The 242,718-nt window shown below is 45.3% G+C and overlaps 2 protein-coding genes and 1 long non-coding RNA gene across 10 annotated transcripts; 1 reads left to right on the top strand and 2 right to left on the bottom strand.

The window, feature by feature from the left end:
* The first annotated feature begins 72,851 nt into the window (after nucleotides 1–72,851).
* LOC130276833 (uncharacterized) lies at nucleotides 72,852–171,795 on the top strand. Its single transcript, XR_008845259.1, has 3 exons — nucleotides 72,852–72,964; nucleotides 79,751–79,848; nucleotides 171,720–171,795. It is a non-coding gene; the product is annotated as an uncharacterized LOC130276833 (long non-coding RNA).
* On the bottom strand, nucleotides 72,953–109,543 carry LOC130276832 (PRKC apoptosis WT1 regulator protein-like). 4 transcript variants are annotated; one of them, XM_056526741.1, is made up of 8 exons: nucleotides 103,408–103,527; nucleotides 90,386–90,439; nucleotides 88,685–89,071; nucleotides 80,459–80,530; nucleotides 78,062–78,096; nucleotides 77,860–77,950; nucleotides 76,319–76,423; nucleotides 72,953–73,496 (listed from the first exon to the last, which is right to left on the bottom strand). In XM_056526741.1, exons 3-8 carry the CDS (start codon nucleotides 89,060–89,062, stop codon nucleotides 73,410–73,412), a joined length of 768 nt encoding a protein of 255 aa, XP_056382716.1. In that variant the 5' UTR covers nucleotides 89,063–89,071; nucleotides 90,386–90,439; nucleotides 103,408–103,527; the 3' UTR covers nucleotides 72,953–73,409. The 4 variants fall into 4 exon arrangements, with proteins under 4 accessions (XP_056382716.1, XP_056382717.1, XP_056382719.1 ...); XM_056526742.1 differs by lacking the exon at nucleotides 103,408–103,527 and adding an exon at nucleotides 91,351–91,404; XM_056526744.1 differs by lacking the exons at nucleotides 90,386–90,439; nucleotides 103,408–103,527 and adding an exon at nucleotides 109,513–109,543.
* A 13,308-nt stretch (nucleotides 171,796–185,103) lies between the features above and the next one.
* On the bottom strand, nucleotides 185,104–222,882 carry LOC130276834 (protein phosphatase 1 regulatory subunit 12A-like). Of its 5 annotated transcripts, none has more exons than XM_056526747.1 (24): nucleotides 222,315–222,881; nucleotides 220,528–220,658; nucleotides 215,187–215,305; nucleotides 212,610–212,769; nucleotides 207,270–207,414; nucleotides 206,867–206,941; nucleotides 206,139–206,224; nucleotides 203,889–204,037; nucleotides 201,704–201,780; nucleotides 201,437–201,604; nucleotides 201,175–201,251; nucleotides 200,867–201,088; nucleotides 199,208–199,282; nucleotides 199,032–199,122; nucleotides 198,426–198,581; nucleotides 198,212–198,344; nucleotides 197,994–198,124; nucleotides 196,920–196,976; nucleotides 196,625–196,644; nucleotides 192,836–192,923; nucleotides 190,406–190,510; nucleotides 189,796–189,846; nucleotides 188,487–188,537; nucleotides 185,104–187,509 (listed from the first exon to the last, which is right to left on the bottom strand). In XM_056526747.1, exons 1-24 carry the CDS (start codon nucleotides 222,570–222,572, stop codon nucleotides 187,423–187,425), a joined length of 2,712 nt encoding a protein of 903 aa, XP_056382722.1. In that variant the 5' UTR covers nucleotides 222,573–222,881; the 3' UTR covers nucleotides 185,104–187,422. The 5 variants fall into 5 exon arrangements, with proteins under 5 accessions (XP_056382722.1, XP_056382720.1, XP_056382723.1 ...); XM_056526745.1 differs by having other exon boundaries at nucleotides 192,836–192,941; XM_056526748.1 differs by lacking the exon at nucleotides 201,437–201,604 and having other exon boundaries at nucleotides 192,836–192,941; nucleotides 222,315–222,880.
* Nucleotides 222,883–242,718: the final 19,836 nt, after the last annotated feature.

Raw genomic sequence — 242,718 nt, forward strand, 5'->3', positions numbered from 1 at the left:
GAAAGCGTTCCCTTGTGTGTTCCTAGCCTGTGTTCCAGACCTCCTGCCGTTGCCCCTGACTACGATCCTTGCTGCCTGCCCCGACCTTCTGCTACGTCCGACCTTGCTTTTGTCTACTCCCTTGTACCGCGCCTATCTTCAGCAGTCAGAGAGGTTGAGCCGTTGCTAGTGGATACGACCTGGTTACTACCGCCGCAGCAAGACCATCCCGCTTTGCGGCGGGCTCTGGTGAACACCAGTAGTAGCTTAGAACCGGTCCACTAGCACGGTCCACGCCAATCCCTCTCTGGCACAGAGGATCCACCTCCTGCCAGCCGGCATCGTGACAGTAGATCCGGCCATGGATCCCGCTGAAGTACCTCTGCCAGTTGTCGCCGACCTCACCACGGTGGTCGCCCAGCAGTCACAACAGATAGCGCAACAAGGCCACCAGCTGTCTCAACTGACTGTGATGCTACAGCAGCTACTACCACAGCTTCAGCAATCATCTCCTCCGCCAGCTCCTGCACCTCCTCCGCAGCGAGTGGCCGCTTCAGGCCTACGACTATCCTTGCCGGATAAATTTGATGGGGACTCTAAGTTTTGCCGTGGCTTTCTTTCACAATGTTCCCTGCACTTGGAGATGATGTCGGACCAGTTTCCTACTGAAAGGTCTAAGGTGGCTTTCGTAGTCAGCCTTCTGTCTGGAAAAGCTCTGTCATGGGCCACACCGCTCTGGGACCGCAATGACCCCGTCACTGCCTCTGTACACTCCTTCTTCTCGGAAATTCGTAGTGTCTTTGAGGAACCTGCCCGAGCCTCTTCTGCTGAGACTGCCCTGCTGAACCTGGTCCAGGGTAATTCTTCCGTTGGCGAGTACGCCATACAATTCCGTACTCTTGCTTCTGAACTATCCTGGAATAATGAGGCCCTCTGCGCGACCTTTAAAAAAGGCCTATCCAGCAACATTAAAGATGTTCTGGCCGCACGAGAAATTCCTGCTAATCTACATGAACTCATTCATCTTGCCACTCGCATTGACATGCGTTTTTCCGAAAGGCGTCAGGAGCTCCGCCAGGATATGGACTTTGTTCGCACGAGGCGTTTTTTCTCCCCGGCTCCTCTCTCCTCTGGTCCTCTGCAATCCGTTCCTGTGCCTCCCGCCGTGGAGGCTATGCAAGTTGACCGGTCTCGCCTGACACCTCAAGAGAGGACACGACGCCGCATGGAGAATCTCTGCCTGTACTGTGCCGGTACCGAACACTTCCTGAAGGATTGTCCTATCCGTCCTCCCCGCCTGGAAAGACGCACGCTGACTCCGCACAAAGGTGAGACAGTCCTTGATGTCAACTCTGCTTCTCCACGTCTTACTGTGCCTGTGCGGATATCTGCATCTACCTTCTCCTTCTCTACCATGGTCTTCTTGGATTCCGGATCTGCAGGAAACTTTATTTTGGCCTCTCTCATCAACAGGTTCAACATCCCGGTAACCAGTCTCGCCAGACCCCTCTACATCAATTGTGTTAACAATGAAAGATTGGACTGTACCATACGTTACCGCACGGAGCCCCTTCTAATGTGCATCGGACCTCATCATGAAAAAATTGAGTTCTTGGTCCTCCCCAATTGCACTTCCGAAATTCTCCTTGGACTACCGTGGCTTCAACGCCATTCCCCAACCCTGGATTGGTCCACAGGGGAGATCAAGAGCTGGGGTACCTCTTGTTTCAAGGACTGCCTTAAACCGGTTCCCAGTACTCCCTGCCGTGACCCTGTGGTTCCTCCTGTAACCGGTCTCCCTAAGGCCTATATGGACTATGCTGACGTATTTTGCAAGAAACAAGCTGAGACTCTACCTCCTCACAGGCCTTATGACTGTCCTATTGACCTCCTCCCGGGCACTACTCCACCCCGGGGCAGAATTTATCCTCTGTCCGCCCCAGAGACTCTTGCTATGTCCGAGTACATCCAGGAAAATTTAAAAAAGGGGTTTATCCGCAAATCTTCCTCTCCTGCCGGAGCTGGATTTTTCTTTGTATCCAAAAAAGATGGCTCCCTACGTCCTTGCATTGACTACCGCGGACTTAATAAAATCACGGTAAAGAACCCTCTACCTACCCTCTACCTCTTATCTTGGAACTCTTTGATCGCCTCCAAGGTGCCCACATCTTTACCAAACTGGACTTAAGAGGTGCTTACAATCTCATCCGCATCAGGGAGGGGGACGAATGGAAAACGGCATTTAACACTAGAGATGGACACTTTGAGTATCTGGTCATGCCCTTTGGCCTGTGCAACGCCCCTGCCGTCTTCCAAGACTTTGTTAATGAAATTTTTCGTGATCTCTTATATTCCTGTGTTGTTGTGTATCTGGACGATATTCAGATTTTTTCTGCCAACCTAGAAGAACACCGCCAGCATGTCCGCATGGTTCTTCAGAGACTTCGAGACAATCAACTTTATGCCAAAATGGAGAAATGTCTGTTTGAATGTCAATCTCTTCCTTTCCTAGGATACTTGGTCTCTGGCCAGGGACTACAAATGGACCCAGACAAACTCTCTGCCGTCTTAGATTGGCCACGCCCCTCCGGACTCCGTGCCATCCAACGTTTTTTGGGGTTCGCCAATTATTACAGACAATTTATTCCACATTTTTCCACCATTGTGGCTCCTATCGTGGCTTTAACCAAGAAGAATGCCAATCCTAAGTCATGGCCTCCTCAAGCGGAAGACGCCTTTAAACGGCTCAAGTCTGCCTTTTCTTCTGCTCCCGTGCTCTCCAGACCTGACCCATCTAAACCCTTCCTATTGGAGGTTGATGCCTCCTCAGTAGGAGCGGGAGCGGTTCTTCTACAAAAAAATTCTTCTGGGCATGCTGTTACTTGTGGGTTTTTTTCTAGGACCTTCTCTCCGGCGGAGAGGAACTACTCCATCGGGGATCGAGAGCTACTGGCCATTAAATTAGCACTTGAGGAATGGAGGCATCTGCTGGAGGGATCAAAATTTCCGGTTATTATTTACACCGATCACAAGAATCTCTCCTATCTCCAGTCTGCCCAATGGCTGAACCCTCGCCAGGCCAGGTGGTCTCTGTTCTTTGCCCGGTTTAATTTTGAAATTCACTTTCGCCCTGCCGATAAGAACATTAGGGCCGATGCTCTCTCTCGTTCCTCGGATGCCTCGGAAGTAGAGCTCTCTCCGCAACACATCATTCCTCCTGACTGCCTGATCTCCACTTCTCCAGCCTCCATCAGGCAAACTCCTCCAGGGAAGACCTTCGTCTCTCCGCGCCAACGCCTCGGAATCCTCAAATGGGGTCACTCCTCCCATCTCGCAGGCCATGCGGGCATCAAGAAATCCTTGCAACTCATCTCTCGTTTCTATTGGTGGCCGACTCTGGAAACGGATGTTGTTGATTTTGTGCGGGCCTGCACTGTCTGTGCCCGGGATAAAACTCCTCGCCAGAAGCCTGCTGGTCTTCTTCATCCTCTGCCTGTCCCCGAACAGCCTTGGTCTCTGATTGGTATGGACTTTATTACTGACTTACCCCCATCCCGTGGCAACACTGTTGTTTGGGTGGTCGTTGATCGATTTTCCAAGATGGCACATTTTATTCCTCTTCCTGGTCTTCCTTCAGCGCCTCAGTTGGCAAAACAATTTTTTGTACACATTTTTCGCCTTCACGGGTTGCCCACGCAGATCGTCTCGGATAGAGGCGTCCAATTCGTGTCAAAATTCTGGAGGGCTCTCTGTAAACAACTCAAGATTAAATTAAACTTTTCTTCTGCTTATCATCCTCAATCCAATGGGCAAGTAGAAAGAATTAACCAGGTCCTGGGTGATTATTTACGGCATTTTGTTTCCTCCCGCCAGGATGACTGGGCAGATCTTCTTCCATGGGCCGAATTCTCGTACAACTTCAGAGTCTCTGAATCTTCTTCCAAATCCCCATTTTTCGTGGTGTACGGCCGTCACCCTCTTCCCCCCCTCCCTATTCCCTTGTCCTCTGGTTTGCCCGCTGTGGATGAAATAACTCGTGATCTTTCCACCATATGGAAAGAGACCCAAAATTCTCTCTTACAGGCTTCATCACGCATGAAGAAGTTTGCTGATAAGAAAAGAAGAGCTCCCCCCATTTTTTCTCCCGGAGACAAGGTATGGCTCTCCGCTAAATATGTCCGCTTCCGTGTTCCCAGCTACAAATTGGGACCACGCTATCTTGGTCCTTTCAAAATCTTGTGCCAAATTAATCCTGTCTCTTACAAACTTCTTCTTCCTCCTTCTCTTCGTATTCCTAATGCCTTTCATGTCTCTCTTCTTAAACCACTCATCATCAACCGTTTCTCTCCCAAACTCATTTCTCCTACTCCTGTCTCCGGTTCTTCTGACATCTTCACCGTAAAGGAGATACTGGCCTCCAAAAAGGTCAGAGGAAAAACTTTTTTTTTAGTGGACTGGGAGGGCTGTGGTCCTGAAGAGAGATCCTGGGAACCTGAGGACAATATCCTAGATAAAAGTCTGGTCCTCAGGTTCTCAGGCTCTAAGAAGAGGGGGAGACCCAAGGGGGGGGTACTGTTACGCCGAGCGCTCCGGGTCCCCGCTCCTCCCCGGAGCGCTCGCAACATCCTCGCTACGGCAGCGCCCCGGTCAGATCCACTGACCGGGTGCGCTGCGATACCGCCTCCAGCCGGGATGCGATTCGCGATGCGGGTGGCGCCCGCTCGCGATGCGCACCCCGGCTTCCGTACCTGACTCGCTCTCCCTCGGTCCTGTCCCGGCGCGCGCGGCCCCGCTCCCTAGGGCGCGCGCGCGCCGGGTCTCTGCGATTTAAAGGGCCACTGCGCCACTGATTGGCGCAGTGGTTCCAATTAGTGTCTTCACCTGTGCACTCCCTATGTATACCTCACTTCCCCTGCACTCCCTCGCCGGATCTTGTTGCCCTTGTGCCTAGTGAAAGCGTTCCCTTGTGTGTTCCTAGCCTGTGTTCCAGACCTCCTGCCGTTGCCCCTGACTACGATCCTTGCTGCCTGCCCCGACCTTCTGCTACGTTCGACCTTGCTTTTGTCTACTCCCTTGTACCGCGCCTATCTTCAGCAGTCAGAGAGGTTGAGCCGTTGCTAGTGGATACGACCTGGTTACTACCGCCGCAGCAAGACCATCCCGCTTTGCGGCGGGCTCTGGTGAACACCAGTAGTAGCTTAGAACCGGTCCACTAGCACGGTCCACGCCAATCCCTCTCTGGCACAGAGGATCCACCTCCTGCCAGCCGGCATCGTGACAATGGGGTCGGGATATGAGGACGGGATATGAGGACGGGATATGAGGTCGGGATATGAGGACGGGATATGAGGACGGGATAGAAGGTCGGGATATATGAGGACGGGATAGGAGGTCGGGATACGAGGTCGGGATATCAGGACGGGATATGAGGTCGAGATAGGAGGACGGGATAGGAGGTTGGGATATGAGGACGGGATATGAGGACGGGATATGAGGTCGAGATAGGAGGTCGAGATAGGAGATTGGGATATGAGGACGGGATATGAGGTTGAGATAGGAGGATGGGATATGAGGACAGGATATGAGGTTGGGAAATGTTGACGGGATATGGGGTCGTGCTACGAGGATGGGATAAGAGAACGGGATATGAGGTCGGGATATGAGGACGAGATATGAGGACGGGATATGAGGTCGAGATATGAGGATGGGATAGGAGGTCGGGATATGAGGTTGAGATATGAGGATGGGATATGAGGTCAGGATATGAGGTCGAGATATGAGGATGGGATATGGGGCAATGCCGGGTACTCAGCTAGTAAATTATAAAATGTCTTTAAACAAAGTCTGCAAACTACAAGGCTCTTATAACAGTGATCAAATAAGTGCTAAACATTGTTACATGATGTGCATTACAGACAGAGCTGAAGCTAGCTCTTTTTGCTCCTGAGGTGAGTACAGAAAATAACAACGATCAGAAAAGTGCTAAACATTGTTACATGATGTGTATTATAGACAGAGCTGCAGCTAGCTCTTTTTGCTCCTGAGGCAAAGACAAAAAATAACAACGATCAGATAAGTACTAAACATTGTTACATGATGTGCATGACAGACAGAGTGTAGATGGTGTAGCTAGCTCTTTTTGCTCCTGAGGCAAGAACAAAAAATTATGCCCTCCCCCTTTTTGGCTGGGGGGACCCCATGGAAAAAAAATTAGCGGGACACCCTTTCTCTTTTTTTTCTTCCCCATCTAGCACAGGACATCATGATAATCTTTTCCATCCAAAACTCTTGAGCAGAACCTGCAACACAAACATATTAGTATTAGGCTCTGCACTTTTCCAGCATTATCCTCCCCTTTTCCCTACAAATTACTCCAGCCTCCTCCAAACACAATGCCACCAGCCTTCCCACAATGCACAAGGTGGGAGATTTATCAAAACCTGTGCAGAGGAACCAATCAGATTACTTCTTTCATTTTTAACAAGGCCTTTGCAAAATTAAATAAGAAATCTGATTGATTGCTATGGGCAACTGGGCAACTTTTCCTTTGCACAGGTTTTAATAAATATTCCCCAATGTTTCCAGCCTCACTCAAATGCCTCCCCCCCCCCCCAAAAAAAAAAACACACATTGCCTCCTGCATTACCCCACACAGTGACAGAGGGGTGTACATGGGAGATAGGGGTGTATAGGGGTGTACATGGGTGACAGAGGGGCATGCAGGGGTGACATAGGTGTGTAGAGGGGTGTACATGGTAACTGTGGGGTGTGCAGGGGTGACAGTGGGGTTTAGAGGGGTGACAGAAGGGTGTACTGGATAACAGAGGGGTGTCCAGGGATTACAGAGAGGTTACGAGGGGTGACAGAGAGGTGTAGAGGAGTGAAAGAAGGGTGGGGGTGCACTACCTGAAGCTGCCCCTGCTCAATCCCTCCATCCACATCATTCTGCTGAGGGACCAGGGAGAATCCAGAGCTGCTCCATAGGAGAGGGTGGTACACGAGGATTGGAGCTGCATCATCACCCATCCCAGCACTGCACACAGACTTCCCTCCCGCCTGGCCTGCACACCTGTGACTCACAGGTGCGCAGGCCTTGGCAGAAAAATCTAAAAATTTTAGCGCCATATTTCCCACGAGTGTCCTGGCACCCTAGTTGGGAATCAGTGCCTCAGTGTAATATGTGCTGGTCCCACTTGCGCCCCCTTGCAACAGCGCATCTGAGACGATCACCTCACTTGCCTCATCAGAGCTACAGCCCTGATTACAGAACATACAAGTACAAAAAACACATAATTCAAAAAAACACTAAAATCTGGGATAAAAGTGCTATAAAAAAATATGTAGTATTATATGTGGTAAGGTCAGCAAGGGTGGATTTAAAAGTTGTAGAAATTTCTGCAACAGTCCATTCCATAAACCTGAGTGAGGGGAACTCTGAGGACAATGTGCTCCAGTACGCTTAAAACAGTATTTGTCTACAACACCAGCAGATGTGTACTTTTGGCTGGCCTTTCACATTATGTAGGCCCTTAAGACTTTAACAGGAACAAAATAGTACATCACTGAGATGTACGCATGTGAAGGGAGGACATTATGTGCGCATTATGAAGGGAGGACAATGCGCTTGTCATGATTAGCACTCCGGCCGCACACGCTGGCCGTGAGCTCATTGCCCCGTCTCCTGCTGCTGCCGGCCCTAATGCCTGAGAGAAAGCGTTCCTGTGTATTGCCTTGCTGTGTATCATACCCTTTCCTCCGTGACCTGACCTTGCTCCTTTGCCGCCTGCCTACTGACCACTTGCTACGTTCCTGACTACGCTACTGTGCTGCCAGCCCTGACCTTCTGCTGTCCTGACACGAGTTGTCGTATCCTGCCTGTGCTTTGAATTCCTCAGCCGCCAGTGTGGACAAGCCGTGCCAGGGGTAGCGACCTGGGTGCCACCTGCCGCAGCAAGCCATCCCGCTTTGCGGCGGGCTCTGGTGAAAACCAGCGGCACCTTAGACTTCCCTCCCTGGTACAGTCCGTGTCATCTGCCACACAGGTCTAGCGGATCCATATCCACTAGTGGCCATGGATCCCGCTGAGGTACCCCTGCCTGAAGTCGCAGATCTCCCTCCATTGTGGTACGTCAGTCTCAGCAGTTGGCTTGACAGGCACAGCAACTTACCTAACTATCTGCTATGATGCAACAGCTATTGTCCATGCAGCAACAACAGCAGCAGCAACCTCAACCTGTTCCACTCTCTCCACCAGTTCCTCCAGTGTCTTCTGGCTCCCAGCTACATCTGCCTTTACCTTCTAAGTATGATGAGGAAGTTATGCAGTGGCTTCGTTACACAGTGCTCCATGCACTTGGAGCTCATGTCTGAACAATTTCCGATGGAACATGCAAAGGTGACCATTGTCATTAGCTTACTGTCCGTAAAAGCCCTGGCCTGAGCTACACCCCTTTGGGACCGTGGTGATCCGGTATCCTCCAACTTGTTGACTTTCTTGGCATAATTTCGCAGTGTCTTTGAGGAACCCACACGTGCCTCCTCTGCTGAGTTGGCTTTGCTGAACCTCTGTCAGGAGAATTCTTCCGTTGGTGACTATGCGGTTCATTTCTGCACTCTAGCCTCCGAACTAGCATGAAATGATGAGGTCTTGTGTGCCCATTCAAAAAAGGACTGTCAAGCCGGATTAAAGATGCCCTCGCAGCATGTAATCCTCCATCTTCTTTGACTGAACTTATTCACTTGGCCACACGTATTGATGTGCGTTTTGTTGAGAGGCAGGAAGAACTGCGCTTAGAGAGGGAACCTGTCCGAACATGGAGATATACTCGCCTTGCGCCTGTGTTTCAACTTCCACCTCTACAGTTTCCTGTGCCTTTTGCCGAAGAGGCTATGCAAGTGGATCCTTTTCATCTTACACAACAAGAGAGGTCACAACGACAGAGTGAGAATTTGTGCTTGTATTGTGCTAGCCCGGAGCACTTCCTCAAGGTCTGCACCTTTCGTTCACATCGTCCGGGAAACGCTCGCACCTAGGGTACATGTGAGAGGCGTTCCTGGGTGTAAATACTACCTCTCCTCGCTTAACTATTTCTGTACAAGTCTTCGCTTCAGCCAAGCCTTCCTTCAGCGCTACAGCATTTTTGGATTCTGGATCTGCAGGTGACTTTATTGATGCTTCTTTGGTCCACAAGTATCATCTTCCTGTCACTCGGCTTGCCAAGCCCTTGTTCATCTCCTCAGTTAATGGACAAAATCTGGACTGTATGGTTCACTTTTGTACCAAATCTCTCATCCTGCAAGTGGGAGTAATGCATTTAGAAAAGATTGAATTCTATGTACTGCCACACTGTACTTCTGAGATTCTTCTTGGCCTTCCTTGGCTGTGACGCCATTCTCGGCAACTGGATTGGGAGAACATGAGAAATTATTCGCTGGGGTCGATCCTGTAAAAAATCTTTGCCTCCAACCAGTTCAGCTTAAAGTTGTTACTCGTCTTCATCCTTTACCTGACCTGCCGCAACCCTACCAAGATTTTGCTGACGTCTTTTGCAAGAATCAGGCTGAGTCTCTGCCACCACATTGTCCTTACGACTGGTGCCAAGGTCTTCTCCAAGTTGGACTTACATCGAGTGTATAACCTCATTTGTATCCGCAAGGGAGATGAATGGAAAACGGCCTTCAATACTCGTGATGGACATTTTGAGTATCTCGTAATGCCTTTTGGTCTCTGCAATGCTCCAGCCTTTTTTCAAGAGTTTGTCAATGATATCTTCCGTGATCTTCTCTACACCTGTGTTGTCGTTTACCTAGATGACATCCTGATCAACTTAATCTGGTTCTACAGCATCTATGGAAGAATCATCTCTACGCCAAACTGGAGAAATGCCTATTCGAGAAATCTAGTCTTCCGTTTCTTGGCTACATTGTCTCTCATCAAGGCCTGCAGATGGATCCAGATAAATTATCTGCAGTACTGTATTGGCCTCATCCTTCTGGCCTACGTGCTATTCAACGCTTTCTGGGATTGGCTAACTATTATCGTCAATTTATCCCACGCTTTTCTTCCTTGGTTGCTCCAATTGTAGCTCTCACTAAAAAGGCTTCTAATCCTAAATCTTGGCCACATGAGGCCGAAGTGGCCTTCTCCTGTTTAAAGTCAGCATTTGCCTCTGCTCCCGTGCTTACAAGACTTGATCCGGAGTGGGCCTTTGCTTTGGAGGTTGATGCCTCATCTGTTGGAGCTGGTGCCATTCTTACTTAGAAAAACACCAAGGGCAAGACTGTAACTTGTGGGTTCTTCTCCAAGACCTTCTCTCCTGCTGAGAGGAATTACTCCATTGGAGATCGTGAACTCCTCGCTATCAAGCTAGCTTTGGAGGAATTTATTGGAAGGATCTTCTCATCCAGTCAGCATCTACTCTGATCATAAGAATCTTCTATACCTCCAGTCTGCTCAGCGTTTGAATCCCCGCCAGGCAAGGTGATCTCTGTTCTTTTCTAGGTTCTACTTCTTCATTCATTTCCGTCCAGCAGACAAGAACATCAGGGCAGATGCTCTCTCCAGGTCCTCTGACGTCATTGGTTTGGACTCCACGCCTAGGCATATTATTCCTCCTGACCGTTGGATTTCTGCCACTCCAGACGAAATTGAGCAAGTTTCTCCGGGAAAATCCTTTGTGCCCCCAGACTGAGATGCAAGGTACTGAAATGGAGTCATTCTTCCTTGACAGCAGGTCATCCTGGAATACGTAAGACTCTACTACTAATCTTTCGGCACTACTGGTGGCCCCATCTGACGTGCTGTTTATGATTTTGTCCATTCCTGTGATACTTGTGCCCAAAAAAAAACTTCTTTACAGAAACCTGCAGGACTTTTACAGCCTTTACCAGATCCGGAGACTCCCTGGTCCCATATCACCATGGATTTCATCACCGATTTGACACCATCTCGTAATAACACTGTCATTTGTGTCATGATAGACCGCTTTTCCAAGATGTCTCATTTCATTCCCCTGCCTGGTCTTCCTTCTGCTCCCCAGCTGGCGAAGTACTTCTTGCTGCATATCTTTCGCTTACTTGGTCTTCCTCAGCATATTGTTTCGGATTGCGGAGTACAGTTTGTCTCTAAGTTCTGGCAAACCCTATGTACCTGTCTGGCAATCAATCTAGACTTCTCCTCGGCCTACCACCCTCAGTCCAACGGTCAGGTGGAGAGGGTTAATCAAATTCTCAAGACTTATCTTCAGCATTTTGTCTCTGCTTGACAAAACCACCGGGTCGACTGCCTCCCCTGGGCAGAATTCTCATATAATCATAAGGATTCCGAGTCCACAAGGTCGTCTCCCTTCTTTGTTGTCTACGGACTCCATTCTCGTTCACCTCTTCCACTCCCAGTTTCCTACGGTGTGCCTGCTGTTGATGAGCTGGTCCGTTACTTCTCCTCCATCTGGCAACAAACTTGTCAGTCGTTATCTCAGGCTTCCTCACGCATGAAGGCGCAAGCTGATAAGAGTAGAAGACCTCCGCCGTCTTTCTCTCCTGGTGACATGGTGTAGCTTTGCTCCAAGTACATCTGCTTCAAGATTCCCTGCTATAAGCTTGGCTCTTGCTACCTTGGTACCTTTCAGGTTCTGCAAAAAATGAATCCTGTCTCCTACAAGCATACACCTCCTATAAGCATACACATCATGTTACACCAGTTTTTCCCAACCAGTGTGCCTCCAGCTGTTGCAAACCTACAACTCCCAGCATGCCCTGACAGCCCTTGGGCATGCTGGGAGTTGTAGTTTTGCAACAGCTGGAGGCACACTAGTGTAACATGATGTGTGTGGTTCCCATACATACCCCCCACCCCCGCGCACAGAAAGGACAAAAAAAAGATACACACCATGTCCCACGCAGCGATCTTCAACAGCTGGGTCGCGTGCTATCTTCTCCACAGGGCAGGCGCCGTTGAGTGACGACATTGGTGCCTGCGTCAGGGCAGAGGTAATGTCCTGCTCTGAACTGTATACGCACGTGCATACAGCTCAGAGTGGCGTCGGTGGCAGGAGGAAGTCGGGCAGGTGCTTTGTAAACTGTGTTTTTTTTTTTTTACCGGTGAGTGGGCGGGCGATAGGGGGGAGAGGAGGGGGGGGGGGGGTTAGTTTGACCTTCCGCCGGCCACTGCAGATATAAAGAGGCAGTGGCCGCAGGCATGTGTGGCAGAGGAGCCCTGCTGCATTCTGACTAATTGGCTGACTGTATATAGTTAGTCAATCAGTCAGCAAGCAGTGTACAGTGGTGGGCCCCCAGCGATCAGTGAGTGACAGACACAGTAACTCACTGACAAGCAAAAAAAAAAAAGGACAGGGCCGGCCGGGCCTCCCTGAAGCTCCGGGCCCCTTACAGGAGTATGGGTTGTACCCCCCTGATGGCGGTCCTGCTTAGAAGAACCTATGGTGCTGATTGTTGGGGCAAGGTCAGATGAGTCTGGGCATTTAAAGCCTTTCAAACTGACATCATCTAGTCTTCCTAGATGATGATTGAAAAAACAATCCATGATACTGGCAGATCTCAGCTTTGCAAAGGGGGCAGTGCATGCTATAAATTCTGCAGGGTGCCCAAACTTTTGCAGACACCATTTTTTTTGTTTTCTTTTATTTTGAAAGTGTAAATGATAGAAATAAAATCTAACTTTTTTTAATGTCTAATCTGTAATTTGATGCCTTTTTCCATTTTTTTCCAGATTTTTCCATCTTTCCTTGGCTTCTTTATGCACATTAATACATTTTTTTTACCTGGGGTGCCCAAACTTTTGATCCCCATTGTATTACATGCAATACTTAGATTGCATACACTTTTCAATGCTTTGCCATAGCAAAGCATTGATAAGTGTTATCTGTGCTCGACTGCTCCAGCCTGGCATGCCTGACTGGAGCATTGTTGGACCGATCGGCTAGCCAGGATGACTTTTCTCCCATTTTAGACACCGCGATCAACTTTGATTGCGGCGTCTAAAGGGTTAATACCGGACATCAGCTCAATCGGCTATGTCCGGCATTAGCTGCGGGTCCCGGTTGCTGAGAGCAACCGTAACCCACCGGGTGTGAAGTGCGCTCAGCTCCTGAGTGCGCTTCATATAACGGGAGCGGCCAATGGACGTAAATATATGTCAATTAGGGAATATTTATCAATGATTTTCCCCCTTTTTGATATTTATTTTTTGACGCATAATTTTGCTCAGTGTCACTCATTGCGCCTTTTTTGCGCATCTTTTTTGGTGGAACATTTTCAGACATTGTCTATTGTACGTGCACTGTGGAGCGAAAAATGCAGTGGACACTAATTTATTACCTGCGCAAGGTTTGTTTACGCTGTTAAACTTTGCACATTGCTGACATTTTTAACGCAAATATAGAACATCAAGGAGCACACGTACCATAGTGTCAGAAAGCATTAACTGCTTCTGCCACCAGTCAGATTATCTCTGGGATACTTAAAGGGGTATTCCAGTGTAACGGACCGTTTCAGCAGACCAGAGGTTAAAAACCGTTTAGGCGATAATCCCCTTTTCAGAAACACAGGCACAGCTACTGCAGAACACCAAACTCCCGAACTGGATACAAAATAGCACTCCAAACTGGAACCTCATGAATAGCTGCTAACAGACGAACAGGAAAAGCTCCCAAGCGGCTTACACTCCTGGCAATCAGTCTCTAACAGCATACAGTGAATCCCCCCCAAGAACGAGACAAGGCTCCATGTTAAGGGTCAAGCAGTGGTCTGACTTTAATGGGGCTACCTGCCCGGTATTTATGCAGGTCTCCACCAGGTGGACACTCCCTTAGGGGACCTGATGGAAGACTGTAAAACATAGTGACAGTAGCCAATCGCAGTGGCTTCAACATAAGCCCTTCTCACTTTACCCATACCTCCCTCCTCTCTATCCCCCAGACAACTGGGAAGAAATCCAATTATCTTCCAGGACAAAGAAATCCAATTATCTCCCAGGACGAAGAAATCCAATTATCTCCCAGGGATAGAGGCAGACTCCATTGGGCACATGGTTGCAAAAAGACATAAAACTACACAATGCCACAATTACTACATAAAACATATACATGCAACATATCCCCAGATAGCTTAGGTCTGAGCGCACATTATCAAATGGCGCTCAGACCACACACATATAATTCAATTGCCATGGAGCTAAAGTCTTTCCCATAGTCTTTCATTATATGAATGGGCTCCATGGCATAGCTATCTGGGGTATCACTGCTCACACAGGGCAAGTACCGAATGTCCCCCCTGTATTTAAAGGGCCAGAATGAGTGACATACACTCTGGTATAGCTGAATACTGTTTTTAAAGGGCCCAATTTCCCAGGGCCATAGTCCAAAGGCAGCGGGCGGGCAACCAGGCTCCTCCAATGCAATGTGGCGAGATTGGTCTCTTCACATCTCTCCCCTTTTCCAAACAGACTAACAGGGTATCTGACCTCCTGCCGGTCAGTGCCCTTGTTAGTCCAGCAGCCCACCCACAATAACTGGTTACTACACCTGGGTAAAGGAGAATCTTATCCAGCTGCCTCACCACAGTTGTGTGGGGAACTGGTAAGCTGCCTTGGTGGGTTGCTGAGGGGGCAGGGACCAGCGATACTCTGCCCTGATGCCAGCACTGCCACGGGAGTAGTCTGGTTGAAGCCTGGTTGCTGGAGACCGACTGTCTCCCCTTTAGCTGCACCCCTCTGCTGCTGGAGACCGACTGTCTCCCCTTTTGTTGCACAGCTCCGCTGCCGGAGGGGGAGAACGCCTGTCACCCCTTTGGCTAAACAGCCCTGTCGTGGGGGGGGGGGGGTAAGTGCAGAGACCACGGTCCCATCTGCACAGCTGTGGGGCTTACAGTCTCCCCCTGGTACATTAAGCTGTGCTGGGGAGAGGTGGTAACAAGCTCTTCTCCCATACATACTTCCAGTCTCTGTGGAGGGAGACCGACTGTCTCTCCTCCCAACACAGAGTCCTGCTGTTGGGGAAAAGAGACTGGGCTCTCTATTCCCTGTTGGATACTCTGCCGCTGGGGAATGGAGACTGGGCTCGCAATTCCCTACTGTATCTCCCGCTGAGGAATGGAGACTGGGCTCCCAATTCCCAACAAATAATATTGCCGCTGGAGAATGGAGACTGGGCTCCCAATTCCCGAAAAATCACGCTGCCGCTGTGGAGGGAGGACGCTGCTCTCCTCTCCCTGCACTTCACACTGCCGCTGGGGAATGGAGACTGGGCTCCCAATTCCCTGCAGGACCGGTGGAGAGACCTCGGTCCCATCTCCACCGGCCACCTGGGGTTCTTCCCAGTAAAACTTTACCATCTCTTCCCCTCTGAATGGGTCTGGCTCTGGGTCTGTCCTGCTGCTCTCCTGCTGAGCCTTCTCACTATATTGGAACAGCTGCTGGTAGCCCTGTTCTAGCTCCATCTCCCGGGTCACCAGGTGGACCAGGTCTTGCTCAATTTCATGAGTGTCGTCCCAGTCATACCTGCTCTCCCTCCACTCCAAGAGATCACTGAACCGGGCTTGTGTAGGGCTCCCAAATTCGAGCTCTGAAAAAGACTCCCATAACAAGCCAGGACCATCAAACTCCTCTCCCTCTGGCTTTTCATGCTCGGCTGTCCAGGGCAGGTACTGTTCCCCATACCACCAGAGCGCCTGGTAGGCATCTTCCAGCCACATCTCCTGCCATACCCGGAGCTCCAATTCCTTTACCCATTCCTCCAGGGGCTGCTCTCCCAGGAAGGGCATCCGCAGGGCTAGTCGCTTCTGCAATTGCTGGTCTTCCTTGGGGAGTCTCTCGCCCCACTGGTACTCCACAATACCCAGTGCCTGGTACCAGATGCCTTTGCGGACTGCATCTCGGTCATCCATGACACCCTCCTCATGCTCCACTGCTGGTTCCATCCTGGTGCTGTCAGGGTCGCTGTACTCAGACATGCATTGCCCTCAAATTGTAAAATCCAAAGCAATGGTGTCTCCTGTAGCTGTCCTTCTGGCTGTAGGAACGATCCCGCCGCTTGCCACCAATTGCAACGGACCGTTTCAGCAGACAAGGGGTTAAAAACCGTTTAGGCGATAATCCCCTTTTTAGAAACACAGGCACAGCTACTGCAGAACACCAAACTCCCGAACTGGATACAAAATAGCACTCCAAACTGGAACCTCATGAATAGCTTCTAACAGACGAACAGGAAAAGCTCCCAAGTGGCTTACACTCCAGGCAATAAGTCTCTAACAGCATACAGTGAATCCCCCCAAGAAGGAGACAAGGCTCCGTGTTGAGGGTCAAGCAGTGGTCTGACTTTAATGGGGCTACCTGCCCGGTATTTATGCAGGTCTCCACCAGGTGGACACTCCCCTAGGGGACCTGATGGAAGACTGTAAAACATAGTGGACAGTAGCCAATCGCAGTGGCTTCAACATAAGCCCTTCCACTTTACCCATACCTCCCTCCTCTCTATCCCCCAGACAACTAGGAAGAAATCCAATTATCTTCCAGGACAAAGAAATCCAATTATCTCCCAGGACGAAGAAATCCAATTATCTCCCAGGGATAGAGGCAGACTCCATAGAGCACATGGTTGCAAAAAGACATAAAACTACACAATGCCACAATTACTACATAAAACATATACATGCAACATATCCCCAGATAGCTTAGGTCTGAGCGCACATTATCAAATGGCGCTCAGACCACACACATATAATTCAATTGCCATGGAGCTAAAGTCTTTCCCATAGTCTTTCATTATATGAATGGGCTCCATGGCATAGCTATCTGGGATATCACCGCTCACACAGGGCAAGTACCGAATGACCCCCCCTGTATTTAAAGGGCCAGAATGAGTAACATACACTCTGGTATGGCTGAATGCTGTTTTTAAAGGGCCCAGTCTCCCAGGGCCATAGTCCAAAGGCAGCGGGAGGCCAACCAGGCTCCTCCAATGCAATGTGCTCCAGAAAGTTAAACAGGTTTGTAAATTACTTTTATTAAAAAATCTTAATCCTTTCAGTACTTATGAGCTTCTGAAGTTAAGGTTGTTCTTTTCTGTCCCAGTGCTCTCTGATGACACGTGTCTCGGGAAACGCCCAGTTTAGAAGATGTTTGCTATGAGGGTTTGCTTCAAAACTGGGCGTTTCCTGAGACACGTGTCATCAGAGAGCACTTAGACAGAAAAGAACAACCTTAACTTCAGAAGCTCATAAGTACTGAAAGGATTAAGATTTTTTAATAGAAGTAATTTACAAATCTGTTTAACTTTCTGGAGCCAAATGATATATATATATATATATATATATATATATATATATATATATATATATATAAGTTTTTTCCTAGATAACCCCTTCAGAGGAAGAGTGTAGGTTTATATTCTTGCCTGACCCCTTGCCTGGTCCTGAAAAAATCCTAGCTAGATTTCTACATGTCTCCTCCCTACGTTCCATCTTGGAGAGTTCGACATTGGGAGGGCTGCTCCCCCTCCACAAAATTGTGCTACAGGTTTGGAGGGTGGCTAAAGGGATACATGCTTTTACTGATGTGCCATCTGACCTGCCTCTGTGGCATAACTCCCACCTGCCTCAGTTGCCGGGATCACTAGATTCTGGCTTCTGGAGTGGGTTGGGCATTCTTTCTTTGTCTAATCTCTACATTGATGGAGTATTGATGTCCTTTGCCCAGTTGCAAGATTCCTACACTGTGCATAGAAACTTTGCAACTGCGTCATGCTCTACAGGAACATTTTCTTGCGGGAAGTCCCCCGATTTCTGATTACCCCCTTGATAGGTGTCTTGAAATCCCAGGGTCCCAGAGGCCTGATCTCTGTACTCTACACACACCTCATCCAGGCGAAAAGTACTGCTCATCCTATCCTAGCTGAACGGTGCTGGCGAGATTATATACCTGAGATGTCTGCTGAACAGTGGAAGGAGGTGCAGGCGTCTCACACCTTGGTGTCTCCAGCGGCCAATAATAAATAATAAATTGATTCAATTATATATTATCCATTATAGTTATATTACCCCTGTTAGACTATTGGCTATGGGTCATTCGGACTCAGCAGCATGTCATCGTTGTCATGCGCCTAGGGTGGATTTTTGGCATCTCATCTGGGACTGTGCCTATATGGTGCGGTTTTGGATGGAGGCCCTTCAGCTTTTGACTTCTTTTGTGCAACCCTTGCCCCCTAGAGACCCTCTTATTTGTCTTTTTGATGTCCTGGATGAAGAGGTGTAGCCACATCATGTCCGAATACTCCTCCTGGAGTCTCTGTTTCTAGCACATAAAACAGTGACTCTTTGTTGGATGGATCCTAGAGCTCCCACGTGTTCTCAATGGAAAAAATTATTTAACGGAACTCTCCCGTTTATGCATATTGTATATAAGACTAGGAAATGTCCTGATAAATTCTACAAGGTGTGGGGTGATTGGTGCTCCTCCCCTCTCACACAGTGCAGACCTGCTGAGGTGCGTAACTTACGCTCCTTGATACCATAATTGTAAGCTCATTTGTCTCTCACTAGCATTTATGTGTTCTCCCTACTGCTGTCTTCCCTCAGCGTCATTATGTCTTCCCACTTTTCTTTTCTCTTTCCCCCTACTGTACAGGCAGACTGGCCACAGGCATCTGTTATGCTATGTAACCTGTTTTGGATGGATTGGACAGGACGGAGAATTCTTACACATCTGCAGGAATGCACTGTTATGTTCTATGTTCTGTGTTTTTATGTTGATACCAGAATCTCCTATATATTTCCGAGTCCCTACTTGGAATGCTTACTTCCTATGCGTCAATGCATGAACTGTATGATGCACTGTATCTGAAGTTGATGCCTTTGTATTGATGTTATCTCTACTGTAAACCGGTGTTTTTTTACTGTTCCAATAAAGCGAATAAAAAACAAACAAAAAACAATGCAATGTTTATGGACCTCTTGTGATATTTCCTTTAAAATACACCCGTTCACCTGCACTATATGGTGGATTTGAGCAGAAGAAAACCCCCCAGTCCACAGTTTCTAAAAATAAAAATAAATTGCAAAACATAGGTAAGATTGCAAAACGTAAGGAAACATTAATAAATACCAAGGAAAACTATCTGTTGGGGGGAAAAAACACAAAGAAAACTACACTTTACTCTTAGTAAATCAGGGCCCTTGTCTTCTCTTCATGCCATTCGGGGACATGTCTCCAACTTTAGTATCCAGTACACCTTCCTGTCTAGTAAGTTTTGCCTGTGATCACCTCCCCTAACAAGAGTATTTACTCTCTCTATCCCTTGAACAAAGACACTTCAAAAATCACCCTCTAGGTTGTCAGCACAGTGTTTGCTTACCATTGACACGTCACGAGTTAAAATGTGTGATGTCTGAAAGATGTTGTCACGATTCGGCTGGCTGGAGGTGGATCCTCTGTGCCAGAGAGGGATTGGCGTGGACTGTGTTGGTGGACCGGTTCTAAGTTGCTACTGGTATTCACCAGAGCCCGCTGCAAAGCGGGATGGTCTTGCAGCGGCGGTAGCAACCAGGTCGTATCCACCAGCAACGGCTCAACCTCTCTGACTGCTGAAGATAGGCGCGGTACAAGGGAGTAGACAAGAGCAAGGTCGGACGTAGCAGAAGGTCAGGGCAGGCAGCAAGGATCGTAGTCAGGGGCAACGGCAGGAGGTCTGGAACACAGGCTAGGAACACACAAGGGAACGCTTTCACTGGCACAATGGCAACAAGATCCGGCAAGGGAGTGCAGGGGAAGTGATGTATAAATAGGGAGTGCACAGGTGAACACACTAATTAAGCCTGCTGCGCCAATCAGTGGCGCAGTGGCCCTTTAAATTGCAGAGCGCCCTAGGGAGCGGGGCCGCGCGCGCCGGGACAAGACCGACGGGGAGCGAGTCAGGTACGGGAGCCGGGATGCGCATAGCGAGCGGGCGCCTCCCGCATCGCGAATCGCATCCCGGCTGAGAGAGACATTGCAGCGCACCCGGTCAGCAGGTCTGACCGGGGCGCTGCAAATGCGAGGAAGTTGCGAGCGCTCCGGGGAGGAGCGGGGACCCGGAGCGCTCGGCGTAACAGATGTTTCCTTATCCTCAACTTCATAGGGTTGGTTGTACATCCGACATATTGGGTCTTACACTGGCGATATGTGACAAGGTACACCATATAGGGCGTGTTACAGTTGATGTACTGCTTAATTTTATGTCTCTCACCTTCGTTGCAAATCGAATGAATCCTGAAATTCGAAACAAATTCGGGTTTGTCTGCTTCGATTCGCTCATCTCTACCTGTCACCATTGGCACCAGTCTACACTCCGGTTTCCAGGTCTCCAGTATCTCTGCCAGCCAGCCCGAGTCCAGATAGTCCAGACCAACTCCAGAACTGGATGTTCAAGAGGCCTCTATCACTCCAGTCGTGCCAAGAGCTCCTGAAGAGGAAAGTGTTCCTGAGTCACAAGAGGTGGTGCTGTGTAGATCCCAACGGTCTACCCAGGGTCAGTTACCCACCAGATACAAGGACTAGCATCATGTACAGAGTAAAGTCATGTACTACACATAGTTCACAAGTACACATAAAGTCATGTTCACATATCCACTGTACATTAGGGCTGTAACACTCACAACTACACAGTCCATACCAATGTCTCATATGTTTAAAATGTCTAATGTAATTTAAATAACTAGTGTTCTGGGGAAAAGTGTGTAATGCCAAGGGACCCCAGTAGCCAAGAGAGCCTCCGGCAACCCAATCCGCCAGTGTCATGTCTAGTCATGTATAGAGTGTTATATATATATAGTCAAATGTAATATGTACAGTCAACTGTCATAACATGCATAGTCGAATGTCATGAAATGCATAGTCATAGTCCATAAGTCAAGTTTATACCATAGTCACAGGTATGCTGTCATTATTATACATAGTCCTTCTAAAGTAATTTCATGGTTAATTTCAGTTACACAAATCTAACAGAGCATGTATGGACATTGATACAGAGACTCTCTTGTGTGAGCAGATCTTGTCAACAAACAGTCTGGATATGGACGTTAATTGCAATTTCCCCTGGACTAGATGTGGCCCCGTGGCCGTTTCACTCCTCAAAGCCTTCCAGGATGGACATGGAGGGTGACTTTACTTAAGTAGGGGGGTTAGTGATGTCCCAGCACGGGATATGTTCCTACAGTCCTCTCTGGGTGAGTCCCTGTACGTCCTCAGGGTTCACCTGCAGTTTTCCCCCATAATGTGTATAAGTTATATACTAAGGGTAAAGGACCTTTGATATGGTCCCATGATTGTTAGTCTCATGATAAGGGTTATCACATGTTCAAGTCATATGTTTTGTTACCCAGAGAGCACCAGGTGACCCGCAGTTGGCCTATCGGCTCCTTGCAAAGCCCCCCTTTATAATAGGGGAGGTACCACAATCTCTCTCTTGTGTTTCACTTTCTGCTGAGGTCAAGTTCAGTCCAGACGACTCAGAGCCCGTGTTCAGCACATCTGAGGGCCTCAAACCTAAATTGCAGCCACAAGTCAGTAAGTCAAGTCATCTTTGTCTGCTGTCACTGTCTTCAGTCAAGTCAAGTATAGTCAGCGTGGCTGCACTAAAGTCTGTCAAGTCACTGCAAGTCCCAGCAAGTTGCAAGGTCCCTCGTGTTACTGGTCAACTCTCTTTGAACCATACTACCCTGTAAAGGCTGTTATACCTGTTCGACTTCAGTAAAGCTACCGTTAAGCTTAACCTGGCCTTGGAATATTATTTACCCCTACCTAACCTAGGAGTAATGGGATTACCTTCGGGTGGTTGCATAGGCAAACCACTCCCTGGCATAATGAACACTTAGGAGTTAACACCATCTACCCTTGGGCAACACCATCTGCCCCTACACCTCACATCGCATCCCCGTGGCTCACCACAAATGGATGTACTCATAGACAATCATTAGTGATAAGGATGGATCGAGATTGATAAAGGGGGTACTCCAGGAAATTAAACTTATCAGACACTTATTTTTTACTTAAGTGTCTGATCGCAGAGGGGTTGAACCACTGGGGCCCCCCATGATCTCTTGTACGGGGTCCGTCCTTCTAACCTGTCCTCGGCATGCACTGGCCCCCACCATCCTGGACGTGGGATAATGATGGCCCATTCAGCCAATCACCAGCTGAGGGGGGACATCGCTGCAGCTGGTGATTGTCTAAGCAGGCCAATACTTGCCCATGTCCAGGAAGGTGGGTGCCGGAGAGTGCCAAGGATTGGTAAGCAGAACAAGCCCCATACAGAAGATCGCTGGGTCCCTGCGGTAGTACCCAAAGGGACCCCAGCAAGACTCTACTCCTGGCCCCACCTCTGCCCTGCCCCTATTCCTGTCTAAACAACGCCTTATGCCCCACACCTACATATCAGAGTACAAGTTCAATCTTTTGAACACTCCTCTTTGGCTTTCCTTTTGATTTTTTTCACCCCTCTTTGGCGTTTTCCTGCTCCTTGCCAGTTTTTGAAAATCGCAGCATGTTGAGACTGTGGTGTTAAAAACGCCATGTGGGTTTTAACATTGAGGTTTTTACAGGTGATTTTTATTCTTTTTTTGACGTTAGCGATCTAAAAAGGGATGGAGTTAGCTTTTTTTAAATAAAATTTTGTAGGTTACCATTAAAAAAAATGATGCAGCAGAGTTGGAAAAAATTTTCTTTTTTAGGCTAGGTTTCCACTTGTTTTTTTTTGCACACCTAAAAAAAACGCCAGCAAAAAAGCCAGAAAAACTGCCACAGGTTTTCCCTGAGTTTGGCTGGAACTCCACTGAGTTTTTTTTTTTTTTTTTTTCTTAAAACGCCGTCAAAAACGCCAATTTTCCAGCACAGCGTTTTTTCAGTGAAAAATCTCCATGTCCAGATGTTAGCTGCAAGTCAATGGTAAACTGCAAAATGCCAGATTCACTTGGCGTTTTTCAGTTTGGCGTTTTTTTTTATCCTTTTGGCGTTTTTCAGTCATTTCTGGCTCAGAGGCTGGATTTTCAAGACGCCTGCCAAAACCTAGTTTGACGTTTTTTGCTCTGAAATCGTGGCGTTTTCCTCCCATAGAAGTCTATGGGAGAGCAAAAACGCCAAGAAAAACGGCATGTTGGTTTTATATTTTGTGTTTTTGCAGGCGTTTTTTATTCTTTTTTGGACTTTAGCGATCCAAAAAAATTATGGAGATACCTTTTTTATTAAAATTTCGTAGGGTACCATAAAAAAAATTTATAAAAAAGATACAGTAGTGATGGAAAAAATTGTACCTAACGATATGTATCTTTTTTATTACGAAATGTTTTTTTAATTTTTAAACAGGGATCAATTTATGTGAGCGGGTAAAGCGCTAAAAATGTAGCCGACAATAATAAAAAAAAAGTAGTGTGTGCGTGTTTTTCCCTTTTTTTTTTTTTTTTTAGGTAGTACTACTACTCCCAGAATGGAACACACTGTTCCATGATGGGAGTTGGGAGTAGTAGTTACCTGTACTAATTTGACAGATCGCCGGGGTCCCTTGCGATCCTCTTGAATAATGTATAGCTGCGGCGGCAGCTCTTCTATGGTCCCCTGCACTCATGTATTTTTACACATATTCATATTTCCCGCAGAGAGCTGTGATTGGTCAGATGGTTCCAGCCAATCACAGCTCTCTGTGAGAAATCAGAATGTGCGTATATACAGCGTGCAGGGGACCATAGGAGAGTGCCGGCCGCTGCATCCATACATTATATAGGAGCATCACAGCGGGTGTCAGGAGTGATACCCGCAGTGATCTTTCCTTAACTACAAGTACTACTACTCCCAACATGGAGTACACTCTACTCCATGCTGGGAGCCGTAGTACCTGCATTAATAGACAGATCGCAGCAGGTGTCAGAAGTTACACTCGCTGCGATCTGTCTATTAATGCAGGTACTACAGCTCCCAGCATGGAGCAGAGTGTGCTCCATGTTGGGAGTAGTAGTGCCTGCTAAAGGACACATCACAGCGGTTGTCACTACTGACACCGGCTGTGACCGTCCTGTCTATAGCAGAGATGCAGAGCGGCTGTATACATCGCTCACATCTCTGCTCTGCACTGTACTCCGGGCTGGCCGCTCATTTATTGATGTTTCCTTCAGAGCTGTGATTGGCTGCAACCATCCGGCCAATCACAGCTCTGGGCGGAAAATATGAATGAGTGATGTGAATAGAGCAGAGATTTGAGCTCTGTATAGAGCCACATCACTGCTATATTATGGACGATCGCATCGGGTGTCAGACTGACACCCTGGGCGATATATCTATAGTACAGGTACTACTACTCCCATCATGGAACAGTCTTGTTCCATGCTGGGAGTAGTAGTACTACATAAAAAATTTGAAAAAAAGACAAAAAAAAGTTAAACACACACACACTTTATAAAAAAATTTATTAACATTTTGTTATAAAAAATAAACATTTAGTTAAATACATTTTTACATCCCTACTGCAACCATTTTGTAAAAAATAAAAAAGCAAAAGGGGTCAAAAACGGCAAATTCCACACAAAGGTAAAAACGCAAGAAAAAACCCCAGAAAAAACGCCAAAATGCAGGGAAAAACTGTGGCAGTTTATATGGAGATTTTATGCCACAAAAATTGCCACAAAAATTGCAGGGCAAAAATCTCAGTGGACTCCTAGCCTTTTGGCAGTTTTTCTGGCATTTTTTCTGGAGTTTTCCCTGGTGTGTGGAAACAGCCAGTTTTGTCCCCTGTTGCAGTTTTTTCACTGCCTTCTGGGTACCACTCTGTGGGTCAGATGCTGAGCGCCCCCGGTCCACAGAGTGTAAGGAGATAAGGAGTGATGTACAGCAACACTACTCACCCCCCCCCCCCCCGGCCGTATAGTATACAGGGGGCATAGTGTACCCGTGTATACTATACAGGAGCCATGAATCCTGTCACCAGACTGACAGGACTCCCTGCCCCTATAGCTGTATATAGTGTATGCAGAACAGGAGGTCCACTTACCTCCCTCGGTTCTGTCCCCGCCGTTCCGTGTAGTTCCGCCCCTAGAGATCTCATTAGGGGGCGGAGCTACAGATGGGATCCAGGCTAGTAAGTCTGAAGCTCTGTTAACATTGTCCATTTTGGATAATGTGAACAGACCCTTCTGCCAGTGTCTACCCAGACAGGGAGACTCCAGCTGTTGCTAAACTACAACTCCCAGCATGCCCAGACAGCCAAAGGCTGTCTGGGCGTGCTGGGAGTTGTAGTTTTGCACCAAATGGAGGCTCCCTGTTTGGGAAGACATTGCGTTATGGGCGCTCTCCCCTGCAGTGAGCGCAAAAAATGTCCAAACCCATTTTTTTGTGTTTTTTTTTCTTCTCGTTTCAGATAAGTGTATGCAGAGGATTACGGCGGATTCAATGGATTACGACGGATTAACTGTTTTTTTTTATTTTAATAAAATGGTTAACGAGGGCTCTGGGGGAGTGTTTTTTAAAATAAAATTATTTTTCCAATGTGTTGTGTTTTTTTTTTTATTGAATTTTCAGGCTTAGTAATGGAGGCTGTCTAATAGATGGAATCCATTACTAAGCTGGGGCTTAACGTTAGCCCCAAAAACAGCTAGCGCTAACCCCCAATTATTAACCCGCCACAGGGGTGCCGGGAAGAGCCGGTACCAACAGGCCTGGAGCATCAAAAATGGCACTCCTGGGCCTAGGCGGTAACAGGCTGATGTTATTTAGGCTGGGGAGGGCCAGTAACAATGGTCCTCGCCCACCCTGGTAACGTCAGGCTGTTGCTGCTTTGTTGGTATCTGGCTGATGCTAAAAATAGGGGGAACCCTGTGCGTTTTTTTTTTTTTTTTTTTTTTTTTTATTTATGAAAAAAAACGCATAGGGATCCCTGTATATTCAGTATCAGCCCGATACCAAAAAAGCAGCAACAGCCTGATGTTACCAGGGTGGGCAAGGACCATTATTACTGGCCCTCCCCAGCCTAAATAATGCCAGCCTGTTACCGACTAGGCCCAGGAGCGCCATTTTTGACGCTTCGGGCCTGTTGGTATCGGCTCTTCCCGGCACCCCTGTGGCGGTGGGTACCGGGGTAATAATTGGGGGTTAGCACTCGCTGTTTTTGGGGCTAAGCCCCAGCTTAGTAATGGATTCCATCTATTAGACAGCCTCCATTACTAAGCCTGAAATTTCAATTTAAAAAAAACACAACACATTGGAAAAATTATTTTATTTTAAAAAACACTCCCCCACAGCCCTCGTTAACCATTTTATAAAAATGTAAAAAATCCAGTTAATCAGTCGTAATCCATTGAATCCGCCGTAATCCTCTGCATACACGCATCTGAAACAAGAAGGGAAAAAAACACAAAAAAATGGGTTAGGACATTTTTTGCGCTCTCCGCAGGGGAGAGCGCCCATAATGCAATGTCTTCCCAAACAGGGAGCCTCCAATTGGTGCAAGACTACAACTCCCAGCACGCCCAGACAGCCTTTGGCTGTCTGGGCATGCTGGGAGTTGTAGTTTAGCATCAGCTGGAGTCTCCCTGTCTGGGTAGACACTGGCAGAAGGGTCTGTTCACATTATCCAAATGGACAATGTTAACAGAGCTTCAGACTTGCTAGCCTGGATCCCGTCTGTAGCTCCGCCCCCTAATGACATCACTAGGGGCGGAGCTACACGGACCCGCGGGGACTGGACGGAGGTAAGGGGACCTCTCCATCTTCTGTATACACTATATACAGCTATCTATAGATTGCTGTGTATAGTGTCTACCGCCCAAAGGGTTAACTTACACTGTCCAGCTGTGTAAGTTGACTCTTTCCTTGCCGGGCTGGCTTAGCGCACAGCTCAGCAAGGGGTTAAGTGAGCCAGCAATGTGAATACTGTATACACATTGCAGGCTCACTGTAAGTTCTTGCTGGGCATCAGCTGTTCACCCAGCTCTGTAGCCTTGAGAACAGCTGATCCCCACAGTCACTTCAGGAGGATCGCAGCGGGTGTCAGGAGGAGGGACATCCGCTGTGATCTGTCCCTTACTGAAGGTACTACTACTCACAACATGGAGCACACTCTGTTCCATGCTGGGAGCTGTAGTACCTGCATTAATAGATCGCAGCAAGTGTAACTCCTGACACCCACTGTGATCCTCCTGTATAATGTATAGATGCAGCTCTTCTATGGTCCTTGCACTGCCGTATATATATACGTATTCCTATTTCCCACAGAGTTGTGATTGGCTGGAACCATCTGAACAATCACAGCTCTCTGTGGGAAATATGAATATGTGTATATATACGACAGTGCAGGGGACCATAGAAGAGTGGCCACCGCATATATACATTATACAAGAGGATCGCAATGGACCCCGGCGATCTTTCAATTAGTACAGGTAACTACTACTCCTATCATGGAACAGTGTGTTCCATGCTGGGAGTAGTAATACTACCTAAAAAATGTAAAAATAATAAAAAGTTAAAAACACACACACACACTACATTTTTATTATTGTCGGCTACATTTTCAGTGCCCTACCCGCCCACATAAATTGATCCCTGTGCAGCCCAAAAAATTTGGTATTCGGTATGAACCGGTATACCGCCCAGCCCTAGATATACCTATGGGAAAGAGGGGGGGTGTAGCTCTGCATATGCCTATGGGAAAGAGGGGGGGGGGTGTAGCTCTGCATATACCTATGGGAAAGAGGGGGGGTGTAGCGTAGCTCTGCATATACCTATGGGAAAGACGGGGGTTACCTGGCTACCTACCTACCTGCCCTTTTACTGTGCAGGACACCAAGGAGGGCATTATTACAGTTTGTGGGCCTATAGATGGGAAGATTGTGTAGAGGAAGGGAGGGCACTGAATATATGCAGAGTCTGACATGTTTTTCCTGCAGATCTTAAGAGATCCACATGGCGGTCTTATCCGGACGGAGAAGAAAAGGAAAGAGGACGCCGCTGATCAAAAAAGACGTAATTGTGAGTCCCAAAATGTAACTGTAATCACTTATATGGTATACACATCCTGTGTACAGCTGATATCTACCGCCATATGGTCCTGTATATAATCACTTATATTGTATACAGATCCTTTATAGTATACTGGTCTGTATATAGTGGTTTTATACAGTACAGTATGGCGGTATTATCCAGTTATTGTGTGGTGGTTTATATTTACTCCTTGTATACCAGTATTATTGGTCATAGAAATTTACCTATGTTAAAGTGTTCCTTACATATATAAATTTTAGTTTATTGTGTGTGGGATTTGGGTGCAATAGGAGCGTGGCAGAAGATTGATAAGCTGCAGGGGCCCTTGCTTTTTTTTTGGTTCGGGGGCCCCGAGTGTTGTCAGTCCGCTCCTGGTGGGAGGGGAGGGAGGGGGTGTAATTAAGGGGGGGTGCGTGTGTGTGTCTGTGGGGGGGGGTGCCAAATAAAGGGTCCGCCCCAGGTGCCAAATGCTCTAGGTACGCCCCTGCCCTATGGTGCCATGACAGCAACCCCCCCCCCCCCCCCACATCGCACACTATTATGGAAACTACACCCCTCAAGAAACGTTACAAGGGGTACGGTGAGCCTTAACACCCCACAGGTGTTTGACAACTTTTTTGCTAAAGTCGGATGTGTAAATGAAAAAAAAAAATTTGTTCACTAAAATGCAGTTTTTTCCCCAAATTTAACTTTTTTACAAGTGGTAATTGGAGAAAATGCCCCCCAAAATTTGTAACCCCATTTCTTCTGAGTATGGAAATACCCCATGTTTGGACGTCAAGTGCACTGCAAGCGAACTACAATGCTCAGAAGAGAAGGAGCGTCATTGAGCTTTTAGAGAGATAATTTGTTTGGAATGGAAGTCGGGAGCCATGTGCGTTTACAAAGCCCCCCCGTGGTGCCAGAACAGTGGACCCCCCACATGTGACCCCATTTTGGAAACTACACCCCTCACGGAATGTAAAAAGGGGTACAGTGAGCATTTACACCCCACTGGCGTTTGACAGATCTTTGGAACAGTGGGCTGTGCAAACAAAAAAATTACATTTTTCATTTTCACAGACCACTGTTCCAAAAATCTGTCAGACACCTGTGGGGCGTAAATGCTCACTGTACCCCTTGTTACATTCCGTGAGGGGTGTAGTTTCCAAAATGGGGTCACATGTGGGTATTTATTTTTTTGGGTTTATGTCAGAACCGCTGTAAAATCAGCCACTCCTGCGCAAATCGCCAATTTAGTCCTCAAATGTACATAGTGCTCTCTCCCTTCTGAGCCTTGTTGTGCGCCCGCAGAGCATTTTACGCCCACATATGGGGTATTTACGTACTCAGGAGAAATTGCGTTACAAATTTTTTTTTTACACTAACAGGCTGGTGTAGACCCCAACTTTTCCTTTTCATAAGGGGTAAAAGGAGAAAAAGCCCCCCAAAATTTGTAGCGCAATTTCTCTCGAGTACGGAAATACCCCATATGTGTCCCTAAACGGTTTCCTTGAAATACGACAGGGCTCCGAAGTGAGAGAGCACCATGTGCATTTGAGGACTAAATTAGGGATTGCATAGGGGTGGACATAGGGGTATTCTACGCCAGTGATTCCCAAACAGGGTGCCTCCAGCTGCTTCTAAACTCCCAGCATGCCTGGACAGTCAGTGGCTGTCCAGAAATGCGTGGAGTTGTTGTTTTGCAACAGCTGGAGGCTCCGTTTTGGAAACCCTGCCGTACAATACGTTTTTCATTTTTATTGGGGGGGACAGTGTAAGGGGGTGTATATGTAGTGTTTTACCCTTTATTATGTGATAGTGTAGTGTAGTGTTTTTAGGGTACATTCGCACTGGCGGGTAACTGTGAGTTTCCAGCTAGGAATTTGCACTGAGGCAAAAAATTTGCCGCAGCTCATACTTGAAGCTGGAAACTTACTGTAAAACCGCCCGTGTGAATGTACCCTGTACGTTCACATGGGGGGGGGGGGGCAAGCCTCCAGCTGTTTCAAAACTACAATTCCCAGCATGTACTGACAGACCGTGCATGCTGGGAGTTGTAGTTTTCAACAGCTGGAGGCACACTGGTTGGAAAACCTTCAGTTAGGTAACAGAACCTAACTCAGTATTTTCCAACCAGTGTGCCTCCAGCTGTTGCATAACTTCAACTCACAGCATGTACTGATCACAGAAGGGCATGCTGGGAGATGTAGTTATGCAACAGCTGGAGGTACGCAACTACAACTCCCAGCATGCCGAGACAGCTGTTTGCTGTTTGGGCATGCTGCGATTTGCAGTTTTGCAACATCTGGAGTGCTACAATTTAGAGACCACTGAACAGTGATCTCCAAACTGTGGACCTCCAGATGATGCAAAACTACAACTCCCAGCATGCCCAGACAGCAAACAGCTGTGTGGGCATGCTGGGAGTTGTAGTTTTGCAACATCTGAAGGGCTACAGTCTAGAGACCACTATAGTGGTCTCAGACTGTAGCCCTCTAGATGTTGCTAGGTAACTCACCGCCTTCCGTTGCATCCAGGGAGCCGTCCTCTTCTGCCGCATGCCGCCTGCAGATCTCCGTCGCCGCCCGCGGATCACGTCGGTCCGCGGGTAAGTGATCTTCGGCGCCGCTCCTCTTCGTTTTCCCCGTTCTGCCCTGCCTATTGTGGGTGGGCAGGATGGGGAAAACGAAAGTAAACCCCCCCGCCCCCAATCTGCTATTGGTGATCGCGTCTAGACCACCAATAGCAGAGACAGGAGGGGTGGCACCCCTGCCACCTCACTCCTATCGGTTCAGGGGGATTGTGGGTATCTTAGACACCTGCGATCCCTATTATATTCCGGGTCACCGGGTCACCATAGACCCGTAATGACCCGGAATCGGCGCAAATCGCAAGTGTGAATTCACTTTCGATTTGCGCCGATCGCCGACATGGGGGGGTCTAATGACCCCCCTGGGCATTTGCACGGGGTGCCTGCTGATAGATATCAGCAGTCACCCCGGTCCGGTCCCCGGCGGGGACCGAAATTCCCACGGGCGTATGGATACGCCCTTCGTCCTTAAGTACCAGGACGCAAGGGCGTATGCATACGTCCTTCATCCCCAACAGGTTAATGACAAATAGCTCACTGAGAAAAAAAGAAGATGATGCTCTGCAGGGCAATACGGTTATCAGTGTGCTGGATATACAAGGATTTTACATTTTTACAATAAAGAGTACCTATTATTAAAAAAAACTTTTAATACATTGTTCATTATTGTCTCCCTAACAACTTTCTAATTGCATGTAATTTTCTAAAATGTTTATTTATATATTTATTTTTCATTCAAAAATATGACCGCTAGGGGTCTCTATGCATGTAGGGATCGCAGCATAGAGGAGGAAGGGCAGGCCACACCTCCTTCCTCCCTCCACACGGACTGCAAAGTGAGCAGACAAAAGGTACAAAGGTTTAAAAAAAATAATAATAAATGTAGGGTTAAAGGGGTTATCCAGGAAAAAACTTTTTTATATATATCAACTGGCTCGGGAAAGTTAAACAGATTTGTAAATTACTTCTATTAAAAAATCTTAATCCTTTCAGTACTTATCAGCTTCTGAAGTTAAGGCTGTTCTTTTCTGTCTAAGTTCTCTCTGATGACACATGACTCAGGAAACGCCCAGTTTAGAAGCAAATCCCCATAGCAAACCTCTTCTAAACTGAGTGTTTCCCAAGACACTTGTCATCAGAGAGCACTTAGACAGAAAAGAACAACCTTAACTTCAGAAGCTCATAAGTACTGAAAGGATTAAGATTTTTTAATAGAAGTAATTTACAAATCTGTTTAACTTTCTGGAGCCAGTTGATATATAAAAAAAAAGTTTTTTTCCTGGAATACCCCTTTAATGTCAGGTAGAGTCAGGGACAGATCGGGGAGGGGGGGGAGATTAGGGACAGTTTAGTTCATGATAGGTACTCTAACAGGTATGATGTCCCCTTATTCAACTCTCCTAATATGTCTTTTATATATAAATATATCTAAATATTTTTATTCTTTATGAAAGACCAATTATGGAGCATCTATTTTTAGAGCTCTGCATGGTGCCTGCCATTACTGTTATTCCTCCTAGAAATGTATAAACAACCTAACAACAGGGTTTAACTCAATGGGATCGTGTCCCAACACGATTTAAAACTGTCCAATCAGAGCTGACCGTGACGCTTTGACAATAGAAATGGTAACATCCAGTTGTCAATTATTTCATACATCTTCAGGAGGAATCAAAGGAGAATGTTGCAGTGCAGTTTTATAAGGAAAAATGATCAAGAGCAGGGGTGGACTGAAAATACTTGGGGCCCCCGGACCAAAAAAAGGCAAGGGCCCCTGCTAGTCTCTGCAGCTCGTCAATCTTCTGCCACGCCTCAATTCCACCCAAATCTCACGCACAATAAACTAAAATTTATATATGTAAGAAACATTTTAACATAGGTAAATTTCCATGACCAATAATACTGGTATACAAGGAGTAAATATATACCACCACACAATAACTGGATAATACCGCCATATTGTACTGAATAATACCACTATACACAGACCAGTATACTATACAGGACCTGTATACAATATAATTGATTATATACAGGACCATATGGCGGTAGATATCAGCTTTACATAGGATGTGTATACCATATAAGTGATTGCAATTACATTTTGGGACTCACAATTACGTCTTTTCTGATCAGCGGCGTCCTCTTTCCTTTTCTTCACCATCCGGATAAGACCACCATGTAGATCTCTTAACATCTGCAGGACAAACGTGTCAGACTCTCCATTTTTCCAGTGCCCTCCCCTCCAGAGGCGGCTCTAGACTTTTTGAGTCCTTAGGCGAAAATAAATCTGAGCCCCCCCCCCCCCCCCCCCCCAAGCATGATAAAAAGAAGAAGAAGAAAAAAGTAAGCAGGCGATATTAAAATTGCACTGTATACAGTAACCCCCCGACATGCGATGGCCCCGACATATGATAAAATTGACATACGATGGCCTCTCAGAGGCCATCGCATGTCGATGTCAGCATCGACATACGATGCTTTTATATGTCAGGGACATCGCATTAACTGCTATCCGACAGCGCAAAATGCTTAAGCTGCTGTCGGATAGCAGTTTAAGCATCCCTGGCAGGTTCGCTTACCTATTCCCGCTGCTCCGGGTCCACTTCGCGATCCTCCGATGTCTTCTGCATCTTCTCCGGGGCCTCGCTTTCCGGCGTCGTTATTACATCACTACGCACGCCGCGCCGGCCCAGCAACGTAATAACGTCACCAGAAAGCGAGGCCCGGACCCTGCAGAAGATGCGGAAGAAGCCGGAGGATCGCGAAGAAGATGCCGGAGCAGCGGGACAGCATTGGGAGCCCCTGGGACAGCATTGGGAGTGGTGAGGACCTGGTCCGGAGCGGCGGGGACAGGTGAGTACAGCTTCCTATACTTTAAATTGCACGGATCCCTCAACATACGATGGATTCGACACACGATGGGTCGTTTGGAACGAATTACCATTGTATGTTGAGGGACCACTGTAACTGTATAAATTGCAAAGAAATAAAAATAAAAATAAAGAAATTTTTTTCAAATTCCAATATCTATTTATCAGTGCGTATGTAGTTTAAAGTGCTGCTTTATACAGTAACACATATGTGACTTCTTCTCTGATCAGCGTCGTTCTTCTGGTCCGGACCGTCCTGACCATTTCTTCCAGCCACAACTCTTCACCGTTAAACTTGCAAAACAAATCTATTAGGCTCCGCACTTTACCAGCATCAGCCTCCAGATTCCCCTTTTACAAGTGAAGAGGAATACAGGGGCGTATAGGTGTAAAGGGGTAACAGAGGGGTGTACATGGGAGACAGGTGTGTAGAGGAGTATACAGGGGTGACAGAGTGGTGTAGGGGGTGATAGAGGGGTTTACAGTAGTGGCAGAGGGGTGTAGAGGAGTGTACATGGGTGACAGAGGGGTATAGAGGAGTGTACATGGGTGACAGAGGGGTGCAGAGGAGTGTACATGGGTGACAGAGGGGTGCAGAGGAGTGTACATGGGTGACAGAGGGGTGCAGAGGAGTGTACATGGGTGACAGAGGGTGTAGAGGATTGTACATGGGTGACAGAGGGGTGTAGAGGAGTGTACATGGGTGACAGAGAGGTGTAGAGGAGTGTACATGGGTGACAGAGAGGTGTAGAGGAGTGTACATGGGTGGCAGAGGGGTGTAGAGGAGTGTACATGGGTGGCAGAGGGGTGTAGAGGAGTGTACATGGGTGACAGAGAGGTGTAGAGGAGTGTACATGGGTGACAGAGAGGTGTAGAGGAGTGTACATGGGTGGCAGAGGGGTGTAGAGGAGTGTACATGGGTGGCAGAGGGGTGTAGAGGAGTGTACATGGGTGACAGATGGGTGTAGAGGAGTGTACATGGGTGACAGGAGTGTACATGGGTGACAGAGAGGTGTAGAGGAGTGTACATGGGTGACAGATGGGTGTAGAGGAGTGTACATGGGTGACAGATGGGTGTAGAGGAGTGTACATGGGTGACAGGAGTGTACATGGGTGACAGAGGGGTGTAGAGGAGTGTACATGGGTGACAGAGGAGTGTAGAGGAGTGTACATGGGGGTGACAGGGGTGGACAGGAGTGACAAGGTAGTAACAAGGATGACAAAGGGACAGAGGGGTGTACATAGGTGACAAGGATGTAGTCAGAGGGGTGGACAATGGGGGGTGAAAATGGGTGACACGGGGATGGACAGGGATGACAGAGGGATGGACAAGGGTGACAAGTGGTTAAAAGAGGGGTGGACTGGAGTGACATAGGGGTGAATGGGGGGGTGGACATAGGTGAAAGGTGTAGAATGGGGGGTGGTCAGAGGGGTGGCCAAGGTGGACATGGATGACAGGAGGGTGGACACGGGAGATATGGGGGTAAGCAGGGATGACAGAAGGGTGGACACGGGAGATATGGGGGGTAAACAGGGATGACAGGAGGGTGGACACGGGAGATATGGGGGTAAACAGGGATGACAGGAGGGTGGACACGGGAGATATGGGGGTAAACAGGGATGACAGGAGGGTGGACACGGGAGATATGGGGGTAAACAGGGATGACAGGAGGGTGGACACGGGAGATATGGGGGTAAACAGGGATGACAGGAGGGTGGACACGGGAGATATGGGGGTAAACAGGGATGACAGGAGGGTGGACACGGGAGATATGGGGGTAAACAGGGATGACAGGAGGGTGGACACGGGAGATATGGGGGTAAACAGGGATGACAGGAGGGTGGACACGGGAGATATGGGGGTAAACAGGGATGACAGGAGGGTGGACACGGGAGATATGGGGGTAAACAGGGATGACAGGAGGGTGGACACGGGAGATATGGGGGTAAACAGGGATGACAGGAGGGTGGACACGGGAGATATGGGGGTAAACAGGGATGACAGGAGGGTGCATACACTCATGTACACAGCCCTGCATACACACATATACACAGCCCTGCATACACACATATACACAGCCCTGCATACACACATGTACACAGCCCTGTATACACACATGTACACAGCCCTGCATACACACATATACACAGCCCTGCATACACACATATACACACATATACACATACACACAGCCCTGCATACACACATATACACAGCCCTGCCTACACACAGCCCTGCATACACACATATACACAGCCCTGCATACACACATGTGCACAGCCCTGCATACACACATGTACACAACCCTGCATACACTCATGTACACAGCCCTGCATACACTCATGTACACAGCCCTGCATACACTCATGTACACAGCCCTGCATACACACATATACACAGCCCTGCATACACACATGTACACAGCCCTACATACACACATATACACAGCCCTGCATACAAACCTATACACAGCCCTGCATACACACATGTACACAGCCCTGCATACACACATATACACACAAATAAACAGCCCTGTATACACACATATACACAGCCCTGCATACACACATGTACACAGCCCTGCATACACACATATACACAGCCCTGCATACACATATATACACACATATACACATACACACAGCCCTGCATACACACATATACACAGCCCTGCATACACACATGTACACAGCCCTGTATACACACATGTACACAGCCCTGCATACACACATGTACACAGCCCTGCATACACACATGTACACAACCCTGCATACACTCATGTACACAGCCCTGCATACACATATACGCAGCCCTGCATACACACATATACACAGCCCTGCATACACACATATACACAGCCCTGCATACACACATATATACAGCCCTGCATACACACATATACACAGCCCTGCATACACACATATACACAGCCCTGCATACACACATATACACAGCCCTGCATACACACATATACACAGCCCTGCATACACACATGTACACAGCCCTGCATACACATATACACACATATACACAGCCCTGCATACACACATGTACACAACCCTGCATACACTCATGTACACAGCCCTGTATACACACATATACACAGCCCTGCATACACACATGTACACAGCCCTGCATGCACACATATACACAGCCCTGCATACACACATATACACAGCCCTGCATACACACATATACACAGCCCTGCATACACACATGTACACAGCCCTGTATACACACATGTACACAGCCCTGCATACACACATGTACACAGCCCTGCATACACACATGTACACAACCCTGCATACACTCATGTACACAGCCCTGCATACACATATACGCAGCCCTGCATACACACATATACACAGCCCTGCATACACACATATACACAGCCCTGCATACACACATATATACAGCCCTGCATACACACATATACACAGCCCTGCATACACACATATACACAGCCCTGCATACACACATATACACAGCCCTGCATACACACATATACACAGCCCTGCATACACACATGTACACAGCCCTGCATACACATATACACACATATACACAGCCCTGCATACACACATGTACACAACCCTGCATACACTCATGTACACAGCCCTGTATACACACATATACACAGCCCTGCATACACACATGTACACAGCCCTGCATGCACACATATACACAGCCCTGCATACACACATATACACAGCCCTGCATACACACATGTACACAGCCCTGCATACACACATATACACAGCCCTGCATACACACATATACACAGCCCTGCATACACACATATACACAGCCCTGCATACACACATATACACAGCCCTGCATACACACATATACACACATATACACAGCCTATCCCCATATACATAGGCAGGTACAGGCAGAGTTCCCCCCCCCCCCCTTCCCCATAGGTATAGGCAGTTACCACCACCCCCCCCCCCCCTCTTCCCCATAGGTATAGGCAGAGTTAGCCTCTCCATTCCCCATAGGTATAGGCAGAGTTAACCCCTCCCCCTCTTCCCCATAGGTATAGGCAGAGTTAACCCCCCCCCCTCTTCCCCATAGGTATAGGCAGTTACCCCCCCCTCTTCCCCATAGGTATAGGCAGAGTTACCCTCCCCATTCCCCATAGGTATAGGCAGAGTTAACCCCCTCCCCACTCTTCCCCATAGGTATAGGCAGAGTAAAAAAAAATATATATATATTATTCTCACCTGATGTCCCACGCAGCGATCTCCTCAGCAGCAGGAGCTGCGTCTTTTCCCCTCCACAGTACAGGCGCCGATACTGCGTGCTGCATGGGGGCGGAGGTCACGTCTCTGTGTAATCTGCAGATGCTGCTCACACAGAGGGGTCACCTTCTCCTGTATGTGCGTGTATGGCACAAACCGGAGAAGGCAGCGCTGTCTGCTGGGGATCTGGGATGGGTGTCCCGGATCCTCAGTAGTGGCGGCGGCAACGGGTCCTTACCCCGGCCGGGCCCTCAGACAACGTCCGAACGGAGCGGCCGGTCAGTAAATGTTGGCACCCCGGATTTTTTTTTGAAAATGAAGTATTTCTCACAAAAAAGGATTGCAGGAACACATGTTTTGCTATACACATGTTTATTCCTTTTGTGTGTATTGGAAATAAACCAAAAAAGGGAGGAAAAAAGCTAATTGGATTTTCAGGGGTGCCAACATTTGTGGCCATGACTGTATTAACCCCTTAAGGACACATAATGTACTGGAATGTCATGTGTCCACTCCCGATCTATAACGCGGGGCCACGGCCGGGACCCGTGGCTAATAGCGCGCGGCATTTATTGCTGTGCCGCGCGCTATTAACCCTTTAGACGCAGCGTTCAAAGTTGAACGCCGCGTGTAAAGTGAAACCGAAAGCTTGCCGGCTAGCTCAGTGGGCTGTTCGGGATAGCCGCGGCGAAATCGCGGCATCCTGAACAGCTTACAGGACAGCGGGAGGGCCCCTACCTGCCTCCTCGCTGTCCAATCGCCGAATGACTGCTCAGTGCCTGAGATCCAGGCATGAGCAGTCATGCGGCAGAATCATTGATCACTGGTTTCCTATGAGAAACCAGTGCTCAATGATAAAGATCAGTGTGGGCAGTGTTATAGCCCCCTATGGGAGCTATAACACTGCAAAAAAAAAAGTGAACAAACATCATTTAACCCCTTCCCTATTAAAAGTTTGAATCACCCCCCTTTTCCCATAAAAAAAAAACACAGTGTAAATAAAAATAAACATATATGGTATCACCGCGTGCGGAAATGTCCGAAATATAAAAATATATCGTTAATTAAACTGCACGGTCAATGACGTGCGCGCAAAAAAATTCCAAAGTCCAAAATGGTGCATTTTTGGTCACTTTTTATATCATGAAAAAATGAATAAAAAGCGATCAATAAGTCCTATCAATGCAAAAATGGTACTGTTAAAAAACTTCAGATCGCAGCGCAAAAAATGAGCCCTCATACCGCCCCATAAATGGAAAAATAAAAAAGTTATAGGGGTCAGAAGATGACAATTTTAAACGTATAAATTTTCCTGCATGAAGTTATGATTTTTTCCAGAAGTATACCTAACCTATATAAGTAGGGTATCATTTTAACCGTATGGACCTACAGAATAAATATCAGGTGTACTACATAGAAACGGAAGCCCCCAAAAGTTACAAAATGGCGTTTTGTTTTTTTCAATTTTGTCTCACAATTATTATTTTTTCCGTTTCACCGTAGATTTTTGGGCACAATGACTGACGTCATTACTAAGTAGAATTGGTGGCGCAAAAAATAAGCCATAATATGGATTTTTAGGTGCAAAATTGAAAGAGTTATGATTTTTTAAAGGCAAGGAGCAAAAAAACGAAAATGCAAAAACGGAAAAAAAACCCGGTCCTTAAGGGGTTAAATACACTTTTTATTCATCTCATCCAAGATGTAATATGATGATAATGCGATGTTGACACTGTAGGCTGCAGTTTTCCTGCTTAATCCAACAGCCCATGCATGGTGCCGATGTCACTTACAGCTGACAGCACCATAGACTATAGGATGGCGGGAGACTGGGTAGGGTTCTTGCGGAAAATAAGATTATTTTTTTTTTCTACTTTTTTTTATTTTAAAAATAAAATGTCCATAAAATTGTACACAGAAAAAAAAAAACAATTTTTCATAATACACCCAAAACATATAAACTAGAATTAAATAGTTATATAAATGATTAACAGATTAATCATGGGAAAAAGGTAAAGGAAACTCAACATTAAAGGGGTACTCTGCCCCTAGACATCTTATCTCTCTTGCATCACCCCCCGTTCATGAGCTGCACTGAGCGAAGATCACTCCATGGCTGATGACGGGCGATACAGGGGTCGGGGAATCGTGACGTCACTATGCCATGGCCCCTGTATTGAGAACCCAAAATATAGTGTCAGGAATACTATGAAATTCTAACAAATTTCTATTCTTCCATAAAGGTGTATACGAAAGACTACCAGTCAACTGTGTAATTTTTTTTTCACTTCTAACCATGGTTTCCCAATTAACCTACCATACGAAAAATTCTTAATATCGATCCCTCTTCCTTCTAAAATTTCAACAAAAGTGTTGCATTCATTATCCACTTTATTTTTAATGTACAACAGAACATAATTCTCCCAATTTTTGATTCTCTCCATTTGTTTTGCCAAAAAGTACCGAAAGAAATTAGGGAGCATCAACCCACCTTGCTCTACTGGAGCCATGAAGGTTCGATATTTGAGCCTTGCTCTTTTGTGGCCCTATACATATTTATTCAAAATAAGTTAAATTTTGGTAAACCAAAGCACCAGAATCCAAACACCGGCTGCAAAAATGACAATGACAAAAAACTTTGAAAAAAATCTTGGCATCCGTGTTACGTAAAAAGATTGGCCTGTACGATTCTACTTTCGTAGGGTCTTTAACTTTTTTTTAATATCAGTATAATATTAGCCTACAATATCGAATCAGGAAGCGCAAAATAAGATTTTTAACCCCTTTAGGGCACGCACCATCAAATTTCTGGCACCGCAGCATGCTTTTTCATGCACAACTCTGTACATTCATTCCACGACTATGAAGCAAGTGCAAGAGCTGCACTCACTTTCATAGCTGGTGAGTATCAACTGCTATAAGCTGAAGGCTCAATGCTAATGGCGGACATCAGAAACCACGCTGATGTCTGCCACTAATCCTTTAGATGCCGTGGTCAACTCCAATCAAGGTATCTATAGGGAAAACGGGAGGGTGGATTGAGAGGGAGGTTCATGGGCCCCAATAGTGCGATCGCTATAGTTGATTATTACTATTTTATTACAGTACTGAAAAATACATTGCAATTTAATGATTGCATATAATGGCCCCTCCTTTTCCAATTTAAAAGGAAAACAAATAAAAAAATCCTATTTGGTCTTGCAGCGTGCAAAAATGTGCACACTAATAAAACACAATGTTTATGATCTTACATGGTAACAAGGGTTAATGTAAAAAAAACTATCGGTATCGGTTAAAACTACAGACCTTGGCACAAGAAATGAGCCCTCATACAGTCAAGTATACGGAAAGTGAAAAAGTTATAGTGGTCAGAAGAGGTCAATTTTAAGCATACTTATTTTCTTACAAAAAGTTATTTTTAAAAAGTAGTAAAATAAAACAAAAGATTAAGTATGTTTGTAATCATATTTACCTACAGAATAAAGATAACATGTAATTTTACCTGCAAAGCACACTGCATAAAAATATAAACCCAACTTTGCCCCACAAATGAGTGATGTCATTACAGAGTACAATTGGTCCCGCATAAAACAAGCTCTCATATGGGTCTGTAGGTAAAAAAAAAATTTAACTTGGCTATTAAAAAAAAAAAAAAAAAAAAGAAATTAAAACGAAGGAAAAATCTTTCTACTTTACGGTTTAAAGGGGTACTCCAGTGGAAAACTTTTTTTTTTAATCAACTGGTGCCAGAAAGTTAAACAGATTTGTAAATTACTTCTATTAAAAATGTTTAATCCTTCGAGTACTTATTAGCTGCTGAATACTACAGAGGAAATTCTTTTCTTTTTGAAACACAGTGCTCTCTGCTGACATCTCTGTCCTTTTTAAGAACCATCCAGAGTGGGAGAAAATCCCCATAGCAAACATATGCTGCTCTAGACAGTTCCTAAAATGGACAGAGATGTCAGCAGAGAGTTAATAAGCTAATAAGTACTGGAAGGATGAAGATTTTTTCTTAATAGAAGTAGTTTACAAATCTGTTTAACTTTCTGGCACCAGTTGATTTAAAAAAAAAAAAAAAAAAAAGTTTTCCACCAGAGTACCCCTTTAAGTGCTTAAAGCTTTGCACAAAGGACATCCTGGTATTGTTAACATGTAGGATTTTGCCATGTTATGTACTTAATGCACCAGGACGTACATTTAGGTCCTATACATAACCGCGAGCATCGGAGCAATGCTCGGGTCATGCGCGGCAGGATCGTGCGGATGTCCGCCATGAACCCCTCAGATGCCGTGATCAATACAGATCATGGCATCTGCAGCATTGTGGTCACTAAAATGGATGATCGCCCACAACGCGGTGATCCGATCATCCAGAACGGCAGAATGAGGTCCCCTCACCTGCCTCCACTGCCTTCCACGGGTCTTCTGCTGTAGTCTGCAGACCAGAGCAGAAGATGACCGATAATACTGATCAGTGCTATGTCCTATGCATAGCACTAAACAGTATTAGCAATCGAATGATTGCTATAAATAGTCCCCTATGGGAACTATTAAAGTGTAAAAATAAAAGTAAAGAAAGTAAAAAAAAAAAAATAAGTAAAAAAATTTTGGAAAAACCCCTCCCCTGATAGAAACGTAAATTGTCCCATTTTCCCTATTTCACCCCCAAAAAGTGTAAAAAAAATATTTTATATACATATTTGATATCGCCACGTGCGTAAATATCCAAACTATTAAAATAAAATGTTAATGATACCGTACGATGAAGGGCGTGAAAAAGAAAAAGTCCAAAATAGCTGCTTTTTTTTATAACATTTTATTCCCCCAAAAAAATATTAAAACATTTATTAAAAGTTTTATATAAGCAAATATGTTATCAATAAAAAGTAAAGATCACGGCACAAAAAATTAGCCCTCATAACGCCGCTTATACGGAAAAATGAAAAAATTATAGGTCTTCAAAATGGGTTGATTTTAAATGTACTAATTTGGTTAAACAGTTTGCGATTTTTTTTAAGCGCAACAGTAATAGAAAAGTATGTTATCATGGGTATCATTTTAATCATATTGACTCAAAGAATAAAGAACACACGTCATTTTTACTGTAAATTGTACGGCGTTAAAACAAAACCTTCCAAAATTTGCTAAATTGCGGTTTTCTTTTTAATATCCCCACACAAATAGTATTTTTTTGGTTGCCCCATACATTTTATGGTAAAGTGAGTGATGGCATTACAAAGGACAACTGGTCGCGCAAAAAACAAGCCCTAGTCTGTGGATGAAAATGTACAAGATTTTTTGAAGGCGAGGAGGAAAAAAGGAAAATGTAAAAATAAAATTGTCTGAGTCCTTAAGGCCCAAATGGGAATCCTTAAGGGGTTAAAGGGAATTTGGCCCATCTAGTCCGTCCAATATCCTGAACATTATGAATAGCCCCTGGCCCTATCTTATATGTAGGATAGCCTTATGTCTATATCATGCATGCTTAAACTCCTTCACTGTATTTGCAGCTACCACTTCTACTGGATATCCAAGCAACTTATTTTTAAGAAGGACAAAATACTGCATTGACATTTCATGGACCTAGTGTTGAATCGAAAATACACTGCTCAAAAAGATAAAGGGAGCACTTAAACAACACAATGTAACTCCAAGTCAATCACACTTCTGTGAAATCACACTGTCCACTCAGGAAGCAACACTGATTTACAATCAATTTCTCATGCTTTTGTGGAAATGGAACAGACAACAGGTGAAAATTATAGGCAATTAGCAAGACACCCTCAATAAAAGACTGGTTCTGCAGGTGGTGACCACTGACCACTTTTCAGTTCCTATGCTTCCTGGCTGATGTTTTTGTCACTTTCGAATGCTGGCAGTGCTTTCACTCTAGTGGTAGCATGAGACGGAGTCTACAACCCACATAAGTGGCTCAGGTAGTGCAGCTCATCCAGGATGGCACATCAATGAGAGCTGTGGCAAGAAGGTTTGCTGTGTTTGTCAGCGTAGTGTCCAGAGCATGGAGGCGCTACCTGGAGACAGACCAGTACATCAGGAGACGTGGAGGAGGCTGTAGGAGGGCAGCAACCCAGCAGCAGGACTGCTAGCTCCGCCTTTGTGCAAGGAGGAGCCCTGCCAGAGCCCTGCAAAATGACCACCAGCTGGCCACAAATGTGCGTGTGTCCACTCAAACTGTCAGAAACAGACGGTGGTATGACGGCCCAACGTCCACAGGTGGGGGTTGTGCTTACAGCCCAACACCGTGCAGAATGTTTGGCATTTGCCAGAGAACACAAAGATTGGCAAATTTGCCACTGGCACCCTGTGCTCTTAACAGATGAAAGCAGGTTCACACTGAGCACATGTGACAGACATGTCAGAGTCTAGAGACGCCATGGAGAACATTCTGCTGCCTGCAACATCCTCCAGCATGACCGGTTTGGTAGTGGGTCAGTAATGGTGTAAGGTGGCATTTCTTTGAGGGGCCTCACAGCCCTCCATGTGCATAGGTAGCCTGACTGCCATTAGGTACTGAGATGACATCCTCAGACCCCATATTGTGAGACCATCTGCTGGTGCGGTTGGCCCTGGGTTCCTCCTAATGCAAGACAATGCTAGACCTCATGTGGCTGGAGTGTGTCAGCAGTTCCTGCAAGAGGAAGGCATTGATGCTATGGACTGGCCTACCCCTTCCCCAGACCTGAATCCGATTGAGCACATCTGGGACATCATGTCTCGCTCCATCCACCAACACCATTTTGCACCACTGACTGTTCAGGAGTTGGCTTTAGTCCAGGCTTTAGTCCAGGTCTGGGAGGACATCCCTTAGGATACCATCCGCCACCTCATCAGGAGCATGCCCAGGCATTGTAGAGAGGTCATACGGGCACGTGGAGACCACACACACTACTGAGCCTCATTTTGACTTGTTTTAAGGACATTACATCAAAGCCTGTAGTGTGGTTTTCCACTTTGATTTTGAGTGTGACTCCATATACAGACCTCCATGGGTTGATAAATTTGATTTCCATTGATAATTTTTGTGTGACGAAAGTATTTCATACGATTAGTTCATTCATTCAGCTCTAGGATGTGTTATCTTAGTGTTCCCTTTATTTTTTTGAGTAGGTATATTTTGTTGCCTGGTGAACGCCATAAATGGGAAAAAGAACCAAATGCCAGAATTGCTTGTCTTTGGTGGCTTTACAGAAAACATGAAATTAAAAGTGATCAAAAATTCCAGTCAACCCCCAAATGGTACCAATACAAACTACGGCTCTGAAAGAAAAAACAAAAAGGTTTTTTTTAAGTAGTGAAACTTAAAAAAACTATATAAATTGTAAGGCTCTGTAATGAAGAATAGTTAGTAGTTAACAATAAAATGTTAACAGCAGAATAAAGTTAACATCTCAGTTTACCACACCGTGAATAGCATAAAAATTTTCCAAGCACCCCCCCCCCCCAAAAAGAAATCACCCCTAGTGGTTTCACATCCCACCCCCTCAATGCAAGCCTATGGGCGGGATTGTATTGCTCGTCATCAGCCACAGAGCAATCTTCGTTCCGTGCAGCTTATGAACGGGGGTGATGCAGGAGTGATTGTGGGGGTCCCTAACGGCAGGACTCCCGCGATTAGACATCATATCTCCTAGGCTTTGAATAGGGGGATAAGATGTCTTGGGACAGAGTACCCCTTTAATTGTAATTCTATCCAATTGATTCCTATGTGATAGCCTGGGGGAGTAGGGTATATGGGGTGTAGCTGTGCGGTGACTAAAGGGTGTTTGGTTAACCCATTCTATTCGTGATGCCAGGGTGAGGCCTCCTCTGTAATGCTTGTCCTACCGCCACTCTTCCCAAGAGCGATAAGGAGGTATAGAATAATTGAATGTCCACAACCGGAGAGTTTGCCCGAAAACAGTTGGAACTTTACTGAAGATTTTATGCAAACTTCATAACCGGAACAGTCTCTATACAGGCAAAGTCTCTTACAGATTGACAGTGGTTGGGACCTTAAGCGTTTTAGAGTCCGTAGACTGATATGCGCTGTTCAACTGGATTTAGGGGATTTAGTTTCGGTCCAGTAGTCACGCTAGCTTTAGCAGGGATTTAGGTTAGAACTCACAGTTTAGTTTAGGCTGAGGCCAGCAGGTTTTCTGGCCTAGCGTGTCTTTGAAAGTTGCGCAGATCTGTCCTGCTAGTCCGGCATCCACGAGAGAAGCAACCCAAGAGAGCGATAATTGGCTCCAGCTCCCTTATATGGGCAGGGGCTGGACTAAAGCTAATTGGTCCAATACTTCTGTCAATCATCCTTACATAGAGTTATGGGTAAACATGTGACCCAAGAACCTCCAAAGGTCCTCCAACATGCCATAGAGGAATTAACATAGTCACATGACCGAAGGTCCTACGACGATAACAAGGTAAGTCCACTAATATGCATTATATTAAGTACATACATTTAAACATTATAAAATTAGAAAAGGAAGAGGTGACTAGGGGGTGTCCCACCTGGGGGACCCTACCTGAACGTAGTAACTCTGACTTTGGGGACCACCATACAAGGTATGGTATGCAATACGGTACCGGGACACCACACCTACTTTGATGCAACCCCATTATTTTATAAATGGCACAAAAAAAATTCATAAAAATTTTACATTGCAGAACTGCATTTTTTTTACACCCCACTGATATTTCAATATTTTATTTTGTTTTACATAACATTGTACGGTAAAATGAAGGATGTCATTAAATAGCAAAACTGGACTGCAAAAAACAAGCCCTCATATGGGAAAATAAGAGTTGTGGCTCTTAAAGGGGTACTCCGGTGCTTAGACATCTTATCCCCTATCCAAAGGATAGGGGATAAGATGCCTGACCGCGGGAGTTCCGCCGCTGGGGACCCTCGTGATCTTGCACGTGGCACCCCGTTTGTAATCAGTCCCCGGAGCGTGTTCACTCCAGGTCTGATTACTGGCGACCACAGGGCCGATGGCGTGTGACGTCACGCCTCCGCCCCCGTGTGACGTCACGCTTCGCCCCTCAATGCAAGCCTATGGGAGGGAGCGTGACAACTATCACTCCGCGTGCAAGATCACCGGGGTCCCCAGCGGCGGGACTCCCGCAGTCAGGCATCTTATCCCCTTTGGATAGGGGATAAGATGTCTAAGAACCACTCCTTTAAAAGAGGGGGGGGGGTGCAAAAATATAAATAGTCTGGTGATTAAAGGGTTAAGCTGAAAGTAAATTTTAATCAATATAGCTGTTCCCAGCCACTCACCAAATCAGATGCTGGAGTCAAGACAATAACACAATATCAAGGACTTATAAGACTTTATTATAGTAGTGATAAATCACACATTTACTCACATAATAGGTGACTCTTTATAAACCACATCACACATTATATTAAGTAGTCACAGAAGTTATATTCATTTTATCCACTGTAACAAGAGCCCTTATATTTTGCATTACATTACATTATAACTTGGTCCAGAACATTAATACATAGCTGGCAATAGGTATAAAACTAAACGATCAGATGGAAGCCTATTAGACTGAGCCACCAGAGTACCTGAGGATCCTCCAGTGGACCTGGCCCTTACACAATCCTAGATTCTAATTACAAAGGAGCTTTAGGCTGCATTCACACCTCGTTTTTATGTTCCGGGTGCCTGATCCAGCTGGGGGAGGGACAAACCAGGGTCTCCCTTACCCCAGCTGGACCAGCACTGAAATCCATTTACTTTAATGAGCCGACCGGAGTCAAACGGTGACTCCGGACGACTCTTTTTTGACTGTATCCGGTTTTGTGACCGGACCTAAAACCGTGGTATACTAGGGTTTTAGGTCCGGTCAGGAAACCGCATACGGGTCGAAAATTAGCCGACCGGAATCACCAAAGGTGGACAAAGGTGTCAACAGAGAGCACTGTTGTCAGACTGGAAAGAACTTCACAAATTTCTCTGAAGTATATCTGTAGCATACAGCAGCTGATAAGTACTAGAAGGGTTAAGATTTTTTAATAGAAGTAATTTACAAATGTGCTAAATGAGAAAAAGGAATGGTGCAGCTCACAAATTTTTACACTGACCGAGATCTGATGGGCATACACCTATACCAAGGGTGTAAACATTATAAATACAAAATAAATCTAATTTGCCCGACCTCAAGGAAAGTGTAGATGATTTTGATAGATAAGAACAGTTAAATTATTTGAAAAAAACGTGCTTCAATTGTAATATAAATTCTTCAATTTATTAAAATTAGCAGTATCTAATATACTATCTTCACACAGGGCCCTTGTGTGAAAAATAGAATAGACAATTTACAATTAATAAAACATTAAACATAAAATAGAAATAAAATTATAGCCACTAGTGAATAACTGTTCAATTGATCCTGTTGAAAATATTCAAGTAATATTGTAACAGCCAGCATCCATAAATGTCACTAAATGGTTAACACAGGTTATAGCCTGGTTGTTTGATCTTTTTAAATGTTCAGATATTGCAACAGTGTTTCTGAATGTTCAGATATTTCAGAAATGTTTCAAAATAATGATAGATGTAGCACTGTAGCCTAAGTGTAGAGCACTAGCACAGGTGGCAGATTATATTACCAGTCTCTGCATAGTCCTCCGCTGTAGGTGGAATTAGGGTACCGGTGTTCCTCCCAGAGTTGTAGGAGTTAAGTGCTGGCTTGCGCTGGCGATGGCAGGTCTGGTCTGCGCCGGACTGATGGAGAGCCTTTCGCTGATGGTGGAACTCACTGCTGAGGTAGTTGGCAAAACCTTGTGGGGTCAGCGTGTGACGTCACTGGTAACCGGTTGGGGGCAAACACTGGAAACAGAGGCTGGAACCAGAGGCTGTGCGTGCTCACATGGGCTGGGCTACCAGGTAGCGATAACTGTGATGATAGTACAACTTCAAATGACGCTGTGTTCAGGATCAATAGTGGCTGAATAAAATCAGAACTTTGATTTTATTCAGCCACTATTGATCCTGAACACAGCGTCATTTGAAGTTGTACTATCATCACAGTTATCGCTACCTGGTAGCCCAGCCCATGTGAGCACGCACAGCCTCTGGTTCCAGCCTCTGTTTCCAGTGTTTGCCCCCAACCGGTTACCAGTGACGTCACACGCTGACCCCACAAGGTTTTGCCAACTACCTCAGCAGTGAGTTCCACCATCAACGAGCGGCTCTCCATCGGTCGGGCACAGACCAGACCTGCCATCGCCAGCGCAAGCCAGCGCTCAACTCCATCAGCGAAAGGCTCTCCATCGGTCCGGCGCAGACCAGACCTGCCATCGCCAGCGCAAGCCAGCGCTTAACTCCTGCAACTCTGGGAGGAATGCCGGTACCCTAATTCCACCTACAGCGGACGACTATCCAGAGACTGGTAATATAATCTGCCACCTGTGATAGTGCTCTACACTTATGTCACTAAACAAACACAATTGGCTAACAGGCAATTGCGTAAACTGGATCCTATAATAACTAATCTACACCAAAAAAGAGATACCAGTATACTAGATAACTTCAAAAATAGTGAGTAAACTTTATTCATGTGAATTACATAAAAACATCATATATAAAATACAAGGTACTATACAGATGAAAGCTACAGAAAGAAGGTAGTAATACTAAATCCACAATGGTGAACAGTAAAAGGCGGCAGGAATACAATACATAAATATCAAATTGCAACATGCCCTTAGATAAAGAATGACAGTTCATAGACTGAATACACGAGGCTGATATACATCATGCATGGGGCTTTAAATAAAGTGCAGACTGCCAATTGTATTGCACATAGCCCTAATAGGAGATCGATCAACAGCACTATAAAATGGTTTAAAAAAAAGAGCATGGAAAACATCATATTAAGTCAAATACCTGCCATACACCAATAAGGGAGATCACTACCTGTACCCCAACGCGCGTTTCGCGTATGGGCTTCGTCAGGGGGCGTGCTCTACATTTAGGCTACAGTGCTACATCTATCATTATTTTGAAACATTTCTGAAATATCTGAACATTCAGAAACACTGTTGCAATATCTGAACATTTAAAAAGATCAAACAACCAGGCTATAACCTGTGTTAAATGGGCACTGTCATGAAAAATTATTTTTGATATGTTGTAGTACTTAAGTACTACAACATATCTCTAATATACTTTTATAAAAAAAAAAATGCTTTTAAAACATTTTAAAAGCAATTTGAAATTCGGCCACTAGGGGGCGCCCTCCTAGTGGCCGAATGCAGTGCGGAGTGACGTCACTGCAAAATTCCGACTGATTCTGGCAGGGCATCAGTCGAAATTTTGCGCAGGCGCAGTAACAGCCAGGGCTCCGCATCGGCTTCCCGCACTCGCCGACGGCCCTGCTGCAAGGTGCGGGCGGCGCGGGGGGTTGGCTGCCACAGCAAGGTGCGGGGAGTGCTGCTCCAAGGTACGGGAGGATGGGGGGAGCTGCTGCAAGGTGCGGGGGGATGGGGGGCGCTGTTGCAAGGTACGGGGGGGGGGATGGGGGCGCTGCTGCAAGGTACGGGGGGGATGGGGGTTGTTTGGGTTTACTTACCGAGCGGCAGGAAGAGTCTCCCCCGCACCCGTCCCTCCCGCATCGGCTCCTGGCTCACTCCTTCCCCCATGAAACTCCTGTCCTGGGTGCCTCCAGTTGTTTTACCACTACAACTCCCAGCATGCCCTGACAGCCAATAGATGTCAGGGCATGCTGGGAGTTGTAGTGGTGAAACAGCTGGAGGCACCCTGTTGGGAGAACTAAGGGCGGAAGTCCCCCCCCCAGCAGGCATCAGTGACGTGGTGCCTGCTGGGGAAGTCTGCCTGGTAGTGAGCACACTACCAGGCAGACTAAATGCCATTTTAAAAATAGTAAAAAAAAAAATGAATAAAGGCAGGGAGGGTGTTAGGGATAGAAGTGCAATAGGCAGGGACAGAAAAAAAAAATCATGATGGTGGGAGCTACCCTTTAACCATTTAGTGACATTTATGGATGCTGGCTGTTACAATATTACTTGAATATTTTCAACAGGATCAATTGAACAGTTATTCACTTGTGGCTATAATTTTATGTCTATTTTATTTTTAATGTTTTATTAATTGTAAATTGTCTATTCTATTTTTCACACAAGGGCCCTGTGTGAAGATAGTATATTAGATACTGCTAATTTTAATAAATTGAAGAATTTATATTACAATTGAAGCACGTTTTTTTCAAATAATTTAACTATTCTTATCTATCAAAATCATCTACACTTTCCTTGAGGTCGGGCAAATTAGATTTATTTTGTAATTTACATATGTGTTTAACTTTCTGGCACCAGTTGATTTGAAAAAATTTTTTTAAAAATCCACCGGAGTACCCCTTTAAGGAGGTTGTCCAGGATTAGGAAATTTCAGCTTTTTTTTCTTGCCAAAACAGCACCACTCCTGTCCACAGGTTGTGTCTGTCATTGCAGATTGGCTCCATTGAAGTAAATAAGAAGATCTGTAGACAGGAGTGGTGCACTTTCAGCAAAAAAAAAACACAGCAGCAGTAGCAGCATTTTTCTAATTCTGGACAACCCCTTAAAGAGGTTTTCCACCCACTCACCTACATTTCTGCTGATCTCCGTGGCTGGTGATAGTCAATCACATGACCAATTACCCTGCGTATTCATTATTAACCCCTTAAGGATGCAGGGTATTTCAGTTTTTGGGCTTTTTTTTTCCTCCTTACCTTTTAAAAATCATAACCCTTCCAATTTTCCACCTAAAAATTCATATTATGGCTTATTTTTTGTGTCACCAATTCTACTTTGCAGTGACATTAGTCATTTTACTCAAAAATTCACAGCGAAACGGGGAAAAAAATCATTGTGCGACAAAATCGAAGAAAAAACTCCATTTTGTAAATTTTGGGGGCTTCCGTTTCTACGCAGTGCATATTTCGGTAAAAATGACACCTTATCATTATTCTGTAGGTCCATTCGGTTAAAATGATACCCTACTTATATAGGTTTCATTTAAAATCATAACTACAAGCAGGAAAATTTATACGTTTAAAAATGTCATCTTCTGACCCCTATAACTTTTTTATTTTTCCACGTACAGGGTGGTATCACTTTTTGCGCGTGATCTGTTTTTATCGGTACCATTTTTTTTTATCAGACTTTTTTATCACTTTTTATTCATTTTTTAATCGTATAAGAAGTGACCAATAATACGCTTTTTTGGACTTTGGAATTTTTTTGCGCGTACGCCATTGACCGTATGGTTTAATTAATTATATATTTTTATAGTTCAGACATTTATGCACGCGACGATACCACATATGTTTATTTTTATTTTTATTTACACTGTTTTATTTATTTTTTATGGCAAAAGGGGAGTGATTCAAACTTTTATTAGGGAAGGGGTTAAATGACCTTTATTAACACTTTTTTTTACTTTTTTTTTTTGCAGTGTTATAGCTCCCATAGGGACCTATAACACTGCACACACTGATCTTTTAGACAGATCACTGTATTAACAAGCCTGTGATCAGTGTTATCGGTGCTTGATTGCTCCTGCCTGGATCTCGGCACGGAGCAGTCATTAGCTGATCGGACACCGAGGAGGCAGGTAAGGGCCCTCCCGGTGTCCTGTAAGCCGCTTGGGACGCCGCGATTTCACCGCGGCTGTCCCGAACAGCCCGAGTGAGCAGCCGGGATAAGTTCACTTTCACTTCAGACACGGCGGTCAGCTTTGATCGGTGATGTCCTATATTAGCTGTGGGTCCCGGCAGTTGATAGCCGCCAGGACCGACCCGATTTGACGCGGGGTCGCCGCATGATCCAGCGGCATATCGCGAGAGCCGGCAGAGGACGTAAATATACATCCTTCGTCGTTAAGGGGTTAATGGTAACAACCAATGGTGGCTTATGTCAGAACCTCCAGTGGTCAATGCGTCACAGGTCTATGTGAATTCAAACCGTCCTCCCTATGTTGGTCTCTGCCCACTGCAGTGTGTACCCTGCTGAGCATATACCAGGCTGCTCATGTACAGAAGAAAGTGAGTGATGCATAAAACATGAAAAGCTAGTAGAGCCCAGATATTGAGTACCCAAGGCTCATGGGATAGTGCAGAGCAATGGAGAAGCAATGCAGACAAGGAAGGCTGTCACCTGAGCTGTTTTAGTAAGGCAAAGTCACATGACCAGGTGATATCAGCCCTAGTAAACAGCGAAACGGCACCTCAGAGTGCTACATTAAACTTTGTGGAAAACCCCTTTAGTACGGTGTCCATATTAGGACATCATCAAGCATCAGACGAACCTCCATCACACTTCAAACAAGCCTCGGTCATACCTCAGACAAACCTCCGTCACACCTCAGACAAACTTCCCTCAGCTCTCAGCCAAACTTTCGTCGTGTCTCAGACGTCAGCCGGACAGCCATTAAAGTTTTCCAGCCTCCCAAGCAAACTGCGTAGTGGAGGAAAGCAAAGCATGTTCTCTGAGCAGTACGGACAACTGCGCATGTGCAGGGCTACGCCAGTGCTACGCTCCTAACGCCGCCTAATTTAGCCCTATGTTGTCAGCGAAGTGCTGCACATGCGCTCTCAGTTTTCTACGAATCGAGGAAAACTTTGCATCGACGGCTGTTCGGCTGACGTCTGAGGCATGACAGAGGTTTGACTGAGAGCTGAGGGCTGAGGGAGGTTTGTCTGAGGTGTGACAGAGGTTTGTCTGAGGGCTGAGGGCTGAGGGAGGTTTGTCTGAGGTGTGACAGAGGTTTGGCTGAGGGCTGAGGGCTGAGGAAGGTTTGTCTGAGGTGTAACTGAGGTTTGTCTGAGGTGTGACAGAGCTTTTTCTGAGGTATGACCTAGGTTTGTCTGAGGCATGACGGAGGTTTGTCTGAGAGCTGAGGGCTGAGGAAGGTTTGTCTCAGGTGTGACAGATGTTTGTCTGAGTTATGACTGAGGTTTGTCTGAGGTGTGACAGAGATTTGTCTGAGAGCTGAGGGCTGAGGGAAGTTTGTCTGAGGTGTGATGGAGGTTTGTCTGAGGGCTGAGGGAGGTTTGTCTCAGGTGTGACGGAGGTTTGTCTGAGGGCTGAGGGAGGTTTGTCTGATGTGTGATGGAGGTTTGGCTGAGTGCTGAGGGAGGTTTGTCTTAGGTGTGACAGAGGTTTGGCTGAGAGCTGAGGGCAGAAGGAGATTTGTCTGAGGTATGACGGAGGTTTGTCTGAGAGCTGAGGGCTGAGGGAGGTTTGTCTGACGGCTGAGGGAGGTTTGTCTGAGGTGTGATGGAGGTTTGTCTGAGAGCTGAGGGCTGAGGGAGGTTTGTCTGACGGCTGAGGGAGGTTTCTCTGAGGTGTGACGGAGGTTTGCCTGACGCCTGATGATGTCCTTATATGGACACCGTACTTTAGATTACCTTCACACACAAAGGATGCGCTGCAGATTTGAAGTGGTACAACCCTCATTTACTGGTTTGAAGTTGTAAAATCCGCAATTGCAATTTTGATTGCAGATATTTTAACTGCGGATCAGCCATTCTGGTTCCAGTGTGTGTGAATACTCCCTTTCACACTACTCATTTTCAAATGTAATTCTGTTCCGAAAATATGGTGCAGCAGCCTCTCATTATTTTCAATAGGATTCTGCTGCACCATTAAGGCTGGGATCAGACTACGGAATCTCCGGGAGATTCCGAGTGCGGCCAGCGCTGATTGAATCAGTCAGCACTAGGACCACGCGGAAACTGCAGTCTCCAATAGACTGCAATGTGTTCCGCGTGGATTTCCACCTGAAGAAAGAGCACCGCCATTCTTTAGGCGGAAATTTACAAGCGGATTTTACGTTCACAAATTTCGCTTCACAAATTCCGAAGTGTGAATTTGTGAACGGAAACCCATTCACTACACTATACATTTTAGCAAGAGGAAATTTCAATGAGGAATTGCAGGTGGAAATTTCGTAGTCTGAACCTAGCCTTACTCTACAGAATTCCAGATCCCAGACTCTACCAAAAGAACAGACATGTTTATTCTTTCGGCAGAATCAGATCTGAAATACAGTTCCACCTATTGAGATGGTGCATGTCCGAGAGGTCTTAATGCCCGCTTGTTTTGTCGGCACCCGCTACATTGGAATCTCTAAGTCAGGGTCAGAAGATGACATTTTTAAACGTACTAATTTTCGTGCAAACTGTTATAATTTTCACCAGAAGTAAAACAAAATCAAACCTATATAAGTTGGGTATCAACTATATAACTATATAAGTTGGGTATGGGTGCACTGAGTAGAAACTGAAGCCCCCAAAAGTTACAAAATAGCGTTTTTTTTTTTTTTTTTCCAATTTGGTCTCACAAATATTTTTTTTTTTTGTTTCGTCATATATTTGGTACTGATGTCATTACAAAGTACAGATGGGGGCACAAAAAACAAGCCATCATATGAGTCTGTAGGTGCAAAATTGAAAGGGTTATGATCTTTAAAGGGGTACTCCACCCCTGGCATCTTAATAAGATAAGATGTTAGATCGCCGCGGTCCCGCTGCTGTGCGTAATGACGGGCGATACAGGGGCCGGAGCAGCGCAACGTCATGGCTCCACCCCTCATGACATCACGGCCCGTCCCCTTAATGCAAGTCTATGGCAGGGGGCGTGACAACCGCCACGCCCCCTCCCATAGACTTGTATTGACGGGGGCAGGCCATGACGTCACGAGGGGTGGAGCCTTGACGTAACGATGCTCCGGCCCCTGTATTGCCCGTCATTACTTGCAGCAGCGATCCGCGGGGTCCCCAGCAGCGGGAGCCCGGCTATCTGATATCTTATCCCCTATGCTTTGGATAGGGGATAAGATGTCTAAGGGCGGAGTACCCCTTTAAAGGAGTACTCTGGTGCAGACTACTCCTGCTCCGTCCTGCCTGGGCTGCAAAAAAAATGAAAATAAACCATCACTCACCTTCCTGGGTTCCCGCGCCACTACAGCTGATCGGTCCTCCGGTCCATATTCTTCATACTTCGGTGTGAACGAAGCGTCACATGGTGCTCAGCCTATTATGGGCCGAGGCAGAACATCGCGGTGGCCGGTGATAGGCTGAGCGCCATGTGACGCTTCGTTCACATGGAAGTATGAAGATGGACCGGAGGACCGATCAGCTGTAGTGGCGCTCCGCGGGAACCCAGGGAGGTGAGTGATGGTTTATTTTCATTTTTTTTGCAGCATGGGCAGGACGGAGCAGGAGTAGTCTGCACCAGAGTACTCCTTTAAAATGTGAGGAGGAAAAAACAAAAGTGCAAAAATTGAAAACCCTGAGTCCTTAAGGGGTTAGGCTGCTTTCACACTATAAAAATACCTCCGTTATAAACGCCCGTTATAAAAATCCTGGAAATCGGCTGTTAAACATCCTTTAGAAAATCCCATTATAATCTATGGGATTTTTCCAATAGCCGTTTTAACCCGTTATCGCCTGTTATTAATAAAGGCCATTATTTTGTGACGGGCGATAGTAACATGAGAAATAGTGCATGCACTATTTCTTCCATTCATTGAAAGCAGCCTTAAATAGAAGCAATTTACAAATCTGTTTAACTTTCTGGCACCAGTTGATTTGAGAACATTGGAGGAGATTTATCAACAATGGTCTTGGTTAGATCATTTTTGTGGTCTAGATGTGTTTTTTTCTGGCGGTGCTGCTCCAAATGTATCATATTGTCGCAGTGACCATGATTAATTGTTTTTTTTTGGCGTTTTTTGCATTTGAGTGGAAATTGTGTGGAGTTGAGTGGAAAAAGGATGCAGTAGGGATGGGAAAAATGTATTTAACAAAATGTTTAGTTTTTATAACAAAATTAAAAAATCTTTAAATAAAGTGTGTGTGTTTCATTTTTTTCCTCTCTATTTTTTTTTAGGTAGTACTACTACTCCCAGCATGGAACAGACTGTTCCATGATGGGAGTAGTAGTACCTGTGCTCATAGACAGATCGCCTCGGGTAAAGTGACACCCGATGCGATCGTCCTATCTATTGCAGAGATGTGGAGCGGCTCTATACAGCACTCGCATCTCTGCACTATACTCCGGCCAGTGATGTGAAAAGAACATTACTCATTCATATTTTCCACCAGCCAATCCCCGCTCTCAGTGGGAAATATGAATGATTGATGTGAATTTCTATTCATACCACTGGCGGGCCGGAGTATAGTGCAGAGATGCGGAGCACAGAAGAAAGCCAGTCCGCATCTCTGCAATAGAAAGGACAATCGCAGCGGATGTCAGGAGTGATGCCCGTTGCGATCTGTCCCTACTACTAATACAAGTACTACTACTCCCAACATGAAGCATGCTCTGCTCCATGCTAGGAGCTGTAGTACCTGCATTAATAGACAGATCGCAGTGAGTGTATCTTCTGACATCTGTTGCGATCTGTCTATTAATGCAGGTATTACAGCTCCCAGCATGGAGCAGAGTGTGCTCGATGTTGGGAGTAGTAGTACCTGCAGTTAAAGGGGTACTCCGGTGGAAAACTTTTTTTTTTTTTTTTTTAAATCAACTGGTCCCAGAAAGTTGAACAGATTTGTAAATTACTTCTATTAAAAAATCTTAATCCTTCCAGTACTTATTAGCTGCTGAATACTACAGAGGAAATTCTTTTTTTTTTTTTTTTGGAACACAGTGCTCTCTGCGGACATCACAAGCACAGTGCTCTCTGCTGACATATCTGTCTATTTTAGGAACTGTCCAGAGCAGCATATGTTTGCTATGGTGATTTTCTCCTACTCTGGACAGTTCTTAAAATGGACAGAGATATCATCAGAGAGCACTGAATCCGCCGCTGCATCCATCACTTCAAAAACTGGTCTAGCAAGACCAAAAGGTCAAAATGACAGAATAAAAAAAAAAAACGCAACTAGCGCGAAGGTAAAGAAAATTCACAGATTTAGACCAAAAAGAGGAATAGAACACAATGATAAATAACCCCCATTTTCTTTCCTCCAAAGTACTCCTTCAAGTAAAGGAAAGAATTTTAAAGGGGTATTCCGGTGGAAAACTTTTTTTTTTTTTTTTAAATCAACTGGTGGCAGAAAGTTAAACAGATTTGTAAATGACTTTTAATAAAAATTTTTAATCCTTCCAGTACTTATAGCTGCTGAATACTACAGAGGAAATTATTTTCTTTTTGGAACACAGAGCTCTCTGCTGACATCATGAGCACAGTGCTCTCTGCTGAAATCTCTGTCCATTTTAGGAACTGTCCAGAGCAGCATATGTTTTCTATGGGGATTTTTTCCTACTCTTGACAGTTATTAAAATGGACAGAGATGTCAGCAGAGAGCACTGTGGTCATGATGTCAGCAGAGAGCTCTGTGTTCCAAAAAGAAAAGAATCTCCTCTGTAGTTTTTTGCAGCTAATAAGTACTGGAAGGATTAAGATTTTTTTAATAGAAGTAATTTACAAATCAGTTTAACTTTCTGGCACCAGTTGATAAAAAAAAAAAATTCCACCAGAGTACCCCTTTAATAAAGATCCTGGTGCTGGACCTCAGTTGTTGGATTGTTTTAGATTTTTTAAAGCCTCAGTGACGTTGGGGGAGATTTATCAAAACCTGTCCAGAGGGAAAGTTTTCCAGTTGCCCATAGCAAAGAATCAGATTGCTTATTTCATTTTGCAGAGGCCTTGTTAAAATTGAAAGAAGCGAGCTGATCGGTTGCTATGGGCAATTAGGAAATTTTGCCTCTGGACAGGTTTTGATAAATCTCCCCTGTTGTGTTTAAACAAGTCGCAAATTTGTGAGCAATAACGGAGTTGCCCAAAAGTTTGAACCAAAATTAAGCAAAAAACGTGCAGGACCTTGCTAAACACCTCTATAGTGTATGTATAGAGTTGCAAGGGCATCCAACCTAATACTCTGTTAAAGGAGAACTACGGGACTGAAAAATTTATTACGTTTCAGATCGTGGGGGGTCCGACCGCTGGGGCCCCCCACAATCTCCCGTACGGGGCCCCGGCTCTCTGGTTAGAGAGGGCGTGTTGACCACCACACGAAGCATCGGCCGACACACCCCCTCCATACACTGCTATGGGAGAGCCGGAAATTGCCGAAGGCAGCGCTTCGGCTCTCCCATAGCAGTAAATGGAGGGCGCGTGTCAGCCGCTGCTTCGTGCGGTGGTCGGCACGCGCTCTCTATGCAGAGAACAGCGGCCCCGTACGGGAGATCGAGGGAGGCCCCAGGAGTCGGACCCCCGCGATCTGAAATTTATCCCCTATCCTTAGGATAGGGGGATAACATTTTCAATCCCTTAGTTCTCCTTTAATCACTCGTCTGCCTTTTCACTATAATAAAATAGATTAACATTTTTAATAAAAATGCAAACGTCTAAAACAAAGCTTCACATAATTTATAAATGTACTTTATATTATAAATGTACTTTATAAATGTACTTTATATTATTATACATGTACCATCATCTAGTAGAAAACTGTTGTAAATCCATTATACTGTACATACTGTATTATTGGTAATTAACTTAATAGGTTATCATCCATCCATCAACACTTTATTCCTTCAGCCTCCAATTGATAATTAAATATGAAAAAACCAACTAAAAACAATAACTATTAGAACTAATCATTCCTTCTCTATGTCATGAGTAGAGAGAGAGAGAAAAAAATGGAAAGAGGACAGCGCCTCGTGTGAAACCGTAAAAACAACGGACCCCAGTTGGAAACCCTGACAGGGTAAACTCTCACCTGGTGACCCTCTTAAGGGGTTATGCGTATCTCCCCGTTTCCAGGGGTGTTGGAAGTGTCCATGCTGCAGCCGAGGTGCCTTGACTGGTATCCTATGCAGGAACCCGTAGGATAATGGATTATGGAGAGAAAAAGGAGGCCCTTAGGTCCGGCGCTGCTTGGTCCACAAAGATTCAGTCGAAATAGTGATGGAGGTTAAAAGTAGTTTATTTAAAATTAATAAATAAAACAATTGTCCAAATGCATGCGAGCAATAACGCGTTTCGGGATTAGCATATCCCTTCTTCAGATTGCAGATGTGTAGAAGATGACAAGCATGAGCCTTTAAATAGATGGTGAAAAAGCGACAAATCGATGTTCAAGGTCAGGGGGCGTGTGTTCATACCGGAACGGGATCGGGGAACATTACTACTTAAAATCATGTAACGTCTTACGATACAAAAGAATTATGAATATGTGGATTATACAGATTAATACTGATATGATCACAACAGGATTTAAATGCGCATATGTATTAATTTATACTTATTGGGCTATGAATGACGTCAGTCATGTTGGAGAAAGACCCAAAAGGAGGCTTGGGACGCAAGACAGCGTAACCCATAGGGAGGCTTAGAGTGTACCAAACCAATAGGGTATCAGGTGATGTCAAGACAGGGTTAATATGAATGAATAAAACCTATGTTTGGTTGAAAAAAAGCATAGAATCGCGTGACATGTTTAAAATGCTAATCTAAATTTAAAAAAGGAGCTATGATGCGTATGTAGCCAATCAGGCAAAAAAGGGGGGTGTGGCTAGAACTCAATAGCCAATCAGTTGGCAGCACGGCGTATGCTCTTGACGAGGATGTAAACAAAAGGTCACCTGGGGGATAGCGACCAATTAGGAGTGGATTGGGTGATGCGGAAAATTCAAGGTAAGTGTTGTACTGGGAATATCCAATCTGATTGTAAGTCAGGATGATAAAGACTAATTAGACCGGAGAATGTGTAGTTGAATACTATGGTTATGATAAAAGTGGCTCAGAGAGACAATGTAGTGCTATTCCAACTTAAGTTACATGTTCGATATACTCATTGAGACCTGATGGTTGTAAACTTTGTAAACGGAATATCCAGTAGTTTTCCCGGCGGCGTAAACTCGTGTATCTTTGGTTGGTATCTTCTGTGATGTGTTCTATTGGGGTAATTCGAAAGTCTGAAAAACGGCAATCATGCACCACCGCAGCGTGCCTTGACACACTGTGGAGACTGTATCCATTTGTTACATTAGATCTATGTTTATTTAAGCGTCAGCGCAGGGTTTGGATGGTGCGTCCTATGTATTGGAGGGAACAGGAACATTCCAACAGGTAGATGGTGAATGACGTATTACAATTCATGATGGTTTTTATGTTGAAAATCTCCTGGGTTATATTAGATTTGAATGTTTTTTTAGCATGGCTAATAGAATGGCAGCATTTGCATCTTGCGGTGTTACAACGATAGCTACCTGTTATCGGGGGCATAGAAGGGAGTATAGAAGTTGCAATTTTAAGATTCTTTAGGCGACTGGGGGCTAAAATATTTTTAAGGGATTTGTTTTTCCGGTAAATGACATGTGGGTTGGGTGTAATGATATCCTTTAGGTACGGGTCTAGTTTGAGGGTATTCCAATGTTTTTTTTAGAATCTTGTTGATGTTTTTATGGTCACTTGTGTAGGTGGTTATGAAGTTGCAGGAAAAACCAGTATTTTTTCGGGAAGCATTTTTTATTTCTGAAGATAGTAGACAGGTCTGTTGGTCTAGAGCTCTTGCTTCCTGGCAACTGTTTGAAATTAAGGATATTGGGTAGCCTTTAGATTTAAATATCTTGGTTAGGATTTTACTTTGCAGGGTGTAATCTGACAATTGTGTACAATTTCTTCTTATCCACTTGTATTGACCATACAGGATATTATATAACCATTTGTGAAAGTGGGAACTACTGTAATCCAAATAGCTGTTGCTATCAACTGATTTGAAGTAGGTTTTGGTGTTGATGGAATTATCAGGGTTGTGAAAGACGATAACATCCAAGAATTCTGCATTATTAGGGTAGATGTTGTGAGTGAAGTGGAGATTCCGAGTGTTATTGTTCAGATCAAGAATGAATGTGTTAAGAGAGTCAAGGTCGGTATCCCAGATGATGAATATATCATCAATAAACCTTTTGTAAATAATGCAGTGATGGAATAAAGGGTGTGTATAGAAAAACAGCTGTTCAAAATGACTCATATAAAGATTTGCCAGACTGGGTGCGAAACGCGTGCCCATCGCTGTGCCTTGTTCCTGTTTATAGATGCGATTATTGAATGAAAAGTAATTGTGGTGAAGTATAAATTTGATACTATTTAGGAGGAACTTTTTTTGTGCAGTTGGCATTGTGGGATCTGAGTCTAAGAAAAAAGATACAGCCTGTATGCCTTGGTCATGATCTATTACTGTGTACAGAGATGTTATGTCCATTGTTAGAAAGCAATAGGAGTCTTTCCAGGGGATACTAATTATGGAATATATGAAGTCGGCGGTGTCACAGAGATAGGCAGGTGAAGTGATGACAAGAGGCTGTAATAAGATATCTATATACTGGGAAAGGTTGGAGGTGAGAGAATTGATTCCTGAAATGATGGGGCGTCCTGGGGGGTTGGTAACATTTTTGTGTATTTTGGGTAGATAATAAAATAGAGGGGTATCTGGTTGGGAGATGGTGATAAACTCCAATTCTTTTTTACTTAAAACGCCAGAGTTATAACCTTGCAAGAGAAATTCTTGTAGTTCGTTGGAATATAGGGTGGTGGGATTGTGAGGTAATTGTATGTAGAAGGTGGTATCAGACAAAAGGCGATTGGCTTCAAGGAGGTAATCAGTTCTATCTAATAAATATTGTTATTAGATAGAACTGATTACCTCCTTGAAGCCAATCGCCTTTTGTCTGATACCACCTTCTACATACAATTACCTCACAATCCCACCACCCTATATTCCAACGAACTACAAGAATTTCTCTTGCAAGGTTATAACTCTGGCGTTTTAAGTAAAAAAGAATTGGAGTTTATCACCATCTCCCAACCAGATACCCCTCTATTTTATTATCTACCCAAAATACACAAAAATGTTACCAACCCCCCAGGACGCCCCATCATTTCAGGAATCAATTCTCTCACCTCCAACCTTTCCCAGTATATAGATATCTTAATACAGCCTCTTGTCATCACTTCACCTGCCTATCTCCGTGACACCGCCGACTTCATAAATTCCATAATTAGTATCCCCTGGAAAGACTCCTATTGCTTTCTAACAATGGACATAACATCTCTGTACACAATAATAGATCATGACCAAGGCATACAGGCTGTATCTTTTTTCTTAGACTCAGATCCCACAATGCCAACTGCACAAAAAAAGTTCCTCCTAAATAGTATCAAATTTATACTTCACCACAATTACTTTTCATTCAATAATCGCATCTATAAACAGGAACAAGGCACAGCGATGGGCACGCGTTTCGCACCCAGTCTGGCAAATCTTTTTATGAGTCATTTTGAACAGCTGTTTATCTATACACACCCTTTATTCCATCACTGCATTATTTACAAAAGGTTTATTGATGATATATTCATCATCTGGGATACCGACCTTAACTCTCTTAACACATTCATTCTTGATCTGAACAATAACACTCGGAATCTCCACTTCACTCACAACATCTACCCTAATAATGCAGAATTCTTTGATGTTATCGTCTTTCACAACCCTGATAATTCCATCAACACCAAAACCTACTTCAAATCAGTTGATAGCAACAGCTATTTGGATTACAGTAGTTCCCACTTTCACAAATGGTTAAATAATATCCCGTATGGTCAATACAAGCGGATAAGAAGAAATTGTACACAATTGTCAGATTATACCCTGCAAAGTAAAATCCTAACCAAGATATTTAAATCTAAAGGCTACCCAATATCCTTAATTTCAAACAGTTGCCAGAAAGCAAGAGCTCTAGACCAACAGACCTGTCTACTATCTTCAGAAATAAAAAATGCTTCCCGAAAAAATACTGGTTTTTCCTGCAACTTCATAACCACCTACACAAGTGACCATAAAAACATCAATAAGATTCTAAAAAAAACATTGGAATACCCTCAAACTAGACCCGTACCTAAAGGATATCATTACACCCAACCCACATGTCATTTACCGGAAAAACAAATCCCTTAAAAATATTTTAGCCCCCAGTCGCCTAAAGAATCTTAAAATTGCAACTTCTATACTCCCTTCTATGCCCCCGATAACAGGTAGCTATCGTTGTAACACCGCAAGATGCAAATGCTGCCATTCTATTAGCCATGCTAAAAAAACATTCAAATCTAATATAACCCAGGAGATATTCAACATAAAAACCTTCATGAATTGTAATACGTCATTCACCATCTACCTGTTGGAATGTTCCTGTTCCCTCCAATACATAGGACGCACCATCCAACGCTTAAATAAACATAGATCTAATGTAACAAATGGATACAGTCTCCACAGTGTGTCAAGGCACGCTGCGGTGGTGCATGATTGCCGTTTTTCAGACTTTCGAATTACCCCAATAGAACACATCACAGAAGATACCAACCAAAGATACACGAGTTTACGCCGCCGGGAAAACTACTGGATATTCCGTTTACAAAGTTTACAACCATCAGGTCTCAATGAGTATATCGAACATGTAACTTAAGTTGGAATAGCACTACATTGTCTCTCTGAGCCACTTTTATCATAACCATAGTATTCAACTACACATTCTCCGGTCTAATTAGTCTTTATCATCCTGACTTACGATCAGATTGGATATTCCCAGTACAACACTTATCTTGAATTTTCCGCATCACCCAATCCACTCCTAATTGGTCGCTATCCCCCAGGTGACCTTTTGTTTACATCCTCGTCAAGAGCATACGCCGTGCTGCCAACTGATTGGCTATTGAGTTCTATCCACACACCCCTTTTTTGCCTGCTTGGCTACATACGCATCATAGCTCCTTTTTTAAATTTAGATTAGCATTTTAAACATGTCACGCGATTCTATGCTTTTTTTCAACCAAACATAGGTTTTATTCATTCATATTAACCCTGTCTTGACATCACCTGATACCCTATTGGTTTGGTACACTCTAAGCCTCCCTATGGGTTACGCTGTCTTGCGTCCCAAGCCTCCTTTGGGGTCTTTCTCCAACATGACTGACGTCATTCATAGCCCAATAAGTATAAATTAATACATATGCGCATTTAAATCCTGTTGTGATCATATCAGTATTAATCTGTATAATCCACATATTCATAATTCTTTTGTATCGTAAGACGTTACATGATTTTAAGTAGTAATGTTCCCCGATCCCGTTCCGGTATGAACACACGCCCCCTGACCTTGAACATCGATTTGGCGCTTTTTCACCGTCTATTTAAAGGCTCATGCTTGTCATCTTCTACACATCTGCAATCTGAAGAAGGGATATGCTAATCCCGAAACGCGTTATTGCTCGCATGCATTTGGACAATTGTTTTATTTATTAATTTTAAATAAACCACTTTTAACCTCCATCACTATTTCGACTGAATCTTTGTGGACCAAGCAGCGCCGGACCTAAGGGCCTCCTTTTTCTCTCCATAATCCATTTTCTCTATGTCATGGACTGTCCAGAGCAGGAGAAAATCCCCATAGCAAACCTCTCCTGCTCTGGATAGTTCCTGACATGGACAGAGGTGTCAGCAGAGAGCACTGTGGTCAGACAGAAAAGAAGTTCCTCTGTAGTATACAGCAGCTGAAAGTACTAGAAGGAATATTATTTTAAATAGAAGTAATTTATAAATCTTTCTGGCACCAGTTGATTTTGAAAAATTTTTTTCCACTGAAGAAACCCTTTAAGTGTCATCACTATACCAGCATGTTCCTATTTGTCACCTATATAGACATATAAGTAGCACATGAGAATATATGCATTCTATTTTTTTTTGTAATATAATTACATTTTTAATCACTACTGTAATGTAAAAGATATTAGGGGTCATATGCACATTGTGCCAGATTTATCAATCTGATTAAGACAAAAATTTAGAAAGATAGCAACCAATCACAAATCATTATGAGAAACAAAAGCTGAGCTGTGACTGGTTACTGTGTGTCTGAGACAAAAATTATTTAAACATTTTAAATAATAAATATTTAAATAATGTTAAAAAATAAATATTTCTTCTGGTGACATCATGATGACGCCATGTTTTTCTTTGTGTGTATGATTATATTTTGTTGACTCAAGATATTTGAGGAATAAACTACATTTGGCCTTAAAACGCGTTATCAATGATGTAAGCAATAAAACACTAAATAAAAGAAATACAGTATTAAGACTACAGTGGTTCCCTTCTCCCAGTGGAGACAAGGACTGACTTGAATGGTCATATGGTGCAGAATATGTTAGCAATATCTAAGTTACAGAAATAAATAAAATAAATAATAACAATGTCTGTCATTCCTATACCAAGTATTTTATTATTTGATTTCATTATTTGATTAATATGTATGGCTATATGTCATGAGTTCATATTTCAAACTGTAACCTGTAACAATCTACCTTCTGTTTCCATGAAAGTTTCCAGAAGGCAGATATCCCGGCTCAATCCCTGGTCTGAATGCTGGGCATGGAGTGGGTGTGGACCTCACCCGGATAAATCACGAAGAAAGAGAGGGACTCCAGCTCAGCTCAGGAAAATACGGCTTTATTCACATCAACGAGGCAACAGGTAACAGGGAGGAAGTGACGCGTTTCGGCCAGGTGCTGGCCTTAGTTGTATAATAATTGGAAGTTCTAAGAACCCTTATATATGGCTCCGAGAGTGAAAGCAGGTGTTCAGGGATGTATAATCACCAGCAAACTCCCATTCACATCAGTAAGAACGCAGAGATATAAAAGAGTGTACGTGTTCATACCATAGTATAAGCATACAATAAAAAGAGAAACATTTATTATATTATTTTAAAAAATATATGAAAAAGTACACAATAAATAGAGATATTGTTAATATACTTGTGAGCAAGATGGAAAATATAGCAATATACGTAATAGCTCACAGAAGTATAAACAAATGCGTTTTTATGTCCCCAATGTCCATGTGAACAGCGGCATAGAAAAATATATATGATTATTATGTAAAAAAGAGGTAAATAAATATACCACCGTGCACATGGACATATAGAAACAATTGCAGAAAAAATATAACTGCATATAGCAACAATTGATGCAATACATAGAATTATGCTCTCATAAATTGAGATGAGCAAGAGCGGTAGTATATGAAAAAACAAGCAAAACAGAAACAGAAACAGAAGCACAACAAGTGTAACCGCAAATTTTAGAAAAAAACATTGCACTATAACTAAGAATAAATGGTATGTAAAATAGAATTAGGACCGTAAATAAATTGAGTGTTCTGTCCAAAAAGAGGAGGAAACCATAGAAAAAAACTCATGGATAGGGAAATATATTGGATTCTAAAATTAGACACAAGGGTCCCTAAAGGTCTCAATAAAAGGTTGGATGTAATTTTACATTATTAATATAGTATAGTACCTATATTTACGGTCCTAATTCTATTTTACATACCATTTATTCTTAGTTATAGTGCAATGGTTTTTTCTAAAATTTGCGGTTACACTTGTTGTGCTTCTGTTTCTGTTTCTGTTTTGCGTGTTTTTTCATATACTACCGCTCTTGCTCATCTCAATTTATGAGAGCATAATTCTATGTATTGCATCAATTGTTGCTATATGCAGTTCTATTTTTTCTGCAATTCTTTCTATATGTTCATGTGCACGGTGGTATATTTATTTACCTCTTTTTTACATAATAATCATATATATTTTTCTATGCCGCTGTTCACATGGACATTGGGGACATAAAAACGCATTTGTTTATACTTCTGTGAGCTATTACGTATATTGCTATATTTTCCATCTTGCTCACAAGTATATTAACAATATCTCTATTTATTGTGTACTTTTTCATATATTTTTTAAAATAATATAATAAATGTTTCTCTTTTTATTGTATGCTTATACTATGGTATGAACACGTACACTCTTTTATATCTCTGCGTTCTTACTTATGTGAATGGCTCCGATCGTGAAAGGGAGTTTGCCGGTGATTATACATCCCTGAACACCTGCTTTCACTCTCGGAGCCATATATAAGGGTTCTTAGAACTTCCAATTATTGTACGACTAAGGCCAGCACCTGGCCGAAACGCGTCACTTCCTCCCTGTTACTGTCACGATGCCGGCTGGCAGGTAGTGGATCCTCTGTGCCAGAGAGGGTTTGGCGAGGACCGCGCTAGTGGACCGGTTCTAAGTCACTACTGGTCTTCACCAGAGCCCGCCGCAAAGCGGGATGGTCTTGCTGCGGCGGTAGTGACCAGGTCGTATCCACTAGCAACGGCTCACCTCTCTGACTGCTGATGATAGGCGAGGTACAAGGGAGTAGACAGAAGCAAGGTCGGACGTAGCAGAAGGTCGGGGGCAGGCGGCAAGGTACGTAGTCAGGGTGGATAGCAGAAGTTCTGGTACACAGGCTTTAGACACACAAAACGCTTTCACTAGGCACAAGGGCAACAAGATCCGGCAAGGGAGTGCATGGGAGGAGGTCAGATATAGTCAGGGACCAGGTGGAAGCCAATTAAGCTAATTGGGCCAGGCACCAATCATTGGTGCACTGGCCCTTTAAGTCTCAGGGAGCTGGCGCGCGCGCGCCCTAGAGAGCGGAGCCGCGCGCGCCAGCACATGACAGCAGGGGACGGGAACGGGTAAGTGACCTGGGATGCGATTCGCGAGCGGGCGCGTCCCGCTGTGCGAATCGCATCCCCAACGGCCATGACAGTGCAGCGCTCCCGGTCAGCGGGACTGACCGGGGAGCTGCAGGGAGAAAGACGCCGTGAGCGCTCCGGGGAGGAGCGGGGACCCGGAGCGCTAGGCGTAACAGTACCCCCCCCCCTTAGGTCTCCCCTTTTTTTTGTCCGGTGACTGCCTCCCCTGGGATGAGGACACCGGGAAGGAATGGATGGTTTCCTCAATGGCAGGCAGTACAGCAGGAGTAGGAATGGGGAGGGAGGGCAGAGGGTGAAGCTTGGCACGGGACAGGGAGACACAAGGACGGGAGCCATGAGGGGACACAGAGGCTTGCCTGAAGGGACTGGGAGGGGGGGAGAGGCATTTTCTGTGGCAGGCAGAGTCCCTAACGACCTTAGGGGGACCGGATACAGGAGGAACCACAGGGTCACGGCAGGGAGTACTGGGAACCGGTTTAAGGCAGTCCTTGGAACAAGAGGGACCCCAACTCTTGATCTCCCCAGTGGACCAGTCCAGGGTTGGGGAATGGTGTAGAAGCCAGGGTAGTCCAAGGAGAATTTCGGAAGTGCAATTGGGAAGGACCAAAAATTCAATTTTCTCGTGATGAGGTCCGATGCACATTAGGAGGGGCTCCGTGCGGTAACGCACGGTGCAATCCAACCTGGCTCCGTTGACCGCGGAAATGTGGAGTGGCTTGACAAGACGGGTCACCGGAATGCGGAATTTATTCACCAAGGACTCCCGAATAAAATTCCCAGAGGCACCAGAGTCCAGGCAGGCCACGGCTGAGAGGGAAGAGCTGGCTGAAGTAGAAATCCGTACAGGCACCGTGAGACGTGGAGAAGCCGACTTAGCATCAAGAGACGCCACACCCACGAGAGCTGGGTGCGAGCGTGCGTTTCCCAGACGTGGAGGACGGATAGGGCAATCCACCAAAAAATGTTCGGTACTGGCACAGTACAGACAAAGATTCTCTTCCTTACGGCGATTCCTCTCTTCCAGGGTCAGGCGAGACCGATCCACTTGCATGGCTTCCTCGGCGGGAGGCCTAGGCGCAGGTTGCAGTGGAGACTGTGGGAGAGGTGTCCAGAGATCTAAGTCTTTTTCCTGGCGGAGCTCTTGATGTCTCTCAGAAAAACGCATGTCAATGCGAGTGGCTAGATGAATGAGTTCATGCAGGTTAGCAGGAGTTTCTCGTGCGGCCAGAACATCTTTAATGTTGCTGGATAGGCCTTTTTTAAAGGTCGCGCAGAGGGCCTCATTATTCCAGGATAGTTCAGAAGCAAGAGTACGGAATTGTATGGCGTACTCGCCAACGGAAGAATTACCCTGGACCAGGTTCAGCAGGGCAGTTTCAGCAGAAGAGGCTCGGGCAGGTTCCTCAAAGACACTTCGAATTTCTGAGAAGAAGGAGTGTACAGAGGCAGTGACGGGGTCATTGCGGTCCCAGAGCGGTGTGGCCCATGACAGGGCTTTTCCAGACAGAAGGCTGACTACGAAAGCCACCTTAGACCTTTCAGTAGGAAACTGGTCCGACATCATCTCCATGTGCAGGGAACATTGCGAAAGGAAGCCACGGCAAAACTTAGAGTCCCCATTAAATTTGTCCGGCAAGGACAGGCGGAGGCTAGGAGTGGCCACTCGCTGCGGAAGGGGTGCAGGAGCTGGCGGAGGAGATGATTGCTGCTGAAGTTGCGACTGAAGTTGGTGCACAATGGTGGACATTTCCGACAGCTGGTGGGTTAGATGGGCGATCTGTCGGGATTGCTGGGCGACCACCGTGGTGATATCAGAGATATAAGGCAGAGGGACCTCAGCGGGATCCATGGCCGGATCTACTGTCACGATGCCGGCTGGCAGGTAGTGGATCCTCTGTGCCAGAGAGGGTTTGGCGAGGACCGCGCTAGTGGACCGGTTCTAAGTCACTACTGGTCTTCACCAGAGCCCGCCGCAAAGCGGGATGGTCTTGCTGCGGCGGTAGTGACCAGGTCGTATCCACTAGCAACGGCTCACCTCTCTGACTGCTGATGATAGGCGAGGTACAAGGGAGTAGACAGAAGCAAGGTCGGACGTAGCAGAAGGTCGGGGGCAGGCGGCAAGGTACGTAGTCAGGGTGGATAGCAGAAGTTCTGGTACACAGGCTTTAGACACACAAAACGCTTTCACTAGGCACAAGGGCAACAAGATCCGGCAAGGGAGTGCATGGGAGGAGGTCAGATATAGTCAGGGACCAGGTGGAAGCCAATTAAGCTAATTGGGCCAGGCACCAATCATTGGTGCACTGGCCCTTTAAGTCTCAGGGAGCTGGCGCGCGCGCGCCCTAGAGAGCGGAGCCGCGCGCGCCAGCACATGACAGCAGGGGACGGGAACGGGTAAGTGACCTGGGATGCGATTCGCGAGCGGGCGCGTCCCGCTGTGCGAATCGCATACCCAACGGCCATGACAGTGCAGCGCTCCCGGTCAGCGGGACTGACCGGGGAGCTGCAGGGAGAAAGACGCCGTGAGCGCTCCGGGGAGGAGCGGGGACCCGGAGCGCTAGGCGTAACAGTTACCTGTTGCCTCGTTGATGTGAATAAAGCCGTATTTTCCTGAGCTGAGCTGGAGTCCCTCTCTTTCTTCATGGAAGTTTCCGTATTGTCTGACCTTTCATAGTCAACAGAGCTGAGCTGCAGTATTAAAGGCAGTCACATCTTAATGGACATTTCTGTGTAGGCAGTGCTGTTTTATAGAATATTAGGCCTATGTTAACCAGAAAACTAGGCCCTTCTCACTTGCCATTTTTAGCCTGCATTCACACCTTGTTTTCACTGTACTGGTGCCAGATCCGGCTGGGGGAGGGGAAAACCGGGTACTTTCATGAGCCGACCGGAGTCAAAAGGTGACTCCAGTCGGCTAATTTTTGACCCGTATCCGGTTTTGTGACCAGACCTAAAACCGTAGTATACTACGGTTTCAGGTCCAGTCAGGAAACCGGATACGGGTCAAAAATGAGCCGACCGGAGTCACCGTTTGACTCCAGTCGGCTCATTAAAGTAAATGGATTTCAGCGCTGGTCCAGCTGGGGTACGGGAGCGCCCAGTTTTCCCCTCCCCCAGCCGGATCCGGCACCCGTACAGTGAAAACGAGGAGTGAATGCAGCCTTATATATGTTCAGCACAAATAAACCCACCATACAGTAACAAACCCCTGTATAAAGGTAACAGCATGGCAAAAAAGGACCACTGCTCTTATATTCTGGTATATTCCAGGGATGGGGCCACCACCAATCATACCTTGATGTCCTTTACTAAAGTTAGGCTACCAATGTTAAATCCTGGAAAACCCCTTTTAAGTGATAGCATGTTACGGTCATATTTGAGTCTTCTCACCATGAGGAACTTTTAGCAAAAGAAGCTGCCAAATGATCTATTGATCACAGCAAGTCCTGCTTCTAATCCTCAGACCAGCTGCCACAGGGGAAATGTGGTATTAGATGACCAATGATGTAATACCTGACCTGGATACAGTAATAGTTGCTCTATATTAGTGGCTGCTCAATCTAGCTAATAGATGGTAATAGCAACTCTTCCAATAAGGGTTTATATTGGAGACTATTAGGCATAATGGGGGAGATTTATCAAAACCAGTGCAGAGGAAGAGTGGTGCAGTTGCCCATAGCAACCAATCAGATTGCTTCTTTCATTTTCCACAGGCCTCTTTAGAGGCCTGTGGAAAATGAAAGAAGCAATCTGATTGGTTGCTATGGGCAACTAACTGCGCCACTCTTCCTCTGCACAGGTTTTGATAAATCTCCCCCAATATAACCACTTTAAACCTCTCCTACATTTACAGCCAAAATTAGACTTTAAATAATAAGTGAAGCTAAAATAATATAACAAAGAAAAAAAGCTCATATACTATATGTTAAACCAGAAAAGCACACGAAGTAATTCAGGAGTTCATTGTTTAAAAGGTTGTACAGCATGTATTTCCTTTTAAAGTGCCAGAGTTAGTTGAAATAAAAATGGAAGCATTACTCTTCCGATTCTTCTACTGCTGCAGTTCTAAAGCTCATCATGTCCCCTGAGGAACTGAGGAGGGTCAGGGCAACTGCAGGGCATAGGCAAGTGAATTATAGATAATACAAATGTGTTGTACAGCTCACCTCCAATGTTCCCGTGCACGGGTCCGCACTTGGCTCGGTGCTAGTAGGATCGTAAGAGAAGCAAAAGATGATCCAGCACTGGGTAAAAGTTGCAGCTTTATTGGGATTCGAATCCAACATACAAACTTGACACGATAAAACCGGCACCCTCCCTCGTCATACGCGTTTCAAGCGCATGTGCGCTCTTCCTCAGTGACCTGCAACTTTTACCCAGTGCTGGATCATCTTTTGCTTCTCTCGCAAGTGAATTATACCTTATGTTTAAACCCTACACTAAATGCTTAGAATCCACTTTTATAAAGACATATGGGCTGTGTGGTTGGGGCAGCACTTTGTAGTTTAGAAATTTTCATTAAACAAGTATTCCCTTCTAGTGATGTTATGGAATATGATGACATTATGACTGGTGGGAGTCTGTCCTCTGGAACCCCTGCTGTTCATGAGAATGTCAGCTAATTCCCTGCACAGTGATGTTCACGGCCAGGTAAGTGCCCCATTCTAATAAGTGGGTGGAACCATCTCTGGTCAAGGTAAATTAATGAAGGAACATCGGGGCTCAACTCGTACTGCTGTTCTCTTTGAGGATCGTGGAAGTCAAATCCAATAAGTAGATGATTACATATTCTAGCAATATGCTATCACCTTATTATTATTATTATGGGAATACCATCTTAACTTATTTTTCTTTCCACACATGCCTCACAGCTACACCAGGAACTTGTGAGGTGTTCACCTTATTACATTGGAAACCTCTTTATTACCCTAAGCTTCCAGCTTCATCATCTTAGTACAGTCCCTGAAGGTGGATGGCTTTGTAGTAACATGTGGATGAAAAGCTCATTCATCATTCACTCATTTATCTGCTTATTTTGGTGAGAAAACATCAGTCGATTTGTCAGTAAGCTGAATAGCTTAGACAGTCCTAAATCTTAGCTGCTCAGGTGGCCCATCATCTTCAGTAGCATCTGATTCTCTTCCTTCAACCTTTTATTTTCATCCTTGGCTCTCAGCATTTTCTGAAACAGACATAACAGATCATCAGAGAATGTTCCTGATAGGTACTTCACCATAAAGAGTCAGAGTGCCCCATCATTGATCAAAAGTTCTTCACCATTATAAAAGGCTCCCCAGAACAACTCTGCACTGTGGCGAATATGTAGCGTATCCATCAGAAATGATGTGCCTCCTTTATAAATTAACCCCTACAGGACCCATGACGTAACGTTACGTCCCGACACCCTGGGTCTTAAGGACCAAGGACGTAGAGTTACTGGTCCCCACCGTGCGCCGGGCGGGGATTGGACCGGGATGCCTGCTGAAATCATTCAGCAGGCATCCCGTGCAAATGCCCAGGAGGGTCATTAGACCCCCTCATGTCAGCGATCGCCGCAAAGCGCATGTGAATTCACACATGCGATTTGTGGCTATTCCGGCAATGCGGGTCACGTGTGACCCGCTGACCCGGAGATACAAGGTGATCGGGGGTGTATGATACACCCCCTATCACCCACTGTATCTATGGGGAGGTGGCGATTTCACCCCCCCCCCCCCCCCCCCCCAGGATCGCTGCTATTGGCTGGATGATCGTGAAAATGAAAATTTGGGGTAACCCCAGCATTTTAGTGTAAAAAAATCTAATTTTTCATTTTCACATCTAACTTCATGAATATTTATCAAACACCTGTGGGGTGTTAAGGCTCTCTGTATCCCCTGTTATGTTCCTTGAGGGGTGCAGTTTCCGAAATAGTATGCCATGTGTTTTTTTTATTTATTTTTTTGCTGTCCTGGCACCATAGGGGCTTCCTAAATGAGACATGCCCCCCCCCCCCATTTCAGCAAAATTTGCAAATGTGACTCCTTCTGAGCATTGTAGCGCTCCCGTAGTGCATTTGACGTTCACTTATGGGGTACCTCCATACTCAGAAGAGATGGGGTTACAAATTTTGGGGGGTATTTTCTGCTAATAACCCTTGCAAAAATGTGAAATTTGGGGGGAAACACACATTTTTGTGGAAAAAAAAAATTTTTTTACACATACAAAAGTCGTGAAACCCCTGTGGGGTATTAAGGCTCACTTAATTCCTTGTTATGTCCCTCAAGGGGTCTAGTTTCCAAAATGGTATGCCATGTGTTTTTTTTTTGCTGTTCTGGCCCCATAGGGGCTTCCTAAATGCGACATGCCCCCCAAAAACCATTTCAGAAAAACGTTCTCTCCAAAATCCCCTTGTCGCTCCTTCGCTTCTGAGCCCTCTACTGCACCCGCCAAACACTTTACATAGACATATGAGGTATGTGCTTACTCGAGATAAATTGGGCTACAAATACAAGTATAAATGGTATAAATTTTCTCCTTTTACCCCTTGTAAAAATTCAAAAATTGGGTCTACAAGAACATGCAAGTGTAAAAAATGAAGATTGTGAATTTTCTCCTTCACTTTGCTGCTATTCCTGTGAAACACCTAAAGGGTTAAAACGCTGACTGAATGTCATTTTGAATACTTTGGGGGTGCAGTTTTTATAATGGGGTCTTTTATGGGGTATTTCTAATATGAAGACCCTTCAAATCCACTTCAAACCTGAACTGGTCCATGAAAAATAGTGAGTTTGAAAATTTTGTGAAAAATTGGAAAATTGCTGCTGATCTTTGAAGCCCTCTGGTGTCTTCCAAAAGTAAAAACACATCAATTTTATGATGCAAACATAAAATAGACATATTGTAAATGTGAATTTAAAATTTTTTTTTTGGGAATATCCCTTTTCCTTACAAGCAGAGAGCTTCAAAGTTAGAGAAATGCAAAATTTTCTATTTTTTCATAAAATTTTGGGATTTTTCACCAAGAAAGGATGCAAGTATCGACAAAAATTTACCACCATGTTAAAGTAGAATATGTCACGAAAAAACTTTCTCGGAATCAGAATGATAACTAAAAGCATTCCAGAGTTATTAATGTTTAAAGTGACAGTGGTCAGATGTTCAAAAAACGCTCTGGTCCTAAGGTGTAAAATGGCCTGGTCCTTAAGGGGTTAAAGGAGTTATCCAACATAAGGTGACTTACCTGCCAGACAGTAATGGGCATTCTTACGAAGGATCCGTCTTTGTCTTGGGGCTGTGAGTCCACCATAACGCTGCTGCTTTCCTTTTGTAAAATGGCTAATTCCTGTTGGAGTCCCCTCCCTCCAACTACAAATCTTAGATCCCTTGTTTATAAGTGTGAGTTCACTTTTCTACCTCCCACACATCAGATACCTCATCTTTTTGCAGCACACCTGAGCTATGCATGCTGTTCATAAAACTACAATTCCCTGCAGCCCTGTGGAGAATAATCTCCTTCCCACCCAGCAGTCGCTCCACCCATTGAAGCAGACAGGCTCCTTTTCAAAACCTGACTAGTGATGGAATGTCTCAGGCCGCACTGCAACCTGGGAAAACTTGAGATGACACTAATTTTGTATGCTGTTAAAAATAAACATCGGGGCAAAGATCACATAAGAATTGATCATACATCAAACACAGGTACAGACACTATATCATGAGCTACACTAATTTTACAGCTGCTGTAGCATAGTCAAATAAAAAAAATATTTTTCATTTTTAGCACGGCCTCTGAAAAATGGAAGAAGTGATCTGGTTGGTTTCCATGGGCAACTGGGCAACTTTTCCTTTGCACAGGTTTTGACAAATCTTCCCCAAAAACATTAAATTTTTTTAGCTATAACATTGCCTTTTTATGGTACAAAAAACTATTTAAAAAATGGTACAAAAAACTATAAAAAAAAAAAAAATAAGTCTAAAAGTTGCTTAGCTGTGTCACACCATACCATTTTCTATAAGCCTTACCTGAGTGAGGGCTTTTACATCTCTTTGGAGTAGTAGCACAGACCCCTCCTTGTCATTGAGCTGAGTTGTCAGTTTGTGGTTATCTTGTCTCTTTTCTCTAACTGCCTAATAAAAAGACAAATACAGTTCACAGTATCAATCTCCTTATGACACTATCATGCACTTGGAGAAGCTTTTCCTACACATGGATTGCCTATGGGCATTATAGCAGTAACAAGCCCTGACATACAGTACAATAGGGGAGATTTATCAAAACCTGTCCAAAGGAAAAGTTGTTGAGATGCCCGTAGCAACCAATCAGATCGCTACTGTCATTTTTAGAGAGGCCTGTGAAAAGTGAAAGAAGCAATCTGGTTGCTATGGACAACTCAACAACTTTTCCTCTGGGCAGGTTTTGATAAATCTCCCCCAATTACCTGATCATGTAATCTTACATTGATATACTTGCCTTTATCGCAGCAATCCCAGCTTTGTAAGGCTGAGTTCACACGGCCATTGTGCTCAGACCATCCATTGTAATTCAGAGTCCGTTTTGCTCTTTTTAGTTTTTTCCCTGAACAGACCCCAAATGGGTGGAAGCACAACTGACACTGCCGAGTCCTGATGGATCCCATTTACTTGAATGGGGTCCGTGGGATATCCGGTATTTTACATAAGTTGAGTGGAGAACAAAACTAGTACATGCAGTATTTTTCTTCTTGTTAAACTCTAACCCTTCCGATGGAGTGCCCAACGGAGCTCCCTTTACCGGAGCACAGCGGGCGTGAACAAGCCCTTATTTATTTTTATTTTTTTAATATTTTTTTTGTATTGTATTTTGTATTGTATTTTCAAAGTATCATATAATCAAATAACCAGTATTGAAATGATACTGAAATGTAGAGATGTCATGAGTAAAATACCGCCAACAAGCGCAACTAGGTATTAAAGCAGAACCTGTATACGGATGAAAAAAACCCTATATTTTAGGGCAAACAGGGCCTGTAGAAGATAGAAAACCAATGCTGTCTAGGTACAGACTCCGGACAATACAGGAAGTACATAATGATGGAATGACATTAGAGAGGCATTAATGAATTAGAACCATAAATACCGTAACAACCGTAACATTAACAGACCACCACCGCAAGTCAATGATACTTTATATGGAAGAGAACAAACCGTATAACAATTCCCCAGATTGAAGGCATGACGTTATATAGTAGAAAGTATATGGAGAAAACTAAGTGAAACCTAGATAGATGTTGCATCATATAAAATGTCCTCAAAATGAGCAAAATAGTAAACATCTAATGTGCCCTTAGGAGCTTCTATGGCATACCACTGTGTCACCACAATTGGCGGATTATTTTTTCTAGATCCTCAGAGGTATAATATTGAGCAAGAAACAACTTCCACTTATTGAAGATTGCAATGTTTAGGACAACCACGTGAAAGTAACCCTATAGAGAGTTTGTTTTTATTCTTAGTAGCACATTAGTTGACTTATTCTACAACTATTGAGGTTCCAGTAACGTATTAGTCTCTAGCAGTGGCCATACCTTCTGAAGTTCTTCCATCCATGATTGTCTTGCATTCAAGATTTCATCTCTATTTTCTGAAGTAAAAGTCTTCAAATTAGCCTCTGAATTTCTGAAAAGAAACACAATACTGAATTTAAGGGTATGTATACTTTTGCCACCATGTTATGTATTGCTCTAATGCATTTAAAGTAGACCTATGTAGACCAAACTGAATACAAACCTGTTAAGGCAAGTTCCCTCTGATATCCACAGTTCCTGCAAAGCAACAGAAACCAAGTTTTATAAAGATATATATATATATATATTTGTGTGTGTGTTAAGGCAAGTTCCCTCTGATATCCACAGTTCCTGCAAAGCAACAGAAACCAAGTTTTATAAAGATATATATATATATATTTGTGTGTGTGTTAAGGCAAGTTCCCTCTGATATCCACAGTTCCTGCAAAGCAACAGAAACCAGTTCCTGCAAAGCAACAGAAACCAAATTATATAAATAAATATATATATATATATATATATATATACAGTAGTCCCTCAACATACGATGGTAATTCGTTTCAAACGAGCCATCGTTTGTCGAATCCATTGTATGTTGAGGGATTTGTGCAATGTAAAGTATAGGAAGCTGTATTCATCTGTCCCCGCCGCTCGCGATGGTGTCCCCGCCGCTCGTGATGGTGTCCCCGCCGCTCGCGATGGTGACCCCGGGCCTCTGCTGGGCTCTCCTGGTCTTCTCCGGTCCTCTCCTGGTCTTCTCCGGTCCTCCGCTGTCTTCCGCAAGGCCTTACTGGGCCTGCATAGCGACGTCATTATGCCGCTGCGTACGGCATTCCTATTGGATGACGTGCGCAGCAGCGTATTGATGTCATCGGAGAGGGCCGAGAAGACACCGGAAGACCAGCGCTGGACCCGGAGGGCACCCCGGAGCATCGTGCAGGGGTAAGTAATACTCACCGCACTACACGGGGAACATTAAGCTGCTATCCGGCAGCAGCTTAAGCATTTTGTGCTGCCGGATAGCACTTAATGCGATGGCCCCGACATAAAAAAGCATCGTATGTCGATGCTAACATCGACATGCGATGGCCTCTGAGAGGCCATCGTATGTCGATTTGATCATATGTCGGGGCCATCGTAGGTCGGGGGGGTCACTGTATATGTTTTTATTAATAATTTACTATGTCATCACTAGTGTTGAGTGGCATAAGCCATATTCGAATTCGCGATATTTCGCGAATATATGGACGGATATTCGTCATATATTCACTAAATTCGCATATTCGTAATATTCGGGTTTTATTTTTGCATATGAGAAAATTAGCATATGCAAATTTCCGCATATGCGAAAATTTGTACGCCAGTCTCACACAGTAGTATTAGAGCCTTCTTTACACCACACAAGCTGGAAGCAGAGAGGGGTGATCACTGTGATGTGTACTGTGAAAAAAAACAACGAATATTCATAATTGCGAATATATAGTGCTATATTCGCGAATAAAATTTGCATTGCGAATATTCGAGAGCAACACTAGTCATCACACTGCCAGTTTAGTGTAAGGGGACCCATGCACTACAAGAGCATATGTAGCTGGACTCTCTAAGGGGTATCAATGGTTGGCTTTTTGGAAACCATTATTGTAATATTATTTGTAGCTGCCATTTAGAGGACAGTATTACATGAGTAATACTGGGTCAGGTTGCTGGATTTAATAGAATAAAGAGTGGGTTCTCAATATCTATCTGACCTAAATTCTTGAGAAAACCCCTCAGTATAGTAGCCCTATACTTTTGTCTGGTGCGATACAGGATCTGCCTTTATGACAGCTTTACAGCAAATAAGACCAACATTGATAAAGTGTAGTGAAAGGGAAATTATAACTAGAAAAGCTTCTGTTCCCTTCTCTCGCAGTTATCAGGTCTATAATCATCAATGGAAGACCCAGGATATTTCTAGCTGTATTACCCTTAGAGGTGGTAGTGAAAGGGGAACTCGGATGTCAAGCCTTAGTAAGTGCACTTACTTCTTTGGTGCTTATTAGTGTTGAGCGGCATAGGCCATATTCGAATTCGCGTATATTCGCGAATATATGGACGAATATTCGTCATATTCGCGAATATTCGCATATTCGTAATAGTCTTGTTTTATTTTCGCATTTGCGAATATTCGCACATGCGAAGATTTACATATGCGAAAATTTGTGTATACAAAAATTAACATATGCGAAACTTCGCATATGCGTAAATTAGCATATGCAGATTTCGCATATGCGAAAATTCGCACACCAGTCTCACACAGTAGTATTAGAGCCTTCTTACACCACATAAGCTGGAAGCAGAGAGGGATGATCACTGTGATGTGTACTGTGAAAAAAAAAAATATATAAAAAAAAAAAAAAAAAAAAGAATATTCGTAATTACGAATATATAGCGCTATATTCGCGAATATTCGCGAATTCGCGAATATGCGATATTCGCGAATAAAATTCGAATTGCGAATATTCGCGAGCAACACTAGTGCTTATGTTTGTCACAAGAAAGACAGCACTGTTATATATAGAACAGAACAATACTGTACTATTGTTGATTCTAGGTGAACATATATAGGATTGCCCCTTACCTGGTTCTGTATAAGAGTGTCTTGATCTATATTTTCATTATTTGCATTAATATCTTCATTTACATCAGTGTCCTACAAAACAATAATATATGTTATTCATTATAAAGCACTATACATGATATGTATATAGCACATGGATTTCTAAAAAATCAGGGTACGTTGTACCCAGAAGCAGTGCAACTCTGCTCCATTAGCTGTGTCTGGCAGTGCAGATCAGCTTTCTTTAAAAAGTCTGGTCGGGGCTCTGTTTTTTTTTTTTTTTAAGTTAATCTAGTCTAGTGGCTGAATAATAGTTTAAATAGTGATCTGGACTGGCATATGATTTAGGGCCGTATTACATGGGACAAAAATCACCCAAACAGACTGATATTACCAATAGGTCACGATTCAGATAACCAAAGGTGCATTTGCAAATAACATATCCAGGGAATAAACAAAGAACAAATGTGGCACTCACCAATTGTAGCTGAATCTTCATTCTTTAGTACACACTTACACAAATCGTAGAGAGAGGGTAGGAGTAAAGACACAACATCACAGGTGTGTGAGGTGACTGCTGTTTCATGCTAATCACATTTAAAGTGCGTTAAGAAAAAAACAACCATCATCTCATATGCCCCTGCTGTCATGTCTTGTCACCCCACCCACAATTGTTGTAAAGCAAAAAGATTTAGCTAGAATTGGTAAGTGCAGCATTTGTTGTTATTCAAAGAATTTAACACCCCCTTTTTTGCTTTAGCTGCACCACATTTGCTTAAAATGTTGCACACAATATTTGCGCCACATATTCAGATATTTAGCACCTGATTTAGTTTTTTTTTTTTAAAGGGGTGTGGTTAGGGCATGGTTAGGGTGTAGTTAGGCTTTTTGTGCTATTAGCACCCTATTTTCAAAGGTTTAGCACCCCTTTCTGGGTCACAAGTATACTTGGTGTTAAATGATTTGCTTTTTGTGCTATTTGCCCCAAATTTTCAAAAGCCCAAACACACTTCTGAAAATGAGGTGCAGTCTTTGTATATTCCCCCCATTAACTTATACACAGTGCCCCTAAAATGCATTATAATACACACCATACCCCTGAAACATATTATAATATACACTATGTCCCCTGAAATTGTTTATATAATACATACCGTACCCCATGAAATTCATTATAATAAACAATGTGCCCCCATAATACATTTAATACACCATTCCCCACCAATGTAAGTTAAAAAATAATGCTCATAGGTCCTGCAGATTGTTAATGTTTAATTTTTTATGTGTCTAGCTTCTGTATTTGGCTTTCAAATCTGCTGCTCACTCATTCTGACATCCTCAGGAAGGGTAAGCACTGAGCCGCCATCATTCAGCATCGGGCTGCTCACCTAACCGCTACTCTCTGTGTTCAGACAGGAGTCTGTTAGACAGGACAGGAGTGAGCAAAGATGAGCCTTAAAGGAAAACTGTCACATGTTCACTCCCGCACTAACCACATGCACTGATGGATAAAGTGGGGAATGCTGATTCATATGATCCCTTCCTTGCCCAGATCCATCCGGCCATTCTCCCGCAAACTTAGTTTTTCTATGTATGCAAATGTGGCTGTAACTGGCACTGCAGCACCACCCAATTATGAATATTCATCCCCCCTCCCGGCTCTCCCCGCCGCTCCTTACTGGTCTTCACTGCGCATGTCAGGAAGCGGCACATGCACAGTGAAGACCAGTTAGGAACGGCGGGGAGAGGGAGAGCTGGAGGGAGGGGTTTGAATATTCATATGCGGGCGGCACTGCGGACTGGCGGCGCTGATGTCACAGTGCCACTAAGCTCCTGAAAACCCCGCCCATGCCAGTTACAGCCACATTTGTATATATATATATAGAAAAACTAAGATTGCAGGTGAACGGCCGGACGGATCAGGGCAAGGTAGGGATCAAAAGAATCAGCGTCCCCAACACTATCCATCAGTACCTGTGGCCAGTGCCGGAGTGAACATGTGACAGTTTTCCTTTAAATCCTGGACTTTGTCCCAGCCTGTGCTTCAGCAGGGACAAATAGGATGCAGCAGCCAGTGGTCTTTTTGTTTTTTTAAAGTCATGGTTTCTATAAAAAAGGAGGTGAACAATTTTTATGAAGTAGATTAGAAACGTTAAAGGGGTATTCCAGGAAAAAACTTTTTTTTTATATATATGAACTGGCTCCAGAAAGTTAAACAGATTTGTAAACTACTTCTATAAAAAAATCTTAATCCTTCCATTAATTATCAGCTGCTGAAGTTGAGTTGTTCTTTTCTGTCTGGCAACAGTGCTCTCTGCTGACATCTCTGCTTGTCTCGGGAACTGCACAGAGTAGAAGAGGTTTGCTATGGGGATTTGCTTCTACTCTGGACAGTTGCCGAGACAGGTGTCATCAGAAAGCACTTAGACAGAAAAGAACAACTCAACTTCAGCAGTGTCAGGATCCGGACTGGCGGCTGGTGAGGACACAGGAGGTGGATCCTCTGTGACAGAGAGGCGATGGCGCGGGTCGTACTGGGGGATCGGTTCTAAGTAGTTACTGGTGTTCACCAGAGCCCGCCGCAAAGCGGGATGGACTTGCTGTGGCGGTAACTACCAGGTCGTGTCCCCCAGTAGCGACTCGACCTCTCTGGCAGCTGAGACTGGCACGGTACACAAGGACTAGATAGAGGCGAGGTCAGACGTAGCAGAAGGTCAGGGCTGGCGGCAATGGTTCGTAGTCAGGGGCAACAGCAGAACGTCCGGATACACAGGCAAGGGAACACACTAAACCCTTTCTCAGGGCATAAGGCAACAAGATCCGGCAAGGACAGGAAGGATAAGTGGGTATTTATGAGTCAGGGAGGTGATTAGACTAATTGGGCCAGGCACCAATTAGCGGTGCACTGGCCCTTTAAATCTTAGAAAGCCGGCACGCGTGCCCTAGGGAGCAGGGCCACGCATGCCGGGACGAAACCGACACCGGAGGAGGAGGGTGAGTGGAATGGGGTGCGATCCGCGAGCGGACATGACCCGCCACGCGGATCGCGTCCCCGCCGGCACGAACACAGCAGCGCTCGCGGTCAGAGACAGAGACGGTAAAGCTGCTGTCAGCAGAACGCCGCAAGCGCTCCGGGGGGACAGCGGAACCCGGAGCACTCGGCGTTACAGTACCCCCCCCCCCTTTTGTCAAGAATATTGGCCTCTGGTTCCCACAACCTCTCCTCGGGGCCACAATTCTCCCAATCAATAAGAATTTTTTTTTTTTACCTCGGATGATCTTGGAGGCGAGGATCTCTTTCACCGAGAAGACGTCAGAGGACCCAGTGAAAGGAGCAGGAGCGGTGATCTTGGGGGAATAACGGTTAAGGGGTTTGAGAAGGGAGACATGGAAAGAGTTAGGAATACAAAGAGAGGGAGGAAGGTGGAGCTTGTAGGAGACAGAATTAATTTGATTTTTGATTTTAAAAGGCCCGAGGTAACGAGGACCCAGCTTGTAGCTAGGGACCCGGAACCGAATGTATTTGGCAGAGAGCCATTCTTTGTCACCAGGGGCAATCACCAGGGGCAAAGACAGGAGGAGTTCTTCTCTTCTTATCCGCATGTCTCTTCATGCGAGATGAGGCCAGTGAGAGCGACTTTTGAGTCTCCTTCCAGACAGATGAGAAGTCCTGAGTTAATTCATCTACGGCAGGAACTCCAGATGAAGTGGGAATGGGGAGTGGGGGCAGCGGGTGAGGGCCGTATACTACAAAAAATTGAGATTTGGCGGAAGACTCAGAATTCTTGAAATTGTACGAGAATTCGGCCCAAGGCAGCAGGTCAACCCAATCATCTTGACGGGAGGAGACAAAATGTCGCAGGTAGTCACCAAGAATTTGGTTCACTCTCTCCACTTGTCCATTGGATTGAGGGTGATAGGCGGACGAGAAATGCAGAAGTGCAAAGTGCTCTCCAAAATTTAGAGATAAATTGAAAGAAAAAATTGCTTTGCCAACTGTGGCACAGAAGGAAGGCCAGGAAGTGGGACAAAATGAGCCATTTTGGAAAAACGATCAACGACCACCCAAATGACGGTGTTGCCATGAGATGAAGGAAGGTCCGTGATGAAGTCCATGGCTATGTGGGACCATGGCTGTTCAGGCACCGGCAGGGGGGGGAAAAGACCTGCAGGCTTCTGGCGTGGAGTTTTATCAGGTGCACATACTGTACAGGCCCGTACAAAATCAGTCACATCTTTTTCCAGGGAAGACCACCAGTAGTGTCTGGAAATCATCTGTATGGATTTTTTAATTCTGGCGTGACCAGCCAGATGGGAGGAATAACCCCATGTGAGAGTCTGGAGGCGAAGACATGGAGGAACATAAGTTTTTCCTGGAGGAACTGGCACCAGAGAAGCAGGTGCAGAAGAGATCAGGAACTCAGGAGGTATGATGTGCTGAGGAAGGGTCTCGGCTTCGGAGGCATCGGTGGAACGTGATAAGGCATCAGCCCTGATATTCCTGTTTGCAGGACGAAAATTAATTTGAAAATTGAAGCGGGCAAAGAACAACGACCACCTGGCCTGGCGAGGATTTAAACGCTGGGCAGACTGAAGATAGGACAGATTTTTATGGTCAGTGTAGATGGTGATAGGGTGAAGGGACCCTTCCAGGAGATGTTTCCATTCTTCAAGTGCCAACTTGATGGCCAACAGTTCACGGTCTCCTATAGAATAGTTTTTTTCAGGAGGAGAAAAAGTTTTGGAGAAAAAAACGCAAGTGACATTTTTTCCCTTAGCGGTTCTTTGAAGAAGGACGGCCCTGGCTCCTACTGAGGAGGCGTCAACCTCAAGGAAGAAAGGTTTCAGTGGATCTGGCCTAGACAAGACTGGTGCAGAAATGAAGGCGGCCTTAAGGCGAGTAAAAGCTTCATCCGCTTGGGAAGGCCAGACCTCGGATTCGCGTTTTTCTTCATCAGTGCCACAATAGGAGCAACGATGGTGGAGAAGTGAGGAATGAACTGACGATAGTAGTTGGCGAATCCCAGGAAGCGCTGGATAGCACGAAGTCCAGAGGGGAGTGGCCAATCCAAGACCGCGAAGAGCTTGTCAGGATCCATTTGAAGACCCTGTCCAGAGACCAGGTATCCCAGGAAAGGAAGACAGCTGCGTTGAAAAAGGCATTTTACTAATTTGGCGTAAAGATAGTTTACACGAAGGCGCTGGAGCACTTGACGGACATTGAGCCGGTGTTCCTCAAGGTTGGAGGAAAAAATTAGGATGTCATCTAGATAGACAACTATGCAGGTATACAGTAAGTCCCGAAAGATTTCGTTGACAAAATCTTGAAAGACTGCAGGGGCATTGCAAAGTCCAAATGGCATGACGAGATATTCGAAGTGGCCATCTCTGGTGTTAAAAGCGGTTTTCCACTCCTCTCCATCACAAATTCTGATGAGGTTATAGGCCCCCCCTGAGGTCAAGCTTTGTAAAAACGTTTGCTCCGCGCAGACGGTCAAAGAGCTCAGAGATGAGAGGCTGAGGGTAGTGGTTCTTTACTGTAATTTTAGTGAGGCCACGATAGTCTATGCAGGGGCGTAGTGAACCATTCTTCTTGGCAAAGAAGAAGAACCCCACTTCGGCTGGTGAAGAAGACTTCCTAATGAAATCTCTCATGTATTCAGACATGGCCTTAGTTTCTGGAGCGGAGAGAGGATAAATTCTGCAACGGGGCGGTGTGGTACCAGGGAGCAATTCAATAGGACAGTCGTAGGGTCTATGTGGTGGCAAGACCTCCACTTGCTTTTTACTAAAGACGTCAGCAAAGTCCTGGTAGGCCTTAGGAAGGCCAACCAATGGAGTAGCGATGGGGACTTGGCTGATTGGTGCTGACTTAAGGCAACATTTGTGGCAGGAAGCATCCCAGGACTTAATGTCCCCAGTGGTTCAGTCGAGGGTAGGAGTGTGACGCTGGAGCCAGGTCAAGCCAAGCAGAATGTCCGAGGTACTATTCGGCAAAACAAGGAAATCAAATTTTTCTTGATGGAGAACTCCAATGGTCATGAGCAAGGGTTCTGTGCGGTAACGCACAGTGCATACCAGATTCTCTCAGTTTACAGATGAGATGAAGAAGGGTTTGATGAAACGGGAAACTGGAATGCTAAATCTGTTGATGAACGAGGCTTCAATAAAGCTTCCTGCAGAACCAGAGTCCAGGAAGGCCACCGCAGAGAAGGAGGAGTTAGCAGATGGAGAAATCCGCACTGGAATAGTCAGGTGTGGAGAGGAGGAATTCACACCTAGTAACGCCTCTCCCACGTTAACTAGGAGCGTGCATTTCCCTGACGCGGAGGGCGAATAGGGCAGTCTTTAAGGAAATGTTCAGTACTGGCGCAGTACAAGCACAGATTTCCATTTCTGCGGCGAGTCCTCTCTTCTTGGGTCAGGCGAGACCGGTCCACTTGCATAGCCTCCTCGGCGGGAGGCACAGGGGTAGGTTGCAGAGGACTCTAAAAGAGAGGTGCCGAGCGAGGAAACCGCCTGGTGAAAACAAAATCCTTTTTTTGGCGGAGCTCCTGGCGTCTTTCTGTGAAACGCATATCTATGCGGGTGGCCAACTGGATGGGTCAGGCAAGGTAGCAGGAATTTCTCGTGCGGCCAGAACATCTTTGATGTGGCTGGATAAACCTTTCTTGAAGGTCGCGCAGATGGCCTCATTGTTCCAAGCTAGCTCAGAGGCGAGGGTGCAGAACTGGATAGCATATTCGCCCACTGAAGAGCTGCCTTGGACGAGATCCAGAAGAGCCGTCTCGGCAGAGGAAGCCCGGGCTGGCTCCTCGAAGACGCTGCATACTTCGGAGAATAAGGACTGGACAGAAGCAGTGGCAGGATCGTTGCGGAACGGGGCGCGATCCGCGAGCGGACATGACCAGCCACGCGGATCGCGTCCCCGCCGGCATGAACACAGCAGCGCTCGCGGTCAGAGACAGAGACCGGAGCGCTGCTGTCAGCAGAACACCACGAGCGCTCTGGGGGGACAGCGGGACCCGGAGTGCTCGGCGTTACAAGCAGCTCATAAGTACTGAAATTATTAAGATTTTTTAATAGAAGTCATATACCAATCTGTTTAACTTTCTGGAGCCAGTTGATATATATAAAAAAAAAGTTTTTTCCTGGATGACCCCTTTAATGTTTTGCCAAGATGTACAACATATAAAATAAAGTTTTTTAATCTGACAGTGTGCCCACTGAAATTAATAAGGTTGTGTATCCTGTAATGAGTACCCCCCAATTGAGAAACACCCTCTACCCCCTGCAATGAATGAAAATGCACATAAGCCCTCTAAAATTAAAATATTATTATTATTATACCCAAGTAATTATACACTGTGCCCCCTGATTCATTAGAATAAAAACCATGTGACTGCAGGATCAAACAATATAGGATCTATGTTTTAGTCTTTTACACTGAAAACACATTTTTGATGTAGACTATTTGCATAGGTGTTATTTTATTTTAAATGCACTGTAGCAATACAAATTTGTTGCTGCAATTAATATAATGTATCCTTTAACTTACCATTCAGTCGCAGCACTATGTAATTTGAGGCCCCATATAAACAGCCTTAAATAATCAATATTTCTTCATGATATATGCAATTAAAAGTTGTGAAAACAATCAACCTTAAAGGGGTACTGCACCCCTAGACATCTTATCCCCTATCCAAAGGATAGGGGATAAGATGTCTGATCGCGGGGGTCCCAACTCTGGGGACCACCACGATCTCTGCTGTGGCACCCTAACTTTGCTCTGTGCCAGATGACTGGCGATGCGGGGGGGAGGCTCGTAACATCATGGCCATGCCCGCTCGTGATGTCATGGCCACGCCCCCTCAATGCAAGTCTATGGGAGGGGGTGTGATAGCCGTCTCGCCCCCTCCCATAGACTTGGATTGAGGGTGTGTGGCCATTACCTCACGAGCCTCTGGCGCTGCACCGACGCTCTAAACAAATTTCAGGTGCAGGAGCGAGAACCTTTTGATAGGGGATAAGATGTCTAGGGGCGGAGTACCCCTTTAAGGGTAGGATCACACGTAGCGTATCCGCATCGTATTTCAGATGCAGATGCACCAACGCCAATCACTGAAGGAATGGATACGCTTTTTGCTTGCTGTATGCGCAACTCACTATTTACCACTCACATTTTTGCCACATTTTACCGCTATTAACATAATCACAGAAACTCTATAGGGTTATAAGTGCTCTTACAGCTGTTTGAATCAGATTAACTATTCCTGTTGGTCGTCGCTTCTCCCTTAGTTTCCTTTTTTCAATTTGGGTGCGATGCTTCTTCTGTGGACTCCCTTTTTTCTCCTTGGTTTTTGAAGTGACTGGATCATGGGCTTCAACATCTAAAGCAGCTTGGGACTGGACTTTCTTGGAAGCAAGATCTTTACCACATGCTTGTCCTCTATGTGAGGACTGGGTTTGTGTTTGGAGTTCCACTTCCTGTTGAGCCTGGCTATCTATGGACCTGCTCCCAGTGAGGCTTGAAGATGAGCGGAGCCTCATTCTCTCTCTCCGAGCTTTCCATTCTTCCATAAACGGAACTTGCTCTGTACTGTTACTCTTCACATCTCTCGACATCTTTGGATTCTAGAAGAAAGATTATTACTATATACACAATACATCACAGAATGTTGTGTAAAGAACAGCAGCAATATTAACCTCTTTTATAACCCACTAGTGGCTTTTTTATATCTGAAGGTTTTGTTAACCCCTTAAGGACCGAGCGTTTTCTATTTTTGCAATTAAATTTTTTCCTCCTTACCTTTTAAAAATCATAACCCTTTCAATTTTGCACCTAAAAATCCATATGATGGCTTATTTTTTGTGCCACCAATTCTACTTTGAAATGACATCAGTTTTATCTTTATTCTGTAGGTATGTACGATTAAAATGATACCCTACTTATATAGGTTTGATTTTGTCGTATTTCTGGAAAAAATCATAACTACATGCTCGAAAATTAACATGTTTAAAATTGTCATATTCTGACCCATATAATGTTTTTATTTTTCCACGTACGGGGTGGTATGAGGGCTCATTTTTGTATTGATCGGACTTTTTGATCGCTTTTTATGAATTTTTTCATGATATGAAAAGTGACCAAAAATACGCTATTTTGTAATTTTTTTTTGCGCATACTCCATTGGCCGTGCAGTTTTCTAGTTCGGACATTTACATATGCGGCGATACCACATGTTTATTTTTATTTAAACAGTTGTTTTTTTTAAATGGGAAAAGGGGGTGATTCAAACTTTTATTAAGGGAGGGGTTAAAGGATCTTTACTTACTTTTTCTTTTCACTTTTTTTAGGCAATGTTATAGCCCCCATAGGGGTCTATAACATGCTTTATATTGATCTCTCACACTGTTCAATCCTATGCCATAGCATAGCATTGATCATTATTTCTACTGCTTGACTGCTCCTGCCTGGATCTCAGGCACAGAGCAGTCATTAGGCGATCGGACAGTGAGGAGGCAGGTAGGCATCCTCCCCGCATCCTGCAAGCTGTTCAGGACACTGCGATTTCACTGCGGCGGTCCCGAATAGCACCACTAAGCTAACCTCCAATATTTGCTGTCTTTTTAGATGCGGCAATCAAGTTTGATCACAGCGTCCAAAGTGTTAATGCCTGACATCAGCCCAATCGGTGATGTCCGGCATTAGCAGTGGGTCCTGGTTACTTATAGCAACTGGGACCTACCTGGTATGATGCATGCTCACCTGCTGAGTGCGCGTCATACCTCGGGAGCCGCAAATGGACGTTAGTGAACATCCATTTGCGGCAAGGGGTTAAAGGGAATCTGACAGCAAGTTCACTTGTGTTAACCTGAACAAATGCGGGATGAACAAATGAACTGAATGTAAAACATTACACAGGTCAAGTAAACATAGAACACTACCCAGATAGACTTCTAGTCAGCAGGCACACTACACCATGTGATCAGGATACTGGCCTAGAAGGAAACAGAAATATAATACATGAAACACTAGACAGTGAACCAGATGAGTCTGAACAGACTCCACAAAAGCCAAATTCCAAAACATGGAGGAATACAAGCACAATTCTCAGTGTGAACACAGAGAAAAATATCATAAGGTAAAGAAGAACAGACATACATAATTCTAAAAACCAACAAATGTACTAAGAACCAAGCAGACTAAAATCTATATCAAAACAGGAATATTAAGCCATGGAAAAACTCAGATATTAACAAACATAGTCTAAAACAGTCATAGTTAGAGTAGCACTAATACACAAATGCCCAAATAACCAGCACAGAGTGCAGGAGAGCTCAGGTTAAAATAGCCACACGCGAATTGCAATTGGCTCAGAGCATTAACTATTCCCCAGCCAGAGAGAATAGCAAAGAAAACTGATATAGGCACAAAATTAATGTCTGAATAAACACCAAAACAGAAAAATATAAAAACACATGAACAGACATTACAATAGGCCTGTGTAAAATAGTCAGTAATCAGGCCAACCATGATGAGATTTAAGAGTCTTACAATTCAGCAATTGTTTGTATGGCCTGAACTGTGTAAAGGCTCATTAAATCAGTGTCAATCAGCAATATCAGCTTTCATCATCATGCAGCCCTCAGCACATGTAAAAGGGTCTTAAAGGGGTTATTGCTCCATGAGCTATGATAGAGAGGGGGTGACTTTGTTGGGCAATGGTAGAAAGGGGGTATGGCATGGCAGAATGATGTAAAAAAAGGGGCATGGCTTACAAGGCAAGGATGCTGAAAGTCAGTACAAAGTGGGAGGGCATATTCAAACAGGGAAAATGGCCCAGTACAGGTAATAAGTGTATATTACAATACAATAAAGCTAGTAGAAACAGAGTATAGGATGCACTCACCGGTTAAAAGCTTTAATCTTTATTCAGATCCTTTAAAAATCATGCCTGGAACAGGTGGAGAGAGAATCCGTGGTCATCGAGACACTGAATGAAAAAATCCAGAGGCACTTTTCACTGTCGCATGCTTTTTCAAGCTTTTAACCTGTGAGTGCATCCTATTCTTTGCTTGTCCTAGCTTTATTATGTTGGACTGTTTGGACATTTAGGTTTATGAACCACCGCAATTTACCTCTCTATGGACTACATAAGGGTTTCTTATAATTACCTGTGTTTTTTCAGGGTTGTCTATAGCAATAGTGCCTGTCCAGCTTTCTCTAAGCTTAGTATAGACAGTATATCACAATACAGTTGGTCTTGCCATGAGGGGACAAAATAGGAATCATTTTGCTAACCTAAGTACCCCTTTAAGGATCAGTAAGTGTCAAAGCAGTCAGACCCTTTCTGATGAATATGCCAATGTATGCAATAGCGGAAAACCCCCTTTAGGATAGGGTCACACACAAGAGGGAGGAATTCCAACTGCGTGAAACCTACTACAGTTGTGCTACGTGTGTAAAGACTTACGGCAGTAGGCAGGACACACTGGAGGTAGTGGATCCGCTTAATCTGTGTGGCAGGTAATGTGGGCCGTGCCAGAGAACGGAGTCTAAGGTGCCGCTGGTGTTTACCAGAGCCTGCCACAAAGCGGGATGGTCTTGCTGCGGCAGACGGCACCCAGGTCGCTACTCCTTGCACGACTCGACCACACTGGCGGCTGAGGTGAAATGAAGCACACGAGGGATTAGGCAAGACATGGTCAGGACAGCAGGAGATCAGGGCTGGTGGCACAGGTGCGTGGACAGGTGCGTAGCAGGAGGTCTAAAGGCAGGCGGCTAAGAGCAAGGTCAGGTCACGGAATGAAAGGGTCAGGAGCACGGCAAGGTAACACATATACGCTTTGTCCTGACACTAGGGCAACAAAGATCCAGCAGTGGGGTGTGGGGGGTGCAGGTATTTAGAAAAAAAGATGCAGGTGCAAAACATAATTACAGGCGCACTGGCCCTTTAAATCAAAGAGCTCTGGCGCGCGCTCGCCCTCGGAGGCGGGGGGCACACGCGCCGGCACTGAGGAAGGACGGGGGAAGCAGGAGAGCACGGAGGTGAGAGACAGGCTGGGACTTGCATGCGGGCGCGTGGAGAAGAGACAGAAGGGGCCGGAGCACAGGTTGTGACTTCATAGACATCTGTCGGACCAGAGACAGGTGTGGGAAAAAAATTCTTCTGAGAGAATCTGTTGATGACAAGAGGCTTGAAGAGAGACAAAGAGTACAAAGAGAAGAAGGCAATCTGAGTTTTTAAGAAACCCAACTTGTAACTGGGAATCTTGAAACAAATGTATCTGGAGGATAACCAAACTTTATCACAGGAGAGGAGGACGGAGGAGGTCTTCTGTTTTTTATCTGCCTGAGCTTTCATGCATGAGGAGGCAAAAGACAAAGAATGTCAAGTTTTTTGCCAAATGGAAGAGAAGTCTCGGACGAGTTCATCAACAGCTGGCATACCAGAGGAAACTGGAACTGGAAGAGGAGAACGAAGATGATGTTCATAAACAACAAAAAATAGAGAAGTCCTCGTGGACTCAGAATCCTTATAGGAAGATTCAGCCCAAGGTAGAAGGTCGACCCAATTGTCCTGACGAGCAGAAACAAAATGAAAGATAAGTCTCCAGAATTTGATTCCCCCTCTCCACCTGACCGTTGGGCTGACGGTGGAAGGCAAAGGAAAAATCCAGATTGATGTCAAGACAGGAACAGAGAACTTGTCAGAATTTGGAAACAAACTGCACTCCACGATCCAAGACGATATGATTTGGGAGGCCATGAAGACGAAAAATATGTTGAAGAAAGTGCTTCGCCAGCTGTGGAGCAGATGGAAGACCTGGTAACGGAATCAAATGAGCCATCTTGGAAAATCAATCAACCACCACCCAAATGACCGTGTTATTACAGGAGGGAGGCAGATCGGTAATAAAGTCCATAGCTATGTGGGACCAGGGTGTCTCCAGAATGGGTAAAGGCTGTAAGAGTCCCCCAGGTTTCTGCTGAGGAGTCTTGTCCCGAGTGCAGGTAACACAGGTACGGACCAAATCGGTGACATTGCGTTCAAGATGCGGCCACCAGTAATGCCGGGAGATTAGTTGAATGGTCTTTCGTATTCCAGGGTGACCAGCCAGCAAAGAAGAATGGCCCCAATTCAAGACTTTACATGTCAGTTTGACAGGCAAAAAGAATTTCCCAGGGGGAACTTGCTGAAGATCGTCAGGAACTGCTGAGATCAAACGCTCTGGAGGAATATTGTGCCTAGGTGTGGAGTTCGTTCCTATGACATCGGAGGACCTGGAAAAAGTATCGGCTCTGACGTTTTTGACAGCGGGGCTGAAATGAATGAAGAAATTTAATCTGAAAAAGAAAAGAGACCACCTTGCCTGGTGAGGATTCAATCACTGAGCAGATTGGAGGTAAAGGAGATTCTTATGGTCAGAGTAGATGCTGACAGTATGAGGAGTAGTGTAGAGCGGCATAGGCCATATTCGAATTCGCGAATATTCGCGAATATATGGACGTATATTCGTCATATATTCGCGAATATTCGCATGTTCGTTATATTCTCGTTTTATTTTCGCATATGCGAAAATTAACATATGTGAATATCAACATATACAAAATTTAACATTCGCGATAATTCGTATATGCGAAAATTAGCATATGTTAATTTTTCGCATATGCGAATTGTCGCACGCCAGTCTCAAACAGTAGTATTACAGCCTTCTTTACACCACACAAGCTGGAAGCAGAGAGGGATGATCACTGTGATGTGTACTGTGAAGAAAAAAATAAAAATATTCGTAATTACGAATATATAGCACTATATTCGCGAAATTCGCGAATTCGCGAATATGCGATATTCGCGAATAATATTCGAATTGCGAATATTCGCGAGCAACACTAATGAGGAGACCCTTCTAACAAATGTCTCCATTCTTCCAAGGCAAGCTTAATAGCAAGGAGTTCTCGATCTCCAATGGAGTAGTTCCTCTCAGCAGGAGAGAAAGTCTTAGAAAAGAAACCACAGGTTACAGTCTTGCCCTTGAAGCATCTACCTAAGATGCTATCTATCAAAGCAAAGGGTTTCTCCGGATCAGGTCTAATAAGCACAGGAGCAAGGGCAAATGCAGTCTTTAAATGAATAAAGGCCTCTTCGGCCTCAAGAGGCCAAGTCTTGAGGTTTGAGTTCTTCTTAGTAAGAACCACAATCGGAGCAACTAAAGAAAAGAAATGTGCAATGAATTGGCGATAATAATTGGCAAATCCCAGAAAGCGTTGTATAGCCTGTAGACCAGTAGGGCAAGGCCAATCCAATATCGCAGTCAGTTTTTCAGGATCCCTCTGTAGGCCTTGATAAAAGACAATGTAATGGAGGAACGGGAGGCTAGATTTCTCAAATAGGCATTTCTCCAGTTTGGCGTAAAGCTTGTTCTCCCAGAGGTGCTGAAGGACAAGACTGACATAATTGGGCATAATTGTCATTTAGGTATACCACAACACATGAGTAGAGCAGGTCTCGGAAGATGTCATTGACAAATTCTTGAAAGACAGCTGGAGCATTACAGAGACCAAAAGGCATCGCAAGATACTCAAAGTGTCCATCTCAGGTATTAAAAACAGTTTTCCGTTCATCACCCTCGCGGATACGAATTAGATTAAAAGCTCCACGCAGATCTCATTTGGAGAAGATCTTAGCACCCCAAAGACAATGAAAAAGTTTAGAGATCAGAGGTAGGGGATAGCAATTCTTTATCGTGATCTTGTCATGTCCCCTGTAGTCAATACAAGGATGGAGAGAACCATCCTTCTTAATGACAGAGAAGAAACCGGCTCCAGCCGGTGAGGAAGATTTTCAAATAAATCCCTTTTGGAGGTTCTCTTGGATGTATTTAGCCATAGCTTGAGTCACTGGAACAGATAATGGATATATTCTTCCACGAGGAGGCATGGGCTGTGTGTCAATGGGGCAATCAAAAGGACGATGTGGTAGTAGGGTCTCGGCCTGCTTTTCACAGAATACAACTGAATAATCTTGATATGGTAGAGGCAGACCAGGCGTAGGAGGATGAGAAGAGACTGCTTTAGACTGGACTGGCACAAGGCAGTGATTTTGCCAAAACTGTTCACAGCGTATGATTTCACCAGATTTCTAGTCAAGTTGTGGAGAATGACATTTAAGCCATTGTAGACCGAGAAGAAGCTCCGAAGTACAATGTGGAAGCACATAGAACACAATTTTTTCCTTGTGCAAGACTCCTACTTGCATGACGAGAGGCTCTGTGCGGAATAGAACTTCACAGTCCAGATTTTGTCCATTAACAGAAGAAATATACAAGGGCTTGGCAAGCTGAGTCACAGGAAGCTGATGTTTATGGACCAAGGAGGCATCAATAAAGTCGCAGCGGAACCAGAGTCCAAAAATGCAGTGATGAATGAAGACTTGGCAGGTATAGACTTCAACAGGAATGGTCACTTGAGGAGAGGTAGTTTTCACACTTAGGGACGCCTCTCCTACGTGTTCTAGGTGCGAGCATTTCCTGGACGCTGGGAACGTATAGAACAGTCTTTGATAAAATGCTCCGGACTGGCACAATATAGGCACAAATTCTCATTGCGTTGTCGGGATCTTTCCAGCTGTGTTAAGCGAGAAAAGTCCACTTGAAAAGCCTCTTTGGCAAGAGGCAAAGAAGACTGTAAATGTGGACGTTGGAACACGGGTGCCAAGCGAGGAAATTGCCATGTTTGGGCAGGTTCTCTCTCCATATGCAGTTCTTCCTGCCTCTCAGCAAAACGCACATCAGTTTGAGTGGCTAAAGGGATTAATTCACACAGGGTAGACAGATGATCATGTGCAGCGGGTCATCAATCAATGACTGTCATTGTCATTGATTCTACTGGACAATCCTTTTTTAAATGTAGCTCTAAGGCCTCATAGTTCCAAGCCAGTTCAGAGGCAAGAGTGCGGAATTGGACCGCTTAGTCGCCAACGGAGGAATTCCCTTGGCAGAGATTCAAAAGAGCTGTCTCAGCAGTGATCTTCAAATACACTGCGGAATTCAACAAGGAAGGCTGTCAAGTTAGAGGAAACCGTATCATTATGATCCCAGAGAGGGGTAGCCCAGGCCAGGGCTTTTCCAGACAAAAGACTGACCACAAACGCCACCTTAGCTCGTTCAATCGGGAACTGATCCACCATGAGCTCCAGATGCATGGAACACTGAGGAACGAAGCCTCTACACATCTTTGCATCACCATCATACTTCGTGGGTAAGGGTAAATGAAGCTTGGATACCGCAGGAGCTGCAGGAACAGGTGGAGAGACTGGGGCAGGTTGCAGCTGCTGCTGTTGTTGCTGCAAGGCAAGAAGCTGTTGTATTATGGCAGACAATTGACTTGAAGGACCACGACAGAGGGAAGATCCGAAACTTCAGGCAGAGGTACCTCAGCAGGATCCATGGCCGGATCTTCCCGTAAAGACTCACGGCAGTTGGCTAAACACTCTGGAGGTAGTGGGTCCCCTGGATCTGTGTGGCAGATGACATGGGCTATGCCAGGGAGTGGAGTCTAAGGTGCCGCTGGTTTTTACCAGAGCCTGCCACAAAGCGGGATGGTCTTGCTGTGGAAGGCAGCACCCAGGTCGCTACCCCTGGCATAACTCAACCACACAGGCAGCTGAGGTGAAGCGAGGCACAGGAGGGATTAGGCAAGACGTGGTAAGGACAGCAGGAGGTCAGGGCTGGTGGCAAAGGTGCGCGGACAGGAATGTAGCAGGAGCTCTTAAGGCAGGCGGCTAGGAGTAAGGTCAGGTCATGTAATGAATCTAAAAGTGCCACAAATACCATGCAGGTAGGTCGAGAAAGCTGATCAGAACTCCCACACCAAAAGCATGTGGTCCTGATCAGCTGAGAGGACAGACAGAGGGCTTTTACCTGCCTCCATCTCCATTGATCAGCGCTCCAATCCTGCAGGCAGATTCAGCAGCCTGTAGTAATGGAGCGCCGATAACACTGATCAATGCTGTTCTATGGTACAGCGTTGTTCAGTGTTTGCAATCGAACCATTGTATGTAATAGTCTACCAGTGAATAAAATGTGAATAGTAAATAAAATAAGTAAGAATGTTAATAAATGGGAATAAGTCCCTAAAGTGTTATAGGGGTCAGAAGAGAACAAATTAAGCATACTGATTTTCTTACAAAATTTATATTTTTTTTCAAAGTAGTAAAATAAAACCTATATACACCCTGTTCCAAATTATAATGCAAATGATATTTTTCTCATTTACCTAAATAATTGATGTAAATAACAGTCAGCATAATTCTCATGTTATTAACTATTAAGAGTAAAATTCTAATTTTATTGAACAAACCTCCTAATGATAACAGGTTTTTTTTTTTAAACATAAAAAGAATTACAATGCACTATTCCAAATTATTACACACAGTAAGTTTCAAAATTCTTTATAGGTTGTAAAGAACTGAAAATTGGCATTTGTTGTGTTTGCAGCATATTTACTGAAATCAAAAGCCATTTCAATCAAACTTTTAACAACATTTTAACTTTTTAAACATTTTAACAGGTCATGTTACATTTTAACATAGGACCCCTTATTTTTATAGCAGCTTCACAACAGTTTCTGCTTGAATTTGTTTGCAAGATGTCAGAATAGCCTCCCAGAGCTGCTGTTTGGATGTAAACTGCCTCCCACCCTCAAGGATCTTTTGCTTGAGGAAGCTCCAAAGGTTCTCAATAGGATTGAGGTCAGGTGTGGATAAAGGCCACAACATTACTTTCTCTCCTTTTATCCCCATAGCAGCCATTGATGCAGAGGTATTCTTTGCAGCATGAGATGGTGCATTGTCATGCATGAAGATAATTTTATTACGGAAAGCATAGTTCTTCCTTCTGTTCCAGGGAAGAAAATGGTCAGTCAAAAACTCCACATAAATTACAGAGGTCATCCTTACACCTTCGGGGACCCTAAAGGGGCCGACCAGCTCTCTCTTACCATGATTCCAGCCCAAAACATGACTCCACCACTGCCTTGCTGATGTTTCAGCCTTGTTGGAACAGGGTGGCCGTCAACCAACCATCCACTAATCCATCCATCTGGACCATCCAGGGTTGCACAGCCCTCAACAGTGAACAGGACTGTTTGAAAATTAGTCTTCATGTATTTTTCTGCCCAATGCAGCCATCTCTGCTTGTGAGCATTGGTTAGTGGTGGCCGAATAGAAGGTTTATGCACAGTTGCAAGACTCTGGAGGACTCTACACCTTAATGTCCGTGGGACTCCAGAGGCACCAGCAGCTTCAAATATCTGTTTGCTGCTATGTAATGGTATTTTAGCAGCTGCTTTCTTGATCCGATGCATGGATCTGGCAGAAATCTTCCTCAATGTGCCTTTATCTGCACAAACCCGTCTGTGCTCTGAATCAGCCATAAATCTCTTGATGCGATGATCATGCTTAAATTTTCCTGAAATATCTAATGTTTTCATACCTCATCCAAGGCATTGAACTATTTTACTCTTTTCGGCAGCAGAGAGATCCTTTTTCTTCCCCATATTGCTTGAAAATGGTGCTCTGCTTAATAATGTGGAACACTCACCTTTAGTAGTTTTTCCTTAAACTTGGCTCACCTGGCAATCTAATTATCACAGGTGTCCGAGATTGTTTTCAGTGATCAAAAGAGCCCTGAGACACAATGCCATCCATGAGTTAAACTGAAAAACAGAATATTTAATCTTTGTGATACTTAAATAGAATTTGGATAATAATTTGGAACAGAGTGTAAAGTGGGTATGGTTGTAATTGTTTGGACCTACAAAATAAACATAATGGGGGAGATTTATCAAAACCTGTGCAGAGGAAGAGTGGTGCAGTTGCCGATAGCAACCAATCAGCTCGCTTCTTTCATTTTTAAAGAGGCCTGAAAAAAAAATGAAAGAAGCCATCTGATTGGTTGCTGTGGGCAACTGCACCACTCTTCCTCTACACAGGTTTGATAAATCTCCCTCAATGGGCCTAATTTACTATGGCTTTTCTGAGTAGATTTTGTAGAGTTTTGGGGGGAGATTTATCAAAACCTGTGCAGAGAAAATTTGCCCTGTTGCCCATAGAAACCAATTTTAAAAGAGAACTCTGAAAAATAAAAGAAGCAATCCGATTGGTTGCTATGCGCAACTGGGCAATTTTTCCTCTGCTCAGGTTTTGATAAATCTCCCCCTTGGTGTTGCATGTGTCGTGCGCCAGAATTTGTGACAACATTTTTTAAAAACCCTAATAATTCTCCACTTTTGGAACTTTTCCCTCTTGACAGCACATTAAAAAATATCCCTTTACTTAACTCCAGCATTCCGACGGTGCCTCTGGTATCCCGCTTCGGTCCCTCACTGCAATCTTTTTGTCAGAAATCATGACACCTGGTCCCGGAGTGACATCAGGGCCCACTTTGATTGCAACAGTCAGTCTTTACAGTTACATCTACATGGTGCCTCTGGTGTCCCGCTTTATTCCCTGCTACCATCCTTTTCTTGTCAGAAATCACGACACCTGGGCCGGGACTGATGTCGGGCCCAGAGTGTAATACTGCTCCTCAGCCAATCCCTGGGCAGTGTGACACTAGTGGGCCCTGATGTCACACTGGGCCCAGGCATCACAATTTCTGGCAAGAAAAGGATTGCAGCAGGGGACTGATGCAGGACATCAAAGGCACTATGGTGATGTAACTGTTAAGACTGACTGTTACAATCAAAGTAATCATACAGCCGTTGTGATATAACCATAAAGTAATAGAAAACTATATTTCCATAGAACCAACATAGTCAGTGATACAGTGATGATGTAATAGCATAGGTACAGTGATGTAGAAAAACAATGGCATAATAACACAGATACAGTGATGTAATAACATGGGTAGAAAAATGTGATGTGATGATGTGATAACAAAAGTAATGTAATAAGGCAACCATGTAATTCGTGTACAGTAATGTGATGAAATGATGATGTAATAATAAAACACAGGTACAGTGATGATGTAATAGCACAGGTACAGTGATGATATAATAGCACAGGTACAGTAATGATGTAATAGCACAGGTACAGTGATGATGTGATAGCACAGGTACAGTGATGATGTAAAAGCACAGGTACAGTGATGATGTAATAGCACAGGTACAGTGATGATGTAATAGCACAGGTACAGTGATGATATAATAGCACAGGTACAGTGATGATGTAATAGCACAGGTGCAGTGATGATGTAATAGCACAGGTACAGTGATGATGTAATAGCACAGGTACAGTGATGATATAATAGCACAGGTACAGTGATGATATAATAGCACAGGTACAGTGATGATATAATAGCACAGGTACAGTGATGATATAATAGCACAGGTACAGTGATGATATAATAGCACAGGTACAGTGAAGATGTAATAGCACAGGTACAGTGATGATGTAATAGCACAGGTGCAGTGATGATGTAATAGCACAGGTACAGTGAGGATGTAATAGCACAGGTACAGTGATGATATAATAGCACAGGTACAGTGATGATGTAATAGCACAGGTACAGTGATGATGTAATAGCACAGGTACAGTGATGATGTAATAGCACAGGTGCAGTGATGATATAATAGCACATGTACAGTGATGATATAATAGCACAGGTACAGTGATGATATAATAGCACAGGTACAGTGATGATATAATAGCACAGGTACAGTGATGATATAATAGCACAGGTACAGTGATGATATAATAGCACAGGTACAGTGATGATGTAATAGCACAGGTACAGTGATGATGTAATAGCACAGGTGCAGTGATGATGTAATAGCACAGGTACAGTGATGATATAATAGCACAGGTACAGTGATGATGTAATAGCACAGGTACAGTGATGATGTAATAGCACAGGTGCAGTGATGATGTAATAGCACAGGTACAGTGAGGATGTAATAGCACAGGTACAGTGATGATATAATAGCACAGGTACAGTGATGATGTAATAGCACAGGTACAGTGATGATGTAATAGCACAGGTACAGTGATGATGTAATAGCATAGGTGCAGTGATGATTTAATAGCACAGGTACAGTGATGATATAATAGCACAGGTACAGTGATGATGTAATAGCACAGGTACAGTGATGATATAATAGCACATGTACAGTGATGATGTAATAGCACAGGTGCAGTGATGATGTAATAGCACAGGTACAGTGATGATATAATAGCACAGGTACAGTGATGATGTAATAGCACAGGTACAGTGATGATGTAATAGCACAGGTACAGTGATGATGTAATAGCATAGGTGCAGTGATGATTTAATAGCACAGGTACAGTGATGATATAATAGCACAGGTACAGTGATGATGTAATAGCACAGGTACAGTGATGATATAATAGCACATGTACAGTGATGATGTAATAGCACAGGTGCAGTGATGATATAATAGCACAGGTGCAGTGATGATGTAATAGCACAGGTACAGTGATGATATAATAGCACAGGTGCAGTGATTATGTAATAGCACAGGTACAGTGATGATATAATAGCACAGGTACAGTGATGATATAATAGCACAGGTGCAGTGATGATATAATAGCACAGGTACAGTGATGATGTAATAGCACAGGTACAGTGATGATGTAATAGCACAGGTGCAGTGATGATGTAATAGCACAGGTACAGTGATGATATAATAGCACAGGTACAGTGATGATATAATAGCACAGGTAAAATGATTATATAATAGCACAGGTATAGTGATGATATAATAGCACAGGTACAGTGATGATGTAATAGCACAGGTACAGTGATGATGTAATAGCATAGGTACAGTGATTATATAATAGCACAGGTACAATGATGATATAATAGCACGGGTACAGTGAGGATGTAATAGCACAGGTACAGTGATGATATAATAGCACAGGTGCAGTGATGATGTAATAGCACAGGTACAGTGATGATATAATAGCACAGGTACAGTGATTATGTAATAGCACAGGTACAGTGATGATATAATAGCACAGGTACAGTGATGATGTAATAGCACATGTACAGTGATGATGTAATAGCACATGTACAGTGATGATGTAATAGCACAGGTACAGTGATGATATAATAGCACAGGTACAGTGATGATGTAATAGCACAGGTACAGTGATGATATAATAGCACAGGTACAGTGATGATGTAATAGCACAGGTACAGTGATGATATAATAGCACAGGTACAGTGATGATGTAATAGCACAGGTACAGGTACAGTGAGGATGTAATAGCACAGGTACAGTGATGATATAATAGTACAGGTACAGTGATGATATAATAGCACAGGTACAGTGATGATGTAATAGCACAGGTACAGTGATGATGTAATAGCACAGGTACAATGATGATATAATAGCACAGGTACAGTGATGATGTAATAGCACAGGTACAGTGATGATATAATAGCACAGGTACAGTGATGATGTAATAGCACAGGTACAGTGATGATATAATAGCACAGGTACAGTGATGATATAATAGCACAGGTACAGTGATGATATAATAGCACAGGTACAGTGATGATATAATAGCACAGGTACAGTGATGATATAATAGCACAGGTACAGTGATGATATAATAGCACAGGTACAGTGATGATATAATAGCACAGGTACAGTGATGATATAATAGCACAGGTACAGTGATGATATAATAGCACAGGTACAGTGATGATGTAATAGCACAGGTACAGTGATGATGTAATAGCACAGGTGCAGTGATGCAATAAAACAGGTATTAAAATACAACAACTTGTCATCAAGCAGGCATAGTAAGCAGGGTGTGATATAGACATACAGGTGAAAGATTGTTAATAAATGCCCCAGCGGGCATTGCAGAAATGTTATGGCTGATGAAGTGTTTTAATGAGTCCAGTAGTGGGGGAGATGACCCCATGCCTGATACCTCCTTGCTGGAGAGAGGATCCCTCTGCTTCCGCCTGCAGTGGGGGAACTCCCTGGGGGAGGAGTGAGACCCCCTGCCCGAAGCTGTGCAGATCAGACACTGCTTCCCAAAGGACCAGAAACCTCTGATCCTAACAGGAGGAGCCTCACAAGCCCTCTCTCCCCCCTCCTGCACTTCCAGACTCCTTATATAGGAACGTGCCTGGGACTTGGCATACTTTATTTCCAAAGGCAGTGAATCATTTCCTCCTCAGGATTAATGGTTAAATTTAGATCAGATTTTTTTTTTTATACTTTCCAAAAAATGAGATAAAAAAATAAAATAAAATAAATTGTTGTGGTTACGGAAGCCAACAAGTGCATGGATAAGAAGGATTGCTATGTGAAGTGTGTGCAGACATGGTATGGGTGCATGGAACATGAGCTGTGAGCTCCCCCACCTGACACAATGAGGTATACACCAGTCGCATATTTTCACAGCATTTCCCAACCAGTGTGGCTCCAGCTGTTGCAAAACTACAACTCCCAGCATGACCGGACAGCCAACGGCTGTCCGGGCATGCTGGGTGTTGTAGTTTTGCAACGTGCCTTATCACGTCCCAATAAACAGCAATAGAAGTTCCCCTCTGACATGTCTGTAAATAAATAAAAAAAAAATATATATATATATATATATATATATACATACATATATGTGTGTATATCACATTCTGATGTCAGAACCTGACAATTATAAAGAGCAAAGCTGTGCTACAGAGACGTAACTAGTGTCTTCCTGGAAAAAAGAGGTTCTTCAGCAGCTGAAACGTGCAATATACAATCTGAGTCCCTGCTGCTGCAATATACAATCTGAGTCCCTGCTGCTGCAATATATAATAATGCATCCCCCGACTGCTGCAGAACCTCATTATACGCAGCTCATAGGCTTCATTATGAAAAGGATGATAATGTTTCAAGTCAGCGATATCTTGCACAGGAATTAGCCACTACAAAAAGATATTCTGCAGCAGCTGAGGTGGAAATTCTAATTATTCTATTATGCAATTATGTGTTCTGTTATAAAGAATTTTTGAAGTTACCTCCTAGTACAGCGATGCGAGTAAATGTTCTCTTCCTTCGGTCTCCTCAAGCTTTTTATACGGCATTGTTTTTAACGTTCCAATAATTTACAGCAGAGGGAGAAATGATCCCATATTTTAGGCTGGGTTTACACTGGTGCTAAAAGCCTCTGTCTGGAGTTCCATAGAGTTTTTAATCTCTTTTTATGGCAAGAACAGCCGAGTTTGTGGATCGAATGTGCCAGTTTGCACATTTTTCACATTTATTTATTACGTGTAGTTATTATAAATATTAATGTTCACATTTTTTGTAAGTAGATCTTTGTTTCATATATGTGTATTTATTATTAAAAAAAAACTCACATGTTTGATTGTATTTAATATATATAGATAGATAGATAGATAGATAGATAGATAGATTTATTGGGAGATTTATCAAAACCTGTGCAGAGGAAAAGTTGACCAGTTGCCCATAGCAACCAATCTGATCGCTTCTTTCATGTTTAACCTCTTGGGGACACAGGGCCTATGCATACACCCTGCATTCCCGATCCTTAAGGACTCAGGGCGTACCTGTATGCCCTGTTCCAGTATAATGGGTTTAAACTGTTCTCACTGGCTAAGAACGGGTTAAACTCCATGGGTCACGGTTGCTACGGGCAGCCAGGACCCACGTCTAATGCCGGATGCGGCCGATCGGGCAGATGTCCTGCATTAACCCTTTAGACGCCGCAATCAAAGTTGATTGCGGTGTCTAAAGCGAAAGTAAAAGAATCCCAGCAGCTCAGCGGAACTGATCGGAACTATCACAACAAAATCGTGATGTCCCGATCAGCTTACTGGATGGCGAGAGGGTCCTCACCTGCCTCTCCGTCATCCGATCGGCGATCTATTGCTCCATGCCTGCGCAGCAGGCTAGAGCAGCAGATCGCCGGTTACATTGATCAATGATGTGCAATGGCATAGCATTGAACAGTGTAAGCAACCAGAAGATTGCATGTTGTAAAAAAAAATGTTATAAAAGTTCATTAACCCCTTCCCTAAAATAATGTAATAAACAATAAAAATAATCATATGTGGTACCGCCACGTGCGTAAATGTCTGAACTATTAAAATATAATGGAAGCTAAACCGCACGATCGATGGCGTACACGTAAAAAAAATACCAACGTTCAAAATTGTCCATTTTTGGTCACTTCATCTACCATAAAAATATTAATAAAAAGCGATCAAAAAGTCCCATCAAAACAAAAATGGTACAGATAAAAAAATGAGTCCTCATACCGCCTCGTACACGGAAAAATAAAAAAGTTATAGGGGTCAGAAGAGGACAATTTTAAACATACAAATTTTGGTGCATATAGTTTCTAATTTTTTTAAGTATTCAAATAAAATAAAACCTATATATATTGGGTATCCTTGTAACCGTATGGACCTAGGGAATAAAAATAATGTGTTATTTTTACCAAATATTGCACTGTGTAGAAACGGGAGCCCCCAAAATTTGCAAAATGGCGCTTATTTTTTTGTTTCCCCCCCAAATAATTTTTTTGGGTTTCACCGAAGGTTATATTATACAATAAGGGATGTCATTACAAAGTACAATTGGTGATGCAAAAAACAAGCCCTTATATGGGTCTGTTGGTGCAGAATTGAAAGTGTTATGATTTTTTGAGGGGAAGGAGGAAAAAACGAAAATGCAAAAATGAAAATTTGCTGAGTCCCTAAGGGGTTAAAAAGGCCTCTATTATGGTATTTGATATGCAAAGTTTATTCAATGAGTCAGTATGATTCCAATGATACCAAACTTGAATAAAAATTAATAAAGAAAATAAACAAATAATTGAAAACTTGAAAAAGAAAAAAAACTGTGTTTATTACCATGCTCTCACCCCTATAACTTTTTAATATTTTCACCTACGGTGCTGTGTTAGGGTTTGTTTTTTGCGCCATGAGCAGGCGTTTTTAACAGTACCACTTTTGTATAGTTCTGGCTTTTTGATCCCTTTTTATTATTTTTTTTGGAGGATGTAATGTAACCAAAAATTAGCAATTTTGGTGTTCGGAATCTTTTCACGTTTACGCCACTTACCATGCAGGATCAAAAACATAATATTTTAATAGTTTACTAATTACGCACGTGGCAATACCAAATATGTGTATTTTTTTGTTTTATGTACAGTGTTTTATTTAAAATAATGAGAAAAGGGGGGTGATTTTAATTTTGATTAGGGGAGGGTGTTTTATTTTTATATTAAAAAAAAAACTAACTTTTTTTTTAAGACACTTTTTGGTCCCCCTAGGGGCCTAACTTAAGCCATCATTAGATGGTTTACATAGATTAATGTAGATCAAATAGGTTTCATCACGTGGGGGAGGGGGGGGGGAGGCTATGGGACCGCTAGACACCAGGGAACGGCGGCATTAAATGTTTAATGATGGACATCGGAGCAATCTCCCATGTCCGCCATTCCCAGCAGATGCACTCAAGACGGATCCCTCCAAGGAACAGCATAGGATTGAGCCGGCGCACACAACTCCAGGTACAAACTGTTTATTTCCCGGCATGCAACGCGTTTCGCTGGATAACCAGCTTCATCAGGCAGGTGCCTGATGAAGCTGGTTATCCAGCTAAACGCGTTGCATGCCGGGAAATAAACAGTTTGTAAAAGGAGTTTACAGGGAGACTTCAAAATCTGTGTAGAGGAAGAGCGGTGCAGTTGCTCATAGCAACCAATCAGATCGTTTGTTTCATTTTTAAAAAGGCTTATGAAAAATGATACTAGCAATCTGCTATAGGCAACTGCTCCGCTCTTCTTCTACACAGGTTTTGATAAATCTCCTCCTTGGTTGCTGTGTCAGAATCTTATAGCAGCCATTTCACAATGCAGCTACAACCGGAGAACTGCACTTATATCAACATAGGGGAAAAAAATTATCCAAACCTGTGTAGAGGAAGAGGTGGTGCAGTTGCCTATAGTAACAGATTGCTTCTTTCATTTTTCCCTTTTCAAAGCCTCTACACAAAGTTTGATAAAGCGCTTGAGAGTAATGTGCTTGAGAGTTTCTGCAGCTGAGAGGTATTGGTTGGTTAAATAAATTGAATAGCGCTGTGCCAGCCAAGTGACTGATGTGAAGTGCTAGCACGTGAGTGGAGGCCAGACATCGGAATGCCTGAAATGTGCCGTCTAGCAGTCGAGCTGCATGCACAGTTATCAGTCCATGTCACAGGACAGGTTGAGATGATTTTCTTGCCAGCACTTAGAGCTTAGACCATTCTCTGAGGGGAAATTATTGCCGTTAAAGGGCAAAATTCCAGAGGAGCATTGCTTTGATATATAAATAGTAAACTAAAAAAAAAATGGAATAAATGTATCAGTAATGGGTATTGCTGTTTCTAGTTATATTTTGCTTCCCTCCTAAGACAAATTGTGTCTATAAGCTGTATATGGAGAATTCATACAGGTAACAGAGTGGACAGACGAGCCAATGTAGAAAGAAAATTTAGAAAAAGTATAGGGACAGGTGGCAGATGAAACATGTATAAAGAATAGAAGGGACCGGTGACATCATATATAGAGAATAGAGGAGATAAATGAGACTATGAAATGGAGAACAGAGAGATAGCGGACACCATGTATAGAGGATAAAAGAAATGTGTGTGGCAACCACAGGGAGTTGGACTGACTGTGGCATGGTACGTGACTTGGGGTGGTTGGATGTATCACTTCATGACACCAGGGCACCGTTAAATTACACGGTCCTAGAATAGGACAGCTTCTCCTGGGCTAGGAGTGGGTTAAGAAATACACTGATGCCAGGTTACGGATAACTATCTTTACTGAGGCCGGAGTAGATTTTGCAATCCTCACAACGCAGATTAGAGTAGAGGAGATGCAGTGTGGGAGCCCTGTAGACTTGCTGTTACTTGTAGTATTGTGCTTGGGACTTTAGACTTAATGCTGAGGCCTCCCACACTGACAAGAGTTCTGATAGTGTCCAATTAATGCTACATTGCCAGGGTATGAACTATCACTATGTGGCCTGTCAACTCACCAAGTATTATGCTCACAATTTGGAATCTCTGAATCCTCCTGGGCAGGGAACATTTGCAGAATGGCGCGGTCACTTGCTTGAAGATTTATTTTTGGGTTCCCTTAGATCACCTCACACTCTTCCGTCTCTTTAAGACACTGCAGCTCACACTGAGCTCTGCACTAAGTCTGGATAACTTCTCCCCCCTACTCTATATAACCAGGGGCACATTATCACTCTACCATGACCCATCAGTGCAGAGCAGAAACCACATGGTCTGTGCCTCTCAAGAGGGTGGGGGCTGCTTTCAGATAAGGATTTAGACAGAGACAGAGTGGATGGCTGGATGATGTAATTTCCTCACTTCATGCATGTAAGGGACAACCAAAGAGACTAAAGGGCTCTATATAGCTCATTTATGATTTTTAGACAATTAAATAGGTTGATGCCAGGGGAAGGATGGGCTATGGGTTTAGTTCCCCAGAGTACCCCTTTAAAGGTAATATCTCCTGGAAGAAATATTAAGCCATTATGCCCGAGTGCCAATGCTCGATGTCCTGGTATCATGCTCCAGTTCTCTGTTGGTGTCTTCTTCTGCATTGCCCATGTTCAACGCATCACCCTGCTGGTAAGGAAATTGTCGGCCACAGTGATGTCCGGCCTCGGCCGGTGATAGGCTGAGCAGCAGTGTGATGCATTGCGCCCTGGCATTGGTATAACCAGTTACCCACCTATTATACTTGGCAAAGACCCCAAGAAGAGATGTGCTGCTTGATGTTTCCATAACTTAGTAGTGCATTATGCCCACATGCAAAATTTTGAGTTAATTTGGAGAAATAAAAGATTTAATTAAATTAAAAAAAAGGTAACGGCTGGAGTATTCTAGAGCATGCTCCAGTATACCTAGATTTCAGGTCTTTGAGGAATTTTCTGGGATCTCTCATTTGAAAGTGTAGCCTTCTGTGAGTTAACCCTGTAAAAAGCAGTATAAAAAAAACATAGTCTGCACTCACCGCACAGTTCGGGTGTCACGGCCTCGGATCCAGGACCTCCTCAGTAGCGTGGGACTTACAGCAGCTGCTGACCTGTAAAAAGGACTTGTGGCCAAGCTTAAAAAATGAGATTGCATCATTTAATAGTTTAAGGTACCCTGATTACACAGCTTTTTACAGTTTCTTGATATGCCCTTCCATTCCCAAAATATGAGGATTTATAGTTTGTCTAACATTTCAGATGGGTGTGACCATAAGTTTAATAATCATATGAAAGAATAATGGAAGGCACTCACGATTAGATGCTGTGCAAGACTTCTTTATTCGGGGTGCATAAAATATCAGCAGCGGGACGCCAGGTCGGGACGGGCATGGTCTAAACAAGCGCTGTTTGGCAGGCCTGCGAAATGGCTATTACCATGCTACTTGTCTAAGCCGGCCTGGCGTCCCGCTGCTGATATTTTATGCACCCCGAATAAAGAAGTCTTGCACAGCATCTAATCGTGAGTGCCTTCCATTATTCTTTCATATGAAGATTGAAAACTGCATTTGTATTATTGAGAAAGAGCACCGCTTTTTATGTGCATACACCTGTGCTTCATTGCTCTGTTAGTTTGGACTGTGATGTTACATGGAGTCTATACTATTCAGTTAGTGCTGATCACTTTCTCTACCTGGCTTAGATAAGTTTATATGACTGTAATTATACAGTCAGGGTGCATGTATTAGGCATACAATGTGCAGAATTCCCACCCCCTGAAAATATAAATCTGCACATCACTTGATCATCACTCCCATTTTTTTAAATTAAGTTCTATCTGGCTGATTCCCTTAAGTGTCATACAAACCATAACACCTTTTTTTTAGAAGCATTAATATGCTTAAAGGGGTAAAGACAACTTATCCTCTATTTAAAGGATAGGGGATAAGATGCCTGATCACGGCGGTCCCGCCGCAATCTTTCATGCAGCAACCCGCTATCATCAGCCTCTGGAGCAAACATCGCTCCGGGTCTGATGACTCGCGATCACGGGGCCGAAGTATTGTGATGTCACGGCTCCGCCCCGTGTGATGTCACGCTCTGCCCCCTCAATACAAGCCTATGGGAGGGGGAGTGACAACCACCACACCCCCTCCCATTGAGGGGGCGGAGTGTGACGTCACACAGGACGGAGCCGTGACGTCACGATACTCCGGCCCTGTGATCGTGAGTCATCAGACGCGGAGCGATGTTCGTTCCGGAGTCTGATGATAGCAAGGTGCTACATGAAAGACTGTGGGGACCCCCGCGATCAGGCATCTTATCCCCTATCCTTTGGATAGAGGAGAAGATGTCTTAGCGCCAGAGTACCCCTTTAAAATTGCCCACTTCTGGAGCTGTATGGGAAATCATTTTTACACCATGATCTGTAGTTAGTCAATACTATTTTTGTTTAGGTGGGAATTTTTGATTTTGTTTAGCTGGGACTTTTTGTTTTGATGGGAATTCTTACAAAAAAACTGCAATTCTGGTGTTTTTTATGGTTACGTCATTCACCATGCCAGATCATAAACATTATATTTCAATAGTTTGGAAATTTTCACACATGGCGATGCCAAATGTTTTTGTTTATTAAATGGGAAAAGAGAGTGATTAACATTTTTATTAGGGGAGGGGTTTATTTAGATTTTTAAAATCATTTTTGTATTCTTTTTTACATAGGGGACTATTATGTGGTGTCCCAGCACCAATAGCTGTCCTGTGGCTTTGGACTGTCTCGGGCAGCTTGGTAGCACAAGGTGTTGGGCCCTCCAGAGTCTTACAGTAAAATCAAGTGTGTTTCCTTTATAATGTCAGATGATATATTTTTCAAAATTAATTTTACTTTTGTTTATATGTATATATGTTTTTCCATGTTACTGTATCTTTAATTGAGAGCAGTGAACCCTATGTGACCCTGCCTGCCATTGGGAACCCCTAATGTCTCCCCTGTATAGTGTGGTGGGGGGGAGAAGTTTGGCAGTTCATCCTAGTGTGGCTCCTAAGCAAAGCTTAGCTCAGGTGAGCTGTCGTGTGCTCTGAGGAGAGCTCTAGCCCTGATCAAATCTCTCAACTGGAGGAAATCCATGCCCCTGCAGAGAAGATTTCAGTACCTTGACAGGATCCTAGCTACCAGGTTTCATTCTTCCGTCTCACAAGTCAGTATTAATCTGTTTGGTGTGAGCACCAAGGGGGACATGTATCAAAGATTTTACCCCTGTTTTGTGTGTATTTTTTGTGCAAAATTTTGCGCAAGCCCTTTTTTTTGCGCATTTTTTGCGCATGTTTTGGAAGAGCATGTCCTCCAGATGTGGCCGAATCGGGGTACCTTGGAGTGACATCTATAGTACACATGGATTTATTAACTGAGTACTTTTTTTTTTACACCAAAAATTTTACCGCAAGAGCTGTTTTTTTTGCGCAAATATAAGCCATCTTGGACTTAACGTAGCAAGATGCTCTAAATCATTGATTCTATTTTCCAAAGAGTGGATTTAGGAGATTACTATATTTACCCACAATTTATGAAGCTCATTGCACTTGATTGATAAATTTAGCGCTTCTGCGCATAATTTAGAATTCAGGAAAAGGGGTAAACTGCTTCTACCATACACAAATAATGATACATGTCCCCCCAAGTCCCTGCAAGGCAACAGGGCTCCCAAGAGGTTATGCTGTACATGTATTGCCATCTGCACCCAGCTCAGTAAAGACAGTTATCCGTAACCTGATGTCAGTGTGTTCCTTTACTCCCCATGTTTGGCCCAGGAGAAGCTGTCTCCAACCTCGGACTGTGTATAGGATAATGGGGCTCAGGTGTCATGAAGTGATCAGGTATTCTCACTAACACCCGTGGACACGACAATTATACTATTATATGCAATCCTTTGATTGCTAACACTATTCAATGCTGTACCATTGTGTTTATGCCTGAACATAAAGGGGTATTCCACTGGAAAACATTTTCTTTAAAATCAACTAGTGCCAGAAACACCTCATTCCATTTTAGGAACTGTCCAGAGTAGGAGCAAATCCCCATAGAAAACCTATCCTGCTCTGGACAGTTCCTAAAATGGACAGAGGTGTCAGCAGAGAGCACTGTGGTCAGGCAGAAAGGAAATTCAAAAAGTAAAGAACTTCCTGTGGATTATAACAGCAGCTGATAAGTACTGGAAGGATGAAGATTTTTTTTAATAGAAGTAATTTACAAATCAGTTTAACTTACTGGCACCAGATGATTTAAAAACTTTTTTTTCCAGTGGAGTATCGGTTGTATGTGTTTTGTTATTAAAGTCTTATAGAAGAAAATAGTCGGCACTATACAGCTGTTAGGAGTCGTGCTGCTGCCAGACATTCTGGCTGCGGACGCACTCCATCTCCGCTGCCCGGCACGGCCCGCGCTGAGATTCGCATCCCACGATGCGATCGCGCCCAGCCCACTGCCGTTACCTTCCCCGTTGTCCCAGTGTCTCCTCTGTTCTTCCTGCCTGCAGGCACGCACATCGGCTCCCTGTAATTTAAAGGACCAGTACGTTACTAATATATGTCTGCACTTCCTTTAACCCCTGCCAGATCTTTGTGCCCCACAGCTTTAGAGAAAGCATTCCATAGTTGTGTTCTGCCTTACTCTGTACCTGACCACCTTACTACATTTCCTGACCACGCTCCACGCTCCATCATCCACACAGGCTCAGCGGATCCACTTCACCACTGCTGTTACAGTAAGATCCGGCCATGGATCCCGCTAAGGTGCCTTTGCCTAACGTTGCTGATCTCACCACCATCGTGGCTCAACAGTCGCAGCAGCTAGCTCATCAAGCGCAACAGTTGAATCAATTATCCGCCATGATGCAGCAGCTCCTCTCCGTTCAACAGCTGCAGCAGCCTCAACCTGTTCCTGTGGCTCCTTCAGTGTCTGCAGCTTTTGTGGTCTCTGTCAGCTCCAAGCTACATCTATCCCTGCCGACAAAGTACGAAGGGGATCCAAAATTGTGCAGAGGGTTTGTGACTCAGTGTTCCATGCATTAATGGCTGACCAGTTCCCAACCGAGCGAGCTAAGGAGGCATTTGTGGTCAGTCTACCCTCCAGAAAAGCCCTGGCCTGGGCTACTCCTCTTTAGGACCGAAATGATCCTGTATCTTCCAACTTGGAAGTCTTCCTCTCAGCTTTCCACAGTGGTTTTGAAGAGCCTGCATGAGCCTCCTCGGCCGAAATTGCACTATTGAACCTCCGCCAAGGTGACTCTACTGTTGGTGGCTACGCGGTCCAGTTCCGCACCCTTCCCTCCGAAATGGCCTGGAATGATGAGGCCCTGTGTGCTACCTTTAAAAAAAGGACTTTCCAGTAGAGTGAAGGATGCTCTTGCTGCACGAGATCCTCCATCTTCCCTGAGTGACCTCATTCAGTTATCCACTCAAATAGATGTGCGATTAGCAGAGAGCCAGGAGAAACTTCACCAAGAACGTGAACCAGTACGGACACGTCGTCCTCTCCGTTTGGCTCCTGTGTTCCAGCAGCCACCTCAACCACCCTCTTTGCCCTCAGCCGAAGAAGCTATGCAGGTGGATCGTGCCCATCTAACCCTGCCGAAATTAAAATTTGTGTCTCTACTGTGCCAGCCCAGAGCATTCCCTCAAAGATTGTCCTTTGCAACCTCCTCGTCCGGGAAACGCATGCTCCTAGGAAACATGGGAGAGGCGTCCCCAAGTGTGAATTCCACCTCTCTTCGACTGACCTTACCGGTTCAAGTCTATATCCCTACCAGAGCATCATTCCACACCACAGCTTTCCTGGAAACACGAATAATGTCTCCTGGTCACACGGCTAGTTAAGCTTTTGTACATCTCCTCCATCAACGGAGAATGCCTGAACTATGCGGTACAATACCACACTGAACCATTTTTGTTGCAAGTGGGAGTTTTGCACAAGGAGAAGATCAAGTTCTATGTGCTTCCTCATTGTACTTCGGAGCTTCTTCTCGGTCTCCCTTGGCTACAAGGTCACACCCCGGCTCTAGACTGGCAAACTGGTGAGATGCCCTGCTGGGGATCCTACTGCCAGAACCACTGTCTGGCGACTCCACTACCCAAGAGTGTCTTGCCGTCTCCTTCCCTGCCATGTCTGCCGCTTCCTTATCAGGACTATTCTGATGTCTTCTGCGAAAAACAGGGTGAGAGTCTTCCTCCACATAGGTCTTATGATTGCCCAATTGACCTTCTGCCAGGGACTATGCCTCCTTGGGGAAGAATCTATTCCTTGTCAGTTTCCGAAACGCAAGCCATGGCACAATACATAAAGGAGAATCTCCAGAAGAGCTTCATCCAGAAGTCCTCATCCCCTGCCGGTGCCGAATTCTTCTTTGTAAAAAAAAGAAGGACGGGTCTCTCCGTCCTTGTATTGATTACCGAGGACTTAATAAGATCACAATCTAAAACCGGTACACCTTACCTTTGATTTCTGAGCTCTTTGATCACCTGTGGGGTGCCAAGGTCTTCTCCAAGTTGGATCTGTGAGGAGCATACAACGTCATCAGAATTCAGGAAGGAGACAAATGGAAGATGGCCTTTAATACCCGTGATGGGCACTTTGAGTACCTTGTGATGCCATTTGGTCTCTGTAACACCCCGGCAGTTTTTCAAGAATTCGTCAATGACATCTTCCCTGATTTTCTCTACACATGTGTCGTGGTGTATCTAAATGATATCCTGATCTTCTGACCCAACTTGGAGCTTCATCGCACACATGAGCAACAGGTCCTACGATGCCTACGGGACAATCATCTCTATGCAAAACTTAAGAAATGCCTCTTCGAGAAGACAAGTCTTCCATTTCTTGTATATATATAGTCTCCAATCAAGGCCTCCAGATAGACCCTGATAAGTTGTCTCCAGTTCTTAACTGGCCTCAACCTTCTGGCCTGCGGGCTATACAGTGCTTTCTGGGGTTTGCCAATTATTATCGGCAGTTTATTTTACACTTCCCCTCCTTGGTTGCTCCCATAGTGGCTCTTACTAAGAAGAACAGTACAGTAACCCCAAATCCTGGCCTCCTGAGGCCTAAGAAGCCTTCTCCCGAATTGAAATCGGCATTTGCCTCTGCTCCAGTTTTATCGAGAACTGACCCAGAGAAACCCTTCTTCCTCAAAGTAGATGCCTCTTCGGTAGGAGCTGGAGCTATTCTTACCCAAAAGACCTCCAGGGGTAAAGCAGTGACTTGTGTTTTTTTCTCCAAGACCTTTTCTCCTGCCGAGAGGAACTATTCCATTGGAGATAGTGAACTATTGGCCATTAAGCTCGTCTTGGAAGAATGGTATCACCTACTCATCCAGTCAGTATCTACACAGACCATAAGCAACTTTTGCACCTTCAGTCCGCTCAGCGTCCGAATCCCCGGCAGGCCAGGTGGTCTCTTTTCTTCTCCAGATTCAATTTCCTAATTCATTTTCGGCCCGCAGAAAAGAATATCAAGGGTGATGCTCTCTCCAGGGCTTCTGATGTGGTGGGTCTGGACTCTTTCCCTCAGCACATAGTGCCTCCTGAACGTTTGGTCTCTGTCGCACCTCTTGACCTACAGCAAGTTCCACCTGGGAAGTCTTTTCTTCCTTCCCATCTTAGAATTAAGGTATTGAATTTAGGACATTCTTCTCTATTGGCCGGGCACCCCTTAATTCGAAAGTCTACTCAGCTCATCTCTCGTCAGTATTGATGATCAGACTTGGAACGCAATGTTTCTGATTTTGTCTGTTCCTGCACTACTTGTGCCAGAGACAAGACTCCACGTCTTCAACCTGCAGCTCTTCTCCAACCTTTGCCCATTCCAGAGTGCCCTTGGACACACATCGCTATGGACTTCATCACTGACCTACCTCCTCTAACAACACAGTCATCTTGGTTGTCACAGATCGTTTCTCCAAAATTTCCCATTTTGTTCCTTTGCCTGGACTTCCCTCTGCTCCTCAGCTGGTGGATCAATTCTTCAGGCATATTTTTCGTTTACATGTTTTTCCGTTACACATTGTCTCTGACAGAGGGGTCCAATTTGTCTCCAAGTTCTGGCGGGCGCCCTGTTCTCGCCTCAAAGTCAAGTTGGACCAATTGACAGGTAGAGAGGGTGAATAAAATTCTGGGTGATTACATCCGTCACTTTGTCTCCGCACAACAGGACATTTTGGACAATTTGCTACCATGGGCTGAATTTTCCTATAACCACTGGTGCTGGGGGAGATTTCTCATTGCTTTTAGAGCATTTTTTGTCTATGTTTTGGCGCAGTTCAGGCGCAAGCAGCATATTTAGCAACTTTTATGCGTCTGTTGATATAGACAGTTTCAGTTTCACTCTTTTTGCCTACCCGTAGAACTTTTTCTTTTTGACCATGCAGTTGTCACATATTTGTCATTTGCAACTTTTGTCAAAAGTCACTATTTTGTGCGTAAAGGTGCTTTTTTAGGCGCAAAGCTACACCACCTACCAATAGGCATGAGAATCACTTCTACCTTCCACAATTCAACCTTTAACCTCTTGTGGGTGACAGCATCCCACTCCCCTTCTATTACACGCAGTCAGGAGCTGAGCACGGGTCATAGCTGTGTGGTCCTGGCAGCTATCTGCCACCAGGACCCATCTCTAATGCTAGACATCACCGATCACGGTGATACCTGGCTTTAACCCCTTAGACACCACAATCAAATTTGATTGTAGCATATAAAATGCAAGTAAAAATTTCAAGGCAGCTCTGTGAAAGTAAGTAAAAACACCTAACCTGCCAAATTCAGTACCCGGGAAAGTATTTACTTCACTCCCTCACAATCGTCTAGAAAAAGTGTATGTGGTAGAGCTTTTCCCACCACAGCAGAGCTGCGCAAAATTCATCATCCTACTGCACCTTCGTGATAAATATGATGCACACTAGTCAAACCCACCACCCAAATAAACGTGGGAAAATAGCTCTACCGTAGACATTCTTTGATAAATCTGGGCCTCTGAGTCTACAAAAAAGTCTCCGTTCTTCATTGTTTATGGCCGCCATCCATGCCCTCCTCTTTCTCTACCCGCTTCTTCTGGCGTACCTGCCGTGGATGACCATGTCCAGGATTTCTTGGCTATTTGGCAGGAGACTCGACGGTCCTTGGAACACCCCACTGCCCTCATGAAGTCTCACGCCTAGAAGAGAAGAAGATCGCCTCCTGTCTTCTCTCCTGGAGATAACGTCTGGCTGTCTGCTAAATATGTTCGACTGAAGACCCCCAGCTACAAACTTGGTCCACCGGTTCCTGGGTGCTTTTTTTTTTTTTTTTTTGCAATATATTTTTATTCAACATTTTCAGAACAATACAAAAACATATCAGAAATAGCATGATCCCCACCTGGGAAAAGTAATGGAACGCGATCCAACATACAATTCAACCACTGTCTTAAAAATGACAAATATTGAGGTGCTGTAGTGAAGTGATGTAGGATTCCCTCTCTCCCCAAGGATTCAATAAGCTTAATCCTTACAGTCTAAACTGAATCAGGAAGCTGTAATGCCCCCAGCGTCCCTTTCAATGATTCCGTAAGGTACCATGTGGTATGTCTAAAAGGATATACTATGTCTGCTACCTCCCGGGGATTATAGTGTGTAACAATGAACGGCGTCCACTTTTCGAAGAAACGTGCCGTGCCAGAGTTGCAATGGCGTTCAGCATCCAATCTGTCTACCCCTAAAAAGAACTTCAATTGAGCTATCAATAATTGCAGGTCCGGTACCCGGTCCTCCAACCACCGGAGAAACAAGCATCGAAGAGCAACCAGCAAGACCACATGTATTATTTTAGGGATCCTCTGGATCCCCGCCCGATCCTCCTCCGGAGGACGAAGCTGGTGAAATATAAGGGTCTGAATCTTAAAAGGAAGACTTACCCGCCAGTGGTCTCTGATGTAGGAGCAGACCGAGCGCCAGTAGCCAGCCGAGTGAGCACAGTCCCAGATTCCGTGAAAAAGATTTGTCATAGGTGTAAGACATTTGGGGCAGTGTGTTATACGCTCAGGGAAACAAGGCGACGGTGGGATATTAAAGCCGTACAAGGCTGCGTGGGAAACTTTAAAATAGGTCTCCCTCCATCGTTCATTGATAACCTGTTTACAAACCGCCTCCCATCCCGTAAGTATAGTTTCATGAATGTCTGGGTCCCCAGTCCATCTCTCCCAGGTGGTAAATAGGCGTTTTGGGTCAAATTTTAAAAGTCTCCCCCGTAAAGCTAGGTATAGTTGGGAAATGGAAGCCTTCCTCGGACCATCCCCCACTATGTCATCAAAAGAGTGGACAGGGGCCTCAACTGTCAGGTTCCTAAGTCGGGTCGAACAAAAGGAGTATAATTGATTTGCATAGATCAATTGAGTCTGGGGTAAAGAAAATTTTGTTACCATCTCTGCAGGTGAAAGCCATGACCTTCGATCCTCGTCCCACAAATCTCTAGCCCTCAAAACCCCCTCCCTCTCCCAGAGAGCAAGCCAGGTAGATGAAATCCCTTGAGAGAATTCAGGGTGTCCTCTGAGTGGCATTCGCTTGGACAACAAGTGCGATAGGCCAAAAGTCTTACGGAGTTCCTTCCATGTAATAATGGTATCCCTAAGGACCTGCGAGCCCTTGACCTGCGGGGGTAGCTTAGTGTAGGAAGTATGCAGTAGGGCTGTCAATGACCACGGTGCCGCCAGCTCTCGCTCAATCAATAGGTTAGAGAAGTATGATGAATGTTCCTGGGTGCTTTTAACATTTTACGCCAAATTAACCCAGTCTCCTACAAGCTCTGCCTCTCTCCTTCCCTTCACATAACAAATTCTTTCCTTGTCTCTCTCCTTAAGCCACTAGTCCTCAACCCTTTCTCCCAAGGTGAAATCTCTCCTACTCCTGTGTCTAGCGCAGCTGATGTCTTTGAAGTTAAAGAGATTCTGGTCACCAAAAATAGTCAGGGGGAAACTGTACTTCATGGTTGATTGGAAGGGTTTTGGTCCTGAGGAGATGTCCTGCGAACCTGATGAGAACATCTTGGACTGGGATCTGGCACTCAGGCTTCTCCAGCCTAAAAAGGAGAGGGAGGCCTAAGGGGGGTACTGTTAGGAGTCGCGCCACGGCCAGACATGCTGGCCGCAGATGCACTACTTCAACGTTGCCCAGCGCGGTCTGTGCTGTGATTCGAATCCCGCGATGCGATCACGCCCAACCCACTGCTTGTTACCTTCCCCGTCGTCCCCTCTGATCTTCCTGCCTGCCGGAGTGTGCATCCACGCCTCCTAGGGCGTGCGCTGACTCTCTAAAATTTAAAGGGCCAGTACGCCACTAATTGGTCCTTGTTTTTTCCTGCCCCTATATATGTCTGCACTTCCTTTAACCCCTGCAGGATCTTTGTGCCCCACAGCCTTAGTGAAAACATTCCATACTTGTGTTCTGCCTTACTGTGTACCTGACCACTTTGTTACGTTTCCTAACCACGCTCCAGTGCCACCTGTCCTGACTTTCCTGCCTTTCCGTGACTACGAGTTTGCCTTATCCTTCCTGTACCCTGCTTTACCCCGACAGCCTGTGTGGATGAGTCGTATCAGGGGTAGCGACCTGGGTGACACCTGCTGCAGCAAGTCCATCCCGCTTTGCAACGGGCTCTGGTGAAAACCAGCGGCACCTTAGACTCCGCTCCCTGGCACGGCCCACGCCATCATCCACACAGGCTCAGAGGATCCACTTCACCACTGCCGTTACAACAGCTAGAAACACATCCATATGGGACTTGCAAGGGTTAAGCAGTGACTCTTAGAAGCAGTACACTTGGCTAGTCATCGCTGCATATAACGGAGGTACTTTCTCCACAATAATGTAGTAGCCAGTCAGCAGGATCCCAAGTAAGAGAGCAATAGGCAGCACTCAACAAAAATAAAACACTTGTGCGGACGCCGAAATCAGGCTTTCCACCGTGTTAACAGTGCAGCAGAATCCCATTGAAATCATTCTGCTGCAGCAGAATGTTCGGAATATTCTGGTGGCATTCCACACGGACATTCCGCCATGTGAACATTCCCTCCTGATGCAATTATAGATACAGCAACAACATGGTGGACGCAAACAAACACAGCTTCATTGCAGGTTACAGCCATTACGCAGGATCCTCGCGCTTCATCAGACCATATCCTACTGAAAATACACCTGAACGTTGATGTTACGCCTAGCGCTCCGGGTCCCCGCTCCTCCCCGGAGCGCTCACGGCGTCTCTTTCCCTGCAGCTCCCCGGTCGGTCCCGCTGACCGGGAGCGCTGCTCTCTCATGGCCGTTGGGGATGCGATTCGCACAGCGGGACGCGCCCGCTCGCGAATCGCATCCCAGGTCACTTACCCGTTCCCGTCTCCTGCGGTCATGTGCTGGCGCGCGCGGCTCCGCTCTCTAGGGCGCGCGCGCGCCAGCTCCCTGAGACTTAAAGGGCCAGTGCACCAATGATTGGTGCCTGGCCCAATTAGCTTAATTGGTTCCCACCTGTTCCCTGCTTATATCTAGTCTCCTCCCTTGCACTCCCTTGCCGGATCTTGTTGCCTTAGTGCCAGTGAAAGCGTTCTTTGTGTGTTTATACCCTGTGTACCAGAACTACTGCTATCTCCCCTGACTACGAACCTTGCCGCCTGCCCCCGACCTTCTGCTACGTCCGACTTTGCTTCTGCCTACTCCCTTGTACCGCGCCTATCTTCAGCATCTTCAGCAGCCAGAGAGGTGAGCCGTTGCTAGTGGATACGACCTGGTCACTACCGCCGCAGCAAGACCATCCCGCTTTGCGGCGGGCTCTGGTGAAAACCTGTAGTGGCTTAGAACCGGTCCACTAGCGCGGTCCTCGCCATCCCTCTCTGGCACAGAGGATCCACTACCTGCCAGCCGGCATCGTGACAGTAGATCCGGCCATGGATCCCGCTGAGGTTCCCCAGCATTCCATCTCTGATCTCACCACGGTGGTCGCCCAGCTATCCCGACAGGTCGCCCATCTAACCCACCGACTGTCGGAAATGTCCACCATTGTGCACCAACTTCAGTCGCAACTGCAGCAGCAATCATCTCCTCCGCCACCTCCTGCACCCCTTCCGCAGCGAGTGGCCGCTCCTAGCCTCCGCCTGTCCTTGCCGGACAAATTTAATGGGGACTCTAAGTTTTGCCGTGGCTTTCTTTCGCAATGTTCCTTGCACTTGGAGATGATGTCGGATCAGTTTCCTACTGAAAGGTCTAGGGTGGCTTTCGTGGTCAGCCTTCTGTCTGGAAAGGCCCTGTCATGGGCCACACCGCTCTGGGACCGCGATGACCCCGTCACTGCCTCTGTACACTCCTTCTTCTCGGAAATTCGAAGCGTCTTTGAGGAACCTGCCCGAGCCTCTTCTGCTGAGACTGCCCTGCTGAACCTGGTCCAGGGTAATTCCTCCGTTGGCGAGTACGCCATACAATTCCGTACTCTTGCTTCTGAACTATCCTGGAATAATGAGGCTCTCTGCGCGACCTTTAAAAAAGGCCTATCCAGCAACATTAAAGATGTTCTGGCCGCACGAGAGACTCCTGCTAACCTGCATGATCTCATTCATCTAGCCACTCGCATTGACATGCGTTTTTCTGAGAGGCATCAAGAGCTCCGCCAGGAAAAAGACTTAGATCTCTGGACACCTCTCCCACAGTCTCCACTGCAATCTGCGCCTAGGCCTCCCGCCGAGGAGGCCATGCAAGTGGATCGGTCTCGCCTGACCCTGGAAGAGAGGAATCGCCGTAAGGAAGAGAATCTTTGTTTGTACTGTGCCAGTACTGAACATTTTCTGGTGGATTGCCCAATCCGTCCTCCACGTCTGGGAAACGCACGCTCGCACTCAGCTCTCGTGGGTGTGGCGTCTCTTGATGCCAAGTCGGCTTCTCCACATCTCACGGTACCTGTTCGGATTTCCACTTCAGCCAGCTCTCCCCTCTCAGCCGTAGCCTGCCTGGACTCTGGAGCTTCTGGGAATTTTATTCGGGACTCCTTTGTGAATAAATTCCGGATTCCGGTGACCCGTCTTGTCAAGCCACTCCGCATTTCCGCGGTCAACGGAGCCAGGTTGGACTGTACCATACGTTTCCGCACGGAGCCCCTTCTTATGAGCTTCGGATCTCACCACGAGAGGATTGAACTTTTGGTCCTCCCCAATTGCACCTCGGAAATTCTCCTTGGACTTCCCTGGCTTCAACTTCATTCCCCAACCCTGGATTGGTCCACTGGGGAGATCAAGAGTTGGGGGTCCTCTTGTTCCAAGAACTGTCTAAAACCGGTTCCCAGTAACCCTTGCCGTAACTCTGTGGTTCCTCCTGTATCTGGTCCCCCTAAGGTCATTAAGGACTCTGCCTGCCACAGGAAATGCCCCTCCCCCCTCCCAGTTCCATCAGGCAAGCTTCTGTGTCCCCTCATGGCCCTCGTCCTGGTGTCACACTGCCCCGTGCCAGGTCCCGCCCTCTGCCCTCTCTCCCCATTCCTACTCCTGCGGTTCTGCCTGCCGTTGAGGAATCCCTCCATCCTTTCCCGGTGTCCTCATCCCAGGGGAGGCAGTTACCCGATAAAGAGAAGGGGAGACCTAAGGGGGGGGGTACTGTTACGCCTAGCGCTCCGGGTCCCCGCTCCTCCCCGGAGCGCTCACGGCGTCTCTTTCCCTGCAGCTCCCCGGTCGGTCCCGCTGACCGGGAGCGCTGCTCTCTCATGGCCGTTGGGGATGCGATTCGCACAGCGGGACGCGCCCGCTCGCGAATCGCATCCCAGGTCACTTACCCGTTCCCGTCTCCTGCGGTCATGTGCTGGCGCGCGCGGCTCCGCTCTCTAGGGCGCGCGCGCGCCAGCTCCCTGAGACTTAAAGGGCCAGTGCACCAATGATTGGTGCCTGGCCCAATTAGCTTAATTGGTTCCCACCTGTTCCCTGCTTATATCTAGTCTCCTCCCTTGCACTCCCTTGCCGGATCTTGTTGCCTTAGTGCCAGTGAAAGCGTTCTTTGTGTGTTTATACCCTGTGTACCAGAACTACTGCTATCTCCCCTGACTACGAACCTTGCCGCCTGCCCCCGACCTTCTGCTACGTCCGACTTTGCTTCTGCCTACTCCCTTGTACCGCGCCTATCTTCAGCATCTTCAGCAGCCAGAGAGGTGAGCCGTTGCTAGTGGATACGACCTGGTCACTACCGCCGCAGCAAGACCATCCCGCTTTGCGGCGGGCTCTGGTGAAAACCTGTAGTGGCTTAGAACCGGTCCACTAGCGCGGTCCTCGCCATCCCTCTCTGGCACAGAGGATCCACTACCTGCCAGCCGGCATCGTGACAGTTGACACATGCAGTGGCGGGCGTACATGTTTTTAAAATACACATAAAAACAACCTGAAGACATATCTTTACCAAATTATAGACAAAAACTATAGTCTAACCTTTTAATGAAGGGGTATTCATGGATTTTTTTTATTTGACTATGCTACAGGGGCTGTAAAGATAGTGTAGTTTATAATATAGTGTCTGTACCTGTCAATAATGGCTGGTCTCGCAATTATTATGTGATTTTTTCTCCTCATATTTATTTTTAACAGCACACAAAATTAGTGTTGTTTCAAGTTTTCCCAGGTTGCAGTGCGACCTGAGACATTACATCGCTAGTCAGGTGTTCAGAGGAGCCTGTCTGCTTCAATGGGTGGAGCGAATGCTGGGTGTAAAGGAGATCAGGAGGGTTTTGCACCCTGGTTAAAAAACACTTGTGGTAGTGGGGTGTGATAAGGGCAGATGTTGTTACCCTAGGGGCAGATGGCATTAACCCATTTGTGATGCCAGGGCGTAGTTTAGCCTAAAAACCACCCGAAGGTATACCGCTGGATCCTGGGCTAGGCACAGGAGCAATAAAGACTCCGACGCCAAGTTACGGACAACGGTAGCTTTACTGAGGGTAGACAGTTGGTAAAGTCTATACAGTTCAGCCAGGGCCCAAGGAGGTGACCAGTGACTCAGAGACCTTAAGGGCTCGCTGGGTCTTGTAGTAGGACTGGAAAATTTAATGCAGACCATGCTGACTTGACAGATGAGAGGGACTGACTTGACTCATAAAGCTGTGACTTTAGCTTACTTGAATTGATGGTGGATGCAGGACATAACTTTGAGGCCTCAAACACTCTGAACACACACACTAGGCACGACTGCACTGGACCTCAGCAGGAAGCAAGAGCTCTAAGCTCCAAGAGAAAGAAACTCCACACAGGGCTTATATGGGGGAGACTAGCAGGGAGCCCATAGGTCACTCCTGGGATCACCTGGTCACTGAAACCTCATGGGTAACAATCCCATGACATAACTATTAAAGATTCAACACATTTTATAATACGATACACTGCAGAACATATGTACAGGGGGGGGGGGAACAGGTGCAAGGGGCCCTGGGGACACTGAAGGAGGCTGCCTGACAGGGCAGTAAGGGTACGGGGTAACATCTACCGTACTGGGCTACCACACACTGGTCTATTATTCACAGCAAAGCATGGAAGGCAGCACACATGTGGTTCAATGGGGGAGGTGGCTGATGTGTTGGAGGGAGAAAAGTGACCTCACACTTACAAACAAAGAATTCTTGAACTTGTAGTTGGAGGAAGGGAACTCTAAAAGGAAATTGCCATTTCACAATAAGAAGTCAGCAGCATTAACCCCTTAAGGACCAATACAAATAAACCTGTACGCCCCTGAAAGACCAGGCCTGTTTTTTCAAATCGGGGATGTCTGACTTTATTAGAGAATAACTCTGGTAACGTTTTGCCAATCACGATAATTCTGACATTGTTTTTTTGTCACAAGTTGTCCTTCATGTACATAGTAAAAGTAAGCCGATATCATTTGTAGTTTTTTTTTTACAATGCAAAAAATCATGACATTTTTAAAAATTTAGATTTTTTGCTATTTTAACACTAATAGGTTGCATATATTTATACTTACTGACCAAATAGTTTATGAAACTTATACTTTCAGATGTCTACTTTATTTTGACAGCATTTTTTTGTTTTTAATTCACATTTTAAATTAATTAGAAGCCTAACAATTTAACTTGAAATTTTGAAAATTTGAAAAGTACATCTTTTTTTTATGTGCTATGCAAGGTTTGCAGAAATTTGAAGGTGGTAGAACATAGGAACACCCCCCCAAATGACCCCATTTTAAAAACTAGACCCTTCAAGGTATTCGATAGGGGGTACAGTGAGTATTTTAACACCATAGTTTTTTGGCAGGAATTATTACAAAGTCAGTGTTAAAAAATCGAAATTTGCATTTTTTCACAAATGCATCATTTGTGGAACATATTTTTTGTACATCACTTCTGATATTGCAAGAATTGGACCTTATATTTTATTGAGCTGCTTGGCCCATGTTTGGTTCCTTGGCCGCGTAGTAGGACCCAGAAGGAGAGGAGCGCCATTTGGCTTTCAGGGCATCATTTAAGCTGAATGGATTATAGGCCGCACTTCATGCCTGCAAAGGGTTTTAGCTGCCAGAACCATGCAGAACCCCCACAAGTGACCCCATTTTGGAAACTACACCCCCTAAAGTATTCATCTAGACCAAAAGTGAGTACTTTGAGTCCTTTTTGTGTGGCTGGAATGGTTACAAAATCAGGGGAAACATTTAAAATTTCTTTTTTTTTTTCCACAAATGCATTATTTCTGGGACATATTTTTTGTACATTGCATCTGAAAAGTAGAAAATGCGCCCCATATTTTATTACGCTGTTTGTCCCATGTTCTTTAATACCCCCGCTTAGACCATATTTGGTTGCATGGCCACATGGTGGGACCCAAAAGGAGATAAGCACCATTTGGCTTTCAGGATATCATTATACAAATTATAGGCCGCACTTCAACTTGCAAAGCCTTCTAGCTGTCAGAACAATACCGCACCCCCAGAAGTGACCCCATTTTCGAAACTACACCCCCTAAAGTATTCACCTAGGGCAAAAGTGAGCACATTGAGCCCTTATTGTGTGGCTAGAATTATTTCAAAGTCAGTGGGAATAATTGAAATTAGCTTTTTTTCCCACAAATTCTTTATTTGTGGAACATCATTTTGGTAAGTCGCTATGAAATGGATGAAATGCGCCCATTTTTTATCACACTGTTTGTCCCGGGCTAGGCAGTACCCTTACTTAGGCCATATCTGGTTGCCTGACCACCTGGTAGGACCAAGAAGGAGGGGAGCCCCCTTTGGCTTTCAGGGCATCATTATATGAATAGTCCCCATTCATACTGCATTTCTGCAGTACAGGTGTCCGTTGTCATGTCAAAAAAGGGTGCCAATGTTTACTGTAGCAGTCTCATTCAGAAATGAATGGAGCTGCTACAGTATAAGTCAGCATAACTCTTTTTGACGTGATGCTGACGGATACCTCTAACACTGCAGAAACACAGTATGAACGGGACGCAGCGCAGGGGCACAGAGCACATCCGCGGCTTAATTCACACCACGGATGCCCTGCCAGCAGTCACAAGGGGCGAGATCACTGCTGCAGCTGGGTAGCTCAGTGTGTCCGCTCATGACTGCCGGCGGGAAATCCGCCGCTATGAGTGGACACACAAAGCTACCTAGCCGCAGCAGGGAGCTCATTATTGTGACTGTTGGCGGGCATCCGCAGCATGTAATATGCTGCGGATGTGCGCAGTGTGATCCTACACATTATACATTTTTATTTTTGATGATATTTATTTAATAAATGTATTTTTATTATTTTCTTTTTACACTTTTTTAAATTTTTTGTAAAAAATGTTTACACTTTTTTTTTACATTTATTGTCTTTATACTTTCTTTTTTACACTTTTATTTATTTTATATTTTTTTACACGTTTTTAATGCTTTGGAATACTTAGTATTCCAAAGCATTGCAGATATATGCTGCCTGCAGGTTTTACACTAGCAGGCAGTATATCAGGACGTGCCTCAAGTACGTCCTATCAGGCAATGTCCTAGTAAAGACCCCCGGCTGCCCAGGTAAGCAGCAGCACCCTGCGATAGTTGCGGGGTGCTACAGGAGGGAGACAGAGGGAGCCCCCTCCCTCTGTCAAAACTCCTTACAGCTCGCGGTCGCTTGCGACCGCGGCTGTAAGGGTTAAACTGCCGGGACTGAAGTTTTCTTCTGTCCCGGCAGTAACGCAGGTCCCCGCCTGCCGGGGATTACACACAGCACCCCGCGATCGCGCTGCGGGGTGCTGCAGGGAAGACAGAGGAAGCTCCCTCCCTCTGTCATAACACTTACAGCCAGCGGTCACTTCCGACCGCGGCTGTAAGGGTTAAAATGCCGAGACTGAAGTTTACTTCGGTCCCGGCATTGCGGCAGGGTCCCGGCTATGTGTTACAGCCGAGTCCCTGCCGCGATCTCGTGGGTGCACTGTGCAGCACCCACGAGAGCCATGGACGAGTATACTAATGGCAATGGCTGAACGTGCATTCAGCCTGGATGTATAGACACGTCCATGGTCCTTAAGGTGTTAAAGTGGAACCCCAACACAGTCATTTAGCCCCAAGACAAGCACAGATCCTTTCTAAGCATGTCCATTACTGTCTGGCAGGTAAGTACTAAAACTACCTTTTGATGGATAGCCCCTTAAAAAGTGATTAAAAAGAATAACATGTTCTTCTATACTCCAGCCCATCCTGTGTGGCAGATGCTGCTTCAATGTCTGTCTTGGGCCCACATTCCTAAGGACTCTATAATATAAATTGTTATGCAATGGTTAATGTATTGGTATTTTCTATGCACATGTTACCTTAAAGATCCTGTTGTTATGGACCTTGTTGTTAGGGGAGTATGCAGAGGTGGACCATGTGACTTATCTGCCCAATGGGACTTCTCAAAACCTGCTCCATATATAGTGTAACCAGAGTTCAAAGTTCAGATGTAGCTGAGGTACAGTTGAGAGAAGTGTGGAGTCTGTCTGTGAGGTGATCCTGAAGGAGGCCTGAGGCTTAGTCCAGCAACACACAACTACTACCAGTTAACCCCTGCACCTGGATGAAAGCCAAAGCCTGGCGGTAAGCACTAAAGTCCGGGGATCAATTCTAGTCAAGTTAGTCAAGATAGTCAAGTCCAAGTAACTAAGTCTAGCGTGGGTTGCAAACAAGTCAAGTCAGTCATATACAGCACAATCAACTTTAAGTCCCAGCAAGCCAATAAGCTTCCCAAAGTTCACCCTGCATCTCCTTCATGCTAATCTGAGCTGTAATGGATTGTACCATTTTTCCAACCTAAGTAAATCAAGCCAGTTATCTGTAACCTTGCATCTGAGTAATTATTTGCCCCGTGCCTAGCACAGAAGAAGCTGATCTACCTCAGGTGGTGTATAGGTCAACCACGCCCTGGCATCACGAAAAGGTTAATTACACACATTACCCTCACCCGACACCATAAAAGACCAAAGTTATCTTGTGCATAAGCTCTTAAAATCCACCTTGCTTCAACTTGCAGGAAGACTTTTCTTTCATCCATTCCTTTTGCCTTAACCTTTTCAGTCGCACAAATTTTTTGGTTACTGCAATTCCCTGCATGGACCTCTAATATATGCTGATTAAATCCCTTTTTTTGGTTTCACAGAATAAACATTCTCTCTGACGCGTGTGCTCATTTTGTGCATGATGTTCATGTCCATAAGCAGCTCTGAAGATTGTGCCTTGTCATGTGATGATAACCTTTATAGTCTACTATTTGAAGAACTATTGTGACCGGTTTATGTCATGGTTTGTTCTTCCTCCACAAAGTGACTGTTTTTGTAATTATTAAAAAAAAATGTAAGTCCTGCAGCACCTCCACTTCCCACCCTGCAGCCATGGTCCTTAAAACAGCAGTAAATGTCTTACTAAAGTGTTAATATTCCTTAAAAAGTATACAGTCCCTTGTCATGTACCGAGTGGAGTAAAGAAAATATACCCTACATTTCTAGCTTGCTTTAATAAAACTACATAACATATACTGCTGAAAGTTTTAAAGCTGTATGATGTGCTGTCATGGTTTTTCTAGAAGATTATTCTTCTAAATCAATTGGTAATTTAAGTTCTGTTTTCTTTAAAACCTCACTAAGCTCTATTCATTGTTACTGTCCTTTTAAGAACATGCAGGTGGGCCAGGGTCCATAAATAACAATTTTATGTAATAAAAGCTTCAGGCCAGAGGGAATCTGAGAACAACTGTGAAATCCTGCTTTAGTCCAAAGTAGGAACTGCATAAGCTCTCCGGCTGACGTCTTTAGGTTAAGTAACATGTTGGGATATTGCTCTGTTACATTGAGTGTTTATACATCCAGTGCAGAACATCTCTTAGGCCCTAAGGCTGTATAGACTTTAACGTGCACAGCCATAAAAGGTAGATATAACAGGACCGTGCCATCCGAAAGGGATGTGTTATTGTTAGGATACTATAGAAACTAATCTTTATAAAGAAAAAAAAAGTTATTACAGGAAAAAAGGCTTCTTCGAGGCTCACTAGATAATTTGTGACAATGTCTGTGGTGTATTGCATAACTTTAGAATATGCAGTAATAATGGGGAGCTTCTTACTGTGCACATATTAACATGTACAGTTATTCAGCTTTAATTTATTATAACATATACTATGGATAGTTTTATATATATATATTAACATTAATATATATATATATATATATATATATATATATATATAGTTACCTTTGCAGCAACTAAATAGAATATCAGATGAGTAAAATAGGGTTATGGGTTATTGTAAAACTAAGTGTCTGATTGCAGGGAGGTCTGGGCGCTGGGGCCCATCACTTACCTCATAGAGCTCCGGCCCCAACCTCCTGAGATGAACATGTTTTGCAAGTGACGGCCCGCTCCACCAATCACCGGCTGCAGCAATGTCCTGCCTCAGCTATTGATTGGCGGAGAGGACCGTTACTTCGGGGACCAGTTCATCTCAAAAGGTGAGGACCAGAGTACTCTGATGTAAGAGATGGGCCTGGTTCTAGAGGTCCCAGCTGTCCCCCCCCCCCCCCCCCCCCAATCCAGTGTACAAGCTCTATTCTAGCAATATCTTTTTGTAGTTGAGGTCTCTAGAACTGACTCCAGCATTCTATATTTAGTCTCACTAAAGCTCTTTGCTATAAGGAGAAGGAAAGGTGAATCCCGGTTCCACAAAGAAGCGGTGCTTGGTAGTGCTCGTTTCCAGCGAGAGGTGAAAAATTGTAATCCACGAACTCGGGTATGGCATAAAGAAAAGAGTCTTTATTCGCACATGCAATAACAAAAGGGATAACTCGTTTCGAGGGGCGGAGACCCCCTCTTCGTCAGATCCAATTATGATGATTGATGATGATTGGATCTGACGAAGAGGGGGTCTCCGCCCCTCGAAAAGCGTTATCCCTTTTGTTATTGCATGTGTGAATAAAGACTCTTTCTACCAAGCACCGCTTCTTTGTGGAACCGGGATTCCACTTTCCTTCTCCTTATACCAGACGTCCAGGACCAGTTCCCGAGACGAACGGGTGCCCAGCAGCTCTTCCACCACTACCTCCCAGGGATCTGGGAAACAAGCCTTCAACGGTGTTGTGTCTGTAACACAACACCCCCAGGTGAGCGCACCAGTCTCTGTTCACCTGTGTATCTCCCATACATACAGAATCATGGCACATTAGTGCACTCTCTTTTCTGTTTCCTTTTTTTGCATATACTCGAGTCTAAAGCTCTTTGCTGTCACAGTCTCCATCTCCCTACTGGTTGTACCTCCAGTTATACAGCCAAGCATTACACTTGCTTTTCCTACCGCTTGGCTGCACTGTTGACTCGTTTTAAGGCTGTCAGAAATTACTACCCCAAAATCCTTGTCTCCTGAAGACTTCACTAAATGATTAATTAGGTTGAAACCACCCCATTGTCCCTACCTACTTGGGTTATCTGCCCTAGCTGGCCGCCACCAGTTGGGCAACAGCCCCAAAACTTACTAAGTGCATGGGACTTATGCTATACTGGAATACTTAAACAAACCAGGCCAGAGTCAAACTGATATTCCAAAGACAGAATCAGAGAACAAAGAATAGCAAGAGAACAGGTTGAGAGTAACATAGTAACATAGTTCATAAGTGTCACGGTGCCGGCTGGCAGGTAGTGGATCCTCTGTGCCAGAGAGGGATGACGAGGACCGCGCTAGTGGACCGGTTCTAAGCCACTACAGGTTTTCACCAGAGCCCGCCGCAAAGCGGGATGGTCTTGCTGCGGCGGTAGTGACCAGGTCGTATCCACTAGCAACGGCTCACCTCTCTGGCTGCTGAAGATGCTGAAGATAGGCGCGGTACAATGGAGTAGGCAGAAGCAAGGTCGGACGTAGCAGAAGGTCGGGGGCAGGCGGCAAGGATCGTAGTCAGGGGCAACGGCAGGAGGTCAGGAACACGGACTAGGAACAGACTAGGGAACGCTTTCACTAGGCACTAAGGCAACAAGATCCGGCAAGGGAGTGCAAGGGAAGTGACTAGATATAGGGAAGTGCACAGGTGAACACAATAAGCTAATTGGGCCAGGCACCAATCATTGGTGCACTGGCCCTTTAAATCTCAGGGAGCTGGGGCGCGCGCGCCCTAGAGAGCGGAGCCGCGCGCGCCAGCACATGACAGCAGGAGACGGGAACGGGTAAGTGACCTGGGATGCGATTCGCGAGCGGGCGCGTCCCGCTGTGCGAATCGCATCCCCAACGGCCATGACAGGGCAGCGCTCCCGGTCAGCGGGACCGACCGGGGCGCTGCGGAGAGAGAGACGCCGTACGCGCTCCGGGGAGGAGCGGGGACCCGGAGCGCTAGGCGTAACAGTACCCCCCCCCTTAGGTCTCCCCCTCTTCTTGGGGCCAAAGAACCTGAGGAAAAAAAATTCAATTTTTCCGTGATGAGGTCCGATGCAAATTAGGAGGGGTTCTGTGTGGAAACGAACGAGACAGTCCAATCTTTTATTGTAAAAACAATAGATGTAGAGGGGTCTGGCGAGACTGGTCACAGGAACGTAGAACCTGTTGATGAGAGAGGCCAAAAAAAATTTTCCTGCAGATCCGGAATCCAAGAAGGCCACTGTAGAGAAGGAGAAGGCAGAGGCAGACATCCGCACAGGCACAGTAAGACGTGGAGAAGCAGAGTAGACATCAAGGACTGTCTCACCTTTGTGCGGAGTCAGCGTACGTCTTTCCTGGCGGGGAGGACGGATAGGACAATCTCTTAGGAAGTGTTCGGTACTAGCACAGTACAGGCAGAGGTTCTCCATACGGCATCGTGTCCTCTCTTGAGGTGTCAAGCGAGACTGGTCAACTTGCATAGCCTCCGCGGCGGGAAGCACAGGAACAGATTGCAGAGGACCAGAGGAGAGAGGAGCCGGGGAGAAAAAACGCTTCGTGCGAACAAAGTCCATATCCAGGCGAAGCTCCAGACGCCATCCGGAAGAACGCATGTCAATGCGAGTGGCAAGATGAATGAGTTCATGTAGGTCAGCAGGAGTCTCTCGTGCGGCCAGAACATCTTTAATGTTGCTGGATAGGCCTTTTTTAAAGGTCGCGCAGAGAACCTCACTATTCCAGGACAACTCGTAAGCAAGAGCACGGAACTGAATGGCGTACTCGCCAACGGAAGAAACACCCTGGGCCAGGTTCAGCAGGGCAATCTCGGCTGAAGAAGCTCGGGCAGGTTCCTCAAAGACACTTCGAATTTCCGAGAAGAAGGAGTGTACAGAGGCAGTGACGGGGTCATTGCGGTCCCAGAGCGGTGCGGCCCATGACAGGGCTTTTCCAGACAGAAGGCTGACTACGAAAGCCACCATAGACCTCTCAGTAGGAAACTGGTCCGACATCATCTCCAAGTGCTGGGAACATTGCGAAAGAAAGCCACGGCAATACTTAGAGTCCCCATCAAATTTGTCCGGCAAGGACAGGCAGAGGCTAGGAGTGGCCACTCGCTGCGGAGGAGGTGCAGGAGCTGGCGGAGGAGAAGATTGCTGGAGAAGTTGCGACTGAAGTTGGTGCGAAATGGTGGACATTTCCGACAGCTGACGGGTTAGAAGGGCGATCAGTCGGGCTTGCTGGGCGGCCACCGTGGTGAGGTCAGCGACCACTGACAGAGGAACTTCAGCGGGATCCATGGCCGGATCTACTGTCACGGTGCCGGCTGGCAGGTAGTGGATCCTCTGTGCCAGAGAGGGATGACGAGGACCGCGCTAGTGGACCGGTTCTAAGCCACTACAGGTTTTCACCAGAGCCCGCCGCAAAGCGGGATGGTCTTGCTGCGGCGGTAGTGACCAGGTCGTATCCACTAGCAACGGCTCACCTCTCTGGCTGCTGAAGATGCTGAAGATAGGCGCGGTACAATGGAGTAGGCAGAAGCAAGGTCGGACGTAGCAGAAGGTCGGGGGCAGGCGGCAAGGATCGTAGTCAGGGGCAACGGCAGGAGGTCAGGAACACGGACTAGGAACAGACTAGGGAACGCTTTCACTAGGCACTAAGGCAACAAGATCCGGCAAGGGAGTGCAAGGGAAGTGACTAGATATAGGGAAGTGCACAGGTGAACACAATAAGCTAATTGGGCCAGGCACCAATCATTGGTGCACTGGCCCTTTAAATCTCAGGGAGCTGGCGCGCGCGCGCCCTAGAGAGCGGAGCCGCGCGCGCCAGCACATGACAGCAGGAGACGGGAACGGGTAAGTGACCTGGGATGCGATTCGCGAGCGGGCGCGTCCCGCTGTGCGAATCGCATCCCCAACGGCCATGACAGGGCAGCGCTCCCGGTCAGCGGGACCGACCGGGGCGCTGCGGAGAGAGAGACGCCGTACGCGCTCCGGGGAGGAGCGGGGACCCGGAGCGCTAGGCGTAACAATAAGGTTGAAAAAAAAACAGAGTCCATCTAGTTCAACTTATATCCCTAGTGAGTCCCTACTGAGTTGATCCAGAGGAAGGCAAAAAAAAAACTCATACTAGTAAAAATTCCTTCCCGACTCCAATATGGCATTAGAATAAATCTCTGGATCAACATGCTGTCCCTAAATATCTAGTATACATAACCCTCAATGTTATTATTCTCCAAAAATGCATCCAGACCCGTTTTGAACTCTTTTACAGAGTTCACCATGACCACCTCCTCCGGGAGAGAATTCTACAGTCTCACTGCTCTTACAGTAAAGAACCCCAGTCTGTGGTGGTGTAGAAACCTTCTTTCCTCTAAACGTAGTAACATTATATTTATACTACTATATTAAGCTTATTACACTATGTATGACCCTGCTAACACAAAATCAGATGATGAAATTGCAGCTAATAATTGTGACGGTTGTATAAAGTACATTGGTGGTATAATGCAGGAGAAGAATGTAGCTGTACCTTCAAGAATCACCGAGTAGTTATGCCTTATCCAGTTACACCAGCAGCATTCACCTACTAACACCACTAAAATCAGGGTGCAAGGCATGGTTTTACTGTGCTTTGATATAATATTATTATAATTGTTATCCTGCAAACACCAGTCACATACCACTAGGGCACATACCACAAGGGCAGAGGGTAAACAAAACAGCAAGGAACTATTCTGCTCACTGGGTTGTGACCAAAGAATGTGAAAAATGTCCCACCATTGGGTAATTAAATTGCATGCAGAAATTCATAAGCTATGCTTAACTATTTGCAAAATACCTAAAATCAAACACCACCACAGCCAACATGATCTTTTAACACCTGCAGAGAACCGCAAGGACTTTACTACTTTCTTCTTTGCTTTTTACACATCTACATCTTACTTACCACCTGACAGTCACATGATCATTTCGCTCTAACCTCACACTACCCAACCATCAGCAGGCCGGGAACGTCTAGATCAGGCAGGAGAACTCGGGCAGAAGTCAGACACCATTAAACCATTAAACTCACTGTCCCCTCACTAATAACAAGACACCTGAGCCTGAGGGGTGGCAGCAGAATAGCACATATAAATATGACATTTACAAGGGTGGGGTTTATTTTCCATTAGATTTTTTTTACTTTAGAGACAGTCCCAATAGAGAACTTACTATAATATAATAACATTGTACCACCCTATTTTTATTTATGGAACCATAATCTTGACTAAAATCTTTGAAGATTAACCTCAACTTTTGTTCGGGCCTCTGATCATTGTATCCCAACTTGGCTTCCTCAAAGATAGGCACTTAACTCATGGCATCTGACCTAAAGTTGCAGTCACTGTCCAGACCCTGTTCCTACAATCGCTGACCATGACCTTATTGAAAAAGCTTTTGACTTTGTCTTATGGCCTTTCCCGAGCATAGCTTTATAATGTAGGGGACTTGGGGACAGGTTCCTGTCATTGTTCCTGTAGATGAAAGCTTGGGATCCAGTCAATGTGGTTTAATATAAGAGCAGTGCGCCACACCACATGAAAACAAAAGTTTTTGATTTTAGAAAAATCAACTTTTCTAAAAGGAGAATAGTGGTAAATGAGTTTCTATCAGACTGGAACAGTTTCAGTGGAGTCGAGGAGAAATGGAACTACTTAAAAGATGCTTTATGAAAGGCAACATATAATTGTGTTAGACTTGTCAGTAAAAGCAAAAAAAGAAAGAGACCACTGTGGTACTCTGTAGAAGTGGCCAAAATGATAAAAAAAAAAAAAAGCGAGCATCCAGTTATTATAAATGAGCATCCAGTGAAGAAAGGAGATAAGACATTCTTCAGGTATATAAATGAAAAAGTAAATTAAAACAAGGAATAACTTAGTTAAAAACAGAGGAAGGAAGATATGTAGAAGGGGTTGAAGGACTAGCCGACTGCCTCAATAAATATTTCTTTTCAGTTTTTACAGAAGAAAATGAAGGAAAAGGACCTCAGTTAGGGATAAAGACTACTAAATCATTTGATGCATGTGTCTTTACAGAGGAAGAAGTTCTAAATCAGCTGTCTAAAATTAAGACAAATAAGTCACATGGGCCTGATGGGATACACCCAAAGATACTTAAAGAGCTTAGTGTTGTACTAGCCAAACCAATAACAGATTTATTTAACCAGTCACTGTCAACAGGAGTTGTGTAAGGCTTTTGACACTGTCCCACATAGAAGAATTATCAATAAACTACAGTCATTGAGCTTGGACTCCCATATTGTTGAGTGGATTAGGCAGTGGCTGAGTGACAGACAACAGAGGGTTGTAGCCAATGGAGAATATTCAGAAAAAGGTCTTGTTACCAGTGGGTACCTCAGGGATCTGTACTGGGACCAATTTTATTTATTATCTTTATCAGTGATATTGTAGAAGGTCTTGATGGTAAGGTATTGGTATTTTTGCTGATGACACAAAGATATGTAAAAGGGTTGATGTTCCTGAAGGGATACACCAAATGGAAAAGGATTTGGGTAAACTAGAGGAATGGTCAGAACTCTGGCAACTGCAGTTTAATGTGGATAAGAGCAAGATAATGTACCTGGGGTATAAAAACTGAAGTCCTAACCTCAGTATCTGAAGAAAGAGATTTAGTAACATAGTTCATAAGGTTGAAAAAAGACCAGAGTCCATCAAGTTCAACCTTTAACCCTAATGAGTCCCTGCTGAGTTGATCCAGAGGAAGGCAAAAAAAAAAACTCATACTAGAGGTAAAAATTACTTCCCGACTCCAAATATGGCAGTCAGAATAAATCCCCGGATCAACATTCTGTCCCTATAAATCTAGTATACATAACCAGCAATGTTATTACTCTCCAAAAATGCATCCAGGCCCCTTTTGAACTCTTTACCAAGTTCACCATGACCACCTCCTTCAGAAGAGAATTCCACAGTCTCACTGCCCTTACAGTAAAGAACCCCTGTCTGTGCTTGTGTAGAAACCTTCTTTCCTCTAAACATTTATACCCAGGACTGTATCCATAACAAGGATGCCCACTTGTTATAGATACAGTCCTGCGTATAAATAGATTATGGGAGAGATCTCTGTACTGTCCCCTGATATATTTATACATAGTTATTAGGTCACCTCTAAGTATTAGCAGTAGAAACAGAGAAGTGCTCATGCCGCTGTACAGAACACTGGTGAGGCCTCACTTGGAGTATTGTGCACAGTACTGGAGGCTTTATCTCCAAAAGGATATAGATACTCTAGAGAGAGTTCAGAGAAGATACTAAACTAGTACATGGGTTGAAGGCTAAAACTTATCAGGAATAGCTAGAGAACCTTAACATGTATAGCTTGGAAGAAGGAAAAGACAGAGGGGTATGCTAGAAACTTTCAAATACATAAAGGGAATTAACACGGTCATAGTTTTATATTAGAGGGACAAAGGTTTAAAAGTAATATGAGGAAGTATTAATTTACTGAGATAGTAGTGGATACATGGAATAGTCTTCCTGCAGAAGGGGTAGCTGAAAATATAGTGAAGGAGTTTAAGCATGCATGGGAAAAGCAGAAGGCTATCCTTCAAATAAAATAGAGATAGGTATAAAGCTATCCTTCATATAAGATAGAGATTGGCATAAGGCTATCCTTCATATAAGATAGAGATAGGCATAAGACTATCCTTCATTTAAAATAGAGATAGATATAAAGCTATCCTTCATATAAGATAGAGATAGGCATAAGGCTATCCTTCATATAAGATAGAGATGGGTATAAGGTTATCCTTCATATAAGATAGAGATGGGTATAAGGCTATCCTTCATATAAGTTAGGAACAAGAACGATTCTTAAGTATTCAGAATATTGGGCAGACTAGATGGGCCAAATGGCTCTTATCTACCGACACATTCTATGTTTCTATGTTCCTTTCTTTCCTACTAACCTCGTAGAAAAGATGTTTACAATTAATGGTTGTAACACTCACTTCCTGGTCGTCCTACGGCGGCACAATGGGGTTAAAAGGATTTTCATGTCCCGGAATAGAAGAAACATACAGCAATACACGCAGGATGCAAGTATCCAATTAAATAAATAACATAATTAATTCCCTAATCCACAGCTGGACCCTACGTATAAAACCCCCCACAAACCAAACACACATGTATTTATTTTCTTCTAGGTTAGAAGAACTGGATGCAAGGGCTCCATACCTCAGGCTTCTGGCGTCCCTGGAGCAAGGAAGCCGTTACAGTGCTGTATACCGGGGGCTTCCCTGGTCCCTCGGCTACTCCCCTTGGCTGGTCTGACCGGGGGCTTCCCCAGGGTGCCAGCGTGTCCGCTGCAGGGCCGGTCACTCGCTGAAGTGCCGAAGCCGTGATTCGGAAAGCGGTACGGTAAGTCCCCACAGGGGATTTTCGTGCGGTGCCGCGTGTGGGGAGTATCTAATGCCGGGTGTGCTAAGATGGCGTAGCTGGTGCGCATGCGCGAGATCGGCGCATGCGCGATGTTCCCAGATGTATATAAATGCCGGGCCTGCCACTGGGAGCCTGCGTTTTGCCTAGGCAGCAGATCTCTCAGCTGGCAGAGGTAGGATTATGTCTCACAGCCCCCTAATTTAATTCTGGGGCACAAAGACTTATATATTGTCCTTTCCTGCTCAGATGTCTCCTCCTGGAGGAAAAAGATCTAGGAAATCTAGACATTGTCACGATGCCGGCTGGCAGGAGGTGGATCCTCTGTGCCAGAGAGGGATTGGCGTGGACCGTGCTAGTGGACCGGTTCTAAGTCACTACTGGTTTTCACCAGAGCCCGCTGCAAAGCGGGATGGTCTTGCTGCGGCGGTAGTGACCAGGTCGTATCCACTAGCAACGGCTCAACCTCTCTGACTGCTGAAGATAGGCGCGGTACAAGGGAGTAGACAGAAGCAAGGTCGAAAGTAGCAGAAGGTCGGGGCAGGCAGCAAGGATCGTAGTCAGGGGCAACGGCAGGAGGTCTGGAACACAGGCTAGGAACACACAAGGAAACGCTTTCACTGGCACAATGGCAACAAGATCCGGCGAGGGAGTGCAGGGGAAGTGAGGTATAAATAGGGAGTGCACAGGTGAACACACTAATTAGAACCACTGCGCCAATCAGCGGCGCAGTGGCCCTTTAAATCGCAGAGACCCGGCGCGCGCGCGCCCTAGGGAGCGGGGCCGCGCGCGCCGGGACAGGACCGACGGGGAGCGAGTCAGGTACGGGAGCCGGGGTGCGCATCGCGAGCGGGCGCCACCCGCATCGCGAATCGCATCCCGGCTGGAGGCGGTATCGCAGCGCACCGGGTCAGTGGATCTGACCGGAGCGCTGCAGTAGCGAGAGTGTAGCGAGCGCTCCGGGGAGGAGCGGGGACCCGGAGCGCTCGGCGTAACAGACATCACGCCTGTATGAAATGTAACCAGCCCTTATCTGATGATTGGAATGGCGATTTTGTAATTTATGTACCACACCAGCACATTCCTCCTCCATGGAGCCAGGTGCCTTTTTAGGCTGGCTAAAGACGGAGCTAAGCTCCACCTTTTCAGAGATGAAATCGCCCTGTAAGGGCGAGGAGAAGAAGCGAAAAAGTATCCATAAAGATGTTTCCCCGGCTTCATCCTCATCCTCTCGGGAGGATTCTGACAGTGCTGAAAGTGTGAGGATGGAAGAAGGAGAAATATCAGGGGATTTGTATCTCCTGAATAAAGACAAACTGCAGAACCTGTTAGTGGCAGTTAAAGATACCCTAGAATGTGATGACTATGTGTCCTCTAAATTACAGAGGGACCAGTTGTTTTACTTCCTGTTACGCCGAGCGCTCTGAGACCCGCTGACCGGAAGCGCTGCACTAGTGTCACCGGCGGGGATGCGATCCGCGTAGCGGGACACGCCCGCCCGCGGGTCGCATCCCAATCTCCTCACCTGCCCCGTCCTCTGTCTGCTCAGTCCCGGCACGCGCGGCCCCACTCTCTAGGGCGCGCGCGCCGGCTCTCTGAGATTTAAAGGGCCAGTGTGCCATTGATTGGTGCCTGGCCCAATCAGTACCTGCACCTGTACCTTGTGTATATAAACCCACTTCCCCTTCCTGTCCTCGCCGGATCTTGTTGCCTTGTGCGCTGTGAAAGCCTTTAGTGTGTTCCCAAGCCTGTGTTCCCAGACCTTCTGCTGTTGCCCCTAACTACGACTCTTGCTGCCTGCACTGACCTTCTGCTACGTCCGATCCTTGCTCTTGCCTTGTCCCTGTGTACCGCGCCTATCTCAGCTGTCAGCTGGGGTTGAGTCGCTATCGGATGGAACGACCTGGGGGTTACCTGCCGCTCCAAGTCCATCCCACTTTGCGGCGGGCTCTGGGGAAAACCAGTAACCCCTTAGACTCCGTGCCCCTGGTACGGCCCACGTCATCACCCCACTGACACAGAGGATCCACCACCAGTGTCCTCACTGCATACCAGTCCGGATCCTGACAGTAGATCCGGCCATGGATCCCGCTGAGGTCCCGCTGCCTAGTGTCCCTGACCTAACCACGGTGGTCGCCCAGCAATCACAACAGATCGCACAACAAGGACAGCAGCTGACTCAACTAACCGTCATGCTGCAACAACTTTTGCCACAGCTTCAGCAATCATCTCCTCCGCCAGCTCCTGCATCTCCTCTGCAGCGAGTGGCCGCTCCCAGCCTCCGCCTGTCTCTACAGGACAAGTTTGATGGGGACTCTAAACATTGCCGAGGATTCCTGTCCCAGTGTTCCCTACACTTGGAGATGATGTCGGACCAATTCCCCACTGAACGGTCTAAGGTGGCTTTCGTGGTCAGTCTCCTGTCTGGAAAGGCCTTGTCATGGGCCACACCGCTCTGGGACCGCAACGATTCTGCCACTGCTACTTTCCAGTCCTTCTTGGCTGAAGTTCATAGTGTCTTTGAGGAGCCAGCCCGGGCCTCCTCAGCCGAGACTGCTTTGCTGAACCTCGTCCAAGGGAGTTCTTCCGTAGGCAAATACGCCATCCAGTTTAGTACCCTCGCCTCCTATCCTGGAACAATGAGGTCCTCTGCGCGACCTTCAAGAAAGGCTTATCCAGCAACATCAAAGATGTCCTGGCCGCACGAGAAATTCCTGCTAACCTTTCTGAACTTATCCATTTGGCCACCCGCATCGACATGCATTTCTCTGAAAGACGCCAGGAGCTTCGACAGGAAAAGGATCTCAAAAGTCCTTTGCAATCTGTTCCTGTGCCTTCCGCCGAGGAAGCTATGCAAGTGGATCGGTCCCGTCTGACCCTACAAGAGAGGACTCACCACCGTAACGAGAATCTGTGCCTGTACTGTGCTAGTACCAAACACTTCCTAAAAGACTGTCCTATCCGCCCTCCGCGTCAGGAGAGACGCACTCCGTTACCTCACAAAAGTGAGACGACTCTTAGTGTGAATTCTGCTTCTCCACGTCTCACTGTGCCTGTGCGGATTTCTCCTTCCGCCAACTCCTCCTTCTCAGCTGTGGCCTTCTTGGACACTGGTTCTGCAGGATATTTTATTTTGGCCTCTTTTGTTAATAGGTTCATCCCAGTGACCAGTCTCATCAAGCCGCTCTAGATTTCTTCTGTCAACGGAGAAAAATTGGACTGCACTGTGCGCTACCGCACAGAACCCCTACTTATGAGCATTGGACTGCATCATGAAAAAATTGAATTTCTTGTTCTGCCCAACTGCAAATCAGAAGTCCTTCTCGGTCTGCCATGGCTCCAACGCCATGCTCCTACCCTTGACTGGACCACCGAGGAGATCAAAAGTTGTGGTCCTTCTTGTCTCAAACGATGCCTCACGTCTGCTTCCACTTGTCAAACCCCTGTGGCTCCACCTATACCTGGTCTTCCCAAGGCCTACTTTGCTGATGTTTTCTGCAAAAAGCAAGCATAGATCTTACCACCTCATAGGCCTTATGACCTCATTATTGACCTCCTTCCTGGTACCACTCCACCCCGGGGCAGGATTTACCCTCTGTCTGCCCCAGAGACTCAAGCCATGTCCAACTATAACCAGGAGAACCTAAAGCGAGGTTTTATTCGGAAGTCCTCATCCCCTGCTGGAGCGGGGTCCTTCTTTGTCTCTAAAAAGGATGGATCCTTACGACCATGCATTGACTACCGCGGTTTAAATAAAATCACCATCAAAAACCGCTATCCCCTGCCTTTGATCTCTGAACTCTTTGACTGTCTTCGTGGCGCTAATATCTTTACCAAATTGGACTTAAGAGGCGCATATAATCTTATTCGCATCAGGAAAGGTGATTAGTGGAAGACCACATTCAATACTAGAGATGGACATTTCGAATATCTAGTTATGCCCTTTGGGCTCTGCAACGCCCCTGCACTCTTCCAGGACTTCGTTAATGAGATATTTCGGGATTTATCCACACCTGTGTTGTGGTTTACCTGGACGACATCTTGATTTTCTCCTCTAATTTGGAGGAACACCGTCGTCATGTCCGTCTAGTGCTTCAAAGACTTCGTGAAAACCACCTGTATGCTAAAATTGAAAAATGTCTCTTTGAATGCAACAGTCTTCCTTTTCTAGGTTACCTAGTCTCTGGCCAAGGGCTTCAAATGGATCCAGATAAACTGTCAGCGGTTTTGGATTGGCCACGCCCTTCTGGACTCCGTGCTATCCAACGCTTTCTGGGATTTGCCAACTACTACCCACAGTTTATTCCCCATTTCTCCACCATTGTGGCCCCTATTGTGGCCCTGACCTGGAAGAATGCTAATCCTAAGTCATGGCCTCCTCAAGCTAATGAGGCCTTCAATCGTCTCAAAACTGCCTTCATGCGCGCGGCCCCGCTCTCTAGGGCGCGCGCGTGCCGGCTCTCTGAGATTTAAAGGGCCAGTGCGCCATTGATTGGTGCCTGGTCCAATCAGTACCTGCACCTGTACCTTGTGTATATAAACCCACTTCCCCTTCCTGTCCTCGCTGGATCTTGTTGCCTTGTGCCCTGTGAAAGCGTTTAGTGTGTTCCCAAGCCTGTGTTCCCAGACCTTCTGCTGCTGCCCCTAACTACGACTCTTGCTGCCTGCCCTGACCTTCTGCTACATCCAACCTTGCTCTTGCCTTGTCCCTGTGTACCGCGCCTGTCTCAGCTGTCAGCTGGGGTTGAGTTGCTATTGGGTGGAACGACCTGGGGGTTACCTGCCGCTGCAAGTCCATCCCGCTTTGCGGCGGGCTCTGGTGAAAACCAGTAACCCCTTAGACTCCATTCCCCTGGTACGGCCCACGTCATCACCCCACTGACACAGAGGATCCACCACCAGTGTCCTCGCTGCACACCAGTCCGGATCCTGACACTTTCCTCCCTCTCGGGATAGGCTGCTCCCTACCCACCCACTACTGAAAGATTGGTTCCGTAGGGACTGATCTAGGCCAGAAAAGAAAACTGACCCTGGAGCCAGATTACGTTCTACCTATAAGGTATCTCCTGCTGCTTATCAGGAGTGGGAAAATCCACCTAAGGTGGATTTGGCGGCAGCACGCTTGGCTAAAAAGGCAATTTTTCCATCGGAAGAGTCAATTATGCTCTCAGACCCCATGGAGAGGAAGACTGATATGCTATGTAAAAAAATCTTATGGAGCAGCGGCCGCTGCATCTAAGGTGGCATCAGCCTCTGTGCCTGTGGCAAGAGCCTTGAGAATATGGCTGTCGGAACTGTCTAGAGACATTGAAGATGGGGTGTCGCGTAAGGTTTTATTGAAGAACCTGTCAATGATGAAATCAGCGTCAGAGGTTCTCTGTGACGCACCCCTAGATGTCATGAAGTTCTCGTCAAGATCTTTAGCCTTTTCTAATGCGGCCAGGAGACCCTTATGGATCAAGAATTGGAGGGGTGATATTCCATCTAAGAATAATTTTGTGTCTCTGCCTTTTCACCCCTCATCTATGTTTGGACCTCAGTTGAAGGGAATCCTCAGTGCCCTCAGTAAGGATGAAGGTGAAAGCTTCCCTTTTCGCTGGAAAACGCCGGGTAAATATGGTACCACCCGTTACAGAAGCCTGTTCAGAAAATTAGGTAATTTTCGTCAGGACTCAAGGCGTCAATACAGGAAGAAGCAGGACCCCTCCACCTTTAAGAAAAAGCCATTTCCTGCCAAAGGAAAGGACAAATGACGCCATGCTCCCGGGGTTGCCGGTAGGAGCAAGACTCCAAGCTTTTGCAAATATTTGGTCAAAAACCTCTACGGATGCTTGGGTCTCGGATACGATAAGAAGAGGTTACTCTCTCGAGTTGAGAAGCATACCAACAGACAGATTCATAACCAACAGAGCCTCAGCGGTAGTTTCGGATCTGATTAATCTCTTTCTCCAGAAACATGCGCTGGAAGAAGTTTCAGAAGTTTCAGACTCTCCAGTATTTGCTGTGCCGAAGTCAGGAGGAGACTGGAGGCTGGTAGTAGACCATTCGCTTCTAAACCGTTTTTTCATCAAAAGAAAATTCAAAATGGAATCCATAAAATCAGCAGTGTTAGACATCACAGAAGGGGATTTCATGGCATCCCTGGACTTACAGAAGGGGATTTCATGGCATCCCTGGACTCTCCAGTATTTGCTGTGCCGAAGTCAGGAGGAGACTGGAGGCTGGTAGTAGACCATTCGCTTCTAAACCGTTTTTTCATCAAAAGAAAATTCAAAATGGAATCCATAAAATCAGCAGTGTTAGACATCACAGAAGGGGATTTCATGGCATCCCTGGACTTACAGTATGCCTACCTACACATCCCAGTTCAGCCAGCCCACAGAAGATTTCCTCGAGTGGCCATAACGCATCATCGGACGATTCATCACTACCAATTTACGTGTATCCCATTCGGCATAACATCTGCACCGAGGGTGTTTACAAAGGTAGTGGTCGTATTGGTGGCTCATCTAAGACTACTAGGCATTCACATAACACCGTATCTGGACGACTGGTTGTTCAAAGCGAGCTCTCGACATCTGCTGACCCAGCATCTCCAAGTGGCTATAAAAGTACTACAGGACCACAGGTTTTTGATAAACTTCAAAAAATCCCGCTTGTCACCAACAAGGACAATCTCATATCTCGGCTTTGTGATAGACTCCTCCCACATGAGTATCTTTCTATCAGAAGAAAGGAAAAGCAACATCATTCAGAACCTCCAGTTTTTTCTCAGAGTGGAGACCTGCACTATTCGTCTTGCTATGAAGATTCTGGGCCTTTTAACATCCGCTATAGAGGCAGTGCCATGGGCAAAAGCTCACATCATAACGCTACAAGCTCACATACTGTCGCTCTGGAACAAGAAGCAAGACGATCTGGACTCTCCAATTCCCATTCCGGGAAAGGTGAATAGAGATCTGATGTGGTGGCTGGAACCAACCAGATTTCAGCAAGGCAAGTCCCTACGGTATCCCCAACCAGAAGTCCTCACTACGGATGCCTCAGGCTCCGGTTGGGGTGCCCATGTAGGGGAATCATGGGTCCAGAAAATGTGGTCCCCAGAAATGGCGAGGATGTCCTCCAATTACAGGGAACTAAAGGCTATCAGTCTAGCTCTGATTCATCTCAAGGATTTGTTTCTCAACCAGCACGTACAAGTCCTCTCGGACAACTTACCAGCTGTTTTCTACGTGAGCAAACAAGGTGGGACGAGGACCAAGTCTCTCCAGAAATTATGCACCAGCATAATGGCTTGGGCAGAAAACAATGTGCAGTCCATCTCAGCGACCCACATCAAGGGCTCACTAAACGTCACAGCGGATTGGCTGAGCAGGGAGAAAATCCTGCCAGGGGGATGGGAGCTCAACCCGAAGGTCTTCAAGATAATTTCAGACAAATGGGGTCTCCCTCACATAGATGTGTTTGCGAACTGGGAGAAGCTCCCCAGGTTTTGTTCTCTCTCCCAAGCAGGTCACCCGCTGGCAATAGACGGTCTGACGATGTCCTGGAGGAAGAAGTTTGTGTATGCCTTTCCCCCATTGCCACTGGTTCCCAGAATGTTGAGGAAGATTGTGGACAACCAAGCCCGGGCCATTGTCATCCTTCCATTTTGGCCACGCCAGGCTTGGTTTCAACTCGTGTGGGAAGCATCGAAAGGAGACTTCTTCAAACTGCCAGTAACGAGAGATCTCCTTCTGCAAGCAGGTCTGTTTCATCCAGATCCAGGCAGCTTGAACTTGACAGCCTGGAACTTGAACGCCAGAACCTAAACAACCAAGGGTTTGCGGAAGGTGTGGTGGATACGCTCTTGGCCTCCAGGAAACCATCTACTATGAAAGTTTATGCCCGCATATGGCGTCTCTACGCAAGCTGGTGTTCGAGGAAGAACAAAGATCCGTAACTCACGCCTTCTTTGCTGCTCTTCCTGCAAGAGGGGTTTGATAAGGGACTCAAACCCAATACCCTGAAAGTCCAAGCGACGGCCGTTAATGCTCACCTGAATGGTCTATTTTCAAGATCGTCGGTGGTTACAAGATTTTTCAAGGCCTTAAGAAGACTACGTCCACCTTACTCTCATCCCTTACCATCTTGGGACCTGCCTCTAGTACTGAGAAGGCTGCGTGGGGATCCGTTTGAGCCGCTAGAATCTACATCTCTATAGTGGCTTTCTCTTAAGACGCTCTTCTTGGTCGCAATTTCATCTGCCAGACGTATTGGGGAATTACAGGCATTGTCCTGTAAGGAACCTTACCTCAGGATACTGCCCAATGCAGTTATATTCAGAACTATGCCAGGGTTTCTCCCTAAAGTTCCTTCTGCACAGAACCTTAACCAAGAATTGGTGCTGCCGGTCCTCAATGATGAGCAGAATAATCTTCATCTATTGGATATCAGAAGTTCGGTGCTCTCATATTTGGAAAGAACAGCATCTTTCAGAACATCAGAAGCTTTCTTTGTGCTATTTCAAGGAGCAAGAAAAGGAGGAAAAGCGAGCAAATCTTCCCTTGCAAGATGGATCAGGGATACAATCAGTCACTGCTATGAGCTGGACGGATCCACGTCTCCACTCTCTCTCAGAGCTCACTCTACCCGCTCAACGGCGACATCATGGGCAGAAAAATATCATGTATCAATGGACCAGATATGCCGTGCAGCAACTTGGTCCTCTCCAACCACCTTTATAAAGCATTATCGGTTTGACATCTCTGCCTCTGAGGGGTCAGCCTTTGGCGCAAGCGTAATCCAGGCAGCTGGCAACCAGTAATCCCTATTTTTTCTTTTGCACTGCTTGGCAAATCCCATTGTGCCGCCGTAGGACGACCAGGAAGTGGGAAATTTGTTCTTACCTGAAATTTCCATTTCCTGTAGTCCGTAGGCGGCACAAACTTTCCCACCCAGAAATAAATTATCACTGCTGCATACTATACATGTGTGTTTGGTTTGTGGGGGGGTTTTATACGTAGGGTCCAGCTGTGGATGAGGGAATTAATTATGTTAATTATTTAATTGGATACTTGCATCCTGCATGTATTGCTGTATGTTTCTTCTATTCCGGGACAGGAAAATCCTTTTAACCCCATTGTGCCGCCTACGGACTACAAGAAATGGAAATTTCAGGTAAGAACAAATTTCCCACATCATTGCCATCCAGTGAGGTACAACACAGGGGTGATTCCTGCTGTCACTTTTTTAAATGTATCCATTGATCTCCTGATACGGCACCTGTACTTTCACATATATCAGGAAATTACAACTGGAAGCTCAAGCTATCTGCATCAGTGAATTTACATACTTTTATTTATCTCTAACTTCTAAACATGCTTAGATGTCTGATCTATGGTCTTATGGTTCCCAATCAACATTATTAAATCTGAGACATCGTTGTTGAAAGGCCCAACTAAACCATCATGGGCTGTGGCCTGTGATTTCCATTGAAACACTCAATCCCCTATCTGAGAGTTTAAATAACAAAAAATAATATCTAAAGTCACAGTTTCTCCTATTAGAACATTTTACACTTTTGGAAATTTGTTGAAGTTGGTGTTACGCCGAGCGCTCCGGGTCCCTGCTCCTCCCCGAAGCGCTCGCGGCGTCTCTCTCTCTGCAGCGCCCCGGTCAGACCTGCTGACCGGGAGCGCTGCATTGACATTGCCGGCGGGGATGCGATTCGCATAGCGGGACGCGCCCGCTCGCGAATCGCATCCCAAGTCACTTATCCGTCCCAGTCCCTGGCTGTCACGTCCTGGCGCGCGCGGCTCCGCTCCTTAGGGCGCGCGCGCCAGCTCTCTAAGATTTAAAGGGCCAGTGCACGAGTGATTGGTGCCTGGCCCAATCAGCCTAATTAGCTTCCACCTGCTCCCTGTCCATATTACCTCACTTCCCCTGCACTTCCATGCCGGATCTTGTTGCCTTGTGCCAGTGAAAGCGTTTAGTGTTGTCCAAAGCCTGTGTTCCAGACCTTCTGCTATTCCTATTTGACTACGAACCTTGCCGCCTGCCCCGACCTTCTGCTACTTCTGACCTTGCCTCTGCCTAGTCCTTCTGTCCCACGCCTTCTCAGCAGTCAGCGAGGTTGAGCCGTTGCCGGTGGATACGACCTGGTTGCTACCGCCGCAGCAAGACCATCCCGCTTTGCGGCGGGCTCTGGTGAATACCAGTAGCAACTTAGAACCGGTCCACCGACACGGTCCACGCCAATCCCTCGCTGACACAGAGGATCCACATCCAGCCTGCCGAATCGTAACAGTTGGTTCTGTCTTCAAAATGTCTTTATATCCTACAGTCTTTACCATTAATCCATTGTCCCAAGGACATTAGGACATAAATAACTAATTTCACAGGTTCATTTGGAACAATCACAGACCTGAGATAGTCCTTCATATTCTTTAGCAACTAAAAAAATAAGGGATTCCTTTTCAATACATTGCACAACTAAGGGTAGTGGGTGACTAAATTCAGGGGTAAGTTTAGTTTCTCTGCTGTACAAGACAAACTAGAGAAAGGGCCCCTATGTATAAATATATGTAAACAAATAAATAAATATATATATACATATATATATATATATATATATATATATATATGCCAGTTCTATCAGCAGACGCACAGAGCAGGATCCACAGAGAGCAGGTAAGAGGACCTTAAAGGGGTTATCTACCAGAAGGTGATTTTAGTATGTACCTGGCAGACAGTAATGGACATGGTTAGGAAGGATCTGCTCTTGTCTTGGGGCTAAATGGCTATGTTGTGAATATTACCATAATACTGTGGCTAGCTTTTTGTGAACTGGTATTTCCTTTTTGACTTTTCTTTTTTTGACTACAAATCCCATAATTCCATTTTCCTCCCTCCCACACATCATCCCACTGCATCCATTCAACAGACCTGTGTTTTTCAATCAGGGTGCCTACAGCTGTTGCATTAGTTGCAGATTTATCTCTCTCCCACCAAGCGATCGCTCCACCCATTGAAGCAGACAGGCTCCCTGTCATCAGCTGACTAGTGAGTCAGGTCTCGGCCGCATTGCAAGCTGGGAAAAATCCGAGACAACAGTCATTTTGTATGCTGGTAAAAATAAATATTGGGATGAAAATCACAGAAGAATTGTGAGAAAACCGTCACACACAGGTACAGACACTATATTATGAACTACACTAACTTTACAGCCCCTGTAGCATAGTCAAATAAAAAAATCCTGGAATTCCCCTTTAAGATGGAAAAGAAACGGAATTGACCCCCACATGTTGGAGGGGTCCAGATCGGTTAGGGGGGACAGTGATTGCAGCGCTTAAGGGCTGTTCTCTGTCATTGACTTAAAGTGCATGGCTGCTGATAGCAGCCATTTCATATAGTCTATGAAGCAAGCAGCGCAGCTCCTGCACAGGCCGATATGGAACAAGTGTTAGCTCTTTCGTCAATTGATTTTAGGGCCTATTGCATGGGGCAATATTGGCCTGTTCTGCCAATAATCCCTGTGTGCAATGGGCTCTAAAGGATGATTCCCCATAAAATGGTGTTGATGCATTTTGAGTGGGTAACCTCTTTAAATCATCCAATGAGTAAAAGCAGCAACATACTTGAAATCTATGGACTGTATGCTTCAATGTTATTGAAATTACAAGTAAAACGTATGGAAATGTTATTGGGAATGCGCAAGTTTTGTGTTGGCTACATAGTCATGATCTATGATTGACAGACCACATTTAAGGTTAAATAGATTACACAGAATAAAAAAAACAATGCTGCATTTATAGATATTATACCCTAAGCTTAAATGGGCACTGTCACCAACTTTTTGATATGTTGTAGTACTTATGTACTACAACATATCTGTAATATATTTTCATTATTTATTTTTTTCATTTTCAGGGTGAATTTTACATTTGAAAACCGGCCACTAGGTGTCTCCCTCCTAGTGGCCAGCTGCAGCACAGCGTGACGTCACGCCTGAATTCGGACCGATTGCGGACGGGCAATCGATCCTAATTCATTTACACTGGGCTCACTCCCTGCCTGTCAATCAGACAGGCGGGAGCGAGCACATTGGCTCCCCAGCCACTGGCTGGGAGGCCACTCCTCCCGCACATGTCGTCGCCGCCGCTGCTCCTGCATGCCTGCTGCCGGACTCTGCAGTATCACTAAGTATGTTTATTTATTAATTTATGAGTTTGTTTAGGGGAGTTGGTGGTTATAACGGAGGTTGGAGGAGAGCGGGGTTCCGGGTTTCAGAAAGGGGGAGGGGTGTGACGGAGGGAACAGGGTAGCGCCGCATGGCACTAACTTATAGTTCATCTACACAGGGTGCCTCCAGCTGTTTCACTACTACAACTCCCAGCATGCCCTGACAGACAAAAGATGTCAGGGCAAGCTGGGAGTTGTAGTGGTGAAACAGCTGGAGGCACCCTGTGTAGATGAACTAAGGGTGGAAGTCGGCCCCAGCAGGCATCAGTGACGTGGTGCCTGCTGGGGAAGTCTGCCTGGTAGTGAGCACGCTACCAGGCAGACAAAAAGTAATTTTTAATATAGTAAAAAAAAAAATGAAATGCATAGAGGGTGTTAGGGATAGATGTGCAATAGACAGGGACAGAAAAATATATATATATAGGATGGTGGGAGCTACCCTTTAAGGCTGCATTCACATCACGATTCTGGGATACAGTTTTTGTTGCTGGACTGTAAGCCGTGGTCTACTGCAACAAAAACTGATACAATCCAAAAATAGCTTCATCCGGCTTATTGAAATGAATGAGTGGCACAGGTCCGGTGGGGATAGCAGTCGGTTTTCAAAAAATTTCTGCCAGATCTGGCTGCTGTATCCCTGCATCGTGATGTGAATGGACCCTAAGATAAATTCAGCATTGGCTTAACCTAAATGGAAAAATAATGGGACACATATACAATATTATCGTATACCTCTAAATAAGGATCAATAACCAATAATACTAGTATACAAGGGACAAATATTATCACCATACATATTACTATCATTGTGTCACTGACCAAATCCAGTATATTGAGACCAAAATTATTAATAACTTTAGGAGACTGGTCCAGTAGAAACAGCGGGACGCTCCAAAAAGGACGTTGTCCCATTTGTTCCTCTCTCTCAATGTAAGTGGTCGAATGTCCTTTGATATGGAAGAAACAAGCTGCAAGCACCATTGGAACTGATATGTGAGTGCCGTGACTATTTTCATTCTTGCATCTGTCTAGTTACAAAAATTACTAATAATACCAGTATGCAGGGAGAAATATTAACAGCATATATATATATAGAGAGAGAGAGAGAGAGAGAGAGAGAGAGAGAGAGAGAGAGAGAGATTACCATCATCCTTTTATTGACCAATTCCTGCATACCAAAGTCAACATTACCACTTTATAATGAATACTGTCTTACCACCATACTAAATAAGAATCACTACACACAGACAAACATTACCAATAGTACCACTATACAAGGAACAAATACTGGCACACAAGTACACATTGCCATCATATCCCCTCCATACAGTGACCATATAGAGACATATACCAGCTCTATAGACCACTTAATGACTCCCTGGTGAGGTCTTGCCTGATCATTCCCTTTTCTTTTCATTTTCAACTGGTCCAGATCACCATGAAGATTTCTTCTAGCCATTGTCTCTCATCTGCAGGACAAACATCTAAGGCTTTAAACTTTTTTCACCACCTTACCTACCTACACACAATATTCCCATTTATAGTCCCCTAGGCTGCAATACTGCCTCATTTGGTGCCCTGCACAGAAAAAGGTGGGTGGGAGGGTCCCCCATTAGATAGGTATGTCCCGACAGCAGTTTGGTAATCAACCACCAATCCACCGCCCCCCCCCCCCCCCACACACACACACACACACACACGCACACACACACATACACAGAATTAGGAAGGCATGTCCCCCCATTGAGCAGGCAGTTCCATCAGTAAGCAGGTGTGTTCTCCATAAGGTAGTTCTTCCATCAGCCAGGTAGGTCCCCCATTATGCAAGGATGTCCCTGTTATGTAGTTTTGTTTCCTATTAAGCAGATTGTTCCCCCAGAAGGCAGGTATGTCCCCATTAGGTAGTTATGTTCACCATTAGGCAGGTGGTTCCCCAAAAGGTAGGTATCTCCCCCTAAGTATGTTCCCATTAGGTAGGTAGTTCCCTTAGAAGGCAGGTATGTCCTAGTTAGGTAGTTATGTTCCCCATTAAGCTAGGATTTTCCTCAGTAGGCAGGTATGTCCCCATTTTGAGGGTAGTTCCCCAGTAGGCAGGTATGTTTCCCCAGTAGGCAGGTAGTGCCCTCATTAGGCAAGTAGTTTCTCCATTAGCCAGCTATGTCCCCCCCAGAAGGTAGTTATGTCCATCAATAGAAAGGTATTTTCTCCATTAGCCAGCTATACACCCCCAGTAAGCAGGTAATTACTTCATTAGCCAGGTATGTTCTCCAGTAGACAGGTAACCAGATGTGTCCCCACCAGTAGACAGGTAGTCCTCTCTTTGTACTAAAATAATAAAAGCAAAAAAGAATCACCCCACCTCTCCCGTGCAGAGCAGCAGCTGGACCTCCTGCTTCATCCTCCACTCTGGTGTAGACGGCAACACCTATTCTGGGGCAGAGGTCAGTCACCATTTCTGGTGTAGGCCCCAGCCCGAAGCTTTCTGCGGCCCACACTAACAGCTGGAATCTTGTTTGCCCATGAATCCAGGGCAAGTGACCTGGATTACCGAATTAGAGAGCAAACCTGTCTAGGTTGTCATCTTCACCGATCTTAGGATATTGTCAGCTCCATTGCCATCTCCTAATTTATTCTAGATTGCACCGCTTAAAGAAAGTTGAAGGACTCACCTCATGGTAGAATTCCCTCTGACTGGACACCACACTCCTCAGTGTATACGCACACATACTTGGACCAACAATTGATACAGGATATCTCCTTAGTAAACCTCTTGCACTACCCACATACAGCACTTCCATGACCACTAAAGGTAACCACCTATTATACGCCACCTGGAATGCCTGGACAAAAAGCATACTGTCAGAACCCATGGGGTTAAACGATTCTGGCAGCTCTCTCTATTTTGTTTTGGTTTGGGCTACGCCCAATTGTCTGGTCTGGTCAGCTGGCCTTGATGTGAGCACCTGGTCTGGGCCTATATAAGCTGGCAGTTTACTCCCAATACTTGCCTGCGAAAGAGCTCTGTGTAGTCCTAGCTAGCATTTATATTGTATCTGTTATATCTGGCATTTTGACCCTTTGGCTCCGCTCTCTGACTCTTCTCCTGGCTTTGTGAATTGGCTTATCATTAACCTCTTAGCATCGACTCGGACTGTGGACAGCGACTTATTGTGTGTATGTTTAGTTATTTTTCTGTTAGTCTGAGTTATTCCATTCTGTGTCCCCACCTCCGTCTGCATTATAGCTTATCATTCTGACTGGACTGCTCTCACTTATTGTACGTAGGGACCATCACCGTGGTTACAGACCCGCTACCTAGGGCAGGTACGTAAGTAGACAGGGATAGGGGAACTGGGCGAGAATAGTGTGCACTGCTTCCCTGCCCAGACGTGATACAAACAATACCTTTCTCTTAACCCTCTCTACTCCCTAACTTTAAGGCTTATCATAAACCCAAACTATTAATATGGCAAATTACCTCATAGATAGTAGACCAGTAGAATATGTTGGAATTTCTGGTAGATAAAACCATGATATCGGGGGCCCTTATCCTTTCTATTACCTACAGGCCTTTAACTATGTGTGACACAGCATATGACAGACAGGGACTAGGATGATCCTGTTTGAACTTGAAGGCCTAGAGACTACTTTACTCTAAGCAAATTACCCCATACTATCACTGGTTGACTTGAATATATGCCTAAATATTGACTTGAATATATGCCCACTCAGGATGGAAAAACAACTGTATGGCTAAACTTGACAACATTATAACAAAACAACATCTTGACAGCATTACAGATAGCTGCCAGACATCTTTTCTCCATGTTTTATTCAGAAATGGTGCATATTTCCCTTATACAGGTTATCTTATTGGTAACACCACATATCATTCCTCCATGTTTATCTTTTACATTCTTTCTGGTCTTACCCTTCCATTCCAATCTTCTGGGAACAGGAAGGGACATATATTGCTGCCCATCTCCACCTCAGCTGCTCTCTCATTCCCCATTGGTGTATAGTTGGCATCCTCCCAGGTGGGTTTTGCAATTGCTTTCATTAGAAAATTTTCAGTATTTCATACAACTGCCCCCCTGCCTGCTTGGACACATACTAGTCCTGCTGTGTCCATGCATCATCCCCAATGTCATGGACACACTTCCTTGATTGACAGCTGTGAGCGCAGGGCTGGAGGAAAATCCTCCCACTGTCAGCCTGTGTCCTGCTACTGTCAGTGAGGACAAGCTGGGAGTTTTGGTAGTTTTGCTAATGCTAAAGGAGATGTGAGCAGACAGCATACTGAGGGAGGGGGTGGAGACCTGCACAGTGAGGCCACGCCCCCTCCCTTTGAGAGGAATTCAGACTAGTGAGCTAAATTAAAAGTGTAATAAAAAAAATAATAATAGGTGCTAGACACATAGAGAAGTGCAGGGGAAAAAACTGATCCCCTATCTGCAGGATAGGGGATAAGTTTTAGATCGCAGGGTGGGGGGGGGGGGCGACTGCTGGGGCCCCCTGTTATCTCCTGTATGGAGCTATATGGAGGGGGAGTGGCAGCCCCCGCTTCGGGTGGGGTTCATGATGCGCCGCTGTGGAGGAGAGCCGAGGCTCCATACAGGAGATCATGGGGGGCCCCAGCGGTTGGACCCCCACAATCTAAAACTTATCCCCTATCCTCTAACCTCTTGCCATAAAAAGAAGGAACTCAAGTTTTTGTATATTTATAGAACCGCCTTTTACTCATGACATGATGTAAAGCTGCTGAGCCCCAATTTAACTTTTGTAACAGGGCCCAGTGGCGTAGCTATAGAGGTCGCAAAGGTCGCCATTGTGACCGGGCCCCTTGCCACAGGGGGCCCGCAGGGCCCCCCTGCCACTATCCCATACTATGGCCGCAGGTCGGGCCTGAAGGCGCAGCCCGAGGTCCCGGGCCTGAAGGGGAGGCTTGTCGCGCGGGCGCTGCCAGTACCAGGCCCAACGCTAGCCTCAAACCCCCCCGCCCCTGCCATCCCCCGCCGAGGTCCCGGGCCTGAAGGGGAGGCTTGTGGCAGCGGCGCTGCCAGTACCAGGCCCGGTGTGGCGCTAGTCTCAAACCCCCCCCCCCTTCCCCTTCAACCACAACCCCTCAGAACACCATAATGTTGCCGCAGGTCGGGCCTGAAGGCGCAGCCCGAGGTCCCGGGCCTGAAGGGGAGGCTTGTCGCGCGGGCGCTGCCAGTACCAGGCCCAACGCTAGCCTCAAACCCCCCCGCCCCTGCCATCCCCCGCCGAGGTCCCGGGCCTGAAGGGGAGGCTTGTGGCAGCGGCGCTGCCAGTACCAGGCCCGGTGTGGCGCTAGTCTCAAACCCCCCCCCCTTCCCCTTCAACCACAACCCCTCAGAACACCATAATGTTGCCGAGACGTACACCCTCCTCCTCCCCTCACTGTATGCAGCGCAGGCACTGCAGACACGCTCCTAATGCCTGCAGCAACGGCCTAGGAGTGAGCGCAGAGGAGGGACCGGATCACCAGCAGGTCTCCTCGCTGAACTTCATGGCGGCCGCAGGTGAGTGAGGAGGCGTTAATTAAATTTTGGGTCTGGAGGAGCGGCAGGGGGCTTAATTTGGGGTCTGGTGGAGCAGTAGGGGTGGCCAGGTTGCTGGGGCTTAATTTTGGGTCCAGAGAGGGGGGGTGGGGGTTGGTGTTAATTTCGGGTCCGGAGGGGAGGGGGGACTGGGCGGGGGGGGGGGGGTGCGTGCTGATTTCGGGTCCGGAGAGGGAGGTTATATTTGGGGTCCAGAGGCAGAGTGTGTATGTATGATGTGTGTATGTACTGTATGTATGGTGTATGTCGGATGTGTGTGTATGTACTGTATGTATGGTGTATGTATGATGTGTGTATGGCGTATGAATGATGTGTATGTATGTATGATGTGTGGAGATGTGTGTAAGCTAGAAGGATGTATGTATGATGTGTGGAGATGTATTATGCAGGGGGATCTGGAGGTGTATATGATGTGTTTATGTATGATGTGTGTGTATGATGTGTGTGTATGTATGTATTATGCATGTGGGGGGGTGGTGTGTGTATGTATGATGTGTGTGTATGTACTGTATGTATGATGTATGAATGATGTGTGTGTGCATATACTGTATGTATGTATGATGTATGAATGATGTGTGTATGTACTGTATATATAATGTATGAATGATGTGTGTGTATGTACTGTATATATGATGTATGAATGATGTGTGTGTATGTTCTGTATGTATGATGTATGAATGATGTGTGTGTATGAATGATAGAGGTGTGTAAGCAAGATGTATGTATGATGTGTGGAAATGTATTATGCTGGGAGATCTGGAGGCGGCAGGTGTATGTGTTTATGTATAATGTATGTGTGTGTATGATGTGCATGTATATGTATGTATTATGCATGTGTGTGTGTGTGTGTGTGTGTGTGTGTTGGAGGGGCGGGGGTGGCGGAGGGTCTAGGGAGATGGGGGGAAGAGGAGCACGTAGGAGGACTTATGGGTCTGGGAGGAAAGGGGGGTTGGAACAGAGGAGGTAGGAGGAGGACAGAGGGATCTGGAGGAGGACAGGTGTGATTCAGCTAAACTGAGAAGAAACAGTATGTAACAGTATTAGTATTATTATTATGGAGGGATTATTATATTTGGAAGGAAGGCGTGGCAGGGTTATATTCAGAGGGTACAGCGTATAACATGGTTATTTTTGAGGGTTTATATTCAGGGGCACAGTGTGTGGAAGTATTATATTCATGGGTACAGTGGGTGGCAGTATTAAGTTCATGGGCACCGTGTGGCAGTGTTATATTAAGAGGGTACGGTGTGTGGTAGTATTATATTCAGAGAGTACATTGTGTGGCAGAATTGTATTCAAAGGGAACAGTATGTGGCAGTATTATATTCAGAGAGCACAGTATGTGGCAGGATTATATTCAGAGAGCACTGTATGTGGCAGGGCTATATTCAGGGGTAACAGTAGGTGGCAATATTTTATTCAGGGGGAACAGGAGGTGGCAATTTTATATTCAAGGGGAACAGCATGTGGCAGTATTGTATTCAGGGGCACAGTGTGTTGCAGTATTATATTCAGGGGATACAGTGTGTGACAGCAAAACTTCAACTCCCATAATGCCTGAGGCTCTCCAGACATGATGGGAGTTATAGCTTTATAACAGCTGGAGAGCAACTGGAACCAAGGTGATAGGTGGGGGTCCCAGCAGTTGGACCCCCAGTTGAAAAATTGGCTGCTTATTCTTAAATGCCTGGGCATATGTTTTGTCTGTACAGCCCTGCCTGTTAGTCACTTAGGGTGGGTTCACACTACGTTTTCTCCCATACGGGAGCGCATACGGCAGGGGGGAGCTAAAACCTCGCGCTCCCGTATGCCTTCGTATGCGCTCCCGTATGTCATTCATTTCAATGAGCCGGCCGGAGTGAAATGTTCGGTCCGGTCGGCTCATTTTTGCGCCGTATGCGCTTTTACAACCGGACCTAAAACTGTGGTCAACCACGGTTTTAGGTCCGGTTGTAAAAGCGCATACGGCGCAAAAATGAGCCGACCGAACGTTTCACTACGGCCAGCTCATTGAAATGAATGACATACGGGAGCGCATACGAAGGCATACGAGAGCGCGAGGTTTTAGCTCCCCCCTGCCGTATGCGCTCCCGTATGGGAGAAAACGTAGTGTGAACCCAGCCTTATATTGTTGTGTATTCCTCTGACTGTGTCTCATCAGTGCTGTAGTAACTGATATCTTTGAGTAAGGGGTTGCCCGGGATTGGGGAAGTGGGTCATCAGGTGATAGGGGGGCCCTGAGCAAATTTTTGCACCGGGGCCCTGTGGTTTCTAGCTACGCCCCTGACAGGGCCTACTACCTGTATAGCTTTAACAGTGCTGGTCTCTTCATAAAGCGACCATTTGGACCCCCTCGGGCTCCCGGGCCCCAGTGTGACTGCATCTGTAGTCATGTCCCTGTTTAGCTAGGTGATAACCAATAGGGCTTTAATTCTAACTACCACAAGAGCTGTCACTCTCTGGGAAGATGTGCACTTCACTGGCCTTTGAAAGCTGGGTGCATATGCTGTAATGGTAGCCATTTTTGTCACAACCACATCAAGTTAAACCTTATACAATGAAACCCCTTTGAGGGGGGTTGTGCTCTTCTCAAAGAATGCCTTATAAATGTGGAACTGAAAATCTTTCACAGAAAATCTGGACTGGATAAGGGGGTGGTCTTCTCAAAGTAAAGTAATATAATCCCAATGACAGTACTGAAAATATAGGAAAAATTGTTAAATTCTCTAACCTATATATGTATAAAGAATAGATATCACATAATTCAAGAATTCTCTAACCTATATATGTATAAAGAATAGATATCACATAATTCAATAATTCTCTAACCTATATATGTATAAAGAATAGATATCACATAATTCAAGACATAAGATTACAAGGTTTCAAAAAAATATATAAAAAATAATAATCTAGCGGCCAGTAAAATATAGAGTGAGTTGTAGTTTCATGGTGCCAACACTAGGTGGCGCAGTGTGAAGCTCATCAGAGCCCACTTCTTCCTAGCTGAACAGTGCTTCTTGTGTGTTTGGGAGTTTAGCCTTATAAGGATCCCTGCAGCCTGCTCCCAGCTTGGCCAGATTCTTCTCATGTGAAAGCACAGCCTGGTCCCTGCAGTGCGGCCTTTTAAGGCATATAGTGGCTCGCTGTTTATTGTTTCTTAGGTGGCTGCCAGAGAAAGGAAGCGTTGGGGGAGCAGCTTCTTCTCTTGCCTGGAGGGGGTTGCAAGCACAGCCATCTCTAGCAAATTGTTGCTTAATGTCCCAAAGAAAAGGCAGACAACCTCCTTCACCCCCACCCTGGCTTTCTGTCTCACACACTTAACTTTATAGTTTTCGGAGCCAAATCAACGCCTGTTTCTGACACAATTCCAAAGAAAAGCCTCCTCAGATGAAGATCTCCAAGGCCTCTTCCACTAATTGTTAAGGGAACATAGTTGAGAAGTAAATTGACAGGCACGCCTCCCCACCCTGCCAGCAGCCCGGCAAGACATGGAGACAAAATAAAAATGTAATTCACTGCTTGTCTCCTCTAAACAGACATTCAAAAAAATCATCAATATCTTTTATGAACTCGCATCATGCTCTGTTATGTATGGCCACTTCTCGTAAAACAAGAGGAAGGCTATGTTCACACGTCCGGAATGTCCGCACAAAAGCAGATATTCCTTAGAGTGCGGGCGCCAGCATAATATGCCGGCACTAGAACCGCATGGGAATGTGTCGTCTCATAGATGGCTGTGCATTCTGTGCAGTGTCCGCAGAAAACGGAAAACAGAATTTCTGTGCCAGAAACATCACTGGACAGAAATTCAGGACGTGTGCACAGAGCAGCAGAATCCCATTGAAATCAATGGGACTCTGCTGCTCCGGAATCTCTGGCTCCACTGTGGAATTCCACCCGGAAATTCCAGACGTGTGAACATTGCCCAGGTTACTCCATCTAGAAAAATCCTTTGGGTGTTTCAGATGAGATTAATTTGTCTCATAAACTGTTTCAGACAGTAGAAGAAAGGTCCAACGTCTGGCACTAGATTAACTCAATCATTAGAATAGCCATCTGCTCCACTAGTCAGCTTATTGTAAAAATAATAATCTCACCAATCATAATTCATTTTTACATAGGGTCTGGAATAATAATACAGAGCTGCATTTAAAATGTACCTGTCATCAGCAAAAACCAATGTAGATAATACCATTATATGTATATTTGTAATATACATTGGTTAAAAAATGTGTATGTTTTTGTCCCTGCAGCTTTTGCATGTGTGTCTCTATAAGGCTAAGTTTCCACTTGGTGTTTTTTTCTGGCAGTTTTTGGAAAACTGCCACTGCCGTTTTTGAGCCGAAGCCAGAAATGTATTCAAAAGGAATAGGACATATAAAGGAAGCACTTACACTTCTCCTGCCTTATGGATCCACTTCTGACTTTGGCTCAAAAACTGCAGTGGCAGATATCCCAAAATTGCCAGAAAAAGAACCAAGTAGACACTTAGCCTAAGGAGTCCAAATATAGGAACTGTGGGTGGATAAGCAGAGCTCTGTACACTGAGGACAAGCAGGGCTCTGTACACTGAGGACAAGCAGGGCTCTGTATAGCGAGGACAAGCCCGGCTCTGTACACTGAGGACAAGCAGAGCTCTGTACACTGAGGACAAGCAGGGCTCTGTACACTGAGGACAAGAAGGGCTCTGTACACTGAGGACAAGCAGGGCTCTGAGCAGTGAGGACGAGCGGGGCTCTGTACACAGAGGACAAGCAGGGCTCTGTGCAGTGAGGACGAGCAGGGCTCTGTACACTGAGGACAAGCAGGGCTCTGTACACTGAGGACAAGCAGGGCTCTGTGCACTGAGGACAAGCAGGGCTCTGAGCAGTGAGGACGAGTGGGGCTCTGTACACAGAGGACAAGCAGGGCTCTGTGCAGTGAGGACGAGCAGGGCTCTGTACACTGAGGACAAGCAGGGGTCTGTACACTGAGGACAAGCAGGGCTCTGTACACTGAGGACAAGCAGGGCTCTGTACACTGAGGACAAGCAGGGCTCTGTACACTGAGGACAAGCAGGGCTCTGTGCACTGAGGACAAGCAGGGCTCTGTACACTGAGGACAAGCAGAGCTCTGTACACTGAGGACAAGCAGGGCTCTGTGCAGTGAGGACAAGCCCGGCTCTGTACACTGAGGACAAGCAGAGCTCTGTACGCTGAGGAAAAGCAGGGATCTGTACACTGAGGACAAGCAGGGCTCTATACACTGAGGACAAGCAGGGTTCTTTACACTGAGGGAAAGCAGGGCTCTGTACACTGAGGACGAGCAAAGCTCTGAGCAGTGAGGATGAGCAGGGCTCTGTGCAGTGAGGACGAGCAGACCTCTGTGCACTGAGGACGAGCAGGGCTCTGTGCACTGAGGACGAGCAGGGCTCTGTGCACTGAGGACGAGCAGGGCTCTGTACACTGAGGACAAGCAGGGCTCTGTACATTGAGGACAAGCAGCGCTCTGTACACTGAGGACAAGCAGGGCTCTGTACACTGAGGACAAGCAGGGCTCTGTGCACTGAGGACATGCAGGGCTCTGTGCACTGAGGACAAGCAAGGCTCTGATCACTGAGGACAAGCAGGGCTCTGTGCAATGAGGACAAGCAGGGCTCTGTGCACTGAGGACAAGCAGGGCTCTGTGCACTGAGGACAAGCAGGGCTCTGTGCAATGAGGACAAGCAGGGCTCTGTGCACTGAGGACAAGCAGGGCTTTGTGGACTGAGGACAAGCAGGGCTCTGTACACTGAGGACAAGCAGGGCTCTGTGCAATGAGGACAAGCAGGGCTCTGTGCAATGAGGACAAGCAGGGCTCTGTGCACTGAGGACAAGCAGGGCTCTGTGCAATGAGGAAAAGCAGGGTTTTGTACACTGAGGACAAGCAGAGCTCTGTGCACTGAGGACAAGCAGGGCTCTGTACACTGAGGACAAGCAGGGCTCTTTGCACTGAGGCTCTGTGACACTCTCATGGCTCACACATGAGGATGATTGACAAGCCAGGAGCCTGCACAGAACCCTGCTTGTCCCATCTTCACTTCCTGTATTTGGTCTTCTCATAGAGACACACAGGCAATAGCTGCAGGGACAGCATTTTTTTCACCCAAAAATCTAACATAACATTTATTTAATATTAAAAAAAAATGTACCAATGCATATTGCAAATATACATATAATGGTAATCTCTACATTATATAAAAAGTTTTTGTTAAAGACAGGTTTACTTAAAAATTCTGCTAGCTTCAGAGCTGAAATCCTTAGCATTTTTTGCTCACTGTCTGCACAGAGCTTGCTTTGGAATCTTTATACCAGGTAGAACATGATAGTATGTGGCAGAAATAACTAAGTAACTAAATCTGCCGGTCAGCAGAAAATACACTGCGTATGCGCTAAGAGCAGAAACACAAGGCTTCCCTGTGTGTGCAGTAAGGTACCAACCTAACTGTGAAGCACTCTGCCCACCTCCAAACCTTACTGCAATAGATTAGTTCAGATTAGTTGTTCTGCTTACAAGCTAAAATAGGTTTGGGAGAGGACTTGGGTTAAAGCTTCATATATTAGCTAAAAAGCAGAAAGGGTTTCTTTGTCTAGAGGACCTACCGTGTCCATGCATTGCTCAAACCACCCTTTCATTTTAAACAGTAAAATACATAATGTCTCCTGTGGTGGAGCTGCAGGGAAATGAAACACTTCTTACCCATTTTAACCACAGATTTTAGCTGATTGCTGGGGGATTTCGGCAGCTTGACAACCATGTGTTCATCTTTTTCCCAGGGATCTCTTCTATCAAAAATTAATTGTGAAATACAGGAAACTCCCTTTGAAAAGTATCTGTGGCCTCTTCAAAAAAGTTGGTGTCTTTACTTGGTCCACTGAGTCTTCCACTGTTTTCCCCTTACATCCCAACAGCAGCACAATAAAAGGGATATTCTTGCTTCTGTGAGTCAGCAGGACAAAGATACTTTAACAAGACCAAATTTAACACTCACGTTTCAGTAGACAGGAACTCCGGTGGATGTGGATCCACTGGACCTGTGTGGCAGATGACTCGAACCGTACCAGGGAGCAGAGTCTAAGGTGCCACTGGTTTTCACCAGAGCCCGCCACAAAGCGGGATGGACTTTCTGTGACAGGCAGCACCCAGGTCGCTACCCCTGGCATGGCTCGACCACATAGGTGGCTGAGGAGATGCGAGGCATAAGAGGGATAAGGCAGCTCGTAGTCAGGATAGCAGAAGGTCAAGGCAGGCAGCAAAGTAGCGTAGTCAGGACGTAGCAGGAGGTCAGTAGGCAGGTGGCAGAGGAGCAAGGTCAAGTCACAGAGCAAAGGATCAGATACACAGTAAAAATGTAAAAGCAAAACACAAGGGCAGTGAGTTTTTTCTTGTCCTTGGCTTAGCAGGACATATTGCATTTTCCACATTGTTGCCTCTATGGTCAGAGTTCAGGGATATGCCTCTCCCTTTCACTTTTGTAGTTAGGTGCTTGACCAGTTGAGCTGTGCAATTTTTGTCTTCTTTGTGCCTCTCTCATCCACTTCTTGTATTGAATATGGCAATTTTTTTTTTACATTTTACAGTGTTCCTTTTGTTGGGAGTGTGCTTCAGTGTGTGTGTGTGTGTGTGTGTGTGTGTGTGTGTGTGTGTGTGTGTGTTTGCCCTTAATACTAAGCCTTCACCATCAAGACAAGCTGGACTTTCTCCTCCCTCCTTCTCTCTCTTTTTTGCCCCATGCTAATATTATAAGCTTCCACTTCCAGATTGTATGAAGTCATCCTGGACCTCATAAAGACCAAGCAGACAAATCCTAAAAGAGCTCTCGTTCTAACACTTTAATTATTATTTCCTATTAACGGGGAACAGTTCAAATCTTGGATCTCTCCTCCCAAGGTCAATATGGCCATCTCCAAGCTGTCAAGATACACCATTGTTCCACCTGTCTCGGGTCAAGGTGCGGTGGCCTTTTGAGGTTACTAAAGCCCTGTGGAAGTGGCTGTCCAGGATTCAGGATGACATGGACTCAGGCATCAGTTGGGTTGACATCCTTGCCTCTTTCAAGCAGATCTTCTTAATTGTGGACTACCTTTGTGATTATGCTTCCCAGCAAGTGAAATTGTCATTGTTAATGTCATTGGGGATCGGTAGACTACTCCTCAAGCTGGGGTGCTCATCTCTGAAGCCTGGCTGTTTCTAGGGTCTGATTTCGTACAGAAACAACTTTGCCATCTAAGAGTCCTAAAGGCCTTGTTTCTGGCCTTTTGTCACGTTGATCATCTTCAGGAACAAACTGTAAAGCCGGAGTAGTATGCCGGAGCTGGGACAGCACAGGAATGCGCCATCTCATAGACGGCTATCCATTCTGAGTGGAGTCTACAGAAAGAATGAACATGTTCATTCTTTTTACAGATACAGAAATTCGAATTTCCTTGCCAGAAACCTCTTGAATTCACCGGGACACTACTGCAGTGAAATCTCCATGCAGAATTTCCAACACGTGAACATGGCCTAAGAATCAGGATAGACAACATAAACAAACAGTGTGGCACCAGATCGGAAACCCTTCTGAAAGAAGTGGGGAGAATTTTGAGTTGAATAACGAAAAAGAGAGATGGTTTCAACTGGCAGGCAGGAGGTGCACAACCCCACATGCAGTTGCGCATATATAGTGGGGGAGCAGATCCTACCCTTGTAGTCTGATGCTAAGGGTGATCCCCAGCATAAAAATGCATACGGTGGGGGATGCCTGCAAAAGACTACAAGTGTCACATTAACATCCTACACCAGATAAGCGGTGCGGATATGTAACAATTAGAATAACAGCATACAGGGATTAGGTACACTACTGTGTTAGATGTAACAATGACATTGGCTAACCCTCAACATTGATGTTAAAATTGAGACATTCGCAAGTATATCCTTATATGAAGGACATACCTGAGCCTGCACACTGCCAAGGTTTCTCAAGTGGCGCTGGACCTAGCACTAACCTACCTGTGCCTGATAAGCAAAACCAGGGGCCAGTGGGCAATTACGGCAGCATTAGGTCCGACTCACAGCTTGCTCCTAGTTACCTCCAGTGTGAACTGGGCACACATACAATGGGAGGAGGGAGGCAGGCTATAAGCCCCACCCAAGTGGCTGAGTATGTATGCCGGCCTCACAGGTGAACCTGAATGCAACCTAGAGTGGTAATAAAGGTGCATAAAATGTGGAGTTTTACATCAGTGTTTCCCAACCCAGTCCTCAAGGCACACCAACATTCCGGTTTTTTTCAGTTACTCCATTGGAATAGAACAGGGGAAAATTTAAATCCTGGACTGTTGGTGTGCCTTGAGGACTGGGTTGGGAAACACTGTTTTACATCTCCAAGTATAAGACTTAAATAACGAAAAAGAGAGATGGTCTCAACTGGCAGGCAGGAGGTGCTCAACCCCACATGCAGTTGTGCATATATACTGGGGGAGCAGATCCTACCCTTGTAGTCTGTTGCTAAGGGTGATCCCCAGCATAAAAATGCATACGGTGGTGGATGCCTGCAACAGACTACAAGTGCCACATTAACATCCTACACCAGATACCACTTGAGAAACCTTGGCGTTGGTGTGGGGGCTCAGGTACTGTATGTCCTTCATACAAGGATATACTGGCTAATGTCTCAATTTTAACATCAGTGTTGAGGGTTAGCCAATGTCATTGTTACATCTACCACAGTAGTGCACCTAATCCCTGTATGTGAGAATTTTGAGTTGGACAGAATCCCAGGTAACAGTATACAGTATCAGTAAATCTTCAACCAGACAACCTCCATTTGGGGTATGTTGGAGATAGAGCTACTAGCAATAGGAAGGTATTCCAAGCAGGTGAGATTTTGCTCCCTTCACCTGGTGGACAGTTCTGTGGCTGTAGATACCATATCCATACCTTGGACATTCTAGCTGGCCTACATATTTCCTCTGATTTCCATGATTCTGAGGGTATTAATGAAGGCCCATTTTGGCCCAAGAGATCCTGGTTCTCCAACACATGTGAATGAGTTAAGGGAGGTAATGGAGGCTTCCATTCATGCAAAACCTGGTGTCCTAGGGCACGAAGCTCTGCCAGAACCTGTGATCATTCAACCTGACTGCATGGATGTTGGCTGGACCCTAGTAAAGGCCAAGGGCCTTTACTCTAGCTCACTGAAAGAGGGAGGCAACCAATAGGTCTTATGCAAGAATAAAGGAGATCCTCATGGCATGGTGTGCCTTTAAGCAGATTGACCCCAATGCTTCTTCAGTCCTGTTTCTACAAGTTGGATTTGACAATGGGCTAAGCACAGACTATGAGGGTACAGATTGCTGCCATCTCCACTATTCCAGGTCAAAAACTACTTTAGAGGCATTTCTCATCACTGCTCATGGTCAATTCAGTCAGTGAGATCTCCCTCTCTTTCTCTGGTTCTAAGAGCCCCATGTGCTGAGTCTTTCTATTAGGAGTCACATCTGCTAAAAGAGTTTGTAGAGCTCCAGGCTTTCATCCGTGGAACCTTATACAACATTCCTCCCTGATAGATTTCTGTTGCAGCTCCTGCCATTGTTGTCTCATAAATGTCCTTTCTTTGCTAACATCAATTGGGTTATAATCTTACTTGTATATTCTCTTGATCCATCCTCAGAAGAGGAGGCAGGCCTTGGGATTTACCTTCAGAGGACAGAGGCCTTTCAGAAGGTGGTGAACTTATGGATTCTCTGAATGATAAAGAATAACGAGAAAAGAGCCTCAAAAACTTGAATGTCTAGGTACATTTGTGAATGCATTACCTTATGCTATTCTCTCTGAAGCCAAGACCCAGCAGAATTCATGAATGTTCATTCGACTAAAGCAGTCTCTTCTTCTTGGGTGGAGAGGAACCTTGTTCCACTGGACCAGATTTGACAATTAGGTGTTCCTTTGCTATTACTTTCTTTAGGCAGTATAAGATTGATATCCTATTGGCCTCAAGGACATCCTATTTAAGGTCTGTTCACAATTCTGCAAGACAGAAAGTCCTCATTATTGTGCTGCGGGGAAACGTAAGGAAAGATTACATTTAGAATGTTATATGTTTCCTTTTGTCAGCACACAAGCATCCCTGCCTTATTGTATTAGGATTATGTACACTGCTCAAAAAAATAAAGGGAACACTTAAACAACACAATGTAACTCCAAGTCAATGACACTTCTGTGAGATCACACTGTCCACTCAGGAAGGAACACTGATTGACAATCAATTTCACATGCTGTTGTGCAAATGGAACAGACAACAGGTGGAAATTATAGGCAATTAGCAAGACACCCCCAATAAAGTAATGGTTCTGCAGGTGGTGACCACAGAACACTTCTCAGTTCCTATGCTTCCTGGCTGATGTTTTCGTCACTTTTGAATGCTGGCAGTGCTTTCACTCTAGTGGTAGCTTGAGAGGAGTCTACAACCCACACAAGTGGCTCAGGTAGTGCAGCTCATCCAGAATGGCACATCAATGCGAGCTGTGGCATGAAGGTTTGCGGTGTCTGTCGGCGTAGTGTCCAGAGCATGGAGGCGCTACCAGGAGACAGGCCAGTACAACAGGAGACGTGGTGGAGGCCGTAGGAGGGCAACAAACCAGCAGTAGGACCGCTACCTCTGCCTTTGTGCAAGGAGGAGCAGGAGGAGCACTGCCAGAGCCCTGCAAAATGACCTCCAGCAGGCCACAAATGTGCATGTGTCCACTCAAATGGTCAGAAACAGACTCCATGAGGGTGGTATGAGGGCCCGACATCCATAGATGGGAGTTGTGCTTACAGCCCAACACCGTGCAGGATGTTTAGCATTTGCCAGAGAACACCAAGATTGGCAAATTTGCCACTGACGCCCTGTGCACTTCACAGATGAAAGCAGGTTCACACTGAGCACATGTGACAGAGTCTGGAGACGCCTTGGAGAATGTTCTGCTGCCTGCAACATCCTCCAGCATGACCAGTTTGGTGGTGGGTCAGTAATGGTGCAGGGTGGCATTTCTTTGGGGGGCTGCACAGCCCTCCATGTGCTGGCCAGAGGTAGCCTGACTGGCATTAGGTACCGAGATGAGATCCTCAGACCCCTTGTGAGACCATATGCTGGTGTGGTTGGCCCTGGGTTCCTCATAATGCAAGATAATGCTAAACCTCATGTGACTGGAGTGTATCAGCAGTTCCTGCAAGAGGAAGGCATTGATGCTATGGACTGGTCTGCCCATTCCCCAGACCTGAAACCGATGGGACATCATGTCTCACTCCATCCACCAACGCCATGTTGCACCACAGACTGTCCAGGAGTTGGCGGATGCTTTAGTCCAGGTCTGGGAGGACATCCCTCAGGAGACCATCCGCCACCTCATCAGGAGCATGCCCAGGCGTTGTAGGGAGGTCATATGGGCACGTGGAGGCCACACACACTACTGAGCCTCATTTTGACTTGTTTTAAGGACATTACATCAAAGTTGGATCAGCCTGTAGTGTAGTTTTCCACTTTGATTTTGAGTGTGACTCCATATCCAGACCTCCATGGGTTGATAAATTTCCATTGATAATTTTTGTGTGATTTTGTTGTCAGCACATTCAATTATGTAAAGATGAAAGTATTTCATACGATTAGTTCATTCATTCAGATCTAGGATGTGTTATCTTAGGGGTCCCTTTATTTTTTTGATTGGTCAGACATTTATATACCTTGGTTGGTCAGACATATATATACTTTGAGGGGGAGGTCTAAGTTTGTTTGTTCAAATTAAAAGTTCCTTAGTCCTGCTGTCAAGAGCCCGCCGAACACCCCCATTATTGTACTGAAGTCGGGACTAAGGCAGGGTCTCAAACTCAGATTATCTGGAGGGCACTGGAGGTTGGAGGTAGCGGCTGGGTGAGGCTGGGCCACATGCGCCCCTCGCATATAATGCCCCCATCATGAGCCCCTCATTATTCTCCCACCAGCAGTAGCACCCAAATCATCCACCAGCAACACCCCCCCCCCCCCCATTCCCCCTACCCCCTGTGGTAATAGCATGAGCTGACGTATGATGGGGGTGCTACTGCTGGGTGAGGGGGGGAGCATTAGGTAGGCAGCAGTTTACCCATATTAGGAAGGTAGCAGTTTCCCCACATTAGGTAGCTGTAACACAGATTCCCCAAATTAGGTAGCCATAGCACAGATTCCCCACATTAAGTAGCCATAGCACAGATTCCCCACATAAGGTAGCCGAAGCACAGTTTCCCCACATTAGGTAGCGCAGCACAGTTTCACCACATTAGGTAGCTTTAGCATAGATTCCCCACATTAGGTAGCCATAGCACAGTTTCCCACATTAGGTAGCGCAGCACAGTTTCCCCACATTAGGTAGCCTTAGCACGGATTCCCCACATTAGGTAGCACAGCACAGATTCCCCACCTGGCCTGCGCTACTTACATCTGCCTGTGGGGACTTCCTGGTGGAGGTGCGCGAAGCTGCGCAGGATGTCGGCGTCCTTGTGCGGGGCTTGCAATAACGTCACTCACCGCGTGCACCTCCGCCAGGAAGTCTCCGCAGATAGATGTAAGTAGCAGTTTAGTGATGGGGCAAGACTGGTTGCCCCGTCATATGTGCACCGGGTCCTATATAGCAGTGTTTGCCGAAGTGTTTGAAGTCTTTCGGCATTTAGCCCTGCTTCCCCGAAGCAGGGCTAAATGCCTGAAGAAATCACCTGCCCGGTGCTCAGAACTGCATGTCCCGGGCGTCGGATGATACAAATTCCAGATCCCTGGTGCGGGCTGCAAATGGCCCGCGGGCAAGGAGTTTGAGACCCCTGGACTAAGGGAAAACACATTAAGATTCTAAATGTAATCTTTTACTTTCCTAAAAAAACACTTTCCTATCTCCCCATTCACTTATAACTAATACCATTAGCTTAATATGCCTATTATGGCCTAAACCATCAACTGGACAGTCACCACCACTAAGCTTTTAACAGAAGGAATGCTCAGGTTCACACTGTGTTGATAGTAGTGGTGACTACTCCCTTGACAAAGCAGTATTCTGCCGCAATGTCCATAGTCTGTCAAGGGGGCATCTACTGCTGCTCACTTGTCAACAGAGTGTGAACCTGAGCGGTCTCTCCGTTAAGAACTGAGCATGGTGATCACCCAGTTGACAATCCTTGGAAAACACCTAGATGATAATCCCTGATTGCTAGTGAATGGGGAGGAGTTATATATATATATATATATATATATATATATATATACACACACACACACAAACACCCTCAAGTTACAATATTAATTGGTTCCAGGACAACCATTGTATGTTGAAACCATTGTATGTTGAGACCATAACTTGGTAATTGGTTCTGAAGCCACCAAAAAGTCTTCCAAAAATAGGAAAAATTAGGATTAAACAAAAATAAGTAGATAACTAATACAGATAAAGCAAATCCTTACATATAGAAGTAAGAAAGATCTGCTGGGAGCTGTAAATTAATGTCTATGTAGAGGACAGGAGTTTCTCCAGGGTCCTGTACAGTACACACAGTGTCCTAAAAAAGTCAAATGGAGCCACCCTTACTTGATGCCCAAAGGAGCAGCTAACTGTGGCACAGGCAAAGAGTATACAGAACATGTAATACCACCCTGTACTGTAGGGGGCGCTACCAGACAGCCAGTCAGTGCATGCGCTTCAGTAATACAGGTGTTTTACCAGTGAATGTCCATTCTGATTGGTCAGTTCTTCCAGCAATTGACACGTTTCGCAGATCTGGACTGTCCGAGCATTGTATGTTAAGTCTGTTTTCAAATTACAATGGCCCAGACACGACCATTGTATGTCAAAACTATTGTATATAGAGGCCATTGTAAGTTGAGGGATCGCTGTATGTTTTTAAATGAATCAGTGGTTTTACCTGATGAAGTATTAGTAGCCAATGTCTTCAATGTCTGTATGTTACCCAAGCAGTGTTTGACTGTATGGGCAACCTTCATATTCTTTTGCTAAATCTGTGTTTGTAAGGGTGTATTTACACTTTGCAGTTAAAACCACAAACTTTTGCAAAGTTTGAAACGTATCCCCTAAGAACTGAAAATGATATCATTCTTCTTGTTTTTTAGATGATCTGCTTATAACCGGATGACCCTGCTAATATAAATAACATCTGCGAAAAGTGCTAAAAACCCAAACTGGAAATTATAAAAAAAAATAAAAAATATATTAAATATGAAAAAATGTTTTCTACCAGGAAATGACTTCAGCCAAGCCAGAGGTCAGAAGAGTCTCTTTGTATTTTCCATCACACATCCAGGAGAAGGCACTCTGGGAAACTCTGTGTTATCTGTTGGATGGGCTAAGTTTAGCAACAAGTGTGCTGGGAAAGTAAGAGATGGAGGGTAACACACAGCACAAGCACAAACAAATGGAAAAACTGCGCTCGTTGTTGGCCAGGGCCTCAAATGGGAAGACGTAACTCAGGGCTGGGAAGATGTATTACAAACAAGCTACTTCTGCTGTCACTTCCCACTGTATTACAAGTCCGGTTGTAACAAACTAATGGAGGCATCTAACCAAATTCCCACAGCAAAGGTTATAAATGAAAACATTGGAACTATTTTTTATAATTCTAAGAGGGCGGTGTTCCTGTTTTAGTGTGAAGCAAAGGCACTTTATGTATTCTAAAGGTAAATGACATAGCAAACAATACCATATTACAATAACAGAATTAGTGGCTGACTTAGCCAAAAAATGTATATATTATACCACCAATTGATATATGGTACCGCCATTGTTACCTTTAGAAAACTTTTTTCATCCCAGCAGTAACTTTTTATTCATCAGTCTCAGACAGTTTCTTAAACCAATCCATTGCTGTGGCTTTCCTCACCAGGGTTTTCCTAAGTAGTATAAAGTATTTAACTCCTAGTCTAAAATGCCAAATAGGCAAATTTTAGGGTTGCAGGTCATAGGAGAGGATAAAACCTCAGAAAGGAGTTGACTTACGTCTTCCCAGAAATTATAAATGGTCAAGTTAGCCACATTATGTGCCAAAATCAGCAAAGGGATAAGTACTTAGGATACTGGGGTGCTGACAGTCTGCCCATTCTAAGAACTCATACCAGGGTAAGGTTAGCTTGATCAATCACGTTCAGTCGGATAAGATATTTAGGGCAGAAGAAACATAGATGTGATTCCATCAGATGGCCTCTCAATGAGGACTTTTGTGGGTAAGCAAAAAGTGGAGTACAAAACTCCCGGCCTGCTCATTTCCCCCCCCCCCCCCTCCCCCACTGTGGGGGGAGATGAGCAACGGCAGGGGAAAGATGGGCGGTGGAGGAGAGATGAGCGGCAGGGGACAGATGAGAGGCGGTGGCGGGGGACAGGTGAGCGGCCGGGGCAGCGAAGCCCGCCGGTTCCCAGAAATATGAAACTACAGTGTAATTTTATATTTCCCGGCCTGGGCTGTGATTGGCTGGTCGGTCTCGGCCAATCACAGCCCAGGCTGGGAAATATGAAATTACAGTGTAGTTTAATATCCCTGGGAGACAGCCAGCTCCGCTCCTCGGCCACCCACCTGCCCGCAACTACAACTCCCAGCATGTCCTCACTGAAAGGGCACCGTTGTTTTTTGACGGGACACTGTTGTGATGGAAAGTATCAGAAAGTCCAAAAACTTTAGATTTAGATAAATCAGCATTTTTTGTAATTGGAGGACTGTATGGTTTAGAAAAAGCTATAAAGTAATTGCAGGTACTTTTGTAGATATTTGAATGGAGATTTCCCTAGACAACTGTGGGCATATGGTATTACATAACTGATTCTCCCATCTCACGACTACTGTAAATACTACTGTCATTTATGGAAGATACTGGATGCTAACAAGATCCATAAGAATTTGTGGATAGCGATTCTGAAATGCTTCCTGTGGATTGGCATGATTGGTATAAGCAAAGTGTGATCTGTGCTCTCCTAGTAGAGTTTGCCTAAGGCCGACTCCCAACAGATCGCCCCGGGGCCAGAACAGACTATTTACATCGCAGTGGGACAGAGATCAAACAGGTAACCTATGCTACAGTGTCAGAAATCTTTTTGAGTGCTGCAATTGAAGGTTTTAAGAGGTTAATTACCAACGTTAGTCATTCACTGCGAGTGGCGGCTGCTAATGGAAGACATCACTCTCAGTCTATCAAGCGTCTTCATATACTCAGGGCACTGCATGACGTACATGTACATCATGGTGCATTAAATACCAATGTACATGTATGTCATGGGTCATGTAGGAGTTAAGGGCATCGTAGGAATGGTTTTATTTACTGGAATCTGTAGGAAGCACAACAATAAATGGATTAAAGCCCTAGGTACACTCCATGGGGGACATTTATCATTGGCTTTACACCACTTCAATGTTCTAAATGTTCCTGCAAATATTGCGCAATTGAATTTTTTGCACAATTGTTTTTGCACAAATTTATCAAGCCCCGTGCACCTTTTTAGTAAATTTTGAGCAACTGTGCAAACAATACACCAAGCAAAAGGGTAAAATCTATTCTACCTTACACCAACATTGATAAATGTCCTCCCATGAGAATTGTAGAAGACTTGTTGGTTCGTTGAAAGCATTTCTTAAATTCTTCCTGTGGATTGGTATATACAGGAAAAAAATCTCCTCTATATGAAATTGAAGTAAAATTCTCTGTACCTGGTAATAATTTATATTGGAAACAAAAAGATCTTTATGGAAATGTCTTTCTGGTATCTAGAATTGAGCTGGAGCGCAATGGAAACGGAATTCGTAACAGGCAGGATTTACTATTTTTCCTGTACATATGTCTAGAAAACACACAGAAAAAGAGACTATGTAGAAATCTCTTTTTTGCAAGCACAGTGGTTAAACAGGGAGATTTTTGCAGATATAATCATACAATGCCACCGCAGGTAGGTATTACAGCAGTCAGCATAGAAAGAGTGGCATAACAACCAAAAAAGTGATCGGTGTGAAACAGCAGAATAACAAACAAGACCACAGGATGGTATAAGGCCAGGGCCTATACTGCAACTTTTTGTAATGCTACATAAAAGGTGACATCAGTGTGTAAAAAAAATAGAGGTACACACAATAGCTGTTGCTCACAGATCAGCCTCCCCGATTCTGTAGAATGAGCTCTGAAAAGGTCATAGAGCATTCCTAGACACCTTTCCCATTCATGTTAATATGACAGCTTCAGTCTAATGTTGCCTATAGCTATGGGGCTTACTGTAAAGTATATCTCTAAATACTGATAAAAACAGCTCAGACAAGATGGCTTGCATAAAAAAACAAAAACAAAAAAACACTCTAAAGAACACCTGGCCTACATCAACTTACCACTTTATGGCCTCTGAAGTATGTAGAGAGGGATGGTGAGGATATAAAAATTAGAAAGTCTCCTCCACTAGCCCATTAAATAGTTCCCTGGGCATGGAGATATACTCACCTAGTCCTGTGTTCTCCAGATGCAATCATGCCCATTCAGCGTAATTGACAGCCCGGGCACAACCCGTGTCATCACTCTGCTCCCGCTTAATGGGCGTGATTACAGCTGGAGAAGACAGGACTATGTGAGTATAGCTCCCCGCCCGGCAAGCAACACTTTCTAACATCATATCCTTACCATCCCTGCAGACATAAACATCTCCCAGGGATAGTGAGAAAGATTTTACCATATATAACCCGTTACCACTCATTATATATGGTAAAACCTCATGACAGGTTCCCTTTAAAGGGGTACTCCGACCCCAGACATCTTATTCCCTATCCAGCGGCCGGACCCCCGCGATCTCTGGCCAGGCATCCTGGCATTCTGAACATTCTGTGCAGATTGCTGGCTTCGGGCTTCCATGTTCGTTACGTCATGCCACGCCCCCTCTATTCATGTCTATGGGAAGGGGCGTGACAGCTATGGAGCAGATATGCTGTAGACAAATCAAATATGGGTTTTGTCTGAGAATAAGAGCAAAGGTCATATTTGGCTTCCACAAGTTGCCCTAACCGCTTACATTTAAAGAAACATTGTACCCCAAGTTTAAAGGGGTTTAAGTGGCTAAAATTATTGATGGCCTCTAATCAGTGGGATGCCAAAAAGTATTCGGGAGAATGCTGCTTCCCGCACAACACATTACATGTGGCCAGAAGCCAAGTGCCATTCATTGTATAGTGGTGGTATGGGGATCACTGTTGCTTCCCTCCCATTGAAATATATATATACTACACAGTAACTAATTAATAGGTGTGGATGATATAGTGTTATTAATCCCAAACTACTGTATATTAGTGAATAGATACACAAACGTTTGGCTCAGACATAAAATGGGGATGTCTGTGTAAAGCCTGATGGGTAACACAGAGAAAGCTTGGTTCTGCTTTCATACTACAGATTGTTGATTATGAAAGGGGTACTCTGGGGAACTGAACTGATCAGACGCTTATTCCCTATGTACAGGATACAGAATAAGTGTCTGATTGCGAATGGCCCATCCACTGGAGCCCCTCCGCAAGCTTCTGTACGGGGCCTGTCCTATCTACCTGTCCTCTGCCCGCTCCTGCCCCCACCTTCACTGGACATAGGCAAATGATGGCCCACTTGGATAATCACCGGATGTGGTGGGACTTCTCTGCTGCCAGGGATTAGCTGAGTGTCCAGTCAGGTGGGGGGGCCAGAGTACATCGAGAACAGGTAAATAGGACAGGCCCCATACAGAAGTTTGTAGGGAGCACCAGAGGTTGAATCCCCCCTGCCCGTGATAAGACACTTATCCCTTAAAGGGCTGATAGGTTCAGTTTCCCTGTAGTAACTCTTCAAGGCACCAAAATCCAGATAGGCAACAACGATATGTCTCAAATATTGAGGCTCCATCAAGCATTGTTGTACAGTTGAGAACAAATTCTTATGTCCATGTTAATGTAAGGTTCTTCTAAAGAAGCCCAATAGCATAATACAGATTGGACCTATATATCTGTGCACTGTAATGCACACCTCTTCAAGTTTGTGAAAAGGAGTGAAACCATACAGGCTTAAAGGGGTACTCCAATGGAAAACTTTTCTTTTTATTTTTTTAAATCAACTGGTGCCAGAAAGTTAAAGAGATGTGTAAATTACTTCTATTAAAAAATCTTAATCCTTCCAGTACTTATTAGCTGCTGAATACTACAGAGGAAATTATTTTCTTTTTGGAACACAGAGCTGTCTGCTGACATCAAGAGCACAGTGCTCTCTGCTGACACCTCTGTCCATTTTAGGAACTGTCCAGAGTAGGAGAAAATCCCAATAGCAAACATATGCTGCTCTGCACAGTTCCTAAAATGGACAGAGATGTCAGCAGAGAGAACTGTGCTCGTGATGTCAGCAGACAGCTCTGTGTTTCAAAAAGAAAATAATTTCCTCTGTAGTATTCAGTAGCTAATAAATACTGGAAGAATTAAGATTTTTTTTTTTTATAGAACTAATTTACAAATCTGTTTAACTTTCTGGCACCAGTTGATTAAAAAAAAAAAAAAAAAAGTTTTCCACCAGAGTACCCCTTTAAAAGATAACAATAACATATAATGCAATGTCTTGCTTTAGGACCTCCGAGGCTATAGTAGCCTATAACAAGAAAACAGTCTGTTAATGGATACTTATCTCTTCATGATGGAGAAGTCAGATGGTACAGTAAATCCTGATCTAGCAAAGCAATCCCTATTGTCTCAATGAGAAGAGTTTCAGGGATTCATCTGCATGGAGATCTTGCATGAGTTATAGTTCACTCAACTGCCTTAATATGGCCTACGGAGGAAAAGGATCTTGTCTCAATGGAAGACCCAAAGTCTAGCTGGGATAGCCATGGCGCGTGTAATACACCCCTTTTTTAAGGCTCTTCTTATCACTGATGAAGGAGCAGAAAAGGCTGGGGAAATGGATACAGTGGAATTCTGGTAATCTTTCTCTTCCTTTCCTTCTAGCCGCTTGTGGTATGGAGTCTCGATCAGGACTACTAAGTAGATGTGCTAGAAAATGTCTTGGCAGCGGCCCAAGGTGGACGTGGAAAGGCTGGAATGTCATGAGCCCACTCAACAGCAAAGGCCAATGATAGGGATCGACCGATATCGTTTTTTTAGGGCCGATACCAATAATCGGTGGAGGTTAGGGCCGATAGCCGATAACTTATACCGATATTCCGGTATAAGTTATCGGCTATTCATCCCCCCGCGACACCGCTGCAGATCATTGATTTAAAGCGGGCGCTTTAAATCAATGCACTGCAGTGGCTTTTGCGGTGCCATAGGCCACCGCCACCACCCGCTTCTCTCCCCCTACCTGTCAGGGTGGTCCGGGCCATCCATCCTTCCTGTAGTGTCCGGCGGCATTCCGGGTGGAGGGTGAACCGGTCCGGGCTGTCCTTCTCCGGGGGTGCTCTTCTCCACTCCGGGCAGGCTCCGGCCTAGTAACGCAGCATAGACGCCGCTGCGCAGTGACGCCCGTGCGCAGCGACGCACCTGACGTCACGGTGTAGCGGCGTCTATGCAGCGTACTAGGCCGGAGCCTGCCCGGAGTGGAGAAGAGCACCCCCAGAGAAGAAGGACAGCCCGGACCGGTTCACCCTCCACCCGGAATGCCGCCGGACACTACAGAAAGGATGGATGGCCCGGACCACCCCCATTACGGGTAAGTTTAATTTTTTTTTATTGACTCCGAGGGTGGGGGAGGGGCCCGACCAGTATAGCGGTATGGGCAAAAATCCATACCGTGGGAGAAAAAAAAACAGTATCCGGTTCATACCGGTATACCGCCCAGCACTACAGTGGGGGGTGCGACGCGGTGCGGTGGGGGCGGTGCGGGGGGGGGGGGGGGGGGCATTATCGGCAAGGTAATTGTCGATACCGATAATGCCCAAAATCGTGATTATTGGCAGATAATATCGGCAATACCGATAATCGGTCGATCCCTAACCAATGATAAGGTCAGGACCTCTTTAATCCATACCTCCTCAAGAGGTGCACTGCCCTCCACTTCCTCCAGCAGGCATCAGACCCAAATGTTGTTCAAACACAGCTGGTTCTGGAGGTCATCAGACTTTTTGGATCACATATTAGCCACCATCTCCTAAAATAGTGGCTTTGACAGGTACCAGTGCAGTTGAGTCTTCTAAGTGGGAGATTCTGTCCTCTGGGTCATGAAACTAGTCACATGAAGGTTGTGCAAGTCCTGGCAGAGTAGGTTCAAATCCACTTTGACTTCATTCATTTTGCCAGTAAAAATGCAGTAGAGGATTGAATTGCTGTTAAAGGTGAAATAGGCACTTGGGCATGTTCTTCAAGGTCTCTCCTCAAGCCTCATGAAGTGCTAGTGTGGCCTCGTCTCGCTTGTTCTTTAAGTTTTATAGCCCGTGCTGATTGTCTTGTTTGGTTCATAACTGAGGATTTGGGCTGGGACTTCCTTCTAGCGGTGTTTTTGCAGTAATATTATGCAGGACTCTGAAGAAATCATGAGGCTGGAGTATAAGCTCTCCAATAGTGTCTGCAATCTGGGCAAAAACATTTTATCCCCTATCCAAAGGATAGGGGATAATATGACTGATCGCGGGGGGCCCCGCTGCTGAGACCCCCGCGATCTCCCTGCAGCACCCGCAATCTATGCGGGAGCTGAATTTCCAGTTTCTGAAACATCCGGGTTTCCGGGACTGGAGACGTGACGTCACGCCCCCTCCATTCATGTCTATGGGAGGGGGCGTGACTGCCATCATGCCTCCTCCCATAGACATGAATGGAGGGGGCGTGGCGTGACGTTCCCAGTCCCTGAAACCTAGAGTTTTCCAAAACTAGAGACGCAGTCCCCGCATAGAATGCGGGTGCTGCAGGTAGATCGTGGGGGGTCTCAGCAGCAGGCTCCCTGCGATCAGTCATCTTATCCCCTATCCTTTGGATAAGGGATAAAATGTTTTTGCCGGAATACCCCTTTAATATATTGACTTTTAATGCATATCAATAAATATAACATTTTATGATGAAGTGACTCCAAATTGTTCTTTTTCAGGTGTATTCAATAACAGGAGGTCACATTCTATATGGTGCCTACAATTATTTAGTAAGGATAATACAGTGTCAGTACTTATTGACTCATCTACTTTACTGTATCCTTTATATATGTGTTTTGTTGCTTGGTGTAAATTATTTCTGATTACTCAGAATAGGACAAGTCTACAATAGTTCCGCCAAATATTGCTCGGGACTCTCGGTACTGAATGTGGCTTTCAGGTTAAAGGGGTACTAGACCCCTAGACATCTTATCCCCTATCCAAAAGGATAAGATCTCCATGCTGCACCCGGCATTCGTTTAGAGCGTCTGGTGCAGCGCCTGAGGCTTGTAACATCACGGCCGCACCCCCTCCCATAGACTTGCATTGAGGGGGTGTGGCTGTGATGTCACAAGCCTCTGCCCCACATTGCCAGTCATCCGGCACAGAGCGAAGTTCGCTCCGTGCACCGGATGTCTGAGGTGCTGCAGCCAGGATCGCGGGGGTCCCAAGCGGCGGGACCCCTGCGATCATACATCGTATCCCCTATCCTTTGGATAGGGGATAAGATGTCTAGGGGTGGAGTACCCCTTTAAAGGGGTACTCCGGTGGAAAACTTTTTAATCAACTGATGCCAGAAAGTTAAATACCGTATTTATCGGGGTATACCGCGCACCGGCCTATAACACGCACCCTCATTTTACCAAGGATATTTGGGTAAAAAAAGTTTTTTACCCAAATATCCATGGTAAAATGAGGGTGCGTGTGTGAGCGTGTATACCCCGATACATCTCCAAGAAAGGCAGGGGGAGAGAGGCCGTCGCTGCCCGCTTCTCTCCCCCTGCCTTTCCTGGGGTCTAGAGCCCTGCTGCCGGCCCTTCTCTCCCCCTGGTTATCAGCGCCGCTGCCCGTTCTGTCCCCCTGACTATCGGTACCGGCGCCCCATTGCCGGCGCCGATAGCCAGGGGGAGAGAAGCGGTGCCGACAGCCAGGGGGAGAGAAGGGGCAGCGGCACCCATTGCCGGCGCCGCTGCCCCGTTGCCTCCCCCCATCCCCGGTGGCATAATTACCTGGGTCGGGTCCGCGCTGCTGCAGGCCTCCGGCGTGCGTCCCCGTGCAGCGCATAGCAACGACGAAGGGGACGCACGCCGGAGGCCTGCAGCAGCGCGGACCCGACCCGGGTAATTATGCCACCGGGGATGGGGGGAGGCAACGGGGCAGCGGCGCCGGCAATGGGTGCCGCTGCCCCTTCTCTCCCCCTGGCTATCGGCGCCGGTACCGATAGTCAGGGGGACAGAACGGGCAGCGGCGCCGATAGCCAGGGGGTGAGAAGGGCCGGCAGCAGGGCTCTAGACCCCAGGGAAGGCAGGGGGAGAGAAGCGGGCAGCGACGGCCTCTCTCCCCCTGCCTTTCCTGGGGCGGTATCGGCATATAACACGCACATAGACTTTAGGCTAAAAATTTTAGCCTAAAAAGTGCGTGTTATATGCCGATAAATACGGTAGATTTGTAAATTACTTCTATTAAAAAAATCTTAATCCTTCCCGTACTTATTAGCGTCTGTATATTACAGAGGAAATTCTTTTCTTTTTGGATTTCTTTTCTGTCACAAACACAGTGCTCTCTGCTGACACCTCTGTCCATTTTAGGAACTGTCCAGAGCAGCATAACTGCTCTGGACAGCTCCTGACATGGACAGAGGTGTCATCAGGGAGCACTGTGTTTGGCGCAGAAAAGAAATCTAAATAGAAAATAATTTCCTCTGTAGTATACAGACGCTAATAAGTACTGGAAGGATTAAGATTTTTTAATAGAAGTAATTTACAAATCTGTTTAACTTTCTGGCATCACTTGATTTGAATATAAAATAGTTTTCCACTGGAGTACCCCTTTAAGTTAGCCTAATATGTTGTACAACAGGAGACGACAAATACATTTAATATAAAAAGCAGATCAGGTAACAAGATGCATGTTTCAAAGTGAGTTTATTTGTATGTTCGGAGTGATGGGAGGATACCCCATCACCAGTAAGACACACAGCTGTAGAGAAGGACAAACTTACACACAAGGATATGAATGGAATGGGACTAATGAACCAGAAGCTCATGTCTATGAGCCAGATACAGGCATCCCTCTGGACTCCACCTGCTGATGTACAGACTAGAACCAGTCCTCTGAGCAGCTGGAGACACAAAGGTTGCCAATTCCTGCTTTTGACACAATAGGATACTACAGGGCATGGACACATGGAGACAGGTTTACAAGTTGGACTGTTGGCAAATGAGCAAAAACACACAAATTAGTGCCATGGAAATTAAAACAGTGCATTTATAAATTATAGAAAAAAATATCAAAGCAAAAAAAGGCGGTAACTGCAGCATGAAGGAACGCAGTGTTCAGTAAAACCATTTATAAATATAATATATTGCACAAAATATTAATAACACGTGAGTGAAAAAAAAAACACAGGCAGAAGTAGACGGAGTGAACATGGATGGAGGAGGAGGGGATGCGAGGGATTACATTTCACAAAAGACTGGAGAGGTAATGGGAGTAACATGCGTTTCATGTCCTTCTATAAAGGGCCTGTGCTTACAGTGTCAGTCGGCTCTGCAGCCCTTGACGTCCCTCACTTGGGAGAATGCCAGGAAATTTAAGTTTCAGCCTCCTGCTTTTTCTCACTGCTCTGCTTCCTGCTGCAGCTTAAAAAAAATTCTGTCCGTCTGTAGTTTGTGAGCAGGGGCCGATTCTGCTTGGTCACAAGCTTCAGTCGCTACTCTGCCAAAAGTTGCCCACATTGCATCTTATACAAAACTATGGTCTTATGGGCAGTGAAAAAGCAACAAAATGTGTTTTAAGAAAGCTGGGATGTCAAAAATATGCTAGGGATGGAGAGCATATACTTATTCTTGTATGTCACCCTTATCTCTCCCCTTAAAGGAACATTAAACTTAGAAATGAATAATAAAATGAAGGAGGCATACTTGATTACACTTCTGTCAGACTGCAGGATTTAAAGTCTACTAGAAATCATCTTCTAGAAACATCTTATGGCAATCAATCAAACAGGCTAATCTCCTGCCCATCAGATCCATTTGGATTTAGGAACAGCTAAAGTGTAGAGGGGAGAGGCTCCTGCTGCAGCCAGCTGTTTAACAACCAGACAAGACAGTAAGGAGGATAAGGGGAAGGGGGGGAGGGGGACAAGGCTGACTTGCTGCAACACAGAGAAGATTTCTTAACTGTAATAGGAGAGGAGACAATTGAACAAAAATGAAAAAGAAAATGATAAAATCCCAGCATTCCTCCATTTTTTACGTTTACTGTTCCTTTAAAAGAGGGCAATTCATCAAACTCCCCATGGCAGCACTTACAGTAGAATACAGCCATCCATCACAATATCAATCTTCACACTGGAGACATCTCCATTTGGGCTCTATTTTAATTGCAGAATATTAATGCCCCGCTTAATGACATTGAATTTATTGGGTTCAACTTGAGTAATACATTATAAAATCTGCTAACAATGCAATCCCTCAATATACAGTTTAAAGCAGACCTGTCAGCAAGTTTTTAGGGTACTAAGTACAGGCATTGCTGTACAGGGCTTATGACCCTGAATATGTAAATACCTCTCATTAGCCGACTGACCCCTCCAGTGCAGAGATTTCAGAGTTTGAAAAGATATGCAAATTAGGTTTTGGAGTCCACTGGGAGTTCCCATTGGCTGCTGGATTACAGTGGAGAGGTGGGCATTACAGTACAGCCTTGTGGCTGTCAATCAGGGGGTAGAAGAGGTGACCAGCACACAGAGGGAAGTGACTGGAGAAGGGGGCAAAATGTGCTTGGCATTAGCACCCAAAGGCAACTCCCAGTGGGCACAAGCCTAATTCGCATATATTTTTAAACTCTGATATCGCTGATGCTGGAGGGGTCAATAAAGGGGTATTCCGGGCAAAAAAATCTTATCCCCTATCGAAAGGATAGGAGATAAGATATCTGATCGCTGGGGGGCCTGCCGCTGGGAACCCCCGCGATCTCCCTGCAGCAGCGCGCATTCTATGCGTAGCTGCGTCTGCAGTTTCGGAAACCGCAGGGCTACCGAGACAGGGACGTGACGTCACGCCACGCCCCCTCCATTCATGTCTATGGGAGGGGGCGTTGCGGCCGTTACGCCCCCTCCCATAGAAATGAATGGAGGGGGCGTGGCGTGACGTCACGTCCCCGTCTCGGAAGCCCGGCGGTTTCCAAAACTGCAGACGCAGATTGCAGGCTGTTGCAGGGAGATCGCAGGGGGTCCCAGCGATCAGACATCTTATCCCCTATCCTTTGGATAGGGGATAAGATGTTTTTGCCCGGAATACCCCTTTAAAGGGGTACTCCACGCCCCCTCGTGATGTCATGCCATGCCCCCTCCATTTAAGTCTATGGGAGGGGGCGTGACAGTCATCAAGCCCCTTCTCATAGACATCAATGGAGGGGGCATGGCGTGAAGTCACGACCGCCGCTCCAAGCCTTCTGAGCGGAATGTTCAGAAAGCTGGGGCACAGGTGTACCACTGTAACCAATTGGAGGTATGTACTGATTCAGGTCAAAAGCCCGATGCAGCCATGCTCCCTCTAACTGGTAGGGGGGCTGCCAGCCAACTAATCTTTGGGGGTAAAGCAGAGATAAATTAGCCATTTTTTGGTTTTTTTTTTTCACCTTGAGGTCTTTTACCTTGAGGTAAGATGCAGCAGACATTTCTGGCAGCCTCTCCACCCTCATTCCTCCATTGGAATAATCACACATTTTCCGCTGAAAAACCCAAACATGTTACTGGGGGGACTGAGTCGAGAGCTGCTGGTTGGATTCCCTTTCGACTGGTAGATATCTCCCGAGTATGACCAGATTAAGAATACTCTGCAGCCAGCCTGACCTGAAGTGCCGACACAAATATATAGGCCTTGATAGCAGCATAGTCTATCTTACTTGACTGAGATACTGGAGTATCTATAAATAGTGTCATATCTAGTGTTCCCTTTCCAACATACTGCCTCCTTTTTAGTATCATGTTTTATCCAGGCCTATGTAGTTATGGTCTTAAAACCTGCCTTATTGAAACGCATTTTGGCTTTTAGCTTTTTAAAGGGACAATTCATCATTTGTTTGTTTAAAAAAAAAAAAAAAAAACTATGGCCTTAGCTAAAGGTGTGTTTGTAGATAGATAACTCTGGAAAAAAGAAGCAGGCAGTAATGCTTAAAGGGGTACTCCGCTGCTCAGCGTTTGGAACAAACTGTTCCAAACGCTGGAGCCGGCACGGGGAGCTTGTGATGCTATAGCCCCGCCCTCTCAATGCAAGTCTATGGGAGGGGCGTCACGCCCCTCCCATAGACTTGCATTGAGGGGGTGGGGCGTGACATCATGAGCGGGCGGGGCTATGACATTACGAGCTCCCGGCGCCAGCTCCAGCGTTTGGAACAGTTTGTTCCAAGCGCTGAGCAGTGGAGTACCCCTTTAATGCTATAGGCACTATACTATGGAATGGGCTGGTGCACAGCATCCAGTGGTCCATTTACCCTTTCCGGACTATGGTTTAGGCTGAGTTCACATCACGTTTTTTCCCCATACGGGAGCGCATATGGCAGATGGGAGCTAAAAACTTGCGCTCCCGTATCCCTGCCGTATGCGGCCGGTATGTAATTAATTTCAATGAGCCGATCAGAGAGAACCGGTCGGCTCATTGAAATGAATTACAGCAGGGATACGGGAGCGCAAGTTTTTCGCTCCCCCCGCCGTATGTGCTCCCGTATGGGGGAAAAAACGTGATGTGAACCCAGCCTAACCAACATTTTAAGACCTGTGAATCAACTAAATTCCCCTGGTATTTCTAGCACTGCCATTAACAATAGTTTAGAATTGTGCGATCTGACATGACAGCTATACAAATGTTTTACTTTGTTTCTGAAAAGTTATTCCCCTGCTAAGCTCAGGCCCTGCCTTCCGATTGGGAACATTTGACTGCTTTAGTTTCTGATATGAAAGCATAGGGAGAAGCTAAGCCTTGCTCCTAGCTTACAAAGGGCTTCTAAGGGTTTATACAAAACAGCTAATAATCATATAAAATGATAAAGAGTAATATTCACCTTACCAAACCTCTGCTGCCCTTGTACTAACTCTTCCCTGGTTCCCTAGTGGTCCATGTTTACCTATCTCCATTGCTGGAGTGCAGAAAACAGAGACAACCTGGTGACCAGAAAATCATTGGCATGAGAACAGCAGGAGGTTGGTAGGGCAAGTATTATTCCTTTTCTTATTATCAGCTATTTGTAAAAAAAAAAAAATAATAATAATAATAATAATAATAATAATAAATTGGGATTTATTGGATTACTCCTTTAAGAAATAATCCAGCCAAAATATAAAACGGTCTATCACATAGGGCTTGTATGTGCTCCTTAGTCCTACATCGGGGAGGTTTGGTGTTTTCCCCCTTCACTGTTACTGTACAATTTCTACTTTGTAGTCACTAGCGGCTGTTATCTCAATGACGCATATTTTCCTTCAAAGATCCGTGTCAGGTTCCACCTCTTCTGTAACCCCCCACTGTCCGTGTAAAGTTGGAGAGGGCACAATGCCATGTGACAGCTCAGCTCTATCCAAACGTCCCGTACTGGAACTAGAGTTTTCTATGAATGCTAAATTATTCTGTAATAGCAGCATTGCCCTTAGGTGGCGATTTTATCTGAAATACCTCTCAAGGGGAGGAGAAAGAAAATGACCACAGCCTCCCAACGTAAAAATAATGATAATAAATAAACTAAAAATCCTCTCTCTTCCTGATAAAACAATACGAAAACCTATCAAATGTGGGGGGGGGGGGGGGGGAATAATGCAAAAGATTCTAGTGTTTAAAATGTGCTCATGAAACAGACCATACGGTGTTACCTACCCATACTGGCAGCTTGCTCAACAAAGTGACATCAGTTGCGAAAGGAAAAAAAAAAGAAAAAAAAAACAGAAGGAAAAAACAAACCAAGACAAAACACGATCATATTGACTTGTGCTCTTCCAAACATTGGATCTGGATGGTCAAGTGTTGCTCTCCCCACTCATATCTCTGTTCTCCGTCCTGTGACTATCTGGAGTAGGAGGAAGCAGTGGTCAGGAATTATACAGCAGGCACCCTCTGGTATCGGAGCCATCAGAATTCCTCTCTAATAATCCATAGTACTCCACAAGGTCAAGGCACGAGGGATTTGCGGGATGACAAAATGGTGTTTGCCTGTCCTGTTATCCTTTTATACCATCACTGAATGGTTTATAGGTGGAGGTCGCAAGTGGAATATCTTGGGAGGTTGGAATCAGTTCCTGTGTTTAAGGCTAGATTCTCATAAGGCTGCCGAAAATCTATATTCTAGAAATGTGCCACAATGTCAGGAAAGCTGCCCTGAATGTTGAGCGTCGTAAATCGCCTTTTTTTCAACCAACATTTTGTCTTAAAAACTTTTGTCTTAAAAGGACTCTGAGAAGTCTGTTTTTGTTTGGTGCACAGCCCTCCACTATTTGCAGGTGGTCTTGATCTTTGACTGTGTTAACAGTATAGCTCCCAAAGTGGCCTCTGAAGTGACAATTCCCAGACAGTCTCAGGGGTGGCGGTGTGGAAAACAAGTGAAGTGGTAATATGGAGGAGAGGCAGATCACACATCCAATAATCCCCAGCTCCCTGTCATATTCTACATCCACCTGGTCTGTCCCATTGGGGTGACTGGAGGGAGAGCAGGTAACATGGAGCAGGTCCTGAGGCAGCGCTGCTATTTGGATAGCTTACTAATAACTCGGATTAGAGCTCCGTTCTCATCTTTCAAGCGCTGGTTATCAGCCTTCAGATCCCCGAGAACCTATAGGAAAAAGTGAGACGATGGCAATGGAAATAATACATGGCCTGTGTAATCAAAAATCCCTAATTCATCTATGACCTAAACATGCCATGCTTTCAATTCCTCGCTTATCTCTTTATTTAAAAGGGTACTCCGCCCCTAGACATCTTATCCCCTATCAAAAGGATAGGGGATAAGATGTCTGCACTTCGGGTGCAGCGCTGGAGGCTCGTGACATCACGGCCATGCCCGCTCGTGACGTCACGGCCACGCCCCCTCAATGCAAGTCTATTGGAGGGGGCGTGATGGCCGTCACGCCCCCTCCCATAGACTTGCATCGGGGGGGGGGCGGAAGTTCGTGACATTTGTATAAACAGTCCTAATTATAAATGAGTTTGCTAACCTGACAAATAAAAATGAGCGATTAAATCACCATGGATAAAAAATCATTAGGGTAGGGTCACACGTAAGGGATCCACAGCGTATTTTAAGCTGCAGATCCGCCGGTGACGTGACCCATTTTGTGCCTCCAGCTGTTGCCACCCCCCCTTCCCACGCCTCACTCCGCCCCTGGCCTGCTCGCAGCGGCAATCCACCGCTACGAGCAGCCACACAGGGGGCCTGTGAGTCGGCAAATGCACTCTGACATCGCGGAGCAGCGCAGTCTGAGTGCACTGCGCATGTGTGGCTGCTTGTTGCGGTGGATTGCCGGAGTGAAGCGTGGGAAGGGGGGTGGCAACAGCTGGAGGCACAAAATGGGTCGGGTCACTGGCTGATCTGCAGCTTAAAATACGCTGCAAATCAGTTACGTGTGACCCTACCCTTAAGAAGCATTCATCTAAGACCATATCACTCCGATCAACTGAGTTACAGTGGTTTGACAGGGCTCGAATAACATGTCTGCCTGTATAATGAATGGAGCAGAGCCGCAATATGACAAAACCTAGGGGCACCCATTTTTTTTTTATTTTTTTTTTGCTAGCAACATATTTTCTTACCTTCAGCTCATCTTGAAGTTCAGATACTCTACGCTCCAAGATTACCTTCTCCTGTTCATAAATGAAAACACATATTGTCAAAGAGCTCGTCTGGTTTTACCCGATTAATACCCTATTGAAGATCTCTGAGTTTATAGAAAGGGGTCCTGCTTTAACCCCTTAACAACAATTGATGCAAATGTACGTCATGGTGTGGAGGTACTTACGCTCTCTAATGACCGCGAACACCGGAGTGGTGCTCGCGTCATACACAGCAGGTCCCGGATGCTATCAGCAGCCGGGGACCCGCCGGTATTAACCCCTCAGATGCCGTAATCAATACAGATCACAGCATCTGTGGCAGTGCGTTACTTAAGATGGATGATCGGATCGCCCGCAGCGCTGCCACAGGGATCCGATCATCCAGCATGGCGGCCAAAGGTCCCCTCACCTGCCTCCAGCCGTCTCCAGGGGTCTTCTGCTCTGGTCTGAGATAGAGCAGATCACCGATAACACTGATCAGTACTATGCCCTATGCATAGCACTGAACAATATTAGCAATCAAATGATTGCTATAAATAGTCCCCTATAGGGACATAAAAAGTGTTTAAAAAAAAAGGAAAAAGATGTAAAAAAATCCCCTCCCCAAATAAAAATTTAAATTGTCCCTTTTCCCCCATTTTACCCCCATTTTACCCCATAAAGCGTTAAAAAAATATGAACAAACATATTTGATATTGCCCCGCGTGCGTAAAAGTCTGAACTATCAAAATATATTGGTAATTATCCCGTACGGTGAACGGTGTAAATGTAAAAAAAAAAATCCCAAATTGCTGCTTTTTTGTCACATTTTATTCCCAAAAAAAATTTTTTACAAAATATTAATAAAAAGATAAATATAAGCAAAAGTGGTAATGATAAAAACTACAGATCCCGGCATAAAAACACGAGCCCTCATACCGCCCCATATACGGAAAAATGAGAAAGTTATAGGTGGTCAAAATAGGGCAATTTTAAACATACTAATTTTGTTAAAATAGTTTGATATTTTGCGCCGTACATTTTCTGGTAAAACGAGTGATGTCATTACAAAGTAATATTGGTGACACAAAAAACAAGCCCTCATATGGGTCTGTGGATGGAAATATAAAAGAGTTATGATTTTTAGAAGGCGAGTGGGAACAAAAACAAAAATGCAGCCACGCCCGCTCCCATAGACTTGTATTGAGGGGGCGTGCCTGACCCCCGCAGCACACACAGCGTTCGGAACTAAATGTTCCGATCGCTGGCCAGTGGAGTACCCTTTTAATGTATTACAATAACATCTCACCTTCTTCTCTGTATCAATCAGAAAGGATCTGTCAACACTTCTTTCCTGCCTCTGGAAAATAAATGATGTTATGTTAAGAATGATGTATTGAAGGCAAGAAGATTGATTTCATAGATATCCTGTGCAGAATCACTGAGGGATCAATCCCATTTAGCATTCATACTGGGTTTTTCTATAGTTGAGACGAACCAAAAAAAGATCAAACCTCTGTTTGTCATAAAAGAAAGCACAAGTATAAATGAAGTATAAATATCTATATGTGAATAAACCCTGCACATAGGTTACAACTAGAGATGAGCGAACTTACAGTATATTCGATTCGTCACGAACTTCTCGGCTCGGCAGTTGATGACTTTTCCTGCATAAATTAATTCAGCTTTCAGGTGCTCCCGTGGGCTGGAAAAGGTGGATACTGTCCTAGGAGACTCTTTCCTAGGAATGTATCCACCTTTTCCAGCCCACCGGAGCACCGGAAAGCTGAACTAATTTATGCAGGAAGAGTCAGCAACCGCCGAGCTGAGAAGTTCGTGACGAATCGAATTTACTGTAAGTTCGCTCATCTCTAGTTACAACTCAACACACGTGGCCCACAAACTAGGGCCCTTCTTACTTGGTTGGCTCTTTCCAACTCTGCTTTAGTCTCATTCACCAAGTTTTGGGTGTTTAGCAGCTGGGAGCGAAGACGTCCATTGTCTCTCATCAAGTCTTCATACATCTGGAACAACACAGCATACAAATGAACGGTCACCAATTCCGACACTTTCAGAAGAACTATTGTTACTAAACAGCTGTGGAAACAGACTGGGACTTGGCTGTAAATACTATTACAGAAACATAGGACAACCCATCATGATCTATCCCCAAAAAAACCTGCAGCTGACGATAGCTCAGATTGGCAAATTCATATATAACTTTCCCTTTAACATAAATTCCTAAGAACAGGAAGGGCCTTAAAGGGGTATTCCAGTGAAAAACTATTTCTTCGATCTTCTATTTCTTATTTCTACAATTTTTCCTATCAATTACTTCTATTAAAAAAATCTTAATCCTTCTAGTACTTATCAGTTGCTAAAGCTGAGTTGTTCTTTTCTGTCTGACAACATTGCTCTCTGCCGACACCTGTCTGTCTGTCTCAGGAACTGTCCAGAGTAGAAGCAAATCCCCATAGCAAACCTCTCCTGCTCGGGACAGTTCCTGAGACAGACAGAGGTGTCAGCAGAGAGCAATGTTGTCAGACAGAAAAGAACAACTCAACTTCAGCAGCTGATAAGTACTGGTAGGATTAAGATTTTTTAATAGAAGTAATTTACAAATCTGTTTAACTTTCTGGAGCCAGTTGATATGAAAAAAAAATAGTTTTTCACCGGAATACCCCTTTAATACTAATGGACGGCACATGCTCAGCGGCCGTGTGTGTCAGCTACACAGGAGAAATCCAGTGTCTTAAGTGGGTAGAGACGTGGTGGTCTCAGGGCATAGCAGAGCCCTGGCCAAGACTGTCCAACTGTTCGTAACTGTCCAACACTTTTTTTAGGAAATAAAGCAACAAAGGAAAGTAACAAAGGCATGACTGCAATATACATATATCATGCTTATACTCTGTATGGCCTATTCACTATCAAGATTTCAAGTGACAGTTGCAGTTTAAGGGTAAGGTCACACAGGGCGTGCATCCGCAGCGTATTTCACGCTGTGGATGTGCCAACGGCAGTCACAGAGGGACTGCAGAGTAAGCTCCCGGCTGCAGCAGGGAGCTTGCTCTGCAGTCTCTCTGTGACTGCCGGCCGTGCATCCGCAGTAGAGCTGGGCGGTATGACAGAATATGTGTATCACGGTATTTTTGTAACTTATGGCGGTTCCACGGTATATAACGGCTGTCCGGGCATGCTGGGAGTTGTAGTTTTGCAACAGCTGGAGGTCCGCAGGTTTGAGACCACTGCTGTATGCTGTATCCCTATGCCCGGGCTGCAAAAGATAAAGAAAATAAACTGTAACTTACCTACGTCGGCCTTACGCTGGGGACTGGAACGTCGGACAGCCATCAGCCTATGACCGGCCGCAGCGATGTCCCGCCCCGACATAGGGATACAGCGTACAGCAGTGGTCTCAAACCTGCGGACCTCCAGCTGTTGCAAAACTACAACTCCCAGCATGCCCAGACAGCAGTTGGCTGTCCGGGCATGCTGGGAGTTGGTTGTAGTTTTGCAACATCTGGAGGTCCGCGGGTTGGAGACCACTGGCATACAGTATAGCGTTCCAGCGCCGGTGTCGGCCCCCAACAAAGAGGAGGAGGGCAATGCTTGCGGGTGACATATGTGAGTAGTACCCCGCTGGGCTGATAATTAATTGGGGGGGAGCAGAACAGCGCTGGCGGGTAACATGATTTGGTGGGGGGGGAGCAGAACAGCACTGGCGAGTAACATGATTTGGTGGGGGGGGGGGGAGCAGGACAACGCTGGCGGGTCACATATGATTAGTTCCCCGATGTGGGGACAGCGCTGCGCTGGGCTGATAATTCATTCCCAAGGGGGAGAAGCCAAACCGGTATTGCGGTATGGGAAAAATTCATATCGTGCAGCCCAAAAATTTCGGTATTCGGTATGAACCGGTATACTGCCCAGCCCTAATCCGCTGCGGATGAACCCCATGTGACCCTGCCCTAAAAAGTTAAAAAACACTTTAAGCTAGCTGTAAACCGATAATCTAAATAAGCTTAGTGGGATCCCTTTCATTTCTCATTTTCGACTCTGTACCTCCAAGCACTGGCAACGTGACATTGGTAGCCCTCAAAATCCCCCCCCCCCACATGGCCTGGTGACCAGCTAGGTTGAGAACTCCCGCACTAGAATAATACTATGTGCACCACACAGATATGATAAAAGAAGGGGTTTTAGATCCCAGGAATCCCTATAAATTAGATCATTATTATAATGCTTTTCTGTTGCCATCCATAGCGAATCTACAAATGTATTCTATATATGATCTCCAGTGCGGGTTACATCATGACACTTGTCTACAATGGTTTTCATCTAGAACTTACCTTTTTAAAATCCTTCGTGTCCCTGTGTTCAGCCGCAATGGCTGCTTCTACCCGGCTTGCAGTGTGCGCATTGGAAACTGTGTCTGTCCTAAAAGATGTTTTAGTACTGGAAGAGGTTAACATAAAAGCAAATCATAACACTATCAATAAATCATAGACAGATGGTAGAGCACATGCTGCAGGCAGCGGTAACAATACAGGATACAATAGAGCAACAATCCACTCGTCTGCAGGGGCGGATACAAGCCATATTCTTATCTATAGCTACACTCACTAATTCTAGGTATATATTTTTATTTCAGTATAACTAAGGTTACATCTACATTTGCAGCACATTTTTAACCTTTACTTTTTTAAGCTTTGCTTGTAGACTTTTTGGGCTCCTTTAAAGTTTTGTTTTTTTAATCAACTGGTGCAAGAAAGTTAAACACATTACTTTTATTTAAATATCTTAATCCTTCCAGTACTTATCAGCTGCTGTATGCTCCACATGATTTTCTTTTTGAATTTCCTTTCTCTCTGACCACAGTGCTCTCTGCTGACACCTCTGTCCATTTTAGGAACTGCCCAGAGTAGGAGCAAATCTTCAAGGCAAACCTATCCTGTTCTTAACAGTTCCAGAGGTGTCAGCAGAGAGCACTGTGGTTAGACAGAAAGGAAATTCAAAAAGAAAAGAACATCCTGTGGAGCATACCGCAGCTGATAAGTACTGGAAGGATTAATATTTTTAAATAGAAGCAATTTACAAATCTGTTTAACTTTCTGGCACCAGCTGATTTAAAAAAAAAAAAAAAAGTTTTTTCAATGGAATACCCCTTTAAAGACTGACAGGGCTCATTCTATCAGCCATAACATTTTAGCTCTTTAAATTGTTAAGGCAAAATGACATAAAAAGGCACCAGTGGAAGTTAAAGGGGTACTCCGGTGGAAAAACATTTTTTAAATGAACTGGTGCCAAAAAGTTAAACAGATTTGTAAATTACTTCTATTAAAAAATCTTTACCCTTCCAGTACTTCTTAGCAGCTGCATGCTACAGAGGAAATTCTTTTCTTTTTGAATTTCTTTTTTGTCTTGTCCACAGTGCTCTCTGCTGACACCTCTGTCCGTGTCAGGAACTGTTCAGAGCAGCATAGGTTTGCAATGGGGATTTTCTCCTGCTCTGGACAGTTCCTGATACAGGCATCAGGTGTCCGCAGAGAGCAGTGTGGACAAGACACAAAAGAAATTCAAAAAGAAAAGAATTTCCTCTGTAGCATACAGCTGTTAAAAAGTACTGGAAGGGTAAAGATTTTTTAATAGAAGTAATTTACAAATCTATTTAAAGGGGTACTTTGGTGAAAAACTTTTTTTTTTTTTTTTTTTATCAACTGGTGCCAGAAAGTTAAACAGATTTGTAAATGACTTCTATTAAAAAAAATCTTAATCCTTCCAGTACTTATTTACTGCTGAATACTACAGAGGAAATTCTTTTCTTTTTGGAACACAGAGCTCTCTGCTGACATCTCTGTCCAGAGCAGCATATGTTTGCTATGAGGATTTTCTCCTACTCTGGACAGTTCTTAAAATGGACAGAGATGTCAGCAGAGAGCACTGTGCTCGTCATTCAGCAGAGAGCTCTGTGTTCCAAAAAGAAAATAATTTCCTCTGTAGTATTCAGCAGCTAATAAGTACTGGAAGGATTAAGATTTTTTTAATAGAAATAATTTACAAATCTGTTTAACTTTCTGCCACCAGTTGATTTAAAAATAAAAAAAAAAAATAAAAAAATTTCCACCGGAGTACCCCTTTAACTTTCTGGCACCAGTTGATTTAAAAAACAAAAAGGTTTTCCACTGGAGTACCCCTTTAATTTCCCTGCAGAATCACATACATGTAAGTCAACAGGAGGATGCAGTTCCCCCTACAAAATGAGATACATGCATGTCAACATCTGCTGCGCTCCGTGACAGGACTATGGAAGTGACTGACAGCCCCATGCAAGGACTTCAGCAGGAGCTGATAGAACACCGTACTATAAGGGACTAACACATTGTGATTTGTTATTCACCAGCATCATGCCAGGATTTATATCTTGTAGATATGGTGTTCTGACCTTTAATTACACAAGTGAGGAAAGTCTCTAAATCACATAGCTTTCCTACGTGGAGTCAGGGAAAGTGTTTGAACAATGTTAGAAATGGCAGCCGTTCAACATTGACTCATATAGTTAAAAAGGAACTTTTAACCAAGATGGAAGACAGCGTTTCCCAACCAGGGTGCCTCCAGCTGTTGCAAAACTACAACTCCCAGCATGCCCGGACAGCCGTTGGCTGTCCGGGCATGCTGGGAGTTGTAGTTTTGCAACAGCTGGAGGCACGCTGGTTGGGAAACACTGATGTAAGCGATACAAGAAATGCCTCATATGACTTCCCCCAGCTAAGCTGAGGCTATGATGTCTTATAGTGGAGAAACCCACTTGATCTGTGCCACCGTCTAGTCTGCTCCCTGTTGTTCAATGTTATGGCATCTATAAGAAGTCACAGTATAAGATCAGCAGCCCAAACAATTGGCTTCCTTAAAAAGGGGTACTCCGGGGGAAATTATTATTATTATTATTTTTAAATCAACTGGTGCCAGAAAGTTAAACAGATTTGTAAATTACTTCAATTAAAAAATCTTAATTCTTCCCGTACTTATTAGCTGCTGACTACTACATAGGAAATTCCTTTCTTTTTGGAACACAGTGCTCTCTGCTGACATCTCTGTCCATTTTAGGAACTGTCCAGAGCAGTATATGCTTGCTATGGGGATTTTCTCCTACTCTGGACAGTTCTTAAAATGGACAGAGATGTCAGCAGAGAGCACTGTGATCGTGGCGTCAGCAGAGAGCACTGTGTTCCAAAAAGAAAATAATTTCCTCTGTAGTATTCAGCAGCTAATAAGTACTGGAAGGATTAAGATTTTTTTTAATAGAAGAAGTCATTTGCAAATCTGTTTAACTTTCTGGCACCAGTTGATTTAAACAAAAAAAGAAAAAGTTTTCCACCAGAGTACCCCTTTAAAGGGGTATTCCAGGAAAAAAACTTTTTTTTATTTATCAACTGGCTCCAGAAAGTTAAACAGATTTGTAAATGACTTCTATTAAAAAAAATCCTTTCAATAATTATCAGCTGCTGAAGTTGAGTTGTTTTCTGTCTGGCAACAGTGCTCTCTGCTGACATCTCTGCTTGTCTCGGGAACTGCACAGAGTAGAAGAGGTTTGCTATGGGGATTTGCTTCTAAACTGGGCGGTTCCCGAGACACGTGCCATCAGAGAGCACTTAGACAGAAAAGAACTCAACTTCAGAAGCTCATAAGTTCATAAGTACTGAAAGGATTAAGATTTTTTTAATAGAAGTCATTTACAAATATGTTTAAAGGGGTACTCCGGTGAAAACCTTTTTTTTTTTTAAATCAACTGGTGCCAGAAAGTTAAACAGATTTGTAAATGACGGTACTTCTATTAAAAAATCTTAATCCTTCCTGTACTTATTAGCTCTTAATACTACAGTGGAAATTCTTTTACGTTTGAAACACAGAGCTGTCTGCTGACATCATGAGCACAGTGCTCTCTGCTGACATCTCTGTCCATTTTAGGAACTGCGCAGAACAGCATATGTTTGCTATGGGTTTTTTTCCTGGCTAACCCCCTTTAAGGACTGACTATATATTTATTGGTTAAGCAGGAGAAACATGTGCATCATGAAAACATAATGGGGTTGTCTATAGCAGCCAATATAACAATGAACATAAAAGGTTAAAGTTCTTACCGAGAGCCAAGTCCATCTACCTGGGAGGAAAAAGGAGAAACGCATTATGTCACCCAGTGTAAAGGCAACTGTTATGAAGAGGTTATGCCCGTTACCCGCGTTCATGGTAATAAAGTACCGATCCATTCACCTAGTTCACTTACCCATTTACACGATCCCCAATGTCACGCAGCAAAAACAGATATAAAACCCATGTTATGAATGATCAGAAAGACCCTACACACTTCATTCCCCCCCCCAATATTAAACTTTACAAGGCACAAAAAGGAGACAGTCTACATGCAGGTCCAAGCACCTGAGTTGGCGGACTTTCCTCTGTTCCATCCTCTTCCTCAGATTCCTCACCATCACTCTGTAATAGAATTATAGTTCAGTTCAATGTCCCGAGTGTGTAAAATTGACTAAATCAGATTGTAAGGGATCAGTGTACAATGCCGTGCAATACAATAGTGTAATAGTTGGCAAATATTTTCCTTTCTGGTCCTTAGATAGGTGTATTATGAGGAGAACACCTAAGCACAGTGGCGTCACAGAAAAGATCATTTAAAGGGATTATCCACATGACTTTAGTATATACCTGCCAGAACTGGGTATTTCCTGTTGGATTTTGTTCTCTAAACTACACATCCCACAGTTCCATGTTTGCATCTATGAGATCACTTTCCTTCCTCCCACACATCAGCCACCACATCTATTGAAACACAGTGTTTGCTAACCAGGGGGCCTACAGCTGTTGCAAAATTGAAGCAGGATAGGCTCCCTCTGATCACCTGACTAGTGATGTCAGGTCTCGACGCACTGCAACCTGGGAAATCCCGAGACATGAGTCATTTTGTATGCTGTTAAAAATAAATATTGGGGCGATAATCACAGAAGAATTGTGAGACCTTCGTCACACACAGGTACAGACACTATATTATGAACTTGTGCAAACAAAATAGTAAGGAAATTCCAGTTCACCACCTCGTGGTAGTGCACGGATCTGTGCCCGGCAGGGCATTCCAACGTAGAACAGAAGAGCAATGATCCAGCACTTGAAAATACGAAATAGCTTTATTGAAGATCACTGGACACAGGTAAAACCGACCATACCATCAGACGCGCTTCAAGCGCATGCGCTCTTCCTCGGTGATGTCAAAACCCTCACTTGTGAATGGATTGACATCACTGAGGAAGAGCGCATGCGCTTGAAACGCGTCTGATGGTATGGTCGGTTTTACCTGTGTCCAGTGATCTTCAATAAAGCTCTTTCGTATTTTCAAGTGCTGGATCATTGTTCTTCTATTATATTATGAACTACATTGACTTTACAGCCCCTGTAGCCTAGTCAAATAAAAAAAAATTCCTGGAATACCCCTTTAATTCTTACATCTCTTGTGGTCAATGGAACTCCAGTGGATCTCCTCTTCCCTCGTGGCCTTCTCCGATCCCGCACACCTGCCTTGCCCCTGCCACCTCGTTCGTCACTTTCTTTCTCGTCCTCCTGGGACTTCTGCATCTCTGTAAATTACATTTGTCAATGATTTTACGGTGACCCACAAAGTCAGCTGAAACGCTTCAAACCAAGAAACCAAACCAAAAACTAACCTTTGCTCTCTAGGCTCTGTCCTCCTCCACGTCTCTGTGAACCTGAAGATGTTGGAGTTGGATCTGGAGTGGTTAAACCTAAAAGATCAGATTTCTGCAAACTGGCGATTCGGGATCTCCAGCTGACCTCTCCCTGTAAATATAAAATATGATATTTATATTCTCTTTATACACAAACACAGTGTTATGATCAGGGTCCCCCTAGACCACTCACCCCATCATCACTGGTGGCACGGCTGCTCCTTGGCTTTGTATTGTTGTCTTTGCTGGTCTCGTCCTGGGTCTTCTCTGGCTCTGACACGGTGTCTTTATTTTCCTGTTGACCTTTAATGACCTTTTCAGCCTCTTTCAGATCTGTGAGAGTCACTCCCTGCAGAAGATTAAAGTTAAAGGGGTACTCCACTACTAGATATCTTATCTCTTATCCAAAGGATAGGGGAGAAGATGTCTGATCATGGGGTTCCTGCGGCAGTGGTCGAGGCGTAACGGCCACACCCCTGCCATTCATGTCTAGGGGAGGGGGCGTGTCGCCAGACACGCCCCCTCCCATAGACATGGATGGAGGGGGCGTGGCGTGACGACAGGAGGGGAAGTGGGCGTGATGACACGAGGGGGCATGGCCATGACATCACGATCACGGCCTCCAGCTCCGAGCGTTCTGAACAAAATGTTCAGAACACTGGAGTGCCGGAGTACACCTTTAATATAGATCCATTGGAAAGATTTAACACAGTGGTTAGAGATCATGGGGACATACACAGATTTATGTGGATAAAATAAAAAAAAACTGGAAGGTGCTTTTTTTTTTTTTTTTTTTTACCTGAGTGGATCGGCGAGACTGTCGTGCATGTCGAGACCTTGCCTTTCTCTGAGCTTCAGCCTCTTCATCTCTCACAGGGGTCAGGTAAGACCTAAAAGCAAACTCTGTAAGACACTGTAGGAATGCTATGAGTGGAAATGAGTGAAATTGGAGTCCATCCAGACTTTATTTCCTACCTGCGTCGCTCTTTGGTCTCTGTAGTGGTGACTGGCTCTGAATTTGTACTTGTGGTGTTTGCAGTGTCAGAGGTTCTAGAAGGCACAATAAAGATAAGTACCACTTACTTGTGGAAAAACCTAAATTACGGTAAGCTTAGTAACTTTTCCAGAACACATTTTAAAGTTCCCAGACGTCCTAAAAGTCTCGGTCGCATTAGAAAAACTTTCAATGTTTCACACAAACATGTCAATGGTTTTGATCAGTCAGGGCCTGGTGTACAGACCCCCACCAATTACTAGATAGAGCAGCTGAGCCATTCACTCTTTTGCTTGCCTGCATTCCCGTTCTCTATAGACTTGCAACTGAGCTAGAACTGCAGCTAGACAGAAAAAGGTGGCCAGCTGGAAGGTGAAGCAGTCAACTGAGCGCTTCTCCCAGTTCTTAGGATCAGTGGGAGCCTGAGCATCCAGATCCTGACCAACCAAAACGTGTCACATGTCCGTGTAACTTTACAAGTGTTTCTTCATAGTGATAGGGCACTTCTGTCATCAGTATCACCCGCATTAACCTGTCATACAGGCTTGTAGTGCAGGTGATACTGATCGAAACGATGCCTACCGTGTCCCGAAATGTCCAGCCGTTCCCCTGTTATTCTTGTTTATCTTCTTATGTAAATGAAGTCTTTGGGGCATGGGCAGAGCTACGGCCGGAGCTCCGGGCACCCCTACGTCATCTTTGGCCGGCCGGGTGCTCCACCCAGCTCATCCCTAGGCATCACCTCCCTCCCTGCTCACGCGGCAGGTTTACTCTACTGCACATGCACCACTTCACCCAGGAAGCGGCGCATGCACCATAGAATAACCCTGCCGCGCGAGCAGGGAGGGAGGTGATGCATAGGGATGATGCAGAGGTGCCCGGAGCTCCGTTCATGCCCCAAAGACTTAATTTACATAAGAAGAAAAACAAGAATAATGGGGGAACGGCTGGACATTTCGGGACACGGTTGGCATTGTTTCAATCAGTATCACCCGCTCTGTATGACAGGTTAATGCGGGTGATACTGATGACAGATTTCCTTTAAGAGCATATTTTGCTCTTAAGAATTAAATGTAATTACAGCTGTAGTAAACACGGCTGCGGGCCAACTTTTCCTTGCTGTGCAGCTATATCCAATCTATTGGTCCTTGCACCCATTTTATTTTGCGGAAAAGATAGTTGTAGGGCAATGGGAATGGCATCAACCTACAGCAGAATGGCCTTAAAGGGGTACTCCGCTGGTCAGCGTTTGGAACAAACTGTTCCGAACGCTGGAGGCGGGAGCTTGTGGCATCATAGCCCCGCCCCCTCATGAGGTCCCGCCCCCTCACTTCAAGTCTATGGGAGGGGGCGTGACAGCCATCACGCCCCCTCCCATAGATTTGCATTGAGGGGGCAGGGTGGGACGTCGTGAGGGGGCGTGGCTATGACACCACGAGCTCCCGGCTCCAGCGTTTGGAACAGCTTGTTCCAAACACTGAGCAGCGGAGTACCCCTTTAATGTTTGGGCACTCTGGTTGCTGAGGTTACCCTGCTAAACAATGTCATTGCCAGGCAGAGAGTTCAGTCTCAGAAAAGTCAGGTCTGATTTGGCAGCACATAAATCATTTCTCTACCTTTCAGAATTGCATAAGCCATACCTTGTAAGTGAATTTGGCAGTGACACATTGGCATCTACTTTAGAAGACAAAGTGTTTCCACTTGTTAATGTAGTTTCTGGCTTAGTTGTCGATGCCTCTCTTCTCGATAGGGTTGATTCAGACCTTGATGTCAGAGGCTCCCTCTGTCTACGGAGTGAGTTGAGTCCTTCATCTCCATCAGTGCGCTGCCGAGTGAATGACCCGCGGCTATACTGAGACTCCCTTTACAAACATAAGGACATCAGAACCACAGACTTGTGCCCCAAAATACAAACTCTACCATCTTAACTTTACATCTCCATACTGACCTCACATTTTCCTGGTTACTAAACAGTTTTTGACTTGGAGGTACACGAGCTAAACGGAGTTCAGACCCAGTCTTGTCCTAAAAGAAAGAAACATCATGGTCAGGTGACTTTTGGGATTATAAACTAAGGATGAGCAGGGATGAAATAGAGGAGACTCGAGGAAAAGTATGGAGTCCACTGAGAAGAATTAGGAAGCCGGGAAGATGCTAGAAAGGAATAGTTAAGAAACTAAAAGGAAAAGACGGCCGTTCACAATACACACTCTGTCTGCTAGCTGGGAGCTGGAGGCAGATTTAGGTAGTGCTGCCCTCCTGCCTTCTTCAGACGTGGTGCCAGAGCTCAATGTGCCAGAACTACCAGTCTTCCTCAAGGAGGCTCGCCATGAGCCTAAGGGTGGCTCAGTTTTCTCCTGCTCCGGTACTGCTGAGGTCTATGGATAGTAGTTTGTGTCACAGTTATTTTGTGTTTTCCTGTTCATTGATTAGGAAAATGAAAGATCACAGATTAACCCCCTCCCCTCCCTTCTCACCTTCTTTGTGGTTGTCGTTGAAAGGTTGCGCAACTGATTGTTTAGATTATTAATTCTTTCTTGAGCTTTCACTTTTTCTATAAGAAAAAAGTAGAATAAACCAATGTGAACATTCAGGTATGCTGAATCAGAGATTTATTTACAGTTCATTATTATGTCTATGGCTTCTGTCAAGTTATATAGGAATGAATGGAAAGGAGCATGCAAGATCTCACAGCAATACATACAAAACTCAGAGTCAGGTGACATGGGCACACTAAACACATGCATCTATCTAGATCCCTGTCTGTCTTAGATTTTTTTTTAAAAGGAAACGTGTCATCATTTTTAACCACAAAATATTAGGAGAGTCCCAGGTGGCTTTTAATGCCCTTTCAGCCTTAATAGATTTCTGTCTATACCCAAACAGGGAGAAATCTATTATTAAAGGCTGTTGGGGAAGGGGGGCTGGTGAAGAAGCCGCTGGGGACCACCTAGACAACTCATATGAGGAATCTTATGATTCCTCCTTAAAGTCCCCTAAGGGGACTAAAAGTGTCAAAAAAAAAAAGTTTAATAAAAAGTAAAAAAAAAAAACAAAAAAAAACACCCATTAACCCCTTCCTTATTTAAAGTTTAAATCACCACCCTTTATCCAAATTCCATATAAAAAAAATATGTAACCATAATAAAAATAAACGTATGTGGTATCGCCGTGTGCGTAAAAGTCCGAACTATAAAAATGTAACATTAATTAAACCGCACAGTCAATGGTGTACATGTAAAAAAAATTCCAAAGCCCAAAATTGCTCATTTTTGGTCACTTTGTATGCCGGAAAAAAAAATTATAAAAAGCAATCAAAAAGTTCCATCAAAACAAAAATGGTACCGATAAAAACTTCAGATAATGGTGCAAAAAATGAGCCCTCATATATCCCCATATAGGGGGGGGGGAAATTATAGGGGTCAGAAGAGGACAATTTTACACATACTAATTTCGGTGAATGTAGTTATCATTTTTATAAAGTAGTAAAATAAAATAAAACCTATATAAATTAGGTATCTTTGTAACCGTATGGACCCACAGAATAAAGATATGGTGTCATTTTTACCGAAAAGTGTACTGCATAGATTCGGAAGCCCCCAAAAGTTACAAAATGGCGTTTTTTAAAGTTTTTTTTCAATTTTGCCCCACAATTTTTTTTTTCCTTGTTTCGCCGTAAATTTTGTGGTGAAATGATTGATGTCATTATGAAGTACAATTGGTGGCGCAAAAAATAAGCCCTCATATGGGCCTGTAGGTGGAAAATTGAAAGAGTTATGATTTTTAGAAGGTGATGAGGAAAAAACAAAAATGCAAAAACGAAAAAACCCTGCATCCTTAAGGGGTTAAACTGCAAGATGTATTAGGGTATGTTTACATGGGCAAAAAAGACACACTAGCCCAGATTTATTAAACTGTGTGAGAGAAAAAATGGAGTGATTTCACCACAGCAACCAATCACAGCTCAGCTAACAAGATGTGGTAAAGTGAAACCTGAGCTGTGATTGGTTGCTGTGGTAAAATCACTCTCTCACACTGTTTTAGACAAATAACGTGAGGATTCCTGCTTCCGAAATAGTGCAAGGTCACTGCCCAAAACCCTGCTCCCATTGAGGGAGATTTATCAAAACCTGTGCAGAGGAAGAGTGGTGCAGTTGCCCATAGCAACCAATCAGGCGGCTTCTTTCATTTTTAAAGAGGCCTGGGAAAAATGAAAGAAGCAATCTGATTGGTTGCTATGGGCAACTGCACCATTGTTCCTCTGCAGAGATTTTGATAAATCTCCCCCATTGACTTTAACGGGGGCGAAGAAAGCACAGTGACACGTCACTTCTTTTCAGCATGGTTTACCACAAAAGTTCGCATTAAAGTCAATGGGAGCTTAAGGGCCAACCACCCCCTTGTGTACGTGTAACAAACCCTTAGGACAGTGTTTCTCAACCAGGGTGCCCCCAGCTGTTGCAAAACTACAACTCCCAGCATGCCCGGACAGCCTTTGGCTGTCCGGGCATGCTGGGAGTTGTAGTTTTGCAACAGCTGGAGGCAGCCTGGTTGGGGAACACTGCCTTAGGAGATAGCGATTAATCTGAATGGTGACTTTCAGCATAGCTGGGGTTTATTGTAGAAAAATAATAAAAAATAATAAGGAATATAAATGCTCACCAGACTCAGCATCAGAGCCAGATTCATCAGAACTGGAAGCAATTGGTTGGCTGGTGGGTACTGTAGAGCTGATGGGCTGTGTTCGGCGTTCTTTGTCTTGCACACGAAGTGCAACCTTCTCTTGGCTGCTCAGACGAGAAATAGAACTCCTATTTGAAAAATGGGTTGGGGGGGGCAGGGAACGTGCAAGGGGTCAGTGCATAATGTGCCCGGGATCACACACCCAGTGTCACACACACATACAGTGAACACTTCAAGCTCACACAGTGAACAATCCACGCAGTGTATCACCCTTTGCCTCGTGACATTATTTAGTGTACGACACGGCAAACAATCCGGCGGTTCAAGAGCAATATACCCTACGACAGTAAACCTAAAGCTGACCGAACACATGACAGCTGTCCAGCCAACAGGTATAGGTAGTTCTCCCAATCCCAGCATATAAATGTATGCTGAGCAAAGAGTGGAGGGGTAAACCACTGCCAGACATCTCTGGGGACAGTTTATAGCTCTGAGAACAAAAGGATTAAAAGGGGTACTCCCATGGAAAACTTTTATTTTTATTTTATTTTTTTAAATCAACTGGTGCCAGAAAGTTAAACAGATTTGTAAATTACTTCTATAAAAAAAAAAATCTCAATCCTTCCAGTACTTATTAGCTGCTGAATACTACAGAAGAAATGGTTTTCGTTTTGGAACACAGAGCTCTCTGCTGACATCACGAGCACAGTGCTCTCTGCTGACATCTCTGTCCATTTTAGGAACTGTCCAGAGCAGCATATGTTTGCTATGGGGATTTTCTCCTACTATTGACAGTTCTGAAAATGGACAGAGATGTCAGCAGAGAGCACTGTGGTCATGATGTCAGCAGAGAGCCATGTGTTCCAAAAAGAAAACCATTTCCTCTGTAGTATTCAGCAGCTACTAAGTACTGGAAGGAATAAGATTTTTTAATAGAAGTAATTTACAAATCTGTTTAACTTTCTGGCACCAGTTGATTAAAAAAAAAAAAAAGTTTTCCACGGGAGTACCCCTTTAATCCTTTTGTTCTCAGAGCTATAAGCTGTCCCCAGAGGTGTCTGGCAGTGGTTTTCCCCTCCACTCTTCATTTAGAACACTTTGCTCAGCATACATTTATATGCTGGGATTGGGAGAGATACCTATACCTGTTGGCTGGACAGCTGTCATGTGTTCCACGGGAGTACCCCTTTAAGCTGAAATCCATGTCCGACCCTTCTCTCCTCTGACATCCTCTGTCAGGGAGGGTTCGGGGCCCCCATACATATTACATGGTGGTCTTCTCCCATCAAATTGACATATTCAGCAGTCTAATATGTATGGAGTCCTTGAGTATTTCAAATATGCCCTGCTGTTCAAGGGGTACTCTGCTGAAAACATCTTACCCCCTATCCAAAGGATAGGGGATAAGATGTCTAATTGCAGGGGTCCACGAACCCCCGCGATCTTTGGGCCAGCAGCAGCGGCATCTGGAACACGGAAGCTTGGAGCTTCAGTGTTCGTGACGTCAAGCCACGCTCCCTCCATTCATGTCTATAGGAGGGAGAGGGACGGCTAGTACGTAGCAATCACGCCTCCTCCCATAAAAATGAATGGAGGGGACAAGGCAGCCGCGTTTGACAGTAATCGGACACCAAATGACAGGGGTGCCACCGTGGAAATCGCGGGGGTCCCCAGTGGCGATTAGAGATCTAATCCCCTATCCTTTGGATAGGGGATAAGATGTTTTCAGTGGAATACCCCTTTAAGATCTTGAACAAAATTTGATGTATTAAAATCAAATCCCATTCAGAATGTGAATCAGGTGATCTCCTTGCGTCTTGCTCCCAGCATCCTAAGAAACTGGTTATTTAGTCAGGGGACCCCAAACTTAAATAAAAATATATGAAAAGAATAAGTTGTCAGCTATGATAATAATATGGCTACCCTTACTATTTGCACAAGAGTTATGACCTAGCTTCCCATGTTAGTATTGCCCGGCGATGCGTCAGCCTATAAGATAGAAGACTTGCCATTCAGAATGCAAGAAAGATGGGTGACAACCTCTGAAAAGGACAACCAAAAAGGTTTTATAGAATCTGCTCTAACCAAATCACATATTGACTGACGATCTTTTAAGTTTAGGGGGGAAATGCTCCTGAACCCTCAATCACTGTTTCTATCCACAGCACAACCTACATGCCACACTGCCCGCACTAATGCCTCACACAACACAGCATAGGCATTACAGACCTCCTAGTTCTGCCAGCCGCATTTTGATTAGGAGGACTCGTCTGAGACATTATCTGCGGCGCATTCTTCATCTTCTCCAAGCGTAACTACAAAGAAATAAGGCAAGAACAGACAATAAAAAAATAAGTTATAGAGAAGTAGATCAACTCATTTATGTATCACTTTTTGTGTCATTTCTTAGCCCTAAACACAGACTTAAAGCGGTACTCCGGCGCTTAGACATCTTATCCCCTATCCAAAGGATAGGGGATAAGATGCCTGATCGCAGGGGTCCCGCCGCTGGGGACCCCCGGGATCATGCACGCGGCACCCCGTTTATAATCAGTTCCCGGAGCGTGTTCGCTCCGGGTCTGATTACTGTCGATCATGGGGCCGGAGCGTTGTGACGTCACGCCTCCGCCCCGTGTTACGTCACGCTCCGCCCCCTCAATGCAAGCCTATGGGAGGGGGCGTGACAGCTGTCAAGCCCCCTCCCATAGGCTTGCATTGAGGGGCGGAGCGTGACGTCACATGGGGGCGGAGGCGTGACGTCACACGCCGCCGGCCATGTGGTCGCCGGTAATAAGACCCGGAGCGAACACACGGGACTGATTATAAACGGGGTGCCGTGTGTAAGATCACGGGGGTCCCCAGCGGCGGGACCCCTGCGATCAGGTATCTTATCCCCTATCCTTTGGATAGGGGATAAGATGTCTAAGCACCAGAGTACCGCTTTAATGAGATCTCACCACACTCTGTTTCTTCTTCATCTCTTCCAGGAAAGATTCCAAACCGTCGTCTGCAACATCAAAGGGTGTCTGGCCCTAAAAAAGCGCAAATGACATTCAAAAGGTGAGCTTTTATAAAACAAGACAGAAAGGACATACTGCAAGAGAAAAGCTGTTAGCACCATGAAGCAATAGACAAAGCAAGAAATAGCTGCTGGAACCAAGCACAAGATATATTAAAAATATATACGGTACATAGGGAAGATACAGCAAGAAAAATGGAGATAGCAGAGATAGGAATATAAGCAGCCAGGAGGACAGCAGATGAACAGATTCACTACACAGGTGCACAGAACCAGCTATGGCAGAGCCGGGGGGCATAAGCAGTCTGTGAGGAGTGTGAGGAGACCGCTGACCCCCTCACCACTTTGTTGACAGCCTCCATGTCACAGAGAGCCTCACACAGGTGGCGGCATGCTTCTTGTTGGCCCCAGTGAGCGGCTGCGTGCAGAGGAGTCCATCCATCCAAGTCCCGGGAATCCACGTCAAAGCCCAATTGTAGAAGCATCCTGAGACAGATACGGAAAATAAGAAAAGGTAGGACACGTAATGGGGGGAGTGGGCAAAACGATTGAATAAGATTACAGTGGTCCCTCACGTTACAATATTAAAGGGGTACTCCGGTGAAAAACTTTTTTTTTTAAATCAACTGGTACCAAAAAGTTAAACAGATTTGTAAATTAGGGTAGAAGAAACAGACATGGTCGCACATCTACAATCTTGTATAATGATCTAATTGCTTCTCAGCATAATATCAAAAACTAACAGGTTGTTAGTATACATTTTTGATCAAAAAGTATAAGCCCACTCGCCACGTCAAGGCCACCTATTTAGAGTGGGTCCCTAACGTCCCTAGCATAAAATGGCGTAGCACTGGGCGGCGACCACCACCGCCGCAACACCAGTGCCCACGGGGGGGGGGAACGACCCACTGGCAGAGCAGCCCCAATGCCACTCAAACCAGTCTATGGGTCGCACCTCCCCACAGACACGGCGCCATGGCAGCAACGGGCGCCGCACAGCACCACACCAGTGTGAACAAGGTGCAGCAGCACACTCACCATGCTCTCCCAGTCAGACTGGGAGGCTGCTAGGAAAGAAATGGCCCTTGTGTAGCTAAGTACTACTTATATAGGGTTGGGCTGAGGGGGTGGGGACATCCTGTTCACACTGGTGTGGTGCTGTGCGGTGTCCGTTGCTGCCGTGTCTGTGGGGAGGTGCGACCCATGGACTGGTTTGAGTGGCATTGGGGCCGCTCTGCCAGTGGGTCGTTTCCCCCCCGTGGGCACTGGTGTCGCAGCGGTGGTGGTCGCCGCCCAGTGCTACGCCATTTTATGCTAGGGACGTTAGGGACCCACTCTGAATAGGTGGCCTTGACGTGGCGAGTGGGCTTGTACTTTTTGATCAAAACGTATATACTAACAACCTGTTAGTTTTTGATATTATGCTGAGAAGCAATCAGATCATTATACAAGATTGTAGATGTGCACCATGTCTGTTTTCTACCTGAATTTAGATTTGGAAATTACTTCTATTAAAAAATCTTAATCCTTGCTGTACTTATTAGCTGCAAAATACTAGTGTGGAAATTCTTTTCCGTTTGGAACACAGAGCTGTCTGCTGACATCTCTGTCCATTTTAGGTACTGTCCAAGGTAAAAGGAAATCCCCATAGTAAACATATGCTGTTCTGGACAGTTTATAATGTCTGAGATGTCAGTAGAGAGCACTGTGTTCGTGATGTCAGCAGACAGCTCTGTGTTTCAAAAAGAAAAGAATTTCCGCTGTAGTATTCAGCAGCTAATAAGTACATGAAGGATTAAGGATTTTTTAATAGAAGTAATTTACAAATCTGTCTAACTTTCAGGCACCAGTTGATTTAAAAAAAAAAAAAAGTTTTTCACCGGAGTACCCCTTTAAGAGTTGTAGTTTTGCAACAGCTGGGGGCACCCTGCTTGGAAAACACTGGTCTATGTAGAGGACAGGAGCTTCTTCAGGGTCCTGTACAGTACAGACAATGTCCTAAAAAAGTAACATGGAGTCGCCCTCACCTGGTGTCCAAAGGAGCAGCTAACCATGGTACAGGTAAAGTGTACAGAACATGTAATACCTCCCTGTACTGTAGGGGGCGCTACCAGACACCAGTCAGTGCATGCACTTCAGTAATACAGGTAAAGAGTAGTACAGAACATGTAATACCTCCCTGTACTGTAGGGGGCGCTACCAGACATCAATCAGTGCATACACTTCAGTAATACAGGTGTTTTACCAGTAAATTGCCCATTCTGATTGGTCGGTTCTTCCAGCCATTGACATGTTTCATAGATCTGGAGTGTCAGTACATTGTATGTTGGGTCTGGTTTCAAGTTACAATGGTGCAGAAAAGACCATTGTATGTTGAAACTATTGTATGTTGCGGCCATTGTAAGTTGAGGGATCACTGCATTAGGTAATAACATACACACATTTTCTTCTTCTCTCTGCTCCTTTAGAAAATTAATATTTATTTTTCCCATTAGGGCAGTGGTCTCCAACCTGTGACGTTCCAGCTGTTGCATTACTACAATCTCAGCCCACCTGAAAGCCAACAGCTGTCTGGGTATGCTGGGAGTTGTAGTTTCGAAACAGCTGGGGAGATATAGGTTGAGGGTCACATCATAAAGAAGTCTAAACTGCATGACATTGAAATTTTGTAGGCAGATCATGCAGATTTGGATGGAATCACTGTCAGGGATCCGGTATATCGATATTTGGCACCCTCTTTTGTGCCATTGAAACAATAGGCATGTTTAGCAGACCCAAATTAATGCATCAGTCCTGACCTAAAGGGTCTGCCCTCTGTCTTATGATCTACTTAAAGGGGTTATCCAGGAAAAAACTTTTTTTTTTTTAAATATATCAACTGGCTCCAGAAAGTTAAACAAATTTGTAAATTACTTCTATTAAAAAATCATCATCCTTTCAGTACTAATGAGCTTCTGAAGTTAAGGTTGTTCTTTTCTGTCTAAGTGCTCTCTGATGACACCTGACTCGGGAACCGCCCAGTTTAGAAGCAAATACCCATAGCAAACCTCTTCTACTCTGTGCAGCTCCCGAGACAAGCAGAGATGTCAGCAGAGAGCACTGTTGCCAAACAGAAAACAACAACTCAACTTCAGCAGCTGATAATTATTGAAAGGATTAAGATTTTTTAATAGAAGTAATTTACAAATCTGTTTAACTTTCTGGAGCCAGTTGATATATATATATATATATATATATATATATATAAATAAATAAATAAATAAATAAATAAAAAGTTTTTTCCTGGAATACCCCTTTAATACAGTTAAGACTCGAAAGTTTGCATACTCTGGCAGAAATTGTGTCATTTTGGCATTCATATAGAAAGTATGACTGGTTATAAAAAAAAAAAAATAATAATTTGATAACATTTTAAGATAGTGATAATATAAAGCCATTTATTATCACATAGTTGTTTGCCTCCTTTTTAACTTATAATCAATACCAGAAATCATCCAAATAGCCCTGATCAATAGTTTTCATACCCTTAAATATTTATTACAGACACTGTGAAACAGGTTAAAATGGCAACTAAACGTTAGATTACCCAGAACTTTTAAAATTGCAAGTAAGTGGCTATATATAAATGCTCTGAGCGGGCTAGATACTGTGCCATGGGGAGCAGAAAAGAACTGGCTAAAGACCTGCATAACAAGGTAATGGAACTTTATAAAGGTGGAAAAGATATAAAAAAATATTCAAAGCCTGGAAAATGCCAGTCAGTACTGTTCAGACACTTATTAATTCAGAGATCCCTTAATGAAGAAATCCAGTGGTAGACATAGGTGCGGATAGGGGATAAGTGTCTGATCGCAGTGGGTCCGACCACTGGGACCTCCGCAATCTCCTGTACTGGGTCCCAGCTCGGACCAGCTCTGCTTCCAGAAGTGAAGTTTCAGCACTTTCTGTGGGAGAGGTGGAGACATGCAAACGCTGGGTCTCTGCCGCTCCCATAGAAATAAATGGAGGGGCGCGTTTCAAACTATGTCAGTGCTGGGTGCGACAGTCAAACTAGTGAAGCAGAGCCAAGGCTCCATAAGTGAGATCGCAGGGCAAGGGGGGTCCCAGCGGTCGGAACCCACCCCCGCGATCAGACAAAATTCTTCTTTAATATTTTAGCCTTAACTACCCAAAGAATTGTTTGGGATACAAAGGAAAACCCCACAGGAAACCTCAGGAGAAACACAGGCAGAGTGTCCATGATTTACTATTCTGAACACGACAAAACCTTGTGAACCTTTTGCCGAGTTGTGGCACAATGTGGCCAAACTGAACCATCAAACCCAAAAAATAGGGCTTTTTCTCACAGCCAGACCTGTTTACAATTGAATTGACACAAAATTCTGTGAATATATGACTAGATATTCCCACAGAGAAAAAGCTGGTCTGAACTTTCCCGACCTGTATGTCCCAATAATAAATAGAGAGGAATCGTGCTAAAACAACATTCCACACTAAAAAAAACACTCTTAGTAAATCAGGGCCATTGTGATTGTTTGAAGGAGCACAATGCGACAACATGAACAAAAATAAGCTGCATAGACGAGTTTCCAGAAAGAAGCCTTTACTGCGCCAATTTTACAAATAAGCCTGGTTACAATATGACCAACAACACCTTGACACGCCTCAGTTTCTGGTACAAAATAGAGCTTTATGGTCACAACCATAAGGCCTCATATTAAAAAGAATCCCACCCACACTGTGAAGCATGGCGGTGGTCACTGATGTACTTTCCAGCACACAAATAGTCAAATAGCCTAAACACAAGGCCAAGTTGACCGTCCAGTGGTCAATTCCTTGGTTGAACTTGATGGACATGTCTTTTTTCGACCATACTAACTATGTAACAGCAGAAAAAGCTGACAGTTCTGGAGTGGTCGTCACAGTCTCCTGACCTTAATATTATAGACCAATTCTGGGGAGATCTCAAAGGTTTGGTTCATGTAAGACGACTTAAATGGCGACTCTCATTAAAACAACATTTTTGCTATTGCACTCCTTATGGTAAATAAAAAAGATTTCTAATATACTTTGGTTTAAAAAAAATGACGTTTTCTATGTTTTATTTGTGCTTAAAAAAGCTCAAGAGCACATTTTCCCCATCTCATACACAGACTTAGGACCGAAGTCCAAACACAGGAAGTGCAGCTTGGAGTGCTGAGGGGGGGGGGGGGGGTGTCCAACCAACAGCATATGGCAGTTAAGTGTGAGAGGAGCTATGATTGGATGAGGCTGGACACACCCCTCAGCACTCCAAGCTGCACTTCCTGTGTTTGGACCTTGGTCCTAAGTCTGTGTATAAGATGGGGGAAAATGTGCTCTTGAGCTTTTTTTAAGCACAAATAAAACATAGAAAAGTTCTTTTTTTTTTAAACAAAGTATATTAGAAATATTTTTTATTTACCATAAGGAGTGCAATAGCAAAAATTATTTTAATGAAAGTTACGATTTAAGACTTTCCATGGGGGCATTTTACCAAGACAAATGGGCAGATATACCCCCTGCAAGAATTCAGGGCTTCATAGGCAACTATTACAAAGGACTGCACGCGGTCATTGATGCTAAAGGGGCAATACAAAGTATTAAGAACAAAGCGTATGCAAACTTTTGGGCACAACTTTACAAGCCCTGTGACCACTCACCTTATGACTTCGGTATAGCCTTTTGCAGCTGCTACATGCAAAGGAGTAGCCCCAGTGGAATGATGCCGAATGTCTTCGTATTTTCCATTGTTCACCCAACGTCGCGCATCTCTTAACATAAGCTCCTCCTCCTCTTTTCGTGCTGCATCTAAATCAACACCTGCAAGATAGGCCGTAAACCATGTTTATAAGAGATAACAACTGCAAGACTGGGAGCAGACTCGAGCAGAGTGGGCACAGTCTCTGAAGGACATTGCCTGTCCTGCATTTCAGACAGCCTATTGACGTGGAGGGGAATGGTGTAATGTTTAAAGGGGTACTCCAGTATTACACATCTTATCCCCTATCCAAAGGTCAGGGGTTAAGATGTATGATCGCAGGGGCCCGATCTCTGGGCAGCCCCCGGCACTCTCCCTGGTGATGTCCCGTCACTCCCCCTCCCATAGACATGAATGGAGGGGGCGTGCATGACGTCACGAGGGGGCGTGGAAGTGATGTCTCGGACTGGGAGGCAGCGCCTGGCACAGAATGCCGGGGGCTGCATCGAAATCGCGGGGGTCCCAGCGGCGGCACCCCTGCGATCATACATCTTATCCCTGTCATTTGGATAGGGAATAAGATGTATAAAGCTGGAATACCCCTTTAATTTCTCCTGTGGTGTCACTGTAAGAAAACTGAGCCCTTTCTCCCAGGGATTCCAGCAAGGGGACACTTTGTGATCAACGTACTGTTAAAGCAACAGGGTCATTTAAAACAACTTTTGACATGTTGCTTAGACATGTGAAAAGTTGAGATCGCACCCAGTCTCACTCCTAAGACCTGCTGCAATCATAAGTTACAGCTGGGTAAAGTGCACTGCAGTATACACCTCACTCCGTGGCAGTGACTCAAATCTGACCTTTCCTCTGTATAAGTCTATGTAATGAAAAGGTCACATATGGTGACAGACCAGGGAGTAAAGTGCGCGCTGCCTCGCACTACACCCAGCGGTACCTTGGAGGAGTGAGACCCCAATCTCCAATTTTGATATGTCTGGGCAATATGTCAGAAGTTGTTATAAATGACACTAAACGCTTTAAGGGACTCTTATAACAAGTAGATGTTTGAAGCGGAGTACCCCTTTAATATCTATATTCCATACGGGCAGCTTTTATGCTAAAACGCCATCACGGGTCCGGCCTGATTCCACATCCGCTCTCAGGGACCACGTTTATATACACAGTAGTATGCTTTGCTTTAGATTGGTAGCTGTACCCACTAAGTGCCAATCTGAAGATGAACCATCCTCTACCAAAAGCTGACAAGGAAATGTGTTTCATACCAAATCTTAGCTATGCTGAATGGAAGAGACTCACATGGAGTGAGAAGCCGCCATATTTGCCTATCAGCAGGCGTGGCATGTTATTTTTTTAGAAAGTGGCCAATATTGTGACCACACACTCGCCATAATAAAGGCATTCGGATTGTGTTACATTGAAACCTCTTTGAGAAGACCACCCAAAAGTGCATTTTAAAGTGGTCTTTATTGGGGTGGACTTGTCAAAGAAATGGCCACAATGCATAACGTATAGAGGGCTAAAAATCTTCTAATGAGGTTTCATAGTGTTATATAAAGGAACATGTGCCCTACTAACCCTCAGGTAGGAAGTACAGTGACCCCCACCCCGACCTACGATGGCCCCGACCTACGATGGCCCCGACATACGATCATTTCAGCATACGATCACTCTCAGAGGCCTTCGCATGTTGAAGGCAGCATCAACATACAATGCTTTTGTATGTCGGGACCATCGCATGAACGGCTATACTGCAGCGCTGACTGCTTCAGCTACCCCCGGATAGCCGTTTACGGTGCCCTGTGTGGTCCGGTGACGATCACTTACCTGTCCTCGGGGCTCCGGCACGTCCTCTTCGGGATCCCCTGCATCGTCGGCGCTCTCAATCGTCGTCATCACGTCGCTGCGCACGCCGTCCCGTCATCCAATAGGAGCGGCGTGCGTAGCGACGTGATGGTGGCGACGGAGAGCGAGGATGCCGGGGAAGCAGAGGCCTTGCCGGAGCATCGGGGACGCGGCGACAGCGATGGAAGGCGACATCCAGGGCAGCGGTGACGAGCGGTGACGGTCCGGAGCGGCGGGGACAGGTGAGTACAACTTCCTCTACCCGTGGTCTTCAACCTGCGGACCTCCAGATGTTGCAAAACTACAACTCCCAGCATGCCCGGACAGCCAACGGCTGTCCGGGCATGCTGGGTGTTGTAGTTTTGCAACATCTGAAGGTCCGCAGGTTGTAGACCACTGTCCTATACTTTACATTGCACGGATCCCTCAACATACGATGGTTTCAACAAACGATGGTCCGTTTGGAACGGATTACCATCGTATGTTGAGGGACCACTGTATAGACAAAAAATGGAGGATAAGCAGCAGCAGTAGGATCAGCCAATCGAAGCACAGATTATTATTTTTTTTCCCATAGAAGTTTCAGAAATGAAAGCTGTGCTGTGATTGGTTGCTATGGGCAACAGTTTCACATTAATAAGTATGGCCATGTCTGCGTGTTCTCCAGGGCACTCACCTTGCTTCTTGATCTCACTCTTCAGCAGTTTCTCCATGGCGCTCTCGTGAGACACGTCCAGAGGGAGCTCCCCTTCACTATTTACAATAGCTACATTTGCACCTTTAGAGATCAAGTACCTGCCAAAAAGATCAAGCTGATTTATATAAATATAGGGGGGGGGGGGTTTATATAAATATAGGGGGGGTATTTATCAATTTTGCCTGTTGACCGTTTCTTTTTTACCCTTTTTTTTTCACTTTGGTTTTCGTGGACATGCACCAAATTTATCATTTGGAGCACGTTGTTAGTAATTTTGGCGCAAATGTTGAAATCAGCTGTTCACAGCGCCTTTTACACAGAACTTACCGCCACAGAGGACGCGTATTTTACCCTGTATAGCAGCCATTTCGGAGTCCCTCCTGCAGTATATCAGCAAGTGACGAGTTATTTTCTTTTGTGGGGTTTATAGCCACCATGTGAAATGGATTTTATTTTTAACTTGAGTGTTTTTTTTTTCCTGACCCTGTGTGGCCATGTCCAATGCTGGCTCAACGGAGGGTGAAGGTCCCTCAGAGGTAACTATGTCGCAGGATAGTATTGCGCAGCCCCGGAGGTGTCACAGTTTTCACCCAAAAATTTTTTTTAATGTATTTTGATGCCTTTACATTTTCTGACATTGTTATGTGTGTTTTCCATGTACAAAATTTCTTGGCGGTGAATTGCGCCAAAAAAATTCCCTAAAGGCGCAAAATTGCGCCAAAGATCGATTCGCGCAAATTATGAATTACTGACCAAAGTAAAAATCACACACAGGACCGTGTGATTTTAGGAAAGTTTACAAAATGGAAGTTGAGAGAATACGCCAAACTTTGGAGCAAAGAGACATTGCACCAAAGTTACGGGGAAAAAAGCACATAAATCCTTTGATAAATACCCCCCATAGTTTCCAGGGGCTGTTTTTTTAGTATGTGGCCCAGGCTGCAGTAAGAGATATACTTACCTGATCCGACCCTGATGGCTTGCTCTTCTGGTCCCCGCTGTGGTCCTCTCAGTTCCAGTGATGTTCAGTACAGACAGGGACTGTAGTACAGCACATCACCAGAACTAGTAAGATGACCACAGTAGGGATTACAAGTTCAGAAAGCCCACAGCGGCAGGGTGATCGAGCCAGGTAAGTATCTCTATGTTATTTTCACTGCAGCCTGGGTTACATATTAAAAGGGTTGTCCACGCAAAACATTATTCTTAAAATCTGGTCAGAGATAAGGTAAGTTTAAAAAAAAAAAATATATATATATATATATATATATATATATATATATATATATATAACCTTGGCTCCCGTGCCCCCGCCAGAATAATGGAGCTCCACTCCCCACTTTCCAGCACTTCAAAGTTTGGGGACGTGACTTAACACTCCCCCTAATCCAATCAGCAGTCACAGCGCTGTTCTGTCGTAGCCGCTGATTGGCCGAGGGGGAGTGTAACATCATGGCCCTCAAACACAGAGGTGCCTGACAGAGGGGACCGATGCTTTGTTATATACGGGAGCAAGGCAGGTAAGAGACAGCTCTTTAAAGGGTACTCCAGTGAAGAAAAAAAATTCTTTAAATCAACTGGTGCCAGAAAGTTAAACAGATTTGTAAATTACTTCTACTAAAAAATCTTAATCCTTCCTGTACTTATTAGCTGCTAAATACTACAGAGGAAATTATTTTCTTTTTGGAACACAGAGCTCTCTGCTGACATCTCTGTCCATTTTAGGTACTGTCCAGAGCAGCATATATTTGCTATGGGGATTTCCTTTTACTCTAGACAGTTCCGAAAATGGACAGAGATGTCAGCAGAGAGCAATGTGTTTCAAAAAGAAAAGAATTTCCTCTGTAGTATTTAGAAGCTAATAAGTACAGGAAGGATTAAGATTTTTTAATAGAAGTAATTTACAAATCCGTCCGTTGCTGCCGTGGCGCCGTGTCTGTGGGGAGGTGCGACCCATAGACTGGTTTGAGTGGCATTGGGGCTGCTCTGCCAGTGGGTCGTTCCCCCTCTGGGCACTGGTGTCGCGGCGGTGGTGGTCACCGCCCAGTGCTACGCCATTTTATGCTAGGGATGTTAGGGACCCACTCTAAATAGGTGGCCTTGACGTGGCGAGTGGGCTTGGTACTTTTTGATCAAAAATGTATACTAACAACCTGTTAGTTTTTGATATTATGCTGAGAAGCAATTAGATCATTATACAAGATTGTAGATGTGTGACCATGTCTGTTTCTTCTACCTTAATTTACAAATCTGTTTAACTTTCTGGCACCAGTTGATTTAAAAAAAAAAAATAACGTTTTTCACCAGAGTACCCCTTTAATGGTCTATTCACACGTACAGTATTCTGCGCAGATTTCAATGTAAACTAAATGACGGAACACAGCTTCAAAACCTGCGCATCAAATCTGCGCGGAATACTGTACGTGAGAATAAATGAATGTTTTGCAATCCGTCTCCATTCTCGAGGTACCTGCTTGCCATCAGTGAATAGAACTGTTGTTCAGGCTATGTTCACATCAGCATTCAGCGCTCCATTCCCTGAATCCGCTGAAACTAGAGGACGTTAGCAGAGAAGAAAGTCCTGCATTTAAAATAACAGACCCCTGACTGACCCCATTCAACATGAAGGGGACCTGCTGGGTTCCGTTGTTGTCCGGTGTCACAAATTCCGTCCAGCTCCATTATTTGGGGTTGTAACGGAGCGCCGCAACCCTGATGTGCACATAGCCTTGCGAAAATGTTCTCCTCCAGGAGGAAGAGAGCTGTCTCTCTAGTGCCACCTATAGGTAGCTACCTTATAATTCAATGTCTTGCCCATAAGGGTATGTTCTGACATACCCATCCTATTGTTTTTAAAGGGGTACTCCGCTGCTCAGCGTTTGGAGAGCTCGTGACGTTATAGCCACCTCATGACGTCAAGCCCCGCCCCCTCAATGCAAGTCTATGGGAGGGGGCGTGGCGTTGTCACGCCCCCTCCCATAGACTTGCATTGAGGGGACGGGTTCTGACGTCATGAGGGGCGTGGCTCTGACGTCACGAGCTCCCGGTGCCGGCTCCAGCGTTCAGTTCCAAACACTGAGCAGTGGAGAACCCCTTTAATAAGAATATGTGCGGTAGTTTACGCTTCGAATTTGAAATCTGTACGGACATATGTCACTTATTCCGTGTGGGAAATAAAATGTGTTGCCAGGTCCCAAATTGGCCTTATTGAATTGGGCAAATCTGCACCCATATCCATAACAAAATCCAGAGCAATGAACAGTGAAATATACAGCAGAAATTTGACGGAAAAAATAGGCTGTATGACCATCCCCAGTCATGTGTCTAGGCTCTTTAAGGGTAGATTTGACAAACCAGTAGAGAGCCATTCCTTGTCCGTACAGGGAGGGTGCTGAGGCCTCTAATACAGCAACAGAGTCCTGGTCCTCACAGGAGATCCAGCTGGTGCGCTTCAATGGTAGCGACATTTAGGTGGCGCCAGAGAGACAGCAGTTTCCTTTTGGAGGAAAACTTATTTGCATACTTTCTCCCATGGTGCATGACCCATACACAGCTGAATCTCCTCAGTGAAGACCAATATCTTATAGCTAGCGATCGATTCGTCACAAACTTCTCGGCTCGGCAGTTGATGACTTTTCCTGCATGAATTAGTTCAGCCTTCAGGTGCTCCGGTGGGCTGGAAAAGGTGGATACAGTCCTAGGAAAGAGTCTCCTAGGACTGTATCCACCTTTTCCAGCCCATGGGAGCACCGGAAAGCTGAACTAATTTATGCAGGAAAAGTCATCAACTGCCGAGCCGAGAAGTTCGTGACGAATCGAATTTACTGTAAGTTCGCTCATCTCTACTTATAGCGTACCTGTCATAACACAGAAAACAATAATAGATCTTATTCATTTGGTCATGCCGAGTCTTTGTCTTTTTTTTTTTTTTTTTGTGTGTCTAGCTTCCGTATAAGGCTCAAAAATCCCTCTATTCTGCTGCTCACTCATTCTAACATCCACTGCTCAGGAAGGGCATGTCCGAGGCCCGCCCTCACTCATCGTGCATTTGCTTCTGCCCTGGGCCTGCTGTGCTGTGCTAGGTCACTACACCCACTCACTTTAGGCTGCTCTGTAATACCCTCATCTCTGTTTTCAGACAGGACAGGAGTGAGCACAGGAGTGTTAGTCCCGCCCCTCACTTCCTGGACATTGTCCCTGCCTGTGCTTCAGCTGGGACAAAGATGATGCTGCAGCATGACAAGATTACGTTCTGGATAGTATAAGGACCCCTAGTGGTGTTTTTTATTTTTTTTTTTTTTTTTAGAATCTGTGATTTTTTCTAAAAAGGAAAGGAGATACATTTTGTTATGAAGTATATTAGAAAGGTTTCTGTTTTGTCAAGATGTACAAGATACAAAAAGTTTTAAAGGGGTACTCCGCTGCTCAGCGTTTGGAACAAACTGTTCCGAACGCTGGAGATCGTGACGTCATAGCCCCGCCCCCTCATTACGTCACACCCGCCCCCTCAATGCAAGTCTATGGGAGGGGGCGTGACAGCTGTCACGCCCCCTCCCATAGACTTGCATTGAGAGGGCGAGGCTATGACATCACAAGCTTCCGGCGCCGGCTCCAGTGTTGGGAACAATTTGTTCCAAACACTGAGCAGCAGAGTACCCCTTTAATGCTGACAGTGCCCATTTAAATACTACTACCCATGGAGCCTTGCCTGTAAATCTTCATATACTCTTCAATAAGAACCAGTACCCCTCAGAGCTTAAACCAAAGGCTGAAACCCCTCTAGCCTGCAGTGCACCTGTTTCAGCCTCTGGATATGAACAATTCACTGACAGCAAGCATATAAACAAAATATATATATTCTGCTATTGTGACAGCAGATGGGAGGTCAGCGCTTGGACCCATTCTACACCCTGTGACAGGGAGGTCTGGACTATCGCCGAGCAGGGTTTTAGGTGTGTATAGTTGGAAATATGTGACCGCCTGTGGAGGTGTTAGCGATGCTCCCCTGGTATAACCTGTTCCAACCACATACCTGTAATCACTAAAAAAAACAATCACGTCATGACTGACATTGTGAACTGCACTAAGACCTGGAGAAAATAAAACGTCCGTGAAATAGAGGTCCCAGAGGAACCAACACCCAACTTTTCCAGAATCCTGAAGGAAAAATCTGCCAACAATATGGAAGCAGATGCCGAATATATGAGTCTGGAACAGCTGGGTAGAGGAGCGTTAGCAGGAATGATAGATAGTTAGAAATGTGGAGAGGCATCAATGGAGGGTCTCGTGCACCCAAATCTACCCCCCCTGGCCGACTTACTGTGCTATGCTCACAAAGCCACAGGACGCTGCTGCGTGGAGCGGGGTCCACCCCTCGTTGTCCTGCTGGTTCACGCACGCTCCGTTCTCCACCAGAAACTGAACCATGTCCATATTTTCATCAATACAGGCCTGAAAGGGTGTGAGGAGGGTAAAGGGTGAGAAAAACAAAATGGCGGTAACAAAAGAGCGCTAAATCTGAGGTGAACGGGTGTTGGGGGGGGGGGCATTAGGTTACTCGTCCCATTGAAAGACAATACAATCAGCATCTTATAGGGAACAGCAGAGCAAGTGAACCACAGTAGACATTAAAGCAGTGGTTTCCAAACAGTTGTTGGAAAACTACAACTCCCAGCATGTCCGGACAGCCAACGGCTGTCCGGGCATGCTGGGAGTTGTAGTTTTGCAACTTCTGGAGAGCCACAGGTCAAGGAAACATTGCTCTTCTGAAACAAAGAGAAGTCTTTTTTTTTAACCAGAAGTAAATGGGTACCCAACTTTCCCATAATCCAGAAGGGAAATTCCACCTAGCTAAGCCGTAACACAACAGCAGAGGCCGAAACACCACCTTGTCCATCAGACAAGATTAGAATGTGTAACGCAGTATTTTTATCTGTTCCTGGGAAAGCTGGGTGAAAACCTTAATGGCCTCCATTAAACTTTCCTGTTTACGCCATAACAGATCATACTGGTCTATGGAAAATAAAATGATAAAAAAAAAGGAGAGGGGGGAGGGAGGGTTACCCCCCTAAAGAGGCCACACTGGTGGTCCCCCAGTTTTCACGACTAGACGTGGTCGACTCCCGGACTTTTACGTGCTTGTTACTTCTCCGAGAAAGGCGCTCGAGACAAATACGCAAAAAAATGACAGCGTTATGTGGAATGCAAACAGGACGGAGAGATGTTTGAGACTAGCTATTGCCAGACTACAACTCCCAGCATGCGCTCCCAACAGCTGGAGGGCCACGGGGCAAACAGCGCGTGTGTGGTCTGTTCTTCACACTTGACTACTAACCCCCCCCCCCATTACTAGAGCAATAATTAAAGGAGGAATTTAGATTGGGGTGTGGGCTGTGATGCGGATGGAAACAGGCACCAAACACTACTCAATATGGATATATATACGCTCGGACGTCTGGTGGTCTGGGGAAACGGCATTTTAAGACTTCTTATAAAAAAAAATGTTTTTTAAAACGCGTGGGTCACTGGAAAATCCTCTATACCGTGAAGAATACTATTCCCCCCCCAAAAAAAAATTTAAATAAATAAAATGTGTTATAATAATCTGAAACCCACTCCCTCCAGTATTGAATTCTCAAAGCAGTGTTTCCCAACTTGTGGCTCTCCAGCTGTTGCAAAACTACAACTCCCAGCATGCCCTGACAGCCTTCGGCTGTCAGGGCAAGCTGGGAGTTGTAGTTTTGCAACAGCTGGAGAAGCATAATCTGTGGGGATACATTTGTAACAATCGTTTCCCTATATGGATATTCGTATGCAGTAGTTCTTAAAGGGGGACTCCACCGACATTGCCACTAATGCTCAGTCCTGATCTTGGAGCTGTCAATGGATTTCCCCATTAGATTCCGAGTTAGGAAAAGATTAGAAAACTTTCTGAAAGTTTAGGAGGGGTCCCCACCTTTACTGCAGGACCCCCCTGGAGTTATCAGAGCATCTACAGAGCAGATGATGAGTGGAGTAGTCCCTGCATTGACTATGACAGGAAGGCAACCTGTGGCTCCCCGGCGGAGATGGGACTACAACTCCCAGCATGCAGTGACAGCCCCATACCTGGTGCAGAGCCGTCAGCCCGTCCACGTTGGTGCTATTGATCTGAGCTCCGGCCGCCAGCAGTTGCCGAACCTCCTCCCGGTCTCCAGCCGAACAGGCGGCCATAAACACGGCTCCTTGGGCGAAGCGCACCCGGGGCGGGCGGCGAGTGGAGCCGGGCGGCAGACATCGATCCGTCTCGGAGCCCAGCCACCCCCTCAGCTGCACCTGCCGCTTCTCTTTAGCCGAGTCCGACCGGGACCGATCATCCGCCGCCATCTTCCGTGTCCTGCCCGGAGACAGGCGGGAGGAGGGGACCGGGAGAGGCCGGGAGGGAGGAGGAGGAGGAGGGAGAGAGAAGACGAGGGAGGAGGCGTCAGGAGAGGGGGAGACGGGAGGGAGATGGGGCGCGGAGGACGGGACGGGGGAGAGGTGGAGGAGTGTCTGATGGGTGGTGGAGTAGTGACGGATGATGGCGGAGTCGTGTGTGATGGAGGAGTGTGTGATGTGGTGTGATAGACGAGTGGTGGAGTAGTGACAGATGTGTTATGGAGTAGTGACAGATGTGTGGTGGAGTAGTGACAGATGTGTGGTGGAGTAGTGACAGATGTGTGGTGGAGTAGTGACAGATGTGTGGTGGAGTAGTGACAGATGTGTGGTGGAGCAGTGACAGCAGTGACAGATGTGTGGTGGAGTAGTGACAGTAGTGACAGATGTGTTATGGAGTAGTGACAGTAGTGACAGATGTGTGGTGGAGTAGTGACAGTAGTGACAGATGTGTTATGGAGTAGTGACAGTAGTGACAGATGTGTTATGGAGTAGTGACAGTAGTGACAGATGTGTGGTGGATTAGTGACAGTAGTGACAGATGTGTTATGGAGTAGTGACAGCAGTGACAGATGTGTTATGGAGTAGTGACAGCAGTGACAGATGTGTGGTGGAGTAGTGACAGCAGTGACAGATGTGTGGTGGAGTAGTGACAGCAGTGACAGATGTGTTATGGAGTAGTGACAGTAGTGACAGATGTGTTATGGAGTAGTGACAGCAGTGACAGATGTGTTATGGAGTAGTGACAGCAGTGACAGATGTGTTATGGAGTAGTGACAGCAGTGACAGATGTGTTATGGAGTAGTGACAGCAGTGACAGATGTGTTATGGAGTAGTGACAGTAGTGACAGATGTGTTATGGAGTAGTGACAGTAGTGACATATGTGTTATGGAGTAGTGACAGTAGTGACAGATGTGTTATGGAGTAGTGACAGTAGTGACAGATGTGTGGTGGATTAGTGACAGTAGTGACAGATGTGTTATGGAGTAGTGACAGCAGTGACAGATGTGTGGTGGAGTAGTGACAGTAGTGACAGATGTGTTATGGAGTAGTGACAGTAGTGACAGATGTGTTATGGAGTAGTGACAGTAGTGACAGATGTGTGGTGAAGTAGTGACAGATGTGTTGTGGAGTAGTGACAGCAGTGACAGATGTGTGGTGGAGCAGTGACAGTAGTGACAGATGTGTTATGGAGTAGTGACAGTAGTGACAGATGTGTTATGGAGTAGTGACAGTAGTGACAGATGTGTTATGGAGTAGTGACAGTAGTGACAGATGTGTGGTGAAGTAGTGACAGATGTGTGGTGGAGCAGTGACAGACGTGTAGTGGAGTAGTGACAGCAGTGACAGATGTGTTATGGAGTAGTGACAGTAGTGACAGATGTGTGGTGAAGTAGTGACAGATGTGTTATGGAGTAGTGACAGCAGTGACAGATGAGTGGTGGAGCAGTGACAGACGTGTAGTGGAGTAGTGACAGCAGTGACAGATGTGTTATGGAGTAGTGACAGTAGTGACAGATGTGTGGTGAAGTAGTGACAGATGTGTTATGGAGTAGTGACAGCAGTGACAGATGTGTGGTGGAGTAGTGACAGCAGTGACAGATGTGTTATGGAGTAGTGACAGTAGTGACAGATGTGTGGTGAAGTAGTGACAGATGTGTTATGGAGTAGTGACAGCAGTGACAGATGTGTGGTGGAGTAGTGACAGTAGTGACAGATGTGTTATGGAGTAGTGACAGTAGTGACAGATGTGTTATGGAGTAGTGACAGCAGTGACAGATGTGTGGTGGAGTAGTGACAGTAGTGACAGATATGTTATGGAGTAGTGACAGTAGTGACAGATGTGTGGTGAAGTAGTGACAGATGTGTTATGGAGTAGTGACAGCAGTGACAGATGTGTGGTGGAGTAGTGACAGTACTGACAGATGTGTTATGGAGTAGTGACAGTAGTGACAGATGTGTTATGGAGTAGTGACAGCAGTGACAGATGTGTGGTGGAGTAGTGACAGTAGTGACAGATATGTTATGGAGTAGTGACAGTAGTGACAGATGTGTTATGGAGTAGTGACAGATGTGTGGTGAAGTAGTGACAGATGTGTTGTGGAGTAGTGACAGCAGTGACAGATGTGTGGTGGAGCAGTGACAGTAGTGACAGATGTGTTATGGAGTAGTGACAGTAGTGACAGATGTGTGGTGAAGTAGTGACAGATGTGTGGTGGCGCAGTGACAGACGTGTAGTGGAGTAGTGACAGCAGTGACAGATGTGTGGTGGAGTAGTGACAGATGAGTGGTGGAGCAGTGACAGACGTGTGGTGGAGTAGTGACAGATGTGTTATGGAGTAGTGACAGCAGTGACAGATGTGTTATGAAGTAGTGACAGCAGTGACAGATGTGTTATGGAGTAGTGACAGCAGTGACAGATGTGTGGTGGAGTAGTGACAGTAGTGACAGATGTGTTATGGAGTAGTGACAGTAGTGACAGATGTGTTATGGAGTAGTGACAGTAGTGACAGATGTGTGGTGAAGTAGTGACAGATGTGTTGTGGAGTAGTGACAGCAGTGACAGATGTGTGGTGGAGCAGTGACAGTAGTGACAGATGTGTTATGGAGTAGTGACAGTAGTGACAGATGTGTGGTGAAGTAGTGACAGATGTGTGGTGGAGCAGTGACAGACGTGTAGTGGAGTAGTGACAGCAGTGACAGATGTGTGGTGGAGTAGTGACAGATGAGTGGTGGAGCAGTGACAGACGTGTGGTGGAGTAGTGACAGATGTGTTATGGAGTAGTGACAGTAGTGACAGATGTGTGGTGGGGTAGTGACAGCAGTGACAGATGTGTGGTGGAGTAGTGACAGTAGTGACAGATGTGTTATGGAGTAGTGACAGCAGTGACAGATGTGTGGTGGAGTAGTGACAGTAGTGACAGATGTGTTATGGAGTAGTGACAGTAGTGACAGATGTGTTATGGAGTAGTGACAGTAGTGACAGATGTGTGGTGAAGTAGTGACAGATGTGTTGTGGAGTAGTGACAGCAGTGACAGATGTGTGGTGGAGCAGTGACAGTAGTGACAGATGTGTTATGGAGTAGTGACAGTAGTGACAGATGTGTGGTGAAGTAGTGACAGATGTGTGGTGGAGCAGTGACAGACGTGTAGTGGAGTAGTGACAGCAGTGACAGATGTGTTATGGAGTAGTGACAGTAGTGACAGATGTGTGGTGAAGTAGTGACAGATGTGTTATGGAGTAGTGACAGCAGTGACAGATGAGTGGTGGAGCAGTGACAGACGTGTAGTGGAGTAGTGACAGCAGTGACAGATGTGTTATGGAGTAGTGACAGTAGTGACAGATGTGTGGTGAAGTAGTGACAGATGTGTTATGGAGTAGTGACAGCAGTGACAGATGTGTGGTGGAGTAGTGACAGCAGTGACAGATGTGTTATGGAGTAGTGACAGTAGTGACAGATGTGTGGTGAAGTAGTGACAGATGTGTTATGGAGTAGTGACAGCAGTGACAGATGTGTGGTGGAGTAGTGACAGTAGTGACAGATGTGTTATGGAGTAGTGACAGTAGTGACAGATGTGTTATGGAGTAGTGACAGCAGTGACAGATGTGTGGTGGAGTAGTGACAGTAGTGACAGATATGTTATGGAGTAGTGACAGTAGTGACAGATGTGTTATGGAGTAGTGACAGTAGTGACAGATGTGTGGTGAAGTAGTGACAGATGTGTTGTGGAGTAGTGACAGCAGTGACAGATGTGTGGTGGAGCAGTGACAGTAGTGACAGATGTGTTATGGAGTAGTGACAGTAGTGACAGATGTGTGGTGAAGTAGTGACAGATGTGTGGTGGCGCAGTGACAGACGTGTAGTGGAGTAGTGACAGCAGTGACAGATGTGTGGTGGAGTAGTGACAGATGAGTGGTGGAGCAGTGACAGACGTGTGGTGGAGTAGTGACAGATGTGTTATGGAGTAGTGACAGCAGTGACAGATGTGTGGTGGGGTAGTGACAGCAGTGACAGATGTGTGGTGGGGTAGTGACAGCAGTGACAGATGTGTGGTGGAGTAGTGACAGTAGTGACAGATGTGTTATGGAGTAGTGACAGCAGTGACAGATGTGTGGTGGAGTAGTGACAGTAGTGACAGATGTGTTATGGAGTAGTGACAGTAGTGACAGATGTGTTATGGAGTAGTGACAGTAGTGACAGATGTGTGGTGAAGTAGTGACAGATGTGTTGTGGAGTAGTGACAGCAGTGACAGATGTGTGGTGGAGCAGTGACAGTAGTGACAGATGTGTTATGGAGTAGTGACAGTAGTGACAGATGTGTGGTGAAGTAGTGACAGATGTGTGGTGGAGCAGTGACAGACGTGTAGTGGAGTAGTGACAGCAGTGACAGATGTGTTATGGAGTAGTGACAGTAGTGACAGATGTGTGGTGAAGTAGTGACAGATGTGTTATGGAGTAGTGACAGCAGTGACAGATGAGTGGTGGAGCAGTGACAGACGTGTAGTGGAGTAGTGACAGCAGTGACAGATGTGTTATGGAGTAGTGACAGTAGTGACAGATGTGTGGTGAAGTAGTGACAGATGTGTTATGGAGTAGTGACAGCAGTGACAGATGTGTGGTGGAGTAGTGACAGATGTGTTATGGAGTAGTGACAGCAGTGACCGATGTGTTATGGAGTAGTGACAGTAGTGACAGATGTGTTATGGAGTAGTGACATGAGTGGTGGAGCAGTGACAGACGTGTAGTGGAGTAGTGACAGCAGTGACAGATGTGTGGTGGAGTAGTGACAGCAGTGACAGATGTGTGGTGGAGAAGTGACAGCAGTGACAGATGTGTTATGGAGTAGTGACAGCAGTGACAGATGTGTTATGGAGTAGTGACAGCAGTGACAGACGTGTGGTTGAGTAGTGACGGTAGTGACAGATGTGTTGTGGAGTAGTGACAGCAGTGACAGATGTGTTATGGAGTAGTGACAGCAGTGACAGATGTGTTATGGAGTAGTGACAGCAGTGACAGATGTGTTATGGAGTAGTGACAGCAGTGACAGATGTGTGGTGGAGTAGTGACAGTAGTGACAGATGTGTTATGGAGTAGTGACAGCAGTGACAGATGTGTTATGGAGTAGTGACAGTAGTGACAGATGTGTTATGGAGCAGTGACAGCAGTGACAGATGTGTGGTGGAGTAGTGACAGTAGTGACAGATATGTTATGGAGCAGTGACAGCAGTGACAGATGTGTGGTGGAGTAGTGACAGCAGTGACAGATGTGTGGTGGAGAAGTGACAGCAGTGACAGATGTGTTATGGAGTAGTGACAGATGTGTGGTGTAGTAGTGACAGCAGTGACAGATGTGTTATGGAGTAGTGACAGCAGTGACAGATGTGTTATGGAGTAGTGACAGTAGTGACAGATGTGTTATGGAGTAGTGACAGCAGTGACAGATGTGTGGTGGAGTAGTGACAGCAGTGACAGATGTTTTGTGGAGTAGTGACAGCAGTGACAGATGTGTGGTTGAGTAGTGACAGATGTGTTATGGAGTAGTGACAGCAGTGACAGATGTGTGGTGGAGTAGTGACAGTAGTGACAGATGTGTTATGGAGTAGTGACAGCAGTGATAGATGTGTTGTGGAGTAGTGACAGCAGTGACAGATGTGTGGTGGAGTAGTGACAGCAGTGACAGATGTGTTATGGAGTAGTGCCAGACGTGTGGTTGAGTAGTGACAGCAGTGACAAATGTGTGGTGGAATAGTGACAGCAGTGACAGATGTGTTGGGGAGTAGTGACAGTAGTGACAGATGTGTTATGGAGTAGTGACAGCAGTGACAGATGTGTGGTGGAGTAGTGACAGCAGTGACAGATGTGTGGTGGAGTAGTGACAGCAGTGACAGATGTGTTGTGGAGTAGTGACAGCAGTGACAGATGTGTGGTGGAGTAGTGACAGCAGTGACAGATGTGTTATGGAGTAGTGACAGCAGTGACAGATGTGTTGTGGAGTAGTGACAGCAGTGACAGATGTGTGGTGGAGTAGTGACAGTAGTGACAGATGTGTTATGGAGTAGTGACAGCAGTGACAGATGTGTTGTGGAGTAGTGACAGCAGTGACAGATGTGTTATGGAGTAGTGACAGCAGTGACAGATGTGTGGTGGAGTAGTGACAGTAGTGACAGATGTGTTATGGAGTAGTGACAGCAGTGACAGATGTGTGGTGGAGTAGTGACAGCAGTGAGAGATGTGTTATGGAGTAGTGACAGATGTGTGGTGGAGTAGTGACAGCAGTGACATATGTGTGGTGGAGTAGTGACAGCAGTGACAGATGTGTTATGGAGTAGTGACAGCAGTGACAGATGTGTTATGGAATAGTGACAGCAGTGACAGATGTGTGGTGGAGTAGTGACAGCAGTGACAGATGTGTTATGGAGTAGTGACAGCAGTGACAGATGTGTTATGGAGTAGTGACAGCAGTGACAGATGTGTTGTGGAGTAGTGACAGCAGTGACAGATGTGTTATGGAGTAGTGACAGCAGTGACAGATGTGTGGTGGAGTAGTGACAGCAGTGACAAATGTGTGGTGGAGTAGTGACAGCAGTGACAGATGTGTTATGGAGTAGTGACAGCAGTGACAGATGTGTTATGGAGTAGTGACAGATGTGTGGTGTAGTAGTGACAGATGTGTTATGGAGTAGTGACAGCAGTGACAGATGTGTGGTGGAGTAGTGACAGCAGTGACAGATGTGTTATGGAGTAATGACAGCAGTGACAGATGTGTTATGGAGTAGTGACAGCAGTGACAGATGTGTGGTGGAGTAGTGACAGCAGTGACAGATGTGTGGTTGAGTAGTGACGGTAGTGACAGATGTGTTATGGAGTAGTGACAGCAGTGACAGATGTGTTATGGAATAGTGACAGCAGTGACAGATGTGTGGTGGAGTAGTGACAGCAGTGACAGATGTGTTATGGAGTAGTGACAGCAGTGACAGATGTGTGGTGGAGTTGTAACAGCAGTGACAGACGTGTTATGGAGTAGTGACAGCAGTGACAGATGTGTGGTGGAGTAGTGACAGATGTGTGGTGGAGTAGTGACAGCAGTGACATGTGTTATGGAGTAGTGACAGCAGTGACAGATGTGTGGTGGAGTAGTGACAGCAGTGACAGATGTGTGGTGGAGTAGTGACAGTAGTGACAGATGTGTTATGGAGTAGTGACAGCAGTGACAGATGTGTGGTGGAGTAGTGACAGCAGAGACAGATGTGTTATGGAGTAGTGGCAGCAGTGACAGATGTGTTATGGAGTAGTGACAGTAGTGACAGATGTGTTATGGAGTAGTGACAGTAGTGACAGATGTGTGGTGGAGTAGTGACAGCAGTGACAGATGTGTGGTAGATTAGTGTCAGCAGTGACAGATGTGTGGTGGAGTAGTGACAGCAGTGACAGATGTGTGGTGGAGTAGTAACAGCAGTGACAGACGTGTTATGGAGTAGTGACAGCAGTGACATACGTGTGGTTGACTAGTGACAGCAGTGACAGACGTGTGGTGGAGTAGTGACAGCAGTGACAGACGTGTGGTGGAGTAGTGACAGACGAGTGGTGGAGTAGTGACAGCAGTGACAGATGTGTTATGGAGTAGTGACAGACGAGTGGTGGAGTAGTGACAGCAGTGACAGATGTGTGGTGTAGTAGTGACAGCAGTGACAGATGTGTGGTTGAGTAGTGACAGCAGTGACAGACGTGTGGTAGATTTGTGACAGCAGTGACAGACGTGTGGTGGAGTAGTGACAGCAGTGACAGATGTGTGGTGGAGTAGTGACAGCAGTGACAGATGTGTTATGGAGTAGTGACAGACGTGTGGTAGAGTAGTGACAGCAGTGACAGACGTGTGGTAGAGTAGTGACAGCTGAGACAGATGTGTTATGGAGTAGTGATAGCAGTGACAGATGTGTTATGGAGTAGTGACAGCAGTGACAGATGTGTGGTAGAGTAGTGATAGCTGAGAGAGATGTGTTATGGAGTAGTGACAGACGTGTGGTTGAGTAGTGACAGCTGAGACAGATGTGTTATGGAGTAGTGACAGACGTGTGGTGGAGTAGTGACAGCTAAGACAGATGTGTTATGGAGTAGTGACAGCTGAGACAGATGTGTGGTGGAGTAGTGACAGCTGAGACAGATGTGTTATGGAGTAGTGACAGACGTGTGGTGGAGTAGTGACAGCTGAGACAGACGTGTGGTGGAGTAGTGACAGCTGAGACAGACGTGTGGTGGAGTAGTGACAGAAGTGTGGTGGAGTAGTGACAGCTGAGACAGACATGTGGTGGAGTAGTGACAGACGTGTGGTGGAGTAGTGACAGCTGAGACAGATGTGTTATGGAGTAGTGACAGACATGTGGTGGAGTAGTGACAACTGAGACAGATGTGTGGTGGAATAGTGACAGACGTGTGGTGGAGTAGTGACAGTAGTGACGGATGTGTTATGGAGTAGTGACAGCAGTGACAGATGTGTGGTGGAGTAGTGACAGCAGTGACAGATGTGTTATGGAGTAGTGACAGCAGTGACAGATGTGTGGTGGAGTAGTGACAGTAGTGACAGATGTGTTATGGAGTAGTGACAGCAGTGACAGACGTGTGGTTGAGTAGTGACAGCAGTGACAGATGTGTTATGGAGTAGTGACAGCAGTGACAGATGTGTTATGGAGTAGTGACAGTAGTGACAGATGTGTTATGGAGTAGTGACAGTAGTGACAGATGTGTGGTGGAGTAGTGACAGCAGTGACAGATGTGTGGTAGATTAGTGACAGCAGTGACAGATGTGTGGTGGAGTAGTGACAGATGTGTGGTGGAGTAGTGACAGCAGTGACAGATGTGTTATGGAGTAGAGACAGCAGTGACAGATGTGTTGTGGAGTAGTGACAGCAGTGACAGATGTGTTGTGGAGAAGTGACAGCAGTGTCAGATGTGTTATGGAGTAGTGACAGTAGTGATAGATGAGTGGTGGAGTAGTGACAGCAGTGACAGATGTGTTATGGAGTAGTGACAGCAGTGACAGACGTGTGGTTGAGTAGTGACGGTAGTGACAGATGTGTTATGGAGTAGTGACAGCAGTGACAGACGTGTGGTTGAGTAGTGACAGCAGTGACAGATGTGTTATGGAGTAGTGACAGCAGTGACAGATGTGTGGTGGAGTAGTGACAGCAGTGACAGATGTGTTGTGGAGTAGTGACAGCAGTGACAGATGTGTTGTGGAGTAGTGACAGCAGTGACAGATGTGTGGTGGAGTAGTAACAGCAGTGACAGACGTGTTATGGAGTAGTGACAGCAGTGACATACGTGTGGTTGACTAGTGACAGCAGTGACAGACGTGTGGTGGAGTAGTGACAGCAGTGACAGACGTGTGGTGGAGTAGTGACAGACGAGTGGTGGAGTAGTGACAGCAGTGACAGATGTGTTATGGAGTAGTGACAGACGAGTGGTGGAGTAGTGACAGCAGTGACAGATGTGTGGTGTAGTAGTGACAGCAGTGACAGATGTGTGGTTGAGTAGTGACAGCAGTGACAGACGTGTGGTAGATTTGTGACAGCAGTGACAGACGTGTGGTGGAGTAGTGACAGCAGTGACAGATGTGTGGTGGAGTAGTGACAGCAGTGACAGATGTGTTATGGAGTAGTGACAGACGTGTGGTAGAGTAGTGACAGCAGTGACAGACGTGTGGTAGAGTAGTGACAGCTGAGACAGATGTGTTATGGAGTAGTGATAGCAGTGACAGATGTGTTATGGAGTAGTGACAGCAGTGACAGATGTGTGGTAGAGTAGTGATAGCTGAGAGAGATGTGTTATGGAGTAGTGACAGACGTGTGGTGGAGTAGTGACAGCTAAGACAGATGTGTTATGGAGTAGTGACAGCTGAGACAGATGTGTGGTGGAGTAGTGACAGCTGAGACAGATGTGTTATGGAGTAGTGACAGACGTGTGGTGGAGTAGTGACAGCTGAGACAGACGTGTGGTGGAGTAGTGACAGCTGAGACAGACGTGTGGTGGAGTAGTGACAGAAGTGTGGTGGAGTAGTGACAGCTGAGACAGACATGTGGTGGAGTAGTGACAGACGTGTGGTGGAGTAGTGACAGCTGAGACAGATGTGTTATGGAGTAGTGACAGACATGTGGTGGAGTAGTGACAACTGAGACAGATGTGTGGTGGAATAGTGACAGACGTGTGGTGGAGTAGTGACAGTAGTGACAGATGTGTTATGGAGTAGTGACAGCAGTGACAGACGTGTGGTTGAGTAGTGACAGCAGTGACAGATGTGTTATGGAGTAGTGACAGCAGTGACAGATGTGTTATGGAGTAGTGACAGCAGTGACAGATGTGTTATGGAGTAGTGACAGCAGTGACAGATGTGTTATGGAGTAGTGACAGCAGTGACAGATGTGTGGTGGAGTAGTGACAGCAGTGACAGATGTGTTTTGGAGTAGTGACAGCAGTGACAGATGTGTTATGGAGTAGTGACAGCAGTGACAGATGTGTTATGGAGTAGTGACAGACGTGTTATGGAGTAGTGACAGTAGTGACAGATGTGTTATGGAGTAGTGACTGTAGTGACAGATGTGTTATGGAGTAGTGACAGCAGTGACAGATGTGTTATGGAGTAGTGACAGCAGTGACAGATGTGTTATGGAGTAGTGACAGCAGTGACAGATGTGTTATGGAGTAGTGACAGCAGTGACAGATGTGTTATGGAGTAGTGACAGTAGTGACAGATGTGTGGTGGAGTAGTGACAGCATTGACAGATGTGTTATGGAGTAGTGACAGTAGTGACAGATGTGTTATGGAGTAGTGACAGCAGTGACAGATGTGTTATGGAGTAGTGACAGCAGTGACAGATGTGTTATGGAGTAGTGACAGTAGTGACAGATGTGTTATGGAGTAGTGACAGATGTGTTATGGAGTAGTGACAGTAGTGACAGATGTGTTATGGAGTAGTGACAGATGTGTTATGGAGTAGTGACAGCAGTGACAGATGTGTTATGGAGTAGTGACAGCAGTGACAGATGTGTTATGGAGTAGTGACAGTAGTGACAGATGTGTTATGGAGTAGTGACAGCAGTGACAGATGTGTTATGGAGTAGTGACAGCAGTGACAGATGTGTTATGGAGTAGTGACAGTAGTGACAGATGTGTTATGGAGTAGTGACAGCAGTGACAGATGTGTTATGGAGTAGTGACAGCAGTGACAGATGTGTTATGGAGTAGTGACAGTAGTGACAGATGTGTTATAGAGTAGTGACAGCAGTGACAGATGTGTTATGGAGTAGTGACAGCAGTGACAGATGTGTTATGGAGTAGTGACAGCAGTGACAGATGTGTGGTGGAGTAGTGACAGCAGTGACAGATGTGTGGTGGAGTAGTGACAGCAGTGACAGATGTGTTATGGAGTAGTGACAGCAGTGACAGATGTGTTATGGAGTAGTGACAGCAGTGACAGATGTGTTATGGAGTAGTGACAGCAGTGACAGATGTGTTATGAAGTAGTTACAGCAGTGACAGATGTGTTATGGAGTAGTTACAGCAGTGACAGATGTGTTATGGAGTAGTGACAGCAGTGACAGATGTGTTATGGAGTAGTGACAGTAGTGACAGATGTGTTATGGAGTAGTGACAGCAGTGACAGATGTGTTATGGAGTAGTGACAGTAGTGACAGATGTGTTATGGAGTAGTGACAGCAGTGACAGACGTGTGGTTGAGTAGTGACAGCAGTGACAGATGTGTTATGGAGTAGTTACAGCAGTGACAGATGTGTTATGGAGTAGTGACAGCAGTGACAGATGTGTTATGGAGTAGTGACAGCAGTGACAGATGTGTTATGGAGTAACAGCAGTGACAGATGTGTTATGGAGTAGTGACAGTAGTGACAGATGTGTTATGGAGTAGTGACAGCAGTGACAGATGTGTTATGGAGTAGTGACAGTAGTGACAGATGTGTTATGGAGTAGTGACAGCAGTGACAGATGTGTTATGGAGTAGTGACAGTAGTGACAGATGTGTTATGGAGTAGTGACAGCAGTGACAGATGTGTTATGGAGTAGTGACAGCAGTGACAGATGTGTTATGGAGTAGTGACAGCAGTGACAGATGTGTTATGGAGTAGTGACAGCAGTGACAGATGTGTTATGGAGTAGTGACAGCAGTGACAGATGTGTGGTGGAGTAGTGACAGCAGTGACAGATGTGTGGTGGAGTAGTGACAGTAGTGACAGATGTGTTATGGAGTAGTGACAGCAGTGACAGATGTGTGGTGGAGTAGTGACAGCAGTGACAGATGTGTTATGGAGTAGTGACAGCAGTGACAGATGTGTTATGGAGTAGTGACAGCAGTGACAGATGTGTAATGGAGTAGTGACAGTAGTGACAGATGTGTTATGGAGTAGTGACAGCAGTGACAGATGTGTGGTGGAGTAGTGACAGCAGTGACAGATGTGTTATGGAGTAGTGACAGCAGTGACAGATGTGTTATGGAGTAGTGACAGCAGTGACAGATGTGTTATGGAGTAGTGACAGCAGTGACAGATGTGTGGTGGAGTAGTGACAGCAGTGACAGATGTGTTATGGAGTAGTGACAGCAGTGACAGATGTGTTATGGAGTAGTGACAGATGTGTTATGGAGTAGTGACAGATGTGTTATGGAGTAGTGACAGCAGTGACAGACGTGTGGTTGAGTAGTGACAGCAGTGACAGATGTGTTATGGAGTAGTTACAGCAGTGACAGATGTGTGGTGGAGTAGTGACAGCAGTGACAGATGTGTTATGGAGTAGTGACAGCAGTGACAGATGTGTTATGGAGTAGTGACAGCAGTGACAGATGTGTTATGGAGTAGTGACAGCAGTGACAGACGTGTGGTTGAGTAGTGACAGCAGTGACAGATGTGTTATGGAGTAGTTACAGCAGTGACAGATGTGTTATGGAGTAGTGACAGCAGTGACATATGTGTTATGGAGTAGTGACAGTAGTGACAGATGTGTTATGGAGTAGTGACAGTAGTGACAGATGTGTTATGGAGTAGTGACAGTAGTGACAGATGTGTTATGGAGTAGTGACAGTAGTGACATATGTGTTATGGAGTAGTGACAGTAGTGACAGATGTGTTATGGAGTAGTGACAGTAGTGACAGATGTGTTATGGAGTAGTGACAGCAGTGACATATGTGTTATGGAGTAGTGACAGTAGTGACATATGTGTTATGGAGTAGTGACAGTAGTGACAGATGTGTTATGGAGTAGTGACAGTAGTGACAGATGTGTTATGGAGTAGTGACAGCAGTGACATATGTGTTATGGAGTAGTGACAGTAGTGACAGACGTGTTATGGAGTAGTGACAGTAGTGACAGATGTGTTATGGCTTTAACACATTTGGTTATCAGACAAACCATCGTGTTCAGACAGCAGCTATTCGCTCTGATACACAAGCTCACCTTTCCCAATCTGCTGCCAGACACCTCTGGTGGCTGCTTATCTTATTTGAGGTCAAAAGAATCAGGCAAAAAACAGTCTGATCCTTCTTTCCTACAACATTTCCCTTTAGGGTGGGGGTGGGGGAGGTCAAGTTGTTTTCAGGGGCCCTACCACCTCAGGAACTGCTCAACTGAACATCCTCACTCCACGTTGGCTAACTCCTTCAGTTCTATTAACCTTTCACTAATTCAAGTACTGTTGTTAGGTTAGAAATCGCACAGGGGGCTGATGAGTTGGCACGAGGGTACTATTTTTAAAAGCTGTGTCGAAATGTGTGCGGGCGCGGACAGGATTGGACACGTTGCGGGAGAAGGTAGTAATGGTCAGAAATCCAGCGGGAGCAGGAATGAAAAAAACCCGTCCGGCGTAGGGCTTTAGTCCACAGTTTGGAGTCTTAAATGTTTCTATTTAGATGATCATCCCTGTCCCCATACAGAAGTCCCTTGGAGATTTGCTAATAAGGCCCGGCTTCCATTGCCGTCGGACTCCCCTATTCGTCGGCAATGCGATAAGTCAGAACGACTGGAATTTAGCGGAAAAAATATGGTGCAAGGCTGCAAGCACTATTTTTTTTCTAGCTAAATTCCTGTAAAATTTCCAGATCCCAGACGGCCCCCTGGCAGCAGTGGTGTGCCCCCGACCTTCCGATACAAAAATGAGAGATTGTGTAAGAAATGCTACAAAGCCTTGAACTGTCTTCTCCTTCAAAGCTTAGCATTAGATGAGGAGACAAAGGGGGAGATTTATCAACAACGGTGCAAAGGAAAAGTTGTCCAGTTGCCTATAGCAACCAATCAGATCGCTTCTTTCATTTTGCAGAGACCTTGTTAAAAATGAAAGAAGCGAGCTGATTGGTTGCTATGGGCAACTTTTCCTCTGGACAGGTTTTGATCAATCTCCCCCAAAGTCTGTGGCTGGTGAAGGGTGACAAAAAGTTGCAAACAAAAGTTTGCACAAAAATGTTGTGATTTTTTACTGCTCTATGCCATGCTCACCAAGTGGGCAGGGATTGGCAAAGAGTGGTCATTGTATTATTTAAAGGAGGCATGGCCTACCCTGTGCGCCAAATTTATGCTTGCTAGCAGGTATAAATTGCACTTGAAATCTGCACCATCTCAGAGCTGGCATAGATTTCGATTGCTGCCTCACAATACAGCCTCAGATGTGCTGTGCGCTTCTTGATAAATCCAGCATGACTGTACACTGGTAGGGGTTCACCTAAGACCGGCATATGAAACGCTTGTCTTAACCCCTTCAGGACCCATGACGTACATGTAGTTCATGGGACCCCGGTACTTAAGGACCCATGACGTACATGTACGTCATGGTATATTCCGGTCCCTGCCGCGGTGCCAGGCAGAGATCGGAATGGCATGATTGCTGAAATCGTTCAGCAGGCATGCCATGCAAACGCCGAAGGGGATCCCAGAACCCCCACATGTCGGCGATCGCAGCAGAGCGCTCGCTAATTCACGCGAGCGATCTGCTGCGATTCCGGTCCTTCAGGTCATTTGTGACCCGATGACCCGGAAAACGATGGTGATCAGCAGTGTACGATAAACCACCAATCACCTTCGGTTGCTGGGAGAGGTGACAATACTGTCACCGCCCCAGCAATGCTGCTATTGGCTGGCGATCGTCCGGCCAATAGCAGCGCGGCGCAGAGGAGGGGTTAACGGTCCTCTCACGCAGCCCTGCCCGCTCGCTAAGTTCAGTCAGCGGGCAGAGGTGCCAGAAGAGGACCGGGACCCCCCTCTGTGCTCCGGAGCCCCCTCATCCACGGCGATTGCCCCCCTAGTGCAGGGACAGTGTTCTTTCAGGGAAAGGTAGGTGTAAAATAAAAGTAAAAGTATAAAAAATTTAAAAAAAATCACCCCCACCTGACCCCCTTATAGGCCCCTATGATCAGTGTCACCAGGGACCTATTAGGGGTTCAGGGCGCTGCGTGCGCCACCCCTTTTTTTTGGCCGCAGCAGGTTTTTTCCCCCCATTATAACGGTGTGTGAGGGAGAATCACACACCGTTATATAAAGTAGTACACCAAGCACCACACTACACCCTTCCCCCCTGCCCTGACCCATGATAACCTGTTGTTGGTGAAGTATAAGGATAAGAGGGATGTCCTTATACTCACCACTATTCATGGGAACGGCAGCACCCCTGTCCCTGTGTGAGGTACCGTGGGACCGGTCCTCAAGCCCGATTGTATTCTGGACTACAATCGGTATATGGGGGGAGTTGATTTCTCAGATCAAGTCCTCAAACCATACAACGCCATGCGGAAAACACGGGCATGGTACAAATAGGTTGCGGTCTACTTGGTACAGGTTGCCATGTACAACGCTTTTGTACTATCCCAGTACGCTGGCAACACAGGGACATTCCTCCAGTACCAAGAAGAAGTCCTAAGGTTCCTGATCTTTGGCGACCGGGAAAGATCACGCCGGACTTCCCAAGAGTCTGGAGTTATAGGCGCCAGGATCGTCCCCGGCCAGCACTTTCCAGGTGAGGTCCCCTGCACTGGAAGGACGGGACGATCCCAGAAAAGATGCAGAGTGTGTTACAGGAAGGGGATACGGAAGGATACCAGGTACCAATGTGACACTTGCTCAGATAATCAGGGCCTCTGCATAGACTGCTTCAGGGAGTATCACACGTCCATGGAGCGCTAAATTTTCCCCTTTTCATTAGAATTTTCCATAATTTGACCAATGTACCAAGTCCAGAGTACATTCAAAATTTTAACCCCCATTAACCACTAAATTGCCCAAAAAAACCTGGAAAAAAAAACCTAATAAGACCTCTGGGGGTGTTTTTTCAGAAATGGATCATAGGTCACTGAGTCACTATCATCGGGGACTTATGTTGCCTCAAATGCGCAGCGCTCTCTCTCCACCTGAGCGGGTGCGCATTTGAGGCAACAGGTTAGGGACGGAAACACACATCACATTCCCAGAATGATGACTCAGAGCATAGGGTTTGAGGTGGGCATATTTTTTTAGTTTTGGCTATGTTCTGGGCCATCATTCTGGGAACATTTCCTGTTTTATTATTATTTATAATTTTCTGGCCCACTGTACCCCATATTACGGGCCTCTGTACCCCACCTGTCTACCCCAGTTACGGCCCGTTGTCCCCCAAGTGTTCCCCTATTTTAGGGCTCAGTGCTACCCCATTAACAGTCCTTGAGGGGCATCCCACATCCTGGCTCCATATGAAGCTCAAGGCCCCTGACTGACCTCACACTATAACAAGACCTGCTGTGCACCCGCCAAGTTGCTGTCATAAAAAAAAAAAAAAGGTATGTCCTTACTCCAAAGAAATGTATTTACAAATTGTGGGGTGTCTTTTCCGCTATTAACCCTTGTAAAAATGTTAAATTTTGGGGAAACCAACATTTTAGTGAAAACTCCTGTGGGGTATTAAGGCTTACTTTATTCCTTGTTACTTTCCCCAAGGAGTCTAGTTTCCAAAATGTGATGCCATGTGGGTTCTTTTTTGCTGTCCTGGCACCATAGGGGCTTCCATAATGCGACATGTCCCCCCCCCCCCCCCATTTCTGCAAAGTTGGCAAATGTGACTCCTTCTCTTCTGAGCATTGTAGCGCTCCTGCAGTGCATTTGACATCCACTTATGGGGTACTTCCATACTCAGAAGAGATGGGGTTACAAATTTTGGGGGGTATTTTCAGCTATTAACCCTTGCAAAAATGTGAAATTTGGGGGGGAAACACATTTTAGTGAAAACATTTTTTCTTTTTTTTACATATGCAAAAGTCGTGAAACCCCTGTGGGGTATTAAGGCTCACGTTATTCCTTGTTACGTTCCTCAGAGGGTCTAGTTTCCAAAATGGTATGCCATGTGTTTTTTTTTTTTTGCTGTCCTGGCACCATGGGGGCTTCCTAAATGCGACATGCCCCCGAGCAAAATTTGCTCTCAAAAAGCCAAATATGACTCCTTCTCTTCTGAGCATTGTAGTTCGCCCGTAGTGCACTTCAGGTCAACTTATGGGGTATCTCCATACTCAGAAGAGATGGGGTTACAAATTTTGGGGGGTATTTTCTGCTATTAACCCTTGCAAAAAATGTGAAGTTTGGGGGAAACACATTTTAGTGAAAAAAGAAAAAAAAATGTTTACATATGCAAAAGTCGTGAAACCCCTGTGGGGTATTAAGGCTCACTTTATTCTTTGTTACGTTCCTCAAGGGGTCTAGTTTCCAAAACGGTATGCCATGTGTTTTTTTTCTTGCTGTTCTGGCACCATAGGGGCTTCCTAAATCCGACATGCCCCCCAAAAACCATTTCAGAAAAACGTACTCTCCAAAATCCCCTTGTCTCTCCTTCCCTTCTGAGCCCTCTACTGCGCCCGCCGAACAATTTACATAGACATATGAGGTATGTGCTTACTCGAGAGAAATTGGGCTACAAATATAAGTATACATTTTCTCCTTTTACCCCTTGTAAAAATTCTAAATTTGGGTCTATAAGAACATGTGAGTGTAAAAAATGAAGATTGTGAATTTTCTCCTTCACTTTGCTGCTATTCCTGTGAAACACCTAAAGGGTTAAAATGCTAACTGAATGTTATTTTGAATGCTTTGGGGGGTGCAGTTTTTATAATGGGGTCATTTGTGGGGTATTTCTAATATGAAGACCCTTCAAATCCACTTCAAACCTGAACTGGTCGCTGAAAAATAGTGAGTTTGAAAATTTTGTGAAAAATTGGAAAATTGCTGCTGAACTTTGAAGCCCTCTGGTGTCTTCCAAAAGTAAAAACAATTTTATGATGCAAGCATAAAGTAGACATATTGTATATGTGAATAAAAAAACATTTATTTGGAATATTCATTTTCCTTACAAGCAGAAAGCTTCAAAGTTAGAAAAATGCAACATTTTCACATTTTTCATAAAATTTTGGGATTTTTCACCAAGAATGGATGCAAGTTACCACAAAATTTTACCACTATGTTAAAGTAGAATATGTCACGAAAAAACAGTCTCGGAATCAGAATGATAAGTAAAAGCATTGCAGAGTTATTAATGTTTACAGTGACAGTGGTCAGATATTCAAAAAATGGTCGGGTCCTAAGATGTAAAATAGCTGGGTCCTTAAGGGGTTAAATTCCACCTGTAGGCTTTGTGCACATCGCAAGCACTGCTGTATAATCCTGTTAAGGCAAATGTGCCCCATAGGGCCCCAGTGCACACTATGGCCCACATTTATCATTGTCTTTAGACTGTATTTTTGTGTCTAAAAAAGGGGCAAAAAAGGCGCAAGCAGGGTTTTTTGCGCCTTTTTTTGCCCCTTTTTGTTTACACATTTCTGCTGATTTTGAGTAGCAATCCACTGATTTTGAGTTGCAATCCACTGATTTTGGCAATAGACATGATATGGAAGGGATTTATCATTGCCCCTTTTTGTAAAAAGGAGCAAAAATAAATAAAAAGGCGCAAAGCCACTGAAAAGTCTCTATAACTACACCAGCCCAGACATGGTGTAGCTTTTTGGTGTATGTGTAGACAGAAATTTCACAAAATGTGGACCTGCACAAAATTGATTAATAAATGTGGTGCTCCTACACATTATCAGCACACAAAAAAAAAAGGTGTAAAAAAATGCTTCACCTGCACTGCAATGATAAATGTGGGCCAATACCTTTTTAGTGGTTACCCTCTGTCTGCACTTTCCTATACAGCTGAAGGAAAATTACGCCAACACATACCAGCCTGACAAAGGACAAGAGAACACCCTTTCAGCCTGCGTCAGATGAAGGGAAGGAGGGGGGGGGGGGGGGGGGCATGGATATGTTTAACTTATACAACAAAAAAAACTCCTGGCACATACGTTAAACAAATTGGACATTGAAGTAGTCAGTTCACTTGAAGCATTGTGTATCATACTTTGGGGACACTTCATAGGGCTGTCATTTGGCACATTATTATTGCAATATTGTGCAACACTGGTATTATCTGGGCATAGTATGGTGATTTCATGGCAGTATCTTTCCAATAGTGTTCACAGTAGTGACATTTCTGTGGGTGTACCTATATATTGATAGAGGTTTTTGCGCTTACAGTATATCCCCTGCTGCATGTATACAAAGATGTATCAATATGGTAGTATGGGAGATATACATTGGACTAAGTCACTGTTGTTAGGACATCTATGAGCCTTAGCAAACTAAAATATGTGGGTGCAAATGATCCCATAGTCTGGTATTTGTAAGGGGGAGCTCATGGATTTCCAAGTAACATCTCAGTGTGCCAACAGATGTCCTTCAGAACCCACCCACACTGAAGTGTCTTGGCAGCAAAGAGGAACACTCTGAAATAATGTCTCATTGCTGATTGTAAATAAAATGCAAACATAGCAAAGGCCACAAAGAATCAGGGCATGTTCACACAGCTAAAGTCTGGGCTGAAAATCACACCTCCAAAATAGGGAAAGGCACGCTTCACTTGACAGCCCCATAGACTTATAATGGAGACATCCAGTGAAGTAGAACATAGATCACATCTCCCTGCACATTCTAATGATCATTTTTAGAATTTGAAGCTCTCTGCTTATCAGGAAAATAGACATTCCAAATAAATTATAT

Source organism: Hyla sarda, chromosome 6 (assembly GCF_029499605.1).
Source record: "Hyla sarda isolate aHylSar1 chromosome 6, aHylSar1.hap1, whole genome shotgun sequence".
Classification (NCBI taxonomy): Eukaryota; Metazoa; Chordata; class Amphibia; order Anura; family Hylidae; genus Hyla; species Hyla sarda.

Bases quoted from the DNA above. Each gene is read 5' to 3' on its own strand.
- LOC130276832 (XM_056526744.1), bottom strand. From the start codon at position 89,062: ATGTCGAGAGATGTGAAGAGTAACAGTACAGAGCAAGTTCCGTTTATG. The intron at 80,531-88,684 runs GTAAGAGCACTT...ATTGTTTTGTAG, and splicing joins TTAATCTGATTCAAACAGCT to GACACTGATGTAAATGAAGA. The intron at 77,951-78,061 runs GTTTGTATTCAG...GTTTCTTTTCAG, and splicing joins GAGGGAACTTGCCTTAACAG to AAATTCAGAGGCTAATTTGA.
- LOC130276834 (XM_056526745.1), bottom strand. From the start codon at position 222,572: ATGGCGGCGGATGATCGGTCCCGGTCGGACTCGGCTAAAGAGAAGCGG. The intron at 204,038-206,138 runs GTCTGTAATGCC...TTTTTCAAATAG, and splicing joins GCGGCTGGCAGAACTAGGAG to GAGTTCTATTTCTCGTCTGA. The intron at 199,123-199,207 runs GTAGGAAATAAA...GTTTGCTTTTAG, and splicing joins GAGACCAAAGAGCGACGCAG to GTCTTACCTGACCCCTGTGA.